General features: G+C 37.6%; 5 protein-coding genes across 10 annotated transcripts; 2 read left to right on the forward strand and 3 right to left on the reverse strand.

Annotated features, from left to right (window-relative positions):
• The first annotated feature begins 21,293 nt into the window (after positions 1 to 21,293).
• cacna1ha (calcium channel, voltage-dependent, T type, alpha 1H subunit a) lies at positions 21,294 to 125,859 on the forward strand. Of its 3 annotated transcripts, none has more exons than XM_051886668.1 (35): positions 21,295 to 21,614; positions 23,428 to 23,761; positions 74,306 to 74,418; positions 75,839 to 75,972; positions 76,311 to 76,408; positions 84,738 to 84,897; positions 86,646 to 86,958; positions 89,475 to 89,567; positions 90,406 to 91,183; positions 93,651 to 94,006; positions 105,186 to 105,337; positions 106,900 to 107,085; positions 107,272 to 107,389; positions 108,043 to 108,198; positions 108,953 to 109,040; positions 109,375 to 109,583; positions 110,357 to 110,734; positions 111,873 to 111,973; positions 112,067 to 112,184; positions 112,298 to 112,366; positions 112,450 to 112,634; positions 112,953 to 113,079; positions 113,172 to 113,297; positions 113,515 to 113,604; positions 113,725 to 113,938; positions 116,735 to 116,886; positions 117,037 to 117,146; positions 118,728 to 118,861; positions 118,983 to 119,053; positions 120,150 to 120,228; positions 120,820 to 120,941; positions 121,041 to 121,349; positions 122,391 to 122,559; positions 122,656 to 122,810; positions 122,899 to 125,859. In XM_051886668.1, the coding sequence occupies exons 2-35, from the start codon at positions 23,452 to 23,454 to the stop codon at positions 123,892 to 123,894; spliced, it is 6,969 nt and encodes a 2,322-aa protein (XP_051742628.1). In that variant the 5' UTR covers positions 21,295 to 21,614; positions 23,428 to 23,451; the 3' UTR covers positions 123,895 to 125,859. The 3 variants fall into 3 exon arrangements, with proteins under 3 accessions (XP_051742630.1, XP_051742628.1, XP_051742629.1); XM_051886669.1 differs by having other exon boundaries at positions 113,725 to 113,917; XM_051886670.1 differs by lacking the exons at positions 122,391 to 122,559; positions 122,656 to 122,810 and having other exon boundaries at positions 21,294 to 21,614.
• Positions 125,860 to 131,297: 5,438 nt separating this feature from the next.
• ccdc97 (coiled-coil domain containing 97) lies at positions 131,298 to 135,423 on the forward strand. Of its 2 annotated transcripts, none has more exons than XM_051886701.1 (6): positions 131,298 to 131,631; positions 132,703 to 132,852; positions 132,936 to 133,263; positions 133,726 to 133,965; positions 134,041 to 134,164; positions 135,187 to 135,423. In XM_051886701.1, exons 1-6 carry the CDS (start codon positions 131,548 to 131,550, stop codon positions 135,308 to 135,310), a joined length of 1,050 nt encoding a protein of 349 aa, XP_051742661.1. In that variant the 5' UTR covers positions 131,298 to 131,547; the 3' UTR covers positions 135,311 to 135,423. The 2 variants fall into 2 exon arrangements, with proteins under 2 accessions (XP_051742661.1, XP_051742662.1); XM_051886702.1 differs by having other exon boundaries at positions 132,706 to 132,852.
• Positions 135,424 to 136,571: 1,148 nt separating this feature from the next.
• Positions 136,572 to 178,358, reverse strand: llgl1 (LLGL scribble cell polarity complex component 1). Of its 3 annotated transcripts, none has more exons than XM_051886687.1 (23): positions 178,114 to 178,358; positions 176,552 to 176,649; positions 161,942 to 162,023; positions 161,630 to 161,760; positions 161,214 to 161,357; positions 155,458 to 155,620; positions 154,987 to 155,122; positions 152,900 to 152,954; positions 152,650 to 152,804; positions 151,854 to 152,071; positions 151,109 to 151,176; positions 150,733 to 150,886; positions 149,342 to 149,446; positions 147,300 to 147,592; positions 146,516 to 146,669; positions 146,265 to 146,406; positions 144,124 to 144,407; positions 143,769 to 144,033; positions 143,558 to 143,672; positions 140,583 to 140,659; positions 140,144 to 140,267; positions 139,962 to 140,063; positions 136,572 to 138,207 (listed from the first exon to the last, which is right to left on the reverse strand). In XM_051886687.1, exons 1-22 carry the CDS (start codon positions 178,192 to 178,194, stop codon positions 139,985 to 139,987), a joined length of 3,123 nt encoding a protein of 1,040 aa, XP_051742647.1. In that variant the 5' UTR covers positions 178,195 to 178,358; the 3' UTR covers positions 136,572 to 138,207; positions 139,962 to 139,984. The 3 variants fall into 3 exon arrangements, with proteins under 3 accessions (XP_051742647.1, XP_051742646.1, XP_051742645.1); XM_051886686.1 differs by having other exon boundaries at positions 136,572 to 138,201; positions 140,583 to 140,662; XM_051886685.1 differs by having other exon boundaries at positions 140,583 to 140,662.
• A 219-nt stretch (positions 178,359 to 178,577) lies between these two features.
• myo15aa (myosin XVAa) lies at positions 178,578 to 212,603 on the reverse strand. The gene is made up of 63 exons (XM_051888298.1): positions 212,521 to 212,603; positions 212,366 to 212,429; positions 212,015 to 212,124; positions 211,774 to 211,848; positions 211,171 to 211,261; positions 210,468 to 210,571; positions 210,204 to 210,267; positions 209,977 to 210,090; positions 209,718 to 209,879; positions 209,483 to 209,596; positions 205,075 to 205,133; positions 202,743 to 202,866; positions 202,534 to 202,629; positions 202,304 to 202,435; positions 202,060 to 202,185; positions 201,874 to 201,951; positions 201,638 to 201,792; positions 201,471 to 201,516; positions 201,254 to 201,378; positions 200,990 to 201,107; positions 199,361 to 199,536; positions 198,546 to 198,630; positions 198,406 to 198,459; positions 198,105 to 198,186; positions 197,389 to 197,519; positions 197,159 to 197,254; positions 196,703 to 196,938; positions 196,450 to 196,628; positions 195,653 to 195,725; positions 195,156 to 195,347; positions 194,006 to 194,112; positions 193,802 to 193,890; positions 192,723 to 192,834; positions 191,708 to 191,908; positions 191,497 to 191,564; positions 191,312 to 191,422; positions 190,570 to 190,648; positions 190,125 to 190,266; positions 189,834 to 189,924; positions 189,590 to 189,740; positions 189,386 to 189,501; positions 189,224 to 189,283; positions 187,897 to 187,972; positions 187,685 to 187,800; positions 186,692 to 186,810; positions 186,423 to 186,564; positions 186,224 to 186,335; positions 185,151 to 185,356; positions 184,920 to 185,062; positions 184,739 to 184,811; positions 184,163 to 184,235; positions 183,977 to 184,050; positions 183,776 to 183,858; positions 183,561 to 183,691; positions 183,374 to 183,468; positions 183,221 to 183,298; positions 183,025 to 183,121; positions 181,948 to 182,108; positions 181,659 to 181,792; positions 180,713 to 180,846; positions 180,489 to 180,622; positions 179,435 to 179,575; positions 178,578 to 179,292 (listed from the first exon to the last, which is right to left on the reverse strand). The coding sequence occupies exons 1-63, from the start codon at positions 212,601 to 212,603 to the stop codon at positions 179,191 to 179,193; spliced, it is 7,095 nt and encodes a 2,364-aa protein (XP_051744258.1). The 3' UTR covers positions 178,578 to 179,190.
• A 769-nt stretch (positions 212,604 to 213,372) lies between these two features.
• Positions 213,373 to 215,393, reverse strand: LOC127507575 (uncharacterized). Its single transcript, XM_051884782.1, has one exon. It carries the CDS (start codon positions 215,389 to 215,391, stop codon positions 213,373 to 213,375), a length of 2,019 nt encoding a protein of 672 aa, XP_051740742.1. The 5' UTR covers positions 215,392 to 215,393.
• Between the last annotated feature and the right edge of the window lie 4,436 nt (positions 215,394 to 219,829).

The following is a 219,829-nucleotide window of genomic DNA, read 5'->3' on the forward strand; positions in this document are numbered from 1 at the left end:
TTCGAAGTGCAACAATAAAAGCTTGAGCTGAATGACAAATTAGTAATTAGTACAGCATTAGGTCTGTGTATGGCTTAAGTGCTAGTTTCGGACAAAGACTGATTGGTAATAGACTTAATTATGGTGAACTCAGCGCAAGGTCACACCTCAGAGCAGAAATGGACATTTCTACCCAATCAAACCCACCCCCACCAGTACACACATCCTCCACAGCACAGCTTTAACTGAGCATGACAAGTACATAGCAGTGCCAGGGAATCTGATCCTCTCACGCTATCAGTTATTCTTAATGCTTGCGTGTAAATATGCAGGTGTTGTCATTTCCTTCTTCCTTGTCAGTTAAATGATCCTCTAATCCAGATGGAAGTGATGTTGTGTAATATATTTTGTGCATGTGACTCCATTCATTTGCATTATTTATTTCAGCATAAGTGAGATGTGTGATAGCAGTGTACTACCGCTCCAACAGCGCCTCTAGTTTCAGTGTGCCGTGCCCAGGATCCTCACCGTCTGGCTTCCAGCCTTTGGCTAGTTCCAAGCACCACTGACTGTGCGTGTCATATTATGTAAGGTCACAGCATAGAACAGAAAGCGCAGTGTCACTGGCTCCAACGTGTAATCATTTTACGGCTGGCTTTTTAGCACGTTTGTAAGAAAATAAAATTTTGACTTAATCCAAATGTGGCCAGCATGCTCTACTTTCTGACAGGTCTTCTGTACAAATGATTTATGCAGTACCAACAGCTACTTACACATACTCAGAGTGGCAGTTTCACCTTGAGTGCTTACAGGCTCATGAATAAAAGATGGTTTGTTGTTGGGATACTAACCTAGGGTTTGTACGTGACCTTAACTAACACTGTTAAAAGCAGAAAATCCTCAAACCGCCCTCCCCATACCTTTTGATATCAGCTCAGCAGACACCCAGTCATTGATCTATCTGGGTAATGGAAATGGAGTAGTATCGACTTTTGGTCACTCAAGATATTGACAACATGTTACCGATGTAACATCCCATAGGGAAGCAGATTACGATGATTACGATTACGTCTGTCAACTGTTATCTTCTGTGGTGATGATTATGATTTGGGGAGCTTGTGGAGGGGATTTCCATTTAAAGGGATAATTCACCCCAAAATGAAAATTCTTTCATTATTCACTCATCATCAGCATAGACTTATTCAAGCTATTGAGAACTTAAAAAGAAAAAGAGTATCAAATAGTGGTCCATGCCAAGTTTTTAAAATTTTTGGCTTTTTAGTTTTCTTAGTTTTTAAAAATATTTATATTCAGTTTTGATTTACACTATAATATTTTTTTTAGTTTTAGTAGTTTTAGTGCTTCAGCAGTTCAGCTTAAATTTATGTTATTAGTTAATTGCCAAGGGAACTCTTTTTTTCATCTAAAGTTTTTATTGCACTTATTATGTTAATTAAAGCTGCAGTCCGTAAGTTTTGCCTCTTTGTCGCCATCTCTGTTTGAAACCTGCAATTGCAGTTATTGCGGAATTATCATTTTTGCATGGGTTGTGGATTGCCACGGCTCCTCAGCGTGGATGAATCTAACGTTTGGTGTCAGTCACCACATCGGTGTGGATGCTGTACTTCTGAATCACAGATTCTACGTCTTGGAATTATGACCAAAATAAGAATTTTCACCTAGAAAATGTCATCTGAACAAGTAAGTAACAAATCTGCCACTTTTGTTCTGACCAACTGAGGAAAAAAAAGCATTACAGTAAATCGCGCTGCCAATGGTGACTAAATCTAACTATCATTTAGCTGGGATCACATCAAACCGTACAAATTATTATTGTTATTGTTATACTTTGTTCTCAAATTGTTAATGTTAACAACATCAGCATTGCGTGACTATGTGTATTTAGTGTGTATTAGCGTTACACACTATTACCTGTAGATTTCAATTTCTGTAGCCACTCCGCAGTCCGAAGTCTTTTGCTTTTGACTACAGGGTGAATCTCCAGTTGTCACTGATGATTGTCATTTGGACCTTTCTGGATTACAATCCGCCATCAAAATGATAAGTTTAATTATTCCAGCTGCTGAGAAAAGGCTATAAATAATCCGCCTCACAAGCCATATAGCCTACTAACTGGTACTCCTCCTTTATGTAAACAGACGTGACATAATGACGCAAAAACGAACAGGTGCATGCTCAAATTTCCCATGGAAACCTACCACTACCACTCAAATTAGAACACATTAAGCTAACCGTTTTGAATTGGGCTAAGGTAAGGAGATAGTTTTGAAAATTGGCTGGTTATGTACTTGCTCAAATTGATTTTGGATCATTTTTAACCAAAAAAAGTTACGGACAGCAGCTTTAACAATACCAACACTGATTCGTTCAAGAGTTGGATCGACCTGAATCATTGACTCAGCAGTTCACAGCTAAATAACAACTTAAATTTTGGCCTGTTCCTAACAAAAATCTACTGTACATCTTTAGAATATTTCGAATATTGTGCAAAAGTCATATGGATCACTTTTATGATACTTTTGTGGTATGCTTGTGTCGTTTTTGATGCTTAATTTTTCCCCCCAAAAATCTCCTTTTGTGTTACATGAAAGAAAGGAAGTCATATAGTTTAGTTAAAAAAAAAAAAATATAATATTTTTGGTGGGTGAACTATTCATTTTCCTTTATTAAAGGTGCGGTCACATTTACCATTGCTCACTGAAATTTCTCGGCCAAAGTCCAGTCACTACTATAGACCCCCGGACATGATTTACTAAATCGTGCACACAATTTACTCTTTCGTTCCCTCGATTTACTAAAACGTGCGCACAAATTAGTAAATTGTGCGCACTATTAAATTTTTTTTTCTGGCATGTCATGTGCAGGGCTCAGTACATTTCAATAGGAAGTTTTATGAGGGCAAAATATTTCCCAACGCATATTTTGTGATTTGATAATGTTGGTCATGCAAATATGCAGTGTTGACCATTAGAAAGCTGCTTGGCTTAAAAGTGATTTCTGTGTGAGCTATTGACAATAGACAATGGATCTTTTTTTGCCCGTGAAATTTCACAGTAATTATGCTAATGTGACTGCACCAAGAAGCACTGCTACAATAAGAAAATTCCCCAAATTTCCTCTTTGTATCATTGGTACAGCATCCAGACATTCAGTTATCTAGAAAAGTAGTTACTGGAAATGGAGTAACATGATATTTGGTCCCTGAAGAGGTTGCAAACATGTTACCATTGTAATGTTCCATAGGGAGGTGCATGACAATGTGTCTGTCAACTCTTATCATCTGTGGTGATGGGGAAATCTAATTAAGGTCTTTTGAACACCATCTGCTCTTCTGAGCTCCATTCGGTGAGGTTTTGTAACAGCAGAGATCCTCCAGTGTGGCACAAATAAGGGAGGGAGAGGTGGTGTTAACAGGGCCCTGTGCTTCACGAGCCTCTAACCCCAGCACACCCACGCACTGTCTTCTCATATCTGACAGGCAATGGCTTCTCTCATTGTGATACGAATCCTGCTCCATCGCTCTCTCCTGCTGCAAGCACAAACCATGGAAACCCTGTAAATAAACGGAGCCATTGTATTCTCCATAAAATCAGGAATCAATCTGTTTCCATGTACATTTTGAAACATTCTTATTAAAGCATGCGGTTCGCGCAGAGGAATGTGTCTTTTTTCCCTCAACGCTTATGTAAATAGTTGCACTAATGATAAGAGAGCAGGCTAAATGTATTCACATATTCATTCTCAGTTGGAGTTTAAATAAAAGATGAATCTTCACATGGCAAACGGGAGGGAAAGGAGAGCCTTTATGCATTCCAGCAAATGCTGCACTCACGTGCCGCTGGAACTGCAGGGGTGGGAATGTGTGAGGAGGGGGCTGCCTGACCCATATTGGGTATGATTGGTGTAAAACAAAAAAAGTCAGGGGCAGCATTGTGCTCAGAGGAGAGGAATATTTTCCTGTGGAATTGCACTAACTCATGCTTATTGCTGTCTCTCGTGCAATGTGTCATCACAATCTGATGAAATATTTAACCTATGACATTTTCTGCTGGTGCAACAAGAATGCAGCATTTGATTGCATCCTAACGTTTCCCGTTTTGGCTTCTTGTTTTGTGCATTAGCTGTTTGCTACAGGAAGGTTAGCAGCAGATATCACACATTTAAATGTGTAGGTGGATTGGTGACTGGTCTTTGTATTGCCATGTGACATTTCTCTGTATTTCCTATATGTCACAGTGATGTTTAATCCAATTAAAGGAAAAACGACCGTTGCAATTGTAACCTGCTTAATTGTGCACAGAGAGATTCTGTATTGATTTTTCTTTATGCATTACATGATTGCTGTTGTTGCACAACCTATGCAAAACTTAATGTATGAAATATACAACACTAAATTATTTAATATACTTATATATAGTTTTATATATATTTTAGCAATTCCCTCCATGTTGCTCCTAATGTTCCAGTTGTAGGGGGATAAATGTTGTGGAATAAAATAATATCTAATCTCAAACTGTTTGTTTGTATCCTGGATACAGCAATCCTAATAAATATTGATTTCCCTTGTCAGCTACATCCAACATGCTTGTATGACACTCATTTACTGAATGAAAATTGTAGTTATCAACATAATCCAATACATTACACATTTAAGGTAATATAATCTGACTACTTTTAGATTACTTTTGACCTAACTTGTTTATCACATAGATTTGATTAGAATAATCTTGTACCATGTTGATATAAAAATACAAAGAGAAAGAAAATAAATTCCATTCTTTATCAACAACATGAAGTGCATTAAATATTATATTACATCAGGGTTTCCCAGACTGGGGTTCATGAAGGAACTGCAGAGGTTTGAGTTTAATGAAAAGCTATTAAAGGGTTAGTTCACCCAAAAAATGAAAATTTCTGTCATTAATTACGCACCCTCATGTCGTTCCAAACCCGTAAGACCTTCGTTCATCTTTGGAACACACATTAAGATGTTTTTGATGAAATCCGAGAGCTGTCTGACTCAGCAATGCAATTGCCACTTTCAAGGCCCAGAAAGATTGTAAAGACAAAAAAAAATGGTGCTATATAGTACTAAAAGTGGTTCTTTGGCTCATAATCATAGGGGAACCACTTTAAGTGCTGTAAAGAACCAAATCTTGGTGCTTCAAGTGGTTCTTCACTGGTTCTTTGGGATGACTGAGGTGCTATATAGCACTGCTACCGTATACAGAACCTGTTAAGCCCCTGTATGGTTCTTCAGTAGTTCTTTGGGGTGGTTAAGGTGCTATATAGCACCACTGCCATAAAAATAACCTGTTAAGCCCCTTTTAAGGTTGTTTACGAGCCAAAGAACCACTGTTGGTGCTGTTTAGCACCATTTTTGTTGAAGAAATAAAATGCGACATGGCACCTCTTATGGGTTCTACATAGCACCATTTGACAAAGGTGCTGTAGAGCACCTTTAAAGATATATTGCTAGATAGCACCAAAAGTGGTTCCCCTATAATTACAAGCCAAGAATCACTTTTAGTGCTATATAGCACTTTTTTTTCTTTTTTTTTTCTTTTCTTTTTTTTAAGAGTTCATATGACTACAGTGGTTCATCCTTAATGTTATGAAGCGACGAGCATACTTTTTGTGCACCAAAAAAAAAAAAGAGAATTTATTCAACAATTTCTTCTTTCGTGTCAGTCTCCGACGCTGTTCACATGAGCACCACGACATAGTCATGTGGACTATTTTAACGATGTCTTTACTACTTTTCTGGACCTTGAAAGTAGTCATCGTGCTGCAGTCTATCGGAGGCCAGATTGCTCACGGATTTAATCAACAATATCTTAATTTGTGTTCTGAAGATGAACGAAGGTCTTACGGGTGTGGAACGACATGAGGGTGAGTAATTAATGACAGAAATTTCATTTTGGGGTGAACTAACCTTTTAAGTAATTAAATCATTAAAAATGAAAATTAAATTATTTAAAAACAATCAAAATAAAGCACTTACTAAAAAAAAAAGATAAAATATATTAAAGAAATGTATTTGTTTACCTGCATGTCATGTGACCATTAACTGACATCAGAGAACTGTGAACTTAATGTTATTGTTTATTATTATCATTATTGACTTATTAAAATTTCAGGGGGGTTCTTCAAGAAAATATATTAGGTCAAAGAGGTTCAGCTGACAAAAAAAACTCGGGGAATCCCTGCATTGCATGTAAATATAAAATGATGTGAATTTGTACATTTTAATGTGTTTGAAAGACAAATAATGGTTAAATACACGGTTAAATGATTTTTCAAAGAATAATGAATGTGTTCGTCAGGACAGTAGGCATTTTTAGAAAGGAAATTTAGTAGGGAGTAGGAAGAAGTATGAAAAATCAATGAATTATGAATAATGTACTGCCATTGTGATTGAGTATTTAAAAATGTAATATAATCTATAATTACAAGTAGCCTACTTAATTTTTTTAAAATCTCATTACGTAATCCAGATTACATGTAATCAGTTACTACCCAGCACTGCACACATCACACCATTTATGAAAAGTATAACATATCTACACTTGTATGTATTATACTAAACAATAATATTAGCAAAAAGGAAAGATATATCAAGGACAAATGTTGCTAAGCAACTTTGCTTTCACCTGTCCTGCTTTGCCGTATAGCACAGTCACAATTCAGCAGGCAGCCTTGCTGTGTATTACAGCACCTTTTCTCCCCGTAACTGTTAAACACTCAACGACATTAGAGCGCCGTTCTCCACACCACTCCACGCTCACTCGTGTCCACAGCAGATCAGACGGCACTCTGTCGAGGACACACTTCCAGCTCCTGTCTGTACTTTAATGCAGGATAGTTTATATAAAATAGCTATGTTTGATTGGCCACTTTTGAACAGAAAGCATCAGCTGAAAGGAGTCGCTATGGTGATGCAGTATTCCCATGATGCTCGGTGGAGATATGCAGACGCATACATCAGTGAATACTAATTAAAGCTAAGTGAAGGATATTTCACTTTAGTAGTGGTTCGGTGACAAGAAACTACTCATGGCAACGGCATACTGACGATCGCGTTATAGACAGGCCAATAAACTAGGCTTGCTAATTGCATTCAGGGTCATGAATGGCTTGAGCTGGCCTTTAAAGAGACTGGTTACCTCTGCGTGTGTGTTATTGAGGGCTGACCTCTTTCTTTTCCAATAATGGTGTGTTATGAGAGGTCTCAGGGCTGGACAACGTTCACCCTAGATCGATGGCTCAGATGGTACGTCATTTCAGAGACGTGAAAACGTTGCATTGAGGGCTATCATCAAAATTTGTGAAATTGACACTACGCATAATGATAGCTCATATGAGATGGGTCATGGCGTGTGCAATGGAAAGATTCATCAAAATGCATCAGGGAAAGTGCGTAAACAGAATATTGTTTTGACAGCATTATGCTTTATCAGAGATTTCTATAGCGTATCATAAGCAATCCATTTGTTGAACCTGTCAAAACTGTTCTTGCAGATAATGCAGTAAGATAAAAGCTGTCACTCAAAGAACAGCTTGAATGCTCCCCTCCTCCACACGCTCAAGCCAAACGGCATGTTTACATAAAAGAAATGCGTGTTTTTTTTCAAATGTCTGTGAAATCTCCAAACCCTGACAGCTCAGGAAGGCAAAACAGATCAGAGTTCGCTGTATCCCTCTCTCAAATCACCCAGAGTGGACATGGCGAACATGCACAAACAGGAAACCTGAGGTTTTATTGCACATTAGAGAGACGAGAAATCTCTGCTGCTGTACGCTGCGGTAACCTTGGTGATCATCCTCCGAGGAGGCGCAAATAGGCCATGCTTGATCTCTCTGTAATGACGATTGTTGGACGCTCTTGGGCAAGTGTCCCACAAACAGGGGCAGTCCACTGAGTCAACAGCTGATACACCAACCGCAAGACCAGATGCCTGCTTAACTCTGCCAACATAACAGATGCATTTAGTACATATGATCATTGTCGCTGCCTCGCAGTGAACGTGGCACTTCGGAATGGCCTTTAAAACAAACACTTTGGCTGGATGGATACATTTTAGATGGTTGATTTTAATTCTGGCTTCATTTTTGTTTTTTAAAAAAAGGGTGTATTTGATGCATTTGCTTGTGAGAATGGGGTCACATGACCCCACCAGGCCGGACTCAAACCTGGGAGCCTGTGAACCCACTGTATGTTTTGAGTGTGAATAACACACAAGCATAACTACATTAAGAAATACTGATAAACATCCCAATGTCTTTTACCCATTATGCTGTGCAAGTTTCATACATACAGCATCCACTCATCCAACGTCTAATCATCTCAGAGCAAGTATGTGTCAGCATTGCAAACGTATTGCATCACTCACTCGAGTAGTTTTCATGTGCAACTTACACCTTGTGTGAAGCTTTTCACACATTGAGCAGAGAACCAGAAAGGTTTACAGATCTCCTGAGGTCTTCATGTCACTCAGAAGTCCATTAGAATGTCTGGAAGCTGGAAGTAATCCCTGGGTTACATTGCTGACCACAGTGTTTTTGGTTTCTGGTGGACATGGTTTTCTGAAAGAACAGATAGAATGAGGTCAAACACCACAAATGACCTGTATCGCATCCGCTGATTCGTTGTTTATGCAAAAATGTGGTCTGCATTGTTTTAGAAAGCAAATCCCTTAGGAAATTGGGTGTTTGTTCAACTTTGGTCACTTATGTTGCAGAGGTTGAGCCTTTTTTATTAAAAATAAAAGATTTCAACTTATTATTTTGTTACACGAAGGTCACGTACGTTTAACTTAACTTCATCATTTGTATTTACCCCTTTTGTGTTTGTATTACATTTTTTTGTTTTAAACTTTTTTTCCAGTCACAGACTTTCAATTAAAAAAAATCACTTGTGAACAGAGTATATTTATTTTGCATCATTTAATCAAGTTATGCAAAAATTGTGAATATATTGAACAGTGCCGTTCAAAAGTTTTGGGTCTGTAATATTTGTAATGTTTTTGAAAGAAGTCTCTTATGCTCACCAAGGCTGCATTTATTTGATTTAAAAAAAACAAAAAAACAGTAATATTGTGAAATATTATTACTTATATGCTGATTTGGTGCTTGAGAATCATTTATTGTTATCAATGTTGAAAAAAGTTGTGCTGCTTAATATTTTTGTAGAAACAGTGATACTGAAAAAAAATTATTCTTTGATGAAAGTTCAAAATAACAGCATTTATTTGAAATAGAAATCTTAAATCTTACTGGCTCCAAACATTTGAATGGTAGTGTATGTATTTAAGATGCATAAATGCTAGCTATGAAATTAGCCTTAATAAGACTACCAAGAGTCGGTTGGTTTATTCCACAATTTAAAAAAAAAAGTCTTTTCCACCACCTTCTTTTCCTTCACACAATATATAATTTTAGAAGTGATGGAAATTACTTTTAAAAACTTTTTTCATACTCCTGAACAGTGTTAGGGAAAGTTACTTTTAAAAGTAATGCATTACGATATTGCGTTACTCCCTAAAAAAGTAACTAATTGTGTTACTTTTTAATGAAAAGTAATGTTACATTACTTTTGCGTTACTTTTTCTCACCTGGGCTGGGCTTGTTTGTTTGTTTGTTTGTTTGTTTGTTTTTAATATCAACAAAAAAGTTATATTTTTGGCAAATGTAAAGGCTCTTTCACACCAAAAGTGAAATGTATAATATGGTACAGTTCAATTTTTTTTTTTTTTTTTACTGAGAACCGTTACACCCCTAATGTTCACACAGCGCACACAACACCTCTGCACTTTATTTCTCTGAATATGGGACAGGAGAGCTGCCAGACAATAAATGTGAAAAAGTAACTTGGATATTTTGTTGTAAATTGAAAAAGTAATTTGTTACTTTACTAGTTACTTGAAAAAGTAATCAGATTACGTAACTTGAGTTACTTTATAATGCGTTACCCACAACACTGTTTCTAAATTGGCTTTTTAAAATGCACTTTGCTGCACGCCATGTCTGAATATAGGCTCATGGATTACCTTAAAGGATTAGTTCGCTTTCATATTAAAATTTTCTGATAATTTAACCACCCCCATGTCATCCACAAGTCAAAGTTTGAACTAATTGTTATATACTTGCACTAGCATATTGTATATGACAATTTAGTTCAAACTTTGACCTGTGGAGGGCAGTAATACACTTAGCAGCGTCTACACTGCCGGAATTCTAATAGAGAAGAAGAAGAGGAGAGCTAGTTCAAGACGAGCGTCTATGGCTAAAACGTATATACATTTTATTTATTTTTTTAGAAAATGACTGATCGTTTCACTAGATAAGACCCTTTCATCGTCTGGTATCGTTCAAAGCCCTTTGAAGCTGCACTGAAACTGTAATTTTGACCTTCAACCGTTTGGGGCCAATTGAAGTCCACTATAAGGAGAATAATCCTGGAATGTTTTCATCAAAAACCTTAATTTCTTTTCGTCTGAAGAAAGAAGGACATGGACATCGTGGATGACATGGGGGTGAGTAAATTATCAGGGAATTTTTATTTGAAAGTGAACTAATCCTTTAAATATCATTACTAAAAAATAATCATGATTACTAGGAAATATACTCAAATGCATGCATGCTTTTCATAGTGCATTATTAGTTGCAGCAGGTAAATAATGCTGATTTTTGTGAATAAGCCTCAATCTATAATGAGCATAATTTACATAGAAAGGAGTGATTCCAACTCATTTCAGTGCATTTAGCATCTGGTTAATCTGGATAGGGGCTAGTTATAGATTTTTGCACTACATGACTGTTCAGTAAAATTTCCTCTCTCAAATTCTCAAATTGTCGCTCCTTCTGAGATCCTCGCAGTGGGATTGATTATAAGACCTGCTCTGGATCTCAGGGCCTGTTATTTAGTCATACATGCGCATATGTTTAATGTGTCAATTTCTCTTCATGGTTTTCTGGCAATTCACACAGCTTCACTGGGGCACCATTAGAGGACAAAAAGTGTATTTGCAGTAATGGTTTTTCCGTGTCTGCGTCAAGAGAGGATTTTTACAAGCTGACACGGGATCCTGCCAGTTGTCTGGGAAACCCTTTTGATCTCTGGTGCATATTACAGACATGCACTGGAAGCTGCTGTCGAGTGTGCGTTACATGGAGCGGGAAGTCTGAATCATAAATCACAGCATCTTCTTGTCAGGATATGAGCAGAGTGTAAAATTATCTTGTAAAGTGTTTAAAGGAAGTATAGTGTTGTCCTTTCTCATTACACAGACACTAGACTCGTGCCCAATCCAGGCAACAGCCATCGCTCATGCACTCTTGGCAGACAGTGTCTGGTGACAGGCTTTTGTGCGCATTATTCAGATGAGATGAATAGAGGCTTTGTGGATCCCTCTTGACTTGGACAGTTAAATCCTATGACAAGCTCCAGATTTTGGTCAGTCTGATGGACAAATAACATGTCTTTTTTAACGTTATGGTGTCAGGTGTCATGTCATTTCATTCTGTCATAAAAATATATCATTGGCTGGTGAAATTGAGACTGTACAATAGTTCTGCTATTGGAAAATAAATAAATAAATAAATAAAACTATATCATTCACTCATCCTCATGCATTCCAAACTTGTATGACTTTCCTTTTTTTCCATACAATGAATGAATAATCTGGTTGTCTGATGCAATTTTCGATGACTGACATGAGAGCATGATCTCTCGTGTTTGTCATTGAGACATTGCATGGTGCCTTTCACATTGTGTTTAGCAAACAACTCAATAAAACACAGTCAGGCCAGTCTGACATGAGTTTAATGAGCATGTTTTCACAAAGAAAACCCCACTGGAGATCTCAAAGCCTTGGATTACCGCTCAGCACAGTTACTGATTTGCAAATGCTGTCCAATCCTGGCAACGTGAACCAGTGTGACCGAGGGAAGAGGTGACTCGTGTCTTCAAACAATTTGGTCCTACAATAAAGCAAGTGAGATGCTGTTGATATTTTGTCCATTTATATTATATTGAAATATATTTAGCTGTTCTTCCATACAAATCCTGATTTGGTGGACAGCAAATACTTTTGTCTGTCAAATCAAATTGAATATGGTCTAACCAACATGCAGGAAGCCATTTTGTCACGTGACAAGAAACCAGGAAATTACAAAAATCGACTTGTCTCGACTTACATGGTTTCACCATATTTTAGTTATTAAATGTGACTGGGAATAATTACATTCTTATTCTCCATATAAATAAACAGATATACACTACTGGGGTCAGTATTTTTTAATGTTTTTGAAAGAAGTCTCTTTTCCTCACCAAGGTTGCATTTATTTGCTCAAAAATACAGTAAAAACAGTAATGTTGTGAAATATTATTACAATTTAAAAGATCCTTTTTTCCATTTCAATATATTTTAAAATGTAATTTATTCCTGTGATGTCAAAGCTGAATTTTCAGCATCATTACTCCAGTCTTCAGTGTCACATGATCCTTCAGAAATAATTCTAATATGATGATTTGATGCTCAAGAAATATTTCTTATTATCATCAATGTTGAAAACATTTGTGCTGCTTATATATTTTGTGGAATCTGTGCTTTTTTTTCAGGATTCTTTGATGAATAGAAAGTTCAAAAGAACAGCATTTATTTGAAATAGATTTTTTTGTAACATCATTATAAATATCTTTGTCACTTTGTTCAATTTAATGCATCCTTGTTGAATAAAAGTAAAATGCAAGGGATAATGTTCATCCAGCCGGTCATTATCAGGAAATATCAGACCTTGGAAAGTCACGAACAACCAATCAGAAACAAGTATTCTAGAAAGCTGCATGTGTAATGAACTTAATTATCATGGATCAGATGGCTAAGATCATATCACCCTGTTGGGTAACACTTTATAATAAGTATACAGTAAGAAATACTTAGAAATCATTTGGAAACTATAGTTTATAGTGAGTTCTTCATTCATTGTCACTGTAATTAACACAATTATTATTGTTTATTTAGCTCATATGTAAGTAATGATGTAAATGTTTTTTTTATGCTTTGTTAATAACTTACTTCTAACTAACTTCTCACTTTAGATTAGGTCATGGAAAATGGGGAAATGTCATTAATTAAAGGGTTAGTTCACCCAAAAATGAAAGTTCTGTCATTTATTACTCACCCTCATGTCGTTCTACACCCGTAAGACCTTCGTTCATCTTCAGAACACAAATTAAGATATTTTTGATGAAATCTGAGAGCTACCTCCACAGCAATATAATCAACACTTTTAAGGCCCAGAAATGTACTAAAGACATCGTTAAAACAGTCGACGTGGCTTCAGTGGTTTAAACTTAATGTTATGAAGCGACGAGAATACTTTTTGTGTACAAAAACAAAACAAAAATAACAACTTTATTCAACAATATCTTCTCTTCTGTGTCATTCTTCTCCTATGCGGTTTACGTTCAGCGCTTCCAGGTTCTAAGTCAGAACAGCGGCTCAGTATATGTGTGTATATATATATATATATGTATATATATGTATATGTATATGTGTATGTGTGTATATATATATATATATGTATGTATATGTGTATATGTGTGTATATATATATATATATATATATATGTATATGTGTATATATATTTATGTGTATATATATTTATGTGTGTATATATATATATATATATATATATATATATATAATTTATGTATATGTAGGGATAGAGTTAGTGTGGGGGGATAGAATATACAGTTTGTAAAGTATAAAATCCATTATGCCTATGGAGAGTCCCCATAAATTACATATGGCAACGTGTGTGTGTGTGTGCTTAATGTATTTGTAAACATTTTAAGGAACACTGAATATGAATGAAATTAATTACAAATACAATACTTTGAATTAACTATAAACTAATAGTTTGTTAATGATTTGTAAGTACTTTATTACTGTATACTTATAATAAAGTGTTATCCTTTGGTGCTTTTGTCAAGATGATAATAATGATCAGTTCCATCCCTAATGGAAAGTACAGGTCATCAAATCGATGTTAGTATTAAGGGCGCAGAATCTCATGGATGATGGCTGCACTCTTCCTGACCTTCTTCCTGACAGTCTTAAGGGTGAACTTGTGCATGACTTGCTACAGCTTGGACATCAGAGCATTACAAGAAGACAGTGAAGCAGTATGTTCAATGGAGCTCTCCTCAAGGACAGTCGTACAGTGGACCACCATACACCAGGATAACTCATTCCAGGTCCTACTACCACTACATGACAGTTTTTGATTTAGTTCCATCATAAGAGTGGGTGATAGCTTGTGTATTACATGACTCCTCCTCAGCTCCTTATCAGTTTCCAACAGTTTCCCTGAGCTCTATGGAAAGATTCATGATAGCTCTCGCAGTGCAAAAAATTCCAAATATAAGCTTTATGAGGTGTATGAATATGCCTCTGCTGTGGAAAATGCTCCTGTTCTTTGGGGAAAATAGGAGCTAATATCAAATACCAAGAGCTGGGCTCTAATGTACAGATTACATCATGTCTAAGTCTACCTGAAAGGAGTGTATACAAATTAGTTCCAGTTGAGCCTCAAACAAAAAGAAGAAAGAAAATAATATCTATGAGATTTGATAATGCAAATAGTCAGTGGTAGCATCAGTTGGGGGTTGGTTGGGGGGAAAAGGAAAATTCTGTTTGATGGTATTGAAAAAAATTAGTATGGAAGTCAATGGCTGCTGTCAACTGTTTGGTTGCCCATTCTTCAAAATAGATGTTCAGAATGTTAAGCAGAAAGAAATTCATACAAGTTTGGAACTAAAGTAAATGATGACAGAATTTTAATTTTTTTTTGGTGAACTGTTTCTGAAAAGTCAGCATGAGATGGAAATTCTGTTTTGTAAATGCATGTTATTAATTTTACTGTGAATGCTTAATCCTAAAAAATTTTTTTAACTCGTATTGTTTAATTAAAATCTCATAACTTATTCTGGTAAACCAATAGACTTCTCTGAATATGTACATCATTTAGTCCACTAAAACTCCCACCCCTCCTCAATCGACTGCAAGCTCATATCTCAAAATCCAATTTAAAAATGATGGATAGAAGAGAGTCCCTGCCCTACATTTTTGTCTTTTTCACTTAGATGTGTACTTTACAATACAGAAGAAAAGATCTGACGCTACTTCCGTTTCATCACAACTTCAAGATTTCATAGATTATATCAGAGTCCAATGAATCTTTAGAATGCCTAAAAAAAATTCTTTAAAGGTTCTTTACATGTAGTAACAGTTCTATTTAGAACCGTATGGTCCTGACAAACCCTTTATATGCTGTAATCCCACGTGAAAAAAAAAAGTACACTTCTATAATGTACTTAAAGTGCTCTATTTTCGCACACTAATTTTGTACTTAATATACTAAAAATTGTTCTTTAGTACTTCTTAAGATATTCTTAAGAACATCTAAGTGTACTCAACTGCTATTTTGAGACGCCATGAAATATGTACTAAAATGTGCTTTTAATATATTATCTCTGTATTTAAAAAATATATTTAGTTACAACTTGTAGTACACTATGGGTTCAAATGTACTATAAGTGGTAACTAAATACATTTTTTAAATACAGAGATAATATATTAAAAGCACATTTTAGTTCATATTTCATGGTGTCTCAAAATAGCACAGTTGAGTACATTTAGATGTTCTTAAGATTATCTTAAGAAGTACTAAAGAACAATTTTTAGTATATTAAGTACAAAATTAGTGCGCGAAAATAGAGCACTTTAAGTACATTATAGAAATGTTCTCTTTTTTTCACCTGGGATGGTTCTTTGTGTTAGAGTTTCTTTATTCCCGCCTTTTTGTTTTTCAAATCTGTAACTGTCAAAGCCACATCATTACTGCTTTTCTGGAGCTCAGCCATCCAAATACAGACTGTCAACACACTCTCAACAGGTAAATGATTTCTTTCTTAAAATGTCTGTAAATTTTAACTTTCAAATTGTAACTGGTATCCTACCAATCATGTCTTTTTCTCTTTTTAGTTTAACAGAATATGTAGGTGTGACCAGCTCTGTTCAGTTAACAATACTTCTCTCCTCTTCTCAATTAAGTAAGTAACAGAGAAATTGAATTTATGACCCATATTGTTAGTTTTTTTTTATTATTATTACTTGGGTTTATGCATAAACATACCCAGTAACAAACAAACAAGCATTAAAGCTATCCCTTGACTTTATATCACTTTTCCTTTTAACATTGTAAAAGGCTCACGTCAATTTTTTGCTACTTTTGGCCTTCATAAACATAATTATTTTTACATAAACAAATTGAAAAAGACAGACTGTAACTCTAAACTCAATTGTGTATTTCAGATGTTGTCACTCCCCACAGCCTCATCATCTGCAGAGAGAAACTACCACTCAATTACACCAAAATGATGGACTTAAAGACATTATCGAAGATTGTGAATATATTTCACTGGAACTTAGTCATACATCTATTTTCTGTTTCTAATTTGTGTTTTACTTCCTTATGTATTTATTCATGCTCAATGTAAGTTGAAATGCTACAATTTCACAGTCAATAAAAAATAAAAGTACATAATTGACACAACATGCTTATGTATATTTATGTAATAATATATAAAAATAATATTAATGATACTAATATTAATAATATAAAGATAATATACTAATATTAATGAAAATAAACTATTATTAAAGAGGCTATATAACACAAATAAGGTCCATAAAGCATGGTTCTTTATGGAACCTTATAAAAAGGTTCTATTTTAGCACCAAAAAGGGTTGTTACAAGCCGAAGACCCCTAATTTGGTACTGTTTAGAAACATTTTTCTTTAGAGTGTACTTTCTTGTTAAAACTATCATTATAAGCCACCACATGAAAGATCACTCTATTTGATAAAACCATATGCATTTTATAGACTTGATAACGTAAAAGGGAGAAAAAAACCTTCCCAAATTCACATTGTTGATGCCAAAGGCTGATGCCCAATCAAACTCTGCATTATTTTTGTTCAAATTCATCTGTCACTTGGTAAAAGCAGCCAAATCAGGCAGATGCCAGCATGGGCCGGTTGTGTGACATGCCCTCATCCTCAAACATTCAACAAAACCAGACTACATTAAATATGGGTTGCTGGTTTGGGCGTCACTTGATGTCCACTGTAAAATCTAGCTCATGAAGCAAAACCAGTTGAGAGGAACTCCTTGCTATGGGTTTCGTGACCATGTGAAAGTGACTACACAGTGGGGGTGGTGGCTCGGTGGATGAATATAAGCTAGATATTTGTCTTCTCTCATTATTCCAGTGTGTTATTCCAACCTCAGCTTGTTAGAGAATCAGTGAAGGCCATTCTCATTACCACTGTTTTTCTACCCACGAATGCTTGAAATGTTTCTGCCATTTCACCTTCAAAAGATTGAACATAATGACTCCGTCCACAAATGTTGGCATTGCATCTTTATTGTTGATATGTCTGGCAGATCAGTTGTCTCTTTCTATACTGGAGGATTAAAGCGTTAAAGAAGATCAAAACAAAAGAAAATCTGCATGACGTCTGTTTAAAGAAGACTCTTATTTGGGTCTGCAAGTTGTTTTTTTCCACTGACACTGTAACTTAGTATTATCTGTGTTAAACCGGCTCTGGACCACAGGCCACATTCAGATTGCCGCAGTAAAAAAAGCGAAATGAAGATAACATGCAGTAGAAGCTCAATCCGCCTTTAAGGAAGAATAAAGCGGGAAATATTAGCACTCTTGGAGAACCCCTGATCGAGAAGATTAGAAGATCAGAACCTGCTGTATAATAAGAAATCCATTGGATTACATATTTCCGTCCCATCAATGGCTTTAATTAAAGGTCTACCGTAAGAATGAGTTAAATCGGTCCCCTCTGTATTTGTAAGCAGAAAGTGGTGGCCGTGTCCAGATGGCTCCTCGGCCACCAGGATAATGAGATGCGTAAACTAGAGGGTTAAAGCAGCTTTACAGATTGGAATGTACAGCTGCTATTCAGAAGATACCAGCGACGTGACACGTTTGACTGCCTGAAGGAGCCGAGTGTGACAGAACACCTGATAGAACACTGGGATAAGAGCAAAATTTGAGTACATAATATAAGAAAGAAAGTAGACGGCCCTTGAAATATGCATGCTTTTCACAAATCAAGCTGCATCTCTCTCTGAAAAGTCTTGAATAGAAAAATGAATCTGTTACAGTACCAGATAGTGCTTGCAAATATTGACTGTAACTGAAAAAGCAACAGAATCCTTAAAATTCTAGAATTCTTTCGAATGACTTGCAGTGATAAAAAGGGAGGGAATGGAGGAGCAAATGGGGCGGAACAGTATTAACCACCCAGGGGATGACTGACAGGGTGATAGTGCTGCTTGCCCCCCCCCATCTGTAAGCACACATCAGATTCTCTCACCACAGATATTGGAGTAGCTTTAGTTGACGCAGCACAACTGTTGGGTGCTCACCAAACTGTGCAAACCCCTTGGCCCCAACAATTATCAAATCCATTTCAGTGTAATTTAAGCCACACACCTGTTTCCAGACTTGTCGATAGATCTTTGGTCTTTATCTTCCTCAATTAAAAAAGTATGGTGTAGAGTTTGACACAGCTGAGTCATTAACATCTAGTGGTTTCTCTTTCCTATTATTATATATATTAGTGCTGTCAGATCGATTAATCAAAATAAACAGTTATGAACCGTAATTATTACAATATAAACCTTTAAATTGTACGTTTTTTTACTGTAAAATAGACAGTAAACTAAGTGCTGTCCTGTAAAACCTAAAACAGTGTTACCGTATTTTTTTTAAGGTAAAGTTCTGGCAACCAAAGCTGACGTTTTTTTACCGTAATTTTTTACAGTGCAATGACTTGTTATTTTTCACTTCCAAAAACTGTAAATTTAACGGTATTTTACTGTAAAATTACATTAAATCACCGTAGCATTTTTACAGTCTTTTACCGTTAAAATCGTGGTCATTTTATACAGTGTGCATTTAATTGCGATTAATTGATTTGACAGCACTAATATATATAGTGCAATGTATATGCAAACATTATTATTGTTATAGCTAAAAAATCTACTCTTTTTGAACAGGCGCATGAAATGATGCTTAGGCTTCATCTCTTCCATTTGATGTTAATATATTGTGAATTTCTGCAGTAGCTGGGCTCATGTGATATTCATTAAAAGCTTTTTTTTTTTTTTTTTTTCAAATTATGTTTTGCTGTACTCATTTACAAGATAACTTGAGCGTGGAAGGAAAGCATGTAGACTCGCCCACTTCCTCTCAATAATGCATTCAGTCCATATATATTTCACTGCTGTTGTACAGCACATGTGCAATCTAAATCCAGCAAAACCCCAGTGCTGCTATCAGTGGCGACCACATGCTTACCCTGGGCTTAAGAGGTCATTCACCCAAAAGCAGCGTATTGATTATCTCTGAGAAATAATTGATCTATTGGAGGTGATTTATTTTCTTCAGAATGACAGCTCATTTGCTGAGATTCTAGATGCCATGGAAACAGTGATACTGTAAAATGCTTTTCTCAGGGATTTTTTTAAAGACATATTGGGGGTTTCGGGAATGTCTAACCCTTTTAGAGGCAATATTGATTTATACTGAAACAATGGCTTATTATTCAGAACACAGGAACGCATGCAGGGATTATTAATGATACTGTGCAGAAACCATCAGAGATTTTTATAAGAGCATTTTGAATGCATTTTCAATGCCATGTTTGACTAGCCTAAAGTCAACTCACATGGGATGTTAAAAACAGAAAAATCCTCATCCAGTCCAACAGTAACCAATATTATAATTGATAATGCATTTTATTTTTATTTTTGTAAAATTAATAATTCACTGATTCTTGGGACATGGGACAACTCATGCCATTAGTTTATGGCATTAATAGCAGCATTATGCCATTATGCAAGTATCATGTTCTTTGCAGTGTACCATTTGATATCATTTTCTTTTTAATTTCTCCAAGATTTCACAGCTGTCTCTTATGTTTTATGTCAACACTGGCAGATGTTTATAAAATCAGGTAATATTAAAGTCATTCTTCATCTTCAAGGTTTTCTTTCCATGATTTGAACTCAACATGGTTAGACAGGTTCTGGTTATTATTAATTATTATTGTTATTAAAGTAATTGTGCCTATATTTTCTGTGTCTCAACTGAAAATGTAAGCTCCATTACACAAATTGTAAAGGAAATATTTCGGATTTTTAGGTAGGCCTATTTGTGACCACCCCACATCGAGTTTGGGTCACAAAAATAATAAATTATTTGTATATTTCATTTTTATCTACATATATCTATTTCTATTTGCATTATGTAAATACGTTTTTTATTACTTTAGTGTAGGCCTATTATAATTTACATTGAACAGTTGAGCTGCATTTTCTAAATTCTGGGTGGCAGTTGAGAGATTAGAGTTACCATGACAACTGCCGCGCATCCTCAGACAACACAGAGGACCGCTTGAGTCTCTCATTTACAGGTTACTTAAATTCATTAAATGTCATATCAAACTGTCCGTTAGTGTATCACTTACTTCAGTCTCTTACTGTGAAATTACTTACCTGAGTTTCCAACCTGAGATAGGCCTACTTACCTGAGTTGTTTACCTGAGATGCTTAACTGAGTTCAACCAGTTGTGTGAAAGAATCTCTTTCTTTCTAAAAAAACAACAAAATAACTATGTGTGATGTGATGTAAATATAGGCTACTTGATTTGTCACCAACATCAAATATTCGGCGATGTCAATTCAATCAATTGAGATGAAAATCAGTCTCAACCATTTATTGACGTAAATGCTAGATTTGTCAAATTTTTGGACAAATATTCGACACATTTTTGTAGCCTATCTGACGGTGTTGACACTTGAGTGGCTGGCAAGGAAAAAACACGCATTTTGTGAGAATCAGAGGATTGCACCTAAATATAGGCGAGTATCTCTGAACATGTTGAACAGAGTCATCCGAAATAATTTCTTTACGCATACAATTATTCTTTTCAGTAATTTTAGTCAGATTTTTCCCTTGTCCATTTAGTGAATAGCCTTGGATTCTTATGAATTTTAATTTTTACAAGATATAATTTACATTGAGGCACGTTTTCAGCATATCTAAAGACATTCCGTCTTAATAAGAATGATAGAAGAGTATCCGGTGTGAAGTAATGCGGGTAAAGCCAAATGAAGCGTCACGTGCTCGCGCGTTCTGCTCACTAGAAGTTTGGCGTGTCACATCAAGGGAGAATCCCGACCAACATAGATGCGCCAAACCCTTTCGCAGTTTTTTCTTTGGATAATGGCTTTTCTTGCTTCACACCTGAGACAGTCTGACATGTTTTGGGATAAATCACTGAAGATTTGGTCATTTTAAAGAAAATCGAAGGACTTACGTCGTTAAGAGGCAGAAACTGCATTTGAAAGAGAAAAATGGATCGCAGCGAGTCTCGGTCTCTTACCAGAACGGATTTTTCTGCGGTACACTGAAAGTAAAGGAGATGCTTATGGGAACCTCCAATTCCTTATCTATAAGGTAACTTATTTGTTTTGTTTTGTTTTGTAAGTTGTGTTTAATCAATTTCCGTCACAGTATGTTTTTGTGTAGAAAATTAGAAATACTCTAGGAAGATACAAATGTTCATAACAGCATTATTTTCCACAGCTGCTGTGCTCAGGTTTGTTGGGGTAGAAATAATTTTCGAAAGGTTTTTTTTTTTTTTTTAAATTCAACTTCAGGACTATATTTTGATTTATGTTCCCTTTTATTTTCTAATTTGTAAAACTAGGAGATTGTGATGGAGCTTGATGTGTTGTCTATTTGATGCATTTGACAGTCGCTTATCTCTTCACTGTACAAAACCGTGACAATCAACTATCCTTCATTTAATACACACATCCTATGGCAAGCCGATTTAACATTAACTCCTCTTCACTATTATATTTTATTTTATCAGTGCTTAATATAACTTGTTAGTTTTAGTTACTAGTAGTTTTTATATCACTGTTTTATTAGTAATAAATTTAATGCTAGTACTTATTCATTAGATACTAATACTTATTACAATAGTTACTACTATTAATACCGCTATATATATTGTTCTACTAGTAAAATTTTAAATTGAACTGTAACCATGTGACTAGTCAATACATAAAGCAAGTAAAAAATAACTAGTAGCTAAGATATAAGAATTGTTATAACATTACTAGTACCATTAATGATACTAGTGTTCGATACTAGCATATAATCACTGTGCTGGTAAAGCTGAAACATATATATATATATATAATTGTAATATATAGTAATACTAATGAAATTGAATTCTAATGAAACTGAAAAGGAAGTAGTCACTATTGGATTACCTACTAGTAAAAAAGCACTAGCTACTAGGGCTGCACGTTATATCGAAATTATCGAAATATTGCAAATGTGCATATCGCAATGGCTTATGATAACTGGATGATTTTAATACTTCAAAAGATTATGAAAAACCTAAGTTTCAGGTCGCCGCAGACAGCAGAGAGTAGAATGGACGCATGACTGTTACATACTTTTGACATGCTTAATGTTATTAGGCACAATTAAGTGAAGTAGGGCCTACTCATGCGCACAGGAAGCCGCCTCTCGGACAGCGCATAATCCCGATTTCAGTTCTCTTCCTTAGCTTATATGGCCAAATACACACAAAATAATGTGTAAAAATGTCAATCTTTGTGAGTATTCACATAAACACAGTCAGTTATGTCTTAAGTGGAGTAAACAGTTAAGAAAGAAAGCGCACAAGTAACAATATTAAGTGATAGCAGCCTAATAAATCTGCTTCCGTCTATGTGCTTAATGTTAATCAAACAACAATAGACAAGAGAAAGTCACTCACTGTTATATATGTATTAACTAACATGAACTAATCATGAGTAATACATTTTTTACTGTATTTACTAATCTTCGTTAACGTTAGTTGTTCATTGTTCATGTTAGTTCACAGTGCATTAACTAATGTTAACAAGATTTTAATAATGTATTTAGTAAATATTGTAATTAACATTAACAAAGATTAATAAATGCTGTATAAGTGCAGTTCATGTTAACTAATGTAGTTAACTAATGTTAACTAATAAACCTTATTGTAAAGTGTTACCAAATTTATTTTACACAACTAAAGCATTATCATTTGGCATATCGAATATCGCATTATTTAACGAGTTATTGCATATTGCATTTTTCTTCAATATTGTGCAGCCCTACTAGTAACATAAAAATTGATACTAGTTAGTATAAAGGAATATTTGTTAAATCGGCTTGCCATACAGTCATTGTTCGTTTGACATATTTGTTCTTTTAACTGTAGGATTCCATTGTCAGACGCTTTATCATGACTGATGGCGAGGGGAGAGAACACTTTCATTACTTGGAGAGAGGAGAGGTAAGAGTTCCCATTTCAGCCCTGTACCGGGCGCCCGGTCCCAGTGAAGAGATCGGCGATGAGGAGGAAAAGAGCAGCACATGGATCCCGGTCCATGAGAGCTCTCAGGCACAGGGGTCTGGGGCCCGGGACCCCACTCCGGATTTGGTCTCCGATGAGGAGGAGCAGCCCCCCTACCCGATGCTTGCACCTGTGGTGTTCTTCTGCATCAAACAGACCACTCGTCCACGTAGCTGGTGTCTCAGGATGGTTTGCAACCCATATCCTTTAACTAATGTTTTCATGTGAAACTACTATTTAGCAGTTTAGTATGTGGATTTGAAGATTACGCCGATGACTGTGGCATTAATACACAATAATCTATCAATTCCGGTTTTGTTTTTTCTTGGACCTGACAGGACTTCGGTATCAATTAAGATCTGTAGGTGTATGCTGAATGGCTGGCTGGTTGCCGCGGCAGCTTGCAGCTTCCTGCGTGTATTTTGACAGGAAACTTCAACAAATAAGAGCTGATCTCGTTCTCCCACCAGTGTAGGCTTCCCAAAGATACGTCCTTTTGGCAGTGTTGCAATTAAGAGCACTATTTTATAAATAGCTTCATTAGCTGTAGGGGCGGCTCAAGCTCTCTGCTGAGTCTCTTCAGAAGTGATGCACAAAATGCAGCCTGGCACTTTGTAGATATTACTTTATGATCTAGATAGAGATAAGATTAAATACAATGCTTATGATTTCTAGTTTTTAATGATGAATTGGACTCACTGGTCTCATTTATGCACTGGAGTTTCCTCCATTTTGTGGTTTGCTTTTTGTTGCTTAGCCATAAAGCAAATTACTCTTAGGTTGTAATTGTTTTCATATTCCATTTATGATGGCCGCATTGTGGTCTGAAGTGCATTATGTATTTCATCACTTTTTGACTGACAGCTGTAAAGAGAGCAATTAGACCCATGATTAGTGTATATAAACTTAATAGATTTGTTGTCATGCGGATCTGGGAGCACTTTGTGGGATATCTGGAGGATGTGGAAAACATCACTGCAATTTGTATTATTTCCAATTGTGTTTTGCGGGCTACTTAGTGTTGTGTGCAAATGCATTTTCTGTTTAAATCTTCTTTATATGGGTTGTTTACATTTTTCATGGTGGGGCACTTTTCATATAATACATATAAATGGCAGCTTCACTTGCTAAAATGTCTTTTGGATTATTATAATCACCATTAGGATCTATGCACCAAGCATGCAGTTCTGTGTGCAACATTAGAGAAATGGCAATATGCATCACTGCGACATTTCGCTTGTTATTTAGACAAATACACTGAACAACTGAAATTTAAATGGCGAGAGGATCTGCCATTTGTCGTCCCCCATCAAAACACAAAGGGAAAATGGATTTTTTTTATAACTGCTGGTTATTAATTTAATTACTATTCATAAGTGGGTCATTTATATTCTTCCATCTTTCTGTCTTCTGCTCTTCTGTTTCTGTTTTTGGGTCAGTTCGATACGCCAGCATCAGTGTTCAGCAGTGTAAAATGAAGGCTGCAAACGAGCATGCTTGTCAGATGAAAGTATGTATCATCTTTATTTTGATTAGTCATACATGAGCTTTCCCGCCCTCAGGCACGTGTTGCGAGGCCATAACACTTATTTACTGAGGTGATGATTAATCTGTATTCTGACATATTGTAGATATCAATGGCAGAACTGAGACTGTGTGTGTGTCGTTGTTTGGAATCACTGCCAACTCTTCTCCAAAAATATTTTGGAATATTTTATTAAACATGACTCCTCTTATTTATATTATTATTATTATTAATGGTCATATTTACCACTTACCTTTGCATGGAGATTATCTTTATTCTCACTATTTTGGTTTTTCTGGATAGATCAAAAGACAAAAAAAAAGATTTGCATTTGCCTCAGAGAGTTATTAATGTGTTTAGATATAGATCATGGGCATGTTACATAAACTGCAAAGACTAGTCTTACAAGTTAGCCATAATTTTTTTTTCTTTAAGACTGTTCATATCTTCAGTTAGACTGTTCACAAAGTCAGTTACATAAAAACATAGATTGGCCTACTTTGATACCGAAAATAAGTTTGACTGCCCCTTGACTAACTGCTAGTGGGTCATGTTCAATCTTAAGATACTCTCTTAACATAATGGCTATGTTTATGCAACTGGCCCCATGTGTGCAGTGTTCATGTTGCCATGCGAGTATCCTGTTGAGATGTACACCTGTACCACAGTGACAATGTTCAGTCTGCTGAGAGCAGGCATGTTGCCAGGGATAGGGGATAGTTCACTCAAAAATCAATATTCTGTCATGTCATTCCAAACCTGACTTTTCTAGTGAAAAATAAATATACCAAAATGTATTTATTATGTACTAAGTATACTACAAATGCATTTTATGTACTTAATATAAATACCCTGCGATTGTATTTTTGGTATACTAAATTGATATACTCGAAGTCTGCTAAATTGGAACAACTAATTTTGTACTTAATGCACTTTAATTATCTGGAAGTAGTGATGAGGTCCATCTAAAGATATACTTGATTGTGCTAAAATGGAACTATTGCAAGTATACTTTAGGGACACTTGAAATATCTTGCATTTAATGACATTAAACAGTGATCATACTATCCTTACTAATAGTGGTATTAAAACACATTTTAGGCTTAATATTAATAAATGTGCACTGTGCAAAAATGAAGTACTCCAAATAAAGTTTATTTATTTTATTTATTTCAGTAGTCTCAAGCAATCTGTCAGTAAATGTTAATAGATTTGTACTCATGGCTGTTTATACACAGTATGAAATAAATGTATTTTAAATACATTTTGGTATATTTTTTTTTTCACTATGGCTTCTTTCTTCTGTGGAACACAAATATTTTTTTTGTAGAAAGCTTTGACTATTTTTGTCCATACAACGAAAGTGAGTGGGACTCCAAAAAATATTAATCTCCATTGACTTTAATTGGATGGACAGAAAAGAACACAGAGAGACATTTTTCAGAATTTCAGAATGTTCTCAAATGTTAGCGCAAAAACATTTATGGAACATCATTTATGGAACATTTTTTCTAAAACATATTAGTTGGACAATTGTCAAGTTTTTTTTTTTTTTTTTTTTTTTTTTTTTTTTAAATGTTACTAATTGTTTCAGAACCTTCAGAGAACATTCAAAAGTAACATTCCCATAAAGTTTGAAAATTGACTTTAATTACTTACTTTAATTACTTTTACATTTGCATAACCTAAAAAGAGATTTTTAAAACATTACAAAAAACAGAATGTTTCCAGAGAACATCCAGAACTTAATGGGAACATTAGCAAAATGTTCTTAGTGCATATTTTTGTTAGCTGGGATTAAAAAATGTCGGAAATCTTTGGGTGAACTGTCTCTTCAAAGGTTTGAAGTAAAGATTGAAGAAAGACCGTTTAGCTGGGCTCAATTAGTAAACTGGATTAATTTAATGAGCTTCCGTGTTCACAAGGAAACAAATATCATCAAGAGGGTTTGTAGTGTTGTGATTTAAATAATCCCAAATTTTACTTGGCATGCCACCATACAAGGTGCAGATTACCAAAGAAACACTATGGCTATCAGTTTCATTACCTCTATTATCAGGAAATGTTTTTCTGTAGCCTAGCACAACACAAGCTCGTCTTGCTGCAGGTTTTATCTTTTTCTGCTCAGCACAACTTCTCACCATTAAATGGAAGCATGTGTTTACGGTGTGGATCGTTCGGTTTGACTGTGAAGCTTGGCACTGTGGGATAGGTCATGGGTTGTGCATCACAGAGAAACAAAGAAAGGCTGTGCTGGCATAGAAAGGGTGAGACACAGTGAGAGAGATTGCAGTCTCTCAACATGTTCTCATTTTTTGAAACCCCACTCAGTGCACAACACAGACAGGAACAAATGCACTTTTAGCTTCACGACATAAACCTACAGTACACTGATTTAGGATCGTCATGTTGCATCTGTTTTGTGTTTAAAAGATGAAATTAGAGTGGACGTTTGGAGATCTGATGTTGTTTCGGTTAAAGACAGCAGAGTCTGATGGGAATCGGTGCTTGTATAACCTCTAGTCTTTGAATGTAGCTATAGGAGAGGAAGCTGAATGATTTATTGGTCTAGGGCATATGGAGAAGAGGAGTCAGTCACAGCCTAAGCATGCTGATTAGAGGAGTGTTTGAGGATTAATATCAGTTCAGCTGGATTTCTGTATATCCTTAGGCCTGCAGCTCGTAGAGTGTTTAGAGCAATGGCACGGAACTAACAAGGCCTGTACAAATCGGCTGTCTTCTTGTAGTTTTATGACTTCAAATGAACAATAGCGATAAAGGCACATGCGCTTGTGCCTTTAAAGGACAGCCTGTACACATGACTCAAATTTATGAACTGTTTCATATCTGCAGCACAAGCAAGCTTCATGAGTCAGGTCATGACTGTAAACATTAATGTATGTTTAAACTTTCATACTGATCCTCTGGGGTGGTAAAAGCTCTAGATGGCATTTTTATGACGCTGTATGTTTGCGTCTAGATAATGATAATGGGTCTCAGGCTTAACAGTGAATGAACAACACCTATTCGTGCCAAAGTCACTGAGGGGCAACGATCTGGATGTGTAGTTTAGACTTGACTTTGAAATTACAAATGATACAGCAGGTGGCAGCCTGTTCCCCGAAAACATTTTGGACAGGTTTCACATGTTGGGGTTAGGAGGGTCGATATTGTAGCTTTAGACTACTGTTAAAATGCTGCTTGCTGAACATCTGGCTCTTCAAGTAATTTAAAGCTTCTTTATTTAAAACAGAGACGTTCGGTGTATCTTAGCAACAGTTTTCTATATTGATATGTGTGCAGAATTTTAATAAAAGTAAAAAGCAAAGCTGCTGTAATCAGTGCTAATCAGTGATTGTCAGTTTCGTCAACAAAAAAGATGGGTGACAATAATTAAACAATTTTAATTAGACCATATTGATGATGAAAATATGATGACAAAAAATTCACACCTACAAATAATCAGATAGAAGAGTATGCGTATTTGGTGTGCGAGGGGAGGGCTCGGAATTTGGCCCGAACCCAGAGTCCCCCTGTATCCCTGGCTGGGATAGGAACCAGCCGAGAGTAAGGAGTCAGGGTGGTGGAGGTAGAAAAACTGTTGAGGAACATAGGTGAGTCGGCTATGTATATATAAGCCTCCTCTTGTGCTGATTGGGTAGATCATTTTTAGAAGAAGAAATATGTAAAATGTGCAAATCATATTATGTAGGGGATTGATCTGCTTTTGCTGAGAGCCAGTAAACTGAATCACTGTACTAGCTGGTTTGAGCTCTCAGACACATCCTGTAAGAGATTAATCAGGTAGAACCATAATGTTACAACTTACACAGACCATGAACCAAAGTCACATAAAATGGACAACTTGCATATTGCATAGACTGTTGTTGTAAAAACATGCTGTATGAGGTGTAGTGTGCTTGAAGCAACAACTGATTTCTTTTTTTTTATTTCAATGAAAATGAAGTTACTATACTTTGGTTAAAATGTTTTTTATTTTATTTAATATTTTGTATTTATAGGGGATTTTATGGTACTAAATTATATTTATGCAGTAGTTATAATCCATTTATTCACTTTTTGAGCATAGACTTGATTTCCAACTTAAGCTGTCATAAATCTTGAATGCTTTGGACCACAGAGTTAATTTTAGTCTGTCCAACAGGTCCCACAACAAGACAAAATCCTCTCTACTCACTCAGTCAACAGCTGACAATGTATATATCGTACATGTCACAGTCTCCAAGGTGTTGTTGATCTCAATGGCTATTGATTTGTTCATGTAAGGTGTGGTGCAATAGACTTGTGTCATTTATTCTCAACAGACAGTTATAAACAAAAGACAGAGAAGCAAAGGGCATAATTGAAAAACTGGCAATCGATTTTGAAGGCTCTCATGGACGGGTCCCTCTGGTGAACCTCAAATCCACCTGGCTCTGTGAAGTGTTTATACGAGGTGAGAGCTGAAAGGATGATATTTGAGTGGCTGGTGGGAGGTGGCTGCTTAGGTCGCAGTGGACCTCCCTGGGGAGCGGCGGCCAGCTGGGACCCGCTGCATTTGAGGGAGATGGATATATTCCGGCCTTATGCAAGAGCCAACAGTGGCAAAGGAAAATTTCTGATTCCGAAAGAGGTCATGAACTGCATTTTTTTTTTTATATATAATGTTCTCCGAGGTTCACTTATCAACACCCATCAAAACGGAGTGTTTGAAAGAGAGTGTCAAAAATAGGATAGCAAATGGCCTACTACTTCTAAATTTTGATTTTTGATGTAAATTTTTTTTACAAGACTTGGAAGTAACGCCCATTGCTATGATTGGGTAACAATTTTTATTAAAATAATTTTCAACATCCCCGCCATTATACATGTGGAATTTATAAGTCTTGGTTGTGGCAAATAAATTTGAAGTATTTGGAGTTACCATAGTTATAATTGACAAAGGATGACTTACAGTGTTTTGTGTAAACGGAATTCTTACAGGCTATTCATAGTTTATTCTTTTCAATATCAGTGTTCTAAATAAAATGAAACTTGTTGTAATGTCTTACTGATGACAAAACAGAAGATGTCGCTCACTGAAGCTTTTATTCAGGATTACAGCAAATGGCTTAGATCAGTGGTTCCCAACCTTTTCCGACTTGCGGCCCACATAATCAAACACGTACGTTTCCATGGCCCACTGCAAGAATTTTAACTGACCCAAATATTTGTGTCATATAGGTTAGGGAATTTCACATTTGCAGCATGTACATGGTCGTTAATCAATGAAGCTGTCTACACTGTACAATAAATCTCATTATATTGTGTCTACACTTTGTTTGTTAAAATGAGATGATTCACAAGCTTGTGTAACTCAGCAACAAAAACTTTGGCAATTTGAGTGGTGAGTGGATTCTGATTGGAAATCAACAGATAGGTATGTCTTTGATTGGCTACATTGCTCTACACTGCAAAAGCATGTTGTAAATAGAAACATTTGCAGGCCATAACTCCTTCTTTGGTGGCCCCCTGTAATATTGTGGTGACCCACTGGGGGGCCGTGGCCCACAGGTTGAAAACCACTGGCTTAAATCAAAACATTAACTATCACAACTATTCAGTTTGACTGCGACGCTACAGTATAAATACTCAGTACATATCAAACGATCTGTATCAGACAAAGCAATAGTGACACATGGTAAGAACACTGTTACTCACACTTGTGTATTGCGATATTACTGTCAGATCCAATGTAGTTGGCACTGCATCGTCTTTTATTTTCAGTCTCTCTGAAAGGCCTGTGTTAAACTGTGACTTGTTTAAAAATGAATCTGCAATAAAATGAAGCAAACAAAAGAACAGTGTCTTACTGATGCGATATGACTGGAACTTTGTTAAAAATAAAGTTCATTTAAACGCTTTCTTAAAGTTTGGATCACAAGGGTGGCAATGCAAAGACTGTTTTTCCACAACTTGCCACTTCAAAACATCTTGTAATCCTTAGAGGCATCTCTATAATTTTTTTGCTGGAGTAATCCTGTGTTTGCGTCTCCCGTATTTACTACTACATACGCAAATCGGTGGGCGGGGCTAAAGAGGCAATGATGTAGAAGTAGGCATCAATATTTTTCTGCAGAGGCGGTCTTTCGTTGCAATATGACGTAATAATGTAACAAAATCCAAAAACGAGTCATCTTGATTTCAATACAAGCAGGACGTTTTGAGTTCTGAAACTTACAGGATATTTTTTATAGTATGATGACCGCGTATGTGTCAAAAGATCAAGAAAAATTTGATTTCTCAATTCATGACCCCTTTAAAAAGCAAGCAAACCATAATTTTCTCAATAGCACTGCTACTTTTTGTTGTCTGACGGCCCCTGTCTGTATTCGAGTCTCTATAAGTGTCGCTTATGATGCCAGTTTTCACAGGAGCCACTTCTGAAGCATCTGTTCCCAAATACCAGCGTGTTGTCGAGCTGGGCTCCTCTCTGACTGAGATGTTTCACTATTGTGTTGATTCAGCTGCCATCTCACACTTTGAATTTAAACCACACACACAAATGACGGTGTGTGAATAGCTGCAGATCAGGTGTTGATGTGAGTTTGAAGAGTGACAATTGGACACAAAGAGGGCAAGGCTTCATAGAAAATGACAATAAAGCATTGTTTTATGTTTCTAGTTCAGCAGATGTTAAATGCACTTGGCCCTGAACATGCTTTTTGATGTAAATTGAGTTTTGCTGTCACATTTTTACCCTTCTCCCCTTGTTTTTTTCTTGGGATTTCAGTGTGGATAATGAATAATGCCTTTTTATGCAAAAGAGATCCCATAAAAGACTTGACTTCTGAATATGCAGTCTTATGGTGTCAAGCTTATGAAAATAATGAATTTTTAAAGATGTCTCTATATGTTTTGCAGTCTCTTTGTGCAGCAATAAATCTACTGCCAGAGATATCGGAGTTCAAAGAGGAGAGGTTGAAAATTGGTTTACACTGATATTTCCTGTTGTGATAAAATATCTGTGCATCTGATTATCTTTTCCTTTGACCTTATTCAGAAATTGAATTATTAATGATTACTGCACTTCTTATATGGGAAGGAACGATTTGCTTGGGTCTTGCTTGAATCCACACCTTAGCATCTTGCTCTTATTTGCGTCAAAATGACATTACCCTTTTGTTTCTCCAAACCTGTATAACTTGTTTTCTTCTGTGGAACATAAAAGAAGATATTTTGACCTTTTTTTACCGTACAATGAAAACCAGTGTTGTTTTTGGACCCCATTGGCTTGGTTAGATAGATAGAAACTATAAAAAAAATTATTCTTTATTGGGCACCGTTCCCACATCTTCACACCTGCCTCAACCAGTCTTGCTGTTTTATGTGAGCTACAGCTCCTGCTTGGCTGTCAATCATGTGAGTTTGTGCACTGCATACTCTGTGTGCGATGAAAGCAGAAACTGATGAATAAATAAAAACTGCATTGCCAAAACTGGTGCTAACGGCAAGGTCTTTGTCCGCCACACTGAGGTTGTCATGGCAATGTGGACCATTAGTTTATATGGGGCTTTTGAGGCATGTTCTCAGCACAGCAGCGCATTTTGCTGCATGACAGCAAAACGACGTCCGTTCTGTATTTAGATCCATTTTTAAAACAGAGCTTTTATGCGATGACACATTGATAGGTGAAATTCAATAATCCCATTGCAGCTAAAACTATTTAGAGGGTGCATACGCAGAGGATTTGTACATATTTGGATTGGTGTGCGCTGAAATGAAGTATTAGGTAGTTTCGTAAAAGGTAAGTTGGGAGGGGCCTGGGGGCGGCACTTTGGGCTTTCACTGCATTATAGTATGAGGGGATTTCTCTGTGGAGAAGCACTTACTAGGAACTACCTGGTTGCCAGGCAACAGACGAGCTCATGCCTCACACTTCAACAGAAAGTACAACACCCCTTCATCCAGAAAGCATGGGCTTTGCTGAGTCAATATCATACATTATTAATGACCTGGGTTATGAGATGGTGTGGAGAGGGGGCAAAGGGGAATTGGGGTGCGAAAGGAAAGGATGAAAAATGAAAATTCCATTTGGACCAATTTAAACCCTCTGTGTTCATTTGTGTCAGTCAAGCTAACAATAAACTGCAGTAGATCCTTCAGATTTGAAGTCCTAAGGGCTCAAAAAAGGTCCCTGGGATGGTGTTCTATACCTTGATTTAATCATTGTTGTGATAATGTGCTGTCAGGTGTTTTACTCTAAACACTAGTTATTAGAAATTAGACCATTCCAGAGGTATTTTCCCTATTCATTTTCTCCATAGGGATATAAAGAGTGTAATCATAAACAAACCAAATAGCTCTGAGATGAATCACATTACAAATGCTGATTTAAAAAAGACAAAGGTACAGTGAACTACATATCCCATGAAGCATTGCAAATAAATCAGTTGACTTAAGAAAAACCATACAATGTAATTAATTTTAAAATATATACAAATATATAGTTTTAAATTATTACATTCAAAATGCTTTGTGGGAGTGGGAGGTCACTGTTAAACTGTTTTGGTCTGGTTTTGGTTTCTGTGGTAACACTGACTTCTCTCCTCAGGATTCTGTGTAGTTCTCTACTTGGAAGTTGGCTATTAGCTTTTTTTTTTTTTAATCGCCATTGCTTATGGCTTTTACAGAAGCTTATTGTATATCATCTCTGAGCTCATGGTAGGGCTGTCTTTTAAAGATTTATACTTAATAGTTAAAAATCAATTTGTCTACACTGTTAAAAATAAAGGTTCTTTTGGCATTTATGGTTCCATGAAGAGCCTTTAACATCCATGGAAACTTTCAATTGCACAAAAGGTTCTTCATGGTGGAAAACGGTTCTTCAGATTATTTAAAAGTTCTTCACATTAAAAAAATGGTTCTTTTAAGAATTGTTTACTGAAAGACTCTGTTTACATCTAGTATTAAGATGCGTTTTGGACGAGGGAGACACATTCTTGTTTGGTGTTTTAATCCATCTCTTTTGTCCACTTTCAACCACTTCTGTCCTGATTTCTTCAAGGGGAGGGTCTATGGGTGGGTAAATGTATGGGCTTTTTCAGATCTTTCGATGTAATGGACAAAATAAGCTTGCACAATTTACATGTGAACGTGATATATATCAGCTTTCTTTTCTCCTCTGATAGCCACAAGAGTACAACGAACGTGATGAGTGCATGTTAGAAATCAGGAATGATGAGAGAACATTGTGCTTCGTACATTTTTCGTCTTCAAACCAAACTTGGTTCTTCAGACGACAAAGTTTAAATCCCGTCTGTCTAGTGCGCTTCCCATAATGTTCATGCGTTAGGTAGGTGTAGGTGGAGAGCAGGTGGTCTTTTGTGGCTGTTTGAACACATTTGACCACATGAGTGTCTACTCTACGATAGCAATCCAGTCGAATGCATTTTCGACTATTTCTGGAAGTGGTCGAAAGTGGTCAAGGTCAAAACATTTTAGACCCCGTTTACTAGGGGTGGGAGAAAAAATTGATCCATCGATGCATCGCGATTCTCTCTCCAACGATTCTGGATCGATTCTGAGCTTCATTTTTATTCAGATGCACGTGCTTTAGAAACACCCGTATTCTGCTTGCTTCCAATTCCTCACACACATACGCCACTCGAACCTTCTGCAAAATAATCATTCATAAAGTTCGGAAAGGTTGAAGCGAATTACAATGACATTCGCGGGCTTCATTGAACAGGATGCGCGCTGTGAGAGACGTGAGCTTTGTTTGATGTTGCTGTGCGCGGTCTTGCCTGCTGGTATTTTCCTTACAAATGCTCTAGTCTACGAAGTCATCATTTATATTGTTTGGAATGCAGTGGACTTATATATTTAAAATATGAAGCTCACTTACAGAAGGCTGCTTTCAATTTCAAATGCTGATGCTTTGTTTGTGAAGAGTGCTCGCGCATGCAGCTGTGCGTGACTCCGGGTAGGTGGTTTAATGTGCTTGCGTCTCAAAATGGTTTTATGACGCAAACTTAATGTAGCCGAAACACAGCCAGTTTTGTTTTAAGGGATTAAATGGACAGGACAAACTGCATTACTTATTATATTTCAAAAGAGATCCGTGCGTGAATGCAACTTATTAGATCTCCCGCTGTCTATGTAACAATCAAAGGACAGTAAACATGAGAAAGAAAACGTTCAGATAATCTTAAATACTGAAAGCACTCTTTGTTTATTGCTTGTAATATGTTTCGTTGCTCCTCTTTATTGTTTGCTGCTTGCTTGTATGTTTTGAAGTTATATTAGTTTAAAATTCTTAACATATATTTGTTTTAATAAAATTTTTTATTTTATTAAATTTTGTAAATGTAAGGATTTTAAGGTTTTTAAGTCAGTAAACTAATTAATTAATAATAATTTTAAAAAAAAAGGAGAGCAAGAATCCTTTTGGAATCGGATCATGACTCCCAGAATCGGAATCGGAACGGATCGTGAGGTGACTAAAGATTCCCACCCTTACCTTTTACACCTGTATTTAGACAACCTGTTACTCACATTACATCACAGCAAAAGCAAACCACAACCATCCAATCAATTCCCAAAGGACAAAATCAATTCCCGGCCAAATTTTTTTTTTTTCGAGAAGATGTTTCACTCGGCTACATGTCACAATACGGAAGAAAAGACTATCGCAACTTCCATTTCATGCCTACATTAAGTTCCTCTGCAATCCAAAAGTGCAACATATAATTGCTTTTGACCTTGTAAATTAAGTATGCTTATACAGTGAAGCGAATCCATAATTTAGATAGAATTCTGTGTAGTTTGACTCACCGGATATGAAATGTAAGGCAGCACTTATGCAGGGTAGGCAACCCCACAGAGAGACTTGTGATGGCTGGCATTTTGTGGTAACTCAATGGTGTTTAAATTGCCATTTAAAAGCACATTAGCTAATGTCAATGATGTAATGAAAAAATGTTGATACTCATTAGCCTTCCCACTAGGCCAGATGGAGCTTTATTATTACTGTATAAAAGAGCTCACATTTACCAACTCAGTGTACCATGATCCACTTGTATATGATAAAAAGCTTTTTGAAATGGCCCACAAAACAACCAGCAATTGTACAATAAATGGCTTATTTTAGCTGAAGTGGCTTCCAACTTGCTGATAGCGTTTTGTTTGAAGAGGCAGATGTAGTCGTCTTATTTGTGGAAGCGCTTGAGAGAGCTGTGCTAATGTTTTGAGTAGCCATGAGGTACAGCTACATGCCACAGAGCATATATTAGCTTATCTGACAGGACGCCTACGCTTATACCCTGATCTTGTTTGTTCCAGTTCATGGCCCTGAAGTCAGTCCAGTTCTAACACTTCCTGTCTTGACCGTGTGCCACCCATCTTGTTGTTTAGCACAGAGAGATGGCCGAAGTTAATTATCTGTCATTATATGCAACAAGGAAGACTCACTATTTCTGTCTGCCTCATGGCCATGTGTCTCTGATTGTTATTGCTCTAAGGATATCAGAAATTACTGCAATGTATTTCAGAGTACAGTGTTAAAAAAAGAAGTTGTTCACAAAGCTTAAAGGCAACAGTTTGCATGACTTGTTTTTATGGAAGTCCATTTCCACCGCACAAGTTGAAAAAAAAAATGTATAAAAAAAAATATATGCTTTGGTAAATTATAATGAGATACTAAGTCACGAGATAAAAATCCAAATTATGACATACTCATAATTATGAAATAGAAAGTCAAAATTAACATTTAAGGTCAATTTAATATAAAAACCTAAAAAAAGTCAAAATGGACACAAGTCAAAATTATCACATACTAAGTCATTATGATATAAAAAGTTAAAATTATCACATACTAAATCATTATTATGAGACTGAAGGTCATAAATCAAATTATTTTTCATAATTATGACTTGTCAATTTTCTTTTGACTTTTTTATGTGTCAGTATCCAAACATTTCAACTTTATATGTCATAATTATAATTTACCAAAGCATTTGTTTTATGTGGTGAAAATGGGCTTCCATACTTCATTTACAGTTCAAAATATTAAGTTGCCATGACTTAAAATCTGCTATCTTTGTAACAATTAACTATTTAGATTAAATTTGTCCAGTTGTCAACTTAACCAGAGTATTAGGCAAATTGTTACCTTTATTTAACCTGATTTTAAATTGTTCAGTATTTTGTTTCATCTAAGTTTTAATAAAAAAAAAATAACAAGACAACCATTTATTAAATGTGACAACAAACTGTTGTTGTTAACAAACTTAACAACAGCAGTGTACATAAAAGCTATATATATATATACAGTATCTCACAGAAGTGAGTACACCCCTCACATTTTTGTAAATATTTTATTATATCTTTTCATGTGACAACACTGAAGAAATGACACTTTGCTACAATGTAAAGTAGTGAGTGTACAGCTTGTACAACAGTGTAAATTTGCTGTCCCCTCTAAACCGCTGGCCACAAAGTGAGTACACCCCTAAGTGAAAATGTCCAGATTGGGCCCAAAGTGTCAATATTTTGTGTGGCCACCATTATTTTCCAGCACTGCCTTAACCTCTTGGGCATGGAGTTCTCCAGAGCTTCACAGGTTGCCACTAGAGTCCTCTTCCACTCCTCCATGACGACATCACGGAGCTGGTGGATGTTAGAGACCTTGTGTTCCTCCACCTTCCATTTGAGGATGCCCCACAGATGCTCAATAGGGTTTAGGTCTGGAGACATGCCTGGCCTGTCCATCACCTTTACCCTCAGCTTCTTTAGCAAGGCAGTGGTCGTCTTGGAGGTGTGTTTGGGGTCGTTATCATGTTGGAATACTGCTCTGCGGCCCAGTCTTCGAAAGGAGGGGATCATGCTCTGCTTCAGTATGTCACAGTATATGTTGGCATTCATGGTTCCCTCAATGAACTGTAGCTCCCCAGTGCCGGCAGCACTCATGCAGCCCCAGACCATGACACTCCCACCACCATGCTTGACTGTAGGCAAGACACACTTGTCTTTGTACTCCTCACCTGGTTGCCGCCACACACTCTTGACACCATCTGAACCAAATAATTTTATCTTGGTCTCATCAGAACACAGGACATGCTTCCAGTAATCCATGTCCTTAGTCTGCTTGTCTTCAGCAAACTGTTTCCGGGCTTTCTTGTGCATCATCTTTAGAAGAGGCTTCCTTCTGGGACGACAGCCATGCAGACCAATTTGATGCAGTGTGCGGAGCACTGACAGGCTGACCCCCCACCCCTTCAACCTCTGCAGCAATGCTGGCAGCACTCATATGTCTATTTCCCAAACACAACCTCTGGATATGACGCTGAGCACGTGCACTCAACTTCTTTGGTCGACCATGGCGAGGCCTGTTCTGAGTGGAACCTGTCCTGTTAAACCGCTGCATGGTCTTGGCCACCGTGCTGCAGCTCAGTTTCAGGGTCTTGGCAATCTTCTTATAGCCTATGCCATCTTTAGAGCAACAATTCTTTTTTTCAGATCCTCAGAGAGTTCTTTGTCATGAGGTGCCATGTTGAACTTCCAGTGACCAGTATGAGAGAGTGAGAGCGATAACACCAAATTTAACACACCTGCTCCCCATTCACACCTGAGACCTTGTAACACTAACAAGTCGAGGAGAGAAAATGGCTAATTGGGCCCAATTTGGACATTTTTACTTAGTGGTGTGCTCACTTTTGGGGCCAGCGGTTTAAACATTAATGGCTGTGTGTTGAGTTATTTTGAGGGGACAGCAAATTTACACTGTTATACAAGCTGTACGCTCACTACTTTACATTGTAGCAAAGTGTCATGTTGTCACATGAAAAGATATTTTTGTAAATATTTTATTATGTGAGGGGTGTACTCACTTCTGTGAGATACTGTGTGTGTATATATATATATAGTTGCAAGAATTAGAATTACTTGCCGAATCTGTGAAAATGTGAAAAATTTTAATAAAATAAGAGAGATCAAAATGCATGTTATTTTTTATTTAGTACGGTCCTGAGTAAGATATTTTACATAAAAGTTGTTTACATATAATTCACAAGACAAAAAAATAGCGGAATTTATTAAAATGACCCCGTTCAAAAGTTTGTGAACCATTGATTCTTAATACTGTGTGTGGTTACCTGGAGGATCTACGACTTTTTGTTGTGATGGATGTTCATGAGTTTGTTCTGAGCAGTTAAACTGAGCTCTGTTCGTCAGAAAAATCCTCCAGGTCCTGCAGATTCTTCAGTTTTCCAGCATCTTTTGCATATTTGAACCCATTCCAGCAGGGAATGAATAATTTTGAGATCCATCTTTTCACACTAAAAGCAATTGAGGGACTCAAACACAACTATAAAAAAGGTTCAAACATTCACTGATGCTCCAGTAGGAAACATGATGTATTAAGAGCCGGGGGTGAAAACGTTTGAACAGGATGATGTCGTCCAAATTTTTCTTATTCGGTTTAAATATCAATTTTTCTTCAGAAGCAACAGAAGATACTTGCATGTTTCCCGGAAGACAGATTAGTACAATTTACCTTGACCTTCAAATTCAAAAAGTTTTCACCCCCCGCTACTGTAGTATATTTGAAAATCCAGAAGAAATGTTGTTTTCAAAAAATAACATTCATCCAATTCAACTGCTGTGCTGCTTAATTTAATATTTAAACTCTGTGTATTTTGTAATAGAAAAACTGCATTGAGATTAAAGTGTTCTGAAATTGTACTTTGGTTAAACTTCGGGATAACCAAAAACTACAATAATTATTTTTTTAGCATTAAGCATGTAATCTAAGACTCATGTTTTATAGAGTATTGTCACTAGATTATATCAGTTACACGCGTGACATTACAGCAGTGGACATTTGTTAACATGATTATGAGGGCAGAAAGGAAGCCATGTCATCCTGTGAAGCCATGTCATAATTCATTTTAGCGGTGCGAGTAACAGAAAATGTCCTATGGCAGTGAGAGCTATTTTAATACAGCTGTCATATTTGTTCATATTTAACGATGTGCTTGCTGTGCCTCCCTGTGCTTTACCTTGTTATTGAGTCTTCCGCACCTCTGTGTGTCATAGCCAACCGTTATTAGAGCGTGTGACCTTAACAATATCTACTGCATAAATAGCCCACATTTGGCCTGTTCATAATCACAGGGTAATGACGAATGGAAGATATTTTAGAAGGACTGCGACACTGATTTATGGAGGTTGACTTTAAAATCAAGGCTCTGAGGGGCCACACAGGTGGACGGTCCTTAGTTGGCACCCTTACTAGACGGCCCTATAGCGTAACTCACCCAGTTTACAGCAAGACCACCCGGAGGCTTCAGAAAACACGGACAAACTGCTCAGGCTGCTTGTTTTGCAGTTGCTCGGCATCAGAGCTGTATTTACACACGTGTGTTTGTTGTTTTTCATTCGGCACGGCTGGATGTTTGCATGACGGTCAGGATTCAATTCCTAATTAGGTAAATTATCAGAGCGTGTTAGCGTGTTATAAATGTAAAATGCCAAGGTATCAGAAAATAAATCCTCGCTTACTCTAAACGGCACATTCCTTTGTCTGTGCTGAGTATAGAGTGTTACTGTTTGTAAGCATTCCTCCTCCAAGCGTTCTGGCAGACTGTCCAAATACAACCGCCTGCACCGGCAGACCTGCGGTCCCTCAGCCCGCGCAAGAAAGGAAGGACGAGGGATTTCCATGAAGCTCTGTGAACATGCGACTTTCACACACCTGCTGAAATATGACGTGCCCTCATATGTTGTTTATGATTCTCTATTTAAGCCCACCTTATTCACTTACCTTTCAAGAGCTCTCTCAAGTTTAGAGTGTATGTCATGCTCAGTTTAGACTTACATAATTGAGAGGAGTCAGCTCAAGGCCAGTGCTCGAAACTTATGAAACTTCATGAGAGAAGACAGAGGAACATTCCCACTGTGTTTATATCCTGTGAAGTACAGATTGTTAATCCTCGCTGTGAAGCATCTCTCTGTTAGGGCCAAATGTTTATGTATTTGTATTGTCTTACATGGACAAATGTAAAAAAGGCATTGATGTGTTGGATAGTGTTCTGGGAGGGATTGTGAAGAGTGACAATTAGGACTGAGATTTATCTTTACATAATTTTGAGTGGCTGATCCTCACAGTTTGATTACCTTGTAATTGAATCCTTTAAAATAATGAGAAGCTTCAACGATTGTTCATAGTTCCAGTGACGGCTGGATCGTAGCCCAGACGGGCCCCTGATAGTCTTGGATTGCTCCGAACAAGCTCTTTATGGATTCTTCCCAATACTCCTGTCATTAACGGAATCTCGGCAGAAGACGTTCTTTTCAAAGTGAAGGGAAAAATAGTGTTAGAGGCATGTGCAGAAGGATTCAGCAGGTCAGTCTTTGTGAAAAATAATGTCTGGAGTGTTTATCAGGCACTGGACTTTCTCTGTGTGCTAAAAAAGACAGACATTTAAAAAACACAGGCATAGAGCAGAGAATGGAGTTTTTTCTATATTTTATTGTTGGCCTTCATGCCATTTTATTGACAGTCAGGGTCAAAAATTAACACTTGCAATGTGTTAAAATTGGTTTTAGTAAACAAAACAAAGTGAAATGTGCTGTCAATAATGCAAAATGCAGTTTTAAATACCAAACCATTCCTAACCAAGTTTAGAGTCAGTAAGTATCTTTTTACCAAGGCTGAATTATTTAAATGCTAAAAACTGTAATATTGTGAAATATTATTACAATTTAAAATAACTATTTTCTATGCTAATATATTTAAAAATGTAATTTATTTCTGTGATGTCAAAGCTGAATTTTCAGCATCATTACTCCAGTCTTCATTGTCACATGATCCTTCAGAAATCATTCTAATATGATGATTTGATGCTCAAGAATTTTTTATTATTGTCAGTGTTGACAACAGTTATGCTGCTTCATATTTTTGTGGAAAGTTCAAAAGAACAGCATTTATTTGAAATACTTGTAACATTATAAATGCCTTTATCATCACTTTTGATCAATTTAGCCTTACTGAATAAAAGTATGAATTTCTTTAAAAAAAAACTTATTGATAAACTTTTGAATGGTAGTGTAATAATGTAAAAGAAAAAAATATGAAAAATATGGCTGTAAACCATCTTGCTATTGAAAGGTGTTGCAATTTTGGAACCTGTAAAGATATCAGATACCTAATAAATTGTCATTATCAAACTGAGGATGGTGGAGACAAGAAGGAAAGGAATCAGATAATGTCACAAGCTGGATTCAAACTCTCATCGCCTGTATTAACACTTACTGCTTGGCTGTTTTTCCAACAAAGATGGTTTGTGTTGTTGATGCTGCTGCTTTTATCCCAAAATATCCTAACTGTGCCTTTTGTATTGAAGAAGAATCCAGTCTATTCTGGGATGACCTGTGCCTCTAGACACAAAGCAATGAGCCTACAGACAGCAGCAGACAGCACTTCCTGTTCTTCCAGGTATTAAAAAATGCCGGCATTTTTGAGATCCCAATTCTGCCATATAAGGTTCAGTAAGTAATGGAACTCAGAAATGACTTCCAAGATGCTCATAGTACAACCTTGGGATCTGTGATAATGGAAATTCCCTATGGAGACTGAGCAGAATGCTTTTATCCGTGTGCTGTCCCAAGCATGATGTGCAGTACTCTGCTCTGTGTCAGCTGACATATCTTAAATGCTGCATCTTTATATGGAGCTTCGGTTCCAATAAGATTTACACACCTGACAAAAACAAATCACTTTGTAACTGTGTCAGCACTGAAAGCTGGTCACTTGTGCCATGCTAAGATAACCATTTGTTTTTGTGGCTGCTGTCTCTGCTCTTCTTGTTGACTTGTTGTCAACCAGTAATGGTTATGAAAGTGTTGTTGGGGGTAGAAAGATAGGTGCACTTACAGAGAACAGAAATGAACAAAGGAATGGCTGGAAACCCCTAGATACTCCTCATTTAATATAATAATGTGCATCGTGGTGGAACGTCTGAGCAGCACCATTTCTCCTGCTGTGGAAATGTAATTAAGAGGCCAGACTCTGCTGCCATGGCTTCTCACACATTCACAGCTCTATTTCATGCTCAGGTAGTCAAAAGCCTTTGTTTTCTGATGGTTAGAGCCAGTTGGGTAATGAACACATCGCATCATTTCCACTCTTGAGGTGTTGTTTATGTTTATGTCATAGTAATTATCCAGAGGACACAATAAGTTAAATGAAGTACACAAGTTTGTTGTAACTTCCTTGCTCTGAGTGTAGTTTGACCATGGTAATGTATGCATTGTTGCATGCTACAGTGGCTTGGTGCTGCACTGTGAGTACACTTGCAATGCCTGCATGGATATATTATGGAATGAAAGTCCTTTAGTTATGTGTGCCACTCAGCACAATGTCAGAGGGCCCTTTTGCTCACTGCTTCCTGCTGTGCTTTAAAGGGCTTGAGAGGAGCACTCTATAGGGATTCTCATTTGTCATTTTACTCTCATTTTTGTTGTCCATCGAGGCATAGAGTGGAGTGAAATCACAGGCAGCTCATAATTTGAGTGTCTTTACTCTCTAAGGACATTAAAGTTGAAGAGTTTTATGAACAGTCACGTCCTGAGAACATTCTGCTAAAGCCCATATTTAGGCACAAGAATAAAACCACAAAACCGTGTAAAGGGAATTTATTACACTACAAAAATCCTATTCTTAATCCTACTTCAGTGAAGTGATGTGAAGAAGTGACGTGACGTGAAGGCCAAGTATGGTAACCCATACTCGGAATTTGGCCTCTGCATTTAACCCCCCATCCGAGTGCACATATATTAGGAGTAGTGAACAGTGAACACACACATACATCCGGAGCAGAGGGCAGCCATTCGCTGCGGCCCGGGGAGTGATTGGGGGTTAGGTGCCGTGCTCAGGGTGCGTATTGAGGGTGGAAGAGAGCGCTGTTCATTCACTCCCCCCAAACTACATTTTCCTGCCGGTATTGAGAATCAAACCCGCTACCTTCGAGTTACAAGTCTGACTCAACTGAACCACAACAGTGCTGTTTTCTTGTAGTAAAAAGAGTTATCCCTAAAACGATTCAAATTTACGTCATATTTCCACAGAGCAAAATTGCATAAGAATAGTATTGTGAATATAAGTGTATCTGATATTTTTTTTACACACTAAACATGTTATTTTTATGCTAATTTTCGCACAGCCATTTTACAGAGTATAATGTAATGTTTACTTTACGGATGGTATGTTAAAGAAGATACTTATACTTTTGGAGCATTTTATTTTTTCCTTGAAGTCAACTTACCAATCATGTTAGTTAAGGTGTCAATCAAAACAGAGGTCATGTACATACAGGAATCTGTTTTATGGAAGATGATGGAATTTGTGCTCTGCATTTCACCCATCCAAGTGCACACACACCGTGACACACACCCAGTGGACAGCCATTTTTGCTGTGGCGCCCGGGGAGTGATTGGGGGTTAGGTGCACCTAATTTGTGGGTATTGAGGGTGGAAGAGAGCGCTGTTCATTCACTCCCCCACCTACAATTCCTGCCGGTACTGAGACTCGAACTCGTGACATTTGGGTTTCAAGTCTGACTCTAACCTCTCTTATTGACTCTCTGTGGTCATTAAAAATCCTGGGATGTCCTTCGAAGAGAGTAGGGGTGTAACCCCGACATCCTGGCCAAATTTACCCATTGGCCTCTGTCCATCATGGCCTCCTAATCATCCCCATATACAGATTGGCTTCATCACTCAGTCTCCTCTCCACCAATAAGCTGGTGTGTGGTGGGCGTTCTGGCCCAATATGGCTGCCGTTGCATCATCCAGGTGGATGCTGCACATTGGTGGTGGTTGAGGACATTACCCCTTCCATATGTAAAGCGCTTTGAGTACCCAGAAAAGCACTATATAAATGTAACAAATAATAATAATAATAATAATAATAATAATAACCATTAGGCCACAACTGCCTTCATCATTATATTATATTATATTATATTATATTATATTATATATTATTTTATATTATATTATAGCCATTTTTATGCAAATGTGGGCAGTTATTTGCACTCATGGTTATGAAGTCAAGACCTATACTGTAGTATGAACTAAGTTAAGGTAATTTTAGTGTATGTCTACGTAGTGCGTTGAACTCTTATTTCTAAAGAGCAGAGAAAATTCTGTTGTCTGTGGTACAGTATGTTTACTTTGAATAATGCGGTCATAGTGTTTAGTGATGAACATACAGTAGCATGTGTGTGTTGATGTGGTATCTGCAGCATTCTTAGTCCCTTATCCGTGTAGCGCGGGAGGACTGTGTGTCTTCCAGCTGCTGCGCTGTGCTACTCTCTGACAGGCTTGTCAGGCTATGGACACCAGAAGCTCTAATGGTGACGGGGGAATTCTCTGCTCCCCTGGAACCTCACAGAAACCTGCCTTAATTGGACCCTAGGCAAGAGTAGCCAGATCTACCCTGATTCAAATGGACTGAATCCAGCACCACTGCCGCAGTCTGCAGAGCTCGTAACCAAGGCAACATTAGGATAAAAGTTAGTGATGAGCTCTCACATACATAGACTCGACTCCGGCCATGATAGTAGCGAGTTCTCCTTTAGCTGCAGGCCATTTCTGAAGTTCACCTGGGCTCGTGGACGATTAGTCAGACCATTGAGAGCATCTCACTATACACTCGCGTGTGTCACCGCGTCTGCTATGGATGGATGCCAGAGAAGAGCCTGTAATGAGTCAATCTCTTTCCACATTTTCTTTTACCTTTAATAAAGAAAAAAATCAACTGATCCCTGCCAAGAGGCATGCCTGTCTCTATTTGTTCTGGAAGCGCTCACGCTCGGATGAAATATGCATACATTTCTCAAGTGCTGTTTTGTTTAAGCTCCGAAAGGGACAAGATTTGGTCAAGGAGGCCTTGTGTATTCCTCACTGCATCCGCCTCAATCTGCCTGTGTCCTTACTTGGAGGACAACGTGAGCACAGGAAGTGAGAAAATATCACTTTCTCAGAAATACGGGGGCAGTTCTGAAATGCTTCACTGGCAAGTTAAATCTGGTTGACAGAGGAAGATATATTTGCAGCACCTCTGTGAATGGATCTGGCAGCAAACTATTAACACCCTGCAAGCCTATCGCAGTCCTCAGAACAGTGACGGGGTCAGTCTGAAAATTAAGCTTTCTGCAGGCCCTTCAAGATGCGTTTTGCACATGAAAAGGTGTGACTGACCCCTTGGTGGTGTGAAAGATCATGACCATGAACAAACACCAATTAATTGTGGCCCCGTTTCAATCTTTGAGACATTCTTTTGTAGCACTTCACCGCATGTAATGTGAAAAAAATCATTTTGATGGTGGTTTACAAGCTTTTCCCTTGTTATTCGATAAAAGTGCCATAAAATTAAGTGTGTAGCATTCTGTTCTTTGCTCGTATTGAATTACATATTTATGCTTTTATATTTTTTTAGTTAATAGGCACAAAAGGGAACAACAAACAAATGCAGTCAAGTGGAAATGATTAGGCCAGCTAAAAGCTGTTGAGTAGTAAGTGTAGCAGTGCAAGTCTTGCCCTGTGACTATTATGGTCCGTGCATTTAAAGTTGTGGAAATTGATGTACATTGTTGCCTGAATAAGAAAAACAAGGTGATACATGTTTATTGGAGCTGAACAAGGAGGTGTATAATGCCTGGAAACAGCATTTACATTCATCTCAATGGCAGTTGGTCGAATAATTGGTATAATCTCATCTAAGCTGTCAATGTCATGCGACTAATCACTCTAGAGCCACGGGCAAATGATGTCATGATAACATTGAGTGGCTGATGGTGTCATAAAAAAAACAAAACTGTCCTAAAAGTCCTAAACTGTCATGGGAAAAGCAGTATTCAATTAAATAATGTAAGTCTATCTCACACATTTAACAGCCCTCCAAAAAGAATTGGGCACTGGTGAAATATCTACATTAATATAATTAAATATATATAATTTGTATGTTGCTCGCAACACATTTTCATCAGAATAACTGTATGGCATAATTTCAGTGGCAGTTAATGGGATATATGCTCGTTGCTGTCAGGTGCTGTAGTTACTTAGAGGGCTTTTACACCGGGCTTGTTTGCTGCGGTCCGAGCCCGGGCGCAATTGTTCCCAGTGCCCCCCACAGTGTTGTTCTGGTTTCACAATAAACTTGATTCTATCGTACACTGGTGCATTTGCATTCGTTACGTCATCACAAACATGCACGGCGCCAATAAATTGTTTTTTTTTTTTTTTTTTTTAATTTGGTGCTATTATGTGCAGCAGAGTAAATGACACTTGGGTTTACTGTATGTGCGTCACACGTAGACGGCTTACTGCTGCTTGCAAACAGACTATTTTGAGGAGACAGTGGATTGCTGCTCTGATTGCACTCACAACACGCGAATACACTGCAGGCTAACTCTCACTCGAATCCAAGGTAAATCCTCAACACTATCATCTCTTACAGGTTTTATTTAAATAAATGCATCGTAATCAGCTAAAACACATGCGCAGGTTACTTTACTTCCTGAACAAGTGCGCACCCAAGTCTGTGTTGCTTTCATATTCACGCTAACCATGCCACAGTTCGAGTGCAACCGAACTCAGACCTCCTCCTTCAGGTAGTCTCGGGCTCGTTACCCCGGTGCGCACGCGGGTTTGCATGACAGCTTTCACATTAGTGTTTTTTCATGCGAACTGTGCCCTTATTTCGAACTAAACTACTAGTGTTAAAGCCCTCTAACTGTGCCATGCTAATCATACTAACTCCTTTGGTTCCAAATGTTTTCAAAATGCATTGGTGGTCATTGTCGTTACAAAAAATTTTGAGCTGTCAGATCATAAATATTCAGGCTTTTTGTTGTTGTTGTTGTTGTACTCCCCACTCTAAGTTTGTTTTTGTTAGGCATGTTGCCTGTAGTACCAGACTAGACTTTCACAACCATTAAAGGATAAGTTTGCTGATTTTCAGCCAACTTTGTATTGTTATAATGTCAGTAGTATATGTAAATGTACAATGTGTGGTCTTTACAGACTTTTGCATTTTTTTGTATTACTGCCTGAGGACAGTAAGATCAACAGAAGGGTGATGCCAAAATCATAAGTGAATTATGAGTGTTGAGGTTCATTTCTACTGCATAGACAGCCAAGTTTTATTAAAAGCCCATCTTGCCAAGGGTGAATTACCCCTTTAAGCTGGTGCTTCAAGCTTGAATTGCTCCTATGGTAGGAAAATCCATTATTGCAGAAATTACGTACAGGTCAGGGCGCATGATTCATTTTGTTTTTTTATCAGATAATTTTTTAAATAATTAATCACTCTAAATTAGCATGTTTATTTGACAGTTAAATTATTATGCAATGGCTTGGCCTGCAGAGAAGTGTTTCATATTAGAAAGGACTGATTGTTTATTTTATTTTTTTTTTAGGTGAGGTGCAAAGAGACGTGTCTGCTCTGATTAATCACAAGCTGTTTGGGGCGGTCTGACAGGACTGACCTTTCAGCGTACTACACTGATATTTTGCGCCGCAGGGAGTTTGTTTGCTTGGGGAGTTGGGGAGGGAGATGGGGGGTGGAGCGAGAAAACGTAAATGCTGTCAAGACTGATGTGGTCCTTGTGCGACAGCTGAAATGGGAGAGGAGTGGGCAGTCTAGGCATCCATCCCGCATTGTACATGCCTAAGTACCTATGATTAACTGAGAACACCTGTGAGAACGGGCCCAGTGCAGCACACACACAAACAAGAGTACACAGACATCATCCGAGCATGTCACTACCACACACACTGCTCTTTCTCTGGGAACATTAGCACTCAGTGATGATACACCTTATGCAATGACCATTACCTTTACAGCCTAGTAAACAATACAGCCTGCCACCTCAGTGAGACAGATATATTAGACATGCTAAATAATTTTAAAAACAAACAAACAAACAGCAATACACTACTATTTGGTTTAATTTATTTTTTAAAGAAATGTATACTTTTATACTTTTATTTTATTCTTTTGAACTTTCTATTTATCCAAGAATCCTTGAAAAAAAAAGTATCGTTTCCACAAAAATATTAAGCAGCTGTTTTCAATATTAAGCGACTGTTTTCAACATTGATGATAATAAGAAATGTCTCTTGAGCAGCATATTATCATATAAGTAGTGTTGGGGGTGTCGCATTACAAGTAACTTGAGTTACATAATCAGATTACTTTTTTCAAGTAACTAGTAAAGTAACACATTACTTTTTTAATTCACAACAAAATATCTAAGGTACTTTTTCAAATAAGTAATGCAAGTTACTTTGTTTTCACATGTATTGACTGACAGCTCTTCTGTCCTCATGTTGAGAGAAATAGGGTAAGTGCAGAGGCGTTGTGTGCGCTGTGTGTGAACATGATGGTTATTGTAGTTCTAGACTAAATGTGAACATGCATTTACTCATCTCACTTGCACGAAAACATTCAGTATTCCTCAAAATGAATAAAAACAGTAAAATGCAATCTCAGAATTTTACGCAAACCTGCAAGAATTAAATGTATTAAATTAAACAAATATACTTTATGTATTTAATCTCACTTTATTAACCAATGTCTTTGCTGCTGACCTTCAATGATCCATTTTAACCATACTAATAAGCAAAATCTTTCTTCTCCTGTATCCTATTCCTCTTTAATCCAGAATGGCAGCACAGCTGAAAGGTTTGTTTGAGCTGCACCCTCTACTGTACAGGCATAAATATGCATTTCCGTCAGCCTATTCATTTCACTTTTGGTGTGAAAGGGCCTTAACATTTGCCAAAAAATATACCTTTTTTGTTGTTGTTATTAAAAAAACAAACAGGCAAGCTCAGCCCAGATGAGAAAAAGTAATGCAAAAGTAATTTAAGACTTTTCATTAAAAGTAACTAACGCAATTAGTTACTTTTTTAGAGAGTTAGGCAATACAGTAACTCATTACTTTTAAAAGTAACTTTCTCCAACACTGTATCTAAGGATCATGTGACATTGAAGACTGGAGTAATGATGCTGAAAATTCAGCTTTGATCACAGGAATAAATTACATTTTAAAATATATTAAAATTGAAATTGTAAAAATATTCTACAGTATTACTGTTTTACTGTATCTTGGTCAAATAAATGCAGCCTTGGTAATGTAAAAGATATCCCATTTTTCTTAAGTAATAGAAAATTTTAAAGAAATCTAGTCACCTTAATAAAAATATAAGAATTGTGACAGGCAGTAGCGATAAAGCAGTGCCAGCTTTTGAATAAGAAAGTATTTAAAAGCCAAAGAGCAAAAGATTAGCAGGGTTAGTACAGATATACAGCACATTCACACGCTTTTCTCTGCCCAGACTGAGCTGCTCTCTGTCGTAGCAGTGTTATCTAACTGTGCGCCAGATCTCCACAGGTGATCCTCTGTAGATCTCAGGTCCTGCGCATGGTGCCGCTGAGTGTGGAGGTGGCATTGGCACTGTCGCTCTGCCACACACCCATAATTAGCCTTGCAAACCACATGACCAAACTTGACCACCCATACTATTTTGTGTGGGTTTTGTTGGATGCAATGACTAGGGTAAAAAACAAGTTTTTGTTACACCATTTTACAGGAAGTTCCTAATTGGCTGCAGGAATCATAGTGCCAGCATTGCATATTGTCTGCCACAGAGTAGTCTAACAGCAGACAACAGACAGTCTATCAGAATTCAAGCTTACAGTGTGATGAGTGGAGGGTCGCATCACTTTAAATGTACGTTGGTTTTGTACAGTCATAAATTTGCATAAGCTTTAGAGTAAGCTTGCAGGATTTTTTGTATTATGAACTGTTTTACAGAAACCAATTGTACTAGATGAATTTTAATCTGCACTGTGTGAGTTTATCAAAGGTTATACACACCAGAAGATTCCTGCAGCTAAAATGCAAATCAAAACTCTTGCATGGCTCAAAACACAAGAATATGTTAATGGTAATCCTTGAGCACCTCTTGTAGGGTGTTGCAAGCTTGCTTTGTGATGGCTATAATGAGTTTTAACATGGAGAGGTGGCTTTTTTTGCTTGCATGAGTGGCTTTAGTCCTGCATATATACACGGGCTAGTCCATCAAGTGGGGCTTGACAATCTACAGTGACGCGCTCTTAGAGTTCTGTCAATAGAGTAATCAGAAAAATAAAGCCTGGGGAAGCCCTGTCCGTTTGAATGCACAACAGTGTCTGTCTTTGGTTTGAGCTGCAGGATATGACACCCATGTGTCTTGGCCTCTGTCATAAGAAAGAATGTGACAAAACACAGACCACTGAACATGCCACAGAGTTAGAGCTAATGCTTTACTTCATCTGTGCCTAAAGGGGGAAATCAAATCATAATCTTGCCCGTTGCTGTCAAATAAAGAATGACAAACAATATTATCAATTAGCAGCTGGACAAATTCAGTTTCTAAAATGTAATCAATGTCAGTTAGGATTTATGTTGCCTAGTGTGATGTGTAGCGGTAATATTGCTTAGATTAATAAGTTCATTCTTCTATGTTACCATTTACTATTTAAAAAGGTGTTTTATCATCTATCTATCTATCTAGCTATCCATGCATCCATCCATTTTTTGTTTTGTTTGTTTATATATTTATTTTTAATTAATTTTATCTTTTTTAAATGGTTATTATGACTGCAAGATAGAGGGTGCACTCAGTATTTTTTAACCGCAATGAGCAATGTTATGCAATGAGAACCGTTCGGCCCGACGATGGAAAAGCGGCTATGGTTAACATTTTATTGCAAGCATCAAAGTAAAAGACATTGAAGTGTCTGTGCTGACAAGCTCAGCATGAACATGGATTCCGTCTACTCTGCCTTTTAAGTCTTTACCTCATCAGCATTCTGACAGAATAAATAATATCAGCATTTTCCAGTCTTTCTCTGTGTTTTTTGGGACAGCTTAAAGTGTCTCTTTTAACATCATGACAAATTATGTAATGATGTTCTAATGGACTGTATCGCCTCCCCCAGTCCACAACCGACAAGTTCTGTGCCACCATCAGTGTTGCTGAACACACACACTTGCGCACATGCCGACAGCATCTTCCAGTCATGACACATTCGTGCCCAGCATGTAACTATGTAATTTGACAGACTAGGCCATGAGAAAAGTAAAAGCTTTGTCCAGTTTTCATAGTGACGTATCACAGTCCAATTTCACCTGCATACGGATTCCATATTTTCGTATTAGCACATCATATTGCTGCTTTGGTGCAATGAACTAATAAACTGAGATAAAATGGCTGGGCAAAGAGACATAGCACATCTATGATGTACTGGAGACTGTTTGAGCACAAATATTTGATAAAGGCCATAAGTTATTTATTAATCTTGTTTCATGGCTCCATGGAGCCTGCATCATTCTGAGGCTCATTAAAGCAGAGCTGTGCTGCTGTAGCTTGACGGCAGAGGCAGCAGATAGTCCACCCACAGAACCAAACCTGAGACTTTTGTGCAGTTTACGTGCCTTGTGATAAAGCAGTTGTGCCTTTCTATTTGTTTCATTTGGATACATCACTTTAAGAAAAGGTGAGGGAGTACTCAAGCATAGGGTATCACATTTTATTTATTAACAACTATTTTTATTTAATTTTATTTTACTTAGTAACACTTTATTTCAATAGTCCATTTTAGACATTCTACTAACTATGAGTTACTTTGCAACTACATGTCAACTATGTAGCATGTCTGCTTAATACCTGCTAACACTTTATTGTGATGCTCCCTCAACAATGAAATGTGATTTTCAAACTCATGCTGATGTAAACAAAATGATCTTACTCACGCTCGTTGACACATATACACAGTAGACACATATACGCAGAATTACAGTATTTCAAAATATCTGTCTTGGCGAGTATTCATACAAACATTACTTTTAAGTCTTAAGTGAACGTTTGGTTAACTGTTGGGGAAAAACCTCTGACGTCTAACATTATATTAGATCTGTGTGTTATAGTAGGTCATAGTCTGTTTCATTAATGTTAATCAAACAATTGTGGTATCATGGGGAAAAAAGTGTATATATATATATATATATATATTTAAATATATATATTTTTCCTATAGATATTTGTTTTTTACTGAGCCCCGCACATGACATGACGAAAAAAATAGGCTAAATTGTGCGCATGATTTACTAATTTGTTCCCTCGATTTGCAAAATCATGCACACGATTTAAAAATCGAGGGAACAAATGAGTAAATTATGCACACAATTTAGCAAATTGAGGAAACGAAATACTAAATCGTGCACACGAATTAACAAATCGAGATAACGAAATAATAAATCGTATGCACAATTTATCAAATCAAGGGAACAAAATAGTAAATCGTGCACACGAATTAGCAAATCGAGGGAACAAAATAGTAAATCGTGCGCACAAATTAGCAAATCGAGGCAACAAAATAAATCGTGCACACGGTTTAGCAAATCGAGGGAACGAAATAGTAAATCGTGTGCACAAATTAGCAAATCAAGGGAACGAAATAGTAAATCGTGCACATGATTTAGCAAATCGAGGGAATTAAATAAGAAATTGTGCGCACAAATTAGCAAATCAAGAAAACGAATTAGTAAATCGTACGCACTAATTAGCAAATCGAGGGAACAAAATAGTAAATCGTGTGCACGATTTAACAAATCTAGGGAACGAAATAGTAAATTGTGTGCACGATTTTACAAATTGAGGGAACAAAATAGTAAATCGTGCGCACAATTTAGCAAATTGAGGGAACGAAATAGTAAATTGTGCAGACGAATTAGCAAATCGAGGGAACAAAATAAAAAATCGTGTGCACGAATTAGCAAATCAAGGGAACTAAATCGTATATTGTTACTTTTTTTTCTTGCATGTAATGTGCAGCGCTCCATAGGTTTTGACTTAGTGTGTGTCAAATTTGGTGTTATTACCCGGGATTTTAAGGTATGGTTGCTAGGTGATTTTGTTTTGGAACCTTTAGAAACTTTGAGATTTTTCTCAAAATTGGCTTTGCTAACTCTATCGACTTCAAACAGGTGTAGCTCAGTCATTTGTTGTCTGAATCCAACAAATCATACATCATTTTGGAGTTTTTTTTTTTAAACAAATAATACATTTCTAAGAATAATTTTATAGTTTTTTAGTAAATTTTTCCTTTGCTTTGTCTTATTTGTCACTGACCCATTTTCATTATATAGAAAAGGGAGCATTTCTGATAACTGCTGTGAGTGATCTGCGAGGTGTGATTCAATTAGAAAGAAATTTAGACATATGAATGGATGATTTTTACCACAGTGTTTTAGACAATCACTTTTTACCTACTATAATAGGGCAACTTAATTATAAAAGATACATATATGTATATATTTTATTTCGGAGGCTGCATTCAAAATCCACTCCACTCACAAATGTGAGGGGGCACATACCCTCTCAGTTTGAACAATCATGGTGCTTCTGCCCAAGTAGGGTGCCTTTTTTTATCAGCTCAGTTTGAAACTCAACCCTCTGCGAGCACCAGTCTCCCTCAGCAGTCTCCAGAGCCTGAAAGGGTAGCATGCAGGGTGATGATGCCTTTATTTGAAAGCCCACGCCGGTTCCTCTCTCCCCTCGTCCTCTGGTGTGGCTTACAGCTGGGATTGACCGCAGAAAGCCATTCATCCCGACAGGCATAAAAGGATGAGATGTTGCCTGGGACATCAAGGCAGAGCATAGAGAGTGTCAGCTGTGTAGCACAGCTGCTCTTAGACACTCAGGAGGAAGAAATTCAGTGTTTTACCTCCTTTAGTTTCTTATTTTCTGCCATAAGCAAGTGTGGATGTGTTTTCACGTGTGTGTGTGTGTGCTCCCTGTGGAGTGGGGGGATTTGTTGGCTTAACTAGATCTAGGTCTAGGAGATGTATCATTGCTAAGTCAGAGGTTGGGACAGCACATTAAGGAAAGCAAATCATCGCAAATTACTCTCTTACAGTTTTAAAGCAAAGGGGAAATGAAGGAGAAAGTTTTGGCAGACACCATAGCCAGAGTTTTATTATCTGCACGAGTGCAGCTGTAGATCTGGACACCATTTTGAAAAGTATGGAGGAGTGTTGATGTGACAGCACCTGCCAAACGTCTCTCCTGTGCTATCAACGTATGTGTGCATCCACTGGAAGAGAAACCCCAAGCCACGCTTTGTGATTAATACAGTCTGAGCCACCGCAAACCGTTATCCTCTTGTCCCTTGAGGTAAAAAAAGAAGTTCTGCAGCGGTGAGAAATGCAGGAGTTATACTGCATCGCATTGACACAGACTTTGAGGATCTGTCAGGGTGCTAAAATATTCAGGGGAGTTTTCGAACAGCTTAAAAGATACGTGGGTGTTTTAATGGACTGTGGAAATGGAATTTCTCATTCAAGCAGATGCACAGTCACGTATCTCCATGGCAATCAGGAGTGTGCTAATTGCGTGTCTATGTGATTCCCATCCACTGCGCTAGTGCTAGTGGGAGAACTTACTGCACAAACGTAGACTTGGACCAATCGGTTTCAGAGCTGAGGATGAGCTCTTATTGACCGAGTGCCTCTGTTTAAATATTTATTTACTAAGTAAAATTGTGACCAAGTTGAAGAAGCTGTTGTAGCACTTTAAAGATTAATGCATGTTTTATTTACATGAGCTTTAAGATTTAGCAAAGCACATGAAAGCTAATGGAGCCAGAACTTCTATGGGGTTTAGAAAAATATGACCCAAATTCCGAAAAAGTTGGGACATTTTTTTTAAATTTGAATAAAATGAAAACTAAAAGACTTTCAAATCACATGAGCCAATGTTTTATTCACAATAGAACATAGATAACATAACAAATGTTTAAACTGAGAAATTTTACAATTTTATGCACAAAATGAGCTCATTTCAAATTTGATGCCTGCTACAGGTCTTAAAAAAGTTGGCACGGGGGCAACAAATGGCTGAAAAAGCAATAAATTTTGAAAAGATTCAGCTGGGAGAACATCTAGCAACTAATTAAGTTAATTGATATCAGGTCTGTAACATGATTAGCTATAAAAGGGATGTCTTAGAGAGGCAGAGTCTCTCAGAAGTAAAGATGGGCAGAGCTGTGAAAGTGCGTAAAAAAGATTGTGGGATACTTTAAAAACAATGTTCCTCAACGTCAAATTGCAAAGGCTTTGTAAATTTCCTCATCTACAGTGAATAACATCATCAAAAGATTCAGAGAAACTGGAGAAATCTCTGTGCGTAAGGGACAAGGCCGAAGACCTTTATTGGATGCCCCTGGTCTTCAGGCCCTCAGACGACACTGCATCACTCATTGGTATGATTGTGTCAATGACATTACTAGATGGGCCCAGGAGTACTTCCAGAAACCACTGTCGGTAAACACAATCCGCCGTGCCATCTGCAGATGCCAACTAAAGCATGCAAAAAGGAAGCCATATGTGAACATGGTCCAGAAGCGCCGTTGTGTCCTGTGGGCCAAGACTCATTTAAAATGGACAGTTTCAAAGTGGAAAAGTGTTCAATGGTCAGACGAGTCCAAATTTGACATTCTTGTTGGAAATTACGGACGCCGTGTCCTCCGGGCTAAAGAGGAGGGAGATCTTCCAGCGTGTTATCGGTCTTCAGTTCAAAAGCCAGCATCTCTGATGGTATGGGGGTGCATAAGTGCATACGGTATGGGCAGCTTGCATGTTTTGGAAGGCACTATAAATGCTGAAAGGTATATAAAGGTTTTAGAGCAACATTAAACAAAAAATACATCAAAGACAACCACAAACTCTTCAGCCGCTGGAAACCTATATCAGGCAAGAATGGGACCAAATTCCAACAGAAAAACTCCAGAAACTCATAACCTCGATGCCCAGACGTCTTCACACTGTTTTGAAAAGAAGAGGAGATGCTACACCATGGTAAACATGCCCCCGTCCCAACTATTTTGAGACCTGTAGCAGGCATCAAATTTGAAATGAGCTCATTTTATGCATAAATTTTCAAATTTCTCAGTTTAAACATTTGTTATGTTATCCATGTTCTATTGTAAATAAAATATTGTCTCGTGTGATTTGGAAGTTTTCATTTTATTCAAATTTAAAAAACGTCCCAACTTTTCCGGAATTCGGGTTGTATATACTCTATATTTATTCTGCCTTCAAATGCACCTAGGAAACTCTTTTCCATATTATGTCATGTCAGGGATTCAAATGGAAAACAAAACATGGAAGAAGACTTGTTAGAATTGTGAACTATAAACCCAAATAACTACAAACTGAGAAAGTTGAGTGATTATCTTGTTGTCTATTAGCAGTTCCTTACGTCACATCTTTAAAATATGAAATACAGCATATAAAAGTACAATAACTTGCAAAATCATTCATTGTAATGCACTACAGACTTTTTGCTCACTGATCTCTAGATTATATAATGCCATCTATATTATAGATCAGTGTTTCCGCCATGTTTCAGATCGACACAACCCTTCCAATATTCCAACTCGGCAACTTGTGTATCATCTAGAATTGTGAGTTTCCGCTTATAAATACTACTTTGCTTAGTCATTTATGTGCTTGTAACTCATAGATACGATATTACAGACTCCAAAGGTGACAACAGTTAATGCTTTTAGCATTCTGGATGCTGTTTTTCTCTTAAATGTTGCTTGAAAGCTTCAGCTGAATTAAGGTTACTAGAGTACATGGGCTCTAATATATTGTTGACTGATATATCTGCACCTGCTTCTGTTTTTCTATCATTTGTAGTGTCATACTGTATTATGTAAACTGGCATAGTGTTGCTTCTGAAATGCTTGAATTAATGTTGCACAATAATTAGGCTGTCCTTTCCATCTCTGAACCATTTGTAATTATGTTACATAAGTTGCTAATTTCCACACACAAATCAGGCAAGCAACATATCGAAATATTGTTTATCCTCAACAGATGTGGGACAAAATATAGATAGCGCTTTCATCTCTCACAGACTATCTACACCACTGTTGTGCCTGTCCCACTTTTAAAAGACTCTTAAAGTGCACAAGCTAGAATATGACAAATCTATTGTCTGGCTAAAATTCAATCTGCTGCGCAAAATGGATTCCACTCTCACTTTCAGAGGTGTTACATTTATAGTCACAAAAGTTGGTTGCTTTGCAGGTTTGAAGTACTATAAAATGTTCAAACGAAAACATTGTGTGCAGCCATCACTTGCAACCATAAGCATCATTCTCATTTTTTTTTTTTATGGTTTTTTTTTTTTTTTTTACCCTTAGACCAATTTATCAACACTGAATTTTCATTGCTAATCTTTGAAGCTATGAAGTTATCAAACTACTTTTTACAAATAAATTTGAACATTTTAATTAATCAGCAAGGATTTCTCATGCAAATCACTGTATAATAAGAGATTTATATTGAAAAATAGCCACTCTATGTGCTGTTAAAATGGATTATTTAATATCACATAGATTATTTATTTATCAAACAGGGGTAAAGGGGTGACAAGCTTAAAATGACAAAAAAGCTCCACAAAAGAATAATAATAATAATAAAAAAATCCATATGATTTGTGCGTTCCAAGTCTTCTTAGGTCTTATGATAGATATTTGAGATAAATATTTCCAGAAAATCGGGTGATTCAATTAATACATAGATAATTCGTTCACAAACCTTGAGTTGGTTCTCAGTTCATCTCACTGAATGCAGAGATTAACAGCTCACTGGAGGGGAAAATTATTAGTGATTAACAACTTAAATTTAAGTCTATTAATTGCACAAAACTATTGTGTAACTTTAGAGAACTTTAAACATAACTTTTATGATACTTGTGTGCTTTCGTGTCCTTTTTGAACTTGAAAGCTGCTGATCCAATGCACTGCAGTTGCACAGAAAAGAGTGAACAGCACAGTCTTCAGAATTTAGTGTTCCATTGAAGACAGAAAGTCATACAGGTCTGGAACATGAAGGTATATAAATGATGACAGGATTTACATTTTTGTGTGAGCCATCACTTTAAAATGTTATGCCAAACCAACCCACCACTTTTTAAGGCCATATTATGCCCTTTTACAAAGTCTTGTAAAATTGTAAATTGTTTTTGGGGTCTACTAGAACAGGTTTTTATGCTTTTTAGGGTTAGTTCATCCAAAAATGAACATTCTGTCTTTAATTCCAAACCCATAAAACCTTCGTTCATCTTCAGAACACAAATGAAGATCTTTTTAATGAAATCTGAGAGCTTTCTGTCGCTCCATAGACAGCTACACAACTGACACTTTGACACTTCAAAAAGTTCATAAAGAGATCGTAAAACTAATCCATATGAATTAAGCAGTTTAGTCCAAATTTTCTGAAGAGACATAATCGCTTTATATGATGAACAGATTTAATTTAGGCTTTCATTCACATGTAAACATTCATCAACTCACACATCAGTTGTGGTAAACGGAAGCTCAAGCATGTTTGTGCGAGAACATTTTCAACTAAAGAACGTTGAAAATGTAAAAATGTAAATATTTCTCTGTCTTTGTTGTCTTTTTGAACAGCACTGACAGATGAACAGTGTGAAGGACATTAGACAGGAAAGCGCTCAGGGTGCACAAGATTATAGGCCTGTTATGTGAAATTACAGCGTTGGCGATATCAGACGATATTGTTTACACTGTATGGATATAATTTGTTGATTTAATTATTAATTCAAGCAAGCTGCAGGGCCTGCATAAAAATAACCAAAGAACTTGTTGAATATTGCCAGAGGGGATGAAGTGCCAATAATGGAGGATGCTTCACTTGTTTAATGCAATGAATGGCATAAAACACACTGCACTTATACAGAGCATTGTTTGGAATAATGTGTGTGTAATGGGTACTGTAATGGAGTAACAGAAGATAGACACACATTAAAGACAAGAGCATTGTAATATCTCTTAAAGGTGTTTTAAGGTGTTTTTTAAGGGGGGGGGGGGGGGGGTAGTCTAGACTCTTATATATATACTCTATACTCTAATATAAGGCAGCATTGGTTTGTGGGAAGGGAAGCTGCTGAACACTGATGCATCGTCCCCGAGGCAGACAAGTGTTTCTGTAGAGACAACCAAAGAGGAAACAAATTTGATTATTTTTCTCTGTGCTCCCTCCCTCTCTGTTTCTCCTCCTTATATCTTTTCTTCTTTTGTATGAAAGGAGGGTCATTTCAGCCGTGTTCCTTTCCCTGCTGCAAAAAGCTGAGATTACTGAAGGCAGTGTTTAAAAGTACAGATAAGTCTGGTCGACTAAACTATCTCTTCATCCTATGATAAACTGGATAGATTCCAGTATGGATTCTAGAGGTATTGTGAGTATAATTTATAAATCACTTGTGAGTATAATTTATACTCAAATATTCCCACTGAGGGCTTCTGGGAGAGAGAACTTAACACGGTGATTGATTGGGACACTGTTTGGAGAAATTGTTTTGCTACCTCAAAAAACCCAGCTCACCAAATGATTCATTATAAGTTAAAGGGTACATAACACACACAGTTTCTGCCAATCTCATGTTAATCTCGATTACCTATAGAGTAGTATTGCATCCTTCATATCTCCGAAGAGTCTTTAGTTTTATCAGATTTATAAAAGATAGATATGCTTTACCGAGTCTTTCCGAAAACAGCCGAGCTCTGGAGGTGTGCCGTGGGCAAAGCTAAAGAGTGACGAGCAAGCGCAGCTTTTGTGTAGCGATGCTATCAATGGTCAGCTAAACAACTGTATTTAAACACACACAATACACCATTGCATTATGCCTGGATAACCTTTGAATCACTATAATGAATATAGCGTATAGTGAATGATGAATAATTCATTTATGAATTCACTACGTTCGTGTTGTTTACATTATATGCACTGAGGCGCCTGTTGCCTACAAAACAAACATTTTATGCAGTTTACCACCTGCGGTTCCGACTCATGACTGCGATCATTATCGCTGTGACCGCTCCATCTTTCCATTTCAAACGATCTGTAAATCCAGCGTAGAGCTGGGCCTTGTTTATAAAACCATAAGCGCCGATCCTGAGGGCTTGAGCAGCCACAGAAAAACATGAGATATTCTCCATTCATTTTAACCAATTAAAAAGTGATTGCAACTATCAGACATGACTTTATCCTTATTTTGATAGTTAATTTAGAGCGGTTTCTATGGTTATTTTAATGACAAATATCGAGAGCGCTTCAATGTAATGCGTGAGCACAAATCTCTCAGCTCTACTTAACACTGGGTTCTTTGGGAAGCAAGGTTATCTTTTCCTCACAACCAAAAACACACTTCATTGTTGATTTCGTGGGCTAAAAACAAAGTGACAAATCTTTCTCGAGCAAGTCCTGTGCACTGCTGCCGACGACTTCCGTAACCCAAACGAAGCATGTTGATGGGCGTGCTCATGCTCTCTCGCTCTGGTCGATGTGTGTGCGCACGCTCTTCCAGGAGAAGTGCCCATACAAGGTATTCCGTCCTTTATTACATAATAAATAATAATAAATAAGTATTACCATACATAAAAAACTGTCTGAAGTTTGTGAGAAATCTGAAGAGTATTTTTGGCACAGAAATACTCTGTTATACATCCAACTCGTTTTTTGAAACTTTGGCCATGTTTAGCATGAGATAAATAAGTCAGAATGCATGAAATAGCATTAGACCCCCAACCCCCAATGGTCTGCTTGTGCGCTTTAACCTTGTGCACGAGCAGATCCGTTTCCTCGCTAGAGAAGCATTCAGTTTTTCCGCTTACAAATTCTGCCATGTAAATAGCGAATCTGCCATAGCGTGAGCGCACCTGGCTTTTAAAGTTAATGGGAGATGAGACTCTGAGTGGTTTATTGCACGTTGCGCCCAAAACACACCCGTTACTCCATGCGCCGGACACACCGACCATTTTTCCCGTTCTTAAACTATAGCAAAAATGAATTCAGACACGCCCTAAGTGCACTTGTGCCGTGCACTTTAAACCATGCGCTTAGATCGTTAAAATAGGGCCCTTAGAATGTTGAATTGGGTTGAATTCAAATAGATCGTCGAATTTGCTCTTTAACAAGTTCGAACAGAGATTCTATTTTACAAATAGCTCACCGTGACATAATAACTGAACTAATCTAGCTGTTTAAACCTGGAATTGACAAGATAAATGTTAATTTAACATGTGACTATACCCACAGTACACTTTCTAAAAGGAAGGTAGTAAAATAATAAAAGCATTAATAGATTTTTTTTAAAAATAAGAACTGGATCCAAATGCTTTATATGTTTATTAAAAAGGAGATTGAGTCAGAAAAGTTTTTTTGGATTTTGTTACTATAACCACATTAGAGCGAGATTAGGTAAGTGCTTTTTAAAAGGATTGCAAGTGAATGTATATTTCAGTTAGCTTATATCAGTGAAAGTGAATGCTTATTTAATAATTTCTGGGGATTTCCTTTTTTAAATGTTAGTAGTACTGTTGTTTTTTGGCTCACAGCATCTGCTTACAGTTTTTATGTTATACATCAACTGCTGTCAATCAATGTCAGTGATATGCATTTCTGCAATAAAGTGGTCTTGGACAGAAGACATAAAACAACAGCACTGCAGCTTCTCACTCTTTCAAGTGGTAGTAGTCTGGGTGGGATGGATCTCAGATGCCTATCTAGGACTTTAATGATAAAGTGTCAGTCTGTGATTCCACTCTCTGTTCCTGTATAAATCATTTCTCTGTTGGTGTGTCACACCGCAGATGGCCTGTCCCAGTCAACGGCTGTTCCTGCTGTTACCAAGCAACCAGAAAACTATACAATGGTGTCGTTGGAGAGATTTTTCATAAGCAATCTAATCAGTGCAATCAATGTTGGCTGTCTCTGTTATCTCTGTTCCTGATAGCCTTTTTAATTTCGTGCACAAAAAGGGCCATCATGCACCTATTTTTTAGGTAGCACACATGCCAGTGTGTAAGGCATGAGAGAAAAAACACTTTTTGTCAGCTTAGTAGTTACATAAGTGTAATATACTGTAGTATAGTGATACACATTTTGTCAACATACTCAACATTTTTACAATGTTGAGTTTTTACTGTATTTTGATCAAACAAATGCAGCTTTGCTGATAAAAAGAGACTTTTTTCAAAAAGATTTAAATTTCTAATCAGCCCCAAATGTTATTTGTTATCTTGTAATTGTACTTGTGTGCTAAACTCCCACTGCTGTCCACTTGCAGTCTCCATGAAGTTTGAAGATTGGAAACATTCAATAACCTTTTATTTAAAGTCACCATTGTGTCTGTTTCTTCTCCCGTTTGGCAGGGGTGTAATACTCCAGATTATTAAGCACACAGCTGGCAGCAGCTGCAGTGGTTCAGCTGAAATAAACGGCATCTCAGCTCAAGGACACAGTGGAGGGGCACCACACGGGGCTTGTTTAATTGCCGCTGTACGTCCTCTGTAAACAGACGTAGGTTTAACGGAGAGGACGACCGGCACGCTAGCAAAGCCAGCGGTCGACTCGGGGGTCTGCTATAATTCCAGATGCTTCACTATTCCTGGATAGCCCAGGGCTCTTGCACACGTCACATGTGCGATCAGCGCTTTGACTTTCACCTTGGCCTGGTCTCTAGATCATTCTCACTGATGTGAATCCACACATGATGTATATAGGTGTAGAGCAGCACATGCCCAAAGGGAACGTCATGATAGCTTCAGCATTCCACGTAACGATTTCAATTCTCTATTGGAAAAATGAGAAATGTGAACCTTTCTCTCAGATGTATGCTGCATTCATCTGAATGCTTTACCATAAAAGATGTGAGCATTCTTCCACTGCTCTGAGTTAAATGTTTAAGATATAAAATTGCAAGCTTCTTCAGAGAAACAAAAAAGTGCTAATTGTCCTCCTTGTTGGGCTAAAAGCACTTCTGTGAGCATGTTTTTGTGCAAACTTTGAGTAGACCTCATGTCATGTTTTTTATTTATTTATTTTGTAATCTGATATTGTAGTGCTGGATAAGAGCCTCAGTAATTGATTTTTAAAGACCAAAAATGTTATTGCGAGAATGCATGTGCGCTGTGGTAATTGATCTGTTTTTGTCCATATAGGAAAGTCTTTTATTTAGTTAAAGACATTTTCAAAAGAGTTGCCAGGCTTCGTAATTTATACACCCTGTGGACGGCCATTTTAAAAAGTGTGTAGTGGGCAGCATTGGGCAAATTTGTAATGCATTTTTAAAAGTTCCTGTAAAGTTTTTAAAAAACCTACACGTGAAAATGCAAAACAGATGTGCCCGTTAATTGGAAGATATTTTGTTTTTATATATTATTTGTATAAATAAAGCAAGTTTACAAAAATATTGCAAGCACTTTAATCTTCTTGTTCTATTTATATTAACATTGCATTTAAGGAATAATGCATGAATTGACCTAATGACCTCGGTGCTATTCAAGCTGTAGCAATGCAATTTAAGAAACTTGAGTTTTTGTGTCACTTTACTATGTTAGAGTGACTTTGCCTGTCAGTCAAACACTGTGACCTCTATTTTCTGCACATAAATGCATCCGCGGATTCTGGTTCACTAGGGATTGATAATTTGAGTTTGTCTTTGCTCCCGGGACCATTTCACCTTATTGTTCCTGTGGATGAAAGTATTTAGCAGCATGTTGTGGAGACTAAGAGGAATGATGATGGTTTGGATGTGATCAGCAGGTTTTCTAGCAGTACAGCTGGCCTGGTGCGGTTCTCAGATCTGCTGGATCTGTTGTGGGAATTCAGCCACCTGACAGTGATAAATGCCTCGTCTCTTGCAACTGCATTCTATAAACCTTTTACTTATCCAGGTCCATGATCATTAAAAGCCACTCAGCTTGTGGAATCTGGTATTTTATCATACTCCCTGTTGAAAGGACTAGACCAGGAATGAATTTCTGTACTGGTTGATACTGGTTAATGATGGCATCTGGCTTTCGGCTAATTCCACCGCTGGAGAAACGGATAATAAAAGAGGTCAGACCTTCATCAGTATTTAATGTAAAGGATTAATGACGTTAAGTGGTGGTGAATGGAGAGCACAGGAAATGAGAATGAGATTATGTTATTTCTAAGAAGCCGCTTACACTATCACAGCCTGATACATCCCACTGAAGCAGGGAAGCTTTATTGTATTTCAAGGCCAGGACTTATTCCCTCCTATCATTATAGTGTCATAGTTCATAAATAGTATGCTGAATCAGTGTTTTTAAGGCATGGGATTTACCATCTCCATTAAAGTCTGCTCAGAGTCCCTTTAAGGCATGTCATTTCATTCAACGGCCATCTTGCTAATGGCCTGGGTAGCATTTTGTCTATGTAGGTAATCCATATATGTACATAAAGATGTACAGTTCCTATCTGCTTGAATAGGAGAAAGACTGAAATCTCCAAAACTGTTTTTCAAGATTGCATTTCAATAGCATATATGGGAATGTTGGGACTTCCATTCCTACATCTGCCATAATTGAGCATTACAGTTTCTCCTATTAGTTTTTCTACTGATCTCTTACCATCTAAGAGTAACAGGGTTGTTCCTACTATGCTGTGCATTTTTATATCTTATATTGTACAGTCAAGGTCAGAATTATCGGCACCCTTGGTAAATATGATCAGAGACGACTGTAAAAATAAATTTGCATTGTTTATCATTTAAAAAAATAATTTAAAAAAATCTAACCTTTCACTGAAGTAAAACAATTGAAAGTGGGGGGAAAATCACATTATGAAATAAATGTTTTTCTCCAAAACACATTGGCCACAATTATTGGGACCCTTAGAAATTCTTATGAGTAAAATATCTCTGAAGTGTATTCCCATTCATATTTACATTTTTGAGTACACCAGGGTGAGTGTAGAAACATGAAACTCCAGCCATGACTTATAAACATGAGGAAACACAAAGGCCAAATTCCCGTAATCATTCATCACAATGGGTAAAACCAAAGAATATAGTTCTGATGTGCAGCAAAAGATTGTTGAGCTTCACAAAATAAAAAGTGGCTGTAAGAAAAAAGCTAAAGCATTTAAAATTCCCATTTCCACCATCAGGGCAATAATTAAGAAGTTCCAATCAACAGAAAGTGTTACGAATCTTCCTGGAAGAGGACGTGTGTCTATATTGTCTTAATGCACGGTGAGGAGGAGAGTTTGAGTGGCCAAAGACCCTCCAAGGATCACAGCTGGAGAATTGCAGAGAGTCTTGGGGTCAGAAAGCCTGAATATATATATATATATATATATTGTTGTACAAGTTGTTTGGGAGGATTTAAAAAAAAATCCTCTGCTCTCACCCAAAGACAACATCCAGCATATTCAGTTTTCAGACACGACTGGAACTTCAAACAGGACCGGCTTCTATGGAATTGATGAAACTAAAAAAAGAGATTTTTGGCAGCAAACCCAGCAGATGGGTTTGGCGCACACAGGGATAAAAAGTACCCAATGTGAATGATTAAATATACAGCTGGATCTTTAATGTTGTGGGTCTATTTTCTTGCTGGAGGTCCTGGACATCCTATACAGATACATGGCATCATGGATTCTATCAAATACCAAAAGATAAAACCTGCTAGAAATCTTATAATGGACCATGGTTGGATCTTCCATCAGGACAATGATCCAAAACAAACAGCAAAATCAACATAAAAATGTGTTACTGAGCACAAAATTCCCAGTCCCCTGACCTGAAAAGGATAAACAGTGCAAATTTATTTTCACAGGCTTCTTTGTTAAAATTTACTAAGGGTGCCAATATATATATATTAGGGATGGTAAGATTCACCAATTTGCATCGGTGCATCGGTTTAAAAGTTAACGGTGCGATGCATCGATTTAAAAAAAGTGTGCATCAGCTACAAGTTGGCATTTGTATCGCGATGCATTGGTTCTAACATAACTGCATCTGTAAAAACCGATTTATTAATATATAATTATTAGTAGATGCGCAAAACTTTTATTATTTAGAAAGTGACCAATAATTTGTGACAATATTTTTAAATATAGATTGATTTCTTCTCTCTAAACTGTTTTCCAAGCGCATTCTCTCATCACCACTGTGACTGCTGCTACGTGAATATGACGTATCACAACTCTACGGAGACCGAGGCGTGTCAAGAGTCATAGAGTATAGATTAACATGGCACTACAAAGGCCTGTTTGTGAAAGGGCCATGCCTTAGAAGTCAGAAGGCATTAAGTTAATTTATGATTTGCTGTCTGTCTGAACCAAAGAAATAAAAGCAAACTATCTGTACCCATATTCAGGGCCCTATGATTTCCGCGATGCAGAAAACATGGACAGAATCGCGGAATCCATTCATAAACGGAATCCAGTTTACTGTATGACGTGGAATGTCATGGAATTTGTCAAATTTTGGATGAATAAATCAAAAGTAGGGGCACAGTTACATAAAATTGCGATATGGACTAGTGTCTGTGAATATTAAACTGCAAGAAGACAAACTGAATATGAATCCTGCATGTTCTGCGTGTCTCTGGCGCAGACGCGCGAATATGTTTACTACACATACTGAAGCACGTGTGACACTCGCGGTGTTTTTTCCAGCATCTGCCATATAAGTGCTTAAGCTTAACCAGACAATATTTTTGTCTGGTAAGTCTGGTATATACTAGTAAGTACTTCCTTGAATTACAGCACCAGCATATGAATATGCTGGTACCTTTTGAACTCACAGAGTTCAAAAGGTACTGCATAACAGGAAGTACCCAACGATGTTGTGTCTGTCCCTGGGGTTTGGACCCTCTGACCCTACTGGAGAATGTTATTACAGACTGCCTTGATTGAATTTGCTCTCTGCTAATGAACGCACAGCAGAGGGGAGCACTGCATCTCCACTTGCATTGTGATGAGTTGGCTGACTCGGAAGAACCCGGTCACCCTCGTGCCAGTGGTGTCCATTAGTCTAGGTGGCAGGCTGTGATGGTCCTCTTGGCTTAATCAATGTGATGGCTTCATTAATCCTTTTCTCCTAAGCTAGCAACAAGCAAATAATCCAATTGTTAGCAGTGACAGTGAGTAGTGAGACTTCCAGCTTCTGTTTCTCAGAGTCATGATGCTGCCAAGTAAAGGTGAAACCAGCGCTCAGAGAAAGCCCATTTATCATTTTGAAGGGTTTCACAGAAAAAGGAAGCCGCGCTTTAAGCTTTAAAATGTAAGGATATTTGAATTTATTAAAAAGGAAGTGTATAATGTGTTTTCTGTACGTCAGTCATTCCCATTGATGATTTCCCATTACTGTGGCATTATGAAAACAACTTTTCTGATTATGAAAACTCAAACTTTTTGTTTGAGCAAAAGGGGTTTCTGTTATGAATAAATCTGTTTAGTCAGTGTTTTCTTATCATATTTATCAAATTTAGACTGACTGAAAATGCATTTAATTTTACTCAACAAAAATACACACAGAATATTTTATATGTTGCTAAAATGTCACTTGTAAAAACACATGAGACAAAAAGACTAAGGGCCCCATCATATACCTGGCGAAATGCGGCGCCAGGCACGATGCAAGTGTTTTTTGCTAATTTCAGCCCGATGCAGTTATCACGTTGTTTAAATAGCGAATGCATTTGCGCCCATTTGTGCGCCCATGGGCATGGGCCCATGGGCGTGCTGGTCTGAAAACGAGGTGTGTTCAGGCGCATTGTTGGCGGGTTACTATTTTAAGGCAACTGAAATAGACTGCACCATTGACCAACTGAAACCTGGTCTAAAGTCAATGGTGCAGTATTTGTTTTGTTATTTAAAGAGCGCGTTAGTAATATGCACCTATATGCGGTGCACAACGTGCCGACATTCTGCTTATTACACACACAGGGATGCGCAGCAGCACACAAACATGCCAAATATTAAAAATAAAAGGATTACAATGTAAAAGATTAGTATTGTATTCATAAAGATAAAAATGCTTTGGTGGAATCCGGCTTTTCCAGCAGATCCGTTTCCTCACTAGAGAAGCGTTCAGTTTTTCCGCTTGCAAATTCCGCCATGGAAATAGCGAATCTGCCATGACGCAAGCGCAACTGGCTTTTAAAGGGAATAGGAGATGAGAGTCTGATTGGTTTATAGCACGTTGCGCCCAAAACACACCCATTACTCATTAAGGGAATCCTTTTATACCATGCACCAGGCACGGCAACCATTTTTCCTGTCCTTAAACTAGCAGAAGTGGATTCGGACATGCCCTAAGTGCACTTGTGCCGTGCACTTTACACCATGCGCTTAGATCGTTAAAATAGGGCCCTAAATATTCTTGCTTATTGCCACCTACTGGGGCAATGATGTAGTCTGTAGAAAAATTCAGTGAACGAATCAGTGAATAAGTCAGAATAAATCTTTTTAGTCAACTGATTCAAAAGTTTCAGTTCACTGGGAGAAATCAAAAATGAAGCAAAAATTACACATATACTTTTAAAAAAAACTCATAACAATCCTTTGTATATATTTTTGACAAACTGTCATGCTGTTATAATATAGGCAGATATCAGAGAAAAAAAAACAAAGGAGCTGCTGCTGATAATCTGAACAGCAGTGCCAAAAACCCACATTAGCACCTAGAATGTGTAAATGAACACCTCTGTTAATTATGTCTTATTACTATTGCTTTAATTGCCAACTAAATGCCTTATTTATTCAGCGACACGATGCCAACTGCTAGAATAACAGGGATTTAGGCTTAAAGTGTGATTTCCAAACTCAATAGTTTTCCAGTGAGTCATGCATTTGCATGTTAGTGGGTTTCAATTAGGGCGGTAGCTGCAGCTTCCTCAGAAAAGAGATGCTGAAGGTTTGTTCTAACACACAGACACATTTTGCAACGCAGCCATATGGCAGATGTTCACAAGAGAGCGTGATAAAAGAACCAGTCTGCTGTGGCTGTGTCCCACTTAGTTGGCAGGATGAGTTCTTCAAGGACAGAAAATCTCTTGCACAAACACCATTCCATCTAGCCATCAAAGTCGTGCAACTTTTCTGTGATGTTGCAGAAAGCCCAGTAAATTACTGCTATAAGCCCCATTGCTAGAGCTATCTGAAGACAATAACTGGAGGCTTCGGGTGAAAAAACACTCAGATGAGCCAAGTTTTCTGTGTTTTTGCTGTGTAGAGAACGAATAAAATGAATGTAATGCACCGTTCGCACTGACAGCGATTTTCATCACTGCAGGTCACCAGGTCGCTGTATTGTTGGACGCTAGTAGGCGTTCATCCTGCTGATTCCCTAATACCCATAGCTTTGGAAAATCTCGTCACATATGAGATCTGTTGATTGTAAAAATAAAAGATCCGTTTTGACAAGGAATCAGTTCTTGCTGCTAAAATTCACATTGTGCAGGGGAAGTGTTTGTATATGGCAATGTATCATGTCATGAACAAGATGAACAATTATCAACCAAACTGATTTTAAACTCACTCAGAATACAGACAATGAAATCGTATTGCTGTATGTGGGAAGAGACAAATCCTATAGAAGAGTGTTATCATTCACAATAACATTTAAATCAATTGCTAAAAATGGCTTTTATCACATACACACTTAATATTTTACTACAGGGATAATGGATAAGAAAGACTATTGAAGACTCATCCTGCATTACACAGACTTTTGACGAATCAGATTCTCTCTAGAATAAGTCCCTCCCCTGATACAGACAGACTATCAAGTAGCAAGTCATGTTCCTGATGTACAATAGTGTTCAAAAGTTTGGGGTCAGTAAAAAATGACAGTAAAGAACAATTCCAAGTCAAATAAATGCTGTTCTTTTGAACTTTCTATTTCTTGCAGATTTTCGTCATATTTTCGTCATACTGTATAATGGTTAAAATGCTAAAAAAAAAAAAAAAATTTTGCTCAATTTTAATTACAATGATTGTTGTCGTTTGGGAAATTTATTTTTTACATTTCCTCAGAAGTTGCTCTTTCACCAATAAGCACAAATCAACAGAATATTGATTCATATGCATGGTTTATTTTACCTCTAGTGTACAGATTTATTAAAGCCTATCAATTATAGCCTAAACTAAATAAATACCAAAGACTTTAAATATACACTTGCCCTGTCTACATTATGAAAACTGGTAAAATAAAAACCTACTCTCAAATATTGTAACAGAGAAATTCCTAATAGTAATTTCAAGTTGCATTAATGTTTCTCTATTAAAACAACGGCAAAAAAAGGCCATACATATTGCCACACAGAGGTGGCGCAAGTACAATCAGCAACCACAATCACAAACAATACAGTCGAGATCCATGACAGAACACAGACTGGCTGAACGACACTTTCACTTAAGCAGTATACCTCAAATGGAGATCGCTGAACTTGTACAGTACCGTCGGTGTTTTCAGATCATGGCGCCTCCGCAGCGAGCGCATGCGAATGGTTGCCAGATTGCATAAAGCAAAAAGCAGAGCATGTAACCGGTTAACAGAAAAGCTCTGATTGGGGGATTTGAGCTCTTGATATCTGGAAACTGCAAACACAGCAGTCTGAAATGTTTTGGCTCCAATTTTTTCAACAAAAATAAAAAAGTTTTCATTCTTTTAACTACATTTTAGTCTCGTCTTTTTTCATCAGCAATATTGCATGTTTATATAGTCACAGTTATCGTTTAATGGCCTTTTTATCGTCTCATCATTGTCTCGTCTTAGTCAGGGGAAAAAACTTTGACGAACATTTTTCGTCAGATTTCGTTAACGAAATTAACACTAGTGCAAAGTATTATGAAGCAATGTATTTATTGTAGCATCTTGTCAGTGAATAATTACAAGAATAGTAATAAAGGGGGAAGAATAGTAGAAAAGGAGGAAGAATGGTGGAATAATAAAGGAGCAGAAAGAAGAAAACCATCTTCACAATGGTTGGGTTTCCATGACATTTTGCCTCCTCCCTTGATTTGCCTCGACTGGTGGTTGGAAAAATCTTATTTTAGCAGTAATGCATTTCCATTTACCTTTTAAGGGGATGGACGGACCGTAGAGCTGGTAAACTTGGCCAGTTCATTTCAACAGAATATAGACCATTATTTATGAAGTGACTGATTATCAATTTAAGGCACTCAGACTGTACTCTGTGAGTGGGAATTATAGCGTGTCTTTCACCATGACCCTAACCGCTCTGTGTGCCCTTCAGGTCTCTTAACCTCTGGCATGGCTTATTAAAGTCCACTCAATTTCCTGCTTTTCCCTGGAGAGCGTAACCATCTTTGAGCAAGTTATGAAGTGGGATTTGGGACCTGGATCTGCTTGGAAGCATGACTGAGACGTGATCTCTGGTCCAGCATCTAAGAAACACTAATCAAAATACTCTACATCCTGATTTACCACGGCTCCCTGGGCAGCCACTGTTTATCTTGGGAAATCATGTCCAATTCTAATTTTCTTCATTGTGTGCCAGCTGAATAGAAATCCTTACGATTTTTTTTCTTTTCGTTCTTTTTTCTTTAGACCTTTTCTGTTGTTTGTGAAGCTCCGACAGAGGCACGGTGACTTGAAAATCCTCAGGGTTCATCATCAGCACCTGATTTCAGTCATTGTGAGGGAACACGACGTTATGATACCCACAATCCAAAGCTCTGTGATGGCTTATGGAAATGAGCACTATTCAAATTTCTCATTTGTGTATTGCATAGCAAGTGCCCATCATTTGCCCCATTTAGATGAACAGACCTGCATAAAACATGAGTTGCGAAGCCCTTGTCATTTCAACCCTAAGAAAGCTGATTGTGTCCTTGGAGGGTTTAAGCTCGGATGTTTTAAAGATTGTGTATGAATAGAGCCAGATGATCAGAAATTGTCTCGAGAACATCAGGATCCGCAGGGGCCTGTGGGTGGTGTTGGTGCTGATTTTTGGTGTGCGTAGATGTGTGACGGCCGCTGGTAATGATGGACACGTTGGTCATGATCTTCAGTGTAGTGGACAGCGCCAATGGAGGTGCTGATAGGTCATGCTTGGTGACAGCAGCAGCAGCTTGTTTCGACCTCGTCACTGAAGGTTCTTATGACATCTGACATCTCAGACAGCAGTGGAACCAATAGTTGTGCAGCTGAAACAGACATAACCCTGTTTCTATAGCACTCACTAAATATTTCAGCAGATAAGCAGTGAGAAGAACATTTTATGCCTGCTTGGATCTTTGATATGGCTGCTATGGCTGTATAGTTTATTGATGTATTTCGCGTTAGTTCTCCACTGGTGATAAAACAATGGAAATGTTTTACTGTAATTCCTCTGCATGTCAACCCTTTAAACACATGTTCAAAAGTTTGGGGTCAGTAAATATTTTTTTTTAAATAAATGAATACTTTAATTCAGCAAGGATGCATTAAATTGATCAAAACACATTTATAATCAGCATTTTAGAGTGATTTATGAAGGATCATGTGACACTGAAGACTGGAGTAATGATGCTTTGCCATTACAGAAAGAAATTACATTTTAAAATATATTCAAATAGAACACAGTTATTTTAAATTGTAATAATATTTTACAATACAAATGTTTTTTTTTTTCCCCACAATAATACTGTTCTTTATTTTACAATTTTAATGTATTTTTGAACAAATAAATATGGACTTGATGAGCATTTGAATCTTTTTTCAAAAATCTTACCCACCCCAAAACTTTGAACGGTCATGTGTAACATTGATTTCTAAATATACATGCAGATTTTTTTTTTTAACATGTTTTGGCTTTTCCCATTTAATTTCATAAGTGCCTATGGTTTGTTAAACTTTTAAGACACATCCAGACCTTTAACTAATTTTAATTTATTTTAATTTAATTTTATCCCCGTGTTTGTGTTTCGGCCTTGAGGAAACCAAATAACTAAAATTAAAAAAGAAAAAAATGTTAAACTTAATTTATTTCATCTGTAAATAATAGGCTTTGCACTTTTTAATCATGCTTTAGAAGTTTAATTAAAATTCAATCAGAAGGAAGGAACATTTTGCAATAACGTCCTTGAATTTTTTTGCAAATCCGTAGTGTTGTTTGCTCCGGTTTGTTAAACTCATTTCCTCTAAGTATGGGATCAACAAAATCAATATTGGTGTTTACTGTCTATGTACTGTCTATATATTTCTTTGCAATTGTCTGAACACAATCCAGAAACCTCTGTGATGTATTCCCTTGACTCTTGTGCACATGGTTTGAGCATGTGAGCATGCTGGTGATTCTCTTGAACTGTGTGACTCTGGGCATGTTCCAGCCATGTGAGGACCTCAAGTGCCAGTCTGAGTGGTGTATCGTCTTACAGGTAAGTCTCGCTCCATTATGCTATGAGAGATGGACTCTGATAGCTCATAATAGGATAATGTTCCTTCAAATATCATTCTGTAAAAGATTTGAGATGCTTTAAACTGTAGATATTAAATTGCATAAAATAGCATCAAACCAAATGGCCTCTGCAATCAAATGTCGCAAGAGCTTTTCTCAGAACTAGCTTCACTTTTCTGAGCCATTATTTCAAATCAAACTAGTTTCGAGGTGATTTTTAGTGGATGTATGAAGTTCCTAGAATAACAGTCATGGTTCATTACATGTTCCACTAACATGGTCCATGTTTAACTTTTTGTCTTTAATCAATTTATCCATATTTTTCATCATTTGAACATTCATGGCATTTGTGTGTGTGTGTGTGTGTGTGTGTGTGTGGGTGTGTGTGTGCATCAGGGTATAGCTAATAAACTAATACTAAAGCAATAAAAATACATTTTTGTCTTTTATTAAAATATAAAAAATATAACTTATTTTATTTCAGACAGTTGGCAAGGCAACATTAACATAAACATCTAGTTTAACTATATGTACTAAAATAACTAAAACTGAAATAAAATGATCAAAAACTATATAGACATTTAAAAAAAAAAATAATAATTGAAATAACAAAAATGCAAAACAAAATTATAACAAAAATATAAAGATAAAAATTATATTATATTAATAAAAACTACAATATAATACTAATGATACTTTAGTATGATACTAAAATAACACTGGTGTGGATTATATGTCCAAAATAATTTTGGGGGCCACTATACATCAGAATTCATTTTTTCTTTTTGTTTCCATTAGTCTTAAAATGATTCGTTACCCTTTATTTTATTTGTTTATTTTATTATTTTTGTGTCCAATGTCTGTTTTTAGGACTGTCCCACCATAGAGTTGGCGTTTAGCCCATGTTTTGTGGCACGCACAGGTTTAGGGGTCATTGGAACCTTTGCCAGATATCAGACTGAAGCATTTTGCTTCTTTAGTTTTGTAATTCTCTGTAATCCTGCCCACGCTCCCACCAGTGAGCGGGGTTGTGTACGTATATGGTACTGTGGGAAATTTTTATGTCCAGAAGAGTCTGACATCAGCATCAGCAGGATTTAGGAGATCGGGTCGGCTGAGGCCAAAGCTGAAAATACTACACATCATGAATCATAGCGGATCTTCTCACTCTCTCCTTGTAAAATGCTCTCAAATAGTGCCCAAATTTATATAGGCACTTTTGTAGTTCTTCGCCTGTACAGAGGCCCCTAAAGGGATATGGTGATGGGAAAGAAAAATAGATGGGAGGAAAAATTATTTTGAAATATAATTGTTTTCCCCCATCTCATGTTCTGCCTCCTACAGTACGTAAAATGTCTGTCCTTCTATATGATAGAAATGAATGTGGTTTTTGTCCACAGGCATTTGATGACTGTATCTTCGCCTTCTTTGCTGTGGAGATGGTCATTAAAATGATAGCCCTGGGGATTTTTGGATCAAAGTGTTACCTTGGTGACACATGGAACCGCCTGGACTTCTTCATTGTCATGGCAGGGTGAGGAATCCTGTCTCTTTTCTCACTTGTCACTCATGCATTCAGCCATTATCACCACGATAAAGCTAGTCCATAGGGACCTGCTGCTCGATTTACAGGCCGTCATTTGGGAAATGGAATTTCCCAGTGCTCTGATTCATTAACCATTTAAAAAACATTCCCCTTGTTGTTTAAAATGACCTTTAATTTGACAAGAGTGATGAACGCATCAAGACTTCTGTTTTAAAACCACTTTTCTTTCATTATCCTCCCATAAGATTGACAGAAAGAAAGGTTATAGAGATTGACCTTTAGTGTCTAATGCTTGCAGTACATTTCCTCTGCTCTGCTTCCTCCAGGATGATGGAGTATTCACTGGACGGTCATAACGCCAGCCTGTCAGCCATCCGGACTGTGCGAGTGCTCAGGCCCCTGCGAGCCATCAACAGAGTGCCTAGTAAGTGTCTTTCATGCTGGAAAATCCTGATAAAATGATATATTTATGGTCATTGATTGGTTCAAGACGGTTTAAAAATATTGATCAACCAGGTTAAGTTGACTAGGTCACCTTGGCTGAGCTGCTGGGGATCCATGGTGATTAGACACATGACATTTGGCTTAAAACATGCCATATTTCAATTCATATTTTTCCAGGAAAATATTTTTCCTTGGCAGCAACAAACTAGCTATTATATTCCAAAAAAAAAAAAAAAACCCAGCTTAAACCACCTGAGGCTGCTATGACCTGGTTTTTCCAGCAGGGTGATCTTTGGCTGCTACCCGCCACTCAAAGACATTGTTATGTGTCATTTCATCTGTGATGAAAGGCAAAAATTGCTGTCTGATCTATGACATGTGAAGCAGAGATCATCTCATCCAATCATGTGATGAGCCTGTGTGCAGGAAAGACAACTTACAGAACACACTAGTCTATAAATTACCCAGCAGAAAATGTACCACAAACTGAGAAAGGCGTATTTCTTTTAGTAATGAGCCTCTGTGTGGCGGACTGACAGTTATATTTGATCTCCTAGATCCTTGTCTATAAGAAAAATAATGAGTCCCATAATGTGTCCAATACGTCAAAGGGCAAATAAAATTACAGTGGTGTCCCCTTTGCCTCTGGTTACTGTTAAGAGACTTCTACAAAGGCAAGCGTCTTATAGACAGTACCATTCAAAACTTTGGGGTTGGTAAGATTTTTTTTTTGATGTTTCTAAAAGAAGTCTCTTATGTTCAACAAGGCTGCATTTATTTGATCAGAAATACAATAAAAACAGTAATATTAAGAAATATTATAATTTAATGTATTATTATAATTTGTTTTGGACTATTTTAATGATGTCTTTAATACCTTTCTGGACCTCAAAAGGTGCAATGACGTTGCTACCTATGTGTGGTTCAGAAACCCTCAGATTTCATCAAAAATATCTTTATTAATAAAAAATATCTTTACAATAATTTGTGTTCTGAAGATGAACCAAGGTCTTACTGGTTTGTGACGACATGAGGGTGAGTAATTAATGACAGAAATTTCATTTTTGGGTGAACTAACCCTTTAAAACAGAGCGTTCAAATCAGAGGGCTAATATCAGGCTAGGAAAATGCCTTTTGTTTCTAAATTATGACATTTTTGATGTAAAAATCATTCTAACATTATAAGTGCACCCTAGGAAACATTATAAAACAATAAAACAATGCAGTTCGATATTTTTGTGGAAACCCGATACATTTACATTTAATAGAATGTTCAAAAGAACAGCATTTATTTGAAGTAGTTTTTTTATGGTAACAATGTCATGTTTGTTTAGTTTACTTTTATTCAACTAGCTGAATAAAAGTATACATTTCTTTCAGAACAAAACATTTATATTTACTTGTAGGTATATATGTATATACAGTAGGTTGTGTATATAGGCATCAAAAATCTTGTGCAGTTTTAAAACAAAAAACAAAAACAAAAAACAAATAGGGAGTTAACTAACTAGCTTGCAGTGTTTTTAGGGAGCAAACATTTTAGTGCACTTGAATTTTAAGATTCTGTGGGCAGTGCACTAACTACTAAACTACGGGGTGGACTGAGACCCCCCACCCCTGGAGCTGTAGATTTTAAGTATGAGTAAGTCTGCTCCACCACATCAGCTTTAATGACTCTGCTGTTGCCCAGATGGAAAACGAGATATTGTGATTTATTTGTCTCGGTGGAGTGTTGCCGCCAGCATAAGTGCTTTTAGTATGGAATGATATTACTATTTGCTGGAGCGAATTGTGGATGTTAGTTTGAGTGCATGTGTGCATCTACGTTATTTTGTTATTGCCGACAGCCCAACATGACTTCTCACACCTGAAGCCATAATTCAAATACCAAGCTGGAAATGCTTGGCAGAGTGATTCTCTATCTCCCCTCTATCTGTTTACACGAGAGCGAGTTAGCATGTCCATCCTCTTTGTGACCGCACAGTTCTCTAGGGGGCTCATTAGAGTGTCCGAGCGACACTGTGGCTCCACGCTGTCTTTGGCAGGAGGGATGCAGGACATCAAAAGGATGTCCACACTCAGACAGGCCCATTTAAGGCCCTCTCCTCCTCATATCATACACTTAAATTACATCAGCCACACACACCCACCTCAAACACATTAGTCACACGGATCCACTGGATGCATCGCTTCTCTCCAGGGGCACTTCTCTCAATGATGTTTGCTGATGTTTTTATGCACTTGGAGTGAGGAAAACAGTGTCTTTTTGCTGCTTTCCACCATTGTTGTGTAATTTCAAGAAATCAGAGTGATAGACAGGACTGTTTCATCTTATAAAGGCCTACAGACTAACTTTTTTTTACTAGGAGCACTGTAGCCCCTTACTGAAAATTTTAGGAGCACAAGCAGAAAATTTAGGGGCACACCTTAAATCGACCTGCAGCACAGTTATTCACATTTTCCTCCATTTTGACTGTATTACAGACAAATGCCTTGGTATAAATACACTTAACTTACAGAAATTATAATGTGCAGTTTTATTTTAAGTTTGCAAGGCTCCAGATTAACATTTGAGGGCAGCATTATCATTCACTATGTCTAAATAATAATTCAAAAGCAAAACGATTGAAAATATATATTAGCGAGTGGAAATGGCAGCCACCTACTGGTTACAATGGTAATTTAATGTCTTTTTTATTTTTAAATAAGTGTGAGTTTTCCTACATGTTGAAATTTATACCCCTGGATTCACAGACAAGGCTTAAGCTAGTCCCAGACTAAAATGCATGTTTGAGCTGTTTTAACTGAAATCTTAAATATCTTAAAATATGTCACTGAAATTGTTTTGTCTCAAGATGAACACCAGTAATATTTTATTCTAGGGTATGTTTATAAAAGTTACTTAAAAATCCTAATTAAACTAAGGCCTAATCCTGGCTTATAGGCTAAACCCTGTCTGTGAAACCGAGCCTTAGTTTTATAAATGGTCTAATCTAGGATGAACAAATAATGTTTTGGTCATCACATTACAAATAACATTTAAATATGATAATATTAGAGATTTGAAGTGCTGGAAAAAGATGTGTGAAGTGCTTGAAAGCATTTTACTATTCCTGCCAAAATTCCACAGTTACAGTTAGTGTTATTACATTAAATCCATGGCGAATGTTGTTAGTTTGTGGACTGAAAGCCCTCTATAACTTGTTCATTCATAGCACAATGTTTCTCCTGGTTTCCACGTCAGCGCTGTTTGATCTTATGTCTAAGGTTAACAACAGAGAACTCTGCACTGAATTTGAATGCTTCTCACTAGATCTCGCAGCGATATTATTAATTCTGTGACAAATTCAAATGCTTTCTTTACGCGCCAGCGCAACTGCTAACAAATTTTGATCGCACCGGCAGGAAAAATGGTAGCAAAATGCGACCATTTAGTCGCAGTCTGGTGCCCTGTTAAATGAGTATGAGTATCTGTAGGTAACAGGTTATTCATTCTGTATCAGATATGCTGAACTTTGATGCTCTCTTTAACGGCACAACTCTCACTATCTGGCCACTGTTACACACGCAATGCGAGTGGATGTCTGTTTATCACAGCTGACATGCAACAAAATGCTTCACAAAAAATAAAGCGCCGTTGATGAACGAACGACAAGGAAGCACAAAAAATGAACATACAGTACACACGAGTAAATACAAAGTGTTCGTTGTTAGTTGCAAACAGCGCAGCAGCTCCAGACAATCAAAACCCAGTGTACTCACATGAGAAGTGGGATCAAAGCAGCCTCCGTGTCTGTTTTCAGGCCTTCCCTCTTAGCTCTCTCCAGCGCTGGAAAGCTTTTCTAATATAAACGCGGGTCCTAAAGCGTTTTGCCTAGACATAAACCTTCATTCCAGTGATATTCTTTTGAGCTCTTTTGTATTGTGTCCCATTTCTCGTTCTGCAGCTTTTTTTCTTATTTTCAAATCTCCCACTCACTCATTCTCTCTCCTCGACCGTCATACGCCCCCTAATGCTGATTGGTTAGACGTTTGTTGTTGGTATCGGCCCGACTAACTCCCAAACAGTGGATTTGAAATAGTCCACCTTTAAGCCAGGATTAGGCCTTAGTTCCATTAGGGCAATTAAGTAGCTTATATAAACGTGCCTTAGCAAAAAACTGTTGTGCATCTTGAGACAAAACATTGGCACTGACATATTTTAAGATATATCAGTGTAAGTTGCTTTCAGTTAAAACAGCTCAAACATGCATTTTAGTCTGAGACTAGGCTTAAGGCCTGTTCACACCAAGAACGATAACTATAAAGATAACTATAACGATAACTATATTTGTGTCCACACCAACCTAAGCTCACGTGCTGCGGTTTTAAAGTGTGTACAACATGTTTTTGGTGTTCTTGTTACATTCACACGGCTTTAACCAGTATTCGAGTGAATAGCTAGTGTACTGTAATCGATCTAATCTAACAGTGAATTTAGTTGACGAAGTCAATATAGTGGAATAAAAACAACACCAAGTCTTCTTCACTGCAACTTCAAAACTAGCGCTGGATACCTGAGGTAATTTTATGTTACACTGTTTGCTAGTCTGGCATAATGATCTCATCGTTAATACTTCTCACCATTTATTCCAAGGGTATGACCAATTGTTTTCCATATATCCATTTTCTTCCTTGAAAAGGGTGTGTGACTTGTCAAACAGTGGTGGCTTTTCCTGGACCTTGGCGATTAACTTCTCCGCAATGACTTCTGCCATTTTAAATGTGCAAGCCCTTGAATTAGAACGGATTCAGTATTTTATTGTTCAACAACTGGAAAAAAATCATTCTGAAAGTGATCCCAACGATATTGTTTCTCTATATCATTATCGTTATATCTGTGGTGTCGACAGTGCTATTCTTTTATATTTAGAACGATTTTTTTTAACTATGTCTTTTTCGTTATCTTTATAGTTATCGTTCTTGGTGTGAACGGGCCTTTAAGCTTTGTCTGTGAAACAAAGTCTAGTGTGCCACTGAACTGTCTTGATCACTGGGCCATGTGACACAACTGATTTACATATGCATCCATGCCTGTTCTTTTGCTCTTTGGTTTGATTTTTGTTAGGGTTGTCAGTTGATCAAAATATTTGATTGTAATTCATTTCACATAATCTCACAAAAATACATAACATGGACACATTTTGGTTTCAATTGCATCAAAATATATGTGAACTACTGAGATTATCTCACTTGCACAAAAGTATCATCTGCATATCATTCAGTAATGAAATAACTTTATTAGTTTAATAAAACTAATAAAGTTTTATTAAACTAATAATGAAACTTTATTAGTTTTATTAAACACACACACACACAACATTACAGTTTAATTAATCATATACATTAATGTGCTAACTTTGACAGCCGTTGTTTGTATTCTTTAGGACAGTGTAATATTTAACTGCCTGAAAGTTCTGATGTGAGTTTATATTAGCATGTCAAATACATTCCTTAAGCTTTTCCTATTATGGTAATTCTCAGCACTACACTAGAATTCTGCATCCACTCTCAAGAAAATGTCAGTGTTTTTTGCCTGTGCAAAACAATGCCACTGTAGGGTGTTGTCAGGGCATTGGTACATGGTAGCTAAGGTGTTGTGGGTGGGTTGCTAATGTGTTCTGACTAGTTGTTAACACATTGCTATGTGATTGCTAGGGTCTTGCTATGTGGTGTTCTGAGTTGTGGTTAGCTTTTATCAGAGGTTGTGAAAACCTGCTGTGGAGGATAATGGGAATGGGTATTTGTTCAGTGGTTTAAGTCTTAATTTTCCATTAAAGTTAGACTCAGTCAATCCCTGCGGTCCCTCAGCAGCGCACTTAAAATATGCAATTTCTCTGCACTGTCGAGCATTAACAAGTTGGACCAATTTAGGTTAAAGTTGTCATTCTACAACATAAGGTTTGCCATTTGATTTACATTACACTATATGCACTGTAAAAAAAATGTTTTAGGTTCTCTCAACTATTGTTTTTAAAAAAAAAATTATCCTAAGTAACATTACTTTTTTTGAATGTGTTCAATTTGAATGTGTTCATTCACTAAATGCAAAATGACTCATTTAGGCAATAAATTCATCAAGGGAACTACATGTAACCGAGCTGTATCAAAAGGTCACACTTAACTCCCTACTATGCCACCAGGGACTTACACCCACGGAAATAATTTTGTTTAACACCTTGCAGCAACACAAGTTCAACAAAAGAGAATAGAGACGTGACCTTCAAGTACAAATACTTTTATTAACAAAACAACCATCAATAATAGATTAGGATAAACAGACAATTTATTTTTAATTTAAATGTTAAAATCCCATTTTGGAGATCTGGACTGGATGCCAAAATATTAAAACCACAACCCACCACTTAAAATAGTACAGGTTATACCAGGCCTGTGGGAAAGGGAAAGAAACAAAGTCACCGGACCACAACCCACAGTCTTAAAGGCACACACCACACACTGATATCTAAATCACTAACAAATAACTTGAAATAAATGCAGTGAACAGATCACTCTACACCCTCATCTCAATGTCCATGCAGTGAAGAAGACCTAGCTGACCCCAGAGGACAGACACTCCCACACAGACTGGCTCCTGGAACACAGAGAAAAGCATCAAATACTCCCCTTTAAGCAATAACACAAAATAAACCTCAGCGGTTGGCTCAACCTTATCTCAGGTTTTAAAATCACACACTTAAACCAAATATAAGAGTAGAACAAAACACTGTTTCAACACAAACCCAACTAACAATACAATATGAAACTAAACAAAGTATGCATAACATACAACAAAATAAATCTATCATTTTGGTAGCCATATATATGTATATAATATATATATGGCTACCAAAATGAACCTTCTGAAACTAGATACCTGCTTTGTAAGGTGATTGCACACTCAGAAAGACAACTTAGTTCACTGCACATATATATATACACACACACACACACACTGTACATATAGTTTATAAAATAAAGTATATAAACAGCAAACAGCAAATCAACAGTAACCGTATCATTTATTCATTTTGCAATGCATGCTGGGAACTCATAAACCCTTAACATTTCACAAATATTGTCCAATTTGAATTTCTTTTTTTTCCCAACAACTGTGTTTGACTAGTTGGGACAACATTTAGGAGAATTCTGTTGGTCTTAATGTTGTTTCAAGTACATAACATTTCTACCAGAAAGACTCAGAGGGCAGGTGAATGTTTGCTTGGTATTTATTCCATAATGTATTAACAGATGGTAGTGAGCGACAATGATTCGTGTTTAGTTGTATAAGTGTTTTGGTGTAGGCCCAGTCCTTATTCCGAATCCTGGGGAAATGCAGATTCGGCTGATCCTGCCTGAAGATGAAGGCAGGGGCGGAGCCTACCTCCGATGGATGGACAGGGCCAACCTGGTGGTGGTGGGGAGGATGGAGGGGAACGTCAGGGTCATCAACTGCAAACGTGAAACAGAGAGTTCAGTGCTTATATACTCCAGGTGTAAGGCAGTGATTGGCTAGACCTATGAATGAATGATGTGGCATTAGAGTATTCCTGGTAGAACCTATGCTAAAGCTTTCATTTCTTAGTATTTGTGACTCAAAAGGTCTCTTAAAAGGTTAGTTTACCCAAAAATTTAAATTCTGTCATTATTTACTCACCTTCATTAAAAGACATCATTAAAGTACTCCATGTGACTCCAGTGGTTTAACCTCAGTTTTATGAAGCGACGTGAGTGCTTTGTTTGCACAAACCACTGGAGTCAGACTTCATCAAAAATATCTTAATTTGTGTTGTGAAGATGAACGAAGGTCTAACGGGTGTAGAACGAAATGAAGGTGAGTAATTAATGACAGAATTTAAATTTTTGGGTGAAATAACCCTTTAAGGTGGACAGTGTAGTTATCGTGTAGTATCTAGTGCTCCTCTAGTTAAAATAATGTATAAAAACTCACCTCATAAATGTGTCCATTTGCAATATGATATAATTTAATACCAACATAGTTGAAATCAAATGCACATTTACTTTTCAAAATATTTAATTAAAATTCACTCACACAATTCAGATTGTGAAAAAAAAATCTATTGGTAGATTTTCAAATCAACGTTATGAGTCAAGGTTGATAATCTCAAAATACTGTCTGATTAATCCATACACTGGTCTATCCACTTTATTTATAATAAAGCATAGAATATTATGCAAAGCCTAAAAGCAGTATGGAGTAAACACAAGACAATTAAAATACTGTGTTCTCTTGTGCCTTTGTATTTCAGGTATGAGGATACTGGTGACTCTGCTTCTTGATACTCTGCCTATGTTAGGCAACGTCCTCCTGCTGTGCTTTTTTGTCTTCTTTATATTCGGCATTGTCGGGGTGCAGCTGTGGGCTGGACTCCTTAGGAATCGGTGTTTCATGCCAGATGATGTGAAAGCGTAAGTACTGTCCTGCTCTTATCTAACCGGCAGCCTTCTTCCCCTCTTCTCCTCTTTTACCCTCTCTCCGCTGGGAGCATGTCAGCGCTACCGACATGATCCAAAGTGGCAGCCAACTGTTGCCAGCAGCAATGGCATTTCAGCCACTGACAGTCTTGTAAACTGAACATTGCACCCTGGCATCAAATCAGTGCTGAGCATTGGTCCCCGAGCACTGAAGGTACACACACCTCCAACAAAGGTACAAGAGTAAAACCACATTAAATAAATAAAAAAGTCTTTAGAGGCATTGATGATTACAGACTGTAGTCGTCAAAATGGGCTGAATTATAAATCATAGATTTTGATGTAATTGGACAAATTGGTGCTCTGTAAATGCATGTGTTTGTGTAATGGCCCCTGTGATTCAAACATGCTAGAGCAATAACATTTTCATCTTCCGGTTCTTATTTAACATGAAATATGAGCTAGTGAAATGTCCTGTTCTAAAGTGTTTTTGCTGAAAGTTTATTTTCATTTTATTGAGATTATATTAAGCACTGCATATAATGGCAGTAAAAGCAGAGTTTTGACCTGGTTCAGTCTTTAGTTGATTTAATTTTTTGTATTGCTTTGCAATACCATTTGTGACATGATATTCCCAAACTCCTCAGTGTATATCTTGTTTTAATAACAATGTCTGAATCAGGTTCTGTTTTAAATGTAATTTGTTTTATGTTTGGGGGCTCCAGGGTCCCCAATGATGTATATAAAAAATAATAATAGTAATTTTGAAATTAACTTATTTTTCCTTTAAAACTTACTTCTGACCTAATTTAAACATATTAGGCAGATGAATCAATGGTATGCAAGAGTGTCCATGATAAAGAAAAGGAAAAATATTTTAAAAATCTAGTTTAAAACACATTTGCCAAGTTTTTCTAAAAAAAAAAAAAGTACTCTTGGTGCCCTGTTGGTTTCAGATGGTTTTGAACAATGTTTCTACCATTTTCAAGTTTAAATTTAATGACTCTAAAGGTGATGATATATGGGGCAACTTTTTGAGCAATGTTGCTAGGCATTGTTGCTGTCAACGGACAACCTGGTGAGACACAGGGCAACTAATCATGGCAACGGACAGTTGGCAGCAACTAATCAGAGAGGAGAAAATCTATTGCCAACCCAATAAAAAAATGCTTTTCCGATCTGATTTGTGATGGATTTTTTCTGAAAACTCCAAGCCGGTCACGTGATCGGCTGCTAGCATTCTGATTGGAGGATCTCAAAAAATTGCCCACAACCAATCTAAAGTATCCAGATAGAAATTTGTTGCTCATTCTCAATGGGAAAGTGTCCAAGCAACATTGCTCAAAAAGTTGCCCCGTGTATCATCACCTTAAATGTCATGTGGTGTAACTAATAAAATATTTTCCTCACGCCTTGAATACGTATAAGTGTCAACATCTTAATCAATTTTTTAAAATATATTTTGTCAAGGTAAAGTTTTTTTGTTTTTTTTTACGCACCAAATGACTTTTTCAAACCTGAACCAACCTTGCCTTGTCATAAAAAGGTCAAATTACCTGATATTTTAAGAGACTTATTGACCTTGGCACACAGTCATGAGGTTCTGCAGGGGTCCTCTCATGTAAATGACTTGTGTAAAGATGGAAGAAGCTGTGGTATCTGAGCATACAATGTTTCAGTTACAGTCTGTTTTAGTAAGCAAATGGCATAAATTTCGATTTGTTTTTCATTTGTTTCCGCAGCCTTTATAATCTGTCGTTCATGAGTCCGTACTACATGAATGAAGACGGTGAGGATAACCCCTTCATCTGCTCCTCCATTAAGGAGAATGGCATGCTGCGCTGCAGTGAGGTGCCCCCCCTCAAGGATGGTGTTGAGTGCACTTTAAATGCATCTCCACCGGGACATGCCTACTCTGGCCTGGATGGGACCAGCAACAGCAGCTGTGTTAACTGGAACCAGTATTACAATGTGTGTAAGGCCGGGGAGCTCAACCCGCACAAAGGGGCAGTGAACTTTGATAATATTGGATATGCCTGGATTGCGATATTCCAGGTACGTTCCTCTTGATTTTCCACATGACTGATGGTCTTTTTGTTGGACGCTGTGGGAATGGAAATGCATTAGTAAGCATCATTGTTCATTGAAGTCAAAGGCCCTAGTTATTCCAAAGATAGATGAGGCTTTTTACAACTTTTTATTGCTCAATTTTCTTCTTGAAAGGACAAAGTCTTGTTAAGCACGCTCCAACCACACCAGATAATTGAATCTCCACTGAGCAAATGTCTGTTTTAGTCATTCATGGCCCTTTCTCGGAAGGAACTCTGCAAAGTGATGAGATTTTTCGATGGGAAAGTGATATCTTGTATCGCAGCCTGTGGAAATTAAATAAGAATAGAAAAAGCAACCCGCTGCATATTAACTCATCAGTACTTTCAATCCATCCTCATCAGCAGAGTTGAATCACCACAGACGAATTGATGGCACAGACCACTAGTATTTAATATGCGCAGTCATGCCCTTGGTGGAGGGGCGCATTAGGCCCACCGTACGGACATACAATGAGACCTGTGCTCTAGTCTGTGGAAATGAATGTCGGTCTCATTTGTCCGATCATTACAAGTGGGTCAGTCACGTGGTGTCCCTTTTGGCTGGGATATAATGACAGTACAGGGTATGCAATTATAAAAGAGGGCCTAAAGGGTTTTCACCTGTGTCAACATAAGATTTTAATAGGGCCTGGATTGTACTCATAAGATGACACCTCCGGGAGCAGGTTATTCTAAAACAAGTTTTTATTTTTTTATTTTTTTTATACCTATTAGCCCTTTTATGTCCAGATAAACCTTCTTATATAAGGTTACTGTAAAATTAAACTTAAAAATATCATGCCATCATTTATTTTTCTATTCCTTTTTAAATACATTTAAATACATTTTAGGTATATTTGTTTTAAAGTTGTTCCAGATCCAGACATACTGTCTTAAAAAAATGAAAATCAATCATAAAAAAAAGGGTTGGCATTTTACAAATGGAGTAAAAAAATATATAGATATTTTAGGATTTAATATTTATTGTGTTTATATTTCATTTATTTTCTTTATATAAACTGATATGTCAATTTTCACACAATAAATATTAAATGTTAAAATATATATTTTTTTTTATTCAAGGCAGTTTTCACTTGTGAAATGAAAATTTTTATTGTGCATCATTTCAGATATTTGTAATTTGTCAGATATTTTACTAAATTATGCTTAAAGTTTGAAAATATTAGTTAATTGTGTATATTTTGAATGCATAAAATGCTATCTATGAAATTTTATTTAGACAAAAGCTGACAGTTTAAAAAAAAAAAATAAAAAAAAATAAATTGTTAAACATTGACATTTCCATGAACTAATTCCATCAGAGAATGCTATTTAGTGGACAAGTTAAACTAGTGAGAGTGTTTTATGAGAGTTTATTTTATTTTCTAAAATTCTACAAGTGCCAGTATTCCAAGAAACACCCACATAAGGAAATATTCAAGGATATTAGTGCTGTGACCAGCTGAAAACAATCCAAGTAAAAAGTTTTTTTTTTATTCTGACATCCATTAAATCCTGAGCCCAAATGGACTCTTAAGCAATATTTTGAAATTATGTCTGGTATGGCTGTGTACAGTGTGTAAAAAGAGGCTATAATAAATTATGTAAAATTGTGTGTCTAGCAGTACAGTCCCATTTACAAAATGTAAATGTGGCTAAGTTTTGAATCAGCTGTTTTAAAGCCAAATGTGTGGATGCACTGTGGAAATCAAAAAAGAAGATTCATGTTTTTGTTTTTATGTGAACAGCAGAAATTTGTCTCTTTAAAAACCAAAATGTCTTTCCAGAACCAGAAAATTAATCCAGTAGACAGCACAGAAAGAATGAGAAAAACAGGAGTTCAAACATTAAGACTAATGCTAAATGATACAGCTGGATGGGAATGAAATGTAGTGCTGCAGGCGCAGAGCTTCCAAAACAAATGACTCAATGCTAACAGACGTAACCCTGCACTACTACTTTTACTGCAATCAAACTAACAATCAGACCTCTGGCATCACTCTGTGCCATGCTATATTTTTTGTCCGATTTATATGTCCTTTCTACTTTGTGTTCACTAAAGAGTCTTTATGAAATAAAAGAGTTTCAAAATTAATATCTTGAAAGAAACAGCACTATTACAAGAGCTTTAGTGTCTAACACAAAAATTAGAGATGTCTTGATCTGAGTGTCTAAACTGAGGTAATTTATTGAAACGTTACCTCAGGTCAAGGTGCATTAACAGTGCTCTACATTTGAATGTGTTTGAACTTGTTTATTATTTTCAAAAACCTGCAAAAAAACCCCCACTAAACTTGCAGGCTTTCCATTCCCCAAAAAACCCTCAAAACTCAGTGTTTGAGCCACCAGCCATCTGCACAGTTGGAAATGTGAGCCAGGCACCTGAGACTGCTATTCTGCTGGGCCAAGCTCAAGATAATGATCACTTGAGTCTTTCATCTCACAGCATTTCTTCTTAATTTCTCTTTTGTTTTTTTGCAGGTTATTACTTTGGAAGGATGGGTGGACATCATGTATTACGTTATGGATGCTCACTCCTTTTACAATTTTATATATTTTATATTGCTTATTATAGTAAGTATGCTCAAATTAAAAGTATTTAATATTTTCAGCCTGTTTCACACCATATACATGAGTAAATCGCAAGCAGGGCAGCAGCATAACTGTAACAGCAGGCATTTTAAGAAATGTAATGTGTCTCAACCCTGGTCCATACATTTGATGAATATTAAGTAGTATATACAAATTTCTACAAGTGACATTGCAAGTGGATATATCTGTCTCTCAGTGTGACCTATAAAAACTTAAATTGAAATTTTCAGGAATTTGAATTGAGAATGGATTTAAAATTACAGTTCAGTTCCTGAGTGTGAATTGAGCAGAATCCTGGATAAAATGGATGCCAAAATATACACATCCATACCATTATACCATTACCATTACAAAATATACACATCCATACAATAATAAGAAATGTTTCTTGAGAATCAGATCATCATATCAGAATGATTTCTGAAGGATCATGTGACACTGAAGACTGGAGTAATGATGCTGCAAATTCTGCTTTGTCATCACAGGAATAATTACATTTTAAAATATATAAAAAAATATTATTAATTGATTAATTAATTAAATGATTAAATAATTAATAAATTAATTAAAAAGAATAATAATAATATTTCATTTTCAAGTAATAATAATAATTTTTGATCAAATAAATGCAGCCTTGGTGAGCATTAGAGACTTTAAAAAAAAATGTATATATAAAAAAATGGCAAACCCAAAATTTTGAACTGTAGTGTATTGTTTGTGCGCCATCTACATGTGAGGTGTAAAACAGGCATTAAACAGGCATTGAAGAGACTTCTCATATTCATGATGGTAAACTAAAGTGACTTTTTTTTTCCCTCAGGTGGGTTCCTTCTTCATGATCAACCTGTGCCTGGTTGTAATAGCAACCCAGTTCTCAGAAACAAAACAGCGTGAGAACCAGCTGATGCAGGAACAGCGAGCATGTTACCTCTCCAACGACAGCACCCTTGCCAGCTACTCTGAGCCGGGGAGCTGCTACGAGGAGATGCTGAGGTACATCAGCCACCTGTACCGCAAGGTGAAGCGCCGAGCTTCTCGTATCTACAACGGCTGGCAGAGCAAGCGCAGAAAGAAGGTGAACCCCAACAGCGTGCTGAGTGGGGGAGGAGGTGGCGGCAGCGGAGCCAACGGTCACAGCAGGCACAGGGGTGGCGGACACTGGGTCCGTTCCATCCACAACCTCATCCAACAGCACCAACGACAGCACTGTCACCTCAGCAATGGCAGCCCCAGTCCTGTGGCCTCCACGGGGCCCGGCGAGGCTCTGGAAATGAGGTCTATCACAACGGGGCCGCAATTGACCGTGTGCTCTCAGCCAACTGGCATGCACAATCTTTCTTCCAGGACTCAGTCAGTGCACAGCATTTATCAAGGTGACTTTCACGAGGCCCCGCAAGGACGAATGAGCGCCACGGTGGCCGTTCCGCCGCTTGGACGACTAAACGGGGGGATGAACTATCCAACCATCTTGCCCTCCCTAATCTGCAGCTATACAGGCAGCAGTTCTGCAGGGAAAGGGAGGAGGGAATCGGATATAAATACAGGATGTGAAGCGATTGATCCCTTTGAGAAGCTGCACCAGCTCATGGGAGAACATAGTAAGTTTTTCATAGTCATTGTTTCCTCTTCCTATCAGGTCTAGTTGTATTCACCCTACACAACCTTTTTCGGAATAATGAAAGGCCTTCTGACAAGTGATTGTTAGGCAGCCCTTTACAAATGCGACAGAAAATCGATACCTCAAATGTTAAAGTCATTAACACAATCTTTAAAGGAGTGAGGCGACAGCTGAAGTGCTCCACTAGCGACTGTGGCCATCAAGCCCTTTAAAATCCTAAGTCAACAGTTGATTCCTCATGTTAGACGGAGGCAGCAGGCTTATTCTGTCGTTGGAGGGAAAAGATCAGTTGGTTTTCAATGATTCAGACTGCTGGGGTTTCTAGTTGAGTAGTATTAAAGTGTTAGTTCACCCAAATATAAAAATTCTCTCATCATATAATTTTTTTCCAAACCCAAATAATTTACATATATTCAGTTATGTCTGTAAAGCCCGGCACACACCAAGCCGACGGTCAGCCGCCGGGCAGTTTTTGTTCGTCGGCCGACTAAGTTTTCTCAGTGTGTTCCGCACCGTTGGCTGAAGTTGGTCCTCCTCTGCTTTTTTCGGCCGATTCAACATGTTGAAACGGCGTCGTAGCTCGTCGGTCAGTCAGGCCATCTGATCATTCTGATTGGCTGTTCAGCTACTGCCACCTGCTGGTACGGAAAGGCATTTCCTTTGGATGTGCTACTTGGCCGTCGGGTGTCGAGCGTCGGTTTGGTGTGTCAGGGCAACTTTGGACCCAGACGCTGCCGACATGAGCCAACCCTGCAGTCTGCTTTCGTCGCCACTAGTTCGTCAGTGTCGGCTTGGTGTTTTCAGGGCATAAGACATCAGTGATTAGAAATGTCACTAGCTTGATATCTATAAAACTATTTAAGTTTACATTTTTAATTTGCACTCAAGAAAACTTGAATGTAAATGCATAAAGTCAAAATTCACAAATAAGTTTATGCATTATAGGCGGAGGTGATGGAGTTTAATGTAAGTTGAAGTTTACATTGAAGGTTGGGTTTTGACTGTCTGAAACAGAATAAGAGGCGAGATGCTGGGCATGGACCAATGAGGAGTTGACAAGTTTCTTACTACAGTATTACTCCAAGAAAGAATATCAGAAGTTACACTCCTTCAGGCAAATGTGTAGAAATATGAAAGATTTGGAAAATGTGAAAGATTTGGATAGAAATGCAGCAACTGGTTCTTCTCTGTTTTTGTGATGTGACAAATTTTGAAATGAAGAGATGCAGATTTTCATTCAATAATGACTTTGAGGGATAGTTCACCAAAAATGGACCTTCTGCCATCATTTAATCTCCCTTGTGTCACCCTCATGTCATTTAGAATGGCATGATGGTGAGTAAATGATGACAGAATTTTCATTTTAGAGTGAACTATCCCTTTAAATTATTCCCTGTTCCTTCAGAAGACATGGAATATAGACAGAATCTTTCCTTTAAATGTATAACACTTAAACAAGTTTCTGTGACAAATTTACTGCAGGAGCAGTAAATTTGTCCCAATACTATGTATGTTTGGAATAAATGAGTAGAATTTCATACACTTGGTTTTGCGTTATATTGTTTGTTCAGCCCCAGATAACCAAGGCATCTCTTTCATGCCCAAGCCAGTTTTCATTTCTATATCAGTCTGTTGCAGAATTACTATGTGTGGATTTCTGTCAACAAGAATATGTACTGCATGTTTACTTCAAATTCACTGCCTCTGCCAGCAGTAATTTTTAATTGCTGCTTGAGTCACCTCCACTTCAATTCATTACCACAGGCTAAAGTGGGCCACCGTGTATGATTACGTTCTCAGGAAACACATAAGTATAAGAGTACAGCCACAGACATATTCTGATTAGACAGATTCATTTTATTTTATTTTATTTTATTTAGTTCACAAGGAAAAGAGAGGGCAAAGCACTTAATAGGCTAATTAGTTGAAGTAACTGGTTCTATTGGTTTGACTGGTAAAGTGGAGCAAAACAGATCCAGATATGTGTAATCATTCAAATAAGCGACCTCACAATAATTGTTAGGTTGATTGTGAGATCTATTGATGTTTGAGTTATACGCCAGGTAGAATAAATCATGCGAATTATTTAAAGGTCATGTTCCTCCTGAAAAATGTCCTTAATCCAAAAGGAAGTAATGCACAACAGCAACAGACAAATCAGCCATCATTGTTCGTGAATGTCACTTTTAAAAGCAACATGATTACGGTATTGCATTATAAAAAAAATAATTATGTTATAGTGTTACTTTTTATGAGAAGTAATGTTTATGAGAAAACTCTTACTTAACATTTTAATTAAAAATAAAAAAGTAAGATATGACCCTTGTACATAACATGCATGTTAGCTTCCTAATTAGCAAATGAAATAGTTAATTTGTGTTTCCTTAATGCACGGAAATCCATGAAACGCAGTAACTGTTGACTGACTGTGTTTTCTCCCCATGTAGGCCACAGTCGTGTGCTGTTGCAGATAGCTGGTGTGGTGCCCAGTCAGTTGCTTCTTGAGCTCCTGAGTTGCCCCTATTGCACAAGGGCCCTGGAGAACTTGGATCTGGAGCTCGGAGATTCAGACTACTCCAGATCAGAAGGGGACGTGGTGTACGAGTTCTCCCATGGAGCAGAGTTCAAACCCAGCCGTGCACCCCATCATAAAATACTGGAGGAGCGTAACCGCCTGGCTCAGTACTGGGAGGACTTCCGGGACCGATTGACACGCATAGTGGATAGCAAATACTTTAATCGAGGAATTATGATTGCCATCCTTATCAACACCTTGAGTATGGGGATTGAATATCATGAGCAGGTGAGTGCAAGTGTGGGTTCCTTCATGAATATTCTGAACACTTACAGTGCTTTAATAGAGTGTTGCAGGGGTGGTGTATTTTTGTTGGCCAAATCCCAAAAACGACATTTTATAGCACTTCCGGTCCTATTGCCATGAAGACAGTGTTTTTTTTAGTGGGTTTCTGGTTGCTTGAATGCTTGCTTAAATGCTTGAAATAAGGTCTTTGGTTAACACCAGCTCAAGACATTTTCATGTTTTATTCTATGACATAAAATACATCAGTTATACTCCCCTTGTGATTTTATTAAAGCTTTTACTTGTCTTGAAAAAAGCAGCTGCTAATAAGTGGCTAAATAGGGGCTACGGAGGATGTCAGAGACATTAAACATGATTTGCTCTTGCAAATCATTCTAACTCAAAGTTTCTGGGAAAACATTTTTAAATTAAGCCCGAAAGAGTTTTCAAAAGCTTAATGGTGGTGATGTTGAAGTCATGTGACTGTGGTGTAGTTCATTTAAAGCTTACATTTAGCTTTTTATTCCTGCCGATTGTATTTAGGCTTCAATATTCATAAAAGTTGTGTTCATTTGTGGAGATTATCATGATGAACAGAATGTGTACCTATCATAAATTTTGTTGTTTCACAGAACTTATTTTCTGCAGTAATCCAAAATCCAATGAAAAAAATCCTTTTGGCTTTTTGTCGAGGGTGATGCTAACTTCTTGGTTGGCCTACAAAAATGTGCCATCACTGTAGCGCTCCATACTGATTGTTGTAAAGGAAAAACATAAGGATGGTTGTATGATGATTGTTAATGACTGTTAGTAAGGAAACTGACTATTTCATAATGTATTCCCCAGCAAAATGTCATTGTGACATGCGCAGAGGTTAGCTATCCATTTGTTTTTCATTCATAAAACAGTGATAAGGATTTGTAGCCTTATTGGGCAAACACATCTCCTGGTTACATAACTGTGTTGTGCTGCAATGCCTCGGACTGCACCTCTGTCTCTCCTCACCATGTTGTTGGGATGTTACCACTCGTGATTTCGCACCCAATCCTGTGATTTGACATTTAGCCAATCTGATAGAGGTCTCACAGTAAGGAATGTGTGTGGATGCAGTACTGACATTTTCTGCAGCTGGTATTGAGGATAATATTGAACAACTGAGTCTTGTGTATAAAACTGAATAATTGTATGAGTGGGGAATTAAACATTTACTGACATTGTTGTAATAGTAATAAAATAAATACTTAATCTTGGTTTAACAATAAGGATGGCCCGATGGCCAACTGCCAAGTTTTCGGTTAGTTGTTAGGTGCCAAGATACTGTTTTCATGCCTTGCAAACTATGATGTACTAAATGTTTTAAATTTGGTTCATTTAAATATGTCATCAAGTTTTTTAGCTTTCTAACACAAATGAAGTTTTGTCAAAATGGGAGTTACTTGATTCATATCAGATTCATATGTTTTTTCTTTTCTTCTTGTTACTAATATTTAGATATTTAAATCAAATAAAACGCCAACAATAAAAATAACTAGATAGGTTAGCTGATTACCTTAAAAGTCCATAGATATCGCCGTCAGCCGTTAAAGGATTAGTTCACTTTAAAATGAAAATTTTCCCCTAGCTTTATTCACCCTCAAGCCATCCTAGGTGTATATGACTTTCTTCTTTCTGATGAACACAATCTGAGTTATATTAATAATAATCCTGACGTCTCATCAGTTTTTTTTTCTTTCTTTTTTTTCGTAATTTGATTAGGGAAGGCGTAGGACGTAGACGTAGTGTAAGCGTTTTGAACTGCGAGAGTTTTACACTTTCCTCGTAAGTTGAATATGGAAGGCAGTCTGACAGAAGCTAGATATTTTACTTCATAACAGGGCTCTGAAACTAACTAAATTTTGACCGGAACGTAACCAGAAACAGAAACGAAATCAAATTTAATCGTTCTGAACAGAAACGCTTATTTGAAATGGCCATTAACCAGTTAATAACGTTATTTTATTGTTCTGTTTAATATTTTGATTTGGCAGTCAACCGAATTCAAATAGTACAGCCTATGGACGCGCTCAGGCTCAGCTGTCAAGTCATCGTAGGTTAGGTAAGTCACAATGGCAATGCCCTGGCATTAGTTTTTCCGATGATATATGTCACCAACCGTCAATTAGCCCTACATTTAAGTGAAAATTAATGTCAAGTAATATGCAGCTCGTGTATTTTGAAACCAGCGAAAATTGCAGGATAGTAGAATATGAGTTCACACAACGTCACATCACGCACATGCAGCGCTTCTGTGAACGGAGAAAACAGAATAAAACTATACATAACATATATAAAATAAAAGGGAATATTTAGGCCTATAGGCTACGTGAAATATATTTCACTTAAATAATTAGGTCTCGGGCCTACAGATTTACAAAACGAAAGAAAACGTGTTGAGTTTTTGTTCACTGTGGCGCACTCCAAAGATCTAGGAAAGAAAACAGACATTCTGCTTGTTTTCGTTATTTGAGTGTCTTTTGTAAATGTATGAATGATGTCTTGCTTTACCTGTATGACCATAAATTATGGAATACAGTTTACTGTCTTATTAGAAGGAAAAAAAATTCCAGTGGTCGCGCCGGCGCCTCACGCGCGCACACACAATTTCTTGCATTGCTTGCTTGATATCGCTCGCAGCCTGTTAATTATTAAAATAAAATACAGTCAACCAAACATATAAAATGTTACACTGCTGCTCAATTCAAGTCTGTAATACAATCTTCCGTTTACCACCCGCAACCAACGCCTGACTGTGCTGTTATGTGAAGGATGATGTTTTACGTCGATAATGCAAGTGAAGTACAAAGCTTACATAATAAATAACAGTTTAGCATACGTCTTGAAAATAGAACAGAATTTGTGCCGAATGAGAAAGGTAGGCTTCAGATTCACTTTAAATTAATTCGTTTTGCATCTTATTTAGTTTTATTTCTAACCTGTTTCTCGCCTTGAAAATAGCAATAGAAGCTGGAATGACGTCAAAAAAGAAAAGAGAATTTTTGTAATTCGTTTCGGCTTGACGAATGTAACCTGAATCGTCCTACTGTTAACTTCAGAGGTTTTGTTGTGGAGTGGGAAGTAAAAAAGAGCAGTTTTGTACATAATTTATGTTTACAAACATTATAAACAAAGCTATATAGGCTAGGCTATTAGTAAACATTTTTACTTTATTTACAGGCAATTTACATTATTTCTGAATGTAATAATAAAATGCGACGTATACGCGACTTATCTTTTTTTCCTCTCAGGAATAGCGTCGGTATATAGCGTCGGTATTTTTAACTATGCAGCAAACATTTTAAAATATCTTAAAAAAAAACTTTAATTTATAAACCGATGATAGTTTTTCCTTTCATTTAATAGGTTTACATTTGGACAGAATCTTGTTATAAAAGATAATTTTAGGCCTATTGGCTAAGACGGCAAATACAAGACTCTCTTTGTTTTTTAATAAATAAAATGCTGTCAGTTTATTATTATTATTATTATTGTTATTATTAAGTAGGCTACATGCAAAAAAAAAAAAAAGTGAAAAAATAATGTTATTAACCATTATTTTTTCTCATCAAAACTGGTCTCGAAACGTTAATAATACAGAAGGAATGCAGGAACAGAAACGTTAAAATACTGATTCTGCTCGGAGTGAAACTATTTAATTTTTTTTTTTTTTTTCTTTTCAGTTTTAAGCCCTGCTTCATAACTTACACAAACACATCGCTTCGCTTCAGAAGGCTTTTTTTAAACCTATCGGAGCTGTGTGGAGTACGTTTATGATGGATGGATGCTCTTTCTTGAGCTTCATACTCGTTTGTCCTGTTCACTTCCATTATAAAGCTTAGATGCTTCAGAATGTTTATTAATATAACTCTGATTTTGTTCATCAGAAAGAAAGTCATATACACCTAGTGAGTAAAGCTTGGGGTAATTTTCATTTTAAAATGAACTAATCCACTTTCTCTGACAAGCAGATGCAATGAGAAGTTCATGTGAAGTTCAGCATAAAGCCTATTGCATAAATGGCTTGTGATAAATATTTTTACTTTGCTAAAATGCAGTTTGGAGAGCGATTGGTGTTGAAATAATGTTTAGCTGCTCTAGTAGAAATAAGGTTCAGCTGCACCTTGACTTTACATCATTGAAAGAGCAATATTCACAATAGGAGGTAAGTATGCTAATAATAGATCTGAACAAACCCTTTTATCTTACATTTAATTATGTGTGATTATATATGATTGATTGGTCGCTCTTTGACTAAAGTGTGGCTTGTTGAATACCAATGTGGGGCCGAGATAGCACATCTGCTTCTGAAGTTAAATCTTTAATCGTTGTGTTACTTTAAAGAACAGTTCGTGTTGTCTAATTAACCCAAGACATGAAATAGGGCTCTTTTTATCCTTATTTCAGAAGCAGAAGAGGTGAATATAGTTAGCAGACATTTGTTATGGTGATTTTGGGGTTTAGAGACATCCTTGCATAGAGATTTTTTGATACATTTTAAAGAATTAACATGAATTCTTCAGTAAAATGCTTGTTATTTGTGCCTTTTGAGGCGGGACTACTTTTTTAGGTGGAAGAACTTGTGATTGTGTGACCAATGTCAGTGCTTTACAGACGGATAAACACCACAAAATCCCTCCAAGATTTTGAGTTAAGCTTTTGAGTATGTTTGAAAGTACCACATTTTAAACATCTATTTATGGCGCTGCTTGTTTGCTGGCTAGTCTTCCATTATATGTGTATTTAATGTGTAAATATTTTTCCAGTTTGAAATTATTGTTGGCATGTCACAAAAGCTTTTTCTATTTCAGAGTAAAAAAAGGATATTGCAAGGAATAATTGTAATTTTGACTTTATACCTCACAATTGCAACTTGTTTCTCACAATTATATATATATATATATATATATATATATATTTTTTTTTTTTTTTTTTTCATCTGTGGTGGTAATAAGCCTTCATAGACCAAATGCATTAAATTAAAGAAAATGTAATTGCTTAAGGAAAGAGATTGCCTATAGTTAAAGGGATAGTTCACCCTAAAATGAAAATTCTGTCATCATTTTCTCACCCTCAAGTTGTTCCAAACATGTATGAATTTCTTTCATCTGCTGAACACAAAAGAAGATATTTTGAAGAATATGGGTAACCAAACAGTTGATGGGCCTTATCAGTCGTGTTTCCACTGTCACTTCCGGGGCTTGATCGTGCCTCGTCGGGAGTTCTTCGGGGCCAACGGCCAGTGGTGTGGTTACGAACAGATGCGGAGTTTAGACGGCAGCGCCGCAGATGATTTCATGCCAGCTAACGTCAACATTAAAGACTTAAAATCATTTTAGCTCAAAACTCACTTTCAGACAGCAGCGAGTGTTTGAAATAACTTGTTTGTGATCCGATGTGGATTCTGATCACCGTATAAGGCAGAAATATTTATATGCACATGCAAAAGAATATGCGCACTATTACCATAGTAAACATGGTAAATACGACCGCTTGAAGAAATCAGACAAATCATATAGGCTATCACAATCGTGTATTTATTTTATCCGTCAGTATGTCTCGTTTCTTTATACCAGACTGTCTGATATCCATATTTAGCTCCGCATAGGCTATGTCATAAAATAAAGCAACTCTGATTTTTCGGGAGCTTCCTTTGTTTCTCTGATAATAAATATAACTATTGGGACTGTCACTGGAGAGAGTGCTAAAGCTTCTCAGGTCGTATTTTTGGTGGAAAATTTGTAGAAATGATCATTCTTTCTAAATGTGATTTTAATACGAACATACTGTCCTGTGACTACAAATAAACAGAAAGGGACACGACTGAATAAGTGTGTCCTCTTTCTTTTGTGTAATAAAAGTAAATATCACTTTATTTCTGTGACTAATGTGCAGTCTTGACACAAATTAATTAATTATGATCAATGTATCACTTATTGTTGTAAAACTGTGGTAAAACATATGCTTGGGTTTTATATCTTTAAGTAAACAACAAAAATGCCAACAAACGGCCGCTTTATCATGTTCGTTTGTTTGCGATCAAGCTAGTTTCCAGTGAATTCTTTCTGTTTAGTTTTCTGATAAAACTATTTGTTGTTGAAATTAATAATTAAAGTCCTGGCTCGCACTGGCCCGACAGTGGAAAAGCGGCTATAGCCTTTCGTAGTATTATACAAAAAAAATACTATGAAAGTCAATGGGGCCCATCAACTGTTTGGTTACTGACATTCTTCAAAATGTCTTTTTTTTTTTTTTTTTTTGAATGATGATATTTTCATTTTTGGGTGGACTATCGTTGTAATACTGTGTATGATGTGATAGACAGGTTGTTTACTGAGTAACTGCCGTTTATTTAAAATCAAATGTTTCAAGGTTTATCCATATACAGTTGGTGTTTGTTCAGTACTGCCAGCTATAGGAATAAATTGTCACTATAGTAATTGAGGGAGGATTACAGTAATGAGATAAGGCTGGCTGCATTGATCTATGTACTGATTGCTCTTAACATAGTGGGGAGAAAGATCAGCAACTCAGCAGAGTCTCCGCACTCTCGAGTCAATCAGCCACCTAATCGGATTTACATGGGGCCACTGACAGTCTTCATTACTGCATCAGTCAAAGTCACTCCACTGAGCCTACGACACTTTTCACCCCATCACCGAAGATACATGCATGTCTCGACTGCACATACGGTTATTTTACTTTGATAAATGATAGACATGTTCATTACCTCTAAAGCTGAGAACGTATTGTATGTTCACATTTATCACATTGCAGAAAATTAGCTAGTTACACAAAAATGTGATTATCACCAAAATTTTAATTATGCAAATAAGTACTGTTTCAAACACTCTCTCCATCTTCCATTAGTTGGTTAAACAGTGTTATCATGTCCACTGAATTGAGCTGAATAATATCTTCTGTATACCGTTAAGCTAGTTTGAAACAATCTGTATTGTATAAAATGCTGTACAAATAAATACATGACCCCAGTCTAGTCGGGCTGCTCAAACAAACTGCAATACTATTTGATGCTACTAGTGGCACAAAAAAATTCTACATTTTAAAAGAAATAATGACCCATTACAGGACGTAAGATAGACATTCATTTATGATTCAGAACTCATCATCATCATCATCACACATGTATCTGTCAAACACATCATGGCGTGTCTATCTTGAGATTGTGCTGGTCACTGAATGGTTTAGAGCTGTAAAATGATGAGCATTATCTCAAATAGCTGCGAAAGTCACAGACAGTGCTGTTGTTTTTCATTCCTTTTACACTTTCTGAGTTGTTCTGCACTCAGAGGTGCATAAACAAGTGGGGAATGTGTGGGGCACAGTGTGCTATGCATAATGGGATATGATGGAGGAAAGGGTCAATAAAGGTTGCAGTGGCTGACTCCCTCTGGAGAAGTGCAGCCATCCTCTGCTAACATCACTCTCCTTTAGTCTGCCATGTTGCCGCCACTGAAAGCCCAGTGTCCCAACATGCATTTTCACTGTCATTGCTTTTCCATTGCTCTGTCCAGCAAATGCGCTTGATGCAACAGCAGTGGGAATTTGTAGCTTTGCACTCAGGCAGACCATTTTCAGGAAAGCTGGGATGGATATTCGATTTGTGTGTAGTGTAAATGGTTCAGTCGAAAATAAAAAATGTCATCGTTTACTCACCCTCATGTTGAAAGGACATGAAAAATGGGCTTTAAAAAGCACCCAAAAGCAGTATAAAAGTATTATAAAAAAAATAGTCCATATGCTATATTCCAAATCTGAACTCGTACAATAGATTTGTGTGAGAAACAGACATAAATTTACATAATTATTTACATATTTATTTAAATTATTTACATAATTTTCCCATTTGGGTGTTCATTGATCTGACTTAAAAGAATGATTTGTTTACAAACTGAACAGCGCTACTTCTCTCATAATCTCATATAATGGTACAAGGAAATCTCGGGTGGATGTCAAGATTGTCAGTAAATTATATTTTGGTTGTATGATACCTTCATACCTATAGTTCTTTTTTTGTCATGATGGAGCTTGACAGCCCCAGTCCTCATTCACTTTTATTATATTGAAGATTCGTCAAGATATTGTTGACATTTAGTGTTTGATGAGAAAAAAAGTTTTGCACAATGTTTTCCTCAAAAACCTTAATTTCTTTTTGACTGATGAAAGAAAGATATGAAAGGGTTATTCACCCAAAAATGAAAATAATGTCATTAATTACTCACCCTCATGTCGTTCCACACCCGTCGTTCATCTTCAGAACACAAATTAAGATATTTTTGATGAAATCCAATGGCTCAGTGAGGCCTCCATTGACAGCAAGATAATTAACACTTTCAGATACCCAGAAAGCCACTAAAGACATATTTAAAACAGTTCATGTGACTACAGTGGTTCAACTTTAATGTTATGAAGCGACGAGAATACTTTTTGTGCGCCAAAAAAAAAACAAAATAACGACTTTTCAACAATATCTATCAGTGATTTCAAAACACTGCTCATGAAGCTTCAAAGCTTTACGAATCTTTTGTTTCAAATCAGTGGTTCGGATTGCGAAAACAAAGCCTCGTTTACTGAAATCACGTGACTGACAGTAAAACAAAAGATTCGGAAAGCTTCAAACCTTCATGAAGCAGTGTTTTGAATATGTTATAATATGTTTTAAATATGTCTTTAGTAGCTTTCTGGATCTTGAGAGGTTCAGTGACATTGCTGTCAATAGAGGCCTCACTGAGCCATCGGATTTCATCAAAAAAGCTGAATTTTCATTAATTTGTGTTCCAAAGATGAACGAAGGTCTTACAGGTGTGGAATGACATGAGGGTGAGTAATTAATGACAGAATTTTCATTTTTGGGTGAACTAACCCTTGAACATCTTGGATGACAAGGGGGTGAGTAAATGATCAGGAAAATTTAATTCTGGAGTAAATTAATCCTTTAACTATTTCAAGTGTGAAAAGCCTTAGAGTTTTCATTTGTTTGTTTGTGAGTTTGTTAGCTTGTGAACCATCCCTGGTCTTGCTGTGGGGGGATTAACAAGAGGGTCTGGGGAAGAGGGATCACAGACAACATGTCAGAACACAATTGTTCAGTACCTTAAAACTAGAAATGCACTGATCCTCTCTGTGACTGGAAAAATTACACATCATTTTGTTGGAAAAATTATGCACAGGCTGGAAGATTGCATTTAGAATTCATCACGACTGAGCTCAGGCTATGGCACTGCATAATAGCATGTGTCTCACTTTGAGGAAAATTACACCAAACAATGTTTTTGCCCCATGGTATGTTTTCGAATCTGTTGCTTCAGAGTTGTTCTGGCAAATTAGCATTATATTTTTATTTCAAGCCAAATTACAGTTAACACACTTCAACAATCTTGGCACCTGAGGTGGTGTCCGCTGCTGGAATAATGATTCACAAAGCAACCTGTTCGACACGACACAAGCACATCTGTTTATGTATATATGTTGCATAAATTGTAAGCTTTAAATGGAAATTTACCCGCTGAAAATGTGACTACCATCTGTTTTATGTTGACACTGCTAGCTTGTTTTAGCAAATATTCTGGGTTTTTGTTTATTCTTGTTCCCTTCGATACTAAATAGCCTATAAAATCTGTGATGCTAAGATTGTTTAGAACGAAATATTGATGCCTGTAAGGCTGAAAATGCTTGTCTAATCTAACATTTCAGTAGAAGATGGTATAATGAAGGGGTTTCATTATTCTTTTACTAATTCTTTACTAATCTGTTGTTCCTGGGTAACAAGCAGTCTGGGGAAGTGGCATATAAATATTCATGAAGTACATTGATTAATGTATGTAGATCAATGCAGGCACCAGAGGCTGTGGAGCCCCCTAGTGGTGACCTGTCAGCACAGTTTTACTTCAGTTATTTACAGGACATGGGTTTATACTTGCAAAGGTTTGTTTCAAACTTATTTAGTTATGAGATAGGTATAGATAATGTAATAGAAACATAATTCATTGGCAACACTTAACAAAAAGTTTTCATTTGTTAGGTAGTAGGAATCATGAACTAACAATGAACAACCATTTACAGCATTTATTACTCTAGATGATGTTAATTTATAATGTATTATTGTTCTTTGTTAATTCATGTTTGCTCATAATACATTAATGCTAATTTAATTTTATATGTAGAAATTACACACTCTTTAAAAAAGGATCAGTAGGGTTCAATATAGAACCCTAGAATTCTTGAAGGTTCTATATGCTTTTTCTTTTAAGAGAGTAGATTAATAAATACTGTAAAGTTTGTTGTTATGTCATGATATGCAGTTTTATGTGTCTGTAAAAGCACCAATAAGGTGAAAGAGTGATATCAGAAGCAGTGAAACCTTAATGTACACAGTTTTATCTTTCTAAAAGGAAGTGTTTAAAGCAATGACTTTCAGTTTGCCCATAGCGAGGGTGAATGTCCAGCAGTTTGACGTATTGATTTTTAACAGTGTGTTAATGTGAACAGTATCCAGGTGAATGCTGAGGGTGGCTCCTCTTATAATGGGCAGCAGAACTAAGAGGCTCATATCATTTATGCTTCCTTTAGAATGTGTTTATTGATTTGCACTCTGCTAAAGAACTGAAGAGTGCAGTGGTAATTCTTCAGTCACTGTCTGCATCAGCAAATTTAAGGAGACTAATTCTCTGGCCCTGAAACTGCTTATGATGGACAGATTTTAGAGGTACTGTCCATCTGATTGATCTGTGTTGCTTTGCTCTCAATAAAAGAGCTTATAATGCTTTGGTTTTGATTTTGCTTATCCAGGCTCAGCACTGGAGCTGTTTGTGTAAAACTGAACAATTGTAATTGCTTTGTAAGTGTGCTGAAATATCTTTATCATTTAGCCCAGAGGTACTGTGTTACATAAACGCTCCATTTATCACTTGAATGTGCTCAATAGTTTTGCAGTTCTCTGTATTATATACAGTACCCTGGCTCCCACTCTCAGGCGTTTCACGTGATGTTGTGAGCGTAAAGGTGTGTGAAGGTGCCATTATGAGGGTCAGTGATTAAGGTCACATTCACATGTTTTATTCCCAGCAGTATCTTGGCATGATTTTGGCCTGCAGAAGGTAATGAGGTGTGGCTCTGTTTCCTCTCACAGCCTGCGCAGCTGACAAATATTCTGGAGATCAGCAACATCGTCTTCACTAGCATGTTTGTCCTGGAAATGCTTTTCAAACTGCTGGCCTTTGGTACCTTCGGCTATATCAAGAACCCCTACAATATCTTTGATGGGATTATTGTAGTCATAAGGTAAGATCTGTGATATATCTATATCTGTATCCCTGCTGTAAAATCCAGCATAAACCAGCATGAATTCCGTGCTGGTTAAAGCTGGTATAGTGGTGGTCGAGCTGGTTGACCTGCATAGTCATACTGCTCTCCAAAAAAACTGAGCTGGTCCTTCCGCTTCCCATGGAGTGACCAGCAAACCAGCATCCCATGCAGGTCCCAGCATGCAAAACACACCTTATGCTCGTGACCAGGAATGCTGGATTTTTCAGCAAAGAATTATATTATATATTAAATTATTGTACATGGAAAATTTATGAAATACTTATCAAATATACACTACTTTTTTCCACTACAGACAGGTTTTTAATGATTTTGCTCATCGAAGCTGCATTTATTTGATTAAAATTTCAGTAAACACAGTAATAATTTAAAATTTAAAATAACAGTTTTAAATTTTTCGATATAATTTAAAATGTGATTTATTCCTGTGATGGCAAAGCTGAATTTCCAGCATTATTACTCCAGTCTTCGGTGTCACATGATCCTTCTCTTTAACAATAAAAACAAAAAATGAAACACAAATGTGATGTTTATCTGAAGTCGTTTTTACTTATTTGTTCGGTTGAATTGGATCATCAAAGGTCAGCAGCAAAGACAGTGGTTAATAAAGTGAGATTAAATACATAAAGTATATTTGTGTTATTTAATATTCAATTAGTACAGGCTTGCGTAATATTCTTAGATTGCATTTCACTGTTTTTATTTATTTTGAGGAATACTGAATCTGTTTTTGTGCAAGTAAGATGAGTAAATGCATGTTCACATTTAGCCTAGAACTACAATAACCACACAATGCCTCGACACCTTTACTCACAATTCTCTCAACATGACGACAAGGGAGCTGTCAGTCAATAAATAGGAAAACAAAGAACCTTGAGTTACTTATTTGAAAAAGTAACTCAGATATTTAAAAGTAATGCGTTAATTTACTATTATCTGATTACGTAACTCGTGTTACTTGTATTGCGTTACCCTCAACACTGCTTATCGATATCAAAAACAGTTGTGCTGCTTTTTATTTTACATTTTTTGGGATTCTTTGATAAATAGAAAGATTAAAAGAACATGATTTATTTGAATTTTTTGTAACATTATAAATGTTACTATCATTTTTGATCAGTTGAATGCTGGGTCCTTGCTGAATAAAAGTATTACTATTAGTATATTTCTTACAACAACAACAACAACAAAATTATTGACCCCAAGCTTTTGAATAATAAAATATATTTTAATAAAATAATAAAGTTATTATAAAAGGTTTTGTGATGATGAAATGAAACCTAATAAAAGGCTTTAAATAAATTACATTAAAATCACCTAAACTTTTATTGATTAAAAAAATTCATGGACATGTTATGCAACAGCTACCCATGTGCTATTGTGAAAGATAGTAGGAAATTTCAGCAGGGCTTCTTGTTATTATACAGTATTTTAATTGCTTGTAAGCATACATAAGTAATGTTAAGGTTATGATTTTTTTAAACTGAACTATTAAATATAACCATGTGTTTTGGTGGCAGTGTGTGGGAGATCATAGGGCAGGCGGATGGGGGTCTTTCAGTGCTGAGGACATTTCGTCTCCTGCGTGTACTCAAACTGGTGCGCTTCCTCCCTGCACTGCGCAGACAGCTGGTGGTGCTGATGAAGACCATGGACAATGTGGCAACCTTCTGCATGCTGCTCATGCTTTTCATCTTCACATTCAGGTGCAGACCACACCCACACCCTCGTTCAACCAGTTAGAACCGAGCTTGTTGCACAGTGCCACCAACACTATAGCTAATCTTGACAGTTTGATTATGAACTACATGAATTAGTTTTTATTGAATGTAATTCTGGAATTATGCACTTAAATGTTTATACATTTCGTTTTTATTTGACTGTCAATACAGCATTCTTGGAATGCATCTGTTTGGATGCAAATTCAGCCTGAAGACGGAGAATGGAGACACAATTCCTGACAGGAAAAACTTTGATTCCCTGCTGTGGGCCATTGTCACTGTGTTTCAGGTCAGAACAGAAACTATGCTAGCTCTACATAGATTTGTCCTTACTTCCAATGAATAGAGTAGACATTTTTTAATACTCTGTTAAATGTAAAAGTGTGTTGTAAATAATTGCTTATTTTTGTCAGGCTAGGGTTATTTATGATATTATCAATATTTGTTTATCCCATAAACCAATTTATTAACTCATATCCATATTTTGAGCTAAAACAGTAGCTAATGTGCAGCTCACTACAATGGAAAGCCTTTGTGTACGTTATTTTTTGCATCAGCACAATTTCCTGTGATGAATTGCTGAACCTGCACTGTATCTTCCTACCATGCACATTTACAGCTATTCTCATTAGATTATCGCAACACTATTTTGTGGTTAAAAAAGACTTAATTGCTAGACTGGGAAAGCCAGTTACTTTCACTTCAGTAAGGAGCTGAACTCTGAATAATTTGTACAGTATCATCACAAAACACTATTCAAATTGGAGCTACAGCATCAAATTCTGTATTAATTTCCCCACTGTATAATTCAGATACAGGAAAACACATACAGAAAACACTACTCTATTGCACATTTAATTAATATATCAGTTTTTTCCCTTTACTCAGCCATTCTCTGTCCTCTACTGTTTCTCAGACAAACTGCTTTCGTGTGTATTTCAGATTCTGACCCAGGAAGACTGGAACGTGGTCCTCTATAATGGAATGGCCTCCACCTCCCCATGGGCGGCTCTTTACTTTGTGGCTCTGATGACTTTTGGGAATTATGTCCTCTTTAACCTGCTTGTGGCCATCTTAGTGGAGGGGTTTCAGGCAGAGGTATAAAAAAACCATTCTATTACAACTGGCTCAGTTACAGTATTATGTTTGTCTTTCTTAAGCATGTGCACAAAATTATATATACAAATATAAAAATTATACATATATACAAAATATAAATTAAATATTGTATAGAAATTGAATCTAAAATACAGTATATGTTAACTCAATTTAAATTTACAGCTAAATATGTAGCTAATATGCAATGTGATCTCCCCTTAAAGAGGCTCAAACTGTGGCACATAAGTTGAACTTGTGCTACAGACGTTTACATAATTGGCTTCTTAAAGAGTTAGTTCACCCACATTTTTGGGTGAACTAACCCTTTAAGGATGCAGATTTTTGCTCAAACTAAGTAGCTGCTTTCTCCAGATAGTCTGGGGAGTTAAACTGCATTGCTGATACGGTGCTGCAGTGTTTGGCCCATCTGTCATACTGGGGACTGTGTGAATTGTGAACTTGTTATTAGTAGGTGTAAACCTGCAAAAACTAAAACAAACACCAACTTAACACTACCCTAACCGCAATATTTCTAACAGAGTAGCAGAGCAATGATAATACTGGCACCGCAGCTGTCTGTATGCACAGCAGGCTATGACTGAGTGAAGGGCAGTTTGTTGTTGATGCCAGAGGCCGGCGTCCTTTGAGAGAGCAACTCCTGTTTGGCTTCACTGCACCCTGAATAACACTTTAGTGGGCTGAGCAGTTGCTGAAACACTGTGAGCTGTCCACAAAAATCTCTTGTGCTTTGCAGGGAGATGCTAACAGATCAGATGCGGATGAAGAGAAGCGATCGCTGAACTTTGAAGAGGAGGAGAAGATGGGGGAATTACGAGATACAGGTTACTTCCTTTTTTTCACATAAAAAGTTATTGCCATGTGAAATGACTTTTATGCACACATGCACACTTTTTACGCTACATAGATTTTTCCTATTCTTTGCCTGACCATTCAGACATTAAGTCCGTTAAGACCCATTAAAGTGGGCAGTGGTCCTCCAGAGCCACATTAAAGTCTACACATACCCATTTCACAAATGAATCTACTCAGGAAAATGCCCTTTTTATGCTCTTCTGCCATATACAACTTTAAGTGTTTCCTGGATAATCTATTGTCATTTTATTTAATGAATGGTGTTGACTTTTATTGAATAACCCCTTTCATTTTCACCAATAGAGTTGAAGATGTATTCTTTGATGATGTCGGCGAATGGGCATGTGGATCCTCGTGGCACTTTGCCTCCTCCAATCATCATGCGCACTGCTGCCACACCTATGCCCACTCCAAAGAGCTCTCTTGGCCCAGAGTCAGTATTTGGTTTGACCGAGTCCAGGCGGGGCAGTGGGATCTCGATAGATCCAAATGCTTTTGATCAGAAATCCCTGGTAAGAAAAGACAAAATCATGTGTCAACCTTATGTCCATGTCATAATTTACCTTTTTATGACATAGTAAGGTTAGTTTCAATTATGATGTCTTGTAATGCGACTCCTCAAAACATGATATTTATTAATTAATAATTTATGATATTTTACTTTTTTTACAGTGCTTTTTACCTTGAAAACTATATGTAAAAACTTATGTACATGTAACTGGTTACATACACTAACAATGTATTCAAGGTGTAAGGAAAATGTGATATTACTTTCCACTTGATGGTTACACCCAGTGTTGGGGAAAGTGTTACTTAAAAGTAATGCATTACAATATTGCGTTATTCCATAAAACTAATTGTGTTACTTAGTTACTTTTTATGGAAAGTAATGTGTTACATTACTTCTGCGTTACTTTTTCTAATCTGGACTGGGCTTTGTTTGTTTGTTTTTATAACAGCAAAAAAGTTCTATTTTTGGCAAATGTAAAGGCCTGACCTGTATTAGTAAAACTAAAAGTGTGCGGGATATGTACATACAATCTATTGTAGAAAACAAAACTTGCAAATGTCTTCTATCTTTTGTCAATGACAAAGCTTGTGCATGACTATGTACTGCAGGTACAGCAAATTTATAATCATATCATAAAACATGGGGACACTTTTTTTTGATGCCCCAATACTGATGAAAGGCTGTAGTAATTAATTGCAGTAACAAGAAATATGTGTAACATAGGCACTGTAATGTAACCTCTTACCAGGACAACTTATTCTTTCACTATCCCAGACTAGCCCAAGAAGATCTCCGTGCCACCCCCGTGGCTCAGGCAGCAACTGGGGCAGCCGTAGATCCAGCTGGAACAGTTTAGGACGTGCGCCGAGTTTGAAAAGGAAGGACACGTCTGGGGAGAGGGAGTCTCTGCTGTCTGGGGATGGCAGGGGTAGTTTTGAGGATGAGGACCTGGAGAGTGAGAAATTGGCCAATATCAGTGGGGGCTCACTGCAGCATCCAAGCTCTCTCGATATCCCTGAGCTGCCCCAGACCCCCAGCTTCAGCTCTTTGGGGGAATACCACGACTGCAATGGAAGAAGCCTGCACATACCCACTGACCTGTCCACCACCCTGAGCAAAGAAGATTCCTTCGCAGAGGAGGACATGGATGACGTAAGTCATGGCTTAACACTGGAGAATCACACCTGTGCTGTGCTGTTTATTACAGTCAAGCAGTGCTTATTTTTCTTTTTCAAAGATGTCTTCCCAAGGGTTTGTCTTGTGAGGAGACTAATTGTCATGCTGTAATTGATTCAGCATGGTAGTTTGAAGACAGTAATTGTTTTTCTTTGTGGTTGGAAAGTGACCTTTATTGGTATTAGTGTGATGATATCTGCTCACTCAAGAGGCCTCGTCTTGAAATTGAGTCTCAAGTGCTGTGAAATTAACAGAAACAATAGGGCTACAATAAAGGCCTACATACAAACAACATACACAACCAGTCAAAAGTGTGGACACACCTACACACATTATAGTAAACTTTAAAACAATACATACAGTACCATTCAAATGTTTGGGGTCAGTAGGATTTTTATTTTTTTATTTTAAATGTCCTGCTCATACTCGTCCGTACAATGGCAGTGAATAGTGACCAGCATCAAGCTTGTGTGGCATGGGATCTTTCTGTGATACTTTTGCGTCTTTTGTAAAAACGTTTGATGCTGGTCGCTATTCACTGCCACTATATTGCCATGTTTCTATTATTTCTTGTGAAAGAAATTATTTCTTGTGAACTGTTGGAGAAAAAACACTTTAAATTGATGTTTGAAAGGTGCTGCATGGTGTTGAAACTGAAACTGCATAATAGAGTGAATAAAATGTCCATAAAAACTGCATTAATGTGTCAGTGCTGGAAATATTCAATAATGATTTCCACAATTGTATTAAAAGCTGCATAATTACAGCTGCATCATGGTGTCATTTCTACAAGTTCAACCATCTTTCTAGCCAAGTACCTGGCAAATCAATTAGACGTTGAGACAAAGTGGATTTTAATTGTGCAAACTCTGTTTTACAGAAAACGCATTTGCAAGATAAACAGTTAGTTAGTTAAATGGCAGTTCATCACATTTAAACAAGCATCCATTTGAATCCCTATTTATTGATATATTGAATCAAGACCATTAACTTAATGCTTATAACGGAGGTTCTTATCTACCCTAAACACTTTAAACTCCAGACAATTTAGAGCTGTAGTAATTAGCTGTAGTTCTTGTTCAATTTGCTGACGCCTCTCTCTTGTGTGTTACAGAGTTTCTGTCTCCGTCTCAAGAGGACATTGGAAGCATATAAACCTAAGTGGTGTAAAGATCATGAGGACTGGTCTCTTTATCTGTTCTCGCCTCAGAACAAGTAAGCATTTGCCATCTCCTAGCATCTACTGACCAGTTTGTCCTTTCAAAGTTTCACATTCACTTTTGTAACTGTTATATAATTCTGTCCTAGGTTTCGGATGATGTGTCAAAGGTTAATTTCTCACAAAATGTTTGATCATGTAGTCTTGGTATTCATCTTCTTAAACTGCATCACTATTGCTCTGGAAAGACCCACTATACAGCCATCCGTAAGTTTGCTTAAGTGGAATAGTATCCTTAATAGTCCATTTGCATCTAATATTTGAAATTGTCATGCTTACTGGATGTATGATACAGTATGTCATTTTGTTTTTCAATTCAGGAGCGAATGTTTCTCAGTATCTCCAATTATGTTTTCACTGTGATCTTTGTTGCTGAAATGACTGTGAAGGTACAATATTGTATTTTCTAATATATAAAGAGTGTTCATTCCACAAAAACAATCGCATTGACGTGATATGGCTTGTGTTAAAGGTGGTGGCCCTTGGCTTCTGCGCCGGGAAGCACAGTTATCTGCAGAGCACCTGGAATGTTCTGGATGGGGTGCTGGTCTTTGTCTCTCTCATTGACATTCTGGTCTCTCTGGCTTCCACTGGTGGAAACCGAATCTTGGGCATCCTGAGGGTTCTTCGCCTGCTGAGAACTCTGCGGCCACTGAGGTGAGTCAGCGAAAGGTCACAACGTGCCTGTCTGAGGCACGGTCAATCAATGAAATCCGCTATACAGTCATTGCTTCCGTTAGGAAATAAACTGAAGGTTAGTTATGTGGTTGTATTATCTCCCGAGTCTACACGCTAAAAGCCCCTTCTCACTTACCGATTCAACAAAAGTCTATTATCCTTGAATTTATTTTAGAGGTAATACCAAGCGGTGGTTTATCGATCTTAAAGGTCACCCAGTCTATTGTACATTACATAAATGTTACTGCAGTCCAAACAGACTGAAATAGGTTATGTCTTTGTTTTTCACTTAAATAGAGTGATTAGTCGTGCTCCTGGACTGAAGCTGGTGGTGGAAACGCTAATAACGTCCCTGAGGCCCATTGGGAACATTGTGCTGATCTGTTGTGCCTTCTTTATTGTCTTTGGCATTCTTGGAGTTCAGGTAATTGCCTCAACTGCTACACAATACATGCTTTTCAACAAAAATATGAGGGTTTTTTTTAGATAACACAGCATCGATATTATCTATCACAGCTCTTCAAAGGAAAGTTTTACCATTGTGAAGGTGGCGACACCAAAAACATCACCAATAAGGAGGAATGTCTTCATTTACATTACAAATGGATTCGGAGAAAGTACAACTTCGACAACTTGGGACAGGTAACTGTTATTCACTAGACATTATTCATTGGTTTGGACACATTGAAACATAATAAAGCGATTGGATGAGTGAAAAAGTGAGGTCATGTTTTTGTAGGACCTTCAGAAAACATTTTCTGCTGTAATTTGTTTGAAATGATTCCCAGACTGTCATTATGAGCCCTGTTACTGCACTGAATAAATGATGGTTTTGCCGGTTACTGTCTCTCTTCCGCAGGCTCTCATGTCTCTGTTCGTGCTTTCCTGTAAGGACGGATGGGTCAATATAATGTATGATGGGTTGGACGCTGTTGGGGTGGACCAGCAGGTTTGGATCTGCTTTGCTCGTTCTAGCCGGTGCTGTTTCAGTATTTATAAATTCACATGACTTTTCTAATTTGTCATATGATGGATGTGTCCTCTCTCTTCCTGTCCTTCACGCCTGCAGCCTGTGCGCAATCACAACCCCTGGATGCTCCTCTACTTCATCTCTTTCCTGCTGATCGTCAGCTTTTTTGTGCTGAACATGTTTGTGGGAGTGGTGGTGGAGAACTTCCACAAGTGTCGTCAGGACCAGGAGGAAGAGGAGGCGCGTATGCGTGAGGAGAAGAGGCAGAAACTGCTGGAGAAAAAGCGCAGGAGTAAGGAGAATTGCGGGTCTGGTCGGTAGTCTATTTTTCTGAGCACTGCCTGCTTCCAGAGCCTGAGAGAGAAAGCTAGAGAAAGATTTTTGTTATTATTATTATTATTATTATTTTTAAAAACAAGCAGTCATAAGGCTGAGTACATTAAAAAAAACGTGCATTTTGGCACAGATCTGATGTCAGCCTTGGATTGTGATGGACTGCAGCATGTTCCTGCATGAGATGCCCGCAACACCAAATTCTGCATGACAAGCCAACAGGGGAAGTTTGCACAGTACATATGGGGTCAGCATCAAGGCCAAAGCAGCAGAGCGTCCTGCTATGAATATATAATGTGGTCAGTTAATAGAAGACAGGTTTATTTTGAATAGAAGATTGTACTAGTACTAATTAGGACTGTTTACTTAACATGTTAATTTAGTGTTGATTTTCCTACCATCAGAGCAAATCAAGATTGTAATACCAAGCTTGAGTGTGTAGAGTCAGCGCACCTCGCTAAACCAAACTTACTGAGAACAAGCAGCGCAAAGTGAGCAAGAAGCCATTCGCACATCCGTGCATGCAAAAGCGGTTTTCAAGGTTTGCAGCTTTGAAACTTGAAAAGATGCTTTTAATACAGTGGAAGCATTGCACAATATGCAGCGTAATGGCCAAAGATGTCAGTCTGTACGTATACTTGTATGTGAACGGCCACCAGGTCTACACTAATGTTCATAAGTTTGGGGTCAGTAAGATTTTTGAAAAGAAGTCCCACCAAGGCTGCATTTATTTGATCAAAAACAGAGTAGAAACTATAATACTGTGAAATATTATTACACTTTGAAATAACTGTTTAACTGATATTTATTCTAGAGCGCTGAACTCAAACATATGTAAAACGACATCAAGGAAAGTTACATCATATTATCCAGTTGAGAGATCTGAAACGGTTAGTTGGCTATGGTCTGGCTGTCTGTCTTAATCAGTTTGGCACACTGAGGGCACTATTAGTGTTGTCTGGTTCACTTCTGTGAGCATTAAGGACTCTGAGAATGCAGGCCATGATTTTACGTGACTAAACGAATAAATGTGAAGAAGTGTTTTCTTTGTTTAAGCACCACGCCTGCCAGGGTAAAGCTTCCTGATAAATGATCTTTAGCATAAAAGCTGACAGTTTTATCTAGGTTTGTCACACTTGGCTCCTCTAGCCTTTACTGCAGTCAGGGGATTAATCGTGTATGTGAGTGTGACTTATAGTACTCATAGCTGAGTCCATAGCAGTTGAGTTTTATTTCCCTAGATCTATTCAAAGAGCCCCTCAATGCATTCATCTGGGATAGATTGAAGGTCGTCTCACAAAACAGTCCTCACAACACAGAGTGAGTTTAGCAGGACAGGAAAGAAAAGAAGGCAAATATTTGAATACATGGTGTTTCTTCAACTTATAACTTACAAAAATAGTTTAGTAGAACACATTTATTATACATCACAGGAGAATTGTCTTTTTTATCAAGCATTAAAAATTCCCACCACATCTGAATTGCGTATTGTGTTAGCATTCTTTGATGGAAATGACATTTTTAACATTGTTTTTATTAAAATGGCATACTCATTTGAGATTGCTAATTAAATGTCTAGCATTTGATGCATCCTAAACACAATGAAATTATATTTTCACACTTTTGCATAATTTGACACAATTTTAATGGTAAAATATTATTCTCACAAGTGAGATTTACCTCAGTGTTTCGCTCAACTATACACTCAGTATTATTTTATCATTATTTCATGAATAATCATTTCCACACAATAAATCTAGCAATTGTTTATTTCACATTTGTTTAGAGGATCACATTTGGGATATAAATAACATAAACCCATGGGACACAAAGGTGCCTGAAGTTGAAGAAACATCCCTATATACAACATATCCAAATAACGTCTGTATCTGTCCATTATCCAGACTCACATGGAATCTGCTCCCACAGAAAGCTCAGTGGATTGCCTCAAAATTGGAATATCAAAGTTGAACCACTCTTGAGCTCATTCATGAAATATTTAGGCTAATAAAGCGTCATTAAGAGTACAGTAAGTTCAACTCATTTTATATTCTGCAGAATTCAGCAGATTTTCCCCAAATTCAGAGCAGAAAATGTGGGAAATATCCACAGATTCCATCTGGGCCTGCCATTATCCCATCATATTGAAAAACAGGCTGTTTCTGTGTGCAACTTTAAAATACTTTCAAGGTGGTCATGAGTGTCGTATCTGCTAGGGAGAGATGTTCCATGTAATGGTTATGCTCTACCTGCATGTTTAACTCTATCAGATATTCAGTAGCTCAATGGCTTCTCTCTTGGCATATGATATTTACCTGTAAACATGCTTTTATGGCAGACTCAGAAAGATGGATTCAAACTCAAATCAATTTTGTGGTTGCTGTCATGTCCAATATATCACACACAGTTCAACTAATCGATAAACAGTCACCTCTAAGCTCTCCTTGGTAAACACTCAATATGTCCCCATCACCTGAGCTACTCACAGAAGTCCTTTCATATGTTCTCCCACACACTGCCATGTTTACAACGGCATGTTCACCAAAGCAGCATGCTTGAAATCCACGAAGGCACAAGTGCTGCATGAGAGGACTGTTAACGGATAGTATCGCAATAATAGCTTAGTGATGGCAAGATAAAGTACTGGTCCTCTCTGCAGCAGTCGTCCCATTACACCCAGTGCCTTTTGCCTTTGCATCAGTGATTTGGTTTATCTGCATTTACCCTGCACTGACTCTTCTGTGCTGTCTGTCTGTCTGTATGATTGTATCAACAGAGGCCCAGCAGAGACCGTACTATGCAGATTACTCTCCCGCCCGGCTCTACATCCACACACTGTGTACCAACCATTACTTGGACCTCTTCATCACCGGCATCATCTGCATCAATGTGGTCACTATGTCTATCGAGCATTTCAATCAGCCACTGGTGAGTCTGTGAACTACCATTGCATGAAGTTCATTGAAACCAAAAGTAACTTATTTTTGTGAAATGTTCTGCTTGGAAAGCGTTTGTGCTCTTTCATTAAAATAAATGTCACATTAAAACTGGTGAAGTAATTTCTCCTATCTTCCACAGTACCTTGAAGAGGCATTGAAATACTGTAACTATGTCTTTACCGTCATCTTCATAATTGAGGCTTTGCTCAAACTTGTGGCATTTGGTTTTCGGAGATTCTTCAAAGACAGGTATTGTTGCCTAAATGACTCTAATGTGAACAGAATATAATGTGAATACCCTGTACATAAGTTTAACAATGGATGCATGAATGCAAATCTGTATTGTACTAAAGATGTTTCTGGAAGTTAAATCAGTATTCTTAAGTGCTTATTAGGGTGCACTTCAGATGGTATTAAGGTATTATACTAACTATATATATTACACTCTCATTACCAATTTATTTCTAACTAAGCCATATTATTCTAATTCTAATCCTGATACTAAAGTCACTTTAAGGAGATATCTGTAGTCTTGCTGTAATTTGCAAGTGCTTAACCCAATAAAGTTAATTAAAGACTCTATCAGCTTTGTGTACAAAAACATGAGATCAATGCATGACTGAATGTTACTCAGATCAGACAGAAAAGATAATTTGCACTAATGTCCATCAAACATAAAATTCTGTCATCATTTACTCACCCTCATGTTGTTCCAAACCCGTAAGACTTTCATTCATCTTTGGAACACATATTTAGACATTTGAAATGAAATCTGAGAGATTTCTGTCCCTCTATTGACAGTCCACACAACTGCCACTTTGTTGCTTCAAAAAGAGAGGTCGTAAAACTAATCCATATGAATTGAGCGGTTTAGTCCAAATTTTCTGAAGAGACATGATCGCTTTATATGATGAACAGATTGAATTTAGGCTTTTATTCACATATAAACATTCATCAGCACACACATCCGTTATGGTAAATGGAAGCTCAAGCATGTTTGCTTGACGTGCAAGAACCAATGGTTCGGTTGAGCTTCAGTTTATTTTCACTGATCAATTTTTATATAATATGTAAATAAAAGCCTAAATTCAATCTTTTCATCTTATGAAACGCATCTCTTCAGGAAATTTGGACTAAACCACTCTATTCATATGGATTAGTTTTACGATCTCTTTGTGAACTTTTTGAAGCAGCAAAGTGGTAGTTGCATGGACTGTCAGTGGAGAGACAGTCCTTTTTATGCGGACTCGGGCTACGGTTCGCGGGTGCGCACCTGAGTTCGGAAAGCAGTGTTCATACCATCCAAACAAACTGAACTATAATGGGTGCACACCAAAAGTGCCAGTGTAAAAGCACCATAAATTAACCTTAAGCATAACTTCAGATCTTTTGGCAATTTTCTAAATATAACTGCAATTAACACCCAATTTAAAATCTAAAATGAATTATATATATAGTATTATCACAAGACAACTCCACTAACCTCTCTAACACATTGTAAAACACCTTTGTAATTAAGCGTGACAGTGTGATTAAGTCATGTTTTAAAATGTGGCGTCTGAAGTCATGCACTGGGAATGGGATGAATCATTTGTTTCAGTTAAATGAAACATGCTAAATTAAAAGGAGTCATGATCCCTGTTGTTTATCAATAATCCCACATTAGCACATGTACAGGTGCAATCAACCGTATGTTGTTGTATTTGCCATACGCTTATAAATCTGTGTATGGTTTGCTCAGCTTGCTTAATGTTCAGACACCAATTAGCTAAATGACACTCATTGCTGGATGTTATATTTTAATTGTATGATGCTTTAATGTGCTGGCAGATGGAACCAGCTGGATCTAGCCATAGTCCTGCTCTCTATCATGGGCATCACACTGGAGGAGATCAAGATGAATGCAGCGCTGCCAATCAACCCCACCATCATCCGCATTATGAGGGTGCTGAGAATAGCTAGAGGTACTGCAGTTTTTTTAGCTTCTTATGTTTTTCCCCCCCAGACCATACAAAATGTATTTGTATGGTCTATTACAAATGGATGTGTTTTGGTTATGGGTTTCTCTGTGCTTTTGCCCAACAGTACTGAAGCTTTTGAAGATGGCTACAGGCATGAGAGCCCTGCTGGACACAGTAATGCAAGCTTTACCACAGGTACCTAATGTTGTGTGTGTTTTTATATTCATTCATTTGTTTATTCATCAATTAATTCAATAATGTAAATGTGTTATTTTTAAAAAAAAAAATATTTTATAGCTTTTGTTTTTGCTTTTATGATATTATTTAACATGGCCAGATACAATAGGTTATACCAATGTGCTTTAAAACAATATTTATAAATTATTAAATGTATTATAAATATCATATATTATATATTTTAATATTATATATGGGTCAATGACGTGATGGGTCATTTTTTGTCCAAAAGCCTTAATAATAATAAAAAACAAAGATATGACATCCAAAATATGTAAGATAGTACAACTAGATTTCAGGATGTGACATCATTCAGACACCTGCAAAGGACCACATAGTCATGAAGCAAAGTAACTAACTCTCTTTTAACTATCTGAAAAATTCATGTTTACACTTGATCATACTCATGTCCCGAAACATCAGGTCATTCGGTTCAACCGCTATAAAACATGGAAAATGTTGTAATATTTTAAAAAGTTGTACTAAATATAAAATGTTTGATTGTCCTTTTGGTTGCTAGCTAACTAGCTAGTTAGCTAGATATCAGCCTGTTAGCATTGTTTGAAAATATCGTCATTTGGTATAACCAAAAGTGTCATTCGGTAAAACCGAATGAAAATTGACAAATTTTGTCAATCTTGTAAAAAAAAAAATGACAAAAGCAGTGTTAATTGATTATAAAAACCACACATAATTTCATTGTTAACACTGAATAAAACTTCAAAATTAATTATATCTCCATTATGTTTTTTTAAACACTTTTAAAACCCATTTTCGTCAAAGACCCATATATATTGTAACTCAAATACATACAGTTTATATTAGAGACAAAATATTTTTACAGTGTATACAGTATGCCATTGTGTGTGTGTTATTTTGCTTTAGAGAGATGTAGATGTACTGCACAATTGCATTTGTTTGTGTCTTTGTGTGGATATGTAAGACATGGGGGAGGACAGAGAAAAAGTTGGAGATAAAGTATCTATAACACACTGCTACTCCCCATGATTGATTGTTTAATAACATACTGTGATAATGCGCTTTCTCTCTTTAGGTGGGAAATCTGGGCTTGCTGTTTATGCTCCTCTTCTTCATTTATGCGGCACTTGGCGTTGAGCTTTTTGGGAAACTAGGTCAGTGCTGCAATCCTGCTCACTGTTCATACTGAGCTCTCCATTTCACAGTTTTAGCGGCTTTGCTCTACCTTAGCTGCCACTCTCATTTTTAGGTCAGAAATTCTTCAATTTGGTCCCCATGGGCATGCTTCTCTCACAGTTTTAGAGCTCTTTTTAGTCTACAGTACTGTCATAATGGAAGAAGAACCTAAATTAGCGCTGTTGATCTTTGGAGCTTGCTCCTGCAATGGTAGCATTTTTATGAGATAGCCTCTAGGCTCAAAGAGACATTTCTATGCTACTTATATCCCCGTGAGAGGCCTCTGGAACACAAATGACAGGATTATGCTTTCTCTTAAAGGGCAAGCACTCTAATTACTTTCATTAGCCTTCAACTTTAAAATCATTGCTAATTATTGTGTCAGACATGTCTGGGGGTAACGGCTCATTTGCTTCTTTAATGATAATACAGAGGACTCTGTCAGGTTATCTTCACTTTTAGCAACACATTCAGTGATAATCTGGGAGTCTAGCTATGCTTTTTGTGTATAAGATGTTTAAAAGTACTTGACGCTTGTTAAACTATTGACTACCAATATTTTCATCTAGAATGCACTGACGACAACCCATGTGAAGGATTAAGTCGACATGCTACGTTTGAGAACTTTGGAATGGCCTTTTTAACATTATTCAGAGTATCGACGGGGGACAACTGGAATGGCATAATGAAGGTACTACAATGCAGAAGAGTTTTTCATTGTTCTTCTTTAACTGTATTGAGAGGGTTTCACAGGTGCAGGTTTAGTCATTAACTTGTTGCATATCTGCAGGACACTCTGCGAGACTGCAATCCAGAAGAAGATAAAAACTGCCTTCAATATCTGCCTCTGGTCTCCCCCATCTACTTCGTCACCTTTGTGCTGATGGCTCAGTTTGTGCTGGTTAACGTGGTGGTGGCTGTATTGATGAAACACTTGGAGGAGAGCAATAAGGAGGCTAAAGAAGATGCAGAAATGGACGCTGAGATTGAGATGGAGATGAAAATGGCTCGGCGTCTCAGCAACGTCTCAGCAGGGAGTTCTTCAGAGCCTGAAGGCAGGGCAACATATGTAGGACCACGCCCAGATTCACCCAGACAGGTATACATGCCCCGGTTTGCCTGAATTACTCATGAATAAACATGAATTTATGGTAATAGTATAATGAGGGGTTTTCAAACTGGGGAACCCCAGGGGGCTGCAAGAGAGTGCTAGGGGGTATGTGAAAATTAATATAGTACTAAATGTATTATTAGGGCTGTCAAAGTTAACATGATAAGTTAACATTTATCAAATTATTACTTTTTAAATTTGACATACCAAGGTTTTTATGGTATGTAATCGAAAAATATTTTTCTGATTTTTTTTGATGTCCTCCTAAAATAAAAAGGAAAAGAATTATAAACATTTAAATGAACTTTATTATTAATTTAAGTGTATCCTTAGCTGTCACAATATTGTTTAAGCTTTATACAAATATTTTTCTTCAAGCTTCTACATCTAACTGTACTTCAAATAGTGGGTAGATAAAAGACCATAAATTAATACAAATTAAATATTTTTTATATTTGAAATAATCTTGTAATAATTAGCTTTGGTACAGTGACAGTATGAAAACCAGTTAACTTTGGAAACATGTCTTTGTAATATCACACTTTTTTCTTTATACATAAAAATATATAGCTGCCTTTTATATTTTAGGTCTCCTACTGTTGGATCATCATTGGCATCAAAAAGTTTGAAAACCCCTGGTATACTGAACTGGATATAGTAAACAAAACATTTCCCCATTTGTTTTAGTTTGTTTTAGTTTAGTTTTGCACTTACTGTGCACCATTAACTCTATAAGGAGCATCCTGAGTTAGCTGCAGGCAACAGAATTGCATTTGTGTTTTATTGGGTGCTGAGTTGTCACGTTACAAAGAAAATATGCTGAGGCGATGTGGACAGTGAGAAGCGAGGCTCTACGGGGAGGCCAGAAACATTTGTTACCCCTCATGGGCTGCTCTGGCAAGGAGTATATTTGCTTTGTCAGCTGCAGTGAGCTGGTGAATGAACCTGGCAAGCTTGGCTCTAGGTGTTTGTGAGTTTATGTGTGAGGGCAAAAGCACAAAAGCAGAGGAATACATTTGTCTTCCGCAGGATGAGGGGATGCAAAGAACACAGGAGAATTTACTCTCTCCACGGAAAATGTCAGTGTCAAGGATGCACTCTTTGCCCAATGACAGCTACATGTTTCGCCCTGTGAGGCCAGCCAGTGCTCCCTATCCACTTGAAGAAGTGGAGACCAGTCAAGGGTACCTTGAATTAGGTATAAAGACCCATAAAACATGACTTTGTGCATTAATAAGTATTGACTTCAAAAGAACAAAAACTTAAGGAAAGTCTTTAATAACTTTTCCCATAGGCTCCATCACCTCAGTCCACTCCCAGCCATGCGAAAGCCGTTCCCTGCTCCAGGTCCCTGGTGTTCCTCCCCATTCCCAATTCAACTACCTCCCCAAGATCCCCCCTCCCATTCCCTCTCCAACCCACAGCATAGGCAGGACTTTACGCAGACAGGTATACTCTCGCATGTCCCATCGGTATTAAGTTCTTCACTGTTGTGCAGTGATTACATGTTCATGCTGTCCTGTGTTTATTCTTTCAGGAGGCAATCAAAAATGATTCCATCGACGTGCAAAGTTTCGACTCCAAAGACAATCTTGAAAGACATGCAGGGATAACCACAGGCTTCAAGCTGCATGTTCCTCGGATCGGCGGCCCCAGCATCCCTCAGGCGTCACCCTTGCTTCCCCCACGTGGACAATCACCCAGTGTCCGCACCTTCCAGCAGCCCCTTAGCCAGCACAATATCCATTCTCGACCTCCCAGCCTGGCCAGCAGCAGCAGAAGCACCAGCCCCAGTGGCTCCATGTTTGACTCCGCTGATCCGACCGACGAGGAGGTCCGCCACATCAACAGTACAGCGCGGCTGTGGGCAGGGGTCCAGGCAGAAGCACGGAGTCACTCACTGTCTCCTTACGCCACCTCAGGGACGCTGCTTCCCATGCTCGTGAAGAACTGCAGCAGTGCTGCCAACTTAGGCGAGTTAAGCATCAAAGACCCGAAGAAGTGCTTCAGTGTGGACACTGAGGGTTTTCTGGAAAAACCCCACGGTACCGATGACCATCGCAGGCACTCAATTGAGATTTGCTCTTCAGTAGATGATGGGCTGTTTGGTCAAGAACTCAGCGAAAAGAGGCACGTTCCTATGCGCGGACAGTCATTGCACATTCCACGGAAGAAAAAGATGAGCCCTCCCTGTATCTCCATCGAGCCTCCATTTGAAATGGAGGCCCCTGCCTCTCTTGCATCCATGAAAAAGCTGTCAGAGAGCAGCATGTTACTCCGGAGGAGGACGCCATCCTATGACCTGGCCCTGCAGCGGGACTCTCTGGATTTGCCGGAGAACCAGCTGTCCACCCAGCCGCTCATCAAAGTAGAGCGGCACCCCTCTCACTGTGCCGAGTATCTGTCCCTGCCGCACCCCGCCCCAATGGGCAGTCTGGCAGGCATTCTGTGTGAAAGCACACAGCCAACCCCCTTTGATAGCAGATTTGAAGAATCCACGGACTTCAGCTCTATAAACAGGACAGCCCAATGAGGGACATCGGCTTTAGCCAAATTTTACCGTTCGCACTCGAGGGTGCGGCAACTAGTTGAACAGGGGATGTTGACCTCTTTCTGTAGCCAAAGTTTTCTTTGTTTCTTTCTCAAATGTAATATCATCATGAAAGCCAGCCAGGAATGGCAGCCGATCCTAGTGGGAACAGCGTTTGATCTGACTGTGATCGGGAAGGGTGTTGAACATGGGATATGCAATTTCAGGTTTCCAAATGGAACTCTGGTTCTTATTTTAGTCCCAGTGCTCAATCACATTGATTTGAGTTCAGGATGTGTAGTGTGTAATGTATAAACCGTATCATATTTGTCAGTCTTTCCTCTCTTTGTCATGAGCATTGCTAATGTTTTCTGTAAAGACAGAGTATACAGATTAAAAGACTAATAAGAACTGTACAAGTTATGTACTTTATTGACTCATAATGTGTAAATAGAGAACATATTGTATTAGTGAAGAAACAAGCTCTATTCATATGCACATATTTTTTATAGAGATCTATAATGTTTTTGCACATATCAATTTGAATTGTCCTCTGTTGTCTTCTTGTGAATGTACAAGTTTTTTTTTTTTTTTTAATTGAATAGCTGTGGGATCAATTCTAGTCTGTTTAGGCCTACTGATATTGAGATGATTTTTATTTTTCTATTGGGAGGACGGGGTGTGTCGTATTACATAGATCCAATGAGAACCAAACTACAAATGATCTGTAGCCTGAGTGCAATACACTATAAATGTTGCTGTAAGTTTACCCAGTTAGGTTACTCACTTTTTACACAAACATAGCCAGTAACGTGCATCTCACATATACAACCCTTTACCATACTCAGGTTCATCTCTAAATGTATATTACAATCTCTTCTACACTCTACATTATAACCTAATTTAACCACAACATCCTATTTTAACATTTTGTTGCCCTTGGCTGTGGCACAAGTTGCATGTGAAGGACAGAGTAATTCAAATGTAAATGTGACCTTGTTTTGTTTCTCCTGATGTTCAAACTTTATATCTATCAAAGCAGAAGACTAAGGGAGTTTATACACGTCTGATCTATTTTTTGATCTGTTCTGCTCTGAAATGGCACCTCTGGGTTTGTGCCCTTGTGCAACGATGAGACAATTGTTTAATGAAAGATACACAAAGGTATGTTTTGATTTTTTTAAAGGGGATTAATGTGATTTATGTATAGTTAAACTAAGCCATGCTGTTTTTGGAAGTTCACAGGTAAATGACACCTGCAGATTCCTGCTCTTTAAATTATATAACTCACATATCCAGTGTCATCAATGTATCACCTGAGATTTAAAATAGTTGATGCAGCTTTTGTGCTGTGCTAATTTACTATTTTCCTTCATTTCTGAATCTCATCAAAAGATGGAGAAGGAAAATCAGTTGCATGTTACTGAGAGGTTTAGAAATAAAAACATCTGGGTGTTTTTTGAAGATTTTGATATTTCGATTTTCAGATATTTTCCATTTGTAGACTTATCTAATTGCACTGAGATGTAATTACAAGGTATTGCTCTTTGTAGAACTGAGTAAACCCACTTGTTGTCTAATGCAATATTTTATTATAGTCTTATGTTGAGATGAGTGCAAGATGTTTAGTTGCAAGGAAAAATCATTGATGATTACAATTGATAAAAGTATGTACTCTGACAACATAATCTGACATCAGTTTAATATTGGGCTTTGAGACTAATGTGTGCAGTGTTTCATGCATCTTACGGTACTAGATCGAGATTTTTTGCAAGAGGGTTGTTGAGAGTTTTTTTAATTGCTATTGAATAGATCTGTACGGATGGAGTAGTATTTAATTGCTTAAAGTGTTTTAATCACTTTAGGCATGTGGACATTGTTAGCTTTTTTTTTTTTTACTTGAGCTTTTGCCATCAAGCAGCCTAATGTCCTTAACCCTTCAATAAATAATCAAAGCATTTTCCTCCAGCTTTCATGATGACAGTCATTTCTCTTCTGTTATTGCAACTAGGACTTCTTTATTCACACAAACTCTGCAATAAGTTTATTTTCATTTTTTTTATTTTTTTATGACTTGGTTGATAAAGCAGAAGTGTGTGAAAAGCTATAGAATTGTATTTCTACTTTGTATTACCTTTTATTGTGTAATAATGACCACAACTAATCTGAGGGATTTTCTCTGTGATCTACACATAAACATTTTATAGCAAAAGGAAGATGTGTAATTTGTTTTTTAAATTTATATAGACAGTTCTATTTTATTTTTAATGATAATTATAAATTGAATATATATATCCATATATTAATCCCCCCCCCCCCCCCCCCCCCCCCCAAAAAAAAAAACAAAACAAAAAAAAACAAATGCACAAATGTCTTTTGTCCATAACAAGGGACAAACACACATAATGAAAGTGTTGAGTTTAAAAGCAGAGCCAGTTCAGACCCAGCTGCCTTAAAATAGTTAACTGTAATTTGAACCTACAAAGGTTGTGGCATAATCAATATCATGATCACAGTAACACAGGGATTGCAGACAAACTCTCAGATTTCAACTGTATGCAGTCTTACAATGTCAGGTTTCCAGCCATAGGCCCAGTATTTTTAATATCATGGGATGAGTAAAGTTCTGTCATTTACCAAGGTGTCAAGCCAGGTTTGGCTGGTTAGCATGTTTCTGTTATCCCCTGCTGGTAAATGTAGTAACTACACCATCTGAGGAATTTTTTTTTTTTTTTTTTTCATTCAGAAGTAGCTTTTAGAAGTAAAATGGAAGTAAACAACATTTTGTAGACTGCACATTTCCCTTTCAATATCGGTCTCTCAACATTGCATCATCTATGACGCTATGGGGAAACACCTAGAAATACTGAAGCATCATTTGAAAAACAACATTGGATCGCAATGTCCAATGGCATTCAAGCTTGCAAATTAGGGGTGGGAACGCTCCCTATATGATGCAGCGCTGAACGACATGTCCTCAGAATCTTTCTCCTTCAACTGCAAGATACAAGCCTCTTTTTGCCATTGATTCATCACCAAAAAGCAGATTACACTTCGCCAATCCCCTTCGAGCATTGCGGTGAACCGAAGATGGATATAAAGCCTTGCACTATCTGCGCGGAACACATCAAGCTCCTGGATAGACATGAGTTCTGAGATCTTCTGCCTGTGCCGTACCCATGCGGAAGCTGCCATTGAGGACTCTACCTGTCCTCATTGAGATGACATGAGTGTCAGAACTCCGCTGCCGCTGCTTTGCCCTCATCCACTCATGACGGCTACTGAATAGCAACAAATGTATGCCAATCAACCACCTTTAGTACTTGGGGCTTATGACCAACTTTCAGAAAAAAAGCAAACTCCAGCCCACTCAAGACATCCCATTCATGGGTCACGACTCCTTTCTATGCAAGCCCACCTCTTACCAAAGTGCTTGCAGGCTGTCATGAACTCTGTGTCATGAACTCTTGCAGGCTGTCAATGCCTGTATCCCCTCACGTGCCTGTATGCCTTTGCGATGGCAGTCCAACACTGCCACTGCCACCACTTTGCTCTCATCCGCTCATGACTCATGACTGGTCCACTGTGCAGCACATTAAGTCAGTATATGTTTATATTCAGTATCAGAGCTCCTCCTCCAACTCTTCCTCACTCTCATAGCAGAAGCAGCCCCTTGCCTTCGAGCAGCAAGTTGCCTTGTTTTAGGCAGGAAATGCTTCAGCTTCTGTCATGTTATAAAGAAGCGCGACTGGCCACTGTCCAGGCACCACCAAAAAGACGGCAGTTCCCTATGTAACCCCTCCGATCCTACTCACCCCGCTCAGAGCGGGACTCGAACACGCGTCTCTGGCATGGGAGGCGGGTGTGTTAACATGGATGCTAAAGACCACAGTCTATGCACCTCTTGAGATCAGGGGAGTGAGGTTTACCTTGCACAGCTCCCACTAGCTGGCCTCCGTTACACACACTCCCCTAAACCTCACTCCCATCCGGGTCACGGCACCAATGCAACCCCTCCGGTCCTACTCTCCGCCATGGGAGGTGGGCGTGCTAAAAACAACGTTAAAGACCGCATTCTCTAGCGGCAGTCGCTAGTGTGCCTTTTGAGTTCAGGGTAGTGAGATTTATATAGGCTCAAGTATATAGGCGCTACAATTAGTAATTGTATATAATTAATAATAGATGCTTGTCAGCATCATATTCATATTCCCTATAACCTCATCTCTAAAGCGAAGGGTTTAATCTGGCATCCCAATGCAGAATTGTGGAATCTACACGCCTGGCTGCTCAGCAGAGCCCGCCGCCGTTAGTTACTCTGCCCCACTGCCTGTTGAACAGTTGGAGCCCCTTCTACAAGGCATCTTTATGCTCCTACATAGAGAGTTTTTGAGAGTTTGTGCAGCTCAGGGGAGGAAGACCTTGTGAATTGTTCAATTCCAGTCATCCTGTTCTTCTTACAAGAGTGCTTAGATGGTGGCAGCACGCCTTCTACGCTCAAAGTGTATATTGCCACTGTGTCAGCATTTCACAGCAAGATTGAAGGCCAGTTGGTTGGCATGAATGACCTGGCGGTCAAGTTTCTACAAGGCACAAGACTGTTGAAACCCCCTTGCCCGCCCACGATCCCTACTTGGGATTTGGCCTTGGTATTGAAAGCCCTGACGTGTTCGCCATTTGAGCCGCTCCAGTCAGCTTCGCTAAAATTGGTCTCTTTCAAGATGGCACTTTTACTTGCACTCGTGTCTGTTAAACGAGTCGGCGATATACATGCTCTTCTAGTCAGCGAGCATGGATTTTGGCCCTGATGACTGTAGAGTTGTCCTCAGACCAAGAGAAGGATATGTTCCTAAGGTGCTCTCAACCCCGTTCAGAGCCCAGGTTATTACTCTATCAGCCTTTGCTCCAAGTGAACCGACTGCGGGGAACACTTCCCTTTTGCAGTTGCTTTGCCCCATACTCACTCTGTGTGTTTATGTCGAGAGCACAAGACATTTTTAAGGCTCTCTGAGCCTTAAAAGTTCTCTCAGTGCAGGAAAGCTAGTTTTTACAGTGCATTAGCCACATGCTCTTAGTATGTTCAATGCGGCAGTTTGGTAGGCACTGCCGGCCCGGTCTGCTAGCCTGTTTTGTCATTTAGTCTATATTGTGTTAAGGAACCAGGATTCACTGCTTCCTTTTGACTGTCACTGTAGTACTGTAACACTGTAACAGCATCTCTTATATTGCCCTCACACAGAGCTAGATAAACACCACCCCCTTCTCTCGGGTGCGGAGTTTCAGCCAGGTCCGCCACTGCGTTTGTTGTTTGTTGTTGCTGCCTAAGCGCTGGTGTTCAGTTAGGTCCAGTAGTCTTCTCTGTTGCGTGTTAGCACTGGAGAGATACTGTTGTAAGACGTGTTTTACAATGCCACTTGTTGTGGTTGTATCTTGTACCATTAGCACCACTTGTGCTGTGCACCCTCCGCAGTAACATGGTGTGATTGGATTATGTTCCCCATAGCGTAATCGATGACGCAACATTGAGAGACCAATATTGGAAGGGAAAGCCTCTGGTTACTGACATAACCTTTATTCCTTGAAGTGAGGGAACGAGACTTTGGGATCATGCCGTGTCACTTGCTCAGGGTTTTTGGTGAACTGCTTGTTCTGTCGAAAGATTCTGAGGACACGTCACTCAGCTCCACATTATATAGGGAGCGTTCCCACCCCTAACTTGTAACATTGCATCATCGATTACGCTATGGGGAACAAAATCCAGTCCCACTATGTTACTGCGGAGGGTGCACAGCACAAGCTGAGCTAATGGTACAAGATACAACCATCACAAGTGGCATTGTAAAACATGTCTTACAACAGTATCTCATTGGACACTGGGGTGCAATGCCGTTATTCCAATGAGGCTTTAGTATTTTTTGGAGAAAGGTGTTTCCCCATAGCATCATAGATCATTCAGGGAACCAAGGTTATGTCAGTAAGTTAAAAATGTTTTACATTTGCCCAGTTGAAACAAATATGCCCTGTCTGCTGCTTTTCATAAGGTTTGTTTGACTTCAGCAGTGACTGCCTTTAAAAAATTTTTGTCCAACCTGAGACAGTGCCGACACCACGTCACTGTGATGTATGCCATCAAAGTACTGCAAGAGCAATTTGAGAGCAGCCATCTGGTGCAGTCAGTGCAGCTTCTTCAGACCAGCTGCACGGGGTCAGATGATGACAAAGGTGTTTTACAATTGGCCGAATTTACCGATGACAACGATCGTGTGTTTCGTGTTTATTCTGGCACCTTCAGTTTTGCTAATGCTAACAAATCTGTGTTTTTATCATTCTTTTCATGTAATCTTAATGTTATATTGTGTAATGTTTATAAAAATAATTCTGATAAAAATACAGACCCCACTTTATTGGTATTCAATCAGATATTATGGACTTTTTTTTTTGAAAACAAAAGGACCTTTTTCAAGAAAGTTTTACACTGCTCTTTTCCAGACATCGACAAATTATGATAAGCTAATAAAGTCAGTAAAAAAGAAACATCCCTTAAAACTGTTTTTCATGGTTGATCAATGAAACATAAACAATTATTGCACATGCACCTGTGGAACAGCCATTAATACACAACAGTTTACAGGCAGTAGACAATTAACATAATCTTTACAATAACTTAGCACATTAAAGAGCCCTTTCTACTGACTATGAAAAACACCAGGAGAAAGATGCCCAGGGTCCCTGATCACCTACAGGTGTGAACATGCCATAGACCTGCTGCATGGAGGCATGAGGACTGCAGATATGTCCAGAGCAATAAACTGCAATGTCCGTAATGTAAGACGCATCTCTACAGAGAGACAGGAAGGACAGACGATTGTCATTGCAGTGCCAACCTTACATGTAACCATCGTGTCCCTTCAGACATGTTCGAGAAATTGCAAGTGCCTTGGTGAAAGAGTAGAGTAACACCTCACAGCAAGAACTGGCAAATCTGGTACAATCCATGAAGATGAGATGCGCTGCAGAATTTAAAGCAGGTGTTGGCCACACCAGATACCCATTTTAAAAAATTTGCTTTAAGCAGTCGAAAGTGGGAAGACATTTCTTTCTCTTTTTTTTTTTTTTTTTTTTTTTGCTAAGTATATAACCATCTTACAGCATCGTCAGAGGCTATTATTGTGATAATTTTTATGGGTTATTCAAGACTTACCTGGCTGGTTATTAAACAAGTTCTCAGTAATAAGGCACCTAATTTTAAAATGATTCTGGTCAAAGATTATTCAGAAAGCTGTGTCGCTATAATAATGTTTGGTTGTAGGTTTTTGACCAGTCAAATGCATAATGGAGGGTTGGAGTATGTCGCGATCTACTGGACAACTGTGTAATTACACAGGTTGAAATAAACGGAACTACCAATCTGCAATTACGTTGTTCCACACGGAACTGATAGTGTGGATACACTGATGGGCAGAACGTTAAACGCTGCTGTTGTTGTTTTTAATACAGAACATTTAAAAGGACTAATGTAAAATGAGCACATTAAGAGGTACGAATGTCTGTCACATATCCTACTTCTACAAATAAACCCGAGATTATTTACATCTTTCCGTAGTCATAGTTACACATTGCAGTTAGTACTAAAACTGTCTTCGGTAGTGGAAGACAGAAATGTGGGGAGAAATCGAGCCATGTATCAAACCCAAGGAGGATGAAAACATGAAGAGCTGCGGTACAAACTCTCCAGATTTGCAGGTGAGAATTGTCATCGCATACATGTGCTCCGCTCATTTGCATCTACAGAAGGCTCTTTCTGTGAAAATAGTACATTTTGATGAGTTGATTTTAAAGTACGTTTTTGTAAGCTTTGACATGCTATCATACAAATAATGTTTCACTGTGCCACCTCAAGCTACATGAAAACCTTTTAGTGTTTGACCATGTAGTGCAAATTTCAAGAGAATCCCTTACTGACAAACAAAAAATGAGATGGTAAAAAGAGAAGACATTTGCTTGTAATGGAAGAATTCACTCCATTCTGAGAACATATTTAAATGAAATAGTTCATTACTTAAAAATGAAGAAAATGTGATGAGTTAGGATAACAGTCTTGACACACAACTTAGGAGCACATATATAAAAACTTTTTTATAAATTTAAAGTTGGCATGAAATGGAAATTCATCTTTCTAAATGCATGTTTTTGGTCTTATTGTGAAGAATTCATCCATGCACATTTCTTTTTGACCTCGTAATGTTTAATCTAAATAAAATAATGATTTCTCCAGTCATTTAGTCCTCTTAAACTCTGCCCCTTTCTTACAAGCAACTGTAAACTCACATTCAGATCTGCCTCTGTCCAATCAACAACCGATGGACAAAACTGAGGCTGCATCCGAAATCACATACTTTCCTACTATATAGTAGGCAGAAAACAGTACGTGACATGAGCAGTAGGTCCAAATTCACAGTACTCATAAAAGAGTAGGCAAAAAGTACCCGGATGACCTACTGCTTCCGGCGAGATTCTGGAGTGTGCACATAATTGACACTTTACTATCCCATGAGATACGGGAGAGGATTTGTGAATGACAGTGAAGTGATGCAACTAGGTCACATGATAATGACAACGTGGTGAATGTATTATGTCCGGATTACATTCATACTATATAAAACATACTTTTTTTTTTTAGCAGTCGCAAAGTATGTACTTACTCAAAATAAGAACCTACTCGAGAGTATGCGATTTTTGGAAATCTAGCCATTTTGTAGAATGACCCAAAATGATTCTAACCTCTTGAATCTCTGTGGACGCTACTCTTTAAAGCAGAAGACAGCGTTGTGGGGAGAAATCGAGCCATGCACTGAACCTAACACATCTGGCAACTGCAACATACCTGCTCCTCAAGAGAGAAGTCCTCCTAAAACAAATGTCAATGAGGCCCAAAACACTACAAGCTACTCTCCAAATCTACAGGTGAGATGTGCCCTGTGTTCAGCACACAAACTATACATGCAATATATGATTCTAACTATGTGGCTCTTGCTTGTTTTTCCAAGGATGAGCCATCCAGCTGTCTCAGCGCAATGATCGAGGCTGTAGCAGCCAGTGGGAGTCCAGTGAAAAGCCAGCAGCTGGGGGAGCCAGACTTAACTCTGGAGGAGAAGAAGAAGGTTTTAATGGATCAGTACAAATCCAAGCCCTTGGTTTTTCTAGAGCGCTATCAGGCCCATCTGAAGCCAGAGCACATGGACGCTTTCTCACACCTGAGCAGTGACTGCAGGGCGCAGTATTACTGCAAGGAGATTCAGAGACGGGCATCTGGCACAGCAGACCGGAAACGGATCCGTAACCATCGATACGCAGCTCTCCGTGCTCTTCAGAAGGGTAAGCGCAGATTGTTTGAAGTGTGTTCCTGAAGGTTGCACAGGGATCATTTCGGCCAAATTCTAATGCAGCACCACTTGATTCCTTCATGGAGAAGGCAATCCCATAACGCATTGATTTGCTGCTCAAGAAACATTTATTATTATTATGAACGGTTTAATATTTTGTGTGAAAATGTGATACATTTGATGAGCAGAAAGTTCAATAGTACAGCATTTATTTGATATAGAAATGTAATGTTATGTCTTCACTGTCACTTGGTCAATTTAATGCATCAAATAAAAAGTAAATGAAAGTAGTAACATCTTTAAAAAAAAGTTTCATTTTAAAATGGCAAGAAAAATCTATAAAATAACCCCTCTAGCACTTTGTGAACTTGCTGAAGAAATGCGTATGACAAGAATAGCATGCTTTGTTACTTAGAAGATACTTCTGTCTTCCTCAAATACGTTCTCTCGGCAGAGGGCCAGTACTTCAGCGAGGAGCAGATGCGTGTGCGAGATCCACTGCTGTATGAGCAGTACATTGGACAGTATCTCAGTGAAGAGGAGATCCTGCAGCGCTCAGAGGAGGCCATGAAGAACGGCCCGGGGGGACTCGCTGACCTGCTTATCAACTCCTACCAGGAGAAACTCATCCAGAACCGCCTGGAGGAGGAGCAGGAGAGAGAGCAGTGTGCAGTGGAGGAGTCTGACGAGGAAGGTATGAGATCTCAAATGCAGAGTCATAACTCCGATTCCATTTAAACACTTTGATGGATGAATGTGTGTGTTTTAGAGTGTGAGGAACCCAGACAGGCGGAGTGGGAGCCCACTGCAGAAGAGAAAGCCCTGCTGAGGGAGGAGTTCCTGAGTCAAATGCATCAGCGCTTCTTGGATGGCAAAGATGACTTCAACTACAGGTCAAATCACAGTGCTTACTCATTCTCCAGTTTTAATATCATATAGGTCTAATTTAATATCAAACTCTGAGAATAAAATTAATAAATATTGCTTTGGCACTATTTCTTTCTCTTCAAATTAGTTAAGTTGCAGAGTGTTAAAGGATTAGTTCACTTTCAAATGAAAATTAGCCCAAGCTTTACTCACCCTCAAGCCATCCCAGGTGTATATGACTTTCTTCTTTCTGATGAACACGATCTGAGAAATATTAATAAATATCCTGATGTATCCGAGCTTTATAATGGCAGTGAGCGATACCAATGAGTATGAAGCTGAAGAAAGTGTCTCCATCCACATCCATCCATCATAAACATACTCCACACGGCTCCGGGGGGTTAATAAAGGCCTTCTAAAGCGAAGCGATGCGTTTGTGTAAAAAAAAAAAAAAAAAAAAATCCCATATTTAACAAGTTATGAAGTAAAATATCTAGCTTCCGCCAGACCGCCTTCTGTATTCAACTTATGATAAAAAATGTAAAACTCTCGCAGTTCAAAAAGCTTACATCCTACACCTTCCCTATTCAACTTGCGGGAAAAGCTTAACTGACGCGACACCAGTTTCGTTTTTTCTGGAAGTTGAATATGGAAGGTGGTCTGGCGGAAGCTAGATATATGACTTCATAACTTGTTAAATATGGATTTTTTTTTTTTTTACACAAACCCATCACTTCACTTCAGAAGGCCTTTATTAACCCCCTGGAGCCGTGTGGAGTACGTTTATGATGGATGGATGTGGATGGATGCACTTTCTTCAGCTCATACTCGTGAACCCTGTTCAATGCCATTATAAAGCTTGGATGCATCAGGATATTTATTAATATTTCTCTGATTGTGTTCATCAGAAAGAAGAAAGTCATTTACACCTAGGATGGCTTGAGGGTGAATAAAGCTTGGGCTAATTTTTCATTTGACAGTGAACCAATCCTTTAACTGCTCATATTATAGCTCTTATGTAATATCTTAAATAACATTTTCATTGCAGTGAAGTGGATGAGAATCCAGATTATGATAACCTGGATATCGTAAGCCGTGATGCAGAGGAGCGCTATTTTGATGATGACGATGATGAGGAGGAAGAAGAGGAGGAGGAGGATATGATGCAATAGCCCTTTGTTCAGAATGATTTTCATATTTCTCCTGTTTAATATTTTTATTTGTGTAGGTTAAATGTGATTATCAGCACTTAATTGTCTTTAATAAAAGAGTACTATTTTTCAAAGTGTTGTTGGGGTCAAGTTTGAAGAATTCTTCTTATTAAAAAAAAAAAAAGACCAGTCGCTGGTCTGACCTGTGAAGACGTAATAGCTTTCACATTAAAAGGCATCTGCTGTTAAGCATGTTTTATATTCTTGCAGTACACAGGACTCAGAATGTATAATAAAACAAATGGCTGTTTGACATGACAAGTGTGCTACAGACATGCTTTACTCCTTTTAAAGCTCATTTACATAAAATCCTTCTGAATTAATAATTACTGTATGCTACAACATGCAGTCTTTTTGAACCCTATGTTAATTCTACATAAACTATTACTATACTGCAGCAGTTTACATGAACTGCAATTTGTGGGGGAAAAAAAAAAAATGGAGGAAAACATGACATTTCACAGCTTTTGAAAAATACCAGTTTCCCATTTACATTAGAACGAAATCTTTGTTCATGTTACTTATCAAGTAAAAAGTCCGTAGGTTGAGATTTAACATTGAAATGTGCCACTGGGTAGTTAATTCCTCATTCATGGCTCATCAACAATCTTGAGTTTTGCAGCGTAATTAAAGAACAAACTTTCAGTACTTCTGTTTATCTTGTTCAAGTATAATACCAATGTTCAATGTTTGAACCTATTTTAATAGTTGTGTTTGAGTCCCTCAATTATCCTCTGTATGATTTTGAGATCCATTTTTTCACACTGTCACTGCTGGAAAGGGTTCAAATATGCAAAAAATGCTGGAAAACTGAAGAATCTGCAGGACGTGGAGGATTTTTCTGAAGAACAGAGCTCAGTTTAACTGTTCAGAACAAACAGGAGACTCATGAACAACAACCACAAACAGTCGTAGGTCATCCAGGTAACCACACACAGTATTAATCAATGGTTCACAAACTTTTGTCCATTTTAATAAATTCGGCTTCTTTTTTTTATGTCTTGTAGATTATATGTAAAATATCTTACTCAGGACAGTACTAAAAAAAAAAAATAACACATTTTGTATGATCTCACATTTTGTAAAAATTTTTCACATTTTCTGCAAGGGCTTCCCATACTTTTTCATGCAACTGTATCACTTCATTGCAGGGCCCCCTTTTATGAAATATGGCATTTGGTTTTTATTGCCAATCTGAGTACAGACCACACCAACAATTCAATGAAATATGGAGTAAATACTTTATTAACATTCAAGATTTCATTAGCATTGCAATATCTCAAATTAAAATTCTACACAAGAAAAATAAAAATTAAATACATGTTCACAGGATAGGTGCTGGATGGAAAGTAAAGGTTATGTAAGGCAAAAATATACAAACAAAAATTAAACAACTACAATTAGTGAGGTCCCTTGGACATGTAACGTACAAAACAAAAAAAAGGGAATATGCATGGAGTCGATACCAAGCAAATTGTTTATGTGCAGTTTTCTTTGTAATTACAATGTAACTAGAGCCTTTCACTTTAAAAATCATACTTTTAAAAGCACACTAACATCTGCATTATCTGATCTGAGCATCCGAATGTGTCTTATTCAAATGTGTCTGGGCAAAACTCTTCATCCTGTTGATTCTTTCCCTCTGTTAGCTACACTAAAACCTATAGTAGTAATTTCTACTCCACAACCGTCTATAATTGCCACAAAATGCAGTGTTAGAAATGCCTAGTTACCTAAATGCCAGTGAAATCTATAAAATACAAAATACCAACCCTTATAAGCCATATAAAATTATTCTAAAGAATACTGTGTAAATAGAAAAAGACATTAGCTCCTTCATAATGTGTTAATACTGTGGCAAAAACAAACTAGTTAGAATTACTGAGGAGAATACTGAAAGGTTACATACACACCATGTTTCTTCAAATTACACGCTTCACAGTTAACTGCCAGAATTACTTACAATGGCAAGTGGTTAAGGGACATTATATAAAAAAAACAAAAAAAACAAAGATGACTGAATGAAAGGAAAATATCTCTATCAAACCCACAGGGTCCATAACTTGAACTTTTCAATAGATTTGTGGTCAGAAACCATCACAGTATCATAGATATAGTTAAAAAGGCTGTCAGGAGGAAAAAAGTAAACTTCATACAGACTATATACCTTTCTCCTTTGTAAATGAGCAGGGCGCTTAATATGTTTCAGCTACTAAATGAGTTTTGCTTTAATTATGCTTTAATAGTCATTTTCTGTTGTGCCACGATAAACATATAACCTTCGTGGAGCAGTTGTTTGCCCTAAAATACCCTTAAGATTCATGAACTTTACTGTAGCAGCCATGTATTCTAGGAAATCAACTTAGGAGGCAAAATATAAACTGAATTAAAGTATTTCGATCTGATTTAGCATAAGATGAGAGGAGAGGTGACGTGAGAAAAGAGGAATGTTGAAAGACAAACGAAGAAGAAAACATTTGTGGGGCCAGTGCAAGCAGCCCCCCTACCGGCATACGGACATTGTGCAACACATCTTGGCTGTTTTATCGCCTGATCCCTTTAAAAGTCACCTCTCAAATGTACCATTTTATGGCCCCTCAAAGGAACCAATGGTTGTGGGGAGAAAGAAAAAAAGAAAAGGAAAACTGGAGGAAAGGTGAAGGAGAAGAGGATAATAGAATGAATCATTCAGTCTTTTGGCACAGGGAAAAGAAAAAAAAAAAAAAAAAAAAAGTGCAACATTCCCATTGTAAAAACTTGAACAATGTTTGGTGCAACTTCCGGAGTCACAAACCGCTCTGTCAAGATCCAATTAGAAGTAATGAGTTCAGCTGATGAGTTTTCACCCATAACTGCTCCTGAAAAGGAACATCTTCATTAAGGCTTAAATACGGATGCAATTATATATAATCACAGGCACTCATCCAAACACACCGATTGATCTTGTAATCATTCAAACCATTTTGCACTGCCAAACATGTCCACAAGGAGGCAAAAAGGTGCTTTTTTTTAACCCCAGAAGTGCAAATAAACAAATGTAAAATGGCTATGGCTGAATGAAAATGCTGCAAAATGTGGTCTGTTCTTAATTTTCTGTACATTAACAGTTCAGAGAATAATGCCTTGGGCTTAACTAAGGAGGATGAGAGAGGCAGATGCCCTACTGAGTGCCAGCTTTGCAGGATATGGACTGCAGAAATCACACGAGTGCATTTAGTGAAGCTCTGCATACAAATTTACCCTTTAATCCCTCTCCTTGTCTGGCAAGTAAAGTGTAAAGTTACTGCGGTCATTAGCAAAATGGAAACTATTGTATCATCTAGAGATTCACAAACTATGGTGGTCTCCGGCAATAAGAATACATAAAATGCCTGGAAGCACCAGGGTTTTGTCTCTTTACCTTCTACTATCATCTACTAAGCTATTTTAAATTGAAAACTAGCTTATTAGCTACTAATACTAATGCTACTTTTAGCTACTAGAAAGTTAAACACACTACACTACACTCACACAGGACAGTCTTCTTCACACACAAAAACAAAAGATTTTAAATGGGTCACAGCACTTGAATGTACTTGAATACACTGAATACACTAAATACAACTAATTCAATTAAAAACACCCTAATTTAACCGACTTGAAAACAGAGTAAAGAATGAATAATGAATATCAGAATCAGAATGATCTGAACTAAATCATGCCCTAAAAATTTAAATGTTGCACAGGTACTGAATTAATGTTAAAAAAAAATAATAATTTAGTGATAAATTTGACACTCTGTTCATAAGAACCATCTAAAAAAAAAAAGTGCTTCATTTGACTATTTACCAATACTAGGTTTTTTTTTTTTTTAACCAAACACTGAATCATATCAGACTTGATACAAGAGAGAAAAAAATTGTTGCTTCTAAGCAAAAGGAAAAAAAAGATGCACACATTTTATGCTAAACTCCTGAAAACCCTAAGATATTATGAAGAAATATTTAAAACCGATCCATAAGGAAAGCACCTATTTACTGGGATTTGTGTTTGCATGTTTTTGTATTAATACATATTCATGTTGTGTGTTTTCCTGAAATGTTATTTTAGTAATTTATGTTAATGTTATGTTTACTGTATAACGCTTAGATATTGTAGTTTTTCTTCTTTTCGATGCCATTTAGATTTTTTTTTTTAATAACTTTCTTGTAAATGTTCCTGTTGTTTATTTTTAATACAAAAACATTTATGCTATACTCTTACTGTGCTTGCTGAAAAAAAAAGCAGCTTGTTAAAAGCTACAGGATTTAGAAAACAAATGAACTATTGTCACACTACCAAAAAAAAAAAAAAAAAAAAAAAAAAAAAAAATGCAGCGATGTTAGAAGTACATTTTGTTCCTTCCCTACACTAAATACACTAACAGCACAACCTAAATAATTTATTTTGGCCAACTAATGTCTAACACGGATCTGCACATTAAATGACTGCCAGGCTCAGCGGGGTGCATGTCTTCAGTCAGACACACCTCCCTTCTGCATCCAATAACAAATCTCCTGTCTACTCTTCACAGACCACAGCGCTCCGCTCACAGGCGCTCCACAGGCCTGCTTAAGTTGTAAATGTTCCTCACCTCCAGCTGTCTGCCGGCCCGCCTCAGTTGATGAGAATTCCAGGAGGCCTCCCATCCTCTTCGGTGATGTTCCTGAAGTTATTCTCAGCTTCATCCACAGTCCTAAAGAAGCAAAACATTGAGTGGAACCCAAAATACACTCAACTCTAATAGACCAGAACAGATAAGTAAAGTGCGCTCACATTAAGAAGTCTTTGACGTCCTCAACGGTGAGATCACCAGTGGTGTCCAGAGTGATGTCAGCACTGCTGTTGGGAGAATCCAGGACAGGCGAGGACAAAGCACTCCTCATCTCCTCCAACAGACCTGAGAGAAAGACAGCGTATCATCTTATTTTATGCTTTCTCAGCCTGAACAATGAAATCATTGTATTTCATGAAATACAACATGTTTCTTGACAGCGTGATTTGTATTGTCACAAAAGAGGTGAGATCATAGTTTAAGAAAAATTAACTGCTGTACGAGACATTCAACATCAAGTACATAAATTAGACCTCAGTCATAAAAAAAAAAATTCTAATTTCCAGTAAAACAAAACCACACAAATGCTGGTAATTTCAGCTAGTTGGGTGAAGAATGACATATTTTCCATCTATCAAGACTTGAGTGCAGAATTGTTACCTTCAGTTTCAACAGACTTGCTCTCTGCTTGTGTCTTGTGTGTTCCATTAGCCTGTGGTGGGAGCGTCGTGCTGGAACTGCTAAAAAAAAAAAAAAAAAAAAAAAAAAAGATTGAAATGTGCTGAAAATGCAGAACTACTATTCTCTGAATGTCAGGGACATGACTGATTTCTTCAACACGATCATCCACCAAAAATTACCCATCTGTAACGCTACTGTTCAAAGGTCTGGGGTCAGTGAGAGTTTAATATTTTTTTTTTTAAAAGAAGTCTTTTATGCTCACCAAAAATACAGTAAAAACACTAACTGTCAAATATCACAATTTCAAATAATTTTAATATATTTTAAAGGGGTTCTTGAATATGATTTCACTTTTTTAACTTTAGTTAGTGTGTAATGTTGCTGTTAGAGCATAAACAACATCTGCAAAGTGACGACGTTCAAAGTTCAATTCAAAGGGAGATATTTTCTTTTACAGAAATCGCTTTTTAAGGACTACAACAAACGGCTGGTAGGGACTACAACAAGCTTCTTCCTGGGTTGGTGACATCATAAACCCCAAAAATTACATAAACCCTGCCCCTGAGAACACACAACAAAGAGGACGAGGCCATGTTGGGCTCCTTTAGAGAAGAGGAAGAGTTGTTGTTGTAGAGTGTTGTTACCATGCCGTCATTTTACGTCGGACTGCTTCATAAACGAGGGTCAATTGAACGCTGGATTTGCACAAAAGATTAACATGACGGCACATGCTAGTCGATGAGTTGAATCAACTCCACAGCAACTACATAAATTCATCTACTAACCATTCAGAAACGTCCAGTTTCATTCTAAAAGTTGTAACTTGGTTGTCAACTCTCCATCAGTGTTCGACTCCGGTTTGAACAATGTATGTCTGAACACCGTAACTGACAATCCTCATTTTGGCTGCGTGAGATTCTCCAGCTTTGTTGTTGTTGAGCAACCAAAGTGTGAGCTGTTAAAGCTCCGCCCTCTTCTGGAAAGGGGGCCGGGAGCAGCAGCTCATTTGCATTTAAAAAAAACAAAAAAAAGGGACACAAAAACAGCGTGTTTTTGCTCACACCCAAATAGGGGCAAATTTGACAAGCTATAATAAATGATCTGTGGGCTATTTTGAGCTGAAACTTCACAGACACATTCTGGGGACAGAGACTTTTGTCGCTTTTCCACTGCATGGTACGGTTTGGTACGGCTCACTTTGGCTCACTTTTTGGCACTTTTCCACTGCATGGGACGGCTCGGTACTGAACGGTATGGCTCACTTAAATAGTACCACCACGGTTGAGGTTCCAAGCGTGCCGTACTGATACTAAATGTGACGTGTATACACTGCAGATCACTGATTAGTCAAAGAGAATCGTCACTACCAGCGTCATTGGATTTCAAACACGAGACACCAAACCCACTAGATTTAAATAGTCAGTAACAGCCACCGCAGTATCATTTGTTCGCGCTACTTTTTTTTTTTTTTTTTTTTTTTTTTTTAAACGTCTTGCTTTAGACGACCGTTGCACACAACTTGAAAAAAAGAAATGGCTGTATCGTGGTCAGTAGACAAGTTGCAGACTCGTTGGTAGACAAGGAGCGGATCCACGGCAGTAGAGGCGGCACAACTATAACGATCAGTATATAATCCCACCCACTTTGAAGCAGTACTAAACTGCAGAGGAAAAGCAAACCAAAAGTAAGCATGCCAAGCAGAGCCGTTCCACGCAGTGGAAAAGCGTCATTATATTTAGCGTCATCTTGTAAAAGGGGCATTGTAGGTCCCCTTTAAAATATAATTAATTCCTGTGATGTCAAAGCTGAATTTTCAGCATCATTACTCCAGTCTTCAGTGTCACATGATCCTTCAGAAATCATTCTAATATGATGATGTCGTCAAGAAACATTTATTATTATTATTATCAATGTGTTACAAATAGACAGAACTGTGATACATTTCACCAGGGGCATAGTTTGTGGGGGGGATGGGGGGGAGGTACTGTTTTATAATTTTGTTTCTAATCTAATATTAGTTTGTCATAATAAATTAGACAAAAAAAATACTCCCCCTCCATTGAACCAATTGGTAACGCCCAACCAATGCGCGTCACACTTTCACCAATACAACACGAGTGGTGCTCTACTGTTTGAATGGGAGAGCACGGGTAGCACCAAAAATAAAGAGAACCGCTGCCGAGCCGACTATATTAAACTGCTGGTCAAAGAGGGATGTTAAAAAGAATAAAGCATGTACTGAGAAGGAGGTATGAGAATGTTGTGTAATACACTCCACATATATTTTAGCTAGCTAATCCATTGCAATTTAGCCATAACTATCAGTGTAACTATAACCAGTTACCAAAACAGCTGTCTGTTTTGTTAGTTCATTTTTCAATAGTGTCTGTAATTATCAATGACAAAAGTATTCACATCGGTGTTTGTTTTCTTCCTGAATTAATCTGACTTTTTGATCGAATTGGCTGAATGAACGATTTAAGTGACTCACTCAATAAAAAAAAAAAAGAATTAAACAATTTAACAATTTCTTTCTTTTTAGGATCACTTAGTTATGTTAGATTTTGATGAATGATTATACATAAATTTCATAAAGTTATGAAGTATAGATAGATAGAGAAGAAATACATTATCCAATAACGCTATACATAAACAGATATTATCAATTTTTAATTAAAAAAAATAATAACAGGCAGCATACCAATGTTCAACCCCCCCAAAGTTGAAACCAAATCTACGCCCTTGCATTTCACCCACAGGATGTAATGTGAAATCACTTGAGTAGCCCTCCCAACAGTGCAATCTCACTGATCCAAAATGACAACTGCATCTTGAACATCTTCTAATTGGCTGTGACTGTGATGCCCAGGAGTTTTGCATTCAGAGTTGACAGGCAGATTATTGCACCTGGTTGGGACACTGTTAAACTGTGATTGGTCAAACTGGTTACTCACCTGTGTGCAGAGAGATCGTGAGGTCGCTCCACATCCACTCGACACAGTGGCTCTGTGATCACACGAGCTGACAGCGAGAAGCGCTCGTACTCCGAGGGCGAAATCAGGTAGAATCCTAATAACATTGAAGGCAATTTAGTTGAACCTCATTCAAGTAAAAAGGCTCAGCGCTAGAAATGATTTACAGGCTGTTTAAGAATGAACTACTAACCTTGTCCAGTCTTAGTGAACACACAGGAAGCAATGCCACTGATGTCTTCTTTGCGAATGCAGTCGTAGCGTACTTGCGGTCTCAGTGCTGGCACACTGAACACGTGGATGTCACCCAGATTGGTAAGGCACACTAGAGCGTTCTCTGAGTACTCTTCAGAGCTCACGCTGGTGAAGTTCGACAGCGCCACCTTCCGTACTCGACAGCCCTCGTGGGCGGTCAACTTGAATTTGGTCTTCGCGCTTACTTTAGGCAGCGTGAAAACCTACATGAAGCAGAAGAACGATAATTCGCTTCCAATCCTGCTTTTTACGATCCACTTAATGGCAGTAGATTTAGTTGTAAAAATCCCAACCTTAAACTGCTCCTCAGAAGCAATAAGAACTGAGTGGCTGCCCTGCATGTCTGGAGCTTTGGCCAGATCTCTGGAGACTTCATACGGCTCCGGCAGAGGCGTCCCTCGACCATCCAGCACAGCGATGGACACCACTGGAGCTCTGTGCATGAGCTGGATCTCTTTCCCCAGCAGGGCCTCCACACTCTGCTCAGAGAACTTCTCCTGTGAGGGGACGTCCAGAGCATATGCGTACACGGAGCCAGAGTTTGTGCCGGCCCACATTGTAGGACCATGATGCGTTCCTGAGAAACAGAGGAAAAATAATGCTGTCAACCAGGTGGCCTATAGCATGCCAAATTGAACAGGTTTTTTTTCCATATCAATAAATGTTTGTCTTAAGAGCCTGGAGTCTCATTTACAAAAACAAGCATGATTTGATCTTAGTTTTCAAAAAAACAAATGAAAGAGATAAGGCAAAAACTGACATGAAAAGGTTATTTGCAGGATTGTAACCACCACAGATATAGAGAGGTATATGTTCCAAATATTCAAGTGCTTCAGTGACAGAATCTCAAACTTTTATATTTAGTTTAAGATTTGGTAAATGCAAGTGTCTCATTTTTTTAAAGGAATTAGTATTCCTCCAACACTGAAGTTTTGGGCATCTCTGTTATATAACATCTGATTCCACTTATCAGATTATTAGTATCATTCTCCATGACCTGATTTGGAGGCCGAAAGCAGCATTTCTCAATTCTGTGTGTTTTGTTTGAACACATTTTTTAGTTTTCCCTATTCAGTCAGCACAGATGTTCAGACAATAGTAATCTGACTTGACCTATTATAATGTTCCAGTAACATAAACCACTCACACCCATAACTGCACAGTACAAACAAAGTTATTCCCTCCATTATTGTGAAACATTTTAATATATTGCACTAATAAACAATAATACTTTGTTCAGAACTCCCTCATGGAAAATTTAGCTCTCCCCAAACATGATCTGATCACTATTGTGCAAGAGACTGTCTGAGTTAAGAGGTCATATATTTTGAAGATGAGGGAAATGAGGCCGTCTTGTGCTTGTGAGCCAGACGTCATAATATAAAGTGACAGCGTAAATTACTTCAACAATCCTTCTCTCTACACTCAGTGTTCTAGATTAAACTGCTAAAATAGCTTATGCTGGTCTTATATTTAGCTCAATCAACTGGTATAATAACAGTTTCAATAATTCAATGTGAATAGATCACAAATAATCTCAACTTTAATAAGTTCAGTATTCTTGCGATATTTTTGCATCCCATTTGGATTTAATTTATAGAATGGATGGCCGATTTCAAAACACTGCTTCATGAAGCTTCGGAGCGTTATGAATTAGCATGTCGAATCAGCGGTTCGGATCACGTGTCAAACCGCCAAATCACACGACTCTGGCGCTCCGAACCGCTGATTCGACACGCTGATTAATAACGCTCCGAAGCTTCCTGAAGCAGTATTTTGAAATCGGCCATCACTATATAAGACGTTATTTTGTTTTTTTTGGCACACCAAAAATATTCTCGTTGCTTTATAATATTAATATTGATCCACTGTACTCACATGAACTGATTTAAATATGTTTTTAGTACATTAATGGATCTTGAGAGAGGAAATGTTATTGCAGGCTATGCAGGCCTCACTGAGCCATCGGATTTCAACAAAAATATCTTAATTTGTGTTCTGAAGATTAACGAAGGTCTTACAGGTGTGGAACGACATGAGGGCAACTAATAAATGACAGAAATTTCATTTTTGGGTGAACTAACACTTTAAGTGCCGTAACTACTACGTACTAACATTAAATACCTAAAAGACTATGGATTTACTGTATAACTATGTGTTGTTCTGGAAAATACTTACATTTACGGCTAATGAGTTTAAGGTAAATGTAGGGTTTGGGTTAGTGTTATGATTATAGGAGTTAGAGTTAATACAGTGTAACTACAAATGTTACTTAAATGCAAGTACTTTAAATGACTTTAAAACTTCAGAAAGTGTTTCAAATGGTTAAGTACAGTAGTAGGTAAGGTACCTAATATAAAAAGTGAACAAAAAAATAACTAAAAAAGCCCACTTAAGTCATGTCACACTGTGCCCTTTTTCTCACAATTCTCACCATCTCTGAGGAATGTGTCAGCGAAGCAGAGGCATCGCACCACTCCAGACAGTGAGTCGTCTGCAGAACGGGGCTCAATCCGTCTCTGCACTGGTGCCACCTCAGCATCGTGCTCCGCCAATTGGGCGTTAGCCTCCTGCACCTGACGCAAACAAGAAGAGCATCTTAGAAGTAACTAATAATCAACAGGTCAGTAGACTCAATGGCCTGTGAGATGGTGATACATGTGTGGGAGATGTCCAGACACTCACTTTACTGGTGGGACTGTTAACCACGGCACGTTTCTTTCCTGAGACTCTGCTCTTCCGGATTCTTCTGAAGGACTGGCGCAGGGATTTCTTCAGAGACTTCACTCGAGACAGCGGGCCCTCCATAGCCAGGGAGTCATTGGGGTGTAGGGTGCACCTATGAAAAGAACCTTCCTTTGAAGAAAACTCCATTCATACAAAAGTCAGATCTTTATTAATATCCTATGAGGTTTATCTGCTGTAACTGCTGAAGGAAATGCTTATTCAAATTAGGGTTTAATTGCATATCTATAACAATGCAATGCATTCATTGGGCAATTCAATGAATAACCCAAAAAATAATGATGTTTAATTTTAATATTAAGGGTTATTTTATTATTGAGTATATTTTTGAGTTTGTGTTCTGGAATATTTGTAGAATTTGTTTGGAAATGCAGTTTCTGCATAATAATCATGTGTTCATTAATTTTATGTCATCATTTTATAACCCTGCTTAATTTGAAGATGTGCTTATACATGACAAATTTCACATATATTTGAATTATTAATTTAGTAAATGTTTCTACCTATAGGCTTCAACCATTAAGATATTATTACCAAGTTACCAGAGCCAGTATCCTACCAACTCAAATTCTGCTACTGATCCAGCCCTAATTCAGAAAACTTCAATATCTTCATAGCAAATGACATCAGTCTCTTTCAGTTTGAAGCACTGATTACTATATAAGTGCTCCTGAACAACATTTGGCCAACTAACACAGCAGCCTTGGAAGACCCCATGAGTTACCTCGCCAGCACTGGACTCCGCCGATGGTAGTCAAAGAGGCCAAAGCCATGACTGGTGCCAAAGGCAATGAGGTTCCACTCTGCGTGCAGGGTTACCGCAGTAACGGCTGCAGGCGGCATGCACTGCACCAGGACAACCGGCTGGAATCCAGGAGCAAACACTACCGAGCCGATCTTAGGAGGCAGCCGGTCATGACCCTTCCACGTAAAACCCTCTCGGTCCTGGAGCAGGTCCACTGTGGCCACATCAATCATGTGATCTGACTTCTCATCGCTAAGAAACATAACTATAACCTGTGAACAGAGCTTAGGAATTACTACAATTTATTTTTGTGCAGACAATAGCCATTTGAAAACCTAGTGAGCTTCCCATCTAGGCAACATTATTAAGGCCCGTTCACACCAAGATAACTATAATAACTACATTTGCATGCATGCCATCGGAAAATATCATTGTTTATTTTAAGTGCACTGCAGTTTTGTCGTTTGCCGCTTTAAATGCTTGAGCTCGTTAAAACAGGATGAATGCTGATTGGCTGTCAATGTTTTTATAATTTATCAGCTTGAAAAAAAAAAAAAAAAAAAAAAAAATCTGAAAGTGATTCCAAAGATATCTTTTTTCGGTGCCATTATCGCTATAGTTGTGATGTGGACTGCTATTCTTCTTTTATAAAACAGTCTGTTCTGGTTCTCGAATCTGATTGGCTGAGAGGTCTTTCCAGCCATGCGTTATTCTACCAGTATCGTCACGGGAACTGCTTTACCGCTTGAATCATTCCGCTGTCAGCATTCTCACAGCGAGTGTCAAGGCGGACGAGTAAACCCACCATATTTTTATAGATACTACTGTTATTTTGTAACAGAAAGTAGTTAAGAGTTTTTTTTTTTTTTAGGTGAGAATGTAGTTTAGGCCTCAGATATATGATTTATATGTAAACATAGTGCCGCTTTGAAAATTTGTGTAGACGCTTTTGGAGATGTGAGCTCCAGGCCGTCAGCGACCGTTCAGCGCTCGTACCCGCCGAGAACAGCTTCATCTTGGCCAGTCCTTCGGGAATTTGCCGCTGGCTCTTATGTAGATAGTGTTGAAACATGAGGTATAATTCGTTTTCGGTATATCAAACAGGCAATCTTATTAATCTATTACTTGTTCCAGAGCTAATAGATTTGGCTTAAGGGCTATATTAGGTTTCATAACTTTATATTTACATTGCAATTAAATCCTGTACTAACTAGAGCGCTAGTTATTTATGTTAAATATTATAAATAACATACCGTATATTTTGGTATTGAGAAAGAGTCTGTTAGTGATTTCGACTTCAGTGAAAGTTACATTAATACGCCATGAGATGGCGGCAAAGACTGTCTTTATGAGTGAGTCAGTCAGTCGCAAAGACTTTTATATTGAAATGGACTGAAACAAGGAAACAATGACGTTGTTTTACTAAACAACATCTTACGAGTCACAACTGACAAATGCATTGACTAGCGCTGTCATGGGAATGTCTTAAATGTTAAAAGGACAAAAGACAAAGTTATCGCTTTCCTCAGCGGACATTCAAACTGATTTTGTGATTATGAATATAAGACTGACCTGAAGAATATCAGCTGGATGCAGGTAATGCACTCACTCAGGCGATCTCTCTCTCATAATACTATAATATATATATTACAATGAGCTTCAATGAAGCGAATTAGTAACGGAGGCTTGTTAAACTGTCAACTTGAGATTTGAATCAGTGGCGGAGGGAAGTAGTTCCTCACAAAAGAGGGTTATTTAAAGTCTTATTTACACACTTGTGCCGTCGGACTGTTGTATAAACACAATATCACACTCGTAGCCATACAAAATGGCTGTATATTAGCACGGCTGTGATTCACAAATGGTTTTTGACAGACAGAGTCAAGATGTTATGAGGTTTCATTATGGTAAGAATGCTGCCTATGTAGATAGTAGACAGTGAGGTCGCTTACTAGGCTTTGAAACAAAGCTACTGATATAAAAATATATTTGTATTAATCATTAAAAACTAGGGATCCTACTTGTCCAGCAGTTCCAGCCACCACTAGTTTTCCACTGTATTTACAGAGGCTGATCTTCTGGATCCCTAGTCTAGGATCATCACTGTATGGGTCAAAACAGCCCACCTGGAAATAAATGAAAAGTAAACACAGATTGTTATTCTTCACTGATTCCTAAAGCTGTACAAACAGTGCTGCAATATCTAATTAATGAGGAATGTATAGTGTAAAAACACACCTGAGCCAATCAAGTCCATTGTAAAGCCCAAAGTATACTTCAGTTTTTACGCGTAAGTGAGGGTCCGAGTACAGTGCACGACGCAAAGTCACACATGCGCATTGAATTTGTTTTGCACTAACCAGTTGTCCCACAAGGTGGCAACACTGGCCTGGCCGTTGTTTCACAGTAGAAAATGAAACTAAAAAGACAGAACAACAACAACAAAATACCCGCATTGACAAGCGCTCATGTGAGTGGGTTATGAGACAGACGCAACTTTAGTTTAAAAGAATACAAAGACATTTTTATCGGTCATAACTTCTGGAGGAAAATAGCACAGACACAAAAAAAAAAAAAAAAAAAAAGATGAAACTTTCTAGAGTGCATGTGTCGACTGCCTGCATTCGGGCAAGTGATCAAATGGAGTATACTTCGAAAGGCTACGTGTTCAACTATATGCATAAGCTAGTGTATGCGAAAAAAAATGAAATATACTTTGGGCTTAACTGTCACAAAGACAAACAAAATATGTTCTACATGAAAAGAAAAAAAAAAAAAAAATCAAATACCATCTATACAGCCTTAAAGAAAAAGCATCAGCCATAGACAACATGTTATGAACAATATATAATGCAATCGGTAACAATATAAGACTGTATTTCCTTCCCCTCTAGACACATTGACCCTCAACCATGTCTGCTCCTGGCCAAACAGATGTCGACGAAGACAAGAACAAAGAAAGGAGGAATGTGCATGTTATGAGGAGGGAGAAAAAAAAAAAAAAAAAAAAAAAAAAAGCAATTCAGCAGTGCCATCCATAGCAGCAATGTGCTTCACTTTCAGCAGACGCTAGCAAAGCATTTCAGTCGTCAGACAGACAATCTGCTTTTAATTAAGGTGCAAAAGGAATCAACTCCAGCGTGAATCCCATATGCTAAAGTGGGCCACACGCCAGACTGCAGTCGGCATTTTATGGAGAAGCTGAAGAAGAGGAAAAGGTGGATTAGGAAAACAAAAGAGACACGAGAGGTCAAGAAACTCGCCGAGCTGAAGCTGCCCTTGTTGTGAAAGAAAACAGTGAGTAAAGTAAAATAAAATAAAATAAAATAGCATATATCCTAGAGTTCAGATTATGTTATTTAAGCTTTGTTTTAAAAGAAAAAATCATCAGAACTCCCAAATAATCCCTGACCTTTCTGAAAGGAGGCCATTCCTCCTCCCCAGCCTGCGTCAAGCTGTCGTTGTGGTCGCAGTCTGTTTGAAAGATATTCGCTGTGCTCAGTTTGTACAAAGGTTTGAGCGACACTCCCGATGCATCCCAGAAGCGCACTGTACCGTCCTCATGACTAAAAAAAATAAAATAAAAAAATCATCCTGACAACTGATTCAGATAAACAGTAATGTGTTTCATTAAAGCCTGTGGTATGTTCTATCAAAACCTTTAAGAAAACTTAAGCAGCTTTTCAAATAACTTGATTTTGATTTGTAATTAGTAATGGTAACAGGGCTTAATAAAAAAAACAAAAAAAAACAAATAAAATAAAAAATATAATAAAATAAAAACTCACCCAGTTAACAGCAGTTCTTTCTGCTTTGGATCAGGTGCTAAGTTTTTCCCTCCACATATTGGCCAATTCTGTCAAAATACAGAGGGAAAAAAAAAAAAACACTCAGGGCGGCCACTTCAACGAAAAAACATCTGGCAAACTTTAAATTCTGTAATGAAATAACATTAAATAAGAACTTTGATGCTGGTTTATGTTTTACTGGAGGTTGTTAAATAAAACCCATTTCAGAAAATCAAATCACTTGCTTCTAAGCTATTAAATCTAAAAATACAGTATGAGCGTGCTGTATTAAATTAATTCATTTATATAACAGTAACAAAAACTAAGGGAGGTGTTTGTTTTATGTTAACGTTATACACATAACAGATGTTTTATGAAATACTAATATTTAGCTTTCTGCTGAAGTGGAAGAAACATAAGACATATGTAAATGGAGGAAAGCCAACTATATGTCAGTTATTGAAACGGCAACACATAATTTGCAACGTTCTACACATTCTCCAGAATTTGCTAGTTGATTTTTTTGCCGTTTCTCATTATACAGTACTTTGAAAGAATTTGAAACAAAATGTTTAAATAAAACAGTCATTTTTTAATATAATTCAGTAATACTTTCACCAATATGTGTAATCACACTCAGCTCCAACATTTTAAAAACTTTCCACCAAATTTCCTGTCAAACCAACACAGAACATGTAAAAAAAGAGTGCAAGTTTTCGGTCTCTGTGTGGAGTCTTTAATTCACCTCGTAGTTCTGCAGAGGATACTGCTGTTGGCCAGCACTGATCACTCTCTCCCATAACTTGGGAGGCACATTTGAGATGTGACATGAACAGGTGATGGCGGAGGAGTGCAGAGGAGCCAGATAGGGAGCAGGGACAGTGGGCCAGCCAGCCATCTGAAGATCAATCACTACCAGCTCCTCTTCCAAAAGAACCACAAGGGCTGATGGGTCATCAAATTCTGTCAGGCACAAAAATAACTAAAGTCCATACGCAGGAAATAAAAATAACCATTTAGCAGACGCATGTATCATTAGTGATTTATAGGAGACTTATTACAGGAACAGTTCCACCGGAGCAACCCGGGTCCAAGTGCCCTGATCAAGGGTACAATGGTGACTGTTTAGTGATTGCCCCATGTAGGGGTTTGAACTCATAACTATGGCTGGGCAATATGATGGTATATACCGTGGTAGAAGTGTGGCACCTGAAATGGATTCTGCTGTATTGTTTATGACAGCATGTATTAAAAAAAATCCGCCCACAAGAGTCACCTAATAGGGGGATTCCCCCATTTTCAAAAATAAAATTCAGACCCTGAATGAATGTCTGTAAAAATCCTAACTGAAGCATCCCGATAAACAATTCTACATGATAAAAATGTTTCAAAAAGATCGGTATCGGTGATCGTATCACTAGATACTGTTGCCTGTGATCAACGATCAGTGATCGGCTCCTAAAATCCTGATCGGAGCACCCTTATTATTCAACAACAATCCAAATCTTTAACCACTAGGCCACACCACCTGACCCGCTCACCCTTATCTCTGTCTGTGCAGTGAATGGTGAAGAAGTCTATGACACGCGAGGTGAAGTCCAGGGTGACGTGGCTGCTGTCCTGCAGGATGGTTAAGCAGTGTCTGTCTCCATAGCTGGCTCTGGGCATACCGCCACTGAACAACACTAGAGGAGCTCTACAGAGACAACAGAGGAGACCCTCCTGAGTCAAACAAGCAGAGCTGAAACATAAGATTATGGGATTTCATTTCTCACACATTACGGCACAAACCCTGATTCTGTTGTCCTCCACAGGATCTTGTTCACGGCTTTGCAGGGAAAGGGGCCTGAGAGGAATAACACATAAAAAGAGAAAAAAGACTGACAAACCGAGTTTGAGAGAAACCACCAAAAATACAGAAATCTTGGCAGAGTAGATGTTAAAAATTGGAAAATATCCATAGATTCCCCAAGTGGTTTGTGTCAACAAACCATCAGCTAACAGTGAAGAGTGCATTTGAGGTTTACGATCCCTTTAATAGGTCTGGAGAAGGATTTTAATGGCCTATTACAAAAGTTGAACGGACTCTAAGCTTTGGTATAGAACAACATTTCCTGACATTGTGCAAGTTAAGCAAACATTACATCATGACCAGCCATCTATGAGCTTATGGCTACTGGAATTACTACCGTTTATCTAAAACATGGTAAATGTTTGATTTCAGTCAGAATAAAACAATAGCTAGTCTTTTTAAAATGTCATGTAAATGCTTTACTATGACTGAAATTGTACCACTTATATCAAGCGATTGGAGCTTGGCTTTGTTCAACATTTATATGCATTATACAACAACTGGCCAACAACTGATGTTGACTCATACTTAATCCTTCAAATACTGTGTCATGTACGCATATTTCATCCTTCGTATTGTGTCGTACAGTACAATTTAAAAGTCTGGGGTTGGTAAGATTGTTAAAGTTTCTGAAAGAAGCAGCCATTACTCCAGTCTTCAGTTTCACATGAACTTTCAGAAATCATTCTTATACAATCCGAATTCCGGAAATGTTGGGACGTTTCTTAAATTTGAATAAAATAAAAACTAAAAGACTTTCAAATCACATGAGCCAATATTTTATTCACAATAGAAAATAGATAACATAAATGTTTAAACTGAGAAATTTTACAATTTTGAGCTCATTTTAAATTTGATGCCTGCTACAGGTTTCAAAAAAAGTTGGGACAGGGGCATGTTTACCATGGTGTAGCATCTCCTCTTCTTTTCAAAACAGTGTGAAGACGTCTGGGCATCGAGGTTATGAGTTTCTGGAGTTTTGCTGTTGGAATTTGGTCCCATTCTTGCCTGATATAGGTTTCCAGCTGCTGAAGAGTTCGTGGTCGTCTTTCGTTTAATGATGCGCCAAATGTTCTCAATAGGTGAAAGATCTGAACACTTAGAACACTTTTCCACTTTGAAACAGTCCATTTTAAATGAGCCTTGGCCCACAGGACACAACGGCGCTTCTGGACCATGTTCACATATGGCTTCCTTTTTGTATGATAGAGCTTTAGTTGGCATCTGCAGATGGCACGGCGGATTGTGTTTACTGACAGCGGTTTCTGGAAGTATTCCTGGGCCCATTTAGTAATGTCATTGACACAATCATGCCGATGAGTGATGCAGTGTCGTCTGAGGGCCCGAAGACCACGGGCATCTAATAAAGGTCTTCGGCCTTGTCCCTTACGCACAGAGATTTCTCCAGTTTCTCTGAATCTTTTGATGATGTTATGCACTGTAGAAGATGAGATTTGCAAAGCCTTTTCAATTTGACGTTGAGGAACATTGTTTTTAAAGCATCCCACAATCTTTTTACGCACTTTCACAGCTCTGCCCAGCTTTACTTCTGAGAGACTCTGCCTCTCTAAGACATCCCTTTTATAGCTAATCATGTTACAGACCTGATATCAATTAACTTAATTAGTTGCTAGATGTTCTCCCAGCTGAATCTTTTCAAAATTTCTTGCTCTTTCAGCCATTTGTTGCCCCTGTGCCAACTTTTTTGAGACCTGTAGCAGGCATCAAATTTGAAATGAGCTCATTTAGTGGATAAAAGTGTAAAATATCTCAGTTTAAACATTTGTTATATTATCTATGTTCTATTGTGAATAAAATATTGGCTCATGTGATTTGAAAGTCTTTTAGTTTTCATTTTATTCAAATTTAAAAAACGTCCCAACATTTCCAGAATTCGGGCTGTATGCGGATTTGCTTCTCAAACATTTCTTATATAACTGTGCAACAAACTCACTGCTAACAAAATCTGTTTGTGTGAAACAAAAAGAAAGGAAAGGCTGTGTAATTGACATGTGTTACGGCTCACCATATGGTATGGTGGATGAGATCGGGTCACGAGTGCAGAGATTGCTGCTGCTGACAGCCCACACCATGTATCCGCCATCACTATGGGAACTAACAAAGCTGTTCCCGGACCGTTCCCAGACCAAACTCTCCAGCTGCTGCAAGAGTGACAGTCCCACACAATACAGAGTGTCAAAAAAAGGACCAAAGACGATGAAAGGAAGTCAAAAGGGTTTGAGTTAAACCATCTGGACATCTTAACATCAAGCAGGGATGACTTATATATGCAATTTAAGCCGTGTTATGAATCTTGGAGAGATCTCTTGACCTGCTCCCTTTGAAAGTCAGGATTGCAATTATTTGACATTTACAGACAAACTTTAAACATTGATGTCTATGTTTCTATTTTAATTCAATGTGTTTCAAGCACATGACCGCAAAGAGTGTTGAAAGCCATTTGAGAGACATCAAACAAACTTGGACATACACCCACCTGCTTTCCCAGGAAAAGGTTGTCTACATGCCGACTGTTGAGGTCCCAGAGTACAACCAGACCTCTGCTGTAACCAATGAGGATTTTATCAGAGTCTTTCGGATGTTCCTGCAGGGACTCCACAGGCCCCAATGATTTTCCACACTTGTACTCCTCTGGAACGCTAAAGAGGGGAATAAGGAGACATGTGAATAAAATTACAAACAGCAAAGATTTTATTCAGCATACATCAAAGATACAGAAAATCTACAGATAAATGACAAAACCAAGCTCTATGCTGCACCAGAGAACATTTGGAAGATTTATTCTCTTTGTAGTGCCGCTCAACTGCACTTCTGTTTGGTGAAAAACCCAAATCTGAGTACACAGTACTTAACTCCCCAAACACAGAGCGCTACTGAAGTACACATCAGAGGTTACAGCAAAACTTCACTGCTAAACTTCACTCAGCACTTTTATTCTCAGCAGATTCAAACGCAGGCTTGTGTGGAAAAGCATTTCCCATGGAAAAATGTGCAGGTCCCAGAGTTCAATGAGTGAAGAATAAACCAAGCTGCAAGCTTTGAGAACAATGTATCGAACATTTGGTAACAATTACTCTTGATTCATGTTTGCAAAGTCTAATAGGGTGAATGGAAAGAAAACAAAGTTCAATAAACAACTCAAAAAAAATATCAGTGGTTCAAAAGCAAAAGTAACACAGCAGAAGTTGACACAACATTATCAGACGCTGACATGCTTAAATTCAGTTTGAAAGCCAGACAAATGATGACCAATCAAAAGCCACAGTTCGGGATTCCTCTGTGGCTGTGGCATGGATTCAAGAGCTGGAATGTGCATGGTACACCCACAGAGTCGGGATGAGATGTAGCCATGAAGGGGGAGAGGAAAAGAGGAAGGCGCATGGAAAAGAAGGACTGGAGTAGTCGTCTGATGGCATGACTTGGGATGAAAACAGCCACAAGAAACAAAATTCACACAAACAACTTAAGGCTTTTACAAGAAAATTTAAGAAATAGAAAACCAGATTTGCACTTCTTGAAAGACATACCGCTGTTTATAAGTCACTGTGTAATGACAACCAAATCATAAATTAGTACGGCAACGTTGAAATTACATTATTGCTCCCAGGTATAGATTGTAGAACATTGTCGAAGTTAATGGGAGATATTGAAATTTTATATCTTAGGATTTCTTTAAAAAAAATTATAATTTTATAAAAACTGAAAATGTGTAGCACAAGTCTATAAGGTTTGAACAAAAGGGTTAGTTTAACCAAAAAAGAAAATTCTGTTATTAATTACTTACCCTCGTGAGCTCCAGAACACAAATTAAGATCTTTTTAATGAAATCTGAGAGATTTCTGTCCCTCCATTGACAGCTACGCAACTGACACTTTGATGCTTCAAACTAATCCAGATGAATTGAATGGTTTAGTCCAAATTTTAGGAAGAGACAATAACTTTATATGATGAACAGATTGAATTTAGGCTTTTACTTGCATATAAACATTCATCAACGCACACATCAGATATGGTAAACGGAAGCTCAAACATGTTCGCTTGACGTGCAGGAACCAATGAGGTTCATTCTTGTGTGTTACACAGCTCGTTTGAGCTTCTGCAAAAACCAATGAGGTTTGTTCTCACGTGTCAAGCAGGTTCGGTTGAGCTTCTGTTTATGTTTATATTTATGTTTAATAGCGAATAAAAGCCTAAATTCAATCTGTTCCTCATATAAAGCGATCAAGCCTCTTCAGAAAATTTGGACTGAACTGCTCGATTCATACGAATTAGTTTCTCTTTATGAACTTTTTAAAGCGATAAAGTAGTAGTTGCTTAGACTGTCAATGGAGGAACAGAAAGCTCTCAGATTTCATTAAAAAAAAAAAAAAAAAAAAAACCACTCTATTTGTGTTCTGAAGATGAATAAAAGTCTTACGGGTTTGGAACAACATAAGGGTATATATTTTTAATTTTTGGGTGATCTAACCCTTCAACAATGTTCCCACACCTTTTGACCAATAAATCTATGATTTTTTACATGATCTTTCCATGATTTTTCAATCATTCATGAGTATTTATTAATTAAATACGTACTCTGACAATAAAACTCATACATGTCAATCTAGATGTCCCACATGCCTTAAAAGAAAAACAAATCACCACAAAACACAATGTTTTTCTCCCGAGCCACAGAGTATACTCTGGCATTCCGGATCCTGCTGATTCCCAAAGATGAGTGTGCAAAGCTCATATCCTCCGTTTTAAACGCCTCCTCGGCTGGGGCCCAAGAGATTTGGCACTTGGTACAAAAGCATTTTGTTCAGTAGTTTCCTGGCTGACACATACTTATTACCAGTGGCTCAGATAGGATGCCCATTACCCCAAATTGTGCTCAGTTAATGAGCAGTTCAAGGTCTCCCAGAAGCAGATGAGGTCTACATTTAGCCACCCAGGCTATATCTGCAACAGGGCACACTGGGAAAGCTGTAATTTCTCTCAGAGTTAAATAACACCTTTAAAAAGTAAGATGAATAGTTAGTGTGATTTCCTGCTTTGTAAAAGACATAATTACAGCCATTAGGAAAAACAGGTTTCTTCTTAATGACTGATGTATTAAATATTTATAAATATTCTTACAATGACAACTGAATAGCAGAGTATTAAAGATCTCATCAGATCACAGGGATCAAGGCCTTTCTGAACTCCAGACATCTAACTGTGGCGGTGTGAAGTCAGTGCCTTGGCAGTGGGACAGGAAAGCTAAAGCTGCATATAACCTACTGACAGAGTAACAGACAGCCACAGCTGGGGCAAAAAGAGGCAAACAGCATTGAGTGAATCAGGAAGTTTGATCCATTCCCTGTTCAAAGGGTATGAGAGAAGTGTGACAAAAGCGGCTTGGATAAGGGCTAAAGGAGAAAAAGAAAATAAACAAAAGGTCTTGCTGCAGCTTCTTCGACTCCATACACAGTCCTTTCAGATGGGGTGGGAGTCCCCAAATGCTTATTTTATGAGGTGAGTGCTGTGGAATCTGTCTGCACTGCCATCTTTATTAGAGTCCTGTGTAGACATCCTGAGTCAGAGACTTAAAAATACTCATGCCCCCTGAGAGACATTCAAAAAAAAAAAAAAAAAAAAAAATCATTTTCAGAGTGGTTGTAGAGAGGGTTAGGGTTATTACTAATTAATACTTTTATTCAGCAAGGACACATTAAACAGATCAAAAGTGTCAGTAAAGACATTTATATTGTTACAAAAGATTTATATTTCAAATAAATGCTGTTCTTTTGAACTTTCTATTCAAAGAATCATTAAGAAAATGTGTCACAGTTCCCACAAAAATATTAAAGTGCTCCAATTATGCTATTTTAAAGATTCCTAATTTTGTTTTGGTGGCCTTCTATAAATAGGTTTACATGCATCCAAGTTCACTTTAATTTTCTCATAATATACATTGCAAATCACCTCAATACTCAGAGTCGGTTGGTTCGAAGATTTAGTCTCTCTAAACCCCTCCTTTCCGAGAGCCTACTCTGCTCTGATTGGTCATAAGGCCCAGTCTGTTGTGATTGGTCAAACACTTACAGCATGTGTCAGAAACGAAACGCACATTACCATGTCTGAATTTCATCTCCGCAGGCTTCCTCAGTACTTGTATTCACAGTGATATGAATCGTAATGATGGTGTAATTTTTTTGTATCAAATACAGCGAGATTCCTCATCCTTTGGAAATTCATCCAAAGTGGATTCGCAGCGCTGAAAACAGCATCTTCCTGCCAAAACACAAACCAGGTCTCAGCTACAACTACAGTGTTTGAGGGCACGTCAAAGTAGACATTGTTTGCGGGCAGATAATGAAGACCATAGACAGGAAGGTAACACTATTTTACGGTGTCCTTGTTACACATAAGTAGTTACTATAGTAATAACTATAAATTACGCACGATTACATGCAACTAACCCTAAACCAATCCCTAATCCTACCCTAACCCTATAGTGAGTATTTTTACTCAGTACTTAATGCCAGCCTGTTACGCTTTATTTTAAGGTGTTCTTGTTACAGTGTAATTATGCACTTATGCAAATTTGTTACATTGTTACGGAGGTATGACCTTTACCTTTAAAACTAAGCAGAACTTTTACATTCACAAACACCTATATCACACACTAAATGTAATATTCGAAAAAGCATAATGGGGTTCTTTAAGCAGCACAACTCTTTTCAACGCTGATAATAAGAAATGTTTCTTGAGCATCAAATCAACATATTAGACTGATTTCTGAAGGTTCATGTGACACTGAAGGCTGGAGTAATGATGCTGAAAATTCAGCTTTGCCATCACAAGAATAAGTTACATTTTTAAATATACTGAAATAGAAAACAGTTATTTTAAAAAAATAATAATATTTCACAATATTACTGTTTTACTGTATTTTTGATCAAATAAATGCAGCCATGGTGAACATAAGAGACTTCTTTCACAAAAAAAAAAAAAAAAATGGTTTTGAATGGTAGTATAATAACTAAAATTATATATTTTTACACATACACTTCAGAGTAGAGCAAAGAAACAGATGCTTGCTTTTTATGGTCTGACAGCTAAACACAGCTAGTCTAACAACTAGTAAAGTGGTAACATCTGGGTGACCTGATGATGTGACAAGGACAATATGGATTAGGGCTGTCACAACGATTATATTGGTAATCGAGTAATCAAATGATTATTCTGACAATTATCAAGTAATCAGATAATATTTTTGTGGTAATAAAAATAGAACAATAACCAGTAAAATAACTAGGTGTAACAATGAGGCAATAATAACTGGTTCAGATAAAGTATCAAAAGCAAGTAATCATATGATTTTATTGAACAACACTGTTAAAATAACGTAATATACATAATATAAAACATACCACTCACGTACATTATGTATTATAACAAATTCCTGCAGAGGGCACCAACGGCCTGGTAATTGTTGTTACACTTTAAAGCATGATCAACTTTGTTTAATATTGGCCAAACAACATTTAATTAAAATGTCCACTTAATCTTTCATATTTGGCCACTTAATGATAGAAATGCTACAGCCACTGTAATTTCTTGCAAAATGCAAACTCAGAGCAAAATAATTATTTTTGGAAACAGATTTAGAGATTTAGAAACATACTGATGTATTCTCCTGTGTTGACTTAGATTTATAAATGATTTACGTTACAAATCTGGTGAAATGGCACATGCTGCGTAACCAGATGAACGTTATAACGACCCAAAGATATGCAGAGATGGAGTTTGTTGACCGAGCTGCTAAGAGGCACTCCTTGCATGTAAATGATTACAGTGCAACACTCTGCACGAAACACAAAAAGTGCAACAGCATTCCCAAATGCTCGTTATTGGAAACCCAAACAAATGGTAACCTGCAGGTTGTGTAGGCAGCATTAATTTGAAGTGTCGACCTGCAGGCATGAATAATTAGTGTCGTGCTGACCCTGAGACCCGCAGCGTTTGTGATTTCACAATAGCACTACGCTATATTATGATTTTTAAATGGTTTTGATATATAGAGCAGCCTTTGAAAACAGGTCTGATAATGCGGTTCATGGATTCTCATCCATGGAATGCGCTACTTCCGGTATTTTGCTGGTTAATCGACACAAAGTGCAAATGGGGATTTTTTACAAAAAAATATTGTACTCAAATTAGGTTGAGGAATTGTGACAGTCCTAATACTGGAAGGGCAGCGCTCACCTCTGCATGATCTCGTCCTGGAACAGCGACTTGTTCAGCAACGTGAGGGTGGGCAGTTCCAGAAAGTGTACCCCGCCACCTTCAGTGCCCAGAGCAAGAAGATCACAGCCTAGCCTCAACAGCATGACGGTAACACGTGTCGCACTGCAGAGGAGAAGGGAGCAACATCAAGGTCATAGTTTGGACAAGATGCTCAAGTCAGGTCACCTTTATTTATATAGTGCCATTGTTTAGCTTGAGTCAGTTGAGTGTTGATTTAGTTCCCTTGTAAAAATCATCAGTTATTAAGTGTATTTCATCTAATTTATATATTCATCTATATGATATTGTTCAATAGTAGGTCAACACTAAGCAAATTTGGGGAAATACGACCAAGATTAGGGGAAAAAAGTAAAGAAAAAGGAAAAAAACCTTACCTGGTGCTCTCGATGCCTGGCCTGCCAGGCAGATTGAAGCTGCGAACCTCTATCAAATGTGAGCGGTTTTCTCTCTGCACAATCTCCCATAAGTGAATGGTGTTATCATCCAACAGAGAAAGTATCCTCCCCTATAGAGAGGTAAAAAACATCCCATTCAGATTTATTCTAATATTCAACTATTTGAATAGTTTACTTCATTCAGCTATTCAAATGGCAACTTCAAATAGAAAAAAAAAAAAAGACCTTCAGCAACAAACCAATGGTTGATGTAAACATGTGCACCTTATGAGGATTAAAACATGGTCTTACCTGTCCATAGAGGAAGTGTATCTGAGTGACAACAGCTGTGTCTTTATGAAGTCCAGTCATCTCCACACCAGGAGCGCCATATCTTAATGCAGAGTCAAGGAATATTTTACAGTGGTGCATTCTAGTATTCTAGTCATCTGTTTTGGGAACATATTACCTCAAGGGACAATGTTTTAGACTAGGCTTTGAGAGCTGAACAATGAGTTGATTATTTCCTCAATTGATCAAGTATTCATTCTTTCTTGCTTCAAACAATGCACAAACTTGAACGTGCATTAAGCCATTTCTGAGAAACAATGTTGATATTTGAAATCAACCCAAACAACACCACCCCCCCTTGCTTCGCCCCCCAAAATGCACAAACACGCAATGCAAGAGTAGGTGTCTCTTTATTATAGCTGAAGCAAAGCAAAATAATGCTTCGCCATAAAAAAAAAAATTGATGACGACAAACAAACAAATGACAAGAAAGAACAAAAAATGAACAGTACAAGAGTATACAAGCAAGAGTTGGTTGTTAGTCACCAGCAGCACACCAGCTCCAGACAAACAATGACACTCAAAACTGTCCTGTTACTATAGCTAATATTACAACAACAGCATATATTGGTTCTGTGAAACAGCAAAACCAATGTTACTCACGTATGGAGCAGAAACGATGCAACCTCGGCATCCATTTTCAGGCACTCTCGCTTAGGTCTCTCCAGCGCTGGTAAGCTTTTCTAATAATAACGTGGATCCTAAAGCTCTTGCCTGATCATAACCCTTCTTTTTCCGGTGATATTCCTCGGACCTTTTCTCTTTTGTAATGTCTCTCAGGCATTTCCCTTTCTACAGTCTTTCTTCAAATCTCCCTCTTAATAACTCTCTCTCCTCCCCCATCATGAGTGGACACGCCCCCTACTGCTGATTGGCTACAAGTGTTGTGCTGCTCGGCCTGATCCACTTTCTGTGAAACACTGTTGAAATCGCTTACTGCACTTTTTAAGTCTTCATAAATGCTTACTATTCAGTTTACAAAAATAGTTTTAAAAGGACATGCATGTGTGATCTATGAAGTATTTGAAATTAATTGGCGACAGACATTAATCACTTGATTTCTCTTATGAACATTTTTTCGTAAAATGGTAATGCTTGTGTAACATCTGACTAATCAAAAACGTAATTCATTTATTTTCATTACTGATTTTATTGACCAAATGCGACACGCATTATGCTGTTGAAGCCTGGCTGTGAACACTGAATGAGCTCTGGACATTGAAAGGTGGTGGGGTACACTTTCAATCTTGTTTTTTCAAAAAGGGAAAAAAAAAAATCGAGCCAAAAAAGCTAAATTACAATGTGGTGAATGTAGTGAAAATGTAAAGTCAAGCAGCAACACTATGTAAAGACTTAAACTCATGAAACAGAGGATTCTCTGAGGGAAGTAATTACAACCATATAATGCTCATTAAACAGTCCTCTGGGCTAAACACTAAGAAATGAGCCAAAATAAAATCAAAACTAAATAGCTTTGATTGGCCCACACTCAATCTGATCCTGAATTTCTCCAGAATCAAGAGAAATCCCCTACTTCTCTTTTTCAGTTTGACATCAACAGCAGTTGGCAAAGCTGATTGTGCTTTTCTTGAATAGACTGTTGCTCAAATGATTTCAGGATGACTATTGTAGTCTGTTTTTCATTACAAAACTACACCGCGTTCCACTCTTATAACAAAAGAGTGGATATCTAGGTCAAATCTGATCCACGTGAAAATGATCCAAACTCTGCAGGAAGGAGGAGACATCCTCAGAAAAACTAAATTCAGCAGGCCTTGTGGATAAGAGCAGCTCATTAAAAGTAAAATCTTGATTTTAAACAGCATGAATGTGTTTGGAATGGCACACTATTATTTAAGAAGTATGTATACTGTGCAAAGCATTCACATTTATATTGCAAACTTGCTTGTGAGGATAGGGTCGGTACATCCGATTCAGACTAACGAGAAGAGATGCATTCATGGTGTGACGGGAGCACAGGACACACCGTCAGCTCGACTGAGCCCAGAACAAAAGCTCAGGCTGTGTGGCACTGCTGCACGTCACCCTGCCACCTCACACACAGCGTTCGGAGAGCCACTTCAGCTGCTGCCTAATCAAGCCCATAATGTCTTACACAACCAGGCTCTTGAAACGGCACCCCAGACGAACTGCTCCATTCTGAAGTCCCCTTGGTTGCCATGGCAGCATCTCTATTATGTCACACGGGAACAGGCATACTGTTATTTGCAGAAGAGGCTCATATGCTCCAAAACTACTACACAATGAAAAGGTTCAAAAGCTGAGAAACATGTGACACTGAGAGCATTTACATGGACAATCTAAAACCAATTATGCTTAATAACCAGATAAGGTGTAAGGTCATGGTAACACCTTAAATGGCGTTGTTTATCAGGTGATGGTCATAAATGGTTTATGCGACATAAACGTGTAGATTTTTGTCAGCATGACCAGACAAAATTAAAGTTTGAATGCAAATGTGGTGATCCATGATCGATCACAAAATGCACGATAGACAGTTAGTGCTGTCAAATCAATTAATCACGATTAATCGAATCGTTATTAATATACATGTATATATAGTTCTTGTATTCCCTGGCAATCAAACCCATAACCTTGGTGTTGCTAGCACCGTGCAGTACCGATTAAGCTACCAGAAAACATAAAAAAAAAAAAAAAAAAAAAAAAAGAATGACAAGGGAGGCAATGAAAACAACCTCTAATGATGAGGAAATATACAAATGTACCCAAAAACAATTGGACTGCATTAAAGAAAGTCCAGCCCAGATGTCCAATCCATAAAATAATGGTTAAAAAAAAAAAAAAAAAAAAAAAGTACAGGCCCCTTTGACCAGCTCCACTCCATTCGTAAGCATTACATCATGCACCTGCACAATAGCCAGAGAAAAAGGAAAGACATTGAGAAAGAGAGGATCAAAAGGGAGAAAATGAATACACTGAGGGAAAATAAAAGAATAGTACAGGACCAATGGAGGGTCCAAATGCAGAGCATGGAAAGGTGTGTGAAGCATGCTGGGAGTGCAGGGCCCCTGTGTTGAGTGTGGGAATTAAACAGGGCAGCGAGGAACAGAAACATCTGTAAAATTCTCTCACACTCAGCCCTGATTACTCAACAGGTCATTAACATGAACAGAGAGGCCGTGTCATTTTTTCCCCCCTCAAAAACTTCTCCAACAGTCAATATGCCCTCCTTTTTGAGCCAATGCATCCACCTCAGTGCATTGCTAATGGTGCGGAGAGATTACAAACCATGAGATGGCTGTACTCTGAGCAGGGCACAGCATGGTTTTGGTTTGTTGACATGGAGAAAGAAAGGGATTTCCTTTTTGTGGTGACCTGTTTTTTTTTCTCCCCCATCGTGACACATTTGACATCTTTGACACTAGAATTTCTGTCCTTGTCCTCTCAGAATCTCTTTCTTGAGTCCTTCACATGTTCACTCATAACGTCTTTCAGAAACGCTCTTAATTCAGAATTCATGTTCCTTAGCTTCACGTCTCACATGAATACTAAAGTTTCTATTGAAGGAACAAGCACACTCAAAACAGAACCTGATATTCCCAAGACACAAAGAACATGAATTTTAAACAAGTGAAGGCATCCAAATCAGCTCAAAAACATTTTACAATCACATTTTTCCCCCCTCATGACATCCATGAAAATCTAATATAGCATTAGATGCCAGTATTAGATGTAAATTATTTTGACCAAGATTATCAATATTAAAGCCAAAGAAGACAGTTTTCAGCAATGCAAATAGAAACAGAACCCAGAGAGCAGAAACCTGAAAATTTTATTTTAAATTGCTAAACTAGAAATCCAATATACCAGAGCAGTTGTTTGGTTAAGAGACATACTTTCATTGTATGGAAAAAAGAGAGAAGCATGAATATTTTTTATATCTCCTTTTGTGGCCAACAACAAAGTCATGGGGTTTAAAAAAACAATTGCGAGTCAATAACAAATTTCACTTTGGGTAACCCTTGTGAAAAAAGTACACTTTAGCGTACTAACTAACTGACTGAATGACTGATAACAATACTTCTTAAATAATACTTTAAAATAACATATTTAAGTGTGAACTGAATGTAATGTCAGACACTTAACTGCAATTTAATTAAACGTATTAGTTTAAACATTTATATAAATGCAATTAGCTAACTTCAGAGTGCTTTTTTGACCCTCTTAAGTAAGACGCAAGTACATTTTAATGTCATTTCATGATTCTGTTGTCTTGAAATGTGATTAAAGTGTACTGACAAATGTACTGACAAGCATTTATAGTAAACTAAATGTGTAATTTCTATTGAAGCTTGTATGGCATGTATTTAAATATATTTGGAATTACACTTTTGTAGTGAAGTTGCAATTTAGTAAGTTTAAAACATTAACTTTAAAATGTAATATTGAATACACTGCAGTTAAAATTATAATCAAGTACATTACAAATTACATTTGCTTTAGTATGTTAGTTAACATCAAAATAAGTGTCCATTAAAGAATAAGAGATTACAATAAAAGTTTTACGTAAAAGTACGTTACAAAGTGCACTTTTTAAAAGCACTACTTAAGTGCATTAAGAAACAGTAATTTCATGTAAGTTTTAAGCCTTTTGTTTCACTAATATTATATGATTGATATACTGAAGATTTGAAGTGCACTGCTTTTTCACAAGGGAAAATACAGCTTTAAAATAACTGCCTGAAACATTCATCATGATCTAAATAGTATAAATATTTAGCCACATTGTAGATGCTCTCCACCCTCTCCATTAGCACAAAAAGAGTTTTAACATGTCAAAGTCATGTAACAATCAGAACTCCCTTCCTGGGCCCCAGACTGCTCTCACAACATAAGCCAAACACACCCTCTGAGGGCCTACGCCGGCCATCTCCTCTACACATACTCCCAACAATGCTCGACAATTACTCACTCAAGCGCTAACAACAAGTTAGCAAAGGATAATGCAATTTCACGGTCTGAATAGTGACAAACAGCAGACATTGTGTCCGAAGTCTAATGTAGTAAACATACGTTGTCCTATATTGAAGAGACAAAACCTAAGTAATCATGGGGGTTTTCTCTTAAAAAGGTCCTGCTGAATGAGTCATTGAATGATGGATTAAACCCAGTATGTTTATGCTAAAATGCAAAAGCATCCACTTTTGAGATATAAAACATAAAATGTTCCAAGACACTTCAAAGATGAATTTAAAATATAATCTGATTTGAGATACATATGAATGAAAATAAAAAAATCCTTCCTGTAAACCATCTACAAAAAAAAAAAAAAAAAAAAAAAAAAAAGCAAGGCAAGTGATGAAACTTTTGACATACAGCAGCTTCGGCTGAACTTTGGCTTTGTAAGCATTTCTAGAAACTGCAGTTTCAGTAACAAATAAACCGTGAACTTTGTTTTACCCATAGTGCATGGCCATTCTCAGTTCATGTCACAACTGATTAGACGAACTAGAAGGAGATTCCTGCGTCTGTTCTGCTTATTTCCAAACCAGACTAAGGTCATTATAAAGAAGCCACAAGCAAACCCTTTCCCCTCCAGTAACTTGCCACAATTCGTAATTAAACTGGCCCTTTAAGTGGAACGTTTGGCAGCAATGAGCATAAAACAGATTTCAATGAGTCTTCTTCACTATTCAAGTTTCCAAAAGGTCTATAGATTGCTTACCAGCCAGAGAAGTGCACTACAGGGGGGAAGGGGACTGATTTTGAGCTCCCTGTGTGTGTCCATGAGGCTCGCAACAGAATACTAATGGCTTTAGGCTGAGACACATGAGAGAAAAGATATGCAAAGAGACATTTAAATTTCCTTCAGCAGCACCATCTAAAACCATCAGGAAGCAGCAGCTCCAGCAAAAGTGAAAAGTTATGAATGAACCAATAAGGAGGAACTCGAGTGTTTCCTCAGCTGTGTTCAATCAGAAGAGAGGAGATCCCCTATGTGGGAATGTGAAATGTGAGAGTATCTGACTTTCATGAAGCAATCTGCCAAACTAAAAGTTGTGATAAGTCTATGCCTCCAGACCAGACAAATGTTTGAGTGTTTGCAGCGGCATAGATGCAAGCTTCCTGGCTCAGATCAGAGAGCTGCAGCAATGCCGCTGGGAGAAGGAAACAGATAGCTAGCGCACCAGGATAAGACTCTATGCAAAGAGATCCATTCACGCAGAGCTACTGCGCATGATTGAGAAGACAACTGACAATAGGAAAGATGACTGACATTTTCAAGATCTAGAAAGAAATATTTCATGGTTGCGCGTGTTGTGCCGAGATTAATATGTGCAATTGGTTCTACTCTAATTCTTTTAACCCCCATAATAATGATAACGGAGAATAACTGTACTTTAAAGTCGGCGTGAAACATAAGTTGTAGGGGTGTGACAAGATCTCTTGGCGCGAGATTAAAATATGATGAGATTTCTCATCGAGGTGAAAAGTTGTATTGTGATATTGCCATGGCGAAGTGTGAAGGTGAAATTAGGATAGAATATGCCACCGCTACACAGTTTACATTACGCCTCCACTGTTTTGCTTTTAAAAGAGATAAAAACCATTTTATACAGTTGGATAACAGTCGCTTCAATTCCATCTAGCTCATCCAACACGAGCTGCAAAGTCGTACATAGTGCAGCTCAGCTCCGCCGCTCCCTGTTCGTAGAGTATGCGCGATTGCGAAACCGAAAGTAAAACGCGAACGCGCATTCAAATGCGATTTCAATAACCCGCATTTTGAAAGCGGCTCCCTGATGCATGCAAATATCTCCCAATATGAAAGCTATCTTAGGCTGGGCTGTGTAGTTGTAACCATCTCTTGGTCTCTATTTGCACTTCGAATATTGTGAGAGGACTTTAATTATGGTTGCACAGAGAAAACTTTTATTCATTTTTTTATTTATACTGTTTTATTTTTATGATCAATTTGTGGAAAGAAGTTCAGTTAGGAGGTCAAAAGTTGTAGAAGCTCATAAATCATGTACAGTAAGGTCTGAAGAGACTCATATAAAATCATATAGGAGAAAAGCCAATCAGTTGAGTTTGTGGCAAAACCTCTTACAGTGCTTGAGTATTGTTGTATTTTACTTTATATTTTACAAGATGATTAGTTAAAACACTTCAAATGCACCTGCAGACTATTTTTCTAGTCATGTATTTCTTAATAACACTGTAAAAATCTCGTCTCGTTCCCGTGAACCCAATCTCGTGTCTCGTCTCGTGAGGTAACAGTCTCGTCACACCCCTAATAAGTTGCGAGTCTTTTCGATCCTTCTGTATACCGTACTCATATTATTCACTGTGCTAGCCTTAAGTTTGACCTCTTTCTGTTGCAGCAGTATGATCATTCATAATGACTGTGGTGATGGCGCCTGTTCGATTAGGTTAATGAGCTCTAAGGTGTGCCAAGTAAACAAGGGGATGCCATGGTAATGACGAAATTCATTTTGGAGACAGCACCTCATTTCAGCATAATCATAATCAACAACAGAAGCAGCATTTCTGACAGTTACATCGCTCAGCCTGCCAGACGCTGTCAATCACAGAAGCTGTCGCTACTAAAATCTGAAGCACATCCTGATTACCAGCCTGCTCCAGCGGTGACCCGGGAAACCATTTCAAAAGATGTCTTTGAGACAAGGACTGGCAACAACAGTGCAGAGGAATGTCCTCTTACAGCAGAGGGTGAACTTAGGGCACAGCCACATGCATTCTTTAGGAGTGAATCCGGCACTTCCAACAGCTCCTCGGTCCCAGCAGTATCATTACTTTCCACTCTTACCCCTCATCTGTCCTCCCCTTTAGCTTTAAAATATAGTCCCAACCAATGCGCCTCAATTTGTGGTTGCAGCAGAGACACATTTATGATCAGACAAGCTTAAATTACATTGAATGCTCACTAAACTGAGGCCAAGAAACAAAAGGCAACTGTAAATATCCAATTTAAACGCAAGCCTTCAGAGGATCAATATTATTGACTTATAAAAACAACGGCTGGATTTTAAAGGTTATGTTCGAAATTTCTGTACGGGTAACGGAATAAAAATGGTTAATAGTCAGCCATTTCCCTACAGTTTTTCCCACCTACCCTGTTTTCCATTGTTTGGTTAAACAGTAAGCCATTCATAAGTTTTAGGGAAGGACTTCCTAATACCTGTCAGGATAAAGAGTGTTGCAGTGATGACGTACTTTGTAGGCCAAATCGGAAGTTAGCATCATCTTTGTTCTCTCAACAAAAACCCAATAGGATTTTTCCATTGGCTTTTGGATTATTGCACAAAATAAGCTCTTTGACCGACAAAAGTTTGATTCTTACATGTTTTGTTCATCATGATAATCTTCAAATGAACAACTTTCATGAATTTTGAAGCCTAAATACAAAATTGCAAAATTAAAAACGTAGGCTATAAAGACACTACACCACAGCCGCATGACTTCAAAGTCACCATCACTAAGATTACGACAACTCTTTCAGACTTTATTTAAAAACATTTTCCATTAAAGTTCGAGTTAGAAAAATTCAAGAGAGTGCGATTATAAACCCAACGAGGCTGTAAAAAGGACTAGTGAGTATTTTTTGTTTAATGTCTCTGACAACCTCTGTCCCATTTAGTCACTTGTTAGCAACTGCCTTTTTCAAGTCCAGTAAAAGCTTAATAAAAGTTATGTTTGATGAAATCAGAAGTGCTAAAATGCTCGTTTTCAAGTTTTGGCCAACAAAAGTACATTATCCCTGCAACACTCTATTAAACTGCAATAGGAGAAAGAATTTTATCAGGGAAAAAAAAAAAAAAAAAATACACACTTCATCTTCAAGAACTTTTAACAAGCTTTTTTCACTGGTATGGTTAATGGCTTTGTCACATAATAAATGAATATATCAGAGCTTCTGTTAACTGCTTCGCACAGGACCTACTCTGATGACAGCACCCTTGATCAGACGCACTTCAGTTCTGGCGTCTGACATCAGGATGACCGGGGCTAGAGCTATGCACATCACAGCAATCTAGCCTTTGATGTGCAAACCACACATCTGGAGCTGGAACCAATCCAGATAAAATGAAGCTTATCAAAACCACAGAAGCGTTCCAGTTTTTTCCCCAACTAATGAAGAAAGCACTGACAGCTTAATCAAATAACTCACCAGGAACTGATAAAATTCTGGACTTGACTGTATCCTGTATTCAATAAATAAGTTGTTCATAAAGATCTTGCTAGTTTTTTGATCCAGCAGATTATGGCTATTAATTCAGCCCAAGCTTACCCATGACCTAGAGGATGAGAGTTTTGAATTACTGGATCTCCACTTCGCTTAAAGGGTTAGTTCACCCAAAAATAAAATTTCTGTCATTAATTACTCACCCTCATGCCGTTCCACACCCGTAAGACTTTCGTTCATATTCAGAACACAAATTAAGATTTTTTTGATGAAATCTAAGAGCTTTCCATCCCTCCATAGACAGCTACACGACTACCACTTTGACGCTTCAAAAAGTTCATAAAGAGATCGTAAAACTAATCCAAATGAATTAGTCCAAATAATTGGACTATGGTTTAGACCAAATTTTCTGAAGAGACTCGATCGCTTTATATGATGAACAGATTTAATTTAGGCTTTTACTCGCATATAAATATTGATCGGTGAACATAAAAAGAAGCTCAACCAAACCTGCTTGATGCGTGAAAACAAACCTCTTGAGGAAGCTCAAACATGTTGCATAACACAAAAGAACAAACCTCACTGGTTCTCGCACATCAAGCAAACATGCTTGAGCTTCTGTTTACCACAACTGATGTGTGAGTTGATGTGAATAAAAGCCTAAATGAAATCTGTTAATCACATAAAGCAATCGTGTCTCTTTAGAAAATTTGGACTAAACTGCTCCAATTCACATGGATTAGTTTTATGATCCCTTCATGAGCATTTTAAAGCATCAAAGTGGTAGTCACATAGCTGTCTATGGAGGGACAGAAATCTCTCAGATTTCATCAAAAATATCTTAATTTGGGTTTCAAAGACGAACGGAAGTCTTATGTGTTTGGAATGACATGAGGGCAAGTAAATGGTGACAGAATCTTCATTTTTTGGTGAATTAGTTTGTTTGTTAGATAGCATAACTTATGTATTTACTAGCGTTCGACCGATATATTGCCAAGACTGATATTTGGTATTTTTTAACTATGGGCATTGGCCGATAAGTTTTTCTGTTTGGCTGATGTGTCATAAGTGGGACACGCCAGTTTATTTTCACAGCGTTGAGAATGCCAGGGCCCGAGCACACGGTATAATAATATCTTATTAGATATATCATTTACTTTCTTTGTTTAACAGATCTATGAAACAGTATTATAGCATTTGCTTTTTTATTATCACCAACAGAATGGCAAACACTATAATATCACAGTCCCTTTCTCATGTACCGTTAGCATTCAGCATATACTCACTTATATCATTTAAACAAGTCTTTGAATATCTAATAAACATTGAATTTCGCAAACCTTGCGGACTTGGTCGAATTCAGCTGTGAGATCTTCTGAAGTGTGCATTTGTAGCCTGCATAAACGCTCAGTCTGTGCGAACAGGATGTGGAGACAGGAGTTCTGCTGCCACTAGAGACACACAATCGACAGACTTTAAACCCTTGATTTCAAACTATGCTTCGCTTTGTCCAGGTGCCCACTTATTTTCACTGTTTATTGTACTAATTTATCATTCAAGTTCAAATTATTTTTTCATATAATAATTCAAATTATTTATTTATAATTTAGTAAATATTAAGTAAAATAAATACAAAATATAATATAATGCAATGAATTTGATAAATAGGTCTACCACCAAATATAATATGACAAAAAAAAAAAAAAATCAAGTTTAAAAAAAAAAAAAAAAAAAAAATCAAGTTAACTACAAGAGGATAAATGCATTTTTCCTCTCATATTTCATTATGAACCATTTTCAATGGGTCTTGAGATTGATCATACTCTCTAGCTGGGTCCTATATCATAAACAAATACACTTTACGAACCCCTGGTTTATTAAATATTTTGGCTAATTTGATTATGATTTGCATCATTTTAACATTTAAATCTATTCCACAGAATTCAGTACAAAACAAAATAGCATGACACCAAATAATTTAGCTTTCCTTGTGTAAAAAAAAAAAAAAAAAAAAAAAAAAAAGTCATGAGGAAACATCTGAAAAGAACTAATAAATCTCTCAAAAATAACTCTTAATGCCAAAGAAAAAAAAAAAAAAAAGAGAAACTGAAAAACACCAAGCTAATGCTATTTTCCCAAATGTTATTCAAAGACATCCAGTTTTAATAAGGATGGAGTCAGACTGGGCAAACTTTGATCTCTCATCACACCCCCTTCAACACCCAACCAAATGTCTTTAAAGCCATCTCTCATTATTCAACCTTTTATTTACACCCAACCAGTCTCTGTCTTCTCTCCATCCTGAGTCTTCTCGTCTGACGGACGAGGCATTAGTTTCTAGGTGCTGACAGATATTCGCTCAGATCTGGTGAATGGCAGGTTGTCAGATCAGGCCGTCCTCAGCTACCACCCTCCCCACCGAGTGAGTCGAGGCTGCAGACTGAGTGTCTCTCAGCTGGGCTGTGCCTGACACTACCAGCCTCCAAAAGCTCAAAGACCTGCACTGTACCAACACAATCACCATAATATCACTGATCCTGCCCGTATCTCAGCTTCCATCTTAGGAAAATAAAAAGCAAGCATTACTGTGAAAGAATGTTGGATGTATTCCATCCATGATGTTTTGGCTGTTTAGCTCGTCCAGTCCATGAGGACTAGATAATGACAGCTTACCAGAGGAGTCTCCAACACTTTATTCTGATAATACCCTCCTAAACATTCCTTCATCCCACTGGACTTAAACATTCAGGCCTGGACAGAGTCAACTATAATTATGACAATTTAGAAAAGTTTGTTTTTAAAGGGGACCTATTATGCAAAATTCACTTTTGCATGGTGTTTGGCTATAAATGTGTGTTGGCAGTGTGTGTACACAACCACCCTATAATGATACAAATCCAACCACTCCTTTTTTTTTTTAATACCCATAAATCATAAGCAGTGTCTCTGGACAAGCCATTTGCAGGTTCCTGGCAATGTGACGTCACATTAGCCACAGGCCCCGCCCACGAATGTTGACAGACACTGCCGTTTTAACATAGAACTGCCCTGAGCGAGTTCACAGTGAGTTGTACACAGTCCGCCATTACTGCACTGACGAGAACGTCTCCCAAGTTAGGTGTTCTGTAGCTGGATGGATTAATCCACACAGCTCTCTCCATTTACTTCCGAAATCGGAGCCGCTGAAGACAAGGTGGATTAATTTTGTTTTCGAAGAAAATGCTCCCTCAACTCTACCGAAATTCGTTTATGTCTGTGCGAATCATTTCACACCGGACTGCTTTGTGAACGAATGTCAATACAAAGGAACAATACAAAACAGAGGTTGTGCTAAAAAGTTGTTACTCAAGGACAGATCAGTACTGTTCGTGATCCAGCTTACAGTCTCCAGAGTGATACTGGATACGGCAGTAATGAAGGTGAGAGCGCTTTGTTACAGTTCATCGGAGTTGATTTACGGATATAAAGTTTACCAGTTTATTAAGCACCACCCGAAAAGGCATAAGGTCTTTATATATTTGTTTACTGTTAGTTGTAACGAGTGTTTCTGTGTACTTCACTATGTATGTTGATAATGCAAGAGAGAGAGAGAGATTATGGATAATATTTTAATGCACACTTGCACTGTGCTTTATTAAGCCCTTACAGTGATTTTCTAGAGTGAAAACAGACGCTTCATATTTTGTGTGAAGTACAATAAACGTTATAAAACTCAGTAAACAGGCTTGTACTAATATAGTGGATAAAAACAAGAAGACAATATAAGTTATAACCGTAATTGAACTAAACTATACCTGTTCTATCTCCATGCAGCATATATTCGCAGTTTCTGACATTATAGTGCGTTCTGACTGACTCCTGACACTGGAGAACGAGCTCTTGAAGCTCCGCCCTCTTAGGCCGATCGCAGCAGCTCATTTGCATTTAAAGGGCACACACTGAAACAGCACGTTTTTGCTCAACCCCAAAAAGAGGCAATTTTAACATGCTACAAAAAATTATCTGTGGGGTATTTTGAGCTAAAACTTCACATACACACTCTGGTGACATCAGAGACTTATTTTACATCTTGTAAAATGGGGCATAATAGGTCCCCTTTAAAGTACCAAGTTTGATAGGACTAACACAACATGTAGTGAGTCACATTGTGCACAAAGGCAGATGACTCAAGTCTTCAACACAACAGAGCCATACATCCAGAGTAATTAATCACAATCAGTGAAACATAAACTAGGCTATTCCCTCACTGCATTGTATCATTGATCAAGATAAAAATGACCAAATCTTTCTCTAGATTTTATGAAATGTACTGAGAGTTTGGAAAAGGATGCAAAGAGTTGAATACTATAACATTGAAGAAGCCAGTGTTCAATAACCCGTTAAAGGGTTTGTTCACCCAAAAATGAAATTTCAGTCATTAATTACTCACTCTCATGTCATTCCACACCCGTAAGACGTTCGTTCATCTTCAGAACACATATTAAGATATTTTTGATAAAATCCGATGGCTCAGTGAGGCCTCTATTGACAGCAAGATAATTAACACTTTCAATGCCCAGAAAGCTACTAAAAGCATATTTAAAACAGTTCATGTGACTACAGTGGTTCAACCTTAATGTAATGAAGTGACGAGAATACTTTTTGTGCACCAAAAATAACAAAATGTAAACACAGTGAAGGCTTCCGTGTTCAATGTCAGAACGCTGGCTCAGTATTGGCCAATGTTGTTCATGTGAGCAGCACAACACATGCCAATACTGAGCCGGCGTTCTGATGTAGAACCTGGAAGCCTGTACTGTGTTTACAATGCTAACAGCGTAGGAGACTGATAGGGAAGAGAAGAAATTGTTGAATAAAGATGTTATTTTTTTGTTTTGTTTCTGCGCACAAAAAAAAAAAAATATTCTCGTCGCTTAATAACATTAAGGTTGAACCACTGTAGTCACATGGGCTATTTTAACGATGTCTTTACTACTTTTCTGGACCTTGAATGATGGTAATTAAGTTGCTTTCTATGGGAGATCGGAAACCTCTCGGATTTAATAAAAAATATCTTAACTTGTGTTCCGAAGATGAACGAAGGTCTTACAAGCGTGGAACGACATGAGAGTAATTAATGACAAATTTCATTTTTGGGTGAACTAACACTTTATTTTTGTGGAAACAATTTTTTTTTAGGATACTTTGATGAATAAAAAGTTCAGCACAATTACATGAAATTGATTTTTTTTAAAACAATGTTAAAGTATTTACTGTCCATTTTTGATCAATTTATTGCATCCTCGCTGAATAAAAGTATTCATTTCTTTTCCAAACTTTATTAACAAAAAGTGATCCTATATCATTAATTCCATGGCAGTAAAGCGCTAACAAAAGGATACATTTTGATGGCCCCTGATTTAGTTCCAATGGCCATAAGCTGCAGTTTGGGATCATAGGCCAAAGCACTTGGCTGGTTTGGGAATCCATGTTCAACTGTCTGAGTAAAAGAAGAAAAGAGGAAATCTCACATTCAGAACTTAAACTTACATGTAAATGTACATCAGATTTAAAATTCCTTTATTCTAAAGGTTAAAAAAAGAAACCAAGTCATACTTCATTGACCTCTGATGAGCCCTGATGCTACAATTAACAATGCAGTAGTGCAATCCTGACAGGAAGGGGATTTCCTTGTTTTTACAAAAAAAAAAAAAAAAAAAAAAAAAAAAAAAACAAACAACATAGCACAGAACCAGAAATAGCAAAGAAGGAAACGTAGTAGATTTGACAGACAATGTCAAATTCATCTTCACACATGCTATCAAAACTGATTTGCAGAAACATGTTTTGGGGCAATTTTAAAAAACGTCACCTTAAATAAACATGAATTTAAGCTAAACCAGGCTTGAAGTTGGCTGAAGGATGCAGATTTCTTTTCACAGTTTGACAAAGTGTGACATGGTAAATAACAGGACCTTCGTGCAACATTACACACAGTGTCACGAAGCTTCATCAGTATGACACACAAACACCTTCCTTCCACACCACCGCTCTGTTTTTCCTAAACCATCTGTGAATAAATGTCATCAACAGCATTTGAGAAATGAACAAAAACTGAGGACTAACCTAAAAACGTTTAAAATTGGTAGCTCTCATTTCCTACTCTTTACAATGAGGAGGAGGAAGGCTAGAAATGTTGCCAGAGTTTGGTCATCAGTAAAAAAACCTACAATCAAACCCTTTCTGTGTTTCTGGCAGGGGAGCAGTAACATGTTCATTATGATTTAAGAGCAGCCTCATTACAAAAGAGCTATACAAATACTTCCAATCACCCTGCTGCTGCCAGCAAAACAGCAGGATACATTCAAGTTTCAGTAACAAATGTAATAAATACTCATTGAACTAAATACAAATTTTAGCTCTTAAATAATATCATGTATAGTATTTATGTTGTATACATACATGGATAGAAAAAAGTCTTTTTATCAAACATAGCCTACCAAATTAACTAAAACACTGCATGACAGAGCGTCGTTTGTAACGGCTGAAGATACAAACATGAGTAAACTTTTGAGGTCACTCACAATAGACAACGCGCCCTGATCTCATCTGATTTAATGAGCTCCATTGATGAAGATGAATATCAAACACATTTTTTTTTATCCCCGTAAAGCTATAAAAGTCCAATTGTGTACTAACAAGAAGAAAAGCTTGCTATATATAAAGTACTAATTGTTTCAAACAACTTTCACGCGCTTGAGTATTGTTGATACTTTGCGTATATATCTGGCCCTGTTAGTTGGAAAACATTGCTGTTAATGGTCGCATGTTAATAAAAACAACAGTGCATGTAATTATGAATATATTCGCTTGAATTAATTGTTCTTTCAGTCGATTTCAGTGCAACCCGAAACCGCATGCACGCTCGAGAGACAGGAGACCCAATGCTATATATCCCACATACCTTATTGAATGCAAATAGATCCTGCTTGATTTTCTCACGATGAGGGTCATTTCCCTGCCGTCTGAACCTAAACTTCATCATCCTGAAGCCGAATCAGTGATATATCACAGCCTGCACCGTCTCAGATTGATAGAAATTCCGTTAGGCGTGAATCGGTGCAGAGAAACAATGTGATCCTTCATGCAAGCTCCAGTTTCTTTTGTATCCACTCCTCAAGCCGTGCAAGTTTTCAGCTGTGTGTTTATGCAGTTAGACCACAGGGCAAATTCACAGGAACCACGTCTTAGGAGAGCCAATCAGAGGAAAGAATCTGTGACCAATTCACAAAACCACGCCCACCGCCAGCGTACGTGTGGAAAACACGGATCAGGATTCAGCCGGATTAACTTTATTTATTCACACGCTTGAATTGCCTAGCATCAATTTAATTACTATGCAGGAATATAACAGTCAGTTAAAACTTTTAATGAAATTAATTATTTTCCAAAGTTTACTTTTTTTTTTTTTTTTTTAAAGAAGCATCATGTTAATAGTATTCAATGTGCATTCAGTGTAATTGAATAATAAAAAAATGGGAGAAACAGTACAGCTGTGATTTTTTTTTATTTAGAATAAAGACTTAATATTAAACCTACATTCATTGTACATATAGTGCATTTCCCATCCACATAGAGAACTTAACAATTACACATAAATGCGAACATTATATAAATATTTAAAAAACATCATAGTCTCAAGTAGTGCAACTTCAAAAACAGTGGCTAAATTTCTCTCTCTCTCTCTCTCTCTCTCTCTCTCTCTCTCTCTCTTATACAAAAGTAAACTCTTGCTGATCATGTGTCTAGAACTAGAGGTAGTAATATACTGTTTTAAATGATGGGACCATATGTTCAACTTAATGGAAAGCATGCAAATTATTGTGAATAACAAGCTAATTCTGGAACTTGGTTTAGAAATTGCAAACAGACATATTGCACTATCAATAATGACAGGTGGCTTTGGATGTGTAGGAGTTTAATAGTGTCTGATTGCAATTATTGCCATAGAAGTAATAATACATAACATCTGTAAGGAGTGCTAGAGCAGAGTGATTTCACTGGGCGGCAGAGTGAGTCTCTTCTCTCGCACTGACAGCAGGTTCTCCATATGCATGGCGATGACACGGCACAGCTCAAGACTCTGTAAAGACAAACGCACAGGAATAAGCTCCGCCCACACTGGCCCGGTGAAAATGACAGACTCAGACTAACACCTTAAAATGACCAGACTCGATTAGATTATGTGGTGATTTGGAATCATACATTTAGTCAAAAGTCCATACCTGGTCCAGCTGTAACTGTGTAATGCGTTGAGACATTAGGTCACCCAGCATTATCTCCACGTACGGGTAACTGGAGCCAGCTGTGGGCCTCTGTGTACGGGTGGACTGGACCTCCTTCAGCGGGAACTTCACCTTCGGCTCCTAAGGAACATTGAAAACAGCTGTGAAGTCTATACGTGACCATGTTATATAATATCTTGGGAGGAAATGCAAATAAATTTGCAAATATAGGGTATTATGGACACTTTAGCAGTGCCAATGCAGATTACATATTCAATCCCAGAATAATTGCATACTTTTGCATAAATTGGTGGAAAAATCAGTTAAGTCTATATCTACCACATGCTATTTACTAACATACAGAAGAAAAAAAAGTGCTAATAATTTATATAGGAGTCTTAAAGAGATATACTACCATTCAAAAGTTTGGGGTCAGTAAGATTTTTGAAAAAAATAATACTTTTATTCAGCAAGGATGCATTCAATTGATCAAAAGTTACAGTACAGATATTTATAATGTTACAAAATATTTCAATTTCAAATAAATGCTTTTTTTTTAATAAGCAGCACAACTGTTTTCAACATCAATAATAATAATAATGTTTCTTGAGCAGCAAATCATCATATTAGAATGATTTCTGAAGGATCATGTGACACTGAAGACTGGAGTAATGATGCTGAAAATTCACAGGAATAAATTATATTTTAAAATATATTAAAAAAGAAAATGGCTATTTTAAACTGTAAACTATTTTTTGAACAACATTACTGTTTTTGCTGTATTTTTGATCAAATAAATGTAGCCTTGGTGAACATAAGAGATTTCTTCTGAAAAATATTAATACGTATATCTCACCAACCTCAAACTTTTGTACAAATTCTGCCATTATTTACTCACTCTCAATTCATCTTAATTATGACTTTTTTAATTAAAATTTTTAAGTTAAGCTATTAAATGAAGAAATACTGCAATCTTAGAAATACAGCTTTAAAAATGTATCTTTTTTTACACACGCTTTTTAGTAAAGATTGGGAAACAAGGTGTTAAACTTACATGAGTATCTTTGCTTAGAAAGTTCAGACCATTATAATTGACAGCCAGTACGCACGGGGTGTCGATAGCAGCATTGCTGCTGCTCTGTATGTAGAAGAATGACGAGCCAAACATGGGAAAAGCACTCACAAGCCCTGAAGCAGAAACACAAGTATAACAATCAGCCTTTTGAATAAATGGCTGCACGCCTCCACATTGGCTGTTCTCCTAAGTCAACACCTCACCCAGAAATTGTGCTTTGGCCTGATGAGGACTGAGGGGCTGCACCTGCTGCATATGCTGGGTCACCATGTTTAACCACTGCTGGGGCCGTTGGAGACCAAAGAGCAGGGTGGGAATATACTCCTGAACCTCATGGCTAATGGCAGAGAACAAGAGAAAGTTAGTCTGTAGATGGGGTGTCAAACTTAAATTACCTCAGGGACACTAGCCAGGTGCTTTTCTCCATCAGAGGCTAGCTGAACAATTACAACAAACACAAGTGTTTTTACAATCATGTGTTTTACCTATATAGAATTATTGGCACAATAATTAATGTGTGGACAGACATCTTCAGAGTGACTCGTTTCTCCCTCATACCTAGTAATGATCCCTGGGATTGTATTCCTCAAAAACTACAATTTTCTGCTTGAAGATCAGGCAGTTAGGCTTATCGGTCAGTTGTGTGTGTGTGTGTGTGTGTACTGTTCAAAATTTAGGGATCAGTAAGATTTTTTAATGTTTTTGAAGTCTCTTATGTTCACCAAGGCTGCATTTATTGGATTAAAAATACAGTAAAATTGTGAAATATTATTACAATTTAAAATTTCTGTCTTCTATGTCAATATATTTTCAAATGTAATTTATTTCTGTGATGGAAAAGCTGAAATCAGAAATCATTCTAATATGACGATTTACTGCTCAAGAAACATTTCTTATTATCATCAATGTATCTATGTTAAAAGCAGTTGTGCTGCTTAATATTTCTGTGGAAATCGTAATATTTTTTTTCAAGATTCTTTGATGAATATAAAGATCAAAAGAACAGCATTTATTTTAAATATAATCTTTTGTAAAATTATGTCTTCAATGTCACTTGTGAAATGTTTTAAGCTTTTGAGGAATACATAGCATATCAGTTCTTCCTCTGGTTGATAAATTCAGTATGTGATGTAAGATTAATGGCATTACATGGAGGGCAGGTAGAGCGAGTCCTTGGCACGATGTTGCAGAGCTGCCAGTTTTGACACTTGCTGAAACTGCTGCTCACTGGCCTTACCCTGTGGGACAACATTGAGCAGCCCTTTCAAGTAGTCCGGGGACACCTGCAAAATGTGAATGAAGATCAGATTAGTAGCCTGAACAGAGAAAACTTAGATCAAAACAAGAACAAATGCCTTAGATCTTAGTAACTTATGAAATAAGCAGCACAAAACATGAAAGGATTGTCTGGGAAATTGAATCAGTCTGGCTGATGTACCTGATTGTAATGCATAGTCACTCCGAGCTCATTGTCAAACTTTAGTGGCTGCGTCCATATCACTCTTCGAAACCACAGACTGTAGTTGCTATCAATGCGTTCAGCCTCTGTAGCAACATCCAAGATGTACTCCCTTTTGTTTAGAGGGCGGACATTTTGACCTGGAGAAAGAGTGATAACACATGAGAAAAAGGCTTTTGATCCTTGTATTACTTCTTTCATCTTAGTTAAAGGGTTAGTTCACCCAAAAATGAAAATTGCCTCATGATTTACTCACCCTCAAGCCATCCTAGGTGTATATGACTATTTTCCTTCAGACGAACACAATCTAAGATATATTTAAAAATATCCTTGCTCTTCCAAGCTTTATAATGGTAGTGAATGGGCGTCACGATTTTGAAGCCCAAAAAGCGCATCCATCCATCAAAATATTCATATTTAAAACTTTATTCATTATAATAACTAACTAGCTTCCTGTAGACGGCCGTACGCATGACGTATTGACGAACATGGAAGCACAGAGGAGAAAGCAAAACAAAACACTAGTCATGAATTAGAGGATTTTGATATAAGAGAAGAGGAGACATCATATATCGTGTCAGAGGTTACTCTTGTGGCGCAAGTCGACTGGTGGTGCAGTATGCATATGGTTGTCTGCCGGAAGCTAGTTATTTTAGATTATAAAGTTTTACATATGGATATTTTTCTTACAAAAACTATCGCTTCACTTCAGAAGGCCTTTATTAACCCCTGGAGCTGTATGGATTTTTTTTATAATGGATGATGTGTTTTTTTTGGGCTTCAAAATCATGTTCCCCATTCACTACCATTATAAAGCTCAGAAGAGCCAGGATATTTTTAAATATATCTTCGATTGTGTTCGCCTGAAAGAAGATAGTCATATACACCTAGGATGGCTTGAGGGTAAGTAAATCATAGGGTAATTTTCATTTTAGGTGAACTACCCCTTTAAAATGCCTCTTTCCTTTCCTAAGACAAGTGAACTACCACCTCAGCTACTGAAAACAATCAGTGCTGAATTATTTTAACAATGTGTTTATCTTTTTGTCATCTCACCTCTGTTTGTGACCACAAATACAGCATATTCATCCAAGGCTTCAAGTTTATGCAGACCCATCTCATAGCACAGCTCTTCAATGGCATCCAGAGCCACCTTCAAAGCAATAGAAGTGAATAAGAATCAAACGTTTCCTACTAAATGAATTATCATGATTGGTCAAAACTGCAATAAAATTTCAAAGAGGCAACTTACTGAGCAGGTTTTGATCTTTAGGTGGCGCTCAATTCCACCAGGAAGAAGAAACAATTGGCGCTTGGAGCTCCTTCCAGCCTTGAAAAAGATTGTGCATGATTAAGTGAAAATGTGACTGAAATTAGCATTGAAATTTGCTTATGTGCAACTAACCAGCATAGCTTTCAATTCCATCCCATTAGGATGCACAACACGTCCACCATATTGGAACGTCTTCCTTAGGTTCTGCTCACAAGCCTTGGCAATGCCTGTCAATGTATCGTGTTATTTGTATTCGTCAGTCAGTATGTAATCAGTTTGATCTGTGTAGCTGTAACACGTAGTTAAAACAGCAGTATACCTTGAAAGTGCACCCCAGGACTTGCACAGACATCCTGGAGGTATTTAAGCAGGTAAGGTTTGAGCGCCTCTGAACACTTGTAGTATGCAGTGAGGATGTACAGCAGCCTCCAGCCTCTCTGACAACTCTCCCTGTGAAACACAAGATCATCTTTTACTCTGCTCTGCAATGAGTCCTACAATGATTTGCTCATTCAGAAAAAAGCAGGCTTATACGTTTTGGAGCTGGTGTTCCCAGTGATCTGCTTGAGGACTTGGCAGTACGCTTCATCCTTCATTAGTCCATATTCGCCACTCAGCTGCAACAGAGATTGAGCTCATATCACAGTGGCATTGTAGACATTAAGCACATTCCTGTCTGGTATCTTAATATTTTATGATGGCAAGGCTTGTTGGGCTATTTAAAGAGTTGCATACCCTTAGGATGGTGCTGACAACGTCCTGCTCAGCCTGACCTTTCATAGGGTAGTCTCCCATAAACTTCATTATAGCTGAAGGATAACCATTATTGAAGTCATATTAGATAGTAAACATTACATTTTTGTCGATGGCTGAAAAAAAATCAGTCACTTAATTTGTGTTAACATGTAACATTCTGCTTACCAAGAAAAATCTCTGCAGCTACTCTGTTCATGTTTTCATCAGTGAACTCAATCAGGGACTCTTGAATTGGAGACTACAAAACCAAAGCAAAAATCAGAATATGCATTAAAAAGCTTCAAAAAAATCATGTTTTAATCATGTTTATTATTATTATTATTATTATTATTATAAAAAGGTATATTAAAATAATATAAAAGGTATTAAAAGTCCTTTGATGCCAGATGCCACATTGATCTGTATAACATCAGTTCCAAATTTAAGTCATTATTCACTGAATATTCACCCTAGATCTCCAATGTACTATTAATTAATAAATCATTCTTTGAGATGGTTCTTTTTACTGAATGATCCAATTTAATTAAATTGTTCTCACACAAAGCTATCGTATGACTTCAGTAGACTTGGAATATAGTGCACAAGATGTATGGATGACTTTTATGCTTAAAAGCCTCAATCTCTGTTCATTATAATAGCATGGTGAGTAAATCATAACAGAATATTCATTTTAAATTAACTATGTTCTTTAAAAAAAAAACTCCACGTTTTAAAATGAATAGTATGTTATGTATTCTGTACCTTGGAAAATTTCACCATTTCTGATGGTTCCCTGGATTCCTTTGTTTTCTTTGACTTTTTCTTATATGAATCACTGCAAAACACAAGCACATGTCAGTGTATCTATTATCATTTCTTCTTAATTCAGCTATGCAACTGTGAGAACATGAGCTCGCGATGCCCCATGATGTAATCAACAGACCCGTTTTTTCTCTGGGCCCCCCTGAAATATTTCTTGGCAAACTCCACCATGTTGTATCGGCTGTCCTGCAAGATTCTCTCATCGATGTCCATATCAGCACTGTCTGTGTAGGCCTCTGCATACTCACTGACAGGAGACGCCACCTAGAGGTGAGATGCAGTGACACAACAGAGGGATGTAGGGTACATATAAATCAGAATTTCAGACTACATGCCTGTGAAGCACATTTACCTCAATGGATCGGTCCAGTTCATGGGCTGCGGCAGCGGACCCCACAGCTACAGCCACGGCGGCTGAGGCGGCCACGCGACCCTGCTTATTCTTGGGTTCCTCTTTCTTGTCCACAGGAATGTTAATGAAGTCAGGAGCAGCCACTGGCTGAACAAACTCCACAGGGAAAACCCCAGCTCGCCCATGAATGGCCCCAAACTTCCAGCCTTTGCACGAAACAAGAAATTAGCATGTGATGGCAGATGGACATTTTAAGAGTAAATTGGAGTGCCTGTATAAAAAAGCATCAGTGAAACCATCACGCTAAGAGAAGGAAGACTGTTTCTAAACATGCAACTAGGGATGCATAAATTCAGATAAATCCGCACTAGAAACAGCACATCAAGAAACCACCAAACAGCACTCCATGCAGGACCCACCAAAATCAGGTGTGTCTCTTTTTAACTCCTCCAGGAGAATCACCTTCTTTTTCACTATGCAACCATAACACTGGCCTGTGAAACAGCCACAGAGCCAGCAGTCAAACTTATGGCTTAGGTGAACAAGTTATTGTCCCGTTTGCATCATCTTTTACACCCTCAGCATACTATTTAGCTATATTATATCATTAAACTATCATTCAAAAGTTTGGAGTTGATTTTTTTTGTGCAGACAAATACTTTAAGCAAGGGCACGTTAAATTCATCACAAAGGACAGTTGACAGTCACTTGAAACAGGATGTATGTATGTAGGTCATTGAAAAGAAAGTATTTTTAAAATGATGAAGAAAAAAGTAACAATAACCTAGTAAAATTAATCTAGTAGTATATGCATGTTCCAGTAATGTAATCTTTTATATAAAAAGTAAATAAAAATGAGTTTTAATTCATAATTTTAAAACATGTTCATCATCAGTTTATTTATTTATTTATTTTTCAATAAATTAACAGATTAACATTATTGACCCATGTGTGTCTTCAAGTGTTATATTTCAGAGCTGCTATCCTAATCATTTAGGCTCTTTTTTCCCCAAATATGAAGTGTAATGTACTGTACGGTCTTCATGACTACTTTTGGTTTAAAGCAGTCTCACCTGCATCCAGGCCTTCCATTTTCTGCAAGCGTATGATGTCTCCCTTGTGGAAACTCAGCAGCGATCTGTCATCTGTAATGTAATTACGCACAGCAACGACATAGTCTGAGTCCTAAAGCGAGAGAGAGAGAGAGCACAATTAACGCACAGCAACACAGCCAATCATCCCCGAAGTGAATCAATGTATAAGGAAACTGACCTTTTTCAGCTCTGTGATGAAGTAGTCAATCATGGTTTTGACCTGAGGAGCTTTGGCAGAGAACAGAATCAGTTTCTCATTGATGAGGTTGAACTCCAGCATGTTTTTGGAAGGAATGGTGACGAACATGATGTCTGTATAGCTGCAAGAGGTTTACAATGATCACAACAAGGAATATTTATGATGGTGATGGTGGTATCATTAACTGAATACTAATTGATTAAAAACAATGACAAAACACGGACATTAAAAGTCTCATCAACTGGTACCTGTAGGGTCGTAAAACTCTGAAGTAGTCTGGGGCTACCGCACTGCTCCTGACCATTTTTAAAAGCTTGATCCCTCTATGAGATACAGACAGCACCTGGACCCCTGTGCCAACGCTGCCCTGTTCAGGACGACAACAGGAAGATTCTCACTAGGCATGGTTTAAATATCTAGTTCAGTCATTAAACTCTAGATGGCACAGGCTGATAGGTCCTTTACGTTCAATCTGCAAGCAATCACACCTGTAAAGTAAACTACAGTAAACTACAGTCTTTACTGTAAGCTAGCCCTTTTTTAATCCGTCTCTTTTGTCCACTTTCGACCATTTCTGTCCTGATTTCTTTGAGGGGAGGGTCTATGGGTGGGTAAATGTATGGGCTTCTTCAGAAGTTTTGATTTAACAGGTAAAATAACTGCACGCAATTTGCATATGAACGTGACTGGAGACAACGGGAAAACATACAGAGAGCATCAGCTTTCGTTTCTGCTCTGCACGGTAAGTGCACGTTAAAAAACTGAAATGTTTAGAGAACATTGTGCTTTACCTTCAAACCAAACTTATGGCTTCAGCCGCAAAGTTTAAATCCCGTCTTGCTAGTGCACTTTCCATATTGTTTATTGTGTCAATAGGCAGAGAGTAGGCAGTGTGTAGTGGCTGTTCGAACACATTCGGCCACACCACAAACGCAATCCGTTCGAATGTGTTTTCGACTACCTCTGGAAGCGGTCGAAAGTGTACAAGCTCAAAACATTTTACACCCTGTTTACACCTGTATTTAGCGTCGTCCACTTGTGATCCGATCGACCAAAATGCATCTTAATACCAGGTGCAAACAGGGCCTTTGTGAACAGTGTGCTATGCAGAGCCACCAGCAAAACCAGCACTGACCAACATAAACCAGCCTGGACCAGCACTGGACTTGTCTACTCAGGCTGAAGACAGGCTGGTCTACGCGGGTGTTTTCAGCAGGGATACTCTGAGAGAGATTCCTTACAGATGCTGGGAAGAGGCGTGAGAAGTAGATTTCCCAGGTGTCTCTTGCGGCAACCACAACCTTCTTCTTCACATTCTCATCCTGGATTGTGGCATTGCTGTCAACGCTGTGCTCCGCTGTCACAATATAGAAGACACATTTTTTCCTCTCAATAAGCAGAGTTCACATATTACAAGGGGATAATGTGTATGTAAGTGAAAAATAAATCATACCAAAAAGGGATTTCATCTTCTGCCTTTCTTCTGTTGTAATGCGAATGCAAGCCTCTGAGAATGTGTCATGGACAATCTGAAAGTTTCATTATAATTATGGTTAATAAAAGTAAAAACAATCACAAATTCATACACTACTGTTCAAAAGTTTGGGGTCAGGATGAACGTGGACAGTGTTTTTGTTGGACATTATTTCGATGGAACTCTCAACTTCTCGTATACATGGATCGAATTGTTATTGGATCTTTTGATATTGTCTCAACTTTTTTAACATCTTTGTATTTTTTATTTATTTATTTATTTAGTCAGTCTACATTCTGTGTTTGTATTTTATTTCTATATTCTTGAAGTCTACCAGGGGTGGGATGGTTTGGGGTGGGTTCTAGATTTGTATAAATATATTCTTTTTCTTGTATAAATACAGGATTTCTTGGCCTTTAAAAAATGAAAAAGAAAACTCAACAAACAATTGTTAACAAAAAAAAAAAAAAAAAACACATTTGGGGTCAGTAAGGTTTGCTGCAAAAGATTTCTATCTCAAATAAAAATATTAAACAACTTGAGCACCAAATAAGCATATTAGAGATGATTTCTGAGTGATCATGTGACACTGAATTACATCTTAAAATATATTAAAATGGAAAAGTTATTTTAAATTACAATAAGTTTTCACAATACCGTTTGTACTGTTTTTTTGATCAAATAAATCTGACTTTGCGAGCATAAGAGACTTCTTTCTAAACATTTTTTTAAAAAATCCAAATTTTATCAGTAGTGCACCTTAAATTATGGCTGTCAAAGTTAAATATCTTTATACAAGTAAAATTATGTCCATAAAGTGAGGGTAAAGTTATTATATTATTGAATTATTGATCTATTTCAGTTTTCAGTGTTTTCATTTATTGCGCATTTTGATGCAGTTTGAGAAATATAAAATAATTTTGTGTGTATGTGTGTGTGTATGTGTGACACTGTTGCACAAATTTACAAGTTTCATGATCCAAACTTATTGCCAAAACTATTAATTCCGCACTGACCTATTGTGACCTATTTTTAAATATATCTGCGATTGTGTTCGTCTGAAAGAAGATAGTCATATACACCTAGGATGGCTTGAGGTTGAGTAAATCATGGGGTATTTTTCATTTTTGGGCAAACTATCCCTTTAAAATGACCATTTCCTTTCCTAAGACAAGTGAACTACCACCTCAGCTACTGAAAATGTGTTAAATAAAACAAATTACGAGATTAATCACAATGAAAGATTTAAATGATTGACAGCCCTAAAACCAAAGTTAACAGAAAGAACAAAATAAAAATTCCAAACCTGCTTAAACAAGAGGTCTAGTATCAGCGGGTGATTGAAGCTGTCTTTCGGATAAAAAACCTAAAAACACATGACAGCGATTTAATGTTTCATAATCATTTCCATACTTTCTTGCAACGGCGCTATGTCCCATTGACCCAATCCAAAACAAATGACACTAGCCTCTTTCCTCAGGTAGATTTTCCAGGGTACATTGGTATAGGTGTAGTGCTCCTCACTGCTCCTCTTGTGCAGTTGAGTTTGAATATTCTCCTCTTCTACTGGAAGTTCTCTAGATACTGTAATGTGACACACCACAGTGACGTTACAGCCAGGCTAATATGGTCTCTATGTCGAAATAAAATGACATAGATGATCTGAGTTTACCAGGAGCAGGGGCTGGGAATCTCTGACTAACAGCTGGCACAGGAGGCGATCGCTTCGTCTTTATGCTTTTTGCTGGTTTTAGTCCCCCACCATCATAATCAAACTCCTTTGCAGATGATGAAGGAGAAACTGGAGTGTAGGTTTTCTTTTGCTGGTCATGTGGGACATGATGAACACATCCAGCATTAACCGCAATGACTTTAACACAGTCAGTTTATCTGTAAATTAACTATGACTGATCTACCTGTGCTGGTGGAGCACTCATCTGGTCCTTGAGAATCAATATAGCTTCGTCATGGGGGTCTGGTTTCTTCAAAAACACTTTAGCTTCCCTCCTGTATTGAAGACTAGACCAGTTAGCACTTTGGCCTTTGTTCTGTTCTAATTTAAAGATCTCTTTTGATTAATATTTTATCAATGTTTTGTTACAAGGTCAAGGAGAACATTGTTTTGCTGCGTATCAGTTTTCAGTTCAGGTCATTCATTATTAAACATGTGGAACTGCCGTTTGGATCTAAAAATGTTCAGTTCTCACCTGGGAATTTCTTGTGGTTTTACAGGGTTAGTCTGGTACTGCCTGATAATGTCTTTGATGTTGTGACTTGGCTCTAAATGTTCTGAGTTTGAGATAGTGGCTCTCACCACACCCCCCACTGGTGGATCCCTCCTTGTTGGGCCTTCGGAAACATAGCAAAACACTGATGACAAGTTTCCATTAGTTAACTACATTAGTTAACATGAACGAAATACTTTTATGTCTCTGTTAATATTATTTAATGGACCTGAGCTAGCATGATCTAACAATGAACAGTTGTATTTTTATTAACTAACGTTAACAAATAAATACTGTAACAAATATATTGCTCATTGTTAGCTAATCATTAACTAATAGAACCTTATTGTAAAGGGTTACCTATGAAATAGTCATTTTAATGAGTGAAATTAAGGATGAAGTTATACAGACTGAAATAATGACATACTGTATTGTCGCTGTGAAGGTTTCTGTGGTGGGGAAGCTGGGGTTGGTTTGTAGGAAACAGGTCCAGTTTCTGGTTTAGTCTTTAAATAAGATACATGTAATGATTAAAAATCATAACAACAGCTGTTTTGAATTTATCAACTGTTCATCAGTATGTTTTGAGGAAAAAATGTACAAATGTACACCATTATTCAAAAGTTTGGGGTAAGTAAGAACACATTAAATTGATCAAAAGTGACATTTATAATGTTACAATAGATTTCTATTTCAAATAAATGCTGTTATTTTGAACTTTCTATTTATCAAAGAATCCTGAAAATGAATGTATCACTGTTACCACAAAAATATTAAGCAGCTCAACTGTTTTCAACACTGAAAATAGTGAGAAACGTTTCTTGATCATCAAATCATCATATCAGAATGATTTCTGAAGGATCATGTGACGCTGAAGACTGGAGTAATGATGCTGAAAATTCAGCTTTGCATCACAAGAATAAATTATATTTTAAAATATATTTATATAGAAAACAGTTATTTGTTGCTGTTTTTGACATTTTTTGATAAAAAAATACAGCCTTGTTGAGCATTAGAGACTTCTTTCAAAAAAATTCAAAAAGACCCCAATACTGTATGTGGAAATCTAACGTTCTGATATGACGTCTATCTATGCATTATAATAAAGCTTTGACTTGATTTCTAATGATTTTTCATCCATATTGTAATCAGTGCTCAGAGATACTCACAGGGCTGTACTGGCTGGAGCGGGGAGCTGGCACATGATCGCTGTGTGCGTGGTGCGCTGAATTATACATCTGCTGCTGGAGGGCCATGGCCTGCATTGTCATCTGCTGAGCCTGTGGTACATCACATTAGCTCAGTATTCAAACACGTTCAGCATTTAGCTACAAGTCATGCTTTGTTTGCTCACCAATATAATGGCTTGCTGGTTAATGATGGCTTGCTGCTGCTGCTGTGCTAAGACAGCTGGATCTACACCTTAAGTAAGCCAAAAATGAAGCGAATGTAATAACTGTGATTAGAAAGCACAGAAATAAACAGTGCAGTGTTTCAAAAATGATCCCCAAGAACAAATCAGCACCAAGCGTCATTATATAGAAGGACTTATGCAGCATTCATACCTGACATATCAGGCATTGGTGGCACATTAGGCATAGCTGGCAAAGGTGGCATAGCAGGCAAAGCTGGCATAGAAGGCATAGCTTGCATTAGGGGTACTGAAGGTACGGCGGTGGGGGCGTGTGCATGCGGCACAGAGGACATAGCTGGCATAGGTATAGGTGGCATCATTGTTCCTCCCATAACAGGTAGAACTGGCACCGCTGAGAACAGTAAATATGGCTAAGGATCAGTAAGCAATGACCCCTTTCACATATTTTAATCAAATGATTTAACGCAAGTTGGCTAGGATTTTGAGGTCAGATGAAACCCAATTAGCTGTGCCAACTCACTATATTAAATAAACATGAACAATACTGCTCAGTGAAATAAACACCTTGCAGCTTTTTCATATAAGAAATATATCTGTTTTACCATTTCAAAAGGTTATTTTTAAAGTCAAGAAAAGTATATATATATATATATATATATATATATATATACATAGAGAGAGAGAGAGTATATATATAGAGTGTATATACACATACATACTGTATATAAACACACAAAATAAAATACTTTATAAAAGAAATATAAAATACAATTATATCTAATCTTTATTAATTATATTTTATCTAATCTTACTGTTTAATTTGTTTAAAAAATAAGAAAAATAAGAATAAATAATAAAATAAAGTTTCTGTATTTTTGTTGATGTGATTAGAAACATGTCTTGTTTTTTTTTACACAAACGTATATAAGGAACATAAATGGCACCCATTTTGTAGAATTATCCATGTAATACCAATCACCAAAAGCCACAGTCACTTAAAATCCCCAAAGCATTAAATCAATCTAAATGGTACATTGGCTATTTGTCATGCAAAGCATTGGAAAATGTGCAATTTACAATAATTTGCAATTCTGAATGTTTATCTGGCAATTAATTGCTTTTAGGTACCAATTGACCCTGGAGTACCCATGCATAATTGATGTGAAGTAAGGAGAGAGCAGAAAGAGAACAGATGCAGAGCTCACCACCGGGGGGATAAGGCCTGCTGGAGAGGGGCTTCTCTATGTCACCATCCTCCCCTCCAATCCCACCAGCTCCCTTCATACGGCTGGACATGCTGGATGACTTCTCAAAATCCTGCAGAAGAGATAAGGCAAAGCAAAACAGGCTCTCAACTCAGGGCTGGACCCTTCCCAGCTCAGTCATACGAGAAATCAATCTCCCCATGGGAGTACCTTATACTCTCTAAGAGGGGTATGGCCCATTTACTATCGCAACTGAGACAGAGCCATGCTAGTCTAGACCACAGGAGTCTGGTTTTCCCTTACCAGTCTAGGTAAGGTAAAAACTATTTTTAAACTAACTATTCTTTGTGACTGAAAATGTTCCCGTGCTTATATTTACAAGTGTCCTCAATCAAACATAAAGTACGCTCGATGCTGTGAGAATTACGGTAAACTGGTAACTTAATCACCTTCATTGCAGGGGACCTGGCAGCCATAGAGCACATTTGATACACTCAATCACTTACACTATGAGGATCAAGTGCCCAATTGTGTTCTTTATGCATTCATGTTATATTTTTAAGCTTCTTTCCATAAATACACTGATGGGCCAAAACATTATGACCATATATTAAGATCTGGATAAATGGAAAACAAGCAATCAGTTCTCATATGTGTTGAATGCAGGAGAAACGGGCAGAAGTAAAGACCTGAGTGACATTGACAAGGGCCAGATTTTTATGGCCAGATGACTGAGTCATTCCCCAAATTCCCCAGATCTCAATCCAATTGAGAATCTGTGGGATGTGCTGGACCAACAAGTTTGATCCACGGTGGCTCCATCTCACAACCTACAGGACTTGAAGGATCTGCTGCTAATGTCTTGGTGCCAGATACAACAGCACACCTTCAGGGGTCTTGTAGAGTCCATGCCTCAGCGGGTCAGCACATGGATGACCAACAGCATATTAGGCAGGTGGTCATAATGTTTTGGCTCATCGGGGTAGTTGCATTAAACATCCAAACTGTGTATTTTTTATTACATTTACACTTTATTAAAACTCATGAATACATCGGGGGAGTGAACAAGAGGCACTTACTCCATTACCATCAGACAGCACTGGGTCAAACAGGCTGTCGAGATATCTGTCCATGCCTTTCTGAGTTGGTGCTTCACTGAAGTCTGATTCTATTTATTTTTTTCAGTTATTGAAGGAAAAAAACAGAAATCATGTCATTTGCATTGTACAGAATATATAAAAGCAGCTTAAAAGTTAGCCAAAAAAAAAAAAAAAACAGCTGACCGTGGCTGTAATACCCATCTGAATCTGGGAGACTGGAGCTGAGCATTGTCTGAGGGAGCAGAAGTGAGTTGTCATCATCAGAATCAAATCCGCTTCCAAACAGAGCCCTGTGAAAAATCATATTGGGGGCAAAATATTAGATAACTACAAAGACACTGCAAAAATATTTTATATATATATATACAGTATAATGCTGTGTATTTCTGGTGTCTACGTATTTCTACAATGGCATCAGTCACTGAAAACTTATATAGTTCACCCAAAATGAACATTCTGTCATCATTTACTCACCCTCAAGTAGTTCCAAACCTGTATGAGTTTCTTTCTTTGTTCTGCTGAACACAAAGGAAGATATCTGGAAGACTGTCAGTAACCAAACAGATCTCACCCCCCATTAACTTCAATGGTAATTTTTTTTCCGACTATGGGGGGCGAGATGTCTTTGGTTACTGACACTCTTCCAAATATCTTCTTTTGCATTCAGCAGATGAAAGAAATTCATACAGGTTTGGAACAACTTGAGTAAATGATGACAGAATTTTTATCTTTGGGTGACCTATCCCTTTAATATGCACCACCTTACTAGGCGTCATTATAAAATTCAAGTCAAAATCAGCCAGCAAAGAATTAACAAAATTAATTTATAATATTAATATTTACTATTTGTAACTTAAAGGTGAAGTTTGGGTTACACTTTATTTTACAGTACTGTAGTTACATTGTAATTACTCATTAAGTACTATTGAGTACTATTAATTAACTACATGTACTTACTATAGAGTTACAGTTAGGGTTGAGATTTGGTTTAGGGTTAGTTACTTATAATTATACATAATTTACTGTTATTACTATAGTAAGTACATGTAGTGACGTGTAACTACGGCACTATAAAATAAAGTGTTACTGAAGTTTGTAATTTCTGTGTCACCAGCAGCAATAAACAGAATTGCAAAATTCCTGTTTTTAGCTATTTTCAAACAAACCCATGGACAGTCGTTAATTTGGTGCCACAGAAATTACACACTCACATTTTACTCACTTTTAAATTACATGCAAAGTAGAACAATTAACAATATAATTCATATTTATGACACATCAGTGTACCCAATTCCAATGTAAACAAAAGTCAAATAAAATGCAAGATACTGACAGGCTGGCATTGGGCCTGGTTCTGGTGGGACTCTCAGCGGAGATGATGAAGTAGGACTTTTGCTTTGGAAAATTTCTCATCAGTTCCATGTCTGCGATCAAGTCCATTACATAATCGTGCCCTGCGAGCTCCGCCCACTGTCCGTGCTCCTTCATGACAACAGAACACCCCTTCCAGGCCTCCGTCACACCCCTGTGGAGCCAATTAATAGGGCTATTCATTTCAGGCAAATTACAGATGGCAGAGATAATGAAGGCCTCATTATAGACTGTACATCCCAACATGCCCGAAAGAAAGAGCCATGCACTAATGACACGGAATACAGCATATTAAAAAGGTTCTTATGAAGATGAATAGATGGGAACATTACAACACTGGCTGAAACTGAGCAAAATCAAACATTGTGTGTTGGCTGACTCTAGAAAAAATTAGAATGAAAAATGCTAGGAACAAGAAATAGAACATAATATGGATAGATTGTGTATACGGCCGTATACCTGTGCTGCAGAATATCCCCAGCCAACTCCTCCCCACTCGTCCAGGAGTGCACAGGGCACAGGAAAGATGTCCCTGTCAATACAACATGACGTTTAACAGCTATGGTTTAACAGGCATGTATGAGTGAAGACTACACGCAAATGACTTTTTCTATTCTGTGTATCACCACAGATCAGGTATCACCTGATATAGATGCGCGTTACACAATTGTCTCCAGAGGGTTTTGAGAAACAAAGGAAACTGCCAGGCAGATTTACGGAGATTATATTGATGGAAGAGCCTTTCTTTTAGTGCTTTGTAAGCTATCCTTTGTGTTTGTATCCTTATGTAAGTCTGCATATCTCTTTCATTCCAAACAAGATATCTCAAAATATTCTTCTTTTCCAATTTCTAATTGACATAGTCTATTTTTAAATGTGCTTATTTTCACAAGGGTTTTATGATATATATAGTACATAAGTAAAGAATTGCATTTGAGTCCTGAAATGTGGATTTGAAAAGCAAGGCTGAGGGTAGGCTGCACCAATAAAGATTAAATTAAGCAGAAATCAGAGTTAGTCAAGGATTTGTTGATTAAGGGTTTATTTTAATTAAACGTCAAGCTTTCTGTAATTCAAATTTAGCGTAATGGTCCAACAGGATTTATAGTTTAGTTAAAATTTAAAGGTTAATTGCAAATTAATTAGACTGAATCCAGGTAAATCACGTTCACTTTTTTGATGCAACCCAACCCAACTGGCAAACATTAACTGAAGGTTGCAGAAACTCAAACAGTGCGAGTGAAACTGACACACACCATCAAAACAGTGTACTTGCAAAACCATGTTTGCTTTCTTCCTATTGGCTGTCCATTCCAGCAGGGATAGTGGGTAAGTCCTCGCTGTCTCCGGTCCATACAGGGATTTCTGCATGGCTTGAATGAGCTTGTGTTGGCCGACAGCTTTGAATCCATTATAGGCATGATCTGAGACAAACCTAAAGCCAAAATGTCATGAATGCTTACATGTTGTTCATGACATATCCAACATGAATACTGGTATGTTGCTTACTTCAGAAGGTATTTCTCCATTTTGGCTGATGGTGCAAACGCACTCAGGCAGGCCAGTAGCAGCAGCCAGCCCCTCTCTGAGTTATCTGGATTGCTGTTTTTCCAAACCTGATTGGCAATTTGACATAAGACTTCATCCCGCAAGCCAGGGTTGGTAAGCCCCTTCTGGATGATGTAGTTTCCAAATAAATTCTCCTGAGCACCATTTAGATGTGGGTCACCCATAAACCTTAAGATCTATAAAGTGAAAGAAATAATGCTAATAGAGAGCTAAAATCACACTGACTTATGGCTACAACAGAGACATATATCTTCACTTAATAGCTCATCATAGTAGGTCTGTGAATCTATTTCTCTATGGAGAAAATGAATGGGATTTTTACTTCAGGACCAACATTTGTGCTCTATTGCATGTAAAATAAATGACATTGGCAAAAAAAAAAAAAATGTAGCGTACCATGACAAAGGCATCTAGAGCCTCATGTGTAAGATCATCGTCAATGTGTGTTAGTGGTGTCTTCAAAGGTGCAGTTAACATTCCAAACTTTGGCTCCTATTTATTAATATTTAAAAAAAAAAATAAATAAATACAAATGAATACACAGTATATTAGTCATTCCTGGATGAATATCTGAGTATGAGGGTTTATTTGTGATTTTGGAAAAAAAATACTCAAGTATGTCTTACTTTGAAGTGAATCTGGACAAATTTAGAGAGAGTGTAGTTGTTGATGTCAAGGGGTAGCGTGAGCTGTGACTCCACCTGAACTGTGGGAGCCTGGACTAAAGCCAAGCAATCAGAATGGAACTCTCTACCACCTTGCAAAACAGAGAGGTAAGGGATGACGCAGGCAGTGTACATTATAAATGCATTATATGTACTTTTTATATGCTACTTTTTAAAAGTCTGGGGTCGGTAAGATTTTTTAATGTTTTATGCTCACCAAGGCTGCATTTATTTGATACAAAAACAGCCAAATTATAAAATATGTTTTCTATTTTAATACATTTTAAAATGTAATTTATTCCTCTGATAGCAAAGCTGAATTTTTTAGCATCATTACTCAAGTCTTCAGTGTCACATAATATGATGATTTCCTGCTCAAAAAACATTTTTATTATTATTATCAATGTTGAAAACAGTTGTGCTCCTTAATATTTTTGCGGAAACCGCGATGTTAATTTTCAGGATTCTCTGATGTATAGAAAGGTCAGCATTTATTTGATATAAAAAATCATTTGTAACACTTTAAATGTCTTACTGTCACTTTTGATCAATTGAATGCACCCTTGCTGAATAAAAGTATTAATTTCTTTCAAAACATAATCTTACTGACCCGAAGCTTTTGAACGATATAAAAAATATCTATTTGTATGTAACTTGAAAAAATTGCCCTGCAGTACCGGCGGCTGCCTGCAGCAGTGCTCCGAGTTCAGCTGGAATGACCAGATGAGTGACGTTGACCACTTCCCGTTTTGACAGCTCCTGCACATAAAGATATGGTAACACTATACAATAAGGTCTAATTTAAAGTTAATGTATTAGCTAACATTAACTAACATTAAGCAATCTATTTTTACAGCATTTATTAACCTTTGTTAATGTTAATAATGAATGAATCAATGAATTATGTTTGGTTATATACTGTAGGCATAAAAAATACACTAAAATGTGGTTAATTTAGACAGTAAATATCATTATAACCATTTCTATTCTCCTTTGCTCCTCTTCTTCCTTTCTCCTGGCCTCGTATCTCAGCTAAAAGAAGAAAAAGAAGTAAACCAATTAAACGTGGGATTGTAGCTTAGCCTTATCACTACGCACTAAAACTGCATTGTTCTTACCTTAATATATCTCTTGCGATCAACATACATATGGATCAGAGAGCGGAATTTCACCAGGCTGGTTTTCATTTTCACAAACCGCTTCCTGTAAAGAGAAAGCAAATTTATAGAAATTTTGTCAAGCTCTAAAAAAAATGTAAAAAACCCAGTAATCACAAACTAGAAAAAAATAATGTAAATTTATTGGTTATAAAAAAAATGTAAACAATGAAGAACATTCAGTTATTGAAGTATAATGGTTTTATTTAATTATTTTAATAGATTACCACTCCTAGGGCCAGATTTGCTAAACAGGGAAAAATAGCGTGCGGCTGCAGTCTAATAAAAGTGCTGATGGGAGGGGAAAGCTCTGCGGGTGTTATACTGAAAATGCACAAATTCAATGTCATGTCAGGTAGTTAAAAAATGCCGCAAATACCAGTAATCTGACTACTTCAAACCTTGGTAAATCACGTTACATGATTCATTTCAATACTCTTCTCCCATAAATTAAGTGGTCTGACGAAGAAACTCCTACAAATGCATATGCAAAAAGGTCAGTCGCAAAAATAACTTGTATCCATGCTAATTTATCACTGTGCGTCTTTAGTAAATCCTGACAGTCTTTTAACACCAAAAGAGGGTTTGCACTGGCTGGCGCAAGCTGTTAGTAAATCTGGCCCCTAGTTTCTGTAAATAAAAAGTCTGAAAATTAGCAACTTTTTCATCATAGCAGAAGCATCAGAAATATTGTCATCGACAATGACGGGGTCCTTTGAGTCAAAAAGGTTGAGAACCACTGATTTAGAGTGAGAATAAGAAATTATAGTTTATACCTTGTGAGAAAGCCTCGGCAGTGGGCCTGCAGCCGTATGATCTTCATGCGAAAGGCTGTATAGCGTTTTCTCACAAAGAACATCCTGGTGTAACGCTGCAGAGTCAGGGCAGCTACATGCCTTACTCTGTCTCTCTTACTCTCCAACAGGAAGTATATGTCCTCTTTCATGAACAACTAACAAAAAATAAAAGGTGCATTCAAGTACTTAAAAACAGATGTGGAGAGTGACGTCTGTCGGTCTGAGACAATGACTGTGTTTGAAATCACCCCCTATACCCTCAATTATTATTCCCGACATTAGTCCACTAATATAGTTTACTTGAAGGAGTGAATGAAAACGAGTGAGTGAATTCGGACACTGATTGCGCTGGAAGGGCTGCTGCTTTTGCTGTTTAATAATCATTTGACACTAAGCTAACTGGAAGCTCCAGTAGTAATCTCTCTAAAGTGTTTCATGGAAACTGGCATGTATAAACCTTAAAGTGTTAGTTCACCCAAAAATGAAAATTCTGTCATTAATTACTCACCCTCATGCCGTTCCACAGCCGTAAGACCTTCGTTCATCTTCAGAACACAAATTAAGATATTTTTGTTGAAATCCGATGGCTCAGTGAGGCCTGCATAGGCAGCAATGACATTTCCTCTCTCAAGATCCATAAAGGTACTAAAAACATATTTAATATTAATATTATAAAGTGACAAGAATATTTTGGTGCGCCAAAAACACAAAATAACAACTTATATAGTGATGGGCGATTTCAAAACACTGCTTCATTAAGCTTCGGAGCGTTATGAATCAGCGTGTCGAATCGTGATTCGAATCGCGTGTCAAACCGCCAAACTGCTGAAATCACATGACTTTGGCGCTCCGAACCGCTGATTCAACACAAAAGATTCATAACGCTCCGAAGCTTCATGAAGCAGTGTTTTGAAATCGCCCATCACTATATAAGTCGTTATTTTGTTTTTTTGGCACACCAAAATATTCTCGTCGTTTTATAATATTAATATTGAACCACTGTACTCACATGAACTGATTTAAATATGTTTTTAGTACATTAATGGATCTTGAGAGAGGAAATGTCATTGCTGGCAATGTAGGCCTCACTGAGCCATCGGATTTCAACAGAAATATCTTAATTTGTGTTCCGAAGATGAACAAAGGTTTTACGGGTGTAGAACAGCATGAGGGTGAGCAATAAATGACATTATTTTCATTTTTGGGTGAAATAACCCTTTAATTAAACAATTTAATAATCAATTAAAAAGGAATTTATACCTGTGATATTACACTGTACCCACATTGGACCAGCGGTTTGCAAAACTGATGGATGAGTGATTCAGCTGCGGGAGCCATCTTCTGGCGAGATGCAAGAATTCATTTGGCACGCGACCCTGACAGTGCATTGTGGGTATTCTCTAGCTGTTGACTGTGCATCAGTTGTACCCTCGTTATTGCGGTGCATTGTGGGATTGAATAAGTGCACTCAATAACATCCACAATGCTTTCGGACACCACTACAAATGTCTGTTCCCTCAAATAGTGTCCCTACTTAAGGGTATGGGGGCGATTTCAGACACAGCCCAAGTGAATAGTAACAAGCACACTTATCAGAATCATGCTTACCTTGGTGACACCGACTTGAAACGATCCTAGTCTAACAGGGCAAAGCTTCCTTAACATGATGACACAGTTTTCACCATTGGCAGGTGGAGGCTGTTTGAGGCCTAGCAGTGACTTGTATCTAAATTCAACCAAATAATTGAGTAATTATAACTTTCTTTATATATTAAAAAACATAAAGCTAATGAATTCAGACACACAAGGGAAAAACTTTGTCATCGCTCTGTGTTAATGGCCTCAAATGTGTTTGACATGTCTAGCTCTTACCTGAAAAGGAAGACATCGAATGGCATTCTGATCGGATAGCCCTCTCTCCTGATTCGAATGGTTTCTAAAATCCCAGAATAGTTAAGTTGGGCGCTGACCAGCTCCATGTCAAACACACCAGGCTCCTGCAAGGTTACATACTCTCTCAATGGATTTCAATTCCAGCCAAGACGCAAATAGTTTAATAACCCTGAACCCAGTGACTGCTGTTCCTTACCTTGTTTTGGTTTGGCTTTATGCATCGCACAAAATATGGGTTGGCTCTGTTAGGGCAAGATGGAAAGAAGAATTTTATCACTTGGTGATAAAAAACTTACATGGGTCTGAAACCAATCACAGAAGAGATTCATGTAGACAGCATAATGCACAATTTAGGTGGTCTACCTCTCCATCTTTTCAATGAGCTCCATGAGGGATTGTTGGAACTTGGCCGCCACCGTTGAGGCCTGATGGCGCCGTGTTACTGTGCTGTTTTTCCCAACATGAGATCTCTGTTGGTTGAGGGCCTCAGCGTAGCTCATAAACAGATATGCAACCATCTGAAACCACAGCGAGATAAGGGTCAGCTTATTGGGGTCATTTCATTCCTGGCTCATGGTAGTTAAATTATTTTATCTTACCTTGTTTTTGCTATGAATAAAAAGGTCAAGAACATCTTGGCGGACTTGATCGTAATTCTTATCCAGAAATTTATGGACCTGTGAAGCATGTTTTCAATCACAAAAAGTTTGCTCTGTTCCTCCACACTACTTTATTAGGGAATAATTAAAATATTTGATGCTTCAAGGCAAGTAGTTTAAATGCACCTGATAGGAGACCTTCCCAGCGTAATGCTTGATAGTAAATTCAGGGAGAGGCATTTTTGGCTTGGAATACAGTGGATTGTTGCCATGGTGATAGTGGCATTTCTGAAGGAAGGTATGATCTGTAGCCTAGAGGAAATTCATTCAAAATGCAAGGTTAATTAAAATGCAAATGATGCAAACTAGTAGTGATGAACAGATTAATACTAACAAGAACAACAATGAACACATTAAGAAGAAATGACACCTGTGGAAACCCGCTCTGATCATCAAGAATTCGGAGTATCCCATGGGGCTTTGCTGCAATGAGGTCAAGGCAGGCCTGGTTGTCAGAGAAAGGCACCTCTTCCCAGATGATTTGCTCTCTGTTATATTCATTCTTGCATATTCAAAAGAAAATCATTTTTCAGATGCAAACCACAGGCAGTTTACTCATCTACAGTTCTCAGAAGATTAGAGTGAACAGAGACAGCTTACTTGTTCTTCTTTGAAAATGACCCTGTTGAAAAAGAACTGAAGGTACTCATTTGCATAATTTATGCAAAGCTGTTCAAAGCTGTTGAAGGTAAGATCCTACAAAGCACAAAAAAAGTGTGATTCAGTCGAATGCAATCCAAATTTTACCGCAACTTAGAGTATTAGCAAAACCTTTTACTGTCGTGGGCAAACAAGTTACAGCGTCATACCTCAAATCCATAGATATCAAGGATGGAGATAGATAGTGCTTCGTTCCGAGGATAAACCTGCGTATTTATTCTGTCTGTTAGCCAGCTGAACAGAAGGGAATACAGGATCTTGGCAACAGCATCTCTGTTATGTTTGAGAGGGAAAATTACCATAATTTGATTACCTCAATGCACAGTAGTTAGACAGTAGTTTTCATGACAATGATTTTAATTATAATAGTCTACATCTGAAAGTTCATTACTTTCTTTTTTCAATTCCAGAATTCATTCAACCATTATTATTTATTAAACGCCTTGTGAATTGCATTCTTTTATTTATTTATTTATTTATTTATTTTTTGTTGTTGAATTCTAGAAAGTGTGCCTTGCCAAATAACTTCATTTGAAGTTACCTTAAATGATTTTTATGGAATTATTCAGAAAATTGTCCTACTTGATTAAAAAAATATAACTGACATAACTGTCATATCACGATTATCTCGAGATAATGGGTCGCGTCAGATTCAGCCAATCAGAAGGCTTTTGGGGCACTTTTGTCAGCCTGTCAATCATTTACCGCACCAACATGAGGGAAACTGGACGCTCAGAGGATGATAGACGAATTTAAAGTACTTTTCAGAAGCTTGTAGAGTGCGAAATGTTCGCGATTTCGAAATACGGCTTACAAAGCCAAAAGTCGAAACAGAAGGAAGACAGCTGGAAAATAAATAGACCAAAAAGCGACGAAACCAAAATAAGAAGCAAGATGAGAGTGTACATCGTTAAACTTCATCGCTGGAGGGTGTTGAGAACGTCACAGCATTGAAAGCAGATGCCGAGCTCGCTTTTCTTCTGCTTGACAGGTAAAAAAAAAAAAAACACTAGCCAAAGCGATGTTGTAGAAAGAGGGGGCGTGGCTAAATCTGGCGGAAGTTCTAGATCTGCAACAGCGCTTTTAGGCCGATTGTTTTGTAATATTTGTTTTTTATGGAAGCTTGTTTCTGCCACAGAATAAAAAATTAAAAAGGTTATTGTGACTTTTTATTTCACAATTCTGACAAGAATTGCTAGAACAAAAAAAAACAGAATTGTGAGGGGAAGAAATTTGTAAAGTCTCAGTTACCTTTTTTAAAGGGTTAGTTCACCCAAAAATGAAAATTCTGTCATTAATTACTCACCCTCATGTCGTTCCACACCCGTAAGACCTTCATTCATCTTCAGAACACAAATTAAGATATTTTTGATGAAGTCCAATGGCTCAGTGAGGCCTCTATTGAGAGCAAAGCCACTGAACCTCTCGAGGTCCATAAAAGTACTATAAACATATTTAAAACAGTTCATGTGACTACAGTGGTTCTACCTTAATAATATTATAAAGCGACGAGAATACTTTCTGTGCGCCAAAAAACCAAAATAATGACTTTTCAACAATATCTAGTGATGGCCGATTTCAAAACACTGCTTCATGAAGCTTCAGAGCTTTACGAATCGAATCAGTGGTTCGGAGCGCCAAAGTCACGTGATTTCAGCAGTTTAGCCGTTTGATAGGAGATCCGAATCACTAATTTGAAACAAAAGATTTGTGGAGCTCAGAAGCAGTGTTTTGAAATCAGCCATCACGAAATATTGTTGAAAAGTCGTCATTTTGTTTTTTTGGCACACAAAAAGGATTCTCGTCGCTTTATAATATTAATATTGAACCACTGAACTCACATGAACTGTTTTAAATATGTTTTTAGTAGCTTTCTGGATCTTGAGAGGTTCGGTGGCTTTGCTCTCAATAGAGGCCTCACTGAGCCATCGGATTTCATCAAAAATATCTTAATTTGTGTTCTGAAGATGAACGAAGGTCTTATGGGTGTAGAACTACACGAGGGTGAGTAATTAATGACAGAATTTTCATTTTTGGGTGAACTAACCCTTTAATTGCAAATTTATATCTGCAAATTTATCACAACTCTGACGCTTTTTTCTTGCAATTCTGAATTTCTCACAGTTATGAGGAACAAATGTAAGAATTACCAGTTTTAAACTCAGAATTAAAAGATATAAGATAAGAATTGAGAGATATAAACTCGCAATTCTGAGGGGGAAAAAAGTCCAAATTGTGAGATTGAAATTAGCAATTGTGAGATAAAAAGTCAGAATTGTGAGATAAAAAGTAAATTTTAAAAAAAGTTAGTTAAAAAGTTAGTTAAAAGCAATTAACGTTACCTTTTCAATTTTGTTTTTCCGTGGTGGAAGCAAGCCTCCAATTGTTTTTATTTAGCAATATTTATTTGTTTGTTTGTTTGTTTGTTTGGCAATTAGCAAAGTGTAAGCATATAGAAGTGCATTGTAGGAATTTCCCTACCTGGCATCAATTGCACTCTCAACAGTCAGTGGGGTGTAGATCTTCTCCCTCATTGTTTCCTATAAGAAAGTACAGAATTATCAGAAATACTGCAGCAAAATTTCTGAAAGGGGTGAACTGAAATCTTCTGTTATAATAAAACACAGTACTTTTATTGGAAAACAGCTTTGTTTAAATATTGTTGATCTCTTGAGATGAAATGTTGCTGAGGCAGTATCTTTAGGCAAGTGAAACTGATATGGCCCTTAAAAGGATCAGCCTACAGCACTAGTGTCGGTAGATGTAAACACATCCCGGCATCCGTGGCAAGACTATACTAATCCCTTTCAAATGATGACATTAAGGCCTTTAAATAAAAAAATCTTTGCTTAAATAGTTTAACATTGTGGTAGAAGAATTCCCCTTCTTATTCACTTTACTTGGATAGATCTGTCTCTTAGCAGGATAAAAAACTTGGTGTCGATGTCTGAAAGCAGGGCTTAATGGTTTCATCAGATAAGAAAGACCTGGTAGCATTAGATCACCATCCAATTCAATTGGACAAAGGGAAATTACTGTGAGTATGGCCCTCTCCTGTTACATAGGGAGTACCTTCCTCTAATTAAAAGAATCAGCTAAATTACATTGAAGAGCCCTCAAAGGTGTCACACTAGCAGCCATGAGTAGTAGTCTAAATGCCTTAGCACATTTCAACATGGCAATGGGGCTGTGAACATTGATGAGTACTGGCTCTAACCTAGACTGAGACAAAGGCTGGGCTGAAACAAGATGCTGTGTAAAGGATCATATGAAAGTTTTTTCAATGATGCATCTGAAATCAGGAACTGATGTGGATCTGATGTGAGGAAAGATGCTGAAACAGAACACGGACATGTTGATGGTCTCCACCAGAGGAAGGTTGAGGAATCATCTCTTGATACCCCAGATGGAAAATATGTGGAATGGAAACAACTGGGAGTTCATAAGGAAACGTCTTAAAAACCCTGGATGCTTCCTTTTTTCTAGAAACTGTGCTGGACAAGGAATGTTGGAACTTAAAACACTTTACCTTTGTTGGTGTGGAAATTTGGATCATTTCAGACATATTTCAGGTTTGAATAGGAATTCTATTTGAATAAGCTCGCTATTTGGTTTGATTGACACATTTGAGAGATTGGGCCTACTATTGAATTGATTTCATAAATAAATTAGACTGGAATAGAAGCTAATACTCTGTCATAACATTGCTCTGTTTGAGGATTTTAGTTTATAGAGTGCAACAGTCAGGTTCTGGAAAGAAAAATGAAAAAAATCCCATGCATTTTCTCCATATGGGAATTGATTTTGAATGATAACATATAAACCTCTAAAGACAGATTTATCGTGAGCTATTAATTTATTAGATGATATATGCTTTTGTTGAAGCCATCAGCCCACACTGTCAACTTATTTTTTCCTAAATAATCCTGGGCTGCGTTCAGCCCTAACAAAACGTTGCAAAACGTTTTTTAAATGGAAACGGTGGTGCGTTGAACACCATGTCTTGATGACGCAAAAGTTGCAACTATGGCAGCTGAGAAGGCCATTCTTTGTGTTCTTTTTGAAGAATTTTCGGAGCCTGATGAAATCAGTATAAATACGTGTTTAATACTGCAAAATACGCTCAATGTTATGGTCACTGCCCTTGCCGTCCAGAATGAAAGAGAACATCCCAATCGAGTGAAGGGATTTGTGGAAACTGTGGTTCCTAATTATTGTGATCCAACATTTGCCTTTATGTTTATGAAAGTTTATGAAAGTATCACTCCACAATACAATAGCAAAATATATAAATATAGTATTTTTATATTAATCAGTGTCTAGCACACTAAGGAAAGGATATGGACCAGAAGACATTGCAATTACTAAATGATATTTAGACAGACTTAAAGAAGTTCCAGATCTATACTTATCTATTATTTACATTATTTTGCCATTAATGTAAATAAACGTGCAAACAATATACTTGCTCTTGTGAATTTATTTTGATGTTAATTACATTTACGAGCTGTTTCTTTAATACCACGTGGTTTATATGCATGTTGATGCTGATTGGGCTGACATTTTTGACACACCCACCAAACAAGAGAAAATGTATCTCAAACCCGTTGCACACCGTTTCCAGGAAACATGTCGTTCAACCCGGAAACCATAGCAAAACTTTGCGTGCCGGTTTGAGCTAGAATGTGCCCCTGTTCAACAGTGTAATTCATGGTCGAAAAACTACATCACCCATGATTCTTCAGAGAAATCTCCACCAATCAGAGAATCAAACACTTGCCCAACCACTCCCAAGAAACATTATAAATTATGTAATTGAGTCAGTTTCCCTATGTTCTCAAACTACTTAAATACTTGTATACTGTTTATATGCATATTTTAGTAATAAACTTAAAATAGATTTTTTTCTCTATATATAATAAACATCTTTAAATCGATAGTTTTATAAAGTGGGCTGGCACTCTATAGTGAAATTTTGTTTCACAGTCCTTTTGATCAAAGTGTATTCACCGTAGAACTGCCTTTTAGGTTTTGGAATTACTACACAAGCAAGTTTACTGTGTTTACTGGTTAAGCAGGGTTATTACTGCGACAGACCTCTTGGTGGCACCCCTGCAGAGGTTTGAATGGTATCTGCTACACTCTTAGGACTGTAATACAGTCTATGATGGGAGCCTGATATGGCCCCTTGATGTCTGTTTCTGCCCAGGGTTTTCCCTGACTGGGTTACACTGGTTACCATAGTATTATGGCCTGCTGCCCTGCCATAATCAGCTTGCCATGTTATACTATATGAGGGATTTGGGGTTTATACGACACCATTTGCGGCTTTCTTTTGGTGCCATGTGCTTGCTGTCAAATTGAACAGTGTTGGCATTTGGATTGTGTTCCCAAAGGACTTAAAAGAAACGGATGTAATGATAAGTCCTTCACTAACAGTGTGCTGACACTTGGCATGGGGCCTTGATGTGAGTTCTGCCAGGAGGTCATGTAAGGTCTAGAGGTGAGTTGCGGACTCTTCCTGTTGATATCCTTAAGTCCAGGCTGTCTCAAACAGTGAAATACACAATAAACAAAATATCGTCACACTTAAAAATATAAGAATGTCATTACATTATATAACAATATGACATCTAGTGTAGAGAAAGACAGTGTGCCTTTCAAGCATATATTAGCTTGTTTATATTTTGATAAACTACATCTGTGTGGACTTACAAATCACCTAAACACCAGTTGGTTAAAGTCGTTGCAAAAATGGCTCAGAAAAGTGAAGTTAGTAATGGTTTTGCATTGGTTTGCTGTTTTATTATCTAATTCAGCTTGATATTATATATACAGTCAAACCAAAATTTATTCAGACACCTTGAACATTTAATTCATTAATACAGTTTATTCACTATAGTTTAAAAAATGGTAATAAAATATGACAAGATCTCAGAGTTAAACTGTGTCAGAAAAAAGTAATCTTAATTATGTCAGATAACACTTAAGCAAAACATGGTCAGGTCAAAGTGTCTGAATAATTTTTATTATTATCATTTTTACTGGTAATCCACTGTATGAAGTATGATTTTTGGGTATAATATGTCAGTTTACTTTATTTTGCTATCCTCACTTACATAAATGAACTATAGTGTCCTGCACCCACTAGTAAAAAAAATATAAAAAATGATATCTAGTGTCTGAATAATTTTTGGTTTGACTGTATATATATATATATATATATATATATATATATATATGAAGACTTCAGATGCAAAAGCCTCTAAGTGCCATCTGAAATTTTCTTCTAAAATGAGCATTTTATCAAGCTTGTATGTTTAGGGTCAGTAATTTCATTCTAATGGCAATTAATAGGTCCTTTTCATTGCCATTAGAGTTAAATTACTGACCCTAAACAGTTAGATAAGAGGAAGACAAACTAGAGGGATATTGTTTTAATTTTCAGTGCTGAGCGATGAAATTAAATTTACAGAGTCAATAATTTATTGCCAAGATTTGACATAGGCAAATGTAAAGGCCAGTTCACACTGCACCGATAAACGTCGACCGACGCGGACAATCACCAGATTACAGTATGTCAGTTCTCTGACATTCTTAGACATTCTACAACTCGACAAATGTCAACTGAACAAGTTCAATCAGTGAAAACAAGCACATGGGTAATGCACTGATTCGACAAAACCCAACAGTCGTGTCTGGTGCTGTTGGTCAGACTGAGGTCTTAAATGTGGGTAATTTGTGTACAGTTCTGCATGGATAGCAAGCAGAAAATACAATTAAGTATAGGCTATAACATATCCCAAAAAACAACCTACATTATCTTTTGTCATGTAAAAAGGTTAATCTTTTATGTAGTATTGAAGACATTATCAGGCAGTTTATTTACCGTGACTTTGAAAGTAATGGACTTCTGTAGACCCTCTGGGGAAATCTGTAGAAGTTCAGCCACCACTCGGATCTCCTGAGCACTCACAACTGATGCCACTTCCTGAGATTCAGTCTGCCAAGATAAGGAGTCAAAAAAATCAAACTTATTGCATGGCGCAATGAAATAGAGCATTATAGTGCAGCATCATGAGGGGAAGGCAAGGACACATCCAATTGATTGAGTTTCATTGTACCTCATATCTCTCGAAGAAGACATTTCCTAAGTGGAGGATGGAAGACAGGATTCTGAAGATACCGTTCTGGTCTTCGGCACTGAAGTGAAGTATTTCCATGGCGCTGAGGAGCCTGCGGAAATCCTCCCCATCACTCTTGCCAACAATCTCACAGTCTCCACCCTTGCAACCAAATAGAGCATCCATGAAAGAGAACAGCTGTCTAGCTTTTGAGGCTTTTTGTGCTATAATAATCTAGCTAATTAAACCAAGGCCTTACCTGATTGAGATAATAATACGTCTCGGCGTCTTGAAGGTAGAAAGACTGCTTCTGCTGTGAAGGAAGGCCTGCGAGCATCTCATAAAAAATGTGATAGTTTCTTTCATCTTTGGCCTGAGAGAGAAAAAATTAAGGAAATAGAGAAAAATTAACATTGTACTTATCTATAAAGAATTTGTTTAATAAATGATTATTTTAAATGTCTATATGAGCATTATGAAGAATACCTGAAACACAATCCTGGATTTTTCAAGTAGATACTGTGAGGTTATGGCACCGCTGATTATCCCTCTGTTTAAAGCAGGAAAATCAGACAAGCATTAATATGTAATTTGCAACTTAACCCATGTACTCCAACATACAGTCATTTTAACCAGCATCATGGTAATCTTGACACTGTTATCCTCTTTCAGTTGTAAAGGTACTCCAAATAAGCGTTTCCTCTTGTGTATCGATAACATAGTAAAGGGATTTGGTATTGATGAACTTACTCTTCCATAAATATTTCCATATATTTCCCAAATCGACTGGAGTTATCATTTCGTACGGTTTTGGCATTTCCAAAAGACTCTAAAAGAGGAGTTGCTTCGAGAATCTGTAGATTAAGACATAAATTAATATGTGTGGATGTATCAATAATAATAAAAAAAAAACATATTATTAATATTTTTGTCCTGTTTTCATGTTAAACTATCTGAAATAGTTACTGAGACTGCATGTGTTCATAGAGTGTATCTTGAAAGTGTTTCTGAACCTGTTTATAACGTCAAAATAATCTGCCAGTGCAATAAGACAAAATGCAATTTTTTAAAGATACAATCTATGACAGCAAGTCTTAATATTTACTATCTTCCATATAGCATTTCAAAATATGAACAACACATTTTTTTGCTTTATTGTTTCTAGAAAGCATGTCCTTTTAGTTGGAGATACTTTCTATAGATTATTAAACACTTCTGATAAATTGATTAATACCTTATAGGTAATTAAAAAATGTTTGCACACTTGCGTATCACAAAGTGCAACAAGCCATGCAACATATAAAGGCTGCAAACAACAGCAGGCCACACAAAAGTATAATACCTCAATCTGTATCATGGCATATAAAAGTAAAATAAAAGAAAAAGATAAGTTATAAAATGTGCATGAACTGAGTTGAACAGTTTTCGAAGATCTCATTAGCTTAACTCATACCTGCTGTGTGATGTTCTGTTTGTGATGTATTGCGGCTAAGTACCGGAGAACTAGCTTTGTGGTCTCTGTTTTACCAGAGCCACTCTCCCCACTGAAAGACAATAAGCACATTTAGACAACATGTTGACTGTAACTCCCTAAAGTACCAGTTTAACTACGTAATTGGCATGGAATGCGGCTTGGCAAGCGAGGAACCGATTTTCTTGTCTTTTGCCATGCACTTAAGTAATGAGCGAGGTGTCTGATCATCAGACACAAGTGAAATTGAATGCTTGAGTGTGACTGTTGTTCCAGATACTTTGAACAGCCATGGGTGCATTTCACAGAGACATGATCTGCTGGTGCAATCATGGCCTAGACATCAGTAGTCTTTCCTTACAGGTATCTCCGTCAGAGCTAGGTTTAAAATGTTCCAGGCAATCAGCTGTGTCAAGTAGAACTGACACTGATGGCTCCATCAGTGTAAAAGACTACTTAAGGTGACAGGACATGGATTAGCTATTTGAATTCTGTCATTTCTTTCAATTGATCTTTCCAAAACACATTATGAGTTAGGTTAGTTGAACAATATTCAAAATAAAAAAAATAAAAAATTAGTCCTACCTGATAATAATGCACTGGTTTTCTTTGGCATCCATCATTTTTGTGTATGAGGCATTTGCAATAGCAAATAGATGTCTGCAGACACAATGGATAAGTTCAAAACATTTAAGAAAAAAGTTAAATAAAAGGAATTAGCCTAGCATTGATAAAAAGGTCATCTTGTAAAAGTATTGGTTAAATGCTACTTAAGTTTAAAGTAAAGGGTTCAAAGTATTAAGAATTAATTTATTAATTAACTTACGGAGGATTCTCTCCAAGTGCATGCCCTTTGTGTTGCAGAACCATGTCTGTTCCGTAGATGTTGAACATCTTGTAGGGATTAACAGACACCAGAATACTTCCAATGTAAGTCTTGGAAGAAAAAAAACAAACAATTTTTTTATTTATAATCTGTTTTTGATAACAGATCATTGATTAATTTCTTTTTTAAATTCACACAAAACTCTTTGTACTAAAATATTTACAGAATAGTAGTGTTTTAAATTTTAATTTTAATAGTGGTTTATGGGTATGTAGTACATGGATAATACATTCATGTGTTTCTTTATGAATAAAAGCTTTCAATATGCAGTGGACTTTGCAGTTGACTTACATATATCAAATTGCGTTCAAACCTTTTCTTCAAATTCAACAAAACAGCACCTTCATGCAGGTCCCTGGAAAGAGTTTTATTCTTTATGAAAGCACTTAAAAGTGAACACAAAATTTCACTATATATAGCATTCATCTTGTTCAATAATTTCATACTCAAGCTGTGTCATGTCCTCAAACCCATCCTCTTCTGCACGTTCACGATACACCATTGTGGGCAGACTTCGAATTGAGTACATCTAAAAAGTATTTCAGTAAAAGAAAAATATTGTGTAAAACAATGTGTAAACCAAACATGATATAAAGCCAGTATTTCACACTATAATTATAGACCTTAGTCAGGATAGACGCTATATTTAATTTTACATGGATAAAAATGAGGCTGTGAGGGACAGACTTGAAAATCGTATTGTCTTTGCAATGGTATGCACTATTTTATTGAGTTTTTGTCTGCTGGAAAGATGTTTAATCAACAACTGGCATGTTGTTAAACAATAGTACAATCCATTGAACACACTGTACTTCTATCCCTCACGGCATTGTTTTCATTCCTTTCAAAAATTAAATATGCTGCTACAGCTAAGGTCTATTGAAATTATACCTGTATGCTGTTGTGATAAAGCTGGCATGGCGGGTGTATTTTGGTGCATTGTATATTTTAAGTATACACAAATTTAAATACAGTACCAAATCATACATCCATCCACCCCTATCTAATATCCAGTCAATACCAAAGTCATAATATTTTCCATTGATATTTCACATTGCCCAGCATTATTTTTGACCCATAGTTTTAAATCTAAATTTCAGTCTTTCTAATCTAATTTTTTAACCTGAAGCTTCAGTCATACCATAGCATTTTTTTAGTGGCACAGATATTGTACTATTAGTTCTGTATTTGAGTTTGAGTTCTGTAATAATTCCACAGGAAAGATCTGGATAGCAATAAAAAGATGAGCAACGTTTTCTGATAAAGAGTAACTATATAGTTACTAAGAGTAACTATAGTTATGTTACCTTGTCATACCAGTTCCCTTGAGGTTCACCTTCTCTATCTGGTAGCCATGCAGGTTCTGTGCTATCTGTCTCTTGGCCGGGAAACACAGGGATGACAAAATTCTCCAGTTCTTCATCCCTATACATGGACCATTTTGTGAGGTTCTGAACAGTATGATGAGGGAGGACTCTTTCTGAAGACCATACATCATCTGGCTCATGAAGATCTATTATTTGATTTTGAGCCCAGTGTTCACCAGACTGACCCTGAATCTGAGGGGTCACTACTGCGTACCTTGGGTCCTCTGGAGAACGTCCCAGTGTTGACGGCAACTTGTAGGAGGCTTTGCGCAAGTTAACATTCGTCAAGGCATTTCCCAGAAAGGGTGATGTGGGTGATTCACTTTGAGCTGGTTTACCTCTTGTTATGATTGATCCATCAGGCAATCTGTAAGATGCTTTACGAAGGTTTTGGTTTAGAAGGGCACTGGACAGCATTGAAGGGGGAGCTTGCTCTTGTTTAGGATTTCTAAACAGGCCGGAGGTATTAGGTAAGCGATAGTTGGCCTTACCAACATTTTGCAATGCGCTTGACAAATGAGATGAAATTGATTGCTCTGGTTCCTGTTCCTGTTCAGAGCTCTTAGTCAAAAGTGTTCCATCAGGAAGTCTATAGGAAGCCTTACGAAGGTTGGAGTTCAGAAGAGCACTTGAAAGAAGTGGAGAGGGTGACTGCTCTACTGGTTGGTTTCGGGAAAAAAGAGCACCCTCAGGTAGTTTATAGGCAGATTTACGTAGGTTAATATTCTGTAGAGCACTTCCCAAGTATGGTGAGGATTTTGTTGTGTCCACAGTTTGATCAGTGGTATTGGATACAAGTGTTCCATCAGGAAGCCTGTAACTTGCTTTTCGAATGTTAGGATTCTGAAGAGCATTGGATAGCAGTGAAGAAGATTGAGCTGGTTGTGCTGGCTCATTTCTCATTATCGTACCATCAGGGAGCCTATAAGTTGCTTTCCGGAGATTGGGATTTTGCAAAGCATTTGACAGAACAGATGTAGTAGCCTGCTCTTTTTGGCCTGCCAAATTCCTAGATATTATTGATCCATCAGGTAGCCGAAAGGAAGCACCTTGAAGGTTTCGATTCTTTAATGCATTTGACAAAGGTGAAGAATAATCCTGTGCTTGCACGAATGGAGTAGGACTCCTCTGTAAAGGAGAGGTATAGGATGCATTTCTTAAGTTAGGATTCTTAAGTGCATTTGATAATACTGATGTTTGCTGTTCAGGTTGAGACATCACCGGAGCATATAAAGATGTATTTCGCTGAAGAGGTGAGATATATGAGGCACTGCGTAATTGAGGATTTTGTAGTGCATTAGTTAGTACTGAAGAAGATTGCAAAATGTTCTGCGGTGCCTGCTGAGCAGCTGTGGGAGAATATGGAGATGTGCTTCTTTGCAATGGGGAAGTGAGGGAGGCATTACGTAGGTAAGGGTTTTGCAATGCATTAGAGAGCATTGAAGAAGAAATCTGATTGTTTACCTGAACCTCTTGAGGTGTCACTATAGAATGAGGAGATGCAGACCTTTGCAAAGGTGAGCGGTAAGTGGCATTACGGAGAAGTGGATTTTGTAATGCATTTGTTAAGGCTGGAGAAGAGCTCTGAGATAAACTTTGGTTCATCTGTGACATTGGGGATTTAAACCTTGGAAGTGGTGAACTGAATGAAGCGCCAGCAAGATTTGGGTTCTGTAAAGCATTTGTTAGTAGAGGAGATGGCCCTTGTTCAACTCTCTGGGCAAATTCAGTTATTATCTGAGGCTGAGGAGTGCTGCTCAATGGAAATTGTGATCTGAGTGAGGCGCGATTGATTAATTCATTATGCAGAGCATTTCTCTGTGAGAGGATCGGCGATGGAGAGCGTACAGACATTGGTGAACCAGCTCTCACTGAAAGCTGAGGTGACGGACATGGTGTTGGAACATGTCTTACAGAGAGTTGTGGTGAAGGTACTCCTGGCCGTTTCATTGGAACATGTTGGGGAAAAGGTGGTTGAGCATTCATTACAAGAGGATGGTTCTGGCCTCTTATTGATTGTCTGAGAGGAACAGGACTTATTGGTACTCTTACAACAGGACGCCCTCTCCCAACAGGTCTATGAAAACCTCTCTGTGGATTTGGTGTTCCAGGTGGAAAGAATCTCTTTGAGTCTTGAAAACCTGCTGGTCTGGATCCTTGTCTTGCCAACATGATGGGTGAGGATCTAGCACTCTGATTCAAAGCTCCTGAACTCATGGGTACATTATGGACTGGAGATCTGAACGGAGCAACATTTTGCATTTGAGGAGCGCCATGATGACTTTTTCTTTGCAAAATTGGATTAACAGGAGATGGCTTAACTGTTCCCATTGGCACTTTGTTGCCACCAAATCCTCTGAATCTACGTGTGGAGGAACGAGTTGGTAGATGTTGTGGGTCATGTTGAATTCTGCCAGAAAATGCTGATGGTGATGGGGAAAGAGGTCTCTGAGATCTAGAGGCAAAGGGGGATATTGGTCTTGGAGACACAGGTCTTTGGGTGGGAGATGTGGCTCTGCGGCGTGGGTATGGAGAGCTCTCTTCTAGTGACTGTTGGCCTATTGTTGGAGACCGTGGAGGGCTCCTCCTCCGTAAAGATGGTTGTGGTGAAAAAGAACTTTTCCTGATAGATCTTGATGACACGAAAGACTCCTGATTGCTTCTACCAATTGGCCTGAAACGAGATTTTATTGGAGGGGCAGGACTAGCTTGGGAACTTTGCCTCAGTGTTGGTCTAGGTGAAGAAGGAGGACTTCTCCTTCTCATTGATCCTCGTGGAGACATTGGAGGACTCTCTCTTCCATTAACAAGAGGGGATGGTGCTCCAGAACCAAAAGGCTTTCTCTGGGGTGTTGGAGATTTTCCCCTTAAAGAAGCTAAAGGTGATGCTGCTCGTCTGGATGGTTGTGGAGAAGAAGGGGGGCTAAATTTTCTCCTTTGAATGGGAGAGAACTGCCTTTGTGCATTATTATTGTATGATGTTGGGCTAAACATTCTAGACTGCCTTGGTGAGAATCTTGGACACGTTTCCTCATACATATCAGATCTTTGGCGAGGTATAGGGCTGCTTCGACCTGGTGAAAAATTGCTTTGTCTTATAGAGAGCTGTGGTGAGGGGAGTTGGTTAAATTGTCTCAGTGTTGTTGGTTGGACATTTTCATGTCTCTGAAACATAGGATCTGGATAGACTAAATGGGGAGATAGTGGTTCAACCATAGTGGGATCAAATCTCCTTACAGACAAAACTGGAGATGATGGAGTTGAGAGTGGTCCAAAATAATGTCTACTTGGGGCAGGTGACGCTGGCATTGGAGACGAAAAGTGTCTTGCCTGAAGAACAGGCGAGTATGGTATTTGGGGTGTTCGGGTTAAAATGGGACTACCAGGTGGTATAATAGATGCTGGTGCTTGCTGAATCAATACAGGCGTGGGAGAAAATGACCTTTGTACAGCTTCTGATTGCTGTGAAGTATATAAAGGAAAGTTCATAGGTGAAGCAAATTGCTGATTTTCATATTGGTCTGGAATCATCTCAAAATCATTCCTGGGGACTTGCATTGGACTTGCAATTTCAAGTTTTTCTTTTCCAAACAATTTTACTTGTGGTCTTGGGAATCTGAATGAATCCTCAGTCAGTATTCCTTCTGTTGGTATTTGTACATATTCATTAGCATACATTCCTGAGGATTCTGTTGGTTCCATGACATCTTCCACTGTGTACATAAATGGCTGGTTAGCAACCATCTGAGGGTCAAGGTAAACTGCGGTGGTTTCTCCATTGTAGATGTACTGATTTGGATAGTATACATATGGATAACCTTGATACATCATGTTGGCATCTGTAACACCATCATATTGACTGTAATAATTTTGCTGATCACCATAATAGTCAAACTGTTCTGGATAGTATCCATAGTCATAGTATTCCACATCATTACCAGGGAAGCCAAATTCATCTTCCACAGCATAACCCATTTCATCATAGTATTCCATACCATCAACAGGGTATCCAAATTCATCAGTTCTCTGGTGCCTGTAATCATAGTCGATTCTATCATCATAATAACCATATGGTTGTCTTCCATCATACTGATACTGGTCGTAATAGTCTTCATCAAAATAGCCATACTCATCCTCATACATAGGATCATAATAATCATTCTCCTCATCATAGAAGCCGTACTCTTCTTCAGGATAATCATAATACTCCTGGTCATCTTCAAAGTAGTCATACTGATGTGGTCCTCTGAAGCGCCCCTCACCATAGCTGTCATGATTTCTGCTCCTATAACGTCCCCGGGGGTTATTTCTGCTATAACTACTTTGAACATAGTCATCTTCCTCATAGCTGAACTCACCCTCATCATATTCATATCCTCCATTCTGATAGCCATGATATCCCCCCACACTTGACCTGTCATAACGAACAGAGCGACCTAATCTTCCAGATGTTTTGGATGAGATGAATTTGTTAGTTAGCCAGTTTGCTGCTCCTGCTATCTTCCCCAGAGCCCATCCTTTACTTTTAAATTGTGCAGCTCCAGTTTTCTTTTTACCAAAGAAGCCTTTGAATTTGCCTCCTAGTCCAGAGGTGGCTGCTGCATTTTTATTTGCTTTCCCACCAATATTGAGTAATAAGAGTGTTCTTCCACCCTCCTCTTTTTTATTTTTGTCTTCTTCTGTAGCTTTTGACTTTCCAAAGCCTGAAAACAACTTTGATGTACTTTGTAATGACTTTGGGGTCATGCCTTTTTTCTTCTTGCTGCCAGATAGTCCCATGAAAAGCCTAGATGTGCTTTTTAGCTTTTTTGATTGTTTTGGGGCTGGCTTTGAGAATAATGGGGACTTTCCTGCAATGCCTATCATAGCTGAAGATGCCCCTTTCAGGTTTATGTCCTTCATTTTGCCTAGCTGAAGTTGTGGCTTCTTCTCTTCAGCGTGGAATCCTGCCACAACTTTAGATGCAGCCTTAATATTGGCACGCTTACCAGTTTTTGGATCAACACCTTCCTCCGCTGCTTGGCCACGCTTTGGCTTAGCTACAGCTTTCACTGCCATAGCTTTGGATGCTCCCTTCAGTGCAGCTTTCCCTTTCCCTTTTTTAGCACCATCATCCTCACTTTGCACATCCTCTTCATCTGCTGCCTCACTGTCCTCAGCCTCACTCCTTTCCACTTCGGAGGCTTCCTCAGATTCACTAGGAGCTTGTTTGCCCTTTCCTTTTCCTTTCTTTGGATCTTCTTTCCCTTTCCCTTTAGGAGGCTCTTTGCCTCCCTTCCCCCCTTTCTTGTCATCTTTTGCTGCCTTTGTATCTTCTTTGGCTTCCGCCTTTCCCTTGTCACCTTTCTTAGGTGCAGCTTTGTCTGCTTTTTTTGGTGGCATTTTATCCTTCCCCAAAAGTCATGCTAATATACGTCACTCTATCAAAAATGGGTGGTCAGTGACAGAAAACTCAAACAGTAATACAAATGTTCCATGTGGAATACGGGTTCAACGTAGCGTAAATGAGCATAAAGTGCAAGCAGATCTCTTTCATCACAAAAATAGTTATGAATTATGTCTAATAATTCTCTTGAGTGTAAGCCTAAGTCAAAATAAGTTCCACTTAACACAAAAGCCAAAATGCTGATGGAATGCTCCTTTTGTTCAGGACTCTACCTTACAGGTGTATTCCTCACATTTCAGAAATGTCCGATAGAGTCTTGTCCTTGGCTGTAGTGCTAATTTTGGCAAGAGATTTCCCACAGACAAAAGGCTCTTTATCTCAGGCATCCATGAATGTCAGCATCCCTTTTGTCATGTGCCACAAGCTTTTTCATGCCTTGGGAAAGTACTCCAGTTACACTTTTTGTCCTCTTGAGTTTTGCAGGTAGTGTCCTTCAAAAGCTCTAGATGCATGTGTCTGAAAGTATGCGAGGGCTCCCCGTAATAGCTGCGAAGGGCACCTTAAATGTATCAGCTACACTGACTTAGGGTAACATTATCTGTTTGGCTCATTCCTGTATAAATAATGCACGTTGGCTGAGCTGTTACTAAACTGTGTCTGAGGACATTTCCAAAAAGAACCAAAGTATGGTAATGATACTGACCGAAGAGGAGTATCTCCTCCATCACAGGTGGGTTAAATGTTTGATATTATTAGAGTACCAAACAAATAAAATTATTGTAATTTGATACTGTCATGCTAAACATTTTTTTATTTTCTGTTTTTAATTGAGCCATGGCTTTCAGCAGTGGCATTTTGATTCAAAGCAATGTTAATATTAACCACCCAAATAGAAATATCGGAGATGAAATAATAATTTCATTGAATTTATATAACTACATTTTTTTATTTGTTGAGTTTGCATTGTTTAGTCCAATAAAATTGAAAATGTGTATTATTTGT

Source organism: Ctenopharyngodon idella, chromosome 3, assembly GCF_019924925.1.
Source record: "Ctenopharyngodon idella isolate HZGC_01 chromosome 3, HZGC01, whole genome shotgun sequence".
NCBI lineage: Eukaryota > Metazoa > Chordata > Actinopteri > Cypriniformes > Xenocyprididae > Ctenopharyngodon > Ctenopharyngodon idella.

Coding starts and splice junctions, on each gene's coding strand:
- LOC127507575 (XM_051884782.1), bottom strand. CDS start 215,391: ATGAAACGGCCAGGAGTACCTTCACCACAACTCTCTGTAAGACATGTT.
- ccdc97 (XM_051886701.1), top strand. CDS start 131,548: ATGTGGGGAGAAATCGAGCCATGTATCAAACCCAAGGAGGATGAAAAC. Junction 133,966..134,040: donor GGAGGAGTCTGACGAGGAAG/GTATGAGATCTC, acceptor TGTGTGTTTTAG/AGTGTGAGGAACCCAGACAG. Junction 134,165..135,186: donor AAAGATGACTTCAACTACAG/GTCAAATCACAG, acceptor TTTTCATTGCAG/TGAAGTGGATGAGAATCCAG.
- llgl1 (XM_051886686.1), bottom strand. CDS start 178,194: ATGATGAAGTTTAGGTTCAGACGGCAGGGAAATGACCCTCATCGTGAG. Junction 176,650..178,113: donor ATCTATTTGCATTCAATAAG/GTATGTGGGATA, acceptor TCTTTTACTCAG/ACAGTTGAACATGGATTCCC. Junction 143,673..143,768: donor GTTCACTAAGACTGGACAAG/GTTAGTAGTTCA, acceptor CAATGTTATTAG/GATTCTACCTGATTTCGCCC.
- myo15aa (XM_051888298.1), bottom strand. CDS start 212,603: ATGTACTCAATTCGAAGTCTGCCCACAATGGTGTATCGTGAACGTGCA. Junction 183,692..183,775: donor GGGAACACCAGCTCCAAAAC/GTATAAGCCTGC, acceptor TGTGTTTCACAG/GGAGAGTTGTCAGAGAGGCT. Junction 180,623..180,712: donor GGCCAAAGCACAATTTCTGG/GTGAGGTGTTGA, acceptor TTTCTGCTTCAG/GGCTTGTGAGTGCTTTTCCC.
- cacna1ha (XM_051886668.1), top strand. CDS start 23,452: ATGACTGATGGCGAGGGGAGAGAACACTTTCATTACTTGGAGAGAGGA. Junction 113,298..113,514: donor ACTTCGACAACTTGGGACAG/GTAACTGTTATT, acceptor TCTCTTCCGCAG/GCTCTCATGTCTCTGTTCGT. Junction 113,605..113,724: donor CTGTTGGGGTGGACCAGCAG/GTTTGGATCTGC, acceptor TCACGCCTGCAG/CCTGTGCGCAATCACAACCC.